The 288,358-nt window shown below is 40.4% G+C and overlaps 1 protein-coding gene and 1 long non-coding RNA gene across 9 annotated transcripts; both read left to right on the top strand.

Moving 5' to 3' along the window:
• Positions 1-89,539: 89,539 nt before the first annotated feature.
• On the top strand, positions 89,540-280,881 carry IL1RAP (interleukin 1 receptor accessory protein). 8 transcript variants are annotated; one of them, XM_075861782.1, is made up of 14 exons: positions 89,541-89,897; positions 98,204-98,347; positions 111,285-111,385; positions 111,719-111,820; positions 206,377-206,441; positions 233,961-234,246; positions 238,953-239,142; positions 248,416-248,581; positions 255,282-255,353; positions 258,374-258,503; positions 262,457-262,611; positions 264,353-264,502; positions 264,868-265,011; positions 278,069-280,878. In XM_075861782.1, exons 5-14 carry the CDS (start codon positions 206,378-206,380, stop codon positions 278,791-278,793), a joined length of 2,082 nt encoding a protein of 693 aa, XP_075717897.1. In that variant the 5' UTR covers positions 89,541-89,897; positions 98,204-98,347; positions 111,285-111,385; positions 111,719-111,820; position 206,377; the 3' UTR covers positions 278,794-280,878. The 8 variants fall into 8 exon arrangements, with proteins under 8 accessions (XP_075717899.1, XP_075717897.1, XP_075717896.1 ...); XM_075861781.1 differs by lacking the exon at positions 98,204-98,347; XM_075861780.1 differs by lacking the exons at positions 111,285-111,385; positions 111,719-111,820 and having other exon boundaries at positions 278,069-280,879.
• Positions 270,208-272,595, top strand: LOC142760901 (uncharacterized). Its single transcript, XR_012883447.1, has 2 exons — positions 270,208-270,328; positions 270,410-272,595. It is a non-coding gene; the product is annotated as an uncharacterized LOC142760901 (long non-coding RNA).
• Positions 280,882-288,358: the final 7,477 nt, after the last annotated feature.

The raw sequence follows: 288,358 nt of genomic DNA, 5'->3' as shown, positions 1-288,358 counted from the left end.
AGTCGTCGTTCCCTGAGATGTCGGTCAAGACGTACCGCTAAAGCCATTAGCTGATCTAGAGAGTCAGAAGAGGGATAGCTAACTAACAGGTCCTTCAGGGCGTTCGACAGACCCAATATAAACTGGCACCTCAAGGCAGGGTCATTCCACCGAGAAGCTACACACCACTTCCTAAAGTCCTAACAGTACTCCTCAACGGGTCTCTTACCCTGACGTAAGGTCACCAGCTGACTCTCGGCAAAGGCAGTCTTGTCAGTCTCGTCATATATGAGCCCGAGAGCGGAAAAAAAAAGGTCAACAGAGGAAAGCTCAGGGGCGTCGGGAGCCAAGGAGAAGGCCCATTCTTGGTGCCCGTCCTGTAGCCGGGACATAATTATACCCACTCCCTGGCTCTCAGAACCTGAGGAGTGGGGCTTTAGACGGAAATAGAGCCTACAACTCCCCCGAAAGGAGAAAAAAGTATTCCGGTCTCCTGAGAACCGGTCAGGCAACTTGAGATGGGGGGCACTACCAGGGTAGCATCATGCAGGTTGCCCCTCTGAGTCAGGGCTTGGACCTGTAGGGAGAGGCCCTGCATTTGCTGAGCCAGGGTCTCAAGGAGGTCCATAGTTGTGTCAGGGACCGGGGTAGAAAAGGTATATGGGCCTGTGATTATGTAATGACGGGGTAGGGAGACAGACAGGTGAGCCCTAATCTACCCGCCACTCAGTCCCTGCCTACTTGCAACGGCCCGTCCTAGGCGACAGCGTACAACTGGGCGACAGTCCCTACTCTCACTATGTGCACGACAGACAGACAGACAAGGGTAAAAAGAAGCAAAGGGAAAAGGGGCAGATGCCCACGGCAACACCGTGAGCTACAAGAGTAGTGAACGAGCCGAGTCAAACCAGGAGTGTACGAGGTACCAAACGCAGAGCAAGAGAGTAGTCAGGCAAGCCAGGGTCAATATGAAGCAGAGGACAAATAGTACAAGCAGCAGCAGCAGAGCCAGGAAACAAGCAGAATCACAGGCAAAGGAGAAGCAGGAAATGAAGGTATAAATAGACAGAGGGCGGGAGAAAGCTCCATCTGGCCAGGCTGTGATAAGCTCTCCCACTCCTCAGCCTCCCAGCCTGAGTGGTAGAAGAAGGAGTCACTCTATCAGACTTAGGAGCAGGTGCAGACTGACTAACCACGGGCGTCGACACAGAAGCTGTGTCTGGCAGATCCTTTACAGCCAGAAAAAACTCCATACATAAAGCACGCTGCATTTTAAACAAAACGCCACTGATGCCAAAAATGCTACAAATACGCCACAACACAGGAGTGTAGACAAAAGAGAGCAGATATGGCAGTCTTTCCTTCATACTTTTTCTTATTTTTGTATCCACTCGGCTAAAAAAATGGCCACAAGTACAGTATTTGCACACGGCATTTACTACCTTTTTGTGGTGCCTTTTTTTTTAAACACTTTTTTTTTGCACAGAAACTTTGCCATGGGAGCAATTTTGCTCTGTTAGGGTGCACAGAAGAAAGGGTAATACAAAAAACTTCTGCAACAAAATCTGCATGCTAAGGGTATGTTCACATGGAGGAATTTTGCAGGCGGAATCCGCCAACAATTCCTCCAATAAATTCAACCTCCCATTCATTTCAATGTGAGCCAATTTTCCTGCTAGCTGTTTGTTTCAGCTAGCGGGAAAAGGTAGCATCCTGATTGATGTCAATGGGAAGGGGGAATCTTCCTAACGTCGGCAGGAATAGTTCCACGGCGGGTTTTGCGGCAGGACCCGCCTCGCAAAATCCGCCATGTGAACTAGCTCTAAGGTGCCCATACAAATTAGATGAAGATCAGCTAGTCGAATTTGGCAGAATTGGTCAACTATTTAATGTGTATGGGGGTGACCCAACTCTCCCCCGATAAAAGATGTCAGGGGAAAGAAGGATCAGGCAAGTTGGATCCTTAGTTCTCACAGGAGGAAAGCTGCCACAAAAGTGTCTGGCAGAGACTTATTTTCCTCTCCCCATTGAGTACACATGGACGCTCGGCTAAGCGGATTGTGCATGTGTTTGGGGGTGAGGTCAAAAAGAATAGCTGTCAGCCGAATGAGCTGTTCGCCCAACAGTTATTAAAGGTGTATGACCACTTTCATATATAACACACAACCTATGCCATGGGGGATATTTAGGTTTGTACATATTTTCAATTTTGGAAAACTGGCGGGTATGTGATTCTATGCCAGGTATACAACTGAAATAATGATCTGGAATTGAAAAATAAAATGTATTTAAAAAATATAATTACTGAGTTGAAAGTGGAGGAGTGTATAATGTTGTAAAGTGCTATATAAAGAAAACAATATATTCAGAAATGTAAGCTGTTAGATTTAAGTAATTATATTAGAAATGAAAGAATTATACCACCGAGTAGTTGTGATTGCAATTGTTACAGGTAAATGGAGAGTAACATTATCAAGGCCATTTCAGAATTAACTGATGTAATGCTGATTCATGCCACTTTTCATTAGCCAAACAATTAGACTATCTGCTTAAAATCAATTAGGGAAAATTTTTAACATAAAAATACAGATACACAGTGAATTTTTAACATGCAGCAATAGAACCTAATGATATAACTGGGGATTGCAGTGTTCCTCAATATTTAGTTCAGATGGTGGAATAATTGATTATAACCCAACAACTCTTACATTTTATACATATAAAAAATAGGATGTGGGAGAAATAGGATGTGGGAGAAGTTTTGTTCAACATTATTTTCTGTGAATTTTTTTTTCCTGCAGACCATACAAAAATTAACAGATGCATAGGTTAATATATTCATCTAGAAGGTCAGTAAATAGGTAGTATTTTACAAACATACATATGCAGTAAAACTAATCTGCCACAGGTACATAGTACAGAAGTAGAAAGACCCAAAATTACATGAACCAAAAAGAAAATACCAACACAGTTAGCTGCCTAAACTCACAGTTCCAGTAGTGCAATGTCATAAGTCAAGGAGAGACCACTTAGAGTTATTAAGGTAAGTCAAGGGGAGGAGGACTACCCATATTAGAGTTCTGGAAAGTGGCCCACTTGGCCCCTACTTGTTGGAGTTTTGTTGAATTACCCTGCCTACCAGGCTCCAATTGTACCACGGTATAGTTGTATTAAAAGGGAATGTGTCGCAAATTAAACCTTTTTTTTTTTAAGTAAGTTACTTATTTCTATTATATTTTTTACATTTTTTGCTGTATTTTTTTTTTCTTCCACATGGTGGAAAGTATTAAAAATTCAATAATAATTTGACATGTTTTCCTATGTTGGCCACCAGAGCGAGCACTTCCCAGAATTACAGCAAGGTGAATAAGGCAAAGTGAATAAGGCAAAGCAACCTGACTCACAGCTGCCGTAAATGTGGGAGGGAATCTCACCCCCCTCCTACAAGCCAGGAAAAGGTGTCTTCAAATTGCTAAGCAGTGTCCGGCTGCAATTTTGAGTGTGATTGTTCAAATGCAGCTGGCAAAAGGCTAAGGGTATGTTCACATGCTTACTAAACAGCTCCTGATTTTCAGCCATATTTTAATCAAACTCGCGTTTTTGGAGGCGTTTTTTACGGCCGTTTTTGGAGGTGATTTTCTATAGAGTCAATAAAAAGCGGCTCCAAAAACATCCCCAGAAGTGATATGCACTTCTTTTTGGCGGGCGTCTTTTTACGTGCTGTTTTCGGAAAATGGCCGTGTAAAAAAACGCCCTGTCGGAACACAACGCTGTAATTCCCATTAAAACGGGCAGATGTTTGGAGGCGTTCTGCTTCCAATTTTTCAGCCGTTTTTCGGGACGTTTACGGTCCAAAAAACAGCTGAAAACACTGCGTGTGAACATACCCTTAGAATGATGAAAGTGAAGTGAATGACTTTTCAGTTGACAGGATCACACGGCGTGTATTTGACACGTTTTTTTTGCGCATTTTACATGCCTCTCCTGCTAAATTTCTTTATCCCTCCATCCTGCTGACAGTCTCCTCCAGGATCACCACCCAATACTGCTGACAGTCTCCTCCAGCCTCCCCACCCAATCTTGCTGACAGTCTCCTCCAGCATCACCACCCAATACTGCTGACAGTCTCCTCCAGCATCACCATACAATCCTGCTGACAGTCTCCTCCAGCATCACCATACAATCCTGCTGACAGTCTCCTCCAGCATCACCACCCAATACTGCTGACAGTCTCCTCCAGTGTCCCCATACAATCCTGCTAACAGTCTCCTCCAGCATCACCATAGAATCTTGCTGACAGTCTCCTCCAGCATCACCACCCAATACTGCTGACAGTCTCCTCCAGCATCACCACACAATCCTGCTTGCAGTCTCCTCCAGCATCACCACCCAATACTGCTGACAGTCTCCTCCAGCGTCACCATACAATCCTGCTGACAGTCTCCTCCAGCATCACCATACAATCCTGCTGACAGTCTCCTCCAGCATCACCACCTAATACTGCTGACAGTCTGCTCCAGCGTCACCATATAATCCTGCTGACAGTCGCCTCCAGCATCACCATACAATCCTGCTGACAGTTTCCTCCAGCATCACCACCTAATACTGCTGACAGTCTCCTCCAGTGTCACCATACAATTTTGCTGACAGTCCCCTCCAGCATCACCACCCAATACTGCTGACAGTCTCCTCCCACGTCCCCATACAATCCTGCTGACAGACTCCTCCAGGATTACCATACAATCCTACTGACAGTCTCCTACATCGTCCCCATACAATCTTGCTGACAGTCTCCTCCGCAGTAGAGGAGACTGTCACACCACTCTGTGATAGGAATAACCATCTGCTGCTGACAGTCTCCTCCCCGACCTCCTGCTGACGGATACCTCACCTCCTCACCCGATCACAGTCCGCACACTGTCCACACTGACAATACATCTAGTGACAGGGGGAGCCGTCGGGGGGCATCAGGGGGGGGGCTCGTTGGGGGAGGGCCATCGGGGGTCACGAGAGCGGGGGTCTGTGAGAGAGAGAGGGACAGACAGAGACACACACCTTACCTGCAGTTCGGCCGGTCTTCATAATGGCGCCTGCTATCTTCCTACAAACCAGCTTCTCTGCTGTGTGGCTCTGAACTGCGGCTGCGAAGTACAAAGCAAGAAGGCAGATGCATTGAACGGCTCACGTTCATTGTGTCCTATGCACTGTGTTGCCGTATTCCATCTGTGTATGTGTCGCTAAGAGACACATACACAGATGAAATAAAACATGGCAGCCCCCAGTACAGTAGGAAAGTTTCAATTAAAAAAACTTTGAGTGTGAAAAATTAAATCAAGTCAATATGATATTTTGTTAAATAAAAACACATAAATTAATTTAAAAAAAATCATGACACTGTCCCTTTAAGTTTGTAATTTTTGTGAGAAAATAAATTTTGTCTCCTTTCCAGTTTCTAGCTTTCTGTGATCTAGTCTCCATGAGAATGTGAAGTAACAATTGCCCATCCACAACATTTAGTTGGTCTAGTCTTCGGCTCCACGCACACGACCGTATTTTTGTCCACCCGTAAATACTGGAGTAAATATGGGTCCTTGGTCACACGTATTCGACCCGTATTGCACCAGCATTTACGGACCCGTGCCCGTAAATACGGGTTCGGTGTAACCCGTATTCCACCCATATTTACGGGCACGTTTTCTCTGCAAAATTACACTGCAGTAATCGGCAGCCCTTTTCTCTATCAGTGCAGGATAGAGAGAAGGGACAGCCCTTTCCGTAATAAAAGTAAAAGAAATTCATACTTACCCGGCCGTTGTCTTGGTGACGCGTCCCTCTCTTGACATCCAGTCCGACCTCCCTGGATGACGCGCAGTCCATGTGACCGCTGCAGCCTGTGATTGGCCTGTGATTGGCTGCAGCGGTCACATGGGCTGTAACGTCATCCCAGGAGGCCGGACTGGAGGAAGGAGCAGGGAGTTCTGGGTAAGTATGAACGTCTTTTTTTTATAGCTTTATCTATATTGTGATCGGCAGTCACTGTCCCTGGTGCTGAAAGAGTTACTGCCGATCGTTTAACTCTTTCAGCACATTGGACAGTGACTATACACTGACGTCGCCTAGCAACGCTCCCGTAATTACAGGTGCACACACGTAGTCACCCGTAATTATGGGAGCCCCATAGACTTCTATGGGCCTGTCCGTGCCGTAATTACGGCCTGAAATAGAACATGTTCTATATTTTTCAACGGCACGGGCACCTTCCCGTAAGCATACGGGGAGGTACCCGCGGCCAATAGAAGTCTATGGGCCCGTAATTACGATCGTGTGCATGGGGCCTAAGGGAGAGGATGGCTAGTGCAGGCGTCCATTATGTCAAGTCCCAACATTTTTGGGCTAGAATACGGATGCTTTCCCAAAATGGGTGTATAAAACTACATTCCCACCATATATGAAAGATGGTTCCTGTTAATGCATTGCATCTCCAACATATACTAGATGTGTTGGGATAAAGGTGTAATATAAAGACAAATTCCCATTGCTGGCTGGAAAACGAGGCATGTAGATCCTCCTCCCATCAACAAATACTAATTAATGAGGAGAAGTGTTACCTTGAAGCAATATGATAGGCCTTCAGAACTTTTGGTGGGATTTTGTTTTAAAAAAGGATTAAAACTTGACATGGATGATCCCACACGCCAAACAAGAGATATAGGGAAATGCCTGAGCCACAGCTATTTAAAGAGGCTCTGTCACCAGATATTGCAACCCCTATCTGCTATTGCAGCAGATCGGCGCTGCAATGTAGATAACAGTAACGTTTTTATTTTTAAAAAACGAGCATTTTTGGCCAAGTTATGACCATTTTCGTATTTATGCAAATGAGGCTTGCAAAAGTACAACTGGGCGTGTTGAAAAGTAAAAGTGCAAATGGGCGTGTATTATGTGCGTACATCGGGGCGTTTTTACTACTTTTACTAGCTGGGCGCTCTGAAGAGAAGTATCATCCACTTCTCTTCAGAACGCCCAGCTTCTGGCAGTGCAGACACAGCCGTGTTCTCCAGAGATCACGCTGTGTCGTCACTCACAGGTCCTGCATCGTGTCAGACGAGTCGGCACCAGAGGCTACAGATGATTCTGCAGCAGCATCGGCGTTTGCAGGTAAGTCGATGTAGCTACTTACCTGCAAATGCTGATGCTGCTGCAGAATCAACTGTAGCCTCTGGTGCCGACACGATGCAGGACCTGTGAGTGACGTCACAGATCTGCACTGCCAGAAGCTGGGCGTTCTAAAGAGAAGTGGATGATACTTCTCATCAGAGCGCCCAGCTAGTAAAAGTAGTAAACACGCCCCGATGTACGCACATAATACACGCCCAGTTGTACTTTTACTGTAAACACGCCCAGTTGTACTTTTGCAAGCCTCATTTGCATAAATACGAAAATAGTCATAACTTGGCCAAAAATGCTCGTTTTTTAAAAATAAAAACGTTACTGTAATCTACATTGCAGCGCCTATCTGCTGCAATAGGAGATAGGGGTTGCAAAATCTGGTGACAGAGCCTCTTTAAAGAATTCGCTATGAGAAAGGAGAATAGTCCTAGCAATTTGTTCAAATGAGCTTAGTGTTTCACCAGTATGGATATCTTTCAAGTGTGTTATTTCCCTCTATATCCAAGGTAAAAAAAATCAAATCATTTTATTTTGGAGGTAGAATAGCCTGCGGTTCAACCCGTTCCTGCCATATATTAAGGCTGCAGGTGATTGTGGGGGTCGTTAGCATATTGGATGGGGGGAGTTTGGGAAAGAATTCACCAGAAGTTTTTTGTTTTTTTATAATTCTATATTTTTTATTTTTGAAGGAAAAAAAAAAAAAAAGGTACAAAACATAATGATCCATTAGAAAAGGATCATAGGTTATATGACAATGTTACAGCGTGTAATCCAAAATATTGCATATTCTGCAAAGGTACTATGTGACAAACAGATAATGAGACAGAAACTTCCGGTGGAGAACATGTGCTGAAGGAGCAGGAACTCCACATATTACCGTATGACACAGGTATACTCTGTCAACAAAAAGTAGCAAACTCATTAACCCTTTCAGGACTAAGGGTCCTCGATACCTCAATGACCAGCCCCATTTTTTCCAATCTGACATGTGTCATTTTATGTGGTAATAACTCTGGAATGCTTTTGACTATCCAAGCAATTCAGAGATTGTTTTCTCGTGACATATTGTACTTTATGTTAGTGGAAAAATGTGGTCAATAAATTCATAGCTTATTTGTGAAAAACGCCAAAATGTAAAGAAAATTTGCAAAAATTATAATTTTTCTAATTTTAAATGTAATCTACTTGTAAAACAGATAGTAACACCACACAAAATTGTTGCTAATTAACATCCCCCATATGTCTACTTTATATTTGCATTGTTTTTTGAACATTGTTTTATTTTTCTAGGACGTTACAAGGCTTCAAACTTTAGGAGCAATTTCTCACATTTTCAAGAAAATTTCATAAGGCTATTTTGTCAAGGACCAGTTCAGTTTTGAAGTGGCTTTGGGGGCCTTATGTACTAGATAGACCCCATAAATCACCCCATTTTAAAAACTGCACCCCTCAAAATTATTCAAAACAGAATTCAAAAAGTTTATTAACCCTTTAGGCGTTTCACAAGAATTAAAGCAAAGTAGAGGTGAAATTTACAAATGTCATTTTTTTGGGCGAAATTCATTTGTAATACATTTTTTTCTATAACACGGAAGGTTTTACCAGAGAAATGCAACTCAATAGTTATTGCCCAGATTCTGCAGTTTTTAGAAATATCCCACATGTGGCTCTAGTGTGATAATGGACTGAAGCACCGGCCTGAGAAGCAAAGGAGCACCTAGAGGATTTTGGGGTCTCCTTTTTTTTTGAATATATTTTAGGCACCATGTCAGGTTTGAAGAGGTGGTGCCAAAACAGTGGAATCTCCGCAAAAGTGGTTTGGGAAACTACACACCTCAAGGAATTTATCTAGGGGTATAGTTAGCATCTTGACCCGACAGGTCTTTTGCTATATTTATTGGAATATGTCTGTGAAAATGAAAATCTACTTTTTTTCTGAAAAAATATAATGTAATTTTTACAAGGAATAAAGAATAAAAAGCACCCCAAACTTGTAAAGCTATTTCTCCCGATTACGGCAATACCACATATGTGGTAATACACTGCTGTTTGGACCCACGGCAGAGCTCAGAAGGGAAGGAGCGCCATTTGGCTTTTGGAGCGCAGATTTCGCTTACTAGTAGTTGTTTGGGGTTTTGCTGGTATTTCAGTTTATAATGTGGGGGCATATGTAAGCTGTGCGGAGTACATCAGGGCATAATAAGAGGGTATAATAAGGGGGTAAATAAATAATTCATAGATATGTGGCCGGTGTCGCACTGATAAATGGTGCCCAATCTTATCCGCTTTTGGACACTCTGCACAATTGTTGTCGCTATATTCTGAGCGCCAGAACTTTTTTTATTTTTCCTCCACCTGAGCCGTGCGAGGGCTTACAATTTATAGTTTTCATTGTACCATTTTAGGGTAAATGTGATTTTTTGATCACATTTTATTAGATTTTTTTTGGCAAGCAAAGTGACAAAAAAACATACATTTTGACAATAAATGACATTTTACTTTATTCTGCTGGTCGGTACGATTACGGCGATACCATATGTATACCGTTATTTTATGTTTTGTGGCGTTTGCGCAATAAAATCACTTTTCTATAAAATTATTTATTTTTTGTGTCACCATATTCTGAGGGCCGTAATTATTATTTTTTTTCAGTCAAAAAATCTGTGTAAGGGCTTTTTTTTTTGCGGGACGGGTTGTAGTTTTCATTGGTATTATTTTGGGGTACATGCGAATTTTTGATCACTTATTATTCTATATTTTGGGAGGGGTGATGACAAAAAAAATAGTGATGCTAGCATTGTTTTTTAAATATTTTTTTGCGGTGTTCACCGTGCTGGAAAAATAATATTATAGTTTTATAGTTGGGGTCGTTACGAACGCGGTGATACAAATATGTGTACTGTTTTAACGTTTTATTTTTTTACTATAATAAAAGACTTATTATAAGAAAAAAAGCATTTTTTGTTTTTGTAACTTATAACTTGTTTTTACACTTTTATAAAACATCCTCATAGGCTTCCGTGAATGGCAGACCGGAGGCTGTTGTATGGCCTCCGGTTTTGCCATGCTACAGACGGCAGCACCCGCAATCGGTCCTCGGGAAAGTTTGTTGCTACAACAAACTTTCCCTGCGATCACATGATCGGGACCTGAACCAATCAGGTCCCGGTCATGTCTCTGCGACCAGAGGAAGGGGTTGACAGCGCGATCTGAGTGTCAACACTACTTTGAGACACCCGGATCGCGCTTTTAACACCCACCGTGAATTCACGTCTGCGCAGCACATGAAGCGACGGTCAGGAAGCGGTTAATGACGGTGATCATATTCTCTGCAGCTGAACAAATCGGTTCGGCTGTCAGAGAACAGTTTGCTGGGGAGCCGAGGACACTGACACAGCCGGCGTCTGAGCGCTTTTCATAGCGCTATACCGGCTGGAACAGTGATCTGTATATTCACACCCTGGCTGCACTGGGTATGTGCAAAAAGGACGTGAATATACAGATTGTTGGAATGAAAGGGTTAAACATATATTAGAAGACAATAGACAGGTACAAAATGGCAAAGAAGGGGGTGGGGGAGTAAGGGAGCAAAGAGATATCCTAGTCGTACATGGGTAGATAAGAGGAGGTTAATATAGGCAGTACGTAAGGTCAGGGTGGTCTACAAGAGTCATACATATCCCACGGTGACCAAACAATATGAAAGCCTTCTAGTTGATTGTTCATGGAGGCTGTCAGAGACTCCATTCTCCTAACCTCCCTAATTCTATTATGTAGATCAGTCAGCGTAGGAGGAGTAGTTCTTTTCCAGTGGGCTGCTATAAGACATTTAGCAGCAGTAAGCACATGTAGTAGCACTTCGGGAGTGCACTTTCTTTAAGCTTTTAGGTGATACATTGAGGAGAAAAGTCATAGCTGTCAGAGGGAGACGGACCTCCAGTAATCTATGAACTACATCGTTGACCTCTCCCCAAAAGGGATGCAGCAGTCGGCAATCCCAGAAGATATGAGGAAGTGTCCCCCTGTCACTGCGGCATCTCCAACACCTGTCTGAGACTAGAGGGTAGATACAATGAAGGAATTCTGGAGTATGATACCAATGCATCAGAATCTTATATTGGTTCTCTTTATAAGAAGCACAAAGAGATGACTTCGCTGCATGAGACCAGATAATTTGCCACAGTGACAGGGGGAGCTCCCTACATAGATAGGTCTCCCATTTAACCATATATCCATATTTGGAAGTTGTACGCACACTTGGAGAGGAGAGAATAGCATAGATCTCAGATATTAAACCACTAGTTGAGGTGGTAGTTTGACAGAGAATTTCAAAGGGTGTGGGTTTAGAAAAACTACTATCTGTATAAAGAGAGTTGACAAAATGGGTAATATGCAGGTAGCGGAGTATGCGTTAGATGGTAAACTATATTTGTATTGTAACATTTGAAATGGTAAAACAGTCCTCGAATATAGGTCTATGTCAGCAAAATAAAAAAGGCCAGCTCTCGACCAAGGCTGAGTAATCCTCGCAGTGAGTCCGTCGGGCAAGGAAGGATTAAATTAGAAGGATGTCATCGGAGATTTTAAAGAGGACAAAGAATATAGGGTGCTAGAGAGCTTCCAAATATTCCTAGTAAACGTCATCGAGCTAAGCAAGGGCATCGGCAAAGTGTCTACAGCCCCAGACCACAATAATGCATTCGGATGAGTAGGGGCAATCCAGAGTTTCTTAATCTCAGTCCATTTATTATATGCACGCAGCGAAGCTCAACTAGGGATCCTACGTAAATGTACAGCTAGATAGATAGTAACGATAGACATCAGGGACAGCTAATCCACCCGAGGAAATGGTTGAAAGTAGAACTGATTTCGGGATTCTATGGCGTTTACCTGCCCAAATATATTTCAGTAAATTTGCTTGAAACTTCATTTCGCGGTATAGGCATCGGGAGAGTTTCCAAGAGATATAGATATTTTGGCAAAATAGTCATTTTAACTGCAGACACTCTGCCAAAGAAGGACAGGGGAGGGCAGACCACTTAGATAATAGTCTATTAACTTCCTGAAAAAAGGGGAAAAGTTACATTTGTACAAGGAGTTATAGGAGCGAGAAAGCTGAATACCTAAATATTTAATTGTGTCTTCTTTCCATGTATAATTGAATGAGGATTTTAGGGTCGAAGTAAGCGACAGAGAAAGATTAATTGGTAGGGCTTCTGTCTTAGAATTGCTAATCTTATATCCCGAGTATAGGCTATATTCAGTTAGTACCGAGTGTAAGATAGGTAAAGAAATGTGTGGGTTGCGCAGAGTCAGGAGGACATCATCAGCGAATAGGGAAATTTTAAATTCCCTATCCCGTACCAAAATTCCTTGAATATCCGGGTTACTCCTGATACGGGAAGTTAGTGGCTCTACACATAACATAAAAAGAAGGGGGGAGAGAGGACAACCCTGACGAGTACCATTGGAAATAGATAGACGCTGGGAGGTCGCGTGCAGTAATTTAACCACTGCATTTGGAGAGGAATATAATGAATGTATTGCAGTAAGAAAAGGGCCGGAGATGCCTATCGTTTCTAAGGTGGCGAAGAGGAAGGACCAATCCAGCCGATCGAAGGCTTTCTCGGCGTCCCAGCTAAGGAGTAAGCCGGAAGAATCAGTTTTATTGAGAACATCCACCAGATCAATAGTACGTCTAGTGTTGTCTCCAGGCGGCCTGTGCATGACAAAGCCAACCTGATCTTTGTGAATCAAGCCAGGAAGAAGTGAGCTAAGTCTATTGGCTAAAATCTTGGTAAATATTTTGAGATCAGCATTCAACAAGGATATTGGCCGATAGCTTGAACAGTAAGATTGGTCCTTCCCTGGTTTAGGAATGACCGTAATAAAGGAATGAAGCATAAAAGGGGGGATCAAGGCACCCGACAGGAAAGAGTTAAAGAGAGCTAACATGTGTGGAGATAATGAATCTTGAAAGACTTTATAATAGAAGTATGAAAACCCATCAGGTCCCGGGGATTTACCACTAGGAAGTTCTTTTATAGTATCCTGTAGTTCTTCTATAGTAATGGGCGTATTGAGCATATTGGAGTCAGAGGATGTAATATTGGGGAGATGGCATGAGTTTAAATAATCCGAGAGACGCTGGCCACGGACAGATGGATCTGTAGGGAGTTGTGATGAGAGAGAATATAATTTTGTGTAATATTGGTGGAATATATTGGCCTGTTGGGTAGGATCAAATATCATCTGACCTTGTGTAACCCGGAGTGCAGATGGGACAGATTGAGACTTTTTATCACGCAATTGGGCCGCAAGCAACGAATGTGCCTTGTTTCCCCTTTCATAATAACGTTGCTTAGTATACATTAGCAACTGTTCTACCTTGGCAATAGAGAGATCTTTCAACTTGCCCCGTGTCTCAATAATACGTCGAAGTGTTGATGTGGTGGGGAAAACGGACATTTTATTTTCTAATTTAGTTAGAGTCGTCATCAGGTCTAAGCGATGTTGTACCGTGTCTCGTTTGAGGCGAGAGGAAAGGGAAATACAGTGCCCTCAAAGAACTGCCTTGTGTGCCTGCCATATTGTGGATAACGTAGGGACCGAATCCTTATTAACCCCTTCCCGATCCTGGACATACTATTAGGTCATGGTAACTGCATCGTTCACGCTCCATGACCTAATAGTACGTCACGGAGTAACGACCATTTTGGCCCTTCTTCCCGACAAATGCAGGAGCTGTGACAGCTGTTGTCTCATACAGCAGTTGCCGCAGCTCCTATCGCGGGGACCGATCGCTGTGTCCCCGCTGATTAACCCCTTAAAAGCCACGTTCAATAGCGATCGCGGCTTTTTAGGGGTTAAACCACCATCGACGGCCCGCTACATGATAGCGGGCAGCAATAGTTGCTATGGCAACCGGACACCTAATAATGGTGTCTGGCTATGCCATCTACGGAAGCCTAGTGGGTCCTGACATAGTCAGGACCCACTATGCTTGCTGTCAGTGAGTAGCTGACAGCTCTAATACACTGCACTACGCATGTAGTGCAGTGTATTAGAATTGCGATCAGGGCCTCCTGCCCCCAAGTCCCCTAGTGGGACAAAGTAATAAAGTAAAAAAGAAGTTAAAAAAAGTTGTGTAAAAATAAGAAAATAAAAGTTTTAAAAGTAATAAAAGTAAAAATCCCCCTTTTTCCCTTATCAGTCCTTTATTATTGCTAAAAATAAATAAACCATAGATAATTGGTATCGCCATGTCCGTAACGGCCTGACCTACAAAATGATTTTGTTATTTATCCCGCGCGGTGAACGCCATAAAAGAAAATAACAATAAACCATACCAGAATCAAAATTGTTTTGTCACTTCACCTCTCAAAAAATGGAATAAAAAGAGATCAAAAAGTCGCATGTACCTAAAAATAGTTCTGATCAAAACTACAGTTCATTACGCAAAAAAACAAGTCCTCGCACGGCTTTCTTGATGGAAAAATAAAAACGTTATGGCTCTTAGAATAAGGCAACACAAAAAGAAAATGATTTTTTACAAAACGTATTTTATTGTGCAAACGCCATAAGACATAAAAAAAAACTATAAACATCTGGTATTGCCGTAATCGTATTGCCCCGCAGAATAAAGTGAATATGTCATTTATAGCGCACGGTGAACGCTGTAAAAAAAATAGAATAAAAAACAATAGTAGAATTGCTGTTTTTTAGTCACCATGCCACTGAAGAATAGAATAAAAACTGATCAAAAAGTCTCATGCACCCCATGAAAAGTACAATGAATTCCTTAAGGGGTCTAATTTCCAAAATAGGGTCACTTTTGGGGGGTTTCCACTGTTTTGGCACCACAAGACCTCTTCAAACAGACATGGTGCCTAATAAAAAGGCCTCAAAATCCTCTAGGTAATCCTTCGGAGGCCGGTGCTTCAGTCCATTACCACACTACGGCCTCCTGTGGGATATTTCTCAAAACTGAAGAACCTGGGCAATAAATATTGAGTTGTGTCTCTCTGGTAAAACCTTCTGTTTTACAGAAATTTTTTTATTTTCTGACAAAAAATAAATAAATATGTCAATTTCACCTTTACTTTGCTCTAAATTCCTGTGAAACACCTAAAGAGTTAATAAACTTTCTAAATACTGTTGTGAATACTTTGAGGGGTCTAGTTTCTAAAATGGGGTGTTCTAAAATCTCCAATGACATATCCGGGTAGTCTGTAAGTCAGAATGCAGATCCAGCATGACCGGAGAATGGTCTGACCATGTAATAGGGCCAATGTCAGCAGAAGAGGATGAACGAAAGCCCTGTATATTACAGAGGAATAAATCTATCCGGGTATGTGTGCTATGTGGGTGTGAGTAAAAGGTATACTGTTTAGCCGGAGGGTTAGAGGCTCTCCATAAATCATATAAGTTATATTTACGGATCAATCGATGTATGCCTACGTAATTCTAAAGGTGGTGTGGGTCTACTGTGGGAGTGTCTGTCCATAGTATCAGAGAGAGGGAGATTAAAGTCACCACCTATAAACAGAGTAGTGGACGGTAGGCGGGAGATCTTAGCAAAAACTTTTTCTAAAAAGGGGATTTGTAGCGTATTCAGGGCATACACATTACATAAAGTGATTGGAACACCTTTCAGAGTACCTACTAGGATGATATACCGTCCCTGCGGATCAGCAATGGACCTAGTAATTTGTAATGGACAATCTTTGGATATTAACTTTGCGACACCTGCCCTTTTCTTATATTGAGTGGCTGTGTAAACAACAGGGAAATAAGGCAAAGCAAATTTGAAAGATCCGGATCTGTCATGGCGTGTCTCTTAGAGGAAGGCAATATCCGCCTTTAAATATTCCAGCTCCCGAAGCGCAAGGCGCCGCTTAGAATTAGAATTTAGTCCCTTAATATTCAAGGATATTATACTCGCCATGACAAATCCGTAAGCACTGAGTCAAATAGCAATAAAAAACCTTGAGTGCAAACCGACCTTTACCTAGAGTGGAATGCTGGGATGATGTGTCGTATCCCTAGCGTAGTAATCCAAATCCACAGACCAGATCTCCTAATAAAAAAACAAAGTTGGAGGAAAGAGGGGAAGGGATGGGGAAACATAGACAAATGAACAAAAACAATAAAGAAAACCATATATAGCAACTTTGCGCTATCAAGTCGGTTATGCGACTATGAATGGAAATGATATTCCATATGAAGACTAGCAAAATAGAGAAATTCTTGTGATCAAGCAACAATGAGAGCACTAGATGCAACATATGCACTAGGAGGGTATAGTGTCTCCATAGGGGAGAAGAACCACTGGAAGCCAAATCTGTCAGCGACACAGTTACCAACCCCTGTAGTGGGGATGTATAAATCTTATACGATCCTGAATAGTGGCCCTGCGCCGCAGCCTACATGAAAAAGGAAGCTCAGAAAGAAAGAACATTCAATATACAAACAAAGAGAACTTTCAATGCGGTCTAAGCACTTATCAATGCTAAAAATAGTATTAGCCCATAGGAACAAGATCTCTATCGCTGAGATGGTGGTTTGTGTCCTCGGTCAAATGTGGAACCCCGTAGAGTGGCGGAATTCTTCTTTGGGGATACTTTTTTCCAGACAGGAGGGGGTGGTGGCGGCGGTGGAGTAAATTCCCAGTTGGGCAATTTCGGAATCGGAATGTCCAGAATATCACAGAAGGCTCGGATGTCCGAAGGTGATCTGAGAACAGCAGAACGGCCGTCTCGTCTGGCTGTAAGACTGAACGGAAATCCCCATTGCTATAAGAGATTGTTGTCTCGCAGGGTAGAGAGTAAAGGGCATAATTGTCTACGCTTGTGCAAAGTGATCCAGGATAGGTCAGGTAACAGTTGGACGTTGGTTTCTTTATATTGAATAGAACGCTGAGTTCTGGCTTTAGCCTTAATGGTTTCTTTAAGTTCATAGTCAGTGACGCAGCAAATGATGTCTCGTGGTAGAGGAGAAGCGTCTTTAGGTCTTAGAGCTCTGTGAGCTCTATCCAATTTTATAGTATGTTCGGCAGAAACACCTATAACATTGTTAAAAATGGTCGTCAGAACTTCTTTGCAGCTTCAGGTACACCACGGACTCTAATATTATGGCGCCGACCCCTATTGTCTAGATTTTCCAGATGTTTGTGGTAATCAGAGATAGCAGTATCTTGGGACAAAACTGTAGATTGTAGCTGGGACACATATTGGCGAGTGGAGTTATGGTTGTTTTCTAACGACTCCATTCTATGTGAAATTTTCTGGATGTCTTGCCATACTGCAGCTATGGCTGCATTGCAGGTATCTTCCACCTCAGCTATGAGTGACTTAAAGTCGTCCCTGGTAGGAAGCTGTCGGAGGTATGATTGCCAATCATGTCTTTTAGGAGTGGGACTCTCAGAGTTTGATGAAGAGAGCCATAGTTGTGAGTCTCAGCCATGACCCCATGGCTGCGAGGGTCTAGAGATGGAGAGGTTCTCTAATTCAGGTTCCCGCCCTGACCGCCCTGAGTCTCTGGAGCATTTAGAAGAAAGGACGTCACATTTTTAGGGTCTTGGAGGTTTGGATAATAGTGGAAAGTCCACAAGAGTTAACGATGAGCCACTGACCTGGGAGTCCAGTTTTGGAGAAGAGGGTGGCTCCTGAGAATCAAATGCCTCTGGTTCCTCAGAGTGTAGATTAGAGGCCATGACAGGAGATGACGGCAGGCCAACCCTGTTTCGGTCCATGGAACCCAACTCGGGAAACTGCTCAAGAGGCAGTGTAGTAGTGGCCGTCGGCGGCATCAACTTTGCAGTATTGGCAGGGTGATCTCTTTCCTCATTCTCCGACGGACACCAGGAGGACTGTGACGCAGTGTCCTGGGAAGGCGTGGGTAATGTTGCGTGTCCCGTCGGTAAGTCAGAGCGCAAGAAAGCGTCCAAGGTCCCAGCACCCGGTGCTCCAGAAAATGCCAATTTGTTGTCTGGCTTCTTGGCGGAACGTCTCACCATCGTGGGTATGTATAAGGAGACTAAATCGAGTATATAAGGCTGAGGAATGGAGGAGCTCTGAACTGTGCGTCTTACTCCATCGGCTTCCGGGAAGGCCCCCCCCCCCCCACCAGAAGTTTTTTATTGGTGTAACCGTCATATCTGTAAAAAATGTGTACCCTAGCTTTTATCTCACTTTGATATCAAATCGAAAAAAATGATGTACTTTATGTGTAGACTGCCTTATATTATCACTAGAAATAATACATCCCAATGCTTTCCCATTGCTTGTGCAGATTCCTGCTCCATCTCAAAAGAACTTGCACTGTGCTTCGATCATTTCTTGCTTTGGAATTTATTCTTAGTAAGAACTAGATCTTAAATTAATTGGGATCTAGGCAGGTTGCCAAAGTACTAACTTACTATCAATGTGTTCTTAAAAAGACCAATAAAGATATATCTAGCTGTGTCCATATAACTACATAAGATATACCAGCAGAACATATATCATTATTTAGCAGAAATGTGTCTGGGGCTTATTTGAATAATAATAAGTTATAATTTATCTTTAGTGACTACAGTAACACTTGATTCATGAATGTATCTGTAGGTACAGTCAGGGCCGCCATCAGGGGGGTATTAGGGGTACTACTGTAGAGGACCCGGCCAAACTTAATTGAAAGGGGGGCCCGGCAACTGCCGCGACTTGCCTTTGGTAGAAAAAAACAGGCCCCTGATATGGGGCCTGTTCTTCTCACCAAAACAATGTAGTGAGCTGCGGGCCCCCCTCTCGTCAAGCACCGCCGCGAAACACCGACCGCTTGCGCGCGCGCTTGACCGTACAAGCGTGCGCGCACGAAGGACCGCAGGTACGCGCCCGTACGCGCCCGCACACGCACGAACGACCGGGCGTGCCGGCGTGCAACCCGCTTGTGCGCGCCGGCAAGAGGGAAGCGGTGCGCCCGCACCACAAGAACTTCGCCGAACTACTGGCAAGGACAGCCACACAGGGAGAGCGGCGCACAGACTAGTTACCTGCTGGCCCGCCTCCGCCTCCTCCTCCGCCTCCTCCTCCTCCACCAGAGAGTAGCTGCGTAAGGAGAGGGGGAGGAGTCCAGATGTTGCGCGGCGGCAGGAGTTCTATGATCCCCGCCATTTTCTGGAGCCTGGAGGTGAAGGACTGGACATCTGGACCGAAGACATCGCCTGACGAGGACTGGAGTGGGAGCCAGAAGCTCTTCTGACAGTGAGTAAAGTGTCTCAAAGTGCTGATCATGTATGGCCCTGTTCACACAGAGTATTTTGCAGGCCGAAAAAATCTGCCTCAAAACTCCTTAAAGAATTTTGAGCAAGATTTTGACCTACCCACACTATCTTGCCACGTTTTTGCTGCGTTTTTTGCCTGCGGCGATTGAGGACATCAAACAAAAACGCAGCGAAAAATGCATTTTCTGCCTCCCATTGATTTCGATGGGAGGTCAGAGGCGGAACAGCGGCAAGAAAGGACGTGCTGCATTTTATTTTTTCCGCGACTTGTTCCCATTGATTTCAGATTAAATCAATGGGAGGCGGTTTTGTACGTTTTTTGGTGGTGATTCTGACGCAGTGTCCGAGTCAATATCAAGGCCCAAAAACTCTGTGAACTGGGCCTTATTGTTAGAGCTTATTCAGACGAACGTGTAATACATCCGTGCAACGTGCGTGATTTTCACGCGCCTCGCACGGACCTATGTTACTCTATGGGGCCGTTCAGACTGTCAGTGATTTTCACGCAGCGTGTGTCCGTGTGTCCGCTGCGTAAAACTCATGACATGTCCTATATTTGTGCATTGTTCGCGCATCACGCACCCATTACAGGCTAACACTAAGCACCTTCTTAGTGATGGACGCTCTCAATCAGACAGCTGCCATTACTAAGGCGGTAATGAAGTATTAAAAAACAGAGACATAAATAAATTTATTTTATTGAAATGACAACTCTTCCACACAATCCACTTTAACCATTTTATTAAAAAAAAAAGAAAAAAAGCTTAAATCAGCGAAGTATTCCAACGAATCTACGACGTAGTCCAAATGGTCCAGCGGAACCTGCAAAACAAAAATGAGCATTATGAAAAATAAAAATAAAGTTGGCTGCCCCCACAGACATATGAATAAATAGCTACCTTCGGGAACATATTAAAATAATTAGAGAAATTAGGCCCATAAAATAAAACATATCAAATAAAAAAAAATTATTATAACACCTTTCTTTTAAAGAGAACCTTTCACCTCCCCATACATGTACATCTGAGTGCAGCATGTAATGGGGAGGGCCGCACAAACTCTGGGGCACTTTACATTTTTTTCCTAGCCTCCTTCGTTATTTAGATATCGGTGCTGTAATATTTGGCGCTCGATATTTAAATAACCCCCTGAACTGTCAATGGGGAGGTAATTGGCAAGGGGGCGTGTAACATCGCTGTGACACTGTGCAATCACTACAGACAGTTTCAGAGCAAGAGCTGGACAGAGAGTGCGTGCGCGCGAGCGCGCAGCTCCGCCACCACTAAGGAACAGAAGAAGAGTGTGAATTCTTCTTCTTCTGTTTCATGGCATCGGAGCTGTGTGCACACGCACGCTCTCACTCTTTAGCTCTCGGCAGACAAGGACGACAAGACTGATCTCTCACCTGAGATCACAGTCTTGTACTTGCCTGCCGAGAGCTGAAGAGTGAGAGCGTGTGCACGCGCACATGCTCTCCTCTCTCCAGCTCTTGCTATTGACATTGTCCGTAGCTGATTGGACAGTGTCACAGCGATGTTACACGCCCCCTTGCCAATTACCGCCCCATTGGCAGTTCATTGTGTTATTCGAATATCGGCGCCAAACATTACGGCACCGATATCTAAGTAAGGAAAGAGGGTAGGAAAAAAAATGTAAAATGCCCCAGAGTTTGTGCAGCCCTCCCCATTACACGCTGCACTCAAATGCAAATCTGTGGGCAGGTGAAAGATTCTCTTTAAAGTGTAACAACTTTTTAAAAAACTTTTGACATGTCAGAAGTTTTGATCAGTGGGGTCCGAACACTGAGACCCCCCACTAGTCGCTAAAACAAAGCAGCAGAAGTGCTCGGGTGAGCGGTGTGCCGCTTCAATTCTGTTTGGCTTTGCTTGGAGCAGTGTACGGGCTCAATAGAAAGTCTAGGAGTCCGTACACTGCTCACTCGGCTGAAAGTCGATCATAAATGAAGCGGCACAGCGCTCACCCGAGCACTTCTGCTGCTTCGTTTTAGCGATCGGTGGGGGCCTCAGTGCCCGGTCCCACACCGATGAAAACTTCGGACATGTCACTATGATATATAAAGATATCTATTAATGCGATTGGTGCAAGTTTTAATTACTTTTTATTGAAAATGATTTGTACTTTTTGAGATACAGCTGCTTTGTATCCTGTATACAGAGCAGCTGTATATAGCGCTGAGACCTGAATCCATTAGGTCGCCTATTACCGATCACATCTAAGTTATGAACTTAGATGTGATTGGTAACAGCTCGATCCTGCAGGACTCGCTGACACTGAATCAGTCAGTCCCGCTGACCTGACGGATACAGCGCTATATACATTATATAATATATTTAGTTTAATTAGCGGGGGCAGGTTTATGGGGAAGGATTAGGGCCTGTTCACATCAGCGTTGGCTTTGCATTCCGGGGTTCCGTGGGAGGTTTCCGTCGGGTGAACCCCGCAACGGAAAGTCAAACTGAAACCACAGCTTCCGTTTCAGTCACCATTGAAATCAATGGTGACGGAAACATTGCTAATGGTTTCCGTTCGTCACCATTCCGGCAGGTTTCAGTTTTTGTGACGGAATCAATAGCGCAGTCGACTGCTCTAATGGTGACGGAAACAGAAGCTGTGGTTTCAGTTTGACTTTCCGTTGCGGGGTTACCTCCGACGGAACCCCAGAACGGAAAGCCAACGCTGATGTGAACAGGCCCTAAGGCTTCTTTCACACTAGCATTAATATACGTTTACCGCTCTTCCGTCAGAGGAAGAGAGGATCAATACGTTAAACGGAAAGCAACGGCTCCATTAGAATTACCATTGCTTTCAATGGTAATTCTTTTGTATCAGTTGCTTTCCATTTGTCTCCGTTCGCTAAGTTTCCGTTGTTTTTAAAAGAAACAAAAGTGAAGTCTGCAGAACTTTTATTTCCGTTCAAAGGAACGGAAACCTAGCGAACGGAGACAAACGGAAAGCAACTGATACAAAAGAATTAGCATTGAAAGCAATGGTAATTCTAATGGAGCCGTTGCTTTCCGTTTAACGTATTGATCCTCTCTTCCTCTGACGGAAGAGAGGTAAACGTATATTAATGCTAGTGTGAACAAAGATATTAATAAAATATAAAAAAATAAAAATAGCTGGGCTTTGAACCAGCAACCTCCATATGTAAGGCAGACAAGCTAACCACTACATTATAGAAAGCTTCACGGTCAATGCCTGTGAAACTGTAGTAGTTGAGGGTTTATTCAACGACAGGCACTATTAGTCTCTCCTGTCTGCTGCGTGTGGGTGGTGACTGGTCAGAGACTCACAGTCAGACTGAATGCCGCAGCTGCTGCATGCAGTGTGCACTGGGAGTGACTGTGAGACTCACCAGTCACAGCTCTGCTTGTAGCTTTCCCACGCTAATTAAGCACAGGAAAGCTACAAAGCCAGGAGTATACTGCAAGGGGGGGGGGGGGTCTGGGTGTTTTACTGACAGTAGAGGGCTCTATAGGGGGGAATTATCCCCCCACCATAGAGCCCTGACTAATTACTATACTGACAGGTTAGGGGGGTCTGAGCATCTGACTGACTGCTCTAAAGGGGGGGCAGAATCCCCCCTATAGAGCTCTCTGCAGTAAGTCAGACAATCAGACGCTCAGACCCTCCCCCACCCACACTAATCCTTCCATTATAGTGATGTGAGGGCTCTGTGGGGTGGATTATTCCAGCCCCATAGAGCCCTCTGCTCTCGGTAAAATGCCCAGACTCCCCCTTGCAGTATACTCACATCACGGGTCCCGGTCCCAGCAAGGCTGGAATTTACCTCGTGCTGCTCGTCGCTCCTCCTGCAGACTTGCTCCTCTCTGGCTGCATACAGCGTCAGAGAGGAGGAGGAGGAGTGTTTCAGACGTTCAGCACGTCTGCTATCTATGTGCGTCTGCATGGCCCCTCCCCCCGGTCCAATCCGTCCCGGGCTGAAAATGCCGCCCCCCCCCCCCCCGTTTGAGTAGGTGGTGCCGCCTGAGGCCGTCGGCTCACCTGGCCTCAAGGCAGGTGCGGCACTGATCTTAATCACAACTGCAGCAGGAACTAAGCGGTGGATGTGCACGTCATTCGGTGATGAAAGTAAACTCTACCTTTTCCTACCTTCCTCCCCGAAGTTCTGGCTATTAGTCACCCATGATATACAATATGCCTTTATTCAATCAAGTGAAAGGAATTCATGGGTGGTCGCACCATAAAAAATATGACCCTGAGCTGAAAGAATAGAAACAACAATAAGAAATTATACCAATGACAGGGCACTTAAAGAAACTGAATGCTACAGCATGATGCTAGTGGAAATCAAGAAACATTTTTCCAACTCTCATAAAGTCAGTTTCAGTTCCACTGAACATGAAACAACAGATGGGGCAGAGGGAGAATCGGATACGAATATACGTCCAGATATAACCAACGATCAAGATCCAATTATAACAGCATACGAGATGTTTCAAAAAACGGGGGAGGAGGGGGGGTCGAAAGCATAAATCAAGCCGGCACCATATTGCCCCGCAGACTGAGGAACCAGAGGCACTAAGAACCCTAGATGTAGTTAATCTTTCATCAATGTCACTTACGAAATCTCAGATTAAAGTTCTTTCACTGGGACTAAATTTCGTACCTAATCAAAATTTCGATCTATTCAATACCTTGCTTGATATAAACAAGTTTGTACGAAACCTCACCATCAAGAGACATTTCTTAACCTCTGAAGAATCTCTAGTCATCCCCTCGTCAGAAACATCGTTAACATCTCCAGCAGTCAATGCATACAGGACACTGTTGTTCCAGGAACAAACTACATTGCTACATCTGGAAGATCTAGCTGGACAATATATTAATCCATCTCCCCTATTGACATCTAAATTTGAAGTCAAGACTACATTGCTACATCTGGAAGATCTAGCTGGACAATATATTAATCCATCTCCCCTATTGACATCTAAATTTGAAGTCAAGACTACATTGCTACATCTGGAAGATCTAGCTGGACAATATATTAATCCATCTCCCCTATTGACATCTAAATTTGAAGTCAAGAATCCAGGATTCTATCCTACCCAGTCACGCACCGAGTCAATGGACACATTTCAGCAGATCATGGAACGTGAGCTGTATAAAATTCAAGAGTTGGTTATAAATGATAACTTCTCACATAATCTCACATTACTGGAGAAACAAGCAATAAGATCGCTACATGACAATTCAGACATAGTCATTCGCATGGCAGATAAGGGAGGTAGCATCACGGTGTTGGATAAAGATGTGTATATCAGCCAAATTATGATACTGTTAAATGATACAGATACGTATACCAGATTACACCACAATCCAACTGAGAAGTTTTATACCATTCTCAATAAAATATTAGATAAAGGGTTAAATCTTGCCATACTCTCAAACAAAGAATTTAAATATTTGTTGGTAGAACACCCGATAGTTCCTATCCTTCACGCACTCCCCAAGACACACAAGGGATTAAATCCTCCCCCCATGCGACCAATTGTCTCTGGCATAGGTTCCATTACTGAAAGGATATCCGAATGGCTGGATACTTTTCTCCAGCCTTTGGTTATTAGAACACCGGGGCATCTCAAGGACACCAAAGATGTCCTAGAGGCATTTCACAAGAAAACTTGGCACCGTGACTTTACGTGGCTCACTTGTGACGTTGTTGCTCTTTACACCAGTATCCCACAAGATATTGCCCTAGAGGCCCTGAGGTATCATCTCCACAAATATAGTGGATATGACCAGGACATGCAAATATTTTTGATAGAAATAACTCATTACCTCATGACGCACAATTACTTCAGCTTTGCAGAAAAATTTTATTTACAAAAACGTGGAGTATCTATTGGGGCCAAGTTCTCCCCCTCCATAGCCAATCTCACCATGGCATGGTGGGAGGAGCACTTCATATATTCTCCAACTAACCCATTTTCTAATTCCATCCACTGGTATGGCAGATACATTGATGATCTCCTATTCATCTGGGTGGGAGATGTATCTGCCATACCGTCGTTCATATCATTTATGAACAATAATGATTCCAACCTCAGATTTACTTATAATTATAACCCAACGTGCACTAATTTTTTAGATCTGAGTCTGACCTGCAAAATTGGAGATATTATTAATTCTGATATCTATTGCAAACCGATATCAGGCAATACCATATTGCATGCAACTAGTTGTCATCCTATCCACACCATTTCTGCCATCCCCATAGGTGAGCTGACACGCGCCAAACGCAACTGTAGCTCCCATGTAGGATATGCTAAAGAGGAGTCTGTCATCTGTCGAAGATTAAAAGCTAGAGGTTACAAAGATTGGACCTTGGCAAGGGCTAAAAATATAGTTGGAACTAAAAATAGAGATTCTCTTATATTAACGGATAAAACTCAAAGTACTCCAACAAAAAGCTACAGTACTCCAACTCTCGTACTACAATATAGTAAGCAGTTCGACACTATCAAAAATATGGTGTTAAAATACATTCCTCTACTGTACGAAGATCCTAAATTAGAGAAGCTCTTGAAAGATGGATGTAGAGTAGTTTCCCGCAGGGCACAAACCCTGGGTAACATATTGTCCCCATCACTTTTACCAATACACAACCCCAAGCCTACCTGGCTGACACACAAGGGGTTTTATAAGTGTGGGGTCAGTCCTTGCAAAGTCTGTACATTTGTTAAAATAAATAAACAATATTCAAATTCCACAGAAACTACCACTTTTGCGGTTAAATCCTACATGAACTGCAATAGTGACTATGTAGTCTACATTATTGAATGTACAGCATGCAAACTCAAATATGTAGGCTGCACTACGAGGAAATTTAAAATTCGTATTTTGGAACATCTCAGCTATATACGAAATCCATCCATCACCAATATTTCCAATGCAGCCAGACATTTCGTTACTTGCCATAACACAAATGTCAGCTCATTTTGTACATATGCTATAGAGAAAATAAGGGGGACAATGAGAGGAGGAGATCTGAAACACTGTTTGCTCACGAGGGAGGCATTCTGGATTTATAATCTGGAAACTCGTTTTCCCCAGGGACTCAATCTCAGGATGGAATTTATGTTCCATTACTGAACTTTGAGACATTTAGATCTAATTTATATTCCTGAATAAAGAATTCACTGATGATAATAATGATAAATATAAATAAATATTAATTGGGTGTAATCACAACTTTTTGCCGAGTAATACATTATCCTGTTTTTTACTAAATAAATCCCTTACAATCGGGTACTGTTAATTATATTAACATTATGTTTCATTACTAAACTTCGAGACATTTAGATCCAATTTACATTCCAGAATAAAGTACTCACTGATGATAATAATGAGCAATATAAATAAATATTAATCGGGTGTAATCATAACTTTTTGCCGAGTAATACATTATCCTGTTCTTTACAAAATATATCCCTTACAATCGGGTACTGTTAATTATATCAACGTTACTATTAGCTCTGTCCTAGACAACCTAATATTTCTGCCAACAATCCAAGGGCAACATTTGTATATATATCACGATAATGTCAACTACTAGCAACAATTTAACAATACGTTGCACAATTCATCACTGTTACTCACTTGTGGTCGCTGGATGGCCTGGCTGTGGTCGCGGGGTGTCTCTCTGCCCTGCGCATTTTCTCATATTTCCGGCTCTGCTTCGGGGTCGGCGTTTTCCACTGTGTCGCATTTTCTCCCTTTCAGAATGCTACAATATATTTAAGATCAATTGTATCAAACCATATATAGGATTAATTACATGTACTTATACGATATAACAACAGTCGTGTTGATTCCAGTACATTTTGCCCCTATTTTAGGTCTATTCCAATGAGTAAAAATCTTTTCTTCAGATTTTCCTTAAAAGATGCAATATATAAGACTTTAAGAAATAGGTTTACTTTTAGCAATTTCTACATTATACGAATAAAGGCGAATTGTAAATTGAAATCAACACTGTTGGATCACCTATGTTCAACTGTAGATAACACTATAGTCATCTACTTAACGTTCTCTTCTAAGATGTTACTTACACCAGTTATTATGACACGTTAATTTATTTTCCTCATATGAGGTTTGTGGTGGCTATATATTTATATTGTGGCAGACGAACGGGGATCAACTTAGTTCAACATGTACTTATTGGCCATACACGGCTAACTATAATACAGAATTATGCCAACGGACTTATTATATGTTCTTCTGTGAAGGCCAAATTTATAGTTAACTATTTTGACATCATGTCAATTTTTTATAGCAAGCTATTATCGGCTAACAGTCGGCTTATATTATGTTCTTTTCAGAAGAAAACACATTCTATTCTTATATATTATAAGACTGAATTCACATCTATGACGATGCGTTAATGTCTTTCTCCACAAGAATTTCACATCATATACGAATTTGAGATACTTTAACACCATTACCAGCATATGTAGCTCACATTAATACCCATATTTGTTGTTCATATACAGAAGCCTCTTGCTGTGGTACTGATATGTTTCCAATGTACACACAGGCCAATGCTTTCGATCTGCGGGTCTCATTTAGTCTAGGGTTCAGTAATGGTTTCCTAGTTGATGTGATGTTTCTCTATTTTCGAAACGGGATCTATTATCCATTTGGGAATTAATCAAGTACTGGATTCCTCTGCAATAAGATTAATATTAAATACAATAATATCCAACATACTTATGAGAATAAGTTATATTGACAGATTAACAAACGTCACAAAAAAATTAATATTTATCATTTCTTGGGGACATTAGATTAGTACAACATCCAATACGATAAAATGCTAATATATTCAATTTACAATTAAGTGATTGACCTTGATACATATAAATTTTATGACCATAAACTCTGAATAATGAATACTATATTATACAAATACATAAATTTTTCTTTTTTCTTCAATCCTTTTTTAACCTTTTCTATATATAAATATTTTTAATGTTTTGATATGCCAACATGTCATGTTTGTTTCTCATGTATGCACAAGTATAAATACGGCCGTGTGTTTTAGTCTTTTCCGTACAAGCTTACCAATGATAAACGGGCTTATCTATTAATAACGATATCGAAGTTATATTTATATATTATGTCTTTGAATTGTTTTTGAGCAACATTGTATACTAGATGTACACATAATATCACCATGTTGATTTGATTTTATACCATCTTTACTTACTTGCCCGGTGTTCGTTAGCCACTCCTTAACTGACGATTCCTGCTAATCATTGATATTTGCATATTGGCCCTAACAGCTGATTACCCAGCATATAGGGGAGCCTTAGACACACGGTCACTATCTTTCTTGCCATGATTAAGAACGCAGATTGCGTTCGAAACGCGTAGGCTTGGGTATACACCCTGACTACTTGCATCTTGGGACTGCGTCTCCCTTCCGATTTTAATAATTTTTTTTGAATAAACATGGGACTCTCATTTCCCTTTTAAACTACCATCAGCACTGGATCACTCTTTCCTCTACATTGCTCTTCTATGCCGCGGGCCGTCGCAGAGATCCGACTGACGCTGCTGGAGACGCAGACCGGTGAGCTGGAGGTTCTCTCCCTGTTTCTATTATGGAAATCAAGAACTTAGATCCACTAGAGTAAGTGCATAAAAATGCCTTTTCATTTTCCCTGAAGGATGAGGCTGAAGAAAAGGAGAAATAATATATAGGAAAAGAAAGACGTTCACTTTTGAATATTCAATACTGCCTGAAAGAACGTTTACAATAGTAATTTATTGTCACGTAGGGTTCGTGGACCCACTGGGAGGTACCGCCTTGGCAGTATGGCAGCTGGCCAACAGGGCACAGGTTAAAGTCTATAGTTTGTATAGGGTACCTGTGGCAGCTCGGACAGTAGAAAGGCAGGCTTGGCTGGGACTAGGCTGCAGGTAGATGTCAGGCGTGGAGTAGCAGGACAGGCGTGGTCTACAGCACAGCACGGCAACAGCTCAGCACGGCACTAGATCAGGATACAGGTTACAGGAACAGGGAACACTGGGAGCAGGAAACACTAGGGGACCATTTGCAAGACAAAATAGGATACGACAACAACGCTCAGGCATCGGAGGATGGGACTGGGACCTTCTTATAGCACAGGGTGCAATCAATTCAATCTCCCACATGCGTGCGCTTTGGCTTCTTAAGTCTGGACGGACTGAGCTCTCGAGCGCACCCTGGTGGTCACTGTAGAACAGGACGGCCGTATGTGCAGACATCTCTGGAGCGAAGGGCGTCGACTGGATGGAAAGAGTTCGTGGTCATCGACCACGGACGTTACAGTATCCCCTCTCTTACGCCCCCTCTTCTTGGGACCAGAGCGAGAGAGAAACTTCCTCAAAAGGGTAGGCGTATTGAGGTTCTCCTCTGGCTCCCAAAGGCCTCTCTTCAGGACCAAACCCCCTCCAATCCACCAAATAAAAAGTCTTTCCTCTCACTCTCTTGGTGTCCAAGATCTCCTTAACTTCGAAGATGTCTGAAGGGCCGCTGGAGGCAAACGCAGGGCTAGGAATCTTGGTAAAGCGGTTCAGAACCACTGGTTTCAGGAGAGAGACATGGAAGGAGTTGGGAATACTGAGGGTAGAAGGCAGCCGAAACCTGTAGGCAACAGGGTTGATCCGCTTCAGGATCTCGAAGGGTCCGAGGAACCTGGGAGCAAATTTGTACGACAGCACACTCAGACGAATATTCCTGGAGGACAGCCAGACCTTCGTGCCAGGAAGAAACTGAGGAGGTTTTCTTCTCCTTGTGTCCGCCTTCCGTTTCATGTGGTCGACCGCCAGCAGGATGGAGGATCGAGTCTGCTGCCAGATCTGCAGAAAGTACCTAAAAGCCATGTCAGCAGCTGGTACCTCGGACGTATCAGGCACTGGGAGAGGAATTCGTAGGTGTTGGCCGTAGACAATGAAGAAAGGTATCTTCTGTGTGCACTCGCTGGTGTGATTGTTGTACGAGAATTCAGCCCACGGATGCAACTGTACCCAGTCATCATACTGCTTGGAGATGAAGTGGCGTAGGTAGTTCTCCAAGATCTGATTGATCCTCTCGACCTGACTATTGGACTGAGGATGGTAGGCCGAGGAAAAGTCCAACTTTAGACCTAGGAGTCTGCAGAGGGCTCTCCAGTACTTTGAGATGAACTGAACCTCCCAATCAGACACAATATGCTGCGGTAAGCCGTGCAGACGGAAGATGTGTTGGATGAACAGCTTGGCCAGTAGAGGAGAAGAAGGAAGACCGGTCAGAGGAATGAAGTCAGCCATCTTCGAAAACCGGTCCACCCCCAGCCAGACAGTACTGCATCCAGCAAAGAGAGGCAGGCAGGTCAGTAATAAAGTTCGCTATATGCTGCCAGGGAGCATCGGGCACAGGCAATGGCAGGAGCAGGCCAGCAGGTCTGGAGTGAGCGACCTTGTTAGCTGCACACACTGAGCAGGACGAAACAAAGTCCAAAATGTCCTTGGGCAGCGTGGGCCACCAGAAATGATTGTCCCAATCAAATCTCGGGTCTTGCGGGTCCCCGCATGACCTGTCAGTCCAGAGGAGTGTCCCCAGCGGAGGATTCTCCCACGGTCGGCCAGGAGCACAAAAGTTCTCCCTGGATGAATGTCCCCAACTTGCAGGATATTGACAGAGACAATGCAAGACGGATCAATAATGTTCTGTGGAATCTCCATGGTGTCCTCTGTCTCGAAAGACCTGGACAAGGCATCGGCCGGGCGATAATGGAGCTCAATCGGGAACCTGGTAAAGAACAGCGACCACCTGGCCTGACGAGGATTCAGCCTTTGGGCCGTCTGGAGATAGGTGAGGTTCTTGTGGTCTGTAAAAATCAGGATGGGATGAGCTGCGCCCTCTAGTAGATGTCTCCACTCCTCCAGGGCCAACTTGATGGCCAACTTGATGGCCAGTAACTCCTGATCCCCAATGAAGTAGTTGCGTTCTGCGGAACTGAAGAGCTTAGAGAAATATCCACATACCATAGACTTGCCCTTGGAACCTCTCTGGAACAGGAGTGCACCAGCACCGACAGAGGATGCGTCCACCTCCAACGAGAACTGTAGAGAGAGACATCTGGATGATGGAGGATAGAGGCTGACGTGAAGGCACTCTTCAGGCTATTGAATGCGGACTCTGCCTCAGGAGTCCACACCTTGGCGTTCATGCCCTTCTTAGTGAGATTAGAGATAGGAGAAGTCAGTGAGGAGAAGTTTGGAATAAACTGTCTGTAAAAATTGGCGAATCCCAGAAAGCGCTGTATGGCCCTCTACAGGAACAGGGAAAACGGGGAGCAGGAAACACTAGGGTACCATTTGCAAGACAAACTAGGATATGACAACAACGCTCAGGCATCGGAGGAGGGGCCTGGGACCCTCTTATAGCCCAGGGTGCTCTGGAAGCAATCAGTTCAATCTCCCACATGTGTGCGCTTTGGCTTCTTAAGTCTGGACTGAGCTCTCGAGCGCACCCTGGTGGTCACTGTGCAACAGGACGGCCGTATGTGCAGACATCTCTGGAGAGAAGGGCGTCGACTGGATGGAACGAGTTCGTGGTCAGCGACCACAGACGTTACATTTATTGATTACAATTCCTAGGGTTCAATTGACTACTAGTTAACATCCCTAAATCAGGAACTAAATAGTAGAGATGTAAGATAGTGGGGAGGCCAGCACATTGAAAACTTTTAAGAACCCTGCTGCTAGAGTAGACTACTCTCCCTAACTACAGTATCTACATCTAAATATTTGCTCACTATCTAGACTAATTTGTCAGCAATTGCACCAGTCAAACAACAAAGGCCACCTGAAGTGTTTCTGCACCAGAAGAGAAAAACTGGTACAACTATCGCACTGTAGCCTGCTATTGTATTTTAGATTGTCTGCTATGGAGGATTTCCAGTTATTGGTGGAACAAGATTTGAAGGATCTATATATTAACAGTTCATCTATTCCCTGTAATCTCAGAAGAAATGAAGACTTAGCCCTTAAACTCGGATAAGGAAGGTTCAATTGTCATTCTTGACTCGGGTCTTTATGAAAGGGAAGTAATGCAGATGCTTAAAGGGCTTTCCAGACAGTAAAAATTGATGGCCTATCCTCAGGGTAGGCCATCAATAACTGATGGGTTGGGGTCCAACTCCCAGGATCCCCACCGATCAGCTGTTTTCACAGGTATTGCAGCCTTTTCTCCCATTCCCATTCCCTTTTCTCCCATTTCCCATTCACTTCATTCGCTATTAAATGTGTGTCGAAGATTCACAGTGAACAAGAAGAAATAAATGGGAAGCAGCGCTCGTACAAGTGCTGCACCCCATACAAATCAGATGATCGTCGGGTGTCCTGGGAGTCAGACCTCGACCCATCAGCTATTGATGGCCTAAGATATAATATAGGTGACAGCAGTGCTTTTTATTTAAAAAAACGATCTATTTTTACCACTTTATTAGCATTTTTAGATTTATTCTAATGAGTTGCTTAATGCCCAAGTGGGCGTATTTTTACTTTAGACCAAGTGGGCATTGTACAGAGGAGTGTATGACGCTGACCAATCAGCGTCCTGCACTCTTCTCCATTCATTTACTCAGCGCATAGGGATCCTGTTAGATCCTTATGTGCTGTCTTATACTAACACATTAACAATACTGAAGTATTTAGACAGTGAATAGACATTCCACGGGATGTCTATTCACAATCTCTGCACTTCGTTACTGTTTCTATGGTAGTTACAGCAGAGGAAGCGTGATCTCGTTGTAACCTGTCATTTACTGCGTAATCTCGCGAGATTACGCGTCCTCTGCTGTGGCCAAAGATAGCAAACAAATCCCGAAAAATTCTTCAAGTATGTAAATACAAAAAAGCCAAGGTCTGAACATGTAGGACCCCTAGATAGTGGTTATGGGGAGTTGATAACAGGGGATCAAGAGAAGGCAGAGTTACTAAATGGGTTCTTTAGCTCTGTATATACAATAGAAGAAAGAACAGCTGATGAGCCGGTGCCAGTGCTGTTAATATATCAGTTGATATACTGAATTGACTGAATGTAGATATGGTCTAAGCTAAGTTAAATAAAATAAATGTACACAAGGCCCCAGGACCGGATAGCCAGCACGGTTTTAAGGACAGAAGTTGTCAAACTAACCTGATTTGTTTTTATGAAGAGGTGAGTAGAAGCCTAGTCAGAGGGACCGCTGTGGATATAGTGTTTTTGGACTTTGCAAAGGCATTTGACACTGTCCCTCATAGACGTCTAATGGGTAAATTAAGGACTATAGGTTTAGATAGTATAGTCTGTAATTGGATTGAGAATTGGCTCAAGGACCGTATCCAGAGAGTTGTGGTAAATTATTCCTACTCTGAATGGTCCCTGGTTAGAAGTGGTGTACCACAGGGTTCCATGCTGGGACCACTATTATTCAATTTATTTATTAATGATATAGAGGATGGGATTAATAGCAATACTACTATTTTTGCAGATGACACCAAGCTATGTAGTAATGTTCAGTCTATGGAAGATGTTCGGAAATTGCAAGATGATTTGAACACACTATGTGTTTGGGCATCCACTTGGCAAATGAAGTTTAATGTAGATAAATGTAAAGTTATGCATTTGGGTACCAACAATCTGCATGCATCATATGTCCTAGGGAGAGCTACACTGGGGGAGTCACTTGTTGAGAAGGATGTGGTTGAGCATTGTACAATCCAAGAGCTGCTTCAAACGCTTCCTATTCAGCCAAACAGAACCCTATTCTGTACTGATGAGGAGCAACAACTCAGAAACAGTGATGTCTACAGATGGGTGCTTTTGTTTTGGTTATTAACCAGAGTCATGTTTCAAGGCTGTATGAAGCGTAAGACATTAACTTACAGGGTAGTCACCTATTGATGGAACTATAGACAGTTTTCTTCTTTCTAAAGAAGAGCTATTTTGCAGCCATTAAAGGATCACTCTGGTCAAAAATAAATTAAAAATCAACCAGCACATGGTAAATGTGTTTCTTACTTTTACACTTTATAGTCTTCCTATTATTTGCTGTTACTACAAATCTTTTACATTGCAGCATCAGGTGGCTGCTATATATTTGACTCCGTGACAATTGAGTCAGCTGCATGTTTATGAGCTCTCCTTACATAGATATCAGTGGGCGGGGGCACACAACTAAGCCCCTCCTTGGCTGGGAAAATTAAATTGCCAGTTAGAAAAGATGCGTCATGAAGCCTGACTGACAGTAAGGTGGTCATACATATTTACATTATCCAAGCCCTATCATCACTGGTATCCAATTAGTATCCTGCAGGGGAGTAGTCGTCATTGTAAAATTATATGATTCTGTTTGGGTATATTTCCTATACTGACCTTGAAATGGCTCAGGATAGCACTGCTGTATTGTTATGGCTGGCACAGGGTTCTACTGCAGCCTACGGATCTCTGTAATAGCACCATTCAGGTAAATGAAACTTTGGGGGGCTTGTAGAGCTCTATGCCCTCTTGCACATGACCGAGTGTCACTTGGGCAGTTTTTCGCTGCATCCAAGTGGCCCCCGTATAGTTTTCATGGACCTATTCACTTTAGTGGGTGAATCGGGTCCGACTCTCCGATCTGTGGAAACATAGAACAAGTCCTATCTTTCCACGGATCACAGATGGGACTCACACAGTTATGTGCATTAGGGCTATGACCCTGACCAAAAGCTGAATTTTTCATTTTTGACTGGAGTGACCCATAGAAACATGAATTGCTTGATCTTGTGCTTCAGTAGAACTCCAGCACCTCCTTGTTTCATCACAATACAAGAATAAGAACAGCATATAAAACTTAACACATCATTTATACTGTATGTCTGCACTCGGCCATTTCCTACATTTGACCTTTCTTTCTAATGATCTCTTCAGCGTTGTGTAAACAATGTGAGACCTATAAACCAGAAAAGTAAATAACCAGTGCATTGCTTCAGATTTATTAACTAACCCTCTTCTTAAGTTTCACATAGAGTATATTGATTTCTCATTTATACTGTCAAAAACATAATAATAAATCAGGGTTATGTCTACCTAATGTACAGAAGTATTCTGGCAGTATAAGGTAATAGTACTGACAAGCAGATCATAGCTAATAAAATGACACCCACCATCACAAACTCTGCACATGGTAAGGTTATATAGTTTAAGCCAGGGGTCTCAAACTTGGCTGGGTACGTGGGCCACATATAGGAAAAATGTTTCGCAGACGGGCCGCATTACTTTCAAATTTGATACAATACAAAATTATTGTTAATCAATTACTTATTTGAACTATTATAACAATAATACATTACTATAATAATACTAAATTACTATAATACTACATTACTATAATAATACTACATTACTATAATACTACATTACTATAATAATACTACATTACTATAATACTACATTACTACAATAATACTACATTACTATAACAATACTACATTACTATAATAATACTACAATACTATAACAATACATTACTAATACAATACAACATTACTATAATAATACTACATTACTATAACAATACCACATTGCTATAATACTACATTACTATAACAATAATACATTACTATAATACTACATTACTATAACACTACATTACTATAATACTACATTACTATAATACTTCATTACTATAACAATTCTACATTACTATAATACTACATTACTATAATTATACTACATTACTATAACAATACTACATAACTATAATAATACTACATTACTAAAACTACATTACTACAACTACATTACTATAACACTACATTACTATAACACTACATTACTATAATACTACATTACTATATTACTACATTACTATAACAATTCTACATAACTATAATACTACATTACTATAACAATTCTACATTACTATAACATTACTATAATAATACTACATTACTATAACAATACTACATTGCTATAATACTACATTACTATAACAATACTACATTACTATAATAATACTACATTACTATAACAATACTACATTGCTATAATACTACATTACTATAACAATAATACATTACTATAATACTACATTACTATAACACTACATTACTATAATACTACATTACTATAATACTTCATTACTATAACAATTCTACATTACTGTAATACTACATTACTATAACAATACTACATAACTATAATAATACTACATTACTAAAACTACATTAATATAACTACATTACTATAACACTACATTACTATAACACTACATTACTATAATACTACATTACTATAATATTACTACATTACTATAACAATTCTACATAACTATAATACTACATTACTATAACAATTCTACATTACTATTACTATAATAATACTACATTACTAAACACTACTACATTACTATAATACTACATTACTATAATAATACTACATTACTATAATATTACTACATTACTATAATAATACTACATTACTATAATACTACATTACTATAACAATACTACATTACTATAATACTACATTACTATAATAATACTACATTACTATAACACTACATTACTATAACAATACTACATTACTATAATACTACATTACTAAACACTACTACATTACTATAATACTACATTACTATAATAATACTACATTACTATAATATTACTACATTACTATAACAATACTACATTACTATAATAATACTACATTACTATAATAATAATACTACATTACTATAATAATAGCGCTAGGTTTAAACTTAACGGAAATTTGTGAGTTCTCTCCACGTGCTTATTTTAACAATCCAGTTTTGCAGTTTAAGTGTCGCTAAATGCAGTCCAGTGGCTCAGTTGGCAGGATTTGGCTGACACACAAATGTCAAGATTGGGCAGCCACTTTTTAGAAAGTGCCACAGGGCCCTCTGCAGATACTGCCACATTGCTATCGGTAGATATTGCCACAGTGCCCTCTGTAGATACTGCCACAGTGCCCTCTGTAGATACTGCCACACACCTACCCATAGATAATGCCACAGTGCTCTCTGTAAATAATGCCACAGTGCCCTCTGTAGATAATGCCACACCCCCCCAGATATTGCCACAGTGCCCTCTGTAGATACTGCCACAGTGCCCTCTGTAGATACTGCCACAATGCACTCTGTAGATACTGCCCCAGTGCCCTCTGTAGATAATGTAGACACTCCCCTTGTAGATAGTGCCACACCCTCCCCAGTACATAGCTCCATTGGGGCTCCCTCTAGGAGTGGAATCCCCAGCCAGAGCGCTGCTGACATTTTAGCCGGGAATTCCTCTGCTGGAGGAGCCCTTGACGTCACTGTCCATAGACAGTGACCTCAGGAGATCCTGCTGGCCAGAATGTGATGTCAGGGGCAACCCCAGAGCCAGTGTCCCATAGTAGAGCACTAGTATAGGCTCTGCTCCGGAACTCTGGGGAAGCCATTGACATCAGTGTCCATGTCCAGGAGCAGAGCCGCTTCTAGCACTCTGCCTGAGATTCCAGCTCTGCTCCTGACATCACTGTCAATATATAGACAGATGTCAGGGGCAACCCCAGAGCTGGAGTCCCAGGCAGAGCGCTAGTACCGCTCTTCCTGGGACTCCAGCTCTGCTCATGACATCACTTTCCAAATATAGACAGTGATGTCAGGGCAACCCCAGAGCCGGAGTGCCAGGCAGAGCGCTACTAGAGCTCTGCCTGGGACTCCAGCTCTGCTCCTGACATCACTGTCCATATATGAACAGTGATGTCAGGGGCAACACCAGAGCCGGAGTTCTGGCAGAGCGCTACTAGCAGAGTCCTGGAGCAGAGCCTATACTAACGCTCTGCCCGGGACTCCGGCTCCGGGGAACCACCAGACATCACTGTCCATATATGAACAGTGATGTGAGGGGATTCCACAGAGTCCCGGAGCAGAGCCGATACTAGCACTCTGCCCAGTACTTTTCCCATCCCTTGGTTTAACTTGATGGACGTGTCTTTTTTCAACCGTACTAACTATGTAACTATCCATATATAGACAGCGGTGTCAGGGGATTCCACAGAGACGCGGGGCAGAGATTATTCTAGCGGCTCTGTGTTCCACGGGCCGCAGATGACAGCCTCAGGGGCCGCGTGTTTGAGACCCCTGTTTTATGCCAAGTGCAAGATATGACTATAAGGCCCTGCGGTCAAATACGAATCCAAATTCACATGCACCGGAAAACATCTGTGCAGAGATATTCAGCAAGAAATATTCAGCAAAAATAAGTAAGGCTTCGTTCACATCTGCTTCGGGGTTCTGTTCACGGGTTCCGTCGGACCTTTCCGTCAGGGGAAATTATAAATGAAAACCAAACGGAAACCATAGATTTCCATTTGCATTACCATTGATTTCAATGGTAACGCTTCCGTTTGTAATGGTTTCCATTTGTCTCCAATCCGTAAGGTTTCCGTTGTGTTTTGGCGGAATCAATAGAGTAGTCGACTACGCTATTGATTCCACGGAAAAAAATGTAAACCTTACGAAACGGAGACGGTGTCAAGTCAACGCAAGGCAGCTTCAGACCGGCTAGGCACAGCATGTTCTAACCTAAACAAACGTAGCTTGTGAGCCCCCTGCTGGGTGAAGATTTTAGAGCGTGTCTGAAGCTGCCTCGCGCTGATTGGACAGAATTAGAGGCTGTGAAGCAAGCTCCACCTCGGGAGAATCAACGTAGTTTATGCCCTGTTGAACTACGCTGAGAATTAGAATATAGGGCGCCAAGGAGCCATATCTCAGGAGCAGGGTGTCCAAGGAACAAATGAAAAACGGCTCTGGAACCACGGAACAGTAAGATTTAGGTCAGATAAACAGTTTGCACTATATAACCTAGTGACAAGTCCTCTTTAGGCCTTATTTACACGAGCGTGGCACATCTCGGACATGAAAAATGGCAGTTTTTCACGTCCGAGGTGCATCCGTGCTCAGCGCTGCGGGACGCAATGTCTCGCAACGCCCATAGATGAGAGTATATGGAGGGATGCGTGATGCGTGAAAAGATAGGACATGTCCTATTTTCCCACGGTCCCTTCACACGGTCCGTTGAAACAACGGCTGTGTGAACGGCCACATTGAAATACAAAGGTCCGTGGGACAGCCGATGTTTCAAAGGCCATCCCACGGACGTTTAACACGCTCGTTTAAATAAGGCCTTAAAAGTATATAAATTAATTGCATCTTAATGTTACAGACTACTAAGACTGACATAGAAAACACCAGTCCTAGTACATGTAGGCCAATGTATGTAGTTGATCAATCGGTGAAATTGTCCGGAAATTTTTGGAGAGTTTTATGAAAAGTAATTTTAACCTCATGAGTGAAAACAACCTACTGAAATAGCAGATGACTGTAAAATGATTTCCCAACATAGTGGAAAATCATTTTAGCGCATGCCGCTCGAGACAAATGTTATCAAGCATCACGTTTAACACCTTCCTTCTTTGGCCACTTTTGACCTTTCTGACAGCCTCATTTTTCAAATCTGACATGTTTCAATAATAATAATGGTAATAACTTCGGAATGCTTTTACCTATCCAAGCAATTCTGAGATTGTTTTTTCGTGACACATTGGACTTTATGTTACTGGCAAAACTTGGTCAATGGATTTAGTATTTAAATTCTGAAAAACACCAGCATTTTTCTTAATTTAAATGTATCTGCTTGTAAGACAGGCAGTTATACCACACAAAATTGTTGCTAATTAACATCCCCCATATGTCTACTTTAGATTGGCATCATTTTTTGAACATCCTTTTATTTTTCTAGGACGTTACAAGGCTTAGAACTTTAGCAGCAATTTCTCACATTTTCAAGAAAATTTCAAAAGCCTATTTTTACAGGGGCCAGTTCAGTTGTGAAGTGGCTTTGAGGGCCTTATATATTAGAAACTCCCAATAAGTCACCCCATAATAAAAACTTCACCCCTCAAAGTATTCAAAACAGCATTTAGAAAGTTTCTTAACCCTTTAGACGTTTCACAGGAATTAAAGCAAAGTAGAGGTGAAAGTTACAAATGTCTTTTTTTTTTTCAGAAATTCATCTTGAATCCATTTTTTTTGTAACACAGAAAGTTTTACCAGAGAAACGCAACTCAATATTTATTGCCCAGGTTCTGTAGTTAAAGGAAATATCCCACATGTAGTCCTAGTGTGGTAATTGACTTAAGCACAGGCCTCAGAAGCAAAGGAGTACCTAGTGGATTTTGGGCTTCCTTTTTATTAGAATATATTTGAGGCACCATGTCAGGTTTGAAGGGCTCTTGCGGTGCCAAAAAAGTGGAAATTCCCCGAAAGTGACCCCATTTGGGAAACTACACGCCTCAAGGAAATTATCTAGGGGTATAGTGAGCATTTTGACCCCACAGTTTTATTGCAGAAATTATTGAAAGTAGGCCGTGAAAATTCAAATCTACATTCTTTCAAAGAAAATGTAGGTTTAGACAATTTGTTCTCATTTCCACAAGGACTAAACGAGAGAAAGCATCCCAACATTTGAAAGCAATTTCTCCCGAGTAAAACAATAACCCACATGTGGTCATAAACGGCTGTTTGGACACGCGGCAGGGCTTAGAATTGAAAGCGCGCTATTTGACTTTTGGAGCTCAAATTTAGCAGGAATGGTTTGCGGTAGCCATGTTGCATTTGCAAAGCCCCTGAGGGACCAAAAAAGTGAAAACGCCCAAAATGCGACTCCATTTAGGAAACTACACCCTTTAAGGAATTAATCTAGGGTTGTAGCGAGCATTTTGACAACACAGATGTTTCATAGATTTTATTAGAATTGGGCAGTGAAAATAAAAACAATCCTTTTTCTTCAATAAGACATAGTTTTAGCTCAAAATATTTCATTTTCTCAACAAATAAAGAAAAAAAAGAACCCCAACATTTGTAAAGCAATTTTTCCCGAGTAAGGCAATACCCAATTTGTGGCCATAAACTGCTGTTTGGGCACACGGCAGGGCTCAGAATGGAAGGAGAGTCATTTGGCTTTTTGAGTGCAGATTTTGCTGGATTGGTTTCTGGTCGCTATGTCGCATTTGCAAAGCCCCTAAGGTACCAGTACAGTGGAAACTACCCAAAAGTGACCCCATTTTGGAAACTACACCCCTCATGGTATTCACCTAGGGGTGTAGTGAGCATTTTATCCCCTCAAGTGTTTTGAAGAAATTAGTGTGCACTCGATGTTGCAGAGTGAAAATAGGATTTTTTTCCATAGATATGCCAATATGTGGTGCCCAAATCTTGTGCCACCATGAAAATACAGCTCCATAAATATTATGCTTTGTTTCCCGGTTTTAGAATCACCCTACATGTCGCCCTAATCTTTTGCCTGGACATTCGACCAGGCTCAGAAGTGAAAGAGTACCATGCGAAGTTGAGGCCTAATTTGGTGATTTACAAAGTATTGGATCACAATTGCAGAGGCTCTGATGTGAAATTATAAAAGAAACCCCTGAGAAGTGACCCCATTTTTTTTTTAAACTACACCCCTCAAGGCATTTATTAAGGGGTGTAATGAACATTTTCACCCCACAGGTCTTTTCCGTGAAGAAACATTTAAATTTTTCCCTAGATATGTAATTTCAGTGGCAAATATGTTGTGCCCAGCTTGTGCCACTGAAGACACACACCCCAAAATGGTGATGCCATTTATGTGGAAGTAAACAGCTGTTTGGGCACACTGTAGGGTTCAGAAGGGAGGAAGCGCCATCTGGCTTTTGGAGTGTGGATTTTGCTTGGTAGTAGTTTTGTTTGTAGTTTTACTGGTATTTCAGTTTATAATGTGGGGGTATATGTAAGCTGGGCAGAGTACATCAGGGGCATAGTCAGGTGGTATAATAATGGGGTAAAAAAAAAATCCATAGATATTTGTTACACTGTGAAGCAATCCTTTCTGCACAGGCCAGTGTCGCACTGATAAATGGTTTCCTTACTTAGCCCCGTTTTGGTCCACACTTTGCAGTAGATGTTTGGGCTCTACCCTTCCTGGTTCCCCAATTTTAGGGCCTTGATAAATCGCCTTTTGAAACAGAAGAAATGTTCACCTCGGGCCGGCCCAACTGCATTTTTTTTTCCTGACTTATTGGAGACTTAACATATTTTATTTTTTCATAGACGTAGTGGTATTAGGGCTGTTTTTTTGCGGGATGAGCTGTAGTTATTATTGGTACCATTTTGGGGTACATGCGACTTTTTGATTGCTTTTTATCCTATTTTTTGGGAGGCAAGGTGACCAAAAAACAGCAATTCGGGCCTAGTTTTTTTGTTTTTTTTATACAGCCTTCACCATGCGTTATAAATGACATGTTAACTTTATTCTGCGGGTTAGTCCGATTCCGGCGATACCTAATTTATAGCACTTTTTTATGTTTTACAACTTTTTGCACAATAAAATTACTTTTGCAAAAATAATATCCTTTTTTCTCTCGCCATGTTGTGAGAACCATAACTTTTTAATTTTTTCGTCGATGGAGCTGCATAAGGGCTTGCTTTTTGCGGCACGAACTATAGTTTTTACAGGTACCGTTTTTGGATACATGCGACTTTTTGATCACTTTTTTTTCAAAGTTTTGTAGGGCAAAGTGACCAAAAACAGAAATTCTGGCATTGTTTTTTTTTAAAATTTCTTACGCCGTTTACCGCGTGAAATAAATAACATCATATTTTTATATTTCAGGCCGTTACGAATGCGGTGATACCAAATATGTATGGTTTATTTATGTTTTTCCATAATAAATTATTTGATAAGGGAAAAAGGGCGATTGTGTTTTATTTTATTACTTGAAACTTTATTTTACAACTTTTTTTCACTTTTTTTACACTTTTCTTTAGTCCCATTAGGGGACTTGAAGGTCCAACTGTGAGATTTTTTTTTCTAATACATTGCACTACCTATGTAGTGCAATGTATTAGATCTGCCAGTCATTCACTGACAGCAAGCCGATTATGGTATGTGCACACGTAAACTGCATTTCCGTCTGAAATTACGGAGCTGTTTTCAGGAGAAAACAGCTCCGTAATTTCAGACGTAATTGCTCGTCCTCGCATTTTGCGAGGCGTCATTGACGGCCGTAATTTAGAGCTGTTCTTCATTGAATTCAATGAAAAATGGCTCAAATTACATCCAAAGAAGTGTCCTGCACTTCTTTGACCAGGCAGTCATTTTACGCATTGTCGTTTGACAGCTGTCAAACGACGACACGTAAATTACAGGTCGTCGGCACAGTACGTCGGCAAACCTATTCAAATGAATGGGCAGATGTTTGCCGACGTATTGGAGACTTATTTTCAGGCGTAAATCGAGGCATTATACGCCTCGTTTATGCCTGAAAATAGGTCGTGTGAACCCAGCCTTAGGCTTTGCATCCGGGCAGGGCCTAATCGGCTTCCGTAATTGCAGAGAAGGAGGCCATTGTTAGGCCTCCTGTTGCCATAGCAGCAGTCGGCAGCCCTGCGATTGCATGGCAGGGCTGCCGATCTGCTACCAACCTTTAAGATGCAGCGATCGCTGCATCTAAGGAGTTAATGGCAGGAATCTGAGCTAGTTCCGGTTCCTGCTGTTACAGGTGGATGTCAGCTGTAACATACAGCTGATATCCACCGCTGATGACGCCGGCTCAGCTTCTGGGTGGGGCATGAAAAGCCTCCAGACTAGGCATACCGGGAGGCAAGTGTTAAGCCTCTGTTTGCCTTTGCAGCCACCGTCACCCCGGCAATTTCATTGCTGGGGTGCCGATGAGCTGCAAACCTCTTAAATGTAGCGATCGCTTTTGACCGCTGCATTTACGGGGTTAATGGCGGGGATTGGAGCAAATTTGGGTCCCCGCCATTACCCAGGATGTCAGCTGTAACATACAGTTGACATCTGGGGATGATGCCACCAAGTCAGCTTCTGAGCACGTGTCATCCATTTGTCGTATGTATACGTCAAAATGCGGGAAGCACTGGCTTTCCATGACGTATCCATATGACAAATGTCGGGAAGGGGTTAAAGAACAAAAGATCATAACTAATAACAACAAATACATGTGTCATATAGACAAACAACACAAATTCAAAAATTGTCTACTTATTCTGCTTAAGAGAATATATTGAATCTCCCTCTTTTCTTTTCATCCTAAACTAATAAAAAGTTTAACTTGCTTGTTCACACCACTGTCGGAAACCAACTGCAATGGAAACATTAGCCCTTATTCAAACGACAGGGATTCCCAGCCGGGTGACAGCCGTTCATAAAACGGCTGTCACCCGGCTGCAATAGGAACAATAGACCCCTAATGGGGCTATTCACACGACCGATTTTTTGACGGGCCGGGAAAACCGGCCGTCAAAAAATGGGACATGCCCTATTTTTGGCCGTTCACCCGGCCGCCCGGCTCCCATAGAAGTCTATGGGGCCGGGTAATACATGGCCATCACCGGAATATGTCCCGAGTGACGGCCGTGTCTACCGTCGCTCGCTCTCTCCTCACAGCGCAGAATGCATGTGAGGAGGAGGAGTTTATGCCATTCGAACGAATCGCTGTATGCTGCAGGTAAGTTTCTACAATGTGGGAGAGCTGTATACAGGGGTACTGTGTGGCAGGGCCGGGGTGTACAGCAGGTGGAAGGGGGCGCTGCGCTGGCTCCCTTCCCCTGCTTGTTTTAAAAGCGCCCTGGCCCGGCGACACCTCCCATGGCCGATGGCGCCGCTAGCAGCTGCTGCGGCTGCTACTGCTGTAGCGACGCCACTATAGCAGAGCTGGGAGGTATCTCCCTGCTCTGCTATGTGCTAGCCCCACTTTAGCTCTCGGAAGGAGCGGAATCCCTGTGTGTTCGGGGATTCCGCTCCTGGACAAAGTACTTGATGTCTCTGTCCATATATGGACAGTGACATCAGGGGAAACTCCTGAAGCAGAATCCCTGAACACTCTGTGACCGGGGATTCCACACCAGGAGAAGCCAGTAATGTTCAGTGTCCATAAATGGACACAGACGACAGGGGCTTTTCCTGAAGTGGAATCACCGGCCACATGGGGATTCAGGAGTTGCCCCTGATGTCACTGTACAGATAGGCCCCGGGACCAGATGGGTTACACCCTAGAATTCTTAAAGAGCTTAGTTCAGTTATTTCTGTCCCCCTTTTCATAATATTCAGAGAATCTCTAGTGACTGGTATAGTGCCAAGGGACTGGCGCAGGGCAAATGTGGTGCCTATTTTCAAAAAGGGCTCTAGGTCTTCCCCGGGTAATTATAGACCAGTAAGCTTAACATCCATCGTGGGGAAAATGTTTGAGGGGCTATTGAGGGACTATATACAGGATTATGTGACAATAAATAGCATTATAAGTGACAGCCAGCATGGTTTTACTAAGGACAGAAGTTGTCAAACTAACCTAATCTGTTTTTATGAAGAGGTGAGCAGAAGTCTAGACAGAGGGGCCGCTGTGGATTTAGTGTTTTTGGACTTTGCAAAGGCATTTGACACTGTCCCTCATAGACATCTAATGGGTAAATTAAGGACTATAGGTTTAGAAAATATAGTTTGTAATTGGATTGAGAATTGGCTCAAGGACCGTATCCAGAGAGTTGTGGTCAATGATTCCTTCTCTGAATGGTCACCGGTTATAAGTGGTGTACCCCAGGGTTTAGTGCTGGGACCACTTTTATTCAACTTATTTATTAATGATATAGAGGATGGGATTAATAGCACTATTTCTATTTTTGCAGATGACACCAAGCTATGTAATATAGTTCAGACTATGGAAGATGTTCATGAATTACAGGCAGATTTAAACAAACTAAGTGTTTGGGCGTCCACTTGGCAGATGAAGTTTAATGTAGATAAATGTAAAGTTATGCATCTGGGTACCAACAACCTGCATGCATCATATGTCCTAGGGGGCGCTACACTGGCGGATTCACTTGTTGAGAAGGATCTGGGTGTACTTGTAAATCATAAACTCAATAACAGCATGCAGTGTCAATCAGCTGCTTCAAAGGCCAGCAGGATATTGTCGTGTATTAAAAGAGGCATGGACTCGCGGGACAGGGATGTAATATTACCACTTTACAAAGCATTAGTGAGGCCTCATCTAGAATATGCAGTCCAGTTCTGGGCTCCAGTTCATAGAAAGGATGCCCTGGAGTTGGAAAAAATACAAAGAAGAGCAACGAAGCTAATAAGGGGCATGGAGAATTTAAGTTATGAGGAAAGATTGAAAGAATTAAACCTATTTAGCCTTGAAAAAAGACGACTAAGGGGGGACATGATTAACTTATATAAATATATTAATGGCACATACAAAAAATATGGTGAAATCCTGTTCCTTGTAAAACCCCCTCAAAAAACAAGGGGGCACTCCCTCCGTCTGGAGAAAAAAAGGTTCAAGCTGCAGAGGCGACAAGGCTTCTTTACAGTAAGAACGGTGAATTTATGGAATAGTCTACCGCAGGAGCTGGTCACAGCAGGGACAGTAGATGGCTTTAAAAAAGGCTTAGATAATTTCCTAGAACAAAAAAATATTAGCTCCTATGTGTAGAAATTTTTCCTTCCCTTTTCCCTTCCCTTGGTTGAACTTGATGGACATGTGTCTTTTTTCAGCCGTACTAACTATGTATGTAACTATGTAACTATGTAGATAGGCCCGGCCCGTAATGGAATCGGAAAACGGTTGCAAAGCTGCCGGGAAAAACGGCCGATTTTATCGGCCGACACTCGGACCTTGTCGGGACCCTGTCGTGTGAATAAGGCCTTACCATTGAAATCAATGGTAATGCAAACGGAAGCTATAGCTTTCCGTTCATCGGCTCCTGTGTTTGTACCATTCACAAGTGTGTTTTATGAACCTAAACTTATTTATTCTATAATGAGTTATGCAAATTTCTGAGATATTTTTTTTATCAACTCCCCACCATTTTTTTTAATCTCTTCTTGCTGTTAATTAATGGAAACATTCTTGTTATCATCTAGATGCTGAAAATCAGTAATATTTCTCACAGCTGAGAGTTTTCTACAATTGTATCAAGTCTGAGTAATCCTCTATGAGGTAAATGGCCTGGACTCCAGACTAAGGGCGGATTTACACGAGCGTGTGCATAGGATGTGCGGCTGCGTGATTTTCGCGCAGCCGCCATCATTATGACACTCCGTTTGGATGTTTATAAACAGAAAAGCACGTGGTGCTTTTCTGTTTCCAAACATACTTTTGACTGCTGTTGCGCGAATAACGCGCGTCCCACGGAAGTGCTTCCGTGTGTTGCGCGTGATTTTCACGCACCCATTGACTTCAATGGGTGCGTGATGCGCGAAAAACGCAGAAATATAGGACCTGTCGTGAGTTTTACGCAGCGGACTCACGCTGCGCAAAAGTCACGGACAGTCTGCACTGCCCCATAGACTTGCATAGATCCGTACGACACGCGTGAAAATCACATACGTTGCACGGACGTATATCACGTTCGTGTAAATCCGCCCTAATACATTTTACCTGCAGTGATTCATTGTAGCAAAGTATCAGGACAGGAGAGAGATTTGTCATTAACTTGCAGTTAATTGCCCAGACTTTATATAATTTCAACAAACTGTGAGAAGTATCAGGTCTGTACTGGCTTTAAGCCTCTGGACATAAACAATGAATGTTTAATAATCTCCCACAGCAAGCAGAGATCCTAAAAATGCCAAATAATTGAGGTAGAGAAAGATAGAGAACTTTTCATTATACAGTACAATAATTGCGTTTTATTTACATAAATCTGGAAAATCTTTTAACACTAGCAGTACCTCATGTAAAAATAAGTCTATGCCAGGGTATGTCCACAAGCAGTGGAAAAATTCTGCCATGGACCTCGCAAAACTAAACGGATCTGCTTGAAAAACCAAATGTGTTACAAGCGGATTTTGCTACAGACTGTGCTGTGGATTCACAGTGGATTTCACCTTATAACAAAAATTGGTAACATCTGTGATGAACATCTGCAACATTTCCACCACACAATAAGCATGCTGTCCGTCTACATGATTTGTACTGTAAATTGCTGCAGATGTTGCAGTTCAAAAACTCATCACAAAAAACGTCAATTTTTGGGGAAAGGGTAAATGGGTTTTTATGGCGTTTTTTTGTGGTATTTTTTCCAAATAGTGTGTTTTACCACCTGTGGATCTTTTTAGGAGACTTTTTTTCCACATTGAAAATCATGTGATTCAAACATCATGTGATGCAAATGTTTTAATACATTTTTAAAATAATAATTTCTATTTGTCACAAAGTTATTTGAAGGTGGACATGGCTGCACAGCACTTCAAGACAGCTGCAATCATCAGTCTGTCTGCTCTCAGGAAATATATAGGGTTTGGGGTACACTAACTTTCCAAGGTGCGTAATCCCTGTATTGGTTGTTAATTTTTTTAAATTTCCATCTTGAAACCAAAGTTTTGGTCTCTCCAAAAATGCATGTAGACATAGGTAAAAATGGTCTGTGGAACTGTGCACATCTTGAAAGTGTAACTAAACGTTTAACGTTTAACAAATGTCTGACGTCATAGTGACAAGTTTTGATTGGTGGGGGTCCGACCACTGAGACCCCCACCAATCGCTAAAACGAAGCAGCTGAAGCGCTCAGCTTCGTGTCTGTTTGGCTTTTACCGGAAATGAATGTATCGGAGTACGGACTCAATAGAAAGTCTATGAGCCTGTACTCCGATACATCGGCTTTCTGGGAAAAATCAGAACAGACACAAAGCTGAGCGCTTCAGCTGCTTTGTTTTTGCGATTGGTGGGGGTCTCAGTGGTCGGATCCACACCAATCAAAACTTCTGACATGTCACTATGACAGGTAAGAAGGTTGTTAAAGGTTTAGTTACACTTGAACTTTTGTTTTTAGAATGTGTGGCGCAACAATTTGTTTGCTTAGGTCACACTTTTAGCCACAACTATAAATTTGTATGCATTCTTTATAAAAAAAAATAGTTTGACACAAAATTGCATGATGGTGCCTGTGTGTATAAAATGCTGAGTGGTATTTTGACAATGTGCCAGGTATCTACTTTCTGAAAATATGTTGGTATGGGGGTATGATTAGTATGATTTTTTATTTTGTTATTTAGGTTTTATTTATACATGTCAAAAATGTCCACCTCTGGCAGCGAAAAGGTTAATGTTTGATAAATCCATATTTTTTTTTCTTTAATAAATCATGTGGCTCTTTATATTTAGAAATGGCTCTCAAAAAGGGTTGTGGAATTCTGTATTTAGGCTGGTTACAGATCATTAACTGTTCTACAGCGCTGCCAGCCTTTGAACAATATCACATATTTTCGTATATTTTTTCCATATCTTCAGTGCACTACTGTATTTTAACTGAGTAGTATTTTTTTTTCTATTACTGTATAATGTAGCCAAGCACTGAAGAAGTTAAATCCATAATTTCTCCCTTTCACAAATAAACTTGCTGCCAGGGGTCAAAACTAAATTGCAGACTAAAAAGAATTTTAGCAATTACATTGCATTTTATAGAGTTGTGTAGTTTTAATGACAACTTGTCTTGTGTTATTTGTACAATACGATTACTGTCATTGAACTACACGTTACAATGTCATTTTTACATTTCTAACTAAATGTATTCTTGTCAAAAGTCTATTTTGACCCTCAGTGAACCACAGTATATGAATGAAGTCTGGCTAAATGATGCAATCAGAAAAAAAAAAGGCGAAAAAGAAAGCGTAATGTATAAAATCACATTAACCAGTACTGGAATTCATAGCTGAAAATGTCATTCTTGTAAAATTGTTCATACTTTCAGGTTAACATCTTATAACTTTTACATTTATAAATTAAAAATGATGAAGTTAAATTTGTTTATCCATAAATTAGCTGTACTGTCAATTTTTATTTTAGTTTTTGTATGAAGACGGGCTTGATAGGTCTAAGACGTAGTAAATCTGTATGTGGCAATCAAAAGTGGATGTACATGATGAACAAGTCATAATTCAGAGGAAATCACCCTACATTATATGCAGAATGATTTATTACTTTTTGATGTTGTACATATACTTAAGTTATTTGCACCAAAACACATTACTCCAGTCATCAATAAATAGCCACATTGTTCCTGTCATCTTCATTTATTATTGAAATGTGCTCTGCCAAAAGCCATTGCACAGGTACACCGGACTATATAGTCAACTCCTTCCAAGATCGATGGATATGGTTGGTCATTAGCCAAAAAGATGAAGTCGTCCTGCCATGACAGATGGTCTTCAAAATTAAAGGTTTCCCCCAAAACACTTTGAAGGCATATAAACTAACTATGCTATAAAGCAGGGGTACACAACCTTTTATAGTTAAAAGGCCACATCGTCAGATTGCAACCCTCCCAAGGGCACAAATATCTCAGAAGGGAAGTATAATGCTGTAAAAATTGAGACATTGTCTTATACCTAGTGGCCTGAGATGATACAGGAATTCAAAGAGCATCAAAGAGAGATTACGAGTCATGAACTGCCCCCTCGGCCGGCACTAGGCATAACACAGTAAAAGCTTTGCCTGGATTTTTTGACATCCATGTCTTTCTGAACTATCAGGATGCAGACAAGAAGGTCTATGTTCCGATGGTTGAGGTCTGCACAAAATGGCATCGCAGGCAGCAGGTTGTGCACTCCGGCTATACAGTGATAATGTGGTGGATAATGTGGTTTGGTTTCTGCTTGGTCAATTAGTATTCAAGTGAACGGGAGATATGGAAACAGCAGAGTGAATGTTTTACCCAGTGAGCACAACCCCCATCAATCGTACATTTATGTTATATGTAACAAAACGTTTTTATGGGAAACATCTTTAAGATACTCTTGTTTAGGACCCCAATATGTTATAAAATTTGTGCCATTAACCCCTAGGCACACCAAGACGCAATTGTACGTCCTGGCGGGAAGTTATTTTGCGTACCAGGATGTACAGTTACCGAGTGGTTCCTGGTGCACACTGTCTTTGACAGTGTGCACTGGGAAGTGGGAGGTCAGCTGTCTCCGACAGCTGACACTCCACTCTTGCCGGCCAGCAGGCAATCGCCGCTGAATTTGGCAATTAACCCCTTAAATGCGGTGATCGATTGTGATCGCCGCATTTCAGGAACTTGTAGCAGATAAGCAGCCCTCACTATGCGATTGTCGGGGTTGCCGGTGGTTGCCATGGCAACCGGAGGCCAGACAGGCCAGACAATGGCCTCTGGGTCTGCCATGTATGGAAGCCTATGAGAACCAGCATCCGGCTTGCCCTCGTAGGCTTCCTGTCAGATTGACTGTCAGCGCCACAATGACAGCGAGAATACATTACAATAAGTAGGTAGTGTAATGTATTATAGCAGCGATCAGTGCTGCAGGTCCTAGTGGGACAAAAAAAAAATGGTAAAAAGAGTTAATTAAAATGTTTTATAAAAGTGTAAAAATATAAGTTATAAGTTAAAAAAACGAAAACTGCTTTTTTTTCCCCCCCTATAATAAGTCATTATAAAATGAAAATGTTCAAAAAAGTACACATATTTGCTATCACCACAAATATCACCACAAATATATATAAAACTATCATTTTATTTTCCCCGCACAGTGAACACCGCAAATAAAATAAATAAAAAACAAAGCCATGAGGGACATGAGGGCCTGATGCCCCGATCGCTACTCTAATACACTGCACTACATACGTAGTGCAGTGTATTAGCGCTGTCAGTTATTCACTGACAGCAAGCCTATGAGGACGCGCCGCAGGCAGGTCCTCATCGGCTCCCGTACAAGGCAGACTCGGATGCCATTTTCTGGCGTCCGATTGCCACAGCAACCCAGCGATTGCGTCACTGGGTTGCCGGTCGGGTGAAAACCTATCAGATGCTGCGCAGCATCTGAGGGGTTAATCAGCCGGATCGGAGAATAGCTCCGGTCCTGGCAGTTACAGGAGGGTGCCAGCTGTATAACACAGCTGTCACCGCGCGGTGATGGTGCCGGCTCTGCTTCTGAGCCCGCACCATCACTGAGACGTAACTGTACTGCGCTTTGCGGGAACACCTTCCCGGCAGCGCCGTATATATACGGCGGATGTCGGGAAGGGGTTAACGCAAGTAATGTTGATTTCGTATGTTTTATCTTTGACCTTGGCTCCCATACGAAGCTTGCAGAGAAGGCACAGGGAGTGAGATGGGAGGGTGGCAAATATGCTTGTGGGAGTGCCTCCCCCATCTTACAGGAACATTCTTGCCAAGAGAGATAAGGCCACAAGAAAACCTGATGTGTGAAGAATTATAACGATGTATCTGGAATATATCTTATGTCTGTAATTGGCTGAATAAGAATAATTGTCATATTGCCTCTGATTGGTTAACCTCAAGTCTACACCCCATTTGAATGATATTATTATAGTGGAGTTTGGTAATAAACCTCCAGAGGAGTATTTTGAGCATATCAGCAGCGTCTGTGTGTTTTTTCCCCTTCTCTCGATATACAACTACCGTTCAAAAGTTTGGGGTCACCCAGACAATTTTGTGGTTTTCATGAAAACTCACACTTATATTTATCACATGAGTTGCAAAATGACTAGAAAATATAGTCAAGACATTGACAAGGTTAGAAATAATGATTTTTATTTGAAATAATAATTTTCTCCTTCAAACTTTGCATTCGTCAAAGAATGCTCCATTTGCAGAAATTACAGCATTGCAGACCTTTGGCATGCTAGCTGTTAATTTGCTGAGGTAATCGGGAGAAATTTCACCCCATGCTTCCAGAAGGCCCTCCCACAAGTTGGATTTGCTTGATGGGCACTTCTTGCGTACCATACGGTCAAGCTGCTCCCACAACAGCTCTATGGGGTTGAGATCTGGTGACTGCGCTGGCCACTCCATTACAGATAGAATACCAGCTGCCTGCTTCTTCCCTAAATAGTTCTTGCATAATTTGGAGGTGTGCTTTGGGTCATTGTCCTGTTGTAGGATGAAATTGGCTCCAATCAAGCGCTGTCCACAGGGTATGGCATGGCGTTGCAAAATGGAGTGATAGCCTTCCTTATTCAAAATCCCTTTTACCTTGTACAAATCTCCCACTTTACAAGCACCAAAGCAAACCCAGACCATCACATTACCTCCACCATGCCTGACAGATGGTGTCAGGCACTCTTCCAGCATCTTTTCAGTTGTTCTGCGTCTCACAAATGTTCTTCTGTGTGATCCAAACACCTCAAACTTCGATTCGTCTGTCCATAACACTTTTTTCCAATCTTCCTCTGTCCAATGTCTGTGTGCTTTTGCCCATATTAATCTTTTCCTTTTATTTGCCAGTCTCAAATATGGCTTTTTCTTTGCCACTCTGCCCTGAAGGCCAGCATCCCGGAGTCGCCTCTTCACTGTAGACGTTGACACTGGCATTTTGCGGGTACTATTTAATGAAGCGGCCAGTTGAGAACCTGTGAGGCATCAATTTCTCAAACTAGAGACTCTAATGTACTTGTCTTGTTGCTCAGTTGTGCAGCGGGGCCTCCCACTTCTCTTTCTACTCTGGTTAGAGCCTGTTTGTGCTGTCCTCTGAAGGGAGTAGTACACACCGTTGTAGGAAATCTTCAGTTTCTTGGCAATTTCTCGCATGGAATAGCCTTCATTTCTAAGAACAAGAATAGACAGTCGAGTTTCACATGAAAGCTCTCTTTTTCTAGCCATTTTGAGAGTTTAATCGAACCCACAAATGTAATGCTCCAGATTCTCAACTAGCTCAAAGGAAGGTCAGTTTTATAGCTCCTCTAAACAGCAAAACTGTTTACAGCGGTGCTAACATAATTGTACAAGGGTTTGCAAGTGTTTTCTAATCATCCATTAGCCTTCTAACACAGTTAGCAAACAGAATGTACCATTAGAACACTGGAGTGATGGTTGCTGGAAATGGGCCTCTATACACCTATGTAGATATTGCATTAAAAAACAGACGTTTGCAGCTAGAATAGTCATTTAGCACATTAACAATGTATAGAGTGTATTTCTGATTAATGTAATGTTATCTTCATTGAAAAAAACAGTGCTTTTCTTGCAAAAATAAGGACATTTCTAAGTGACCCTAAACTTTTGAACGGTAGTGTATATATATATACTGAACAGAATTTTCTGCTCTAAAATTTTCCTTTCACAACAACAACACAAAAAAATAAAATAATGTTTTCAATTGGGAATATTCCGCTTCTGTACCTTTTATCTGACGCATGCCTCCAATAGTCCAATGCTAAGGCTGGTCTAGAACTTTACATAAAACTTAACCTCAGTATTTAATATTCCCATAACACTTCTTGAATACAGTTATTAAACAAATTAACTTTGTGATAACATCTGGAGAACTGCTGATATCTTATTGTACAATCACCAGTTCAATACTTGGGATAAAAATTATTCCCCTGTCACTACACACAACTTCTGCAGTGGGGAAGATACCGGCCGGGCTTTAGGCCTCCCTGAGAACGGGTCTACACATACGAGCACCTTTTCATTCACACCTACCTCGGGTAGTTGTATGTTCTGCAGTCGCTGGGACGGGTAATCTGGCCAGGGTGCACTTTTAACAGGTACCTTTGCTGTTTTACCTATGTCATGCCGTGCGCACATCATGCAGGCTGCTACAAACCTAGTGGTGGCATTATTGTATCCAGGGATCAGCTGCAATATCAGAGACTAAATCAGAATCAATGGAAGAAATGATTATACCAGGAGGCAAAATACAAGCAGGATCTTCCTCTGAAAGAGGGCTGGCCATGAAGCTACGCGAAAGTGCATCGGCCTTAATATTTTTAGACCCAGCCCTATAGGTAACCAAAAAGTTGAATCTGGTAAAAAATAGTGCCCATCGGGCTTGTCTCGGGTTGAGCCTCCGGGCAGATTCTAGGAAAACCAGATTCTTGTGGTCGGTAAGGACCGTTACCTGGTGCCTAGCCCCCTCCAGGAAGTGGTGCCACTCTTCAAATGCCCATTTAATGGCTAACAGTTCGCGGTTGCCAATATTATAGTTACTCTCAGTGGGCGAAAACTTCCTGGAGAAGTAGGCACACGGGCGGAGATGGGTGAGGGAACTGGTACCCTGGGACAAGACAGCCCCCACTCCCACCTCGGATGCGTCAACTTCCACGATAAATGGCTCCATTTGGTTGGGCTGAACCAGCACAGGGGCCGAGATAAAGCACTTCTTAAGGACCTCAAAAGCCTGGACAGCCTCAGGAGGCCAGTGGAGGAGATCAGCACCTTTGCGAGTGAGGTCCGTAAGAGGCTTAGCGATGACCGAGAAGTTAGCGATAAATCTCCTGTAATAATTAGCGAACCCCAAAAAACACTGTAACGCCTTCAGGGAGGCAGGTTGGACCCATTACGCCACAGCCTGGACCTTGGCGGGGTCCATGCGGAATTCATGAGGAGTGAGGATTTGACCCAAAACTGGTATCTCCTGTACCCCAAACACACATTTTTCGGTTTTCGCAAACAGTTTGTTTTCCCGAAGGACCTGGAGCACCTTCCTGACATGCTCAATGTGGGAGGACCAGTCCTTGGAAAACACCAGTATGTCATCAAGGTACACTACAAGAAATACCCCCAGGTAATCTCTCAAAATCTCATTTATGAAATTCTGGAAGACCGCAGGAGCATTACACAACCCAAAGGGCATGACGAGGTATTAGAAATGACCTCTTTGATGCGGATAAGGTTATACGCCCCCCCGTAGATCAAACTTAGAGAACCATTGGGCCCCCTGAACCTGATTAAAGAGATCAGGAATCAAAGGAAGGGGATACTGGTTCCTTACAGTGACCTTATTCAAGTTATGGTAGTCAATGCATGGCCTAAGACCACCATCCTTCTTCCCTACGAAGAAGAAGCCAGCACCTACCGGAGAAGTAGAGGGACGAATGTAACCCTTGGCCAGGCATTCCTGGATATACTCTCTCATGGCTTCACGTTCGGGACAAGAAATATTAAATATCCTACCCTTAGGGAGCTTAGCTCCTGGTACCAATTCAATTGCGCAATCGTATTCTCTATGAGGAGGTAACACTTCGGAGGACTCCTTAGAGAAAACATCAGCGAAGTCCTGAACAAACTCAGGTAGCGTGTTCACCTCCTCAGGGGGAAAAATAGAATTAACAGAAAAACATGACGTCAAGCATTCATTATCCCATTTGGTAAGCTCCCCAGTATTCCAGTCAAACGTAGGATTATGCAACTGCATCCAGAGAAGGCCTAAAACCAAATCGGAAGATAATCCCTGCATCAACAGTACAGAGCACTGCTCCAAATGCATGGAGCCAACAAGGAGTTCGAAAACAGGGGAATGCTGTGTAAAATAACCATTAGCAAGAGGAGTGGAGTCGATACCCACTACCGGGACAGGTTTAGGCAAATCAATCAAAGGCATAGCTAGAGACATAGCAAATTCCACAGACATGATATTAGCAGAAGACCCTGAATCCACGAAGGCACTGCCGGTAGCAGACCTACCACCAAAAGAGACCTCAAAGGGAAGCAAAATTTTATTACGTTTCATATTTACGGGAAATACCTGTGCGCCCAAGTGACCTCCCCGATGATCACTTAGGCGCGGAAGTTTTCCGGCTGCTTATTCTTACGCCTAGGACAGGTGTTCACTTGATGCTTGTCATCCCCACAATAGAAGCAGAGACCATTCTTCATGCGGAACACTCTACGTTGTCGGGGGGACACGGAGGCCCCGAGTTGCATAGGTACCTCCGAGTCTTCCGTGGAAGAGCGAAGCAACGGGACCTCGGGAGGCATCATGGGGGAGTCAGAGGGGAAAACACAAAAACTTTCAATTTGTTGTTCCCTGAGACGTTGGTCAAGTCGTACCGCTAAAGCCATAACCTGGTCTAGGGAGTCAGAAGAGGGATAGCTAACTAGCAGGTCTTTCAGGGCGTTCGACAGACCCAACCTAAACTGGCACCTTAAGGCAGGGTCATTCTACCGAGAAGCTATGTACCACTTCCTAAAGTCAGAACAATACTCCTCAACAGGTCTCTTACCCTGACGTAAGGTCACCAGCTGACTCTCGGCAAAGGTAGTCCTGTCAGTCTCGTCATAAATGAGTCAGAGAGCAGAAAAGAAACGATCAACGGAGGAAAGTTCAGGGGCGTCAGTAGCCAAGGAGAAGGCCCACTCTTGGGGCCCTTCCTGGAGCCGGGACATAATTATACCCACCCGCTGGCTCTCAGAACCTTAGGAATGAGGCTTTAAGCGGAAGTAGAGCCTACAACTCTCCCGAAAGGAGAGAAAAGTCCTCCGGTCCCCTGATAACCGGTCAGGCAACTTGAAGTGGGGTTCAAGAGGTGAGTTGAGGGGCACTACCATGGTAGTGTCAGGCTGGTTGACCCTCTGAGCCAGGGCCTGGACCTGTAGGGAGAGACCCTGCATTTGCTGGGTCAGGGTCTCAAGGGGGTCCATAGTAGTGTCAGGGAGCAGGGTAGACTAGGTATATGGGCTTGTGATTATGTAATGACGGGGGTAGGGAAACGGACAAGTGAGCCCTAATCTACCCGCCACTCAGGCCCTGCCTACTTGCAACGACCCGCCCTAGGCGATGGGTTACAACTTGGCGGCGGTCCCTACGCTCAGTAAGTGCACGAGACAAACAGACAAGGGAACACAAAGCAAAGGGAAAGGGGCAGTTGCCCACGGCAACACCGTGAGCAACAAGAATGGTGAACGAGCCGAGTCAAAACCAGGAGTGCACGAGGTACCAAACGCAGAGCAGGAGAGTAGTCAGTAAGCCAGGGTCAGTATGGAGCAGGATCAAATAGTCAGAAGCTGTAGCTGGGCCAGGAAACCACACGAGAAGAATCACAAGCAAAGGAGGAACAGGAAAGGCAGGTATAAATAGACAGAGGGCGGGAGCTAGCTCCGTCTGGCCAGGCTGCGATAGGCTCTCCCACTCCTAAGCCTGCCATCCTGAGTGGTGGAAGATGGAGTCAGTCTCAGAGACACAGACTCAGGTGCAGACTGATTACCTATGGGAGTATACACAGAAGTTGTGCCTGGCAGATCCTTTACACAGATTCAGCCGGCTGTAAGATTTTTCTCACTTGGTGTAGTTACGGACAACAGCGCATGCGCAAAGATAAGAAACATTCCTTTACACAGAGAGGAACTGATTTTAACCCCATACACAAAACACTAAGAATTTGTTTCTTTTTTTTTAGACTTTACTGCTGTTAAAAAATAAGAACATACAATATAGATCTGCTTTATTGTGGCCACTAGTATCAAACTTCACACAAGTTACATTACACACATCACACAGATGTCACATCGCACCCGTTCACATTACACTCCCCCAGTTCTGAGCCACGTTAGTCACTGCAATGTACCTGGCTGCTCTGTTTTCTTCACTCTTCCTATGAAAATTTACATCTGTATTTAAATTGTTCTTTTTCACATCAACTTACTTGTAACCACCTGTAATCACTTACTTTGTCATTTTAACTTATGCCTTGTCCTGACCATCCACCATCCCTTTCTCAACTTTCCACAAACCATTCTATTTATGACATGCAAACAACCATCTTACGGCTGCCAGCCTCTTCAACAATTTTCAACAGTGTGTTATTTTTCCTTCACATACTTTACAATTAAAGCCCCAGCTCCTTTTGCTCATTCTACTATAATGATGGCCGGGACCCGTGCCCCAAGGCTGTCCCGCATTTTTGTCTAACTTCCTCCTGACCCCATGGTCGGACAGCAGTAGGGTGATCTCCGGTAAATCCCCCACCTCCAGGCAAACTGGCAACGTTTGTCGACAGATATCTCAGACCAGTCTTTCTCCTAGACTGTCTTACCAATACGATATCAAAAGTTGTTCCTCCAGACATTCTAGCAGTAGGATCCCCTTTCCTCTCATCCCTCACTGTATTGAACATCAAGAACAGACAAAATGCTGCCAATCAACAATTGCAAGAGCAAATTCTTCAACACAATCAACATTCATGAACCTCCATTGAATCAAACAGGAGTTGGTCACATTCATTTCAAACATCTACAAACCCCTCACTGCCGGGGTATAGATTTTGGTTCATACAGAAGGACCCTTACACACAGTATTACAAGATGGCAGTGTGTGCTAAAAGTGTATCAATGATTATTCAAAAATACATTCAAAGTTTTCCCTGTTGCACTGGATTGTCCATTATCAGGACTTAACCATTGAAGCCCTTGTGGTACTACAGGATATTACTCACAAATATCCAACTTTTCTCTCACCTACAGACAGTCAGTACCTCCCAACTATAATCCCAGAGCAAACGGGTAACACAACAACTATTAATCCTCAACCATTTTACACAACTAAATAACAAATGACACACTACAACAGAGCAGCAAGCACAAGTTTTTTTTCCCTCACTGTCCAGACTACAATCTTTTCATTTCAAATACTTGACATGTGAGTTACAACTTCTCTCCGCCATGCGCTACGTCACTGCATTCCAAAGGGGGAGGTCTTACACTTCTCACAATTTTTCTGGTTAACAATGTAATTGCTGGCAAAAATTCTCTCATGTCTTTCATATCAACAGTTCAAGATCACGTACGCACCTGTATTCTTTCATCACACAAAAAGCTTCAACATACCTTTTTGGATCCATCTTTCATACCACTGCTGGACAAAGTGCCACGTCCAGAAGATGTGATGTCATGACAGCTAAATTCCGAGGCTTACACAATACATGTGTGAATGGTGTAAGAATAAGCTCCTTACCTACCGTGAGTTTTTTGTAATTCACAGATGCAAAGCCACACCTCTCTAGCGACAGCTTATCAGACGAGCAATCTCCCGGGTTTTTTCGGCACCATTACTGTCGTGGAAGTCAATGGCTCAAAATATATTAGACAGACATTTAGATGAGTGTTCCAATAGACACTCACGCCAGGAACTTTATCCAGCATCCTAATCAGGATATTTCATACCGATATACACTACCGTTCAAAAGTTTAGGGTCACTTAGAAATTTCCTGATTTTTGAAAGAAAAGCACAGTTTTTTTCAATGAAGATAACATTAAATTAATCAGAAATACACTCTATATATTGTTAATGTGCTAAATGACTATTCTAGCTGCAAACGTCTGGTTTTTAATGCAATATCTACATAGGTGTATAGAGGCCCATTTCCAGCAACCATCACTCCAGTGTTCTAATGGTACATTCTGTTTGCTAACTGTGTTAGAAGGCTAATGGATGATTAGAAAACAATTGAAAACCCTTGTGGAATTATGTTAGCACCGCTGTAAACAGTTTTGCTGTTTAGAGGAGCTATAAAACTGACCTTCCTTTGAGCTAGTTGAGAATCTGGAGCATTACATTTGTGGGTTCGATTAAACTCTCAAAATGGCTAGAAAAAGAGAGCTTTCATGTGAAACTCGACAGTCTATTCTTCTTTTTAGAAATGAAGGCTATTCCATGCGAGAAATTGCCAAGAAACTGAAGATTTCCTACAACGGTGTGTACTACTCCCTTCAGAGGACAGCACAAACAGGCTCTAACCAGAGTAGAAAGAGAAGTGGGAGGCCCCGCTGCACAACTGAGCAACAAGACAAGTACATTAGAGTCTCTAGTTTGAGAAATAGATGCCTCACAGGTCCTCATCTGGCAGCTTCATTAAATAGTACCCGCAAAACGCCAGTGTCAACGTCTACAGTGAAGAGGCGACTCCGGGATGCTGGCCTTCAGGGCAGAGTGGCAAAGAAAAAGCCATATCTGAGACTGGCTAATAAAAGGAAAATATTAATATGGGCAAAAGCACACAGACATTGGACAGAGGAAGATTGGAAAAAAGTGTTACGGACAAACGAATCGAAGTTTGAGGTGTTTGGATCACACTGAAGAACATTTGTGAGACGCAGAACAACTGAAAAGATGCTGGAAGAGTGCCTGACACCATCTGTCAGGCATGGTGGAGGTAATGTGATGGTCTGGGTTTGCTTTGGTGCTGGTAAAGTGGGAGATTTGTACAAGGTAAAAGGGATTTTGAATAAGGAAGGCTATCACTCCATTTTGCAATACCATGCCATACCCTGTGGACAGCGCTTGATTGGAGCCAATTTCATCCTACAACAGGACAATGACCCAAAGCACACCTCCAAATTATGCAAGAACTATTTAGGGAAGAAGCAGGCAGCTGGTATTCTATCTGTAATGGAGTGGCCAGCGCAGTCACCAGATCTCAACCCCATAGAGCTGTTGTGGGAGCAGCTTGACCGTATGGTACGCAAGAAGTGCCCATCAAGCCAATCCAACTTGTGGGAGGGGCTTCTGGAAGCATGGGGTGAAATTTCTCCCGATTACCTCAGCAAATTAACAGCTAGAATGCCAAAGGTCTGCAATGCTGTAATTGCTGCAAATGGAGCATTCTTTGACGAAAGCAAAGTTTGAAGGAGAAAATTATTATTTCAAATAAAAATCATTATTTCTAACCTTGTCAATGTCTTGACTATATTTTCTAGTCATTTTGCAACTAATTTGATAAATATAAGTGTGAGTTTTCATGGAAAACACAAAATTGTCTGGGTGACCCTATATATATATATATATATATATATATATATATATATATATATATATATATATATATATACATTTATTTGTACAGTGAAGGGAATAAGTATTTGATCCCTTGCTGATTTTGTAAGTTTGCCCACTGTCAAAGACATGAACAGTCTAGAAATTTTAGGCTAGGTTAATTTTACCAGTGAGAGATAGATTATATAGATTATTTAAAAAAAAACCAGAAAGTAACATTGTCAAAATTATATATATTTATTTGTATTTTGCACAGAGAAATAAGTATTTGATCACTTTGGCAAACAAGACTTAATACTTGGTGGCAAACCCCTTGTTGGCAAGCACAGCAGTCAGATGTTTTTTGTAGTTGATGATGAGGTTTGCACACATGTTAGATGGAATTTTGGCCCACTCCTTTGAGGCTGTCACTTGGCAACTCGGATCTTCAGCTCCCTCCATAAGTTTTCGATGGGATTAAGGTCTGGAGACTGGCTAGGCCACTCCATGACCATAATGTGCTTCTTTTTGAGCCACTCCTTTGTTGCCTTGGCTGTATGTTTCGGGTCATTGTCGTGCTGGAAGACCTAGCCACGAGCCATTTTTAATGTCCTGGTGAAGGGAAGGAGGTTGTCACTCAGGATTTGACGGTACATGGCTCCATCCTTTCTCCCATTGATGCGATGAAGTAGTCCAGTACCCTTAGCAGAGAAACACCCCCAAAACATAATGTTTCCACCTCCATGCTTGACAGTGGGGACGGTGTTCTTTGGGTCATTGGCAGCGTTTCTCTTCCTCCAAACACGGTGAGTTGAGTTAATGCCTTAATGCCAAAGAGCTCAATTTTAGTCTCATCTGACCACAGCACCTTCTCCCAATCACTCTCAGAATCATCCAGATGTTCATTTGCAAACTTCAGACGGGCCTGTACATGTGCCTTCTTGAGCAGGGGGACCTTGCGGGCACTGCAGGATTTTAATCCATTACGGCGTAATGTGTTACCAATGGTTTTCTTGGTGACTGTGGTCCCAGCTGCCATGAGATCATAAACAAGTTCCCCTCGTGTAGTTTTTGGCTGAGCTCTCACCTTCCTCAGGATCAAGGATACCCCACGAGGTGAGATTTTGCATGGAGCCCCAGATCGATGTCGATTGACAGTCATTTTGTATGTCTTCCATTTCCTTACTATTGCACCAACAGTTGTCTCCTTCTCACCCAGCGTCTTACTTATGGTTTTGTAGCCCATTCTAGCCTTGTGCAGGTCTATGATCTTGTCCCTGAAATCCTTAGAAAGCTCTTTGGTCTTGCCCATGTTGTAGAGGTTAGAGTCAGACTGATTAATTGAGTCTGTGGACAGGAGTCTTTTATACAGGTGACCATTTAAGACATCCGTCTTTAGTGCAGGCACCAAGTTGATTTGGAGCGTCTAACTGGTCTGGAGGAGGCTGAACTCTTAATGGTTGGTAGGGGATCAAATACCTATTTCTCTGTGCACAATGCAAATAAATATATATAATTTTGACTATGTGATTTTATATATATTTATATATATATATATATATATATATATATATATATATATATATAAAAGAAAAATGAGTTTGCATGTATCACTTCTAGTTACTGCTCAATGTGAACGTTTAATGTAAAGATGTTATTTGTTAATGTTTTTCTTCAATTTAATTATCTGATTAAGATCAATTAATGATTATACAGTGAAAAAGATTGTTCTCCACAGGAAGTCTCCAACTGGGAAGGAAGGCGTGAGAACCAAATTCTAACAGAATGTGGACGGATAAAAGAAGGTAAACCGGTAGCACCCAAGGCACTCTTGATGGCACTTGCATTGATGGTGTGACCTCACATATGCCCCAAGATTGCAAGGATCGATGTGGTAAGATCTAATTGGTATGCCCCAGGCTTTACAGCTGTTGCTGCTAAATTTTGTTAGAGCTGTTTGATTTGCCTACAGAACAGTCCTGGCAGACCGGTGCCAACCTTATCATACCCACCTACCACAAAGAGAACAGACCTTGAGAGGCCTTCCCAGGCAATACAAGTCAGAGTAAGAAAAATTGGTTTGCGACATTTGTCAGATAAACATGTGGAATCTGTGTATATTTTTGTGAGTTGGAGCTGTTCCAGGCAATCAGCTCAGATCAAGGTACAAATCCTGCTGAAAAGTGTAACACCAAGTGCAAATACAATGTCCATTGTAACAGAGAAGTTTTTCTTATATAAAGGTGTGTTTGATTTAGTTTAAGGGCCTGACATTGTTATTGTATGTACTTAGAACAACTTTTATATTACGTAGATGATATCACCAGATTAGCATTTATTTTAACAATTGATAAGGGCTGGGGGTCCCCAGCAAGTGCCAGTAAACATGAACTAAAAGACTTTTAACATGATGAACTCCATCACTGAGATGCAGCAGGCGCAGCCAGAGCCAGTACAACACGTTTGTCCTGAACTAATGTCAGTGTCACAATTCTAAGCAGCCGCCCAGACAAGTAACTTACCAGAGAAAGAGGGCAGATGCGGAGGGTTTGTGGTAGTCACAATAAAACTCCACTAATCCATCTACGTGGGAACTCACCCCATGCTCACAGTACAGCCCGGTGATGTATACTAAAAGAGACGGTGTATGACAGATGAGAAGGACCAAGCCAAGTCCTGATGACATCAGCAAAGGTCAAAGTAAAGCAAAGACAACTGAGTGAACCCGTTAGCACCATCCAAGTGTCTTAATAAGTAAGTGACCAGGAGGGGGTAATAATAAATCCCCCACTGGACACCACCGTACCATAAATTGTGTGGGTTACCCTAAGGGTGACAGTCAGTGAAGAGCAGAAGATAGAAGAGGATAGCCCTTTGAACCGGAAACTAACCATGTACAGGACTTGTCAATGCACTGGTGGGACCCCATATCCAAACTGGACATTGGTGATGGCATCATATTATTTGTGGCCCTATTGATATATTGTTTGAGTTTTATAATCATAATAGATCATTTCTGTAATTTAATATGAGAAAAAGGGGGGTTTGTGAAGGATGGTTTATTTGCTTATATTCTCTGTATGAAATTACATTATGAATTATCAAGCAAGATGCCGAATTACTAAGCTATGTATTATGTAAAAGTGATTATAATAATGTTTAAATGATTTAGTTTCGTGCAGCAGCCATCTCGTCTGGAGTTCCCATCTTGTATTTTTTGTAGTGAATAAGAAAGTCATTGTTCCTTTAACGCAAGTAATGTTGATTTCATATGTTTTATCTTTGACCTTGGCTCCCATATGAAGCTTGCAGAGAAGGCACAGGGAGTGAGATGGGAGGGTGGCAAATATGCTTGTGGGAGTGCCTCCCCCATCTTACAGGAACATTCTTGCCAAGAGAGATAAGGCCACCTGCAACCCTGATGTGTGAAGAATTATAATGATGTATCTGGAATGTATCGTATGTCTGTAATTGGTTGAATAAGAATTATTGTCACATTGCCTCTGAAATATCGTAAATATATCTCGTAAATTGCCTCGTAAATATATCTCACAGATAGCTATACAAATAAACATAGTTTCTAGAGACAAAAAGTAGGTGCCGTGGGTTCAAACAGCAGTTTATTACCACATTTGGTGTATTGCTGTAATCAGAAGAAATTGCTTTACAAATGTTGGGGTGCTATTTCTCCTTCATTCCATGTACAAATTAAAAATGTCTATGTTTTTTTCAGAGAAAAGAGTAGATTTTCACTTTTTACAGACTAATTCCATTAGATTTAGCAAAAAAAAAACTGTGAAGTCAAAATGCTAACTATACCCCTAGATAAATTCCTGGAGGGCTGTAGTTTCCAAAATGGGATCACTTTTGGGGGGGGGGGGGTTCCACTGTTTTGGCACCACAAGAACTCTTCAAACCTGACAAGGTGCCTAAAATATATTCTAAAAAAAATGGAGGCCCCAAAATCCACTAGGTGCTGCTTTGCTGCCGAGGCCTGTGTTTCAGTCCATTAGGACACTAGGGCCACATGTGGGATATTTCTAAAAATGGCAGAATCTGGGCAATAAATATAGAGTTGCGATTCTCTGGTAAAACCTTCTGTGTTAAAGAAAAATTTTTATTAATGTATTATTATTATTTTTTGGCAAAAAAAATTTAATTTGTAAATTTCACCTCTGCTTTAATTCCTGTGAAACGCCTAAAGAGTTAAGAAACTTTATGAATACTGTTTTGAATACTTTGAGGGGTGCAGTTTTTAAAATGGGGTGATTTATGGGGACTTTCTAATATATAAGGCCCTCAAAGCCACTTCAGCACTGAACTGGTCCCTGAAAAAATAGCCTTATGAAATTTTCTTGAAAATGTGAGAAATTGCTGCTAAAGTTCTAAGCCTTTCTAACATCCTGGAAAAGTAAAAGGACGTTTAAAAAACGATGCAAACATAAAGTAGACATATGGGAAATTTTAACTAGTAACTATTTTGTGTGGTATTACTGTTTTACAGGCACATACATTTAAATTTAGAAAAATGCAAATTTTTGCAAATATTCTCTTAATTTTGGTATTTTTCTTAAATAACTATTTCATTTATCGAACACATTTTTTCACTAACATAAAGTTCAATATTTCATGAGAAAACAGTCTCAGAATCACTTTTGAAAGTTATTACCACATAAGGTAACACATGTCAGATTTGAAAAAATTGGCTGTGCTACAAGGCCAAAACAGGCTGTGTCCTAAAGGGGTTGAGGAAAACTCACTGGGGCTTTTTTATGGACACCTTTGACATGGAAAAAGTTATTTTACATACATTGGTTGTTAGTGGGAGTTAAAAAGTTGCACTAAGTTTCAGGCTGCAATCTCCGCTCTATCATTCATTACAGACCCCCTGATATGACGTTTTCAACCTGCTCCAAGTTTGACTTTTCTCATGTAAATTTGTCCCTCCTAGTACTATATGCTGGATAAGGTAAGGTCTGTGACTCCAGACTGCTGCTCCCTGGGTGCTCTCCTCTATCTCTACACTAGTAGCCTGTGTGATCCCCCCTCGCCTTGTGTGCTCTCCTCCCTATCTACGCCCTGATACAGTTCAGCCTGTGTGATTTACCCTCCCTAAAAACTTGGATGCTTTCCCACCTCTCCACTGTGGAAATATCATATTTATGTCAGAATTTGCAGGACAACCAGATAGGTGTAAGAGTTACACAAACTCTACAGCAGCAAAATGGTAGTCTTTTTTTCAATAAATCTATTTTTTCTACTATGCTATTGTTTCTGTGAAAAAAACAGAAACTTTACGAAAACGGAATGCAACTGCAACGGAAGCATTATCATGGAAATTAATGGTAATGCAAGCGGAAGCTATAGTTTCCCGTTCAACGGTTCCTCCGACAGAAGGGTCGGACGGAGTAGATGAACAAAAACCAAACACTGATGTGAACAGGCCCTAAACTAAAAAAACTAAATCCCCAAAATTGTTAATGGCCTGATATTATGTGGAACTTTAGCAGTCATTATGGATAGATTAACCCCTTCCCGCTCCTGGACGTACTATTAGGTCATGGTAACCATAGCGTTCGCGCTCCATGACCTAATAGTACGTCTCGGGAGTAACGGCCATTTCGGCCGTCCTCCCGACACATACAGGAGCTGTGACAGCTGCTGTCTCGTACAGCAGCTGTCACAGCTCCTACAGCGGGGACCGATCGCTGTGTCCCCGCTGATAAACCCCTGAAAAGCCGTGTTCAATAGCGATCACGGCTTTTTAGGGGTTAAGCTGCCATCGCCGGCCTGCTACACGATAGCGGCCGGCGATGGTGACTATGGCAATCGGACACCAAACAATGGCATCAGGCTATGCCATCGACAGAAGCCTAGTGGGTCCTGACGAAGTCAGGACCCACTATGCTTGCTGTCAGTGAGTAGCTGACAGCTCTGATACACTGCACTACGCATGTAGTGCAGTGTATTAGAATAGCGATCAGGGCCTCCTGCCCTCAAGTCCCCTAATGGGACAAAGTAATAAAGTAATAAAAAAGTTAAAAAAAGATGTGTAAAAATAAGAAAATAAAAGATTTAAAAGTAATAAAAGTAAAAATCCCCCCTTTTCCCTTATCAGTCCTTTATTATTAATAAAAAAATATAAACAAACAAATAAACTATACATAATTGGTATCGGAACGTCCGTAACGGCCTGAACTACAAAATGATTTTGTTATTTATCCCGCGCGGTGAATGCCGTAAAAGAAAATAATAATAAACCGTACCAGAATCACAATTGTTTGGTCACTTCACATCCCAAAAATGTGGAATAAAATTAGATCAAAAAGTCGCATGTACCTAAAAATGGTACTGATCGAAACTACAGTTCGTTACGCAAAAAATAAGTCCTCGCACGGCTTTATTGATGGAAAAATAAAAAAGTTCTGGCTCTTAGAATATGGTAACACAAAAAGTGAATGATTTTTTACAAAACGTATTTTATTGTGCAAACGCCATAAAACTTTAAAAAAAACTATAAACATATGGTATCGCCATAATCGTATCGCCACGCAGAATAAAGTGAATATGTCATTTATAGCGCACGGTGAATGCTGTAAAAAAAATCAAATAAAAAAACAATAGTAGAATTGCTGTTTTTTAGTCACCACGCCACCTAAAAATAGAATAAAAACTGATCAAAAAGCCGCTTGCACCCCAAGAAAACTACAATGAATTTCTCAAGTGGTCTAGTTTCCAAAATGGGGTCACTTTTGGGGGGTTTTGGCACCACTGTTTTGGCACCACAAGACCTCTTCAAACCGGACATGGTGACTAATAAAAAGGAGGGCTCAAAATCCACTAGGTCCTCCTTTGCTACGGAGGCCGGTGCTTCAGTGCATTATCACACTAGGGCCACATGTGGGATATTTCTCAAAACTGCAGAATCTGGGCAATAAGTATTGAGTTGCGTTTTTCTGATAAAACGTTTTGTGTTATAAAAAAAATGATATAAAGAGGATTTTCTGACAAAAAAAAATATGTAAATTTCACCTCTACTTTGCTCTAAATTTCTGTGAAACACCTAAAGGGTTCATAAACTTTTTAAATGCTGTTGTGAATACTTTGAGGGGGGTCTAGTTTCTAAAATGGGATGTTTGATAGGGGTTTCTAATATATGGGCCCCTCAAAGCAACTTCAGAACTGAACTGTAATCTAAAAAAATAAATAAATTAGGCAATACTTCGCTTCTTACATTATACTGATAATGAGCCGTGCCCACCCCGAGATGACCCCAGTTTTGACCGTTTGTATAAACGGAGACCGCTATTAGAACGTTTAAGTGCCCGGTATTCCCAAGCATTCACCCCCGAGAAGTGTATTTCTATTGATGAGTCCTTGGTACATTTTAAAGGGAGGGTTCAATTCCACGAGTACCTGCCGGGTAAGAGGGCAAGGTATGGCGTGAAGATGTATAAGCTGTGCATCAGGGTAAACCTACAGGTTTAGGATATATGAAGGGAAGGACACTGTAGCGCCCATGGCCGCGGGCCGTCGGGTTCACTCACCTCCCGACGCCCGCAGCCATGGATCTGTGAGCGCTGGCCTCCGTCTCCCTCCTAGGAGATGCCAGCGCTCACTTCCGCTCCGTCCGGCCGGGTCCCGTAGGGTGCGCGCGCAAGCTCGCGCCCACTCTTAAAGGGCCAGCGCGCGCACATGAAAACTATAATCATTAACCCACGTGATTCCCTGCCCTATAAGAATGCCCCAGCCCTCTGATCCTTGCCTGAGCGTTGTTAGTCTTTCCCTGTCTGTCTCGCAAATGGTCCCTAGTGTCTCCCGTTCCAGCTGTTACCCGTGCCCTGTTACCGTTCCTGTATTCCGCATTGTTCCTGTGCCTACCCGTGTTCAAGTGTCGTCTGCCACGTCAAGTGCCGTCTGCCACGTCAAGTGCCGTCTGCCACGTCAAGTGCCATCTGCCACGTCAAGTGCTATCTGCTCATCGGATCCTGCCCGCCACGTCTGGCGCCACTTTCCACACCTGCCTCCATCCGTGCTGAAGCCACAGTCACCGTCCGGACTATTTCAGGTACCTAAGCATTACTGTCTGCTATCTTACTTTCACATAGACTGTGACCTGGTCAGCTGCCTCCCCGCTACGGCGGAGCGGCCTAGTGGGTCCACAAACAGACACCAGTATTCAGCCCCCAGAATGCCCCCCCTTACTGGGAGTAAATTAAAAAATTGTGTGGGATTTGGTGCACACACTGCTGGACTAGGGTTACCACCTCTACCTGGATAATTTTTATACCAGCGTCCCGCTCTTCAACTGCCTCGCTTCCAGAAGTACTGCGGCATGCGGCACTGCTAGAAGAAATCTGAGAGGCCTCCCTAAGACTCTGCTTGGGCAAAGAAGAAGGGGTGAGAGCAGGGCACAATCTAGAAGCAACATATTGTGTGTCAAGTACAAGAGAGATGTCCCACCAGTACCCATGTACCTGTACGAGGTACCAGTACAGAGACCCCCAAACCAGACTGCATCCTGGACTACAATAGGTACATGGGAGGGGTGGACTTGTCAGATCAAGTCCTGAAGCCCTACAGCGCCATGCGGTGTGGTATAAGAAGCTGGGCGGGCACATTATACAGATGGCATTGTACAATGTGTACGTGCTACGTCGATGTGCAGGCCAGACGGGAACTTTCCTGGAATTTCAAGAGGTGGTTATCAAGAACCTAAACTTTAGGGGCCAAGAAGGGGGGGGCACCCAGTACTTCCGGAAGCGAGGCCACACGCATCGTACCAGGGCAACACTTTCCAGGAGAAGTTCCCCAAACTGGCAAGAAGGGAAAAAGTAAAAAGAGGTGCAAAGTCTGCTATAAGAGGGGGATGACACAATATATCAATGTGACACGTGTCCCGAAAAACCAGAGCTCTGTATGAAAGAGTGTTTTAAAATTTATCATACATCCCTTGGTTTATAATTTACCCCAATTTTACTTACCGTGATGTACTCCGCACAGCTTATCCCCCCTCGTCTTTCCCCTCTGGGCCCTACTGTGTGCCCAGGCAGCTCATAACATCCACATGTAGGGTATTGCCGTACCCAGGAGAACCCACATTACAGTTTATGGGGTGTATGTCTCCGGTCAAAATGCTCACTGCACCTCTAGATGAATGCCTTAAGGGTGTAGTTTTTAAAACGGGGTCACTTCTTGCGGGTTTCAACTGTACTGGTACCTCAGGGACTTCCGCATACATGACTTCGCACCAGAAAATCCCCATGGGCCCAAACTGCAGTTTATCACCACAAATGGGGTATTGCGGCACTCAGAACAAATTGCGCAACAGAATGGGGTATTTTGTTTCTTGTGAAAATAAGAAATTTTCAGCCAAAACGACATATTATTGGAAAAAATTAATTTTGTTTTAATTCCCAGCCCAATTCAAATAAGTTCTGTGAAAGAACTATGAGGTCAAAATGGTCACAACACCCATAAATGAGTTCCTTGAGGGGTGTAGTTTCCAAAATGGGGTCATTTCTGGTTAGTTTCCATTGCTTTGATACCTCTGGGGCTCTGCAAATGCGACATGGCACCCGAAAACCAAACCAGCAAAATCTGCACTCCAAAGAACAAATAGCGCTCCTTTCCTTCTGAGCCCTCCCATGGGCCCAAACGGCAGTTTATCACCACAAACGGGGTATTGCCGCACTCAGGACAAATTAGGCAACAAAATGGAGTATTTTATTTCTTGTGAAAATAAGAATTTTTGAGCTAAAACGACATATTATTGGAAAAAAGTTATTTTTTTTAATTCCCAGACCAATTCAAATAAGTTCTGTGAAGAAACTATGGGGGTCTAAATGGTCACATTACCCATAAATGAATTCCTTGAGGGGTGTAGTTTCCAAAATGGGGTCACTTCTGGTGGGTTTCCATTGCTTTGATACCTCTGGGGCTCTGCAAATGCGACATGGCACCCGAAAACCAAACCAGCAAAATCTGCACTCCAAAGAACACACAGCGCTCCTTCCCTTCTGAGACCTCCCATGGGCCCAAACGGCAGTTTATCGCCACAAATGGGGTATTGCTGCACTCAGGAGAAATTGGGCAACAAAATTGGGTATTTTGTTCCCTGTGAAAATAAGAAATTTTGATAAAAAATGATATCTTATTGGAAAAAAATGACATTTTTTTCATTTCACAGCCCAATTCAAATAGGTGCTGTGAAAAAACTGTGCAGTCAAAATTGTAACAACAACCATATTTGAATTCCTTGAGGGGTGTAGTTTCCAAAATGGGGTCACTTATGGTGGGTTTCCATTGCTTTGATACCTCTGGGGCTCTGCAAATGCGACATGGCACCCGAAAACCAATCCAGCTAATCTGGACTCCAACAAACACATAGCGCTCCTTTCCTTCTGAGCCCTCCCATGGGCCCAAACGGCAGTTTATCACCACAAATGGGGTATTGCGGCACTCAGAACAAATTGCGCAACAGAATGGGGTATTTTGTTTCTTGTGAAAATAAGAAATTTTCAGCCAAAACGACATATTATTGGAAAAAATTAATTTTGTTTTAATTCCCAGCCCAATTCAAATAAGTTCTGTGAAAGAACTATGAGGTCAAAATGGTCACAACACCCATAAATGAGTTCCTTGAGGGGTGTAGTTTCCAAAATGGGGTCATTTCTGGTTGGTTTCCATTGCTTTGATACCTCTGGGGCTCTGCAAATGCGACATGGCACCCGAAAACCAATCCAGCAAAATCTGCACTCCAAAGAACAAATAGCGCTCCTTTCCTTCTGAGCCCTCCCATGGGCCCAAACGGCAGTTTATCACCACAAATGGGGTATTGCCGCACTAAGGACAAATTGGGCAACAAAATGGGGTATTTTGTTCCCTGTGAAAATAAGAAATTTTGATCACAAATGACATCTTATTGGAAAAAATGAAATTTTTTTTAATTTCACAGCCCAATTCAAATAGGTGCTGTGAAAAAACTGTGCGGTCAAAATGGTAACAACAACCATAAATGAATTCCTTGAGGGGTGTAGTTTCCAAAATGGGGTCACTATTTGGGGATTCCTACTGTTTTGGCACCTCAACACCTTTTCAAACCTGGCATGCTGCATAAAATATATTCTAATAAAAAAGAGGCCTCAAAATGCACTAGGTGCTTCCTTGCTTCTAGGGCTTGTGTTTTATTCCACGAGCGCAGTAGAGCCACATGTGGGACATTTCTAAAAACTGCTAAATATGGACAATACATATTTAGTAGTGTTTCTCTGGTAAAACCTTCTGTGTTACAGAAAAAAAAAATAATAAAATTGAAATTCAGCAAGAAAAATGAAATTTGCAAATTTCACCTCCACTTTGCTTTAATTCCTGTGAAATGCCTGAAGGGTTAAAACAACTTTCTAAATGCTGTTTTGAATACTTTGAGGGGTCTAGTTTTTAAAATGGGGTGTTTTATCAGGGTTTCTAATACATAGGCCCCTCAAAGCCACTTCAGAACTTAAGAGGTACCTTAAAAAAAAGGCTTTTGACATTTTCTTAAAAATATGAGAAATTGCTGTTTATGTTCTAAGCCTTGTAACGTCCAAGAAAAATAAAAGAATGTTCAAAAAACGATGCCAATCTAAAGTAGACATATGGGAAATGTGAACTAGTAACTATTTTGGGTGGTATAACCGTCTATTTTACAAGCAGATGCATTTAAATTCTGAAAAATGCAATTTTTTCAAAATTTTCTCTTAATTTTGCAATTTTTCACCAATAAACACTGAATATATCGACCAAATTTTACCACGAACACGAAGCCCAATGAGTCACGAGAAAACAATCTCAGAATCGCTTGGATAGATTTAAGCATTCCGACGTTATTACCACATAAAGTTAAATATGTCAGATTTGAAAAATGTGCTCTGAGCCTTAAGGCCCAAACTAGGCTGCGTCCTTAAGGGGTTAAGATGGGGGGTGGGGGGATTTAACAATGCATTTTATACCACTTTTCTGGTGCGTTTAAAAATATGGCATTTGGACTGAATGCCATATTTATTCAGCTTAGCACCTAGCACCATTTTTTCTAACAGATAAGCCTGTTTAAAAAAGTGGCTGCATTTTTTGTTTTGAATAAATATTTTTATTTCTGAATTCATAGCAAATATTTACTGTTATAGATATAACCAAATTTTACAATAAATAATTTGACATAAAAATACAAAAACAGTTGTTTTTAATACCTAATCACTCTTCAAGACCGGTCTAAATTCATTCCAATTTTCCAACCCCCGTGCTACTAAAATATATTTTTCGTATTCAATTAAAGTTGCAATGTTTTCTTCCCATAATTTAACTCCTAAAGGACAACTTGAGATCCACTTTCTAACTATTTGTAATCTTGCAGCAAACAGTAACTTTCTTAGGCCATTATTCTTTGCTTTTGGAATATTTACTCGTGGTGAGTAATAAATCTATTTCGAGGCGATCGGAGATTTCAGAAAATATTTCATGCCAGAACCTAACCAAAATTACACAATTCCATAACATATGGATATAGTCAGCCCCTTCTTCTCCAAATCTGATACAAATATCCATCCTGCCTCTGTACATTTTTACCAGTCTTTGTGGAGTGTAATAGATTTGATATATTAGATTAAACTGAATCAGTTGATTGAAATTATCTTAGGTTTTCATTATATTTATATAAACAGTGCTCCAACTAATTCCCCCTATATCATTAATTTTAGACTTCCAATACTGACACTTTTACATTTTAACTGTTCTATCTTCCTATCCATTAATTGTAGATTTGTGATAGGGATCTTTTCTTGATCTCTTGTACCCGTAATAGTTTATTATATTAATCGTGTCCTTATTAAAGATCTCCCTATTTTCAGTATGTAATATTGTGCGTTCCAATTGAACATAGAAAAACCTTTCTTTTTCTGATAAACCCGAACTCCTTAAATTAATTTGCCCCACATCTTAATTTTACCTCACTCAACCACATCTAATACCGTTCTTATACCCTTATTTCTCCAAAGGGGGAGATCTAATATATCTTTAAATTCCTTAAAATTCATATTATGCCATAATGCGGTGAACTCCAACGACCTCTTTCAGCCCAACTCCTTACCCAATCATCTCCATCATTTATAAAAATGTAGGGCTGTTGGTATTTGCCTAAAAAAACCCGAATTTAGTTGTCCCGATTCCAGTACCTCAAATATATCCAACTAGTGACCTTTTAATTTCTTTATTAACCACTGTAGAAATCCATCTAATCGCCATTCTTTTATATATTCAAGTTGGGCTGCCACATAGTATGCTCTAATATTAGGGAATGCTAGTCCCCCATTAGCATTCTCTTCCTTCCCCAGACTAAACTATTAAACATCGTTACATTATTTGCCTACAGGGTGGGCCATTTATATGGATACATCTAAATAAAATGGGAATGGTTGGTGAAATTAACTTCCTGTTTGTGGCACATTAGTATATGGGAGGGGGGAAACTTTTCAAGCTGGGTGTTGACCATGGTGGCCATTTTGAAGTCGGCCATTTTGTATCCAACTTTCGTTTTTTCAATGGGAAGAGGGTCATGTGACACATCAAACTTATCGAGAATTTCACAAGAAAAACAATGGTGTGCTTGGTTTTAACGTTACTTTATTGTTTCATTAGTTATTTACAAGTTTCTGACCACTTATAAAATGTGTTCAAAGTGCAGCCCATTGTGTTGGATTGTCAATGCAACCCTCTTCTCCCACTCTTCACACACTAATAGCAACACCGCAGAAGAAATCCCTCCCAATCTGACCCCCTTAGACTTTTATCTTTGGGGTCATCTGAAGGCAATTGTCTATGCTGTGAAGATACGAGATGTGCAGCAACTGAAACTACGGATACTGGAAGCCTATGCTAGCATTTCTTCTGCGGTGTTGCTATCCGTGTGTGAAGAGTGGGAGAAGAGGGTTGCATTGACAATCCAACACAATGGGCAGAACTTTGAACACATTTTATAAGTGGTCAGAAACTTGTAAATAACTCATGAAAGAATAAAGTAACGTTAAAACCAAGCACACCATTGTTTTTCTTGTGAAATTCTCGATAAGTTTGATGTGTCACATGACCCTCTTCCCATTGAAAAAACGAAAGTTGGATACAAAATGGCCGACTTCAAAATGGCCACCATGGTCAACACCCGGCTTGAAAAGTTTCCCCCCTCCCATATACTAATGTGCCACAAACAGGAAGTTAATATCACCAACCATTCCCATTTTATTTAGGTGTATCCATATAAATGGCCCACCCTTTAGAATCCAGATAGGGGCTGCCATAAAGACAGAAAGCAACTTTGGCATCAAAACTGACTTTACCAGAATTATTCTAGCCGCTCTAGAGCTAGGTAGTTCATTCCATATTTCCATTTTTCCCCAATTCCTTTATTATTGGATTGAGATATAATACTGTAAATTGTTTAATTTGATTTGATATTTTAATACCCAATTATTTCAAGTTTTCGCCCAGGGATACCACTATTATATCCCTTTGTATTTTTATATCCATATTATCAAGGGGAAACAGTATGGACTGCTCCCAATTTATTTTAAATCCTGAGAATTGACCCAACTCTTGGATCTTGAGAATGAAGTATTCCAACTTATCCCCTGGATCCGCTAAAAATAACAGAAGGTCATCAGCGTAAAGGACTATCTTGTCATCCCTCCCCCCGGTGCTAAACCCAGCGATGTTCCTATCTTCCCTAATTAAGCAGGCTAACGGCTCAATAGCCAATGCAAACAGCAGAGGGGACAGTGGACAACCTTGCCTTGTGCCCCTAGTTAAACTAAAAAAACCTCTGTGTTTCTTCCAATTATACAAATATTTGCAATAGGGCCAGTAAATAATAATTTAAACTAAATTAATAAACGCATCTCCGAAGCCTTGCCTCTTCATAACAGCCCATAGGAATCCACACTCCACCTTGTCAAATGTTTTTACCGCTTCTAGAGACAGGATGGAGCGGGAACCCCCCCTGCTGGTACTTGAATATTTCCATATACCCTTCGAATGCACTGTCTTACTGACCTACTGGGAATAAAACCCTTCTGATCCACATGTATCACCGTGGAGACAATTTTCGCCAGTCTCCCCGCCAACACCTTAGCCAAAAGCTTGGTATCAGTATTCAGCAGAGCGATCGGCCTATATGACTCCACTTCCTGTGGATTTTTATCCGGTTTTAATATCAGGATATTAGCTTCTGTCATAGTATCAGGTAATCTGCCTACATTTTTTGCATAATCCAGGACTTTTAACAGGGCTGGTATTAATTCTTCTCCGTATTCCCTATATAATTCTAAAGGAAACCCATCCAATCCGTGGCTGTATTACCTTTTACTTTTCTTGCACATTTAATTACCTCTTGCGTAATTGGTTGATCCAGGCTCTTTCTCTAGGCATTTGTGAGAGTTACGAATTAGATTGTGTTTAGATATTCTGTATTGTTTCTCCCCATAGTTTACGTCTGAATTATACAGATTTGATTACAAATTCTAGTCCTATCCCTGTCTCATCCCTGATCAATCTATCCTCCCCATTTTTAATTACTAGAATTGTATTAATCCCTCTTTGGTTTTTAATAATATTCATCAACATTTTATTTGGTTTACCAGATTCACAGTATTTCATTGCTTCCCATACTATTAAGTCAGATGCTGTATTCCAATTTACTTCTATCGTATTTTTTATCTGCTTGTTAATTTTGAGTCTTGCATCAAAGCAAACCAATGGGGGTTAATTTTTATTAACTTATTTTTTTTTTTCCCGTTATCTCTTCTCAACTATATTATTACCGGGGAGTGATCCGATACATTTATCATATCTTATTTTATCTATAACTGATATACAATTATCACTACATAAAACCAAATCTATACGTGACATGGTTTTGTGTGAACCGTTATAACATGAATAAGATTGTTTCATGGGGTTCATTAATCTCCAGGTATCCACAAAACCCAACTCCATAATCAATCTCGACATTGGCGTTTTTACTAATTGTTGACTGACACTATAAATCCTAAGGCTTCCCATGCTCTCGTCCATCACATTATTCATATCTCCAATTATTAACAATGGACAATCATTCTTATTGACGGTGTAGGAGCATAACTTGTAGAACAATACTGATGAGTACGGGGGTAGAATATATATACATGCTAAAATACAAATTATATCCGTAAACCTGTAATGCTAAAATATATATCTACCCCCAGGTGTGCAATATTTCGCATTGCACACCTTTGTGAATAAGAACACTCACCCCCCTTGAATAGGAGGTGTGTGTATAATGAAATTGAGTTGCCCACCATCTCTTTCTCAACCTAGTAATCGTGTGCTTTGTCATATGCGTTTCCAGAAAACATATAATTGCTGGAAAATTATTTTTAACGTATGCAAAAATCATGAACCTTTTTAGAGTCTTCCATACCCCTAATGTTCCATACTACCATTCTCATAGTAGTTTACAGGTTCCATCTTCATTTTTTCCCCTATATCATATGAGTAACAGTCATATTCCATACATAGATTTTTTTTTCTTTCGTCACGACGGATGAGCACAAAGATGGGATAATTGTGTTTACTCCACTACATCTGATCTCCATTAAGTTATTGTGTTTTATATTCCCTCTATCAGTGTTGTATATATAATTATCTAATTTAACAAATTGTGACCTCAAATATTTATTAATACTCACTCCCCTTACAGTATGGGGATATATTTTGTACAACCTCTGTACCCCCCCCCATATATTCCGATATTACTCTTATCTTTTTACTCTTAATTTTCCCCATATGGAAAATATAGTGTCTTTTACTACAACCCTCTAGTTCAAACCAAATTACTTTATCTCCTAAAAACCCCTTTAAATCTCAGCCATATCCTTCAACAGGGCATGTGCCATAATGAAGAATATGGTGAACGCTTCACTAGTGCAATAGACTGGTGCCAGTATTGGTAAATCTCCCCTATGTTTCCCTTGTGTTTCTTTAAGAATTAGTTCATAGAGGATAGCAATTATATATCCTACAATTCCTGTAATCTGGCATCTGGTGTCTGTGCAGACACTTTATGGTCACAGTTGCAAAACAATCTGTAATTTCACAAGAACGAAGATAGAAGAGCAGACACAACCAATTCTTCTGACTCATGTTGCTGTAATGCTTATTATCTGATGCATTTCAACATAGTATTGTTTTTACTTTCCTAGCTGAAATGCAGTATGGCTTGTCTTGAAGTTAACCCTTTCATGCCGACAATCTGTAGATTCACGTCCTATTCGCATATACCCCGTGCTAGGACGTGAATCTGCAGACCTTTGCTTTTGCCAGCATAGTGCTGGGGAGAGCTATCTGACGCCGGCGGTGTCAGTGTCCGCGGCTCCCCAGCAACCTGTTCTCTGACAGCCGAACCGATTGGTTCGACTACAGAGAATATGATCACCATTTTTAACTTTTTCCCAACCGCCCACAGGAACTTCACATTGGCGCTTGCTGGGCTCTGTGCAGTGCCGACGTGAATTCACAGTGAGTGTTAAAAGCGCGATCCGGGTGTCTCAGAGTAGTGCTGACACGCGGATCACGCTGTTAACCCCTGCCTCTGGTCCCGGAGACATGATCGGGACCTGATTGGTTCAGGTCCCGATCATGTGATCGCAGGGAATGTTTGTTACAACAAACTTTCCCGGGGACCGATTGCGGGTGCTGCCATCTGTTGCATGGCAAAACCGGAGGCCATACAACGGCCTCTGGGTCTGCCAAGTCCTCATAGGCTTCCTGTCAGTGTGACTCTCAGCGTCACACTGACAGTTTATAACACGTTACACTACCTAGGTAGTGTAATGTATTATAGCAGCTATCAGTGCTACAGGTCTAAAAGTAAAAAAAGTTTAAAAAAAAGTAATACAATTTTTTCATAAAAGTGTAAAAACAAAATGCTTTATTCCTATAATAAGTCTTTTACTACAGGAAAAAAATTGAAACGTTAAAACAGCACACATATTTGGTATCACCGCGTCCGTAACGACCCAAACTATTAAACTATAATATTATTTTTCCCGCATGGTGAACACCGCAAACATTTTTTAACCAGTTCAGGACCGGGCTATTTTGTGCCTTCAGGACCAGACACCGTTTAGCCCTTTTTAGCACGTGTTAGTTAAATGGCTATAACTTTTTTATTTGTTGGGCTAACTACGTGATTTTTGCGATGTTTTTTCCGTAGACAATGTAGGTTTCGTTTTTTATCGTTTTTATACACATCCTTTTTCGCTATTTTAGAATTTTTATTCATAAAGTTTGAAAATAATAGTAAAAAAATAAGCTTTTTTACGTTTCAGCTATTTTTTTTTGGTAATAACATAGTTTTACACTAAAATAGACCATTTATTTGTGATCGCCATTGTCTACCGTAAATTTTTATATATTACATGTCTATATTAGGGTAATTGGGTCAGCGCTAGCGTTACAACAATGATTGGCGGGGGGGGGATGTTTTTTTTGGGGGTGGGTATTTTATGTGTATTTATTATGAAAATTTTTTTGCACTTGACTTTACTTTTTTTTTTATTACTATGGTCTGTCCCTCAAAGGTCAAAAAAGACCTTTGGGGAACTTTTATATATTTTTTTTCTTTCTTTTACACCAGGCTTTTCCCCTGTAACTGGAGTTGCACAGCAGCCCCAGTTACAGGGGAAATCAGCCCTCTCATAGTGACGATTGTCACTAACTGGGCTGTGCTGGGTCTAGTAAGACCCAGCAGCAGTCTGTCACTAACGGCACCCGGCGATCATGTGACCAGTCACATGATCACCGGGAGGAATAGAGACAGCGGCACAGCCGCTGCCTCTATTCCTATACACAGCGTTCATTGAGCGCTGTGTAAAAAGACATTGGAGAAGACAGAAGCAGCGACCGCTGCTTCTATCTTCTCCTCAGGGTCCCCGGCAGTCACTGACAGCCGGAGACCCGACATTCAGCTGCCCGATCGCGCGGGCAGCAAGTTAAAACCCGAGCCGTAAAAAGTCTATGGCTCGGGTTTTAAGGACCCGTCCCTGACCGCTGGCCGTAAAAATACAGCCAGCGGTCGGGAACCAGTTAAAAACAATGCCAGCATCACTATTTTTTGGTCATCACCCCTCTCAAAATATAGAATAAAAAGTGATCAAAAAGTCGCATGTACCCCAAAATAGTACCAATAAAAACTACAACCCATCCCGCAAAAAACAAGCCCTTACACAGCTTTTTTTACTCAAAAATAAAAAAGTTATGGCTCTCAGAATATGGTGACACAAAAAATAAATAATTTTATAGAAAAGTGATTTTATTGCGCTAACGCCACAAAACATAAAAAATATATATATGGTATTGCTGTAATCGTACCGACCTGCAGAATAAAGTAAAATGTCATTTATAGCGCACGGTGAACACTGAAAAAAAAAAAGAAGACAATAAATATTGTCAAAATGTATGTTTTTTTGTTACTTTGCTTGCCAAAAAAATCTAATAAAAAGTGATGTACCCTAAAATTGTACCAATGAAAACTACAGATTGTAAAGGAATAAATAAGCCCTCGCACGGCTCCGGTGGAGAAAAAATAAAAAAGTTCTGGCGCTCAGAATATAGCGACAGAAATTGTGTAGAGCGTTCCAAAAGCGGATAACGTCCGGCACCATTTATCAGTGCGACACCGGCTACATATCTATGAATTATTATTTATTTACTCCATTACTATACCCTCTTATTATGCCTGGATGTTCTCTGCCCAGCTTACATATACCCCCACATCATAAACTGAAATACCAGCAAAACTCCAAACCGAACTACTACCAAGCAACATCTGCGCTCCAAAAGCCAAATGGCGCTCCCTCCCTTCTGAGCTCTGCCGTGGGTCCAAACAGCAGTTTATTACCAGATATGGGGTATTGCCGTATTCGGGAGAAATAGCTTTACAAGTCTTGGGGTGCTTTTTATTCTGTATTCCTTGTAAAAAAAAAAATGTTAATATATATTTTTTCAGAAAAAAAGTCGATTTGTATTTTTACAGACAAACTCCAATAAATATAGCAGAACTGTGGGGTCAAGATGCTAACTATACCCCTAGATAAATTCCTTGAGGTGTGTAGTTTCCAAAACCATGTCACTTTTGGGGGATTTCCACTGTTTTGGCACCACAAGACCTCTTCAAACCTGACATGGTGCTTAAAATATATTCTTAAAAAAAAAAAGAGGCCCCAAAATCCTCTAGGTGCACCTTTGCATCTGAGGCCGGTGCTTCAGTCCATTATCACACTAGAGCCACATGTGGGATATTTCTAAAAACTGCAGAATCTGGGCAATAAATATTGTGTTGCGTTTCTCTGGTAAAACCTTCTGTGTTACAGATTTTGTTTTATTACAAATGAATTACGGCAAAAAAAATGAAATTTGTAATTTCCTGTGAGACGCCTAAATGGTTAAAACACTTTCTGAATGCTGTTTCGAATACTTTGAGGGTGCAGTTTTTAAAATGGGGTGATTTATGGGGTATATCGAGTACATAAGGCCCTCAAAGCCACTTCAGAACTGAATGGGTCCTTGAAAAATAGCCTTTTGAAAAAAATTACCGTCTGAACAGAACATCGTAAGACCCATTCAAATGAATGGGCAGATGTTGCCGACGCTATTGAGGCGCATTTTCGGACGTAATTCGGGGCTAAAACGCCCGAATTACGTCCGTAAATAGTGTGTGTGAACATACCCTAATTTTAGCAAATTAATGCTATTTCTTGTATAATTACAAGTTATACAATTTTCCAATATATTTCTATGTTCATTTCTCGTGGTTTTCAAGATCTCTGCTAGTTGTTATTCAGTAGGAACATGCATTGTTTACTTGCAGTGGATACAATTTTGTCCATGGTCATGTGACGGACACACAGGTGCACGGATCGTTGGAAGGCACAGCTCTGATGCGCGAACTGTAACTGTAACGAGCCGTGCACCTGTGTGACCATCACATGACTATGGACAGAATTTTTGTTTTATATTGGATGACATTTCACATCCTGCATGATTCTTTCTAGTTGGCTGTGCAATTGTGCATGTGTTTGAGACACTTTCTATGGGAACATTAGTTAGCGTGTCTATACTTATGATCAAACCAAACTAAGATGAAAAATACAGGCACACCCATGCATTAATGCAAATATGTAATGAGCCAATCAGCTGGCGCAACTTACTATGTAAGGCTAGGAGCACACAGTAAAATATGTCATGTGACTAATTTAGTTAAGAGACAACTTTGCTGCCAATTTACTGATATACCATTAAGAATCATTTTGTTGCAACACAATAGGGCACATATAAGGTTTCAGGGTTGCCCATAGCAACCAATCATATTACCTCTCTCACAATGCAATGTGCTTTAGGACAATGAAAGCCGGAATCTGCTGGGTTGCTATGGGCAATATTGACCGTTTTTCTTAGAATTGTTTTTGAGAATTAGGCTATGAGAATAGGTTAAAGGGGTCTTCCGAGTTAATAAAGAAATGTGTCTAAAGGAAGAAATGCATTAAAACAAAAAAGAGGCATTCGTCACCCAACAGATCCCCTGGCATTCCTGTGCAGCCACTCAGGTGTTACACGCTGCTGTTTGATGACATGGCTGCAGCGATGATGTGCCCATATACCTACGTTACCTACGTTATCGTTACAGTCAATCTCTAGCCTCAGCAGTCTGGTGCCATATACCAACTGAGGCTAGTGAATGACTGCAGCGATCACGTGGGTATATGGAAACCATGTGAACAAATAGCGTCAGGGAGCACCTGAGAGGACATGAAGGAACACCGGGGGATCTGTCGGGTGAGTAATGCCACACTACGTTAAGGTAGAAATGGAAATAGGGCTCCATGGTAGTGGAAAAATTATTTAGGGGTTCCTCAATGATATATCAGGATAACTGGTCTAGACAAAACTTGTGACAAAGAATGATTGACAAATGTTGGCCTAAATGAAATAAATCTATCCATCATTACTGCCTTCTGTCAACGGTTCAGGCTGGCGGCGGTTGTGATGTGATGCTATGGGGAGTGTTTTATTGGCACACATTCGGGACGTTTATGACCTTAGTCTAACCAACTTGCAATGGCTCCTTCCAACAGGACAATACATTATTTTAAAAAGCACGTAATCTCAAGCTGGTTAGTAGCATAAAAATTTGCAACAACTGCTTGATAATATAATCATGGACCAGAATGTTTCTAGCAAATTATTTCATCTATATCACAAAGAATGCAAGCAGAATTGAGAGCAAACCTCCATGCAGTATAAAAGTTTGGGTTCAAAAAAGTGGCCACATGATGTACATGTCCACCAAGCTGGTGTAGGGGCCAATGTAAGTCCATATGCATGTGGCCGTATTATGGCTCTTTACAACCTTCAAGTTGTATAAAGCTGTAATAGTGCCCAATGGAGCCATAATGTCAGAGGGGTAGCTTAGTTTTCCTGCACCCAGGGTCGCCCCCCCATGTAATGTTCACTCTGTATGGCACACTCCCTGCCCCACTAATTTAGTGACATAATTTGTTTTCTTACAGTATTTTAACTTAAATGGACACTAACTTTTTGAACAACTTATGCTAATCTGATAGTATATCTGATAAAGATCTACTTTGTAATTTACTTACTGTTAAAATTTAGTTGTTTTATCCATGCAAATTCTGTGTGAAGTTACGGCCGCTAGGTGTCTCCCTTCCTGTAATTTTCTGTCCATCCCCTGTTGTCAAGCAGAATCCCTACCTGGTTACAGAGCAGAATTCATGGCCTGCAGAAGGTGTGGGGGGGGGGTGTCTCTTCACTGCCTGTCCATACAAGTCTATAGAGAAGGGAGGGGAAACAGGAGGTGGGAGAAGAGAGCGAGAAAGGGACACAGACACACACACGCTGCCAATACAAGTCTATGAAGAGAGGAGGGGGAGCAGAGTGACAAAGACAGACAGATTTACTGCAACATCCTGGTAAGTGTTAGTGTCTCACCCCAGTGCTGAATTCTGAGCTACACTGCATGTGACTGATGTATAATCTCCTCCATGCTTCTGCAGCTTCAATATATGTGTGATAGAGATAGGAGAGCAGGATTCTCCTCTTCCCTATGTGTGCTATTACTATAGATATGACAGCCATTAGGTTCCGCCCACTAGCCCAGAGAAAATGAAGAATTAGGGATAGAGCCTGCAGAGGGGAAAACTGCTAAAAAATTCAGAAAGCAAGTAATATAATGGTCAGAAATAGTGTTATTCCGCATTGGCCGATGTTATGGCCGTGTTACTGTGATACTGCTGGGAAGAGAGGGAGTCCCAGGACAGAGCTTGGGTGGTCTGGAGATTGGGCTGCTTTTAGTGCTGGCGCATGGGGTGGGTCGCCACGCTACAGACAGACTTGACTGCCAGGACTGGTCATGGTCACTGCACTTCACTCACAAGACTGTGGATGTCCAGGGACTCCATCCTCTGTCAGTTCAGGCACTCCCCTTCCACTTGACGTGGTGATGTGAGGTCACCTGTGCTCTGCCTGCTCGGATCTGTGCAGCAGCTTCCTCCTCCTCTTGCTGGACCTGATGTGACAGTCTGGCCTATTGCATTCTGCCGTGGACCCTGTACCTGGCTGTACCACTGCCTGGCCCTTTGGACTTTAGTTGACAGTGTAAAGTTAAACACCATCATCATCGTATTGTCTCTTAGGCCGGCTTCATGCATCCGTATTCCGTAGTGTGAGACATGTACATCTCTTTTTTTATTGTTGCTTGAAGCGTACCAAACTTTTCAGAATAAGCGGTCATATATGTGTACATAAGGAATAACACTATTTATGGCTATTATATGACTTGTAATCTACATTATTATTATTTTGTGCAGTTTTCCCTTCTGTAGGCTCTATCTCTAATTCTCAGTTGTCTCTGATCTAGTGGGTGGAGCCTTAATGCTATCATGTCTGCTATACACAGCACACATAGAAGAGGAGAATCCTGCTCTACTATCTCTATCATACATATATAGAAGCTGCAGCAGCATGGAGGAAATTATACAGAAGTGTAGCTGAGAATCCAAGACTGGTGTCAGATATAACTTACCAGGAAGCTGCTGCAGCGTCTGTCTGTATCTTTTTCACGCTGCTCCTGCTCCCCTCTCCATAGACTTGTATTGGTAGCATGTCTGTGTCTCTTTCTCTCCCTGCTCCCCAATCCCCTCTCCATAGACTTGTATGGACAGGCAGGTAAGAGACACACCTCACACCAGTGGCGTAACTACCGCCGTAGCAGCAGTAGCGGCTGCTACGGGGCCCGCGGCATGAGGGGGCCCGTGTCGCCAGCCGGCACGGGCCCCCACCATGGCCGGAGGCTCCGCTAGCAGCCGCTATGGCTGCTACAGCGGGACACCACTGAACACTACGGCAGAGCAGGGAGGTATCTCCCCGCTCTGCCATTAACTGGTTCCCGACCGCTGGCTGTATTTTTACGGCCAGCGGTCAGGGTCCTTAAAACCCGAGCCATAGACTTTCTACGGCTCGGGTTTTAACTTGCTGCCCGCGCGATCGGGCAGCTGAAGGTCGGGTCTCCGGCTGTCAGTGACTGCCGGGGACCCTGAGGAGAGGATAGAAGCAGCTTTCGCTGCTTCTGTCTTCTCTGATCACTTGTACACAGCGCTCAATGCGCGCTGTGTACAGGAATAGAGACAGCAGCAGCGGCGCTGTCTCTATTCCTCACAGTGATCATGTGACTGGTCACATGATCGCCGGGTGCCATTAGTGGCAGACTGCTGCTGGGTCTAACAAGACCCAGCACAGCCCTATTAGTGACAATAGTCACTATGAGAGGGCTGATTTCCCCTGTAACTGGGGCTGCTGTGCAGCTCCAGTTACAGTGGAAAAACATGGTGTAAAAGAAAGAAAAAATATATATAAAGTTCCCCAAAGGTCTTCTTTGACCTTTGAGGGACAGACCATAGTAATAAAAAAAATAATAAAGTAAAGTGCAAAAAAAATTAAAATAATAAATACACATAAAATACCCACCCCAAAAAAAAACGTTCCCCCCGCCAATCATTTTTGTAACGCTAGCGCTGACCCAATTACTGTAATATAGACATGTAATATATAAAAATTTACGGTAGACAATGGCGATCACAAATAAAAGGTCTATTTTAGGGTAAAACTATGTTATTACCAAAAACAAATAGCTCAAACGTAAAAAAGCTTATTTTTTTACTATTATTTTCAAACTTTATGAATAAAAATTCTAAAATAGCAAAAAAGGTGTGTATAAAACGATAAAAAATGAAACCTGCATTGTCTACGGAAAAAAAGCCATTTAACTAACACGTGCTAAAAATGGCTAAACGGTGTCTGGTCCTGAAGGCGCAAAATAGAGCAAAAGACATGTATCCCTCTCCACAGGACATGTATCCCCTCTCCACAGGACATGTATCCCCTCTCCACAGGATCTCCACAGGACATGTATCCCCTCTCCACAGGATCTCCACAGGACATGTATCCCCTCTCCACAGGATCTCCACAGGACAGGGGATACATGTGTGATCGCTGGCATTGATAGGGAGAACGGGGGACTGAAAGTCCCCTGACGTTCTCCATCACAAACCTCGGACTTCCGGGGTCTGTGTCGGCAGCTCCGTAGAAATGAATGGAGCGCCGGTCGTGCTTGTGCGCATGCGTGACCAGCGCTCCTTTCATTTTTATTGAGCTGCACAGACGCCGGAAGTCAGAGGTTTGTCATGGAGAACTTCAAGGGACTTTCAGTCCCCCGTTCTCCCTATCGCTGCCAGCGATCACACATGTATCCCTTATCCTGTGGAGATCCTGTGGAGAGGGGATACATGTATTTTGTAGGACACACTGTAGGTCGCATTTTTGTTGGGAGGGGGGACGCTGTATGGCGTTCCCTACAGGGGGGGGGAGTGGCTGTATGGCGTCCCCTACAGGGGGGGAGCTGTATGGCGTTCCCTACAGGGGGGGCTGTATGGCGTTCTCTACAGGGGGGGCTGTATGGCGTTCTCTGCAGGGGGGCTGTATGGCGTTATCTACAGAGGGGCTGTATGGCGTACTCTACAGGGGGATGTATGGCGCTATCTACAGAGGGGGGGCTGTATGGCGTTATCTACAGGGGGGGGGCTGTAAAAAAGGCACTATCTACAAGAGGGGGGGGGGTTGTGTGACACCCAGGGGAGGGGGGGCCCCAGTCAAAAGTTTGCTATGGGGCCCAGTCTTTCCTAGTTACGCCCCTGCCTCACACATTCAGGTATTGTTAATGGGAACACTGTATCTGGAACTGTTTATAGGGACACTTTGGTATTGTTAATGGGAACACTCTATGACTATCATTGTTTATAGGGGCCCTCTGGAAATCTTAATATGAACAGTCTATGTCTGTCACTGTTTATAGTTGAACTCTACTGTAGTATTGGTAATGGGAACATGCTATGTCTGGCACTGTTTATAGGGACACTCTAGTATTGTTAATGGGAACACTCTACATCTGGCACTGTTTATAGGGGCACTCTGGTATTGTTAATGGGAACACTACATCTGGCACTGTTTATAGGGACACTCTGGTATTGTTAATGGGAACACTCTATGCCTGGCACTGTTTATAGGGGCACTCTGGTATTGTTAATGGGAACACTCTATGCCTGCCACTGTTTATAGGGACACTCTGGTATTGCTAATGGGAGCACTCTATGCCTGGCACTGTTTATAGGGACACTCTGGTATTGTTAATGGGAACACTACATCTGGCACTGTTTATAGGGGCACTCTGGTATTGTTAACAGGAAAACTATGTCTGGAACTGTTTATAGGGGCACTCTGGTATTGTTAACAGGAACACTATGTCTGGAACTGTTTATAGGGGCACTCTGGTATTGTTAACAGGAACACTATGTCTGGAACTGTTTATAGGGGCACTCTGGTATTGTTAATCGGGACATTCTTTGGCTGGCACACTCTGGTACTTCTATTGGCAGCATTCCTGCTATCATTAGGGGATTGCAGTCAGTATTTGAGGGCAGGGTTTATCGTTTAAAATATTATCCGAAAAATCCTCCCTGTAATTTCTTTTACATTGGCATCTAAACTGCAATGGTCTACACTGCGATTACTTACAGGAAGTGCTGCATCTGAGAACCTCCATTTACATACAGATCTGTGAATGATTTAGTAGTCATTCTTGACTTGTGGGTTCACTGATCCTATGCAGTAGTGAAGAAGTGGGAGCTGTAGGCAGAGCGGGCACCACACCGCACCGCACCGCACCGCACCACACCACACCACACCACACCACACACTGCGCACTTGGTCTGGCTTTACTTTGAAACTCTGAGGCGCTGATCTGATATCGTCGCCTTGCTCTCGCTGTACAGTGTGTTACACAATATCCTTTTCCTGCCCATGAACCTGAACAGCCGATGAATCACAAACTCCGGCAAAAGCCGTCACTCAAAAATCACTAGAAGCTCCGGTTCTGCAGCAGCCACCACCTACCACCGAGCTCCTCCCCCCTAACCCGAAGCTGGGTGGAGAATTCCTTCGGTCCAGCCATCAACTGGTTTAAACCAATCGCTAGACACGGGGGAGGTGCCGCCGGAGCGGGCAAAGAAGAGACAAGCAGGGAAGAGAAAAGTGTCATGGAAAGTGTCTGGGTGACCCGCGGCAGGGCTGCGGCTGATATTCCAGGCGGCTACATTGAGAAGCAGAGCACAGTTGTACACGGCGGCAGGGTTTGTTGGTGAATACAAACTGGGACTTGAGCAGCTGGCACAGGTGAGACTATTTCTATATATTTGTGTATGTGGGCAGGAGGGAAGCGGCTGAGGTGCCAGCTAGAAGTGTACTTGGAGTGCAGTCTGCTGGGCACCAAATTCTGATGTGTGGTGAGGAGGTCAGATGGGCATATAATCCTGTGACCTGTGTCTGGCGGTGCTGCCTGCTTCCAGCTCAGAATGGGTTACTTCTGTGGATGGAGGTGCCCATCTATGTGACCATTGGGCACTGGTCTCAAGTTCTTCGCACTGACCACACTGCAGGATATGCCATCTAAGCCGTGTGGTTCTGGATGTCAATGGCAGAGCTGTCAGGATGGATGTTCCCCTCCTGATGATGCTCTGTCCTGAAGAAGACTTCTCTGAATGACTAGGCACATAGGAGGAAGCGGCTGAGCCTAGTTTTTGGAATTGCTGGATTATTTGTTTCTGTTTCCTGGAATCCTCTGTTTCTGTCGTCTCTTGAATATGATGGATAATATTGATAACTGTCAGACACTGAAGTTTCAGGTTTTGCATGAAGGATGTTTACATGAGAACAATAATATTTACCTGTTTATGTATCAAACTGACAGAATCTGGTCATAGTCAGAAGTAGAGTCCACTAGGACATTGTGCTGGGTATTCTCAAGACAGCAGACATAGGCCGCAAGTATTGCAGAGGAAATTGTGCCAGAATGCCACCCCCCCCCCACCCATGGCATGGAAATATTTACATAGAAATGTATGGACATTTAGTATTTATTCTTCTATCAATTATCATTCTAGAATCCACCGTGTTCACTTTGCTTCTTGTCTAACCTTGCCCTGTACCCGCGTGTCTTAACGCTTTCTTGCATGCCATGCACTCTTCATCCTTGTCCTATATTTCTCCTAAAGATGCTCTTAACATTTGATGCCCGAATGTTCATTTTTGGACCACAGCCGCACAGTGTTCGGTTACATACATATATATATATATATATATATATATATATATATATATATATATATATATATATAGACCTAGGATACAGAAACAATAATGAAATATGGCCCTGCTGCACTTGGGGCTTCTGCTCCGGCCATGGAGACAGACCACACTTTTAAGTCTTGGACCTCTATACCGATATCCACACTATATAATAAACGATTGACTTCTTACCTTGATTTGTAATGTTTGTCATTTACTATGCTGTGCGTGAGCCTGCGTACTATGAAGAAAATATCTGCCACCGGACAAGAGGGTCTGAGGGCCCGAGTCTCCAGGACCCCTAGTAGAGCATATAGACATTATAGAGTAGGATCCCGCCGGAGGACTCAGCATGACCATGTATTTCAATGAATCCTGTGTAATACAGATTTTCTTCTGCAGCTATTCTCTGCAGGACTTGGTGCAGCTTTGGTTGCCCATTTACCTTGATCTCTGTGAAATACTCCATTTAAAAACATGTACATCATCCCAACCCACGTGATTGGCTCACCGCTGGTATGGCCGCCTCAGGGAAGGGGGCTATCCAACCAGGGAATCTGCCATGGTGAAGCCTCTGCTCTAACTTAAAGGGGTCTGTCATCATTACAGATTCCAAAGTGTCCTCCTGTAACAAACTCTATATCAGATCTCACCTGGTAATTCTGATGTGTCTATTTGTTTACACTGTGCATTCTCCTTTTGGACTAGAATCACAGTTTTTTAAGCCAAACACAGGAGTGGATTAAAAAAAGTGGTAGGTATAAAGGAAAGACTGTTATGCCTCCTCTCTTTTGTATCCACTCCTTTGTTTGGCTCAATAAACTGCATGCGTGATTCCAGCCTAAGGGGTTTTCCAATTCCAGAAAGTGATGGCTTATCGTCCGGCTGAAAGGCCCACTCCACATTTAGCGTTTTCAGTTTGTTCTTAACCAAGACTAGGACTAGATCCAAGAAAGAGAATCCTAAAGCGCTCAATTATACATGTCCTTCCTTTAGACCAGGATCTCACACAGTGTTAATGCCGTTTTTTGTGTAGTTTGTGGCCTCCGTTTTTTAAGCCAAAGCTGGTGGATACAAAAAGATGGAAAGGTATTAAGAAAAGACTGATACATCCCCTCTCTTTTGTGTCTACTCCTGTGTTTGGCTCAAAACACTGACTCAAAAACAGCATCAAAACTGTGTGTGATTCTAGCGTTGGTTTCCAGGCTTGGCTTTGGCTGTATCAAAACGGTAAAGTGTGAACTAGGCCTAAGGCTGGGTTCACACGTGGCGGAATTTCACTTAAATTCCGCTGCGGACACTCCGCAGCGTTAATCCGCAGCGGAGCCGTTTCTCCATTGACTTCCACTTTAATTTAGCAGTGTTCGTTTAGACGATGCGTAAAATTCCGCTGCGGAGCATAGGCTGCGGAGCGGAATTTGGTGTCCGCAGCATGCTCTGTCTGTTGCGGAGCAGTGGCGGACTGGTTGCGGACTCATGGCGGAATTTCTCCATTGACTTCAATGGAGATTCTAATTTCCGCAATGAAGTCCGCAGCTGTCATGCACATGTTATGTGTGCTGCGGATGCATCTTGCTTTTTTAACTTGACATTTCTTCATTCTGGCTGGACCTATGTATTTCTAGGTCTACAGCCAGACTGAGGAAGTCAATGGGGCTCCCGTAATGACGGGAGCGTTGCTAGGAGACGTCAGTAAATAGTCACTGTCCAGGGTGCTGAAAGAGTTAAGCGATCGGCAGTAACTGTTTCTGCACCCTGGACAGTGACTACCGATCCCAATATACAGCAACCTGTAAAAAAATAGAAGTTCATACTTACCGAGAACTCCCTGCTTCTGTCTCCAGTCCGGCCTCCCAGGATGACGTTTCAGTCTAAGTGACGGCTGCAGCCAATCACAGGCCAATAACAGGCTGCAGCGGTCACATGGACTGCCGCGTCATCCAGGGAGGTCGGGCTGGATGCAGAAAGAGGGACGCGTCACCAAGACAACGGCCGGTAAGTATGAAATTCGTTTACTTTCACTAGGGAAAGTGCTGTCCCTTCTCTCTATCCTGCACTGATAGAGAGAAGGGAAGCACTTTTCCCGCAGTCCGCAGCAGCTAGTCCGCATCAATTTACTGCACATTTTGGGCAGATCCGCCGCAGAATCTGCAACGCAGATTCTGTGCGGCATTGATGCGGACAGTTGCGGAGGAAATCCACCACGTGTGGCCATGCCCTAAGAGCGCTCTGGGAAGTTTGATTTTTCTTTTTGCAGTAGGAATCGTTCTGGGAAAAAAAAAATAGACTCCGGCTTGACTCACACGAACGTTGTGTGTGAAAACAACGGACAGCACACGGACCTATGCAACTCAATGGGGCTATTCAGACATGCGTGATTTTTCACGCCGCGTGTTTCCGTTGCATGAAACTCATTACATGTCTTGGTTTGGTGCATTTTTGCGGATCACGCACCCTTTGAAGTCAATGGGTGCATGAAAATTACGGACAGCACACGGAAATCTTCCGTTTGCTGTCCGTGATTCACACACCAGTTGCTAAAGAAATGCAGAGAAAAAAAAAATAGCACCAAAACTGACATAAAAAACGGATGCCACACGGAACACACAGCGATGCCACACGGAACTGCAATGCAGGAAAAATGCTACGTTTTTTGCGGACGCAAAACTGACATGTTCGTGTGATTCTAGCCTTACTAGTTTTCTCTACTCTGGAAATTTCTCCCTAGTCCTGACTGCTCAAAGGCTGCGTCTGTATGTAAACAAAATGTCTGCAGCAATGTATTATCCTTGTGATGTCTTTGTCACGACATACTACACGTATCATAGGGGGAAACGGGCAAGTGTAAAATACTATTCAGACATTATAACTCTCTGTGTAAAAGGGTTGAAAGAATGGCCATTGATTCGTATTTCACATAAGTGCTTTGTCTCACAGGGCTGCTGCCAGCGTATAAAAAGCTGCACTAAGTCATTTGTTGCATTTATTTTCTATGTCATCTCTGTGCCACATTAAGGACAGGCTAGTCTACAACTTCATGCACACTATGTAGGACGTTTTTAGCCTTTTTAACAATGAGGGCAAAATATGATATAGCAAAACTGCCTCTTTGACCGTCCTAGTCTACCAGGTGACTGTGTATACATGTGCATGCCAATGGGATGTTGATATTGGTATTTTGATTTTGGGAAAAGGTACTTCTCCATATTATGAATTATTAACCCTTTTTCAAATAGAATCTATCAATGCAGAATTATTTTTGTTTTATTCCCAGATGTGATGACTATTGAACTGTTAGTATTATACTATAGATATCATGGTTGGTTTGTCACCACTTCAGTTATCTCCCTAACAGATGGTAGGTAGGTGCTGTCAAATTGCTTCAGTACTAATATTTTATCACAGTGCCAGTGCGTGCAGCTCTGGTGCAGGGTATCAACTTTATGTTTCATTTTTCATTTTGCTACTAGACCTTGCGAATTAAACATGACGATGGATGGCAGGCCTCACCGGAGATTAAGTAGATGAACCAGATGACTTGATCAAGGTCACTGGCTGATCATAGTGGTGGGTGTACAAATGAAAAGGGTATTCACCTATGAATTGTGATACCCTGTCTGACTTAATCCATAAATTATGGAATAGGAATGCTTAACCCATTCCTGTAGTGTTAATAGTGGAATCACATGATTCATACAGTGCTGGGAATTGGTATCTCCTCCTTCCAGATAATTATTGCATATTTGTTACACTAAGCACTACTATTCTTTAAATGAGTCATATCAGACAAAGTAGACATGCAGTAAACCCATGCAATAAAATATTTTCTAAATTTCTCTTATGCCTGTTGTATCTACCCCTCATTGGATATTGAAACGTAGCATGGATCTGATGTGAATAGAGCCTTACTCCAAAGACCCAGTGAAAACAAATGCATGAAGTCGACCCAGAAAAACTTCCAAAGAAATACTGACTTTCTAGAAAGAGACTGGGCAGAAATATGCAATACTTGTCTTCTCATTTATCAAATGCAAAGTTTGAAAATTTAACAAATTAGTGGCACAAATCTATGGCTGTTAATAGCAGGAGCAAAAATAAAAATAAAAAAGCAAACCGTCCGAATTTTAAATGCACCAGATTTATAAAACCGTTTTCCCACAGGGCATTTTTGCTGCCTTTTTACAGAGTTTTGTGGCAGTTTCACAGTGCTTATTAATTGTTCCGATAAACACATTTTATAAATCTAGTGTTTTTTACTGCAATTTGCAGTGATTTTGCAATGAAGTTTTCGTCCGTGTGGCTATAACAGGAAAAGCAGGAAAGCACATGGTTTCAATGTGTTTTACCTGTAAAAGCCACACGCCCAAAAACTGCATTGCAAAATTGTGGCAAGTCACAGAAAAACTGCAACAAAACAGCAATAAAAACGCTGTTCGGGTATGTGCACACCAGGCAGATAAGCTGCGAATTTTCCACAACCGATTTTATTGTGGAATCGTTGCTCCTTTGTTCCGTTTTAAGATCCGCAAGAAATGGCAAATATTGCGATTTTTTTTGCTGCATAAAAACTGCAAATCAACCCCAAAAATTGCAAATCTGAAAAAAATTATTTCCAGTTTAAATTGAATAAAATAAGTCCATACTTACCTCCCTGGCGTTGCCATAGCGATAGCTCCTTGTTCCCCTTGCTTGTCTCCTGGGATGACGTTCTTTTCGTTGTAACTGCTGCAGCCAATCACAGGCTGTTAGAGCCGAAAATTTGTTCCATAAATTGGTGCAGTTTTTCGGCCAAAATTCTGGTTCGGGGTCGGATACGCGTACTTTGACCCCAAGCCTCTCTTCAGCTAGTTATCCACGGAGGATATCACATCTCCACTGGACGTAACAAATTCCAGCTAGTTAGTGCCCTTAGAAATTTGTTGCTGGCTTAACTTTTTCGGTTGGTTTCTTTTTATGGAATTTTTTTTTTGACTGCTACTAAAAAAACAAAAAAAACTAGATCATAGAGTGGTGCAACAGGTTCCCAAAGTCTATACTAACTTGTCCACCCCTTATTTAAGTTAAAGATTAATTTGCATAGCTGAATTACTGGTTCATGTGAATGCCCTATGTGTTATGCCCAAAAAAACCTGAATTGTATTCCCTGAAAGGAAAGCAGCGAAAGGTTTCCTCTGTTGAGACCCTATTTTTTGATATGGCATTCACATGGACCGTACATATGTCAGTCATGCATACTAATGTACAGTGAGATGCATGGGCATTAGAAACTAAGGACACAGACTTTTAACTGGGAGCCCAAGATATTAGCCTAATAAAAGCTAATATGGCTGACAGGAAGTAGCCAACTGAAGTCATGAGAAGTCTAGCTCACAAATCGCTTCAATGAATGAGAGTTAATTGTCAAATATTAATAATCTAATTATAATTGATGTATAACTGCACTGGAAAGTTCTGATATATTGATATATCTACAGTATAATAGCCCTTTTTCCCATGTCTGTTTTTAAGTGACAGGTGCAGTGTATTGCATGTTTTTTATGCACTGTATGTATATGGAGAAGTCTGTGTAGTTGTGGTCCGAGGTATGAATAACTCAGAGCTATTTCTAAATAAGAGTAAAGCCAAACTGTTTTGCTTTATATGTCTTCATTAAAAAACATAAAGCACTATGCAGGCAATAATAAAGCTCATGTTGTTTAATTCTCTACTCGCGTCTCATCCCGGCGGGGAGCCAATAGGACACATATACAGACTTGCTTGGCATTCTTATTGGCTTTGTGCCGTATGAGGACGCGCTTGGAGGATTAAGCATCAGGGCTTCTTGTATCATCTATAGACTGCTGTTTCTTTGATAAAGCTTAAATTTTAGATTAAGAAGCATATATTAGTTATATGAACACAATGGATCTGTAGTAAGATGTCACTTGAAGAATACGTAGTTCCATCATGGGGTTAATTCATAACTCACTTGCAGTACACGGGCCCCCAGCGATCATACATTTATCATCTATACTGTGGATAGGTCATAGATGTTAATTGTGTGAAACCCACTTAAAATATATAAAACAGGAAAAAAAAAATCTAAATTTGAAAATCTTTGTTTTTGGAAGATAATATTAATTACTAGTCTTTGTTGTTTTTTGTTTTTTTTTTGTATTTTTTTTTGTAATAAAACAGATCTACAATAGAAACAAGTAAAAACCCTAGTAAGCAAATAATAAACAAATAATAATCAAATAAACAAATAAAGTACATGTGTGTTCGAGCAATATAATAATACTTGCATAAAAAACAAAAATCTGTATAGACGGTCAGTCCAGAATCAAATTATAGACATCAAATTATATCAAATGAGATGAAATTTAGTTGCACAGGAAGAGTCTCCGCAAAAGAAGCAATCCAAAAGAAACAAATGTGAAGAAAAAGGAAATCTACGAAAACTGTCTATATTGTTTCCAAGGCGTCTTTGTTGTTTTTAAGACATTGATGATATAAACTTAAAGGCTATAGACACCTTTGACATAGAGAAATTATTGTTCCATATGTTAATGGTTACCTGGAGTTCAAAAGTTGAAGTAAGTTTCAGGCTGCAATCTTCATTTCTTCTTTCATTTTCAGACCCACTTACATTCAGCTTGCAGCCTGCTTCTAGTTTCAGACTTTTCTCCTATGTGTGTGTCCCCCACCCCCAGTAATGGATGTTGGATGTAAGTTCTGTGTGTCCAGCATGCTGCTACCTACACTAGCTTGCATATTTCAGCACTGCTTCATCCCTGTACTGCTTTCCCCTTCTAATACAGCCCATGTGTTATCTCCTCTCCAAGACACATGCAGTTATGTACAGGACTTGCACAGACTCTACAGCAAAAAAATGGTTGGATATTTTTAATGAAGATTATTTAGAAAGTTGCCTAATTTAGCATTTGGGAAAAAAAATAATCAATAAAAAAAATCTCTTTCTTATAGGTTGAGACACAAATAACCTATTAGACCTTATTGATTACATATCCTGTGTGTACAATGATAACTCAATTTACAATGCAATTAAAAGTGGATGTGCACGTTTTCTGTAGAGATGGACTGGGGGCCCTGTAGAATATTTTTTCTCTGTTGGGCCCAAGTTACCCAAGTCTCACAATTATACCATGTCCTGTGAACATGTTGTGGTAATGCATAATGGTCACTTTCAAATTGTTCAGTGTTGCCTGCTTTTCTGCTATTTAGCTTTGCCGCATTAGGACACCGCTAAGGTCAATCACTGCATCTTAGCTGAATGTTCCACCTTCTATCTTAACAAAGGCTTAGGTTGCAGCTTTGTCCCTTCCCCATACTTTACACTGCATCTGTTTTTTCAGATTTATTTTACTAGCACAAAGCCACTACAAGCTCATCAAGGGGGCTGATTTAATTACAGAGCATGGAGGATTGCATGACAGCAAGGATAGAATAATTGCAAACCACAAGCAACTAAAACACAACTGAAAAAAGAGGATCATGAGGTAAATGCTACACGTATACTAAATACTCCTGTTAGAGTAAAATCTATTAAAAGAAAAATATAAAAATAAATTATATGAGTTAGTTTCTGTTCACATCAGCACCATAGTTTCTGTCTATAACGACAATGGATACCTCAATGAGTCCCATTAATTTATAATGGGTCCCATAATGGTGTCTGTCATTTTGACGGGAAGTGACATAATCTGCGACGGCAGCTCCGAAGAGAGCTTTTGACGCAGATGTGAACAGGGCCTTATATAAACTACTAAGATGTTGTAAATCAGAATGTTTCAATTTCACTAGTAACAGAAGTTTTTTCTGGCTGAGCGACATTTAGCCTGGCAACACAGAGACTTGTGCCCTTTGGTGCCTGACAATAGATGGTTTCCTGAATATAGCATAAAGGGATTTGTGCTTAATTTAAATGGCTTATAAATTTACAACATGTGGCATTACATGGGTTTTTCCATCTTAGACATTTACGGCTGTTTCCGTAACTCCCATTGAACAGAATGGAGAGAGCCACACGCACGCATGACCCTCTCTCCACTAGACTTCGTCTGGTTTTTGTGGCCGCGGCACAAGGTGAAACGGGGGTCGCAAGACCCCCATTTTCAATATAGGTGCGGGTCCCAGAGCTATCCTATGGATATGGCATAGACGTCTTAGATGGGAAAACCCCTTTAAATAGTCTGAGCACATTGCCAAATATGACCATATGAAGCATCTCTGGGTAATAGAGCTGTAAGGACAGAGCAGCTTACATGGAAATCAATGTTAGTCCCCTTTTACGTAGGAAATTAGATTTACTGAAGCTGCAGATTCAGTGGTAATTGAAAGATAGCTATGTTACTAAAACACAGCATATCTGCTAATACAGATAAAACAAATTTTTAAATTTCATTCTCTAGTCGATTTCCTGCAGCTGTAGCCGGTGTGCCATATAACAGCTGTAAAGATGTAGCTTCTAATGCCCCTTTTACATCGTTTACAGAAGATCTGTTCTCCTGTACGTTTTTTTTAGATCTAAATTAGAATGTTTCCCCACTTCTGCGAGACGCACTCCGATTCTCCCTTTGATTTAAAAAAATGTACGGGAGAACTGATATCCTCTACATGATGTAAAAGGGGCATTAGAAGTTCTGTATTTACAGCTGTTGTATGGCACACCGGCTAGAGAATGAAGCTGCGGTAAAACGGCTGGAGAATATAATTAAGCAATTTCTTACTTTATTTCTATTAGCAGATATGCTGTTTTTTTTAAATTAACAGAGCTATCTGTTTGCTACTACTCAGGGGCCTAACTAGGAAAGACTGGGCCCCATAGCAACCTTTTGACTGGGCCCCCCCTTCCGCTGGGTATCACACTAACCCCCCCTTGTAGATAGTGCCTCCCTATAGATTCCACTACACAGCACCCCCTATAGATAGCACCATACACAGCCCCCTGTAGATAGCGCCATACACAGCCCCCTGTAGATAATGCCATACAGCGCCCTGTAGATAATGTCTTACAGCCCCAAATCCCCCTGTAGATAACGCCATACAGACCCCCTGTAGATAACACCATACAGACACCCCCTGTAGATAACGCCATACAGAGTCCCCCCTGTAGATAACACCATACAGAGTCCCCCCTGTAGATAACACCATACAGAGTCCCCCCTGTAGATAACACCATACAGAGTCCCCCCTGTAGATAACACCATACAGAGTCCCCCCTGTAGATAACGCCATACAATACAGACCCCCTGTAGATAACGCCATACAGACCCCCCTGTAGATAACGCCATACAGAGTCCCCCCTGTAGATAACACCATACAGAGTCCCCCCCGTAGATAACACCATACAGAGTCCCCCCTGTAGATAACACCATACAGAGTCCCCCCTGTAGATAACACCATACAGAATCCCCCCTGTAGATAACGCCATACAGACCCCCCTGTAGATAACGCCATACAGACCCCCCTGTAGATAACGCCATACAGAATCCCCCTGTAGATAACACCATACAGAACTCCCCCTGTAGATAACGCCATACAGACCCCCCCTGTAGATAACGCCATATAGCTCCCCCCAAAAAAAAGAACGGCCTATAGTTTCTCCTACAAAAGAGATGTATCCCCTATCCACAGGGGGGATACATGTGTGATCGCTGGCAGCGATAAGGAGAACGGGGGACCGAAAGTCCCCCGAAGTTCTCCATGACAAACCTTGGACTTCCGGCGTCTGTGCAGTTCAATAAAAATGAAAGGAACGCTGGTCGCGCATGTGCACATGTGCAACTGGTGCGCAAGTCATTTCCATGGAGCTGCAGACAGACCCCGGAAGTCCGAGGTTTGTCATTGAGAACGTTCTCCTTATCGCTGCCAGCGATCACACATGTATCCCCTATCCTGTGGTTAGGGGATGCATGTCTTTTGTAGGAACAACCCCTTCAGTAGTGTCGCGTTGTAGCAGCCATAGTGGCTGCTAGCGGAGCCTCCGACCATGGGGGGGCCCATGCCGGCGGGTGGCACGGGCCCCCTCATGCTGCGAGCCACGTAGCAGCCGCTACGGCTGCTATAGCGGTAGTTACGCCACTGCTACTACTGAATCAGCAGCTGCAGGAAATTTTATTTCCTAAGGCCTACCACCCATTCTGCCTACAGGCTTTCAACATGATAAAGGTCCAAATAGAGATTGCAGCAGAATCGTTTGCTTTTGCAGTTGGAGATGACCAGCTGACCAACCCTGACCATGTTCTGCTCACGCAGTTGAGTGGCCTGGTACAATGTATCAACGTAGGTAAAAGCTCTACCTACACAATCTTACATTATCCAATGAGTTGTTGTGGAGGGACACACCCTATTGACAAGGGGATCACCCAGTTGTCAATCAATTCATACATTTCCAGGAGTTATAACAGAGGATGTCACAATGAAGCGTTTAGCATTGTTATTGAATAGTAATACAAGTATTTACAAATATTTGTTAGCAGACCGAACATGTCCTCTTTAAGGGTCCTATTACACAGGCCGATATGGGAGACTGCTCGTTGATCAGCGCTCGTTTGCTTCTTCCACAAGGAGCAGTGATTGGTTTTGTATGTGGACAAGCGGTCGTTACTACGATCATTCGTCCCCATACATTTCCATCATGTCGGCAGCACATCTCCCTGTTTACAGCGATAATGTATTGCAGCATATACGATACAATCAGCCGATGAACGAGCGTTTGCTCATTCATCGGCGGATCGTTGCTCTGTTTACACAGGGCCATGATCGGGAGCGAGCGTTCACATGAACGTTCGATTGCCTTATAATTGGCTTGTAGATTTAGCCCCTGGCAGTTTGTTTCTCTGTACAGTATTTTACTAAATGTATGTTGTTCTAATGCAATGCAAACAATGTAATTGTTTTGTAGCTCAACAGTTCCTGAAAAGCTCAGGAACCCACTATCCGTGAATGAGGTGGTCTAAGCCCCACCTCTTTTCCAAACATAGAGAACATATATATTTTTTAACATGTTCTTTTTATGTTACCCTTTACAACAAAAAAAATTGTAAAGAATGAGGATGATATTATCAAGTGTTTCTATGTGGGTTTTTTTTAATGTTCCTTTCAAATGCAATGACCTGCTGTTGGGGGGGGGGGGGGGTTCTTTCAAAGTCATTGCATTCCTGAAGGATTATTGCTATGTCTAAATTCGATTTCACAGCTGGAGGTACTAATGCATTGACAGCCACGGAAAAGGTTTCTCACCAGCAGTGAAAAAAATGTCACTATGAGTGAAAAAAGTAATCGTAAACATTTGATTCAAAGATTTAAATGGAGCGTCCGGGAGAAATGTCATCCTCCTTGTAATCAGCTGGAGCAGATCTACAACATATTATGCAATGATTCTGCCTTCTATGAATAAGCAAGAACATCATTCTATATTCACATCTGTGCAATAGAGGAAAAAAAATGACTTCATGCATGCAAATGTATGGTAATATCACAATAGAACAATTGTGAACTATATCACAGTCAACAGTAAGGCAGTAATATCAATGTTACAATTCTGTTGATGTTGCAAGGACAGATTTTGGCATTTTTAAAAAAACTGTCAATTATTGCAATGAGTTGCATCCAGCAAGCCGCAACGCATCCAGCAACACCCCTTCTGAAGTTTCCTCAATGTCCCATTTAATGAGTTACTTTGGGGTGTTCATTGTTTTACCGGAAACAATAGCGCAGCATGCTGCGCTATTGTTTACAGTATTCTCATCTGGCTCTACGACTGAGGCCGCTATAGGAGCCTCCAACACATGTGAACAGGCACTAAGATATCACTTTATAGATTCACCTAACATTTCCTAGTCATGTTAAAGAGGCTCTGTCACCAGATTCTCAAACCCCCATCTCCTATTGCATGTGATCGGCGCTGCAATGTAGATAACAGTAACATTTTTTTTTTTTTTTTTTTAAAACGTTCATTTTTGGCCAAGTTATGAGCTATTTTATATATATGCAAATGAGGTTTGAAATGGACAACTGGGCGTTTTTTTTCCGTTATGTCCAACTGGGCGTGTATTGTGTTTTTAACTGGGCGTGTTTACGTGTATGACGCTGACCAATCAGTGACCAGTCAGCATCATACACTCATCTCCATTGATTTACACAGCAGCGATGTGCAGCCACATAAACAGAGATTAACGTTAATCAAGTGTCCTGATAATGAATACACATGAAATCCAGCCTGGACGTCATGTGTATTCAGAATCCTGACACTTCTGACTCTTTTCTGTGAGACTCCGGCAAGGGAAGCGAAATCTCGCGAGATTACAGAGGTAAACGAGATTTCGTTTCCCTTGCTAGAAATCTCACAGAAAAGAGTCAGAAGTGTCAGGATTCTGAATACACATGACGTCCAGGCTGGATTTCATGTGTATTCATTATCAGGACACTTGATTAACGTTAATCTCTGTGTATGCAGCTGCACATCGCTGCTGTGTAAATCAATGGAGATGAGTGTATGATGCTCACTGATTGGTCAGCGTCATACACGTAAACACGCCCAGTTAAAAACACAATACACGCCCAGTTGGACATAACGCAAAAAAAACGCCCAGTTGTCCATTTCAAACCTCATTCGCATATATATAAAATAGCTCATAACTTGGCCAAAAATGAACGTTTTTAAAAAAAACAAAAAAAAACGTTGCTGTTATCTACATTGCAGCGCCGATCCCATGCAATAGGAGATAGGGATTTGACAATCTGGTGACAGAGCCTCTTTAATCTGGCCAGTTAGATAGACATGGTGAATAGATTGTCTAACCCAACACAAGAGTATATTTACCTGTGATTTTTAGATTTTAGGGACATTCTCTATAACTGATCAGAAATATAGTAGTTGGGCAGTTTTACTGAACTACCAGATTCAAGATAATATCCTTTGTATTTAGATGCTGAAAACCCCCCCAAATACTAGAACGGTCACTAGGACGCTGGGCCACTTCAGCTTCTTTTGGCCTCGCTCAGCTTTATTTGATTTGACGTCAGAAGATAGAAATGTTAATGCACCATATTCATCTACTATATCGTCAGAAAGACAAGGCATATGCACACTAGCACTCAGAATTACGGGGGAAGGTTTATATATATACTAGTGCATAAACTGTGATGTTGCAATAAGATATCTATTAAGTTGGGGCCCACTCGCATCACGTTTTTAGCCATACATTTAGCATATAAGCCAGGAAAAGCTCACGATGTGTATGTTAAACGGACATATACTTAACAATAGTATCTGTTTAACATTTATGTCATGAGCTTTTCATGACGTTTTCGTTAAGCGCATGCAATAATATCCTATGGGTGTATGACATACGTATGGGTGTATGGCATCTGTCACCCATAGGGTTTATGTAAGGAATAGCTTTGAATGGAATAGCGTAGTCTACTACGCTATTCCCTACCTTTGCTTTTCGCAGTGCACTGACATATACCATGCGAGGGAATCCTAAAGGATACCCTTTTGGCTTCCGTTGGACTAATGTAAACCTATGGACTCATTTAGCGTGTATGCTAGGAGCTTCCCTGGCGTACACACTAAACGTACATCACAAACTTGGGGTGAACAGCGCCTTACAACTCATTTTTCTAAGTCAAGTAGGAACTTTATGTTTGTACAAAGCGCCAAAAACAGCGGTATTTTAGTAGGGGACATATATGCAATAGTAACCTCCAAGAATGGATCAAACAGTAAAGAGTCTGTATGTAAAAAGAAAACACATAAAGGGCTGCAGCCATACATAGTACATGAACCAATGAAAGAAAAAAAGAATGAAAAAAGCCAAAGTATCTTATTATATAAAAGGTATATCTTTATTAGTTAACACAACCATAGACGTTAAAAATTAGTCCAGCAGGAGAAAATGGACAACATCTACGGAACAAATATATATATTTATGCACATTGATGTATCACAGCAAAACATATAGACAATAGTACAAAAGCTGAGGAATAAAATTCATACAGATGTAACGAACTTTAACTTGACTTTTAACACGTTTAGGCTTCGTTCACATATGCGGTAGTTCTCCGTTCCGACGTTCCGTCAGAGCTTTCCGTCGACTACGCTATTCATTCCGTCTAAACGACGGAACCCTTGCACAACGGAGACAAACAGAAACCATTGGCACCGGATCCGTCAGCATTGAAATCAATAGTGACGGAAACCTATGGTTTCCGTTTGTGTCTGTCAGGGCTCCGTTCCGACGGAAAGCTCCGACGGAACGTCGGAACGGAACCCTAGCGCAGATGTGAACGAAGCCTAAATATATAGTGGCAAGAAACTTTAGCTTGACATTTTCAATGTTTTTTAATGGCTTTAGTAATAAGCTATCACGCTGCGGCAAGTTATTATAGTCAAACTAAGGATTGCTACATCTGTAAGTGCAACAAGATATATCAGTAACCATGCATTCTGCAAGTACAAAGAATTATTTTGCAAACCAATGTTTTAAGATCACATGTAATGGCGTCCATACATCAGTATGTAGGAGGTAGTGTACTTGGTAGCTACAGGAAGCCTGAATTATCTATCTATCTATCTATCTATCTATCTATCTATCTATCTATCTATCTATCTATCTATCTATCTATCTATCTATCTACTCTATCTATTGTTATATAATGAAAATTATTCTGTATAGAATTTTGAACCTAATTTAGGTAAAACACAAAACAGTGTTTGACATTCACTTTAAAGAGGACCTGTCGCCTCTCCTGACATTTCTATTTTAGTAAATACTTAGTTTCCCCATTAAAATAACAATTCTGGAGCATCTATTCTTAGTTCCTCGGCTATTCCTCCTAAAAGTTGAATAAGTTGACAATTGGGTGTTTCCATTCCCCTTGTCAAAGGCGCATCTCCGTACACACTCTCACTCTGTCAGCAGTGATTGGACAGTGTCAGTCTATGTAAGGACAACACCCAATTGGTAACACCCAGTTGTCAATTTATACATCGATTTCTTGGAGAAATAACAGAGGAACGGCACAACGTAGAGTTCTAAGAAAATATGTTTCAGAGTTGTTATTTCATAGGGACTACAAGTATTTACTAACATAGACAGGAGAGGTGACGGGTCCTCTTTGAGTAACCTTTCAGTTTTAGCTATGTTTGGACTCGACTTAGAAACACGTCAGAAAATCGCTTTGGGCAGAATCTCTATTCATTTCTATGGCAGGAAAATCAATATTGGCAACTGAGATGTTCAATCTAAAAGCAGAAGGGCAAAATATATGTTTTAAAGGTATGTATTTCTAAAAACTTGGTTTACAGTTTTTCATTAAGGAACTATTTCAGTAGTGGCACAAATGCACTTTAAATTTTGATGGCACAATCTCAGAATAACATTTTAGGCACGTTTTAGTATACGTTCTGATAGAACAACAATGTCCTCAGAAATCGTACAACCTCTGTATTATAATAATGTGTTTTTTATGATTTATAATATACAACTTTTGTTTTATTTTATTTTTTCTTTAACGTGCGCACATGTTTACATACATTTGGTCTAGTTGGTAAGACTTGTAACTCCACAGAGTTGAGTTGATTTTTCCATCACAATAGACTAAGTGTTTTGACTGAGTTGCTATAGGAATCAAGCATTAAAAGACACTTCAACAACTAAAGACCTCATGCAGAACTTATTCTGTCACTTTTTGTTTGTTACGACCGTCGGTGACCTGTTGCTTCACTCTGTGTGGACAGATAGGATAATGATTTGATTTCTTGCTTAGGTGTATTCATGGTTATTGCCACTGTTTACACAGGGCAAAGATCGGGTATGAGCGTTCGTATAAACACCCATTTACCTGATCATTGGCCGTGTAAATGGGCCTTTACTCCTGTCCAGAGTTCTATCCCACGTTCCTCTTGTATCCATAGATGTTAAATATGTTCTGTCTGCCTATTCTAATGGGAGGCCACTTCCATATTCTGTTGTGAACTAAGAAAACTATGCCCACTGAAGTTCCCTTAGTTTCCCTTGCTGCCGAGCGTGTGTTCTCATCCACATGCTCGGCAGCTGAGCCAATCGGCTTAAAGAACCACGGCTCTTTTCTCCAAAGATGCAACTCTTCTACTTAGAATCTGTAGCCAGTATCTGTTGGCTACGGTCCTACGGATACCCCTTGCCAACGAGCATAAGTGCAGAGTACATACATATAGGGAGATACGTGGAGGACCAGAGAGGAAAGAAGGAAAACAATGTGATTAAGGCAATAAAGATATATTGTGAATATACACTTAGCTTCACAAAACAAACAATCTCTAGAAAGTTTTCTAATTTTATAGGTACATTTTAAGTTCAGAATGAAGAAAAAACGTTCTTAATAACAGCGTGAGCTTTTTGTTTCATTTGATTGCATTTATAACTGGCTTCCAGCATTGTTTGGCTGAATATTACTTTGTTTTTCCTTTTGTCAGTATTACAATGAGCTACACAACTGCTTAGAGTTTGTTCTCCTAAAGAGATGGAACTTCTAATATTCGGATTTACCTTCCGACAGATTTGAATCTGTAGAAAAAGCAGTAAAGATGATCTTGGCATTAGGATATGTTTAATTTAGATTAGTGCATCTATGTCATATCTTGCCTAAAGAAGATTACACAACAATTACACTCTCTAAAGTCAAAAAGACATGAGAAGCTGGACTCCTCAGATAGAGAAGCCAGGACTACGGGAAAAAGCCCATTTGTATGTATGGTAGTGCTCATAGAGGAAAGGAATATTTGTGCACTCCTTTCAGTGTTAAAGGCTATGTACACCTTTAAAACGTTTATCAGTGTGATTGTAGCAACTTTCAAAATACTTTTTATTAAAAAAATTTTTTACTTTTTGAGATATCGCTGCTTTGTATACTGTATACAGAGCAGCTATATCTACCGCTGAATCCTGTATCTGTCAGGACCGCAGGACCTGCTGTCACTGAACCCGTCAGTCCCACGGACCTGACGGATTCATGTCTTAGCGCACGATACAGCTGCTCTGTATACAGAATACAAAGCAGCTGTATCTTAAAAAGTAAAAATATGTTTTAATAAAAAGTATTTTGAAAGTTACAGCAATTAAACTAATAACTTATTTTTTATTTATTTATTTATTTTAATTTCAAATGTGTACATAGCCTTTAACTTGCTAATGCCCTAATATTCGTACCACTTGAACAGGTTTCCTTTAAATACTTCATGTGCATATATTGGTTAGCTACAAATTCAAATCAGTGACACAAAAATGTAACTTTATTTTTCTAACCTTGATTAAGAATAGAAAATGATATCTTGGAAAAACTTGAAAGTAAAATACAGTAGATTCGGCCCACACACCCTAATGTGATCAAACGTGCTAACTGTGATTCACAAATGTCCAGCTCCATTGTGCATGTGGATACATTGGCCAATATATATATATACACACACATACTAGTCCTTCTCAATGAATTAGAATATCATAAAAAAGTTAATTTATTTCAGTAATTCAATTCAAAAAGTTAAACTGATATATATATTCATTACACACAGAGTGATCTGTTTCCAGCATTTTTTTCTTTTAATGTTGATGACTATGTCTAACAGTTACTGAAAACGCAAAATTTAGTGTCTCAGAAAATGAGAATATTAGATAAGCCCAATTTAAAAAATGGATTTTTAATACCGAAATGTTGTCCTACTGAAATGCACAAAAATACTTGGTTGGGGCTCCGACTCTGCATGAATTACTGTGACGTGGCATGGAGACGATCAGCCTGTGACACTGCTGAGGTGTTATGGAAGCCCAGGTTGCTTTGATAGCGGCCTTCAGCTCGTCTGCATTGTTGGGTCTGGTGTCTCATCTTCCTCTTGACAATACCCCATAGATTCTCTATGGGGTTTAGGTCAGGCGAGTTTGCTGGCCAATCAAGCTCAGTGATACTGCGGCTATTAAACCAGGCATTGGTACTTTTGGCAGTGTGGGCAGGTGCCAAGTCCTGTTGGAAAATGAAATCAGCATCTCCATAAAACTTGTCAGCAGAGGGAAGCATGAAGTTCTCTAAGATTTCCTGGTAGACAGGTGCGTGGACTCTGGACTTGATATAACACAGTGGACCGACACCAGCAGATGACATGGCTCCCTAAACCATCACTGACTGTGGAAACTTCACACTGGACCGCAAGCAACTCGGATTGACGCCTCTCCACTCTTCCTCCAGACTCTGGGACCTTGATTTCCAAATTAAATGCAAAATTTACTTTCATCTAAAAACAGGACTTTGAACCACTGAGCAACAGTGTTGATCCACTTTGTTATATCAAGTCCAGAGTCAACGCACCCATCTACCAGGAAATTTTCGAACACTTCATGCTACCCTCTGCTGGCAAGCTTTATGGAGATGCTGATTTCATTTTCCAGCAAGACTTGGCACCTGCCCACACTGCCAAAACTACCAATACCTGGTTTACTAACCACAGTATCACTGTGCTTGATTGGCCAGCAAAATCACCTGACCTAAACCCCATAGAGAATCTATGGGGTATTGTCAAGAGGAGGATGAGACACCAGACCCAACAATGCAGACGAGCTGAAGTATTAAGTATTGAGTGCATATACTGTACATACTTTTCAGTAGGCCAACATTTCAGTATTAAATTTTTTTTTTTTTAATTGGGCAAACAATATAATACTACAATTGCGGTACTCCACTGTGAATACAGCAAGTATAGAAGTTTTTGGACCTGATTGTTATTTTGCTTTCTCTAGCATCCTTCCTTTACAGCCCTACTCATATAAGCTTACCTTATAAAGTGTGACCGTTCATTAACATTGTTTACACAGTCAACAAACATAAAATCTAGCATCTTTGTAACATATCCTCATTACCTTATATTTCCTGTTTCACTTATTTTTCTGTTTGTTTCGGTTGTGACGCCTTCATATCCCCACAGCCCTGTTCATACACACATGAATAACCAATATAGGTATTAAAGGGAACCTACCGGGACAAAAACGAAGAACTAATAGTGTGCATTAAAAAATGTAGTAGCCGAAAGAAGATATGTTACAGATGTAGCCAAGTTTATCTTGACTCTGATAATCATTCTGTAGCGTGATATCACACAACAAAAGCCATTGAAAAAGTAAAGTTAGAGTTTCTTGACACTGTGTATTTAATGCGTTAAAAGTCAAGATAAAGATGGCTATATCTGTACTTCTATACTGAGATATGATTGATTGAAGCTACACGCACCAAGCCGCAGGCTGCACTACTGAGTGAGTTTGATGACATGTCCTCTTCTCGTTTTTGTCCGGTTCATTGTTGTCATGGAGATCTTGTGTGGATTCATTTTACCACATACAATATCTACATCCTATCTAGATTAAATAAGTGTAGTTAAGGAACATTAATTTCATTAAATGTATTTGATCATTTGTATCCACTCAATGTCTCCATGACAACACAAAACCTGAACAGGAAATGTTGTCATCAGAATATCTCAGTAGTGCATCTTCAGGCTTTGGGCCTGCAAGTTAGGATATTTTCTTAGTATAGAAGTAAGATATAACATTAAATTAGCTACTAAGTCCTTGTGTTATTTCTACTGATGTCAGTGAAAGTTCTTATTGCCTGGCCACAAAACAAATTTTACACAGCTCTCTGGAGTGGTCGGACTAGATCATAAAGTCCAAAGTTATTTGTTCATGTCTTCAATAGACTGTTACTGAATGCTCCTCAATCAGTTCTGGTCCTTATTCTTCCTCTGTATCTCATCAACACAGACATGCATGAACCTCAGCCGTGTAGCAGTTTAGTGCTTCTGCAGCAGGAACGGAACATAACTCTGAAGATATGGGAGAGATCCTCCAGCTCACCTGACACTTGGCATGTGTGTCGCGGACATCGCACGGAATCTCGTGTCGGCACACGATGTATGAAGACAGGCAAGGCAGGGAGTTGAATCCAGCGATGTAGAGGATAAAATGGAAAGTTTCCAAGTTTACTAAATATCAAGGTTAAAACAGGATCCAGTGGAAAGTAATCCTGGTGTGCAGATAGAAGAGTGTCTCGGTCCAGTCTAGGGGCCTACGCGTTTCAGACGCTGTGCACGTCCTTAATCATGGCTATTTGGTGTTTTAGAAACTGGGGCTCTGTTTTTATGTGTCTGTCAGTTCCGGTTTTACCAGCTGTCATGCTTAATTGCGGTTCACACTTGGGTGAGTCACTGAAGCGCACGCTAATGAGGTAAGTAAATACAGCCAGGGGTTACTACATAGTGATCAGTGATCTAAAAGAAATTATCATTAGGGAGAGGAAGGAAACCATAAAGACAAGAGCAAACTTGTATTTGTCTGGTGACTCTGTGGTTTTGTTCACTTCATATGGTATGTTACGTAATATCGGGATTTTTGTTTGCGTTCCAGAATCTTGTGTGGTGCTGGACCGCAAAACAGACCAATCAGACGCGGGAGAAACTGACCGGCCTCCCGCAATCAGCTGTCGCTCCGATCTGATGAGAAGCAAGGTAAATATGTATGTGCCGTGGTTTCTATCAACAGAACTTTGAATATTTTCTAATCGATATGGAAAGGGACATGTTTTAGTTAAGTTTTGATTCAGCTATAATGACATGCATAAATACGATAAATAACGTTTGACCCTGTAGGGCAGTATCAATTAGGGCTATGTTATAGTCTTGTGAAGATATAGACGTCAGCCTTTATTAAATGGCGAATAACTATACTAGGTCTGGCCGACTAACGACACTAAAGAGGACTTTATGATTTTGCTCCCGTCATTATTGGAGAAATTTCATCTGGTGTGTTACATAGTGTCTGGTTTTTTGTTGGCGTTCCAGATTCCATGTATAGTGCTGGACCACGGTGCGGACCAATCAGAGGCAAGGGCACTTGGCAGGCCTCCAGCAATCAGCCGGTGTTCCAGTTTGATGTGGTGCAAGGTAAATATATATTCCTTGTTTACTAGTAGGAGACTACTGTAGATTATAGATTAATGAACGGAATGACATGTATTGGTTAGGTATTGAACGCTAATGGAAAGCACTGTAGGAGTACGGTGAAGTGACATGTGACCCTATGTAGTAATATCGATTGAGGCTATGTTCTCGTCTCTTAAGGCTGTTGACATTGGTTTTTATTTGATTAACAGATTTTAATACTAAGTCTGAGAAACAGCCGACAGTGAAAACAAGCCACACTGATCACGTAGATGGCGGCTGGAGTGCTCCAAAGTATGTTGTGGTTGAGTAGAACTCTTTGCATGTCTAATGAAGATAGGATTTGGCGTGATTATTTGTGACATTTGGATTGTTATTCTTGTGTGGTTTGTAACATACAGTATTTTGGCCATTGTAAGACTTATAATCATCTATTCGCCTAAATGTATGACCTGTAGCGGAACTGTACTAGAGTTGATGATTTAACATGATCTTGCGAAGAGATTCATGTTGGAGGAGGGGCGAGGCCCTGAGTTTCTATGCATGGAGCGAGAATTTGAGAGTGCAGGGAATGCAGAAGAAATGAAGAAAAATTGATTGAAAAATAAAAGAAAAGTGGCTAAAAAAGTCTCGAATATTTTGTTGATTTGCTGTACAAAAAGCACATGTTATGTCAGCAAAAAGATATTGTAGACTCGGGTATACAAGTGGAGAAAGTACATGTTGTGAAAAAATCCTATTCTGGCATGACTACAACTATGGGAGGACACGGTGTACGAAGGATGTAATGACCTGGATTAGTACTGGAACATGAGTTCTTTCTTGAGATTGAGTCCCAGAGGGAACCTTGTTTTTAATCTATATATCCAAAATGCCTCTCGCAGGTGAGTTTTGTGTTTCAAATCTCCTCCTCTTTTAGGGAGATTAATTTTTTCTATGGCAAAGCAACGAAAAGTATTAATTGTGCGGTTATGGAAATGTATGAAATGTTTGGAGGCACTTGAGATATTTGTAATATTTGGATTTCTTATGTAGCTGAGGTGTTCGAGGATCCTAATTTTTAGTTTTCGGTTCGTGCAGCCAATATATTTTAATAAGCATTCAGTACATTCGATGACGTAGATGACCGACTCAGTATTACAGTTAATGTAATTTTGGATGGTGTATGTGTCTGACTGTGTGGAGTCACAAAAGGTTTTCGTGGGATATGCAAATTGGCATACCTTACAGGGGTGCTGTCCACATTTGTAGAACCCTTTGGTTTCTAGCCAGGTCGATTTGGTCTCTTGTGATGTGAATGCAGATGGTGAGAGGATGCTGCCTATTGATGGAGCTTTTCTTGCTATTACTTTGCATCCTTCCTTAAGTATAGACCGCAGGTCACTGTCCTCCATAAGGATAGGTAGATACCTATTTACTAGGTGTTTTATTTCCTGAAACTGGTTGCTTTGCTGTAAAACCAGTGTCGGCTGATTGGAATCCAGTTTACATGTTTGATGGTGTTCTAGAAGTTGAGCTCTTGGTTTTTTAGTTATGATGTCGCGAGCCCTGGAAAGGGACCATAATGGATAACCTCTATTGATTAATCTTGTTGTTATTTGTTCCTGTTCTGTGTTGAATTGTTTCGCTGAGGTGCAGTTTCTTTTTGCACGATGGAGTTCTCCTACTGGGATGGCCTTAATGGTATGTTTGGAGTGGTTGCTCTTGGCATGCAAAATGGAGTTGGCGGAGGTAGGTTTCCGATGTGTTTGGGTCGAGATGATTTGACCTATTTTTCCCTCTAATTCTAAGTCTAGAAAGACTATAGACTTTTTATCGTGGTTATAGGTGAACTTGAGGTTGTAGGGATTATGGTTAAGATGATCAATGAAATTTGGGATGAGATCGATGGAACCTTTCCAAATCAACAGGAGGTCATCGATGTATCTTCCGTACCACTCGATGTCTTTGCCATATATGTTGTTGCTGGAGAAGATGTATAATTCCTCCCACCACGCCATTACCAGGTTTGCAATTGATGGGGAGAATTTGGCTCCCATAGAGACGCCTTTCAGTTGGAGAAAATACTTGCCATCAAATTGGAAGAAGTTGTGCTTCATTAGAAACATCAGTACATTTAGAATGTAGGTTTGAAAATTTTTTTCATAAGTACTGTGTTTTTGAAGATGGTTTTCTAAAGCAGTGTAGGCTACATGATGGGGGATGGATGTATAGAGCGAAACGACATCGCAGGTTAACCAGGTATAATCATTGTTCCAAACTTTGTCTTTCAGGGAGTTGAGGACATTTTTTGTATCCTTCAAAAAACCTGGAGTTCGCTGAGCCAAAGGTTGTAGAAGGGTGTCGAGCCATTCTGATAGTTTTTCTAATATCGAGCCTATCCCTGAGACTATGGGTCTCATTGGTGGAGGGTTGATTTGCTTGTGAGTTTTAGGTAAAGCATGAATTATAGGTGTGATGGGTTGTTCAACATACAGGTAGTTGAATTGTTTCTGATTGATGAACCCCCCTTGGAGACCCTCATTTAGTAGACTTTTCATTAGAAACTTTATTTTGACTGTAGGATTTGTGTCGAGTTTTTTGTAAGTATTCTTATCAGAAAGCATATCTAATATTGATTGTTGATAATCCGATCTGTTCATGATGGCAATTCCTCCGCCTTTATCTGCCATTTTTATCGTTAGTTCTTTGTTGTCCTTCAAGGACTTTATTGCTTTCTTAAAACGATTAGGCATGTTGGATTCTACATGATTGGTTTTGAGTCCATCCGCTAAAATTTGTAGTTCTTGTTCAATGATGAGTTGAAAACGATCCATAGATTCTGTTCGTGAGTTCACGGGATAGAATTTGGAGTTGGACGTGGTGAAGTTGGAAGCCATCGTAACTGTTTGCTCTGGAATTTCTTCCTGTAGACTTTCCAAACATGCTAAGGTTCTATGTTCTTGAAAGGAAAAATTAGATATGAGTTGTTGTTTGTTTTCTTGAAAATTGATAGTGGGAAGGCTTGGAGATACTATAGATGTATTGGGATCTTCGTTTGTGGTGGAATCTGCATTGAGAAAATATTTTTTGACGGTCAAGTTGCGAATGAATTTGTTAATATCTAGTAGTGTATTGAACAAATTGAAGTTATTGTTGGGGGCAAAGTTGAGGCCCAATGAAAGGACTTCTTTTTGTTCTATCGTGAGGGGACAAGATGAAAGATTCGTTATATTGGGGTTTAATGGTGTTGAAATTTTCTGGATCGGAGGTGGCGGGTTTGTTCTTGATAGGGCCGATTTGTGCTTCCTCCCGCCCCTCCTTCCTCGTTTTTTGATGATTGTGTAGTGTCTTCTTGTCTGTGGTAGAGACGGGGATATCTTCCCCCATTGTCTTCTTCTGAGAAACCTTCTGCTGAGTCGGGTTCCGTAGAACTGAAGCTTACTCTACTGGGCATGTCTCTGTATCTTTTGTATTGTTGATTACGTTTTTTCAAAATGGGTCTGGGTCTATTAAAATTGCGTTCTTTTCTGTTCCAATTGTATACTTCGTTGTTCATGTAATCTCTAGTATCTCGTTGAAATTTGGATTTTTTTGTTTCTGCTATAGAAAGATCTAGCTTATCAATGTGAGAAGACATGCGAGCATCAAGTTGTGAATAAGAAGGTGAATTTGAAAGAGCATCCAATTCCTTTTTGATATCTGCTATTTTTATTTCCAGTTCTGTTAGTTTTTGCTCTTTTTGTTTTGTAATTAGATTCATTAGCTTGATTGAACAGTCAGATAAGGTTTGGTTCCATTCTTTCTGGAAATCCTCAGAGTATACAAAGGAGGGCATTTTTCTTAGGCGTAGACCCCTTGGGATCATGTCTTTTGAGACATAATTTTTCAGGGTGGTAAGATCCCACCACAATTTTGCCTGTTGTGCCAAATGTTTTTCCAAGTTGTGGAATAAGTCTTCCAGATCAAGGTTTCTTTCGAAGGTTTTTCCCTTATTGCCAAAAACTTTTGCGGCCAGTTCAGATCTGGTTAACTGAGCTTCGTTAGACATATTGTATTAAGTCTCGAGAACAGTGAATAGTTGTAGTGTTGTATGTCCGGTTGCCTATGTACAGTAGGTATTTTCTCCAAATGTTTAGAGAGCAGAAAGTTCAGTTTGGTTTAAAAACAATAGAAAAAGAAAAACTTTAGCCAGCATATGACAATTATAAATCTTGAGATATATAGATAATTAATTCCCTGTAGACTTATTCAGGTAACAGACTTATATGGAAGAACTCCTTCTGCAGCACAATTGTTCAAAACAAGATAATTATACACAACCGTGGATAGTAGGGTCTTGTTTGTCCACACTGGGACGTATATGTTGAGGGGGTGAGCACGAGAGGAAAAAGCCGAGCAGATAACACAGAAGATATGGGAGAGATCCTCCAGCTCACCTGACACTTGGCATGTGTGTCGCGGACATCGCACGGAATCTCGTGTCGGCACACGATGTATGAAGACAGGCAAGGCAGGGAGTTGAATCCAGCGATGTAGAGGATAAAATGGAAAGTTTCCAAGTTTACTAAATATCAAGGTTAAAACAGGATCCAGTGGAAAGTAATCCTGGTGTGCAGATAGAAGAGTGTCTCGGTCCAGTCTAGGGGCCTACGCGTTTCAGACGCCACCTCCGATCCGCCACCTCCGATCCAGAAAATTTCAACACCATTAAACCCCAATATAACGAATCTTTCATCTTGTCCCCTCACGATAGAACAAAAAGAAGTCCTTTCATTGGGCCTCAACTTTGCCCCCAACAATAACTTCAATTTGTTCAATACACTACTAGATATTAACAAATTCATTCGCAACTTGACCGTCAAAAAATATTTTCTCAATGCAGATTCCACCACAAACGAAGATCCCAATACATCTATAGTATCTCCAAGCCTTCCCACTATCAATTTTCAAGAAAACAAACAACAACTCATATCTAATTTTTCCTTTCAAGAACATAGAACCTTAGCATGTTTGGAAAGTCTACAGGAAGAAATTCCAGAGCAAACAGTTACGATGGCTTCCAACTTCACCACGTCCAACTCCAAATTCTATCCCGTGAACTCACGAACAGAATCTATGGATCGTTTTCAACTCATCATTGAACAAGAACTACAAATTTTAGCGGATGGACTCAAAACCAATCATGTAGAATCCAACATGCCTAATCGTTTTAAGAAAGCAATAAAGTCCTTGAAGGACAACAAAGAACTAACGATAAAAATGGCAGATAAAGGCGGAGGAATTGCCATCATGAACAGATCGGATTATCAACAATCAATATTAGATATGCTTTCTGATAAGAATACTTACAAAAAACTCGACACAAATCCTACAGTCAAAATAAAGTTTCTAATGAAAAGTCTACTAAATGAGGGTCTCCAAGGGGGGTTCATCAATCAGAAACAATTCAACTACCTGTATGTTGAACAACCCATCACACCTATAATTCATGCTTTACCTAAAACTCACAAGCAAATCAACCCTCCACCAATGAGACCCATAGTCTCAGGGATAGGCTCGATATTAGAAAAACTATCAGAATGGCTCGACACCCTTCTACAACCTTTGGCTCAGCGAACTCCAGGTTTTTTGAAGGATACAAAAAATGTCCTCAACTCCCTGAAAGACAAAGTTTGGAACGATGATTATACCTGGTTAACCTGCGATGTCGTTTCGCTCTATACATCCATCCCCCATCATGTAGCCTACACTGCTTTAGAAAACCATCTTCAAAAACACAGTACTTATGAAAAAAATTTTCAAACCTACATTATAAATGTACTGATGTTTCTAATGAAGCACAACTTCTTCCAATTTGATGGCAAGTATTTTCTCCAACTGAAAGGCGTCTCTATGGGAGCCAAATTCTCCCCATCAATTGCAAACCTGGTAATGGCGTGGTGGGAGGAATTATACATCTTCTCCAGCAACAACATATATGGCAAAGACATCGAGTGGTACGGAAGATACATCGATGACCTCCTGTTGATTTGGAAAGGTTCCATCGATCTCATCCCAAATTTCATTGATCATCTTAACCATAATCCCTACAACCTCAAGTTCACCTATAACCACGATAAAAAGTCTATAGTCTTTCTAGACTTAGAATTAGAGGGAAAAATAGGTCAAATCATCTCGACCCAAACACATCGGAAACCTACCTCCGCCAACTCCATTTTGCATGCCAAGAGCAACCACTCCAAACATACCATTAAGGCCATCCCAGTAGGAGAACTCCATCGTGCAAAAAGAAACTGCACCTCAGCGAAACAATTCAACACAGAACAGGAACAAATAACAACAAGATTAATCAATAGAGGTTATCCATTATGGTCCCTTTCCAGGGCTCGCGACATCATAACTAAAAAACCAAGAGCTCAACTTCTAGAACACCATCAAACATGTAAACTGGATTCCAATCAGCCGACACTGGTTTTACAGCAAAGCAACCAGTTTCAGGAAATAAAACACCTAGTAAATAGGTATCTACCTATCCTTATGGAGGACAGTGACCTGCGGTCTATACTTAAGGAAGGATGCAAAGTAATAGCAAGAAAAGCTCCATCAATAGGCAGCATCCTCTCACCATCTGCATTCACATCACAAGAGACCAAATCGACCTGGCTAGAAACCAAAGGGTTCTACAAATGTGGACAGCACCCCTGTAAGGTATGCCAATTTGCATATCCCACGAAAACCTTTTGTGACTCCACACAGTCAGACACATACACCATCCAAAATTACATTAACTGTAATACTGAGTCGGTCATCTACGTCATCGAATGTACTGAATGCTTATTAAAATATATTGGCTGCACGAACCGAAAACTAAAAATTAGGATCCTCGAACACCTCAGCTACATAAGAAATCCAAATATTACAAATATCTCAAGTGCCTCCAAACATTTCATACATTTCCATAACCGCACAATTAATACTTTTCGTTGCTTTGCCATAGAAAAAATTAATCTCCCTAAAAGAGGAGGAGATTTGAAACACAAAACTCACCTGCGAGAGGCATTTTGGATATATAGATTAAAAACAAGGTTCCCTCTGGGACTCAATCTCAAGAAAGAACTCATGTTCCAGTACTAATCCAGGTCATTACATCCTTCGTACACCGTGTCCTCCCATAGTTGTAGTCATGCCAGAATAGGATTTTTTCACAACATGTACTTTCTCCACTTGTATACCCGAGTCTACAATATCTTTTTGCTGACATAACATGTGCTTTTTGTACAGCAAATCAACAAAATATTCGAGACTTTTTTAGCCACTTTTCTTTTATTTTTCAATCAATTTTTCTTCATTTCTTCTGCATTCCCTGCACTCTCAAATTCTCGCTCCATGCATAGAAACTCAGGGCCTCGCCCCTCCTCCAACATGAATCTCTTCGCAAGATCATGTTAAATCATCAACTCTAGTACAGTTCCGCTACAGGTCATACATTTAGGCGAATAGATGATTATAAGTCTTACAATGGCCAAAATACTGTATGTTACAAACCACACAAGAATAACAATCCAAATGTCACAAATAATCACGCCAAATCCTATCTTCATTAGACATGCAAAGAGTTCTACTCAACCACAACATACTTTGGAGCACTCCAGCCGCCATCTACGTGATCAGTGTGGCTTGTTTTCACTGTCGGCTGTTTCTCAGACTTAGTATTAAAATCTGTTAATCAAATAAAAACCAATGTCAACAGCCTTAAGAGACGAGAACATAGCCTCAATCGATATTACTACATAGGGTCACATGTCACTTCACCGTACTCCTACAGTGCTTTCCATTAGCGTTCAATACCTAACCAATACATGTCATTCCGTTCATTAATCTATAATCTACAGTAGTCTCCTACTAGTAAACAAGGAATATATATTTACCTTGCACCACATCAAACTGGAACACCGGCTGATTGCTGGAGGCCTGCCAAGTGCCCTTGCCTCTGATTGGTCCGCACCGTGGTCCAGCACTATACATGGAATCTGGAACGCCAACAAAAAACCAGACACTATGTAACACACCAGATGAAATTTCTCCAATAATGACGGGAGCAAAATCATAAAGTCCTCTTTAGTGTCGTTAGTCGGCCAGACCTAGTATAGTTATTCGCCATTTAATAAAGGCTGACGTCTATATCTTCACAAGACTATAACATAGCCCTAATTGATACTGCCCTACAGGGTCAAACGTTATTTATCGTATTTATGCATGTCATTATAGCTGAATCAAAACTTAACTAAAACATGTCCCTTTCCATATCGATTAGAAAATATTCAAAGTTCTGTTGATAGAAACCACGGCACATACATATTTACCTTGCTTCTCATCAGATCGGAGCGACAGCTGATTGCGGGAGGCCGGTCAGTTTCTCCCGCGTCTGATTGGTCTGTTTTGCGGTCCAGCACCACACAAGATTCTGGAACGCAAACAAAAATCCCGATATTACGTAACATACCATATGAAGTGAACAAAACCACAGAGTCACCAGACAAATACAAGTTTGCTCTTGTCTTTATGGTTTCCTTCCTCTCCCTAATGATAATTTCTTTTAGATCACTGATCACTATGTAGTAACCCCTGGCTGTATTTACTTACCTCATTAGCGTGCGCTTCAGTGACTCACCCAAGTGTGAACCGCAATTAAGCATGACAGCTGGTAAAACCGGAACTGACAGACACATAAAAACAGAGCCCCAGTTTCTAAAACACCAAATAGCCATGATTAAGGACGTGCACAGCGTCTGAAACGCGTAGGCCCCTAGACTGGACCGAGACACTCTTCTATCTGCACACCAGGATTACTTTCCACTGGATCCTGTTTTAACCTTGATATTTAGTAAACTTGGAAACTTTCCATTTTATCCTCTACATCGCTGGATTCAACTCCCTGCCTTGCCTGGAACATAACTCTCCTTCTCTGATAGAAAATCTTTGCATTTTGAGCAAGTTGAATTGCTGCCCTGGTGAATGTTTTCTGTCCATAAGTTAGTCATTGTTTAACCTATTAGATGCTGATCCATTTACACCAATGTCATTCACTTTCAGCAGATGACTGTGTGAGGCCTTTTAGGGGTAATTTATAACCCATCTAATTCTATTTAGTCATTGTCCTTATCCAAGTATAATATAATACATAGGGGGAGATTTACTAAGCAAAATGTGCCAAAATTGTGATGAAAAGATAGAGTAAATGTTGTCTGTCACATTTATGATCTATTGTACAAACATTTTTCAGATGCCTATCTCCGACAGTTAACAGGAGTCAAAAAATGCACCAAACTTATTAGACATGCACCATTTTGGGGGAGGGCAAAATATTTCGGAAGCTTCACCTGTAAGTAAGAAATATTCGTCGGTAGTCTTGTATGTACAGTACAAAATAATTAATCATTTTTAAGTGTGTTTTTTTCTAAACATACTTTTGGTGATTGTAGCCAAATAGATATATTTTTGTTTCATTAGATCTCTGCCATTGATTAATCCTTTCATGACCAAGGGTCATTGATGCCCCTGTGTCCAGGTCAAATTTTCCATTTCCGATATAAACCTCTTTAAGCAATAATATCTTTGCAACCACTTTGAATATCACAGCTATTTTTACTTTGTTTTTTTTTTTTGTTACAAAACTTATGATGCTTTCGTTTTCTAGTTCAGTTTAATTAATGCCATGTCTTTCATTTTTATCATGAGCAGATAAATAACTAAAAATTTAAAAAAAAAACTTTGTTTGTAATTTAGATATAATATATATATTTATATATATTATGTATGTGTGTGTGTATATATATGTGTTGATGTGTGTATATGTATGTATATATATATATATATATATATATATATATACGCAGCTCTGTTACAATTAGTCTTCTCTCTCCGTCAGCCTGGATCACTGTGAGGGAAGAGTGAAGAGGGTATAAGGCTATATTCACACGATGTGAAAAAAAAGGCAGTTAAAACGGAAAACTGTCAGTTTTTAATGGCTGTTTTGCATCAGTGGGTCTCAAAATTTGAATCCATTTCCCGACCACCGTCTGAGCCATTTGCCATCCATTCTTCATGGCCGTTAAAAAAATGGATGAATTTTATTTTTTAGGGTTTTATTTGTCCTAACCACCTGAAAACACCACTGTGACCTTGTAGATAGTGCTGCAATACCCCTGTAGATAGTGCCAGTGCCCACATAGTGCAATACCCCTGCAGATAGTGCCACAGTGCCCACATAGTGCCGCAGTTTCCACTGTAGATAGTGCCCACTTAGTGCCACAGTTCCCATTGTAGATAGTGCCCACATAGTGCCACACAGTGCCCAGGTAGATAGCGCCGCAGTGTCTCCTGTAGGTAGTGCCACAGTGCCCATGTAGATAGTGCCACAGTGTCCATGTGGATAGCGCCACCTAAGCTCACTCTAGGAGTAGAATCCCCGATCAGAGTACTCTGGCCAGGGATTCTGCTCCTAGAGGGAGCCCCTGACGTCTCTGTCCATATATGGACAGTGACCTCAGGGGCTCCTTCTTGAAGCGGAGTCCCCGGCCAGAGTGTTGCTGATGCTTTGGCCGGGATTCCGCTCCTAGAGGGAGCTCCTGTCGCCTCTGTCCATATATGAGCATTGTGAGAAACTAGACATGGACCGCACAATCCACAGTATATACGTTGATCTGAGCCGCTAGGCATAATTTAGAAACATGAACATGAGGTTCTTTGTAAACATTTTGATCAAACTGTATAAGCCCACTTGCCACTTCACGGCGACCTCTTTAAAGTGGGTCCCTACTCTAGCGGTTGCAGCACCGCATGGCGGCTACCACCACCGCAGCACCGCTCCTGCAGAGGGAGCAACCCAGCGGCCCAAAAGCACCCATGCCTTCAGACCGTGCCAAGCCTCCTTGGCTCTGGGCCACGTCCCCCCACAAGTGCAGCACTACAGCAACAGACACCACCATACAGCACCACAACATGTGAACAGATGGAATGAGCTCACCTTGCCATGCGCCCCCAGTGGCCAACTGAGAGCACAAGCAAGAGCAGGAACACTTATGAGGTCATTCTGGAATTAAAATCAGCTGGGTATTTTTTCAAATGCGTGGAGTGCTGGTACCAAGTAAAACAAAGGAAATGAGGAGGATAGACTATACAATATCAGAGTCTATCCCCTCTGTTGTTTTGTTTTACTTGGTACCAGCACTCCACACTTTTGGCCCAGCTGATTTTAATTCAGGAATGACCTCATAAGTGTTCCTGCTCCTGCTTGTACTCTCAGTCGGCCACTGGGGGCGCATGGCAAGGTGAGCTCATTCCATCTGTTCACATGTTGTGGTGCTGTGTGGTGGTGTCTGTTGCTGTAGTGCTGCACTTGTGGGGGGACGTGGCCCAGAGCCAAGGAGGCTTGGCATGGTCTGAAGGCATGGGTGCTTTTGGGCCCCTGGGTTGCTCCCTCTGCAGGAGCGGTGCTGCAGTGGCGGTAGCCGCCATGCGGTGCTGCAACCGCTAGAGTAGGGACCCACTTTTAGAGGTCGCCGTGAAGTGGCAAGTGGGCTTGCATACAATTTGATCAAAATTTTACAAAGAACCTCGCGTTCATATTTAAATATTTTGCCTAGCCGCATTGATCATAGTATACAGTGGATGTGCGGTCCATGTCTTTTCTCTCCCCTTTGATATTATACAGAGTCTATCCCCTCTGTTGTTGTTGTTGTTGTTGTTGTTGTTGTTGTTGTTGTTGGTACCAAGTAAAACAAAACAACAGAGGGGATATACAGAGTCTATCCCCTCTGTTGTTTTGTTTTACTTGGTACCAGCACTCCACACTTTTGGCCCAGCTGATTTTAATTCAGGAATGACCTCATAAGTGTTCCTGCTCCTGCTTGTACTCTCAGTCGGCCACTGGGGGCGCATGGCAAGGTGAGCTCATTCCATCTGTTCACATGTTGTGGTGCTGTGTGGTGGTGTCTGTTGCTGTAGTGCTGCACTTGTGGGGGGACGTGGCCCAGAGCCAAGGAGGCTTGGCATGGTCTGAAGGCATGGGTGCTTTTGGGCCCCTGGGTTGCTCCCTCTGCAGGAGCGGTGCTGCGGTGGCGGTAGCCGCCATGCGGTGCTGCAACCGCTAGAGTAGGGACCCACTTTTAGAGGTCGCCGTGAAGTGGCAAGTGGGCTTGCATACAATTTGATCAAAATGTTACAAAGAACCTCGCGTTCATATTTAAATATTTTGCCTAGCCGCATTGATCATAGTATACAGTGGATGTGCGGTCCATGTCTTTTCTCTCCCCTTTGATATCTGTCCATATATGGACATTGATGTCAGCGGGTCCCTCTAGGAGCGGAATCCCCGGCCAGATCGATCTGACCTGGGATTCCGCTCCTAGTGGAAGCTTAGATGGCGCTATCTATAGGGGGGGATAGTGCTATCTACAGGGGGGTGGTGCTATCTACAGGGGGGTGCTATCTATAGAAGGGGTGATGCTATATGCAGGGGGTGGTGCTAGCTACAGGGAGGATGGATAGAATTCGGTGTTCCCTCTACGAGCAGAATCGCTGGCCAGAGCGCTCTGACCAGAGATTCCGCTCCCTGAGCGAGCTTTGGTGGCGTTATCTACAGGGGGGTTGTGTGTGGCACTATCTACATGGGGGGTGTATTCCAGGGATCACAAAGCCCCAGCAGACATGAGTGCAGCACTGCTTACACTGAAGCAGCACTGCACTCATTAAACCCCGTTCCAGGCTGCCAACTTTTATATACGTGACAACTGCAGTGGGCATCGGCAGTTGGTACGTATATAGCTTTATGTCTGACGTGAAGGGGTTAAAATTGTTTTTGGGCTATCTAAGTGTTGTGACATACTTGAGATGTTGACTTTTGTTAATAGATCAAACGTTAATAGATTTTTTTTTAAAAACAATGACGTCGGCAGCAGTACTGGAATACCCGAGCAGAGCATCAGCTGATGCTCTGCTTGGGGACTCCATAACTTCTGCCAACGTTACTGTCCATATATGGGCAATGCCATTGGCAGCACTACTGGAGTCCCCAAGCAAAGCATCAGCTGATGCTCTGCTTGGGGACTTCACAACTTCTGCCCACATCATTGTCACTGTCCATATATGGACAATGACGTCGGCAGAGCAGTATTGGAGTCCCAGAGCAGAGCATCAGCTGATGCTCTCTTCGGGGACTCCAGTAGTGCTGCCGACGTCATTGTCCATATATGGACAGTGACCATGACGTCGGCAGAAGTTGTGGAGTCCCCAAGCAGAGCATCAGCTGATGCTTTGCTCGGGGACTCCAGGACTACTGCCGACGTCACTGTCACTTTCCATAGATGCTTTGCTCGGGGACTCCAGTACTGATCTGCCGACGTCATTGTCCATATATGGACAGTGACAATGACATGGGCAGAAGTTGTGGAGTCCCCAGGCAGAGCATCAGCTGATGATTTGCTCGGGGACTCCAGTAGTGCTGCCGACGTCATTGTCCATATATGGACAGTGACAATGACATGGGCAGAAGTTGTGGAGTCCCCAGGCAGAGCATCAGCTGATGATTTGCTCGGGGACTCCAGTAGTGCTGCCGATGTCATTGTCCATATATGGACAGTGACCATGACGTCGGCAGAAGTTGTGGAGTCCCCAAGCACAGCATCAGCTGATGCTTTGCTCGGGGACTTCAGGACTTCTGCCCACGTCACTGTCACTTTCCATAGATGCTTTGCTCGGGGACTCCAGTACTGATCTGCCGACGTCATTGTCCATATATGGACAGTGACAATGATGTCAGCAGAAGTTTGGGAGTCCCCAGGCAGAGCTCGGGGACTCCAGCGATAGGAAACCCCTGAATTGACCAAATATGGACGTCGGGAGCAGTGCTGGATTCCCGAGCAAAGCGCTAGCTGATGCTCTGCTTGGGACTCAAGCAATAGGCAATGTGACAGCCCCTTGCGGTCATGTTCACGAACAGCACATGAAGCAAGAGCTCAGTCATGTGGGGTCGTGTCGGAGCGTCATCATTGTTAGAAAAGCTCCAGCACTTCCTGAATAATTCATGAGGTTTGAACTGCATCATTTAGTACAGAATTTTTAATTAAAGTATATTAGTAAGTTACATAGTTTCACATAAATATATTATTGCAATGCAATTTTTAGTCCCCGGATAACCCCTTTAATGACATTTCAGGAAGTGTGTAGGTTTGTTTTTATATCATTCTCATACTTCAGTCAGTTGATACATCTTGAATCCTGAGTCAGTTGAGTCATCCATTTTTCAAATTCGCCGAAAGGCTGGAGTAGTCTGAGAATTTATTAAGTTCTGGAATTGTCTACACCTGAGTTGTATTAAAGGGAATCTGTCAGCAGTTTTGAGGCCTTAAAACTGCTGACAACCTTTTGTCTCAGTTTTGCAAGCTGTATGCCCGAGACACCGGCGTTTGATTCGCTTGGCGGGGCAGTTGCAAGTGCCCCTCTCTGTTCTGAGTTATGCCGATAGCGGCCAATCATAAAACCACTAGGGCCATCACGCATAGCAGAGGACGGGGCTGGCAGCGTTAAGGCGCAGGAGCACTTGCATGTCCAGTGCCTGACTTAGTATCACTTGCGATCGTGGTATCGGGGGAATTTAACATATTTTTCTCTGTCTTATGTTTACATTGCCCTCCCCATATCGAACTGTCAGCAGTTTTAAGGCCTCAAAACTGATGACTATTTCCCTTTAAGGTCTAATGAGTTAATTAAGTTCTAAGTTCTAAAAATAACACTATTGAATCATCAGGAAAAGCGCACAAATTTTTGCTCATGCCAACTTTTGTGTCCCATGCTTTTTACTGTGATAATTTCAGTATATAAATAGTAGTATCAAGTTTCATTTTCAGAAATGTCTTATTTAAGTTTGTTCGATTCAGAGGTTGTGTTAACAAGAGGACATGTAATTTGACAAGGGGTGCTTAAACATTTGCATAGGACTGTATATCCTTGACTCTAGAATAGCAGCGCAATGCAACACAATTCAATAGCTATCTAATGTATGATCTATACAATTTTAAAAAAGACCTGTTCTCTCTTCGACTTGTCTATTTTAGTAAATATTTGTATTCCTAATGAAATAACAATTCTGGAAAATAATTTCTTAGAACTGCGTAGTGCTGTTCCTCTGTTATTCCTCCTAGAAATGTATGAATAAGTTGACAATTGGGTGTTATCATCCTGCATATTGACAAGGGCAATAGTAAGGATGATAGTAAGTATAATAAGCACATCTTATTTCTGCAGATTTTACAGTTAGAAAATGACCCTTATTCCATTTTATATTATCAACATTTTTTTGACCTGTTTCTGATTATTTGTGAATCGAAGCAGATGCCTTTAAGTCTGGATCGTATGTAGCTTTGATATATTGTTTTTATGCTCTTTCCATATGATCTGCAGCCAGCCTTGCAGATAGATTGTTTTTATGTGTTTCCAGAAGTCTTTTCTGTAAGGGTATATTCCCTTGAGGCAGATTTGTTGGCAACATTTCTGCAACTGTCCCATTTATCTGATTGAGTCTTGCAGAAATACATGTACATGCAGCAAAAAAACAAAACAATTCAGATGTGTGGCAGAGATTTTTTAGTCGCAGAAATTTCTGCAATGAGTCTGCTGCATGTGAACTTACGCTAAGGGTCCTGTTTGTGAGACCCCTGTAGTTAAGCCACCTGCGCATATTCTGAGTTTATTCAAATTAAAAATGACTTTACTGAAGGTATCCTTTAGAAAAAGTTCTAGTCATAAATTCCCTTCTTTTTTGGCATTGCTAAGGATATTTCGGATTTGTCTCATTTACAACACAGACAACTATTACTTAATTGTCTACCGCCGACTGCCAATAAAGCTTTGCTACGGGGGATCGATACCAGTGGCACCTGGCAGAGTACTATATGATGAGACGTGGCTGTTCTCCACTATCCTCATTTGTTGTAAAGATATAATGCAAAGCTATGTTTTTTTGTTTTTTTTTAGTATAGCTAAAATGGGTTAAACTGTTTTCCCTCAAAGCTTCATATCTTCTCTTTTTGCATCTAGAAGAAATAATAGTGGTCAGACACAAGAAATTCACTGCCCCGATTCCTGATTAAGTGTAATCACATCATTTCTTGATGTTGGAGGAAGCCGAAGAAAAAGCGCTCGGGGGAATGACTGATATGATTTCATTCCTTCCCTTGTGATGGACAAGGCAGGAAAGAAGCCATAGATGATGTAGAGCTGTGAAAGAAAGCACAAGGCATGTATGGATAGAAAATAGGAGAAATGCAATATGAAGCCGATCGTTTGCCGTGCTCCTTATGTATTAGGCCGACTATGACGGTGCACCCTTTGGGATTAGTTCTGTTCTAAAGTATGTTTAAAATGTATTTTGTCAAACAGACGATCGATTTTCTTAAACTACTCACAAGAACGTAGTACATACACACTAATTGATAAGAAGTGACTAATTACTTAGTCTTCTAGTCAATTTCAGGTACCATATAAATATATGAAGGCCGTTCATGTGGTTATCTAAACCCTCGCTGGGAGCAGTAATTAAACGGAAGCAGTGATATGTTCTAGTCAGAATACTTTTAAGGTTTTCATTTAAATTGGATTTTGACCATTATGTTGAAATTTGTAATAGTTGAAACGCAGACCGAGTAAAACTGTTGAAGCGTGCTGAGAAGTAAATATGTGCGTGATAGCGGGGAAGGTCATTTGTGTATCTCTGTTGCTTCACAGCCTAGCAAATATGTATCCAGTGTGATATGTATGGTGCTAGTCATGCAATTATCAGTAGCTTCTTCAAGTATGTACTATTCATTGTCTACCCGCTGAAAGTTCCTGCGTGGATGCGAATGCTTCTAGGGGTGAATACCTCTATAACGCAGCATCTGATTCTATTTAATTTTTCTTTAAACCAAACTCTAAAAATCCTTCTTTAAACCAGATATAGCAATCAGAATATTTCTGTGGATCAATGACCTGTATCAAACCGAATATGTACAATGTAACTTAATATACTTGAAATACTCTCTGTTATTACAATACAACTAGTTGTAGCACATTCTTCTTTGTTATGTTTAGCGGTCTAGATAAAAAAGTCATTATTGAAAAATGAAGGGGTCAATTGGAATGACCTACATGACATCATAGTCAAACACATGGTTAGGAATCCATTTACCCTATGTGAACTATTCTGCACAATATTCTGAAAATGTGTATGGCATGTTGACAGGAGCTACTGCCTCTGAACACTAATCTTTCTCCCATCCATCAGCAAGGTATGCAACGTGCCATTTTCAGATAATAATCCATGCGGAATCCCAAAACAAAATTCCTCTATACTGCTCCATATAAAATGCCATACGGAGATACAGTAGAGAACTCATGAACCTTTATGGCATACATATTATGGGTCTCTACAAAACGTAGTTGTATAATGGCCATTTCCTAAAGCCCTAACTGTGGAGTAGCTCGAAATGGAATGCAGAATTGTAAACTCCTTCTTGTTTCCCTCCCCACCTGTCAGCAGACTACATGCTGCCATTAATAGCAGCATTTAGTCTATAACTGGGATGCAGACTGCAGGTAACTGTAAAATGTGACAGATAAGCAATACAGCACTACTGTAGCCCGGCAATAGATTTCCAGCACACGTACAGCCAATGGGGGTGATTCCAATAATAAGAATTTCTTACTGAATTGCTATTTAAGCATTTACCTAATATGTTTTGAAGCATTTCTACAGCTTCCCTTTAAGCCTGATGACTAGGTCTGCCAATATGACAGTAAATGTATCTTATTGGGACCATATCATCCTATTTACTTGTTCTGTAAATAAATGGTAATCACAGGTCAAGTCTCCCTTATGTTTGACGTGAAGAAAAGACTTTGCCTTCATCTCACAAACGGTTTTAGTTCTGTTGAGGTCAGTTTTTTTTCACCGATTGTCACGGACTGTGGCTTTAATACCTCCATAAAATGACTGTCATGAGACAAATGAGCTTGCTGGCTGCTTTCCATGGCTACTTGCAGGATTATACCCTAGGCTTTGATTGCATTGCTGTGAAGCTTATTATACCCTTTACAAGGCTCTACTGCTTTGCACCTGTTTATATGTGACATAAAGGAGAGTGCTACTGTGATCCATGAAGGTGTGAAAAGAACCCATACCAGGCATTCAGCCACTGTGCGAAGAGACAAGCTGGCTGGCACAATTGCTGTTTTCCTTAGTAGTGGCACAAATCCAACAGTGTTACTGCTGAGCAGAGAGTAAGTCTCCTAAGATCTGTATTACCGCTCTGTACAGCTCTACGTAGCGTAATGAATTTATATAAACAGGAAGAATGTGCTCCGATTTCCCTACGATCATTGACATTGACCACTGTTTTGGAGAATATCAGTTATGCTGTAAGATTATCTTACAAATCAAATGTTAAAGATCCACATCAAGTCTGGAGTGAACTCTTATGTCCGTGTTATGGTGTAAAGGCATGGGTTTGGGTAGATATTTTTTTCTGTTGTGGTAGAAATGGGATTTGGCAGAGATAATGTATAGATTATAGAACTCACATAGTGACAGCTTTTACAGAACGGCAGGGCTTGTTTATAAATAATCGGTTAAAATGTCACACTACTACTTTTGTATGTTGGATGCAGGAATAATAATGTGGCATTGATATGGATATACTCCCACAGAAAGAGAAAAGTCATGGGAAGATTGACTTTTTACCATATCCATTCTCACGTACAGAATTCTTCTTTTGGGTTATTTCAATGTACCCGGACATAAAAGTATGCACTAACATTGAAGACTGCAGATGTTTTTGTTCCTGTTTTGGGACATATAGTCCCCTACCCCTGCTTACCCTTCATATAGTCCTGTTATAAACAAAGATAACAAGTTCTGGTCTCCTGGCTACATTTCCTAGCATCTAGGACGGGAAGCTCATGTGATATGAGCTACCAGAATTATAGGGTATACATCCAGAATTGTTACCGTCAAGCCACATCCACCATCCTAATGTATTCTGGCCACTGCTTACTAAACATCTTAGCAGAAAAAAACCTCCATTAGGGAGTCTGAAAAAACTCTGAAAAATAGATTTAACCTTTAATGTTGTGTAATAGTAAAGTGTCCTAAAGTCCTTTATGGCTTCAGTGTTAAACAGATATTTTCAAAGCCATCTGCTTAAATTAGCCCAATTTATTCCACCTCACCTTTCGGTCATAGTTCTTTGTCTTAATTAGGTGTTAATTAAACTTCATTGGGAAGATTAAACGCTCCTATTATGGAACATTTTAATGGTACAAGACCACGCTACTAAACTATATTCATTGGATCTGTTTGCCTTGGTAATTACAGTAGGATACAGTATATGACCCTGAAACAACCAAAATGAAAATTAATTGATCTCCAAGTATGACCAGGTATGTTTAGCTAAAGAACTGTAAAATCTGCTTCTATCATTTCTAAACAGAATATAGAAGTCAACCACAGTGTGTTATCTTTTTTTTTTTTTTAGTTTAACACATTCAGGTCTGAGCCTGTTTTGGCCTTGTGGACAAAGACAATTTTTTCAAATCTGACATGTGTTACTTTATGTGGTAATACCTTGGGAATGCTTTTACCTATCCAAGCGATTCTGAGACTGTTTTCTCGTGACATGTGGTACTTTATGTTAGTGGAAAAATGTGATCAATAAATTCAGTATTTATTTGTGAAAAACACCAAACTCTTTAAAGAAAATTTGCAAAAATTTACATTTTTCTAAATTTACACGTATCTACTTGTAAAACAGATAGCAATGCCACAGAAAATAGTTACTAATTAACATTTCCCATATGTCCACTTTATGTTTGCATAGATTTTTTAAACATCCTTTAATTTTTCTAGGACGTTACAAGGCTTAGAACTTTAGCAGCAATTTCTCACATTTTCAAGAAAATTTACAAAACCTATTTTTATAGGTAACGGTTCAGTTCTGAAGTGGCTTTTAGGGCCCTATATATTAGAAAGTCCCCAAAAGTCACCCAATTTTAAAAACTGCAACACTCAACGTTTTCAAAACAGCATTTAGAAAGTTTCTTAACCTTTTAGGTGTTTCACAGGAATTAAAACAAAGTAGAAAGGTGAAATTTACAAATTTCTTTTTTTGTCAGAAAATGCATTTGAATCAATTTTTTTCTGTAACACAAAGGTTTTACCCAAGAAATGCAACACAATATTTATTGCCCACATTTGGCAGTCTTTATAAATATGCCACCTGTGGCCCTAGTGTGCTAGTGGACTGAACCACCGGCCTCAGAAACAAAGGCGCACCTAGAGCATTTTGGGGCCTCCTTTTTATTTGAATATATTTTAGGCACCATGTCAGGTTTGAAGAGGTTTTGTGATTCCTAAACAGTGGAACCACCTCCAAAAATACACCATTTGGCAAACTACACCCCTCAAGGAATTTATAGAGGGGTATAAGGATCATTTTAGCCCCACAGGTTTTTTGCTGAATTTAGTGGAATTAGTCCGTAAAAATTTAAAATCTAATTTTTTTCCAATAAAATGTCGAAATTAGCAATTTTTACAAGGCATAAAGAAAAAAAAGCACTCCAAAATTTGTAAAGCAATTTCTCCTGATTACGGCAGTACCCCATATGTGGTAATAAACTGCTGTTTGGATACACGGCAGAAGGGAAGGAGCGCTATTTTGCTTTTGGAGCTCAAGTTTGCTGGATTGGTTTTTGGGTGTCATGTCGCATTTGCAAAGCCCCTGAGGGACTAACACAGTAGAAACCCCCCAGAAGTGACCCTATTTGGGAGACTACAGCCCTAAAAAGAATTTATCTAGGGATATAGTGACCATTTTGATCCCACAGGTTTTTTGCTGAATTTAGTGTAATTAGGCCGTGAAAACGTATATTGTTTTTTATTCTTTTTTTTATGGCAATCACCGTGCATTATAAGTGACATATTGAATTTATTCTGCGGGTCGATGCCATTACGGCAATACCATATGTATATCATTTTTTATGTTTTACTGTGTTTGCACGATAAAATCACGGTTTTAAAAAAATTATTTTGTTTTTGTGTCGGCATATTCTAAGAGTAATAACTTTTTTTATTTTTCTATCAGGAAAGCTGGGTGAGGGCTTGATTTTTGCGGAACAAACTAATTTTTATTAGTACAATTTTTGGGTACGTTCACATTTTTGATCCCTATTTATAATATTTTTTGGGAGCTGAAGTGACTAAAAATAGCAATTATGGTATCTTTTTTTATATTTTTTTTTATGGCGGTCACCGTGCGGGATAAATAACATTATATTTTTATTGTTCAGGCCTTTATGGACAATACCAATTATGCATAGTTTCACACTGACAGGCAGCGTATTAGGACCTAATCGGCTTCCGTAGATTGTTAGGCCTCTGGTTGCCATAGCAACCATTGACAGCCCGCAATTGCGCTGCGTGGTGCCGATGTAACTTAAATGCGGCGGTCGCTATTGATCGCTGCATTTAAGGGGTTAATCGGCGGCGATCACCGTTGTGATCCGACCCAATGTTTTCCCTCAGTACTAAGGCTGCTAGTAGAAGCCTGTACTGGGAGATGCCGGGCTGTGGAGAATGCCTGTGCGCTCCGTTAGGAGCACACGTAGATTAACAGGCTGCAGGCACAAGGACCAGGTTAGCAGCCCGTTAGTCTACATGGAGTAGTCGGGTCGGGGTTAAAGCTGCTAGCAACTATTTACTATGGTGCCTCACTATATTTAAGTACTATTTAGAATATTTTAATGCAGGATTTCTTGATTTATACAATTAAAAAGATTCACATTTTTGAACCGAGGTTAAACTGTGATTCAAAGGTCTCGTTATCTGGGTGGTTCTCTTGCCCAAGCCAGCAGACTCTTTAATCAGAAACCATTCTAAACATAGTTGTTGAATAGTTGTGACCCCTGTACCCACAAACTGCTGCATTTGTAGCATACATACTACATTATCTGAGCCACATTACCATATCCATGACATCTACTTACAGAATACAGGGATTCATTTCCTGCTGATCTTCCATTTTTTGCTAGTAAACAGATGAATTGCAGGGTTTAGACAAGAGGTGGAGCTTGTCAATCTTTGTGTCCTACAGCAGACCTGGAAAAGGGCGTGGGGCTCCTGCTGCAGCCAGTTGTCTTATAGCCAGACACAGAATGGTGAGGAGGAGGGGAATGACTAATATCCTAGAATGCATATAGAAGATTTCTTAACATATTTCTCAGTTTTAATTGCAATATGAGACAACATAGGATCAAATGAGATTAAGGAAGGAATTTTTATTTTCTTCTGTGAATTTTCTTAGTTTAGTATTCCGTTAATGACCTTTTGTTTATTTACACTTATTTGGCTCATTCAGTGCTGAAAAAAAGCTAATTTACAGTAGATGTTTGTGACAACAATATCTATGATTTATCATTCGTGAGGAAAGTGATATTTCTAGTTCATTTTTTATCACAGAAAATGGAAGAGATTTATGAATACTATTATAGAATACATCTATTTAGAAGTCTGAGAAAATGGCACAGGTTGCACCAAATGTAACAAAATGTTAATTGTGGCATGATAAATTTAGCGCAGCTCACTAGGTATGCTAGAAAACTTTTTTTTTCTTTCTTTGCTTGATGGCAATGCATTTCTATAGCACTTGCTGACGACATACACATTTTTGTTTTTTTTGCTGTCATCCACAACAGGGACAAAGGGGCTGACAGCAGACAGATGAAGGCATATTGCCGTATTCATATTACAGAATGTTGTTTATACTTTTCAACCTATTAGGTAGAAAGTGTCTAAAACTAAAGGTATATTTTAATTTTTCTCTAATTCCAGGTAAGTATAAATAACTAATAAAACAATAGTTTTGGAATTTTGTGACAAGCAATTACATTATTTTATCCTGCAAGGTACATAGATCAATCTCATATTATTTACTCGCTACAACACTGAATGGATTCCAAAACAAGTTGCTATGACTGGGAAGACTTTAAAGAGGCTCTGTCACCAGTTTATAACTTCCCTATCTCCTACCTAATCTAATGGGCACTTCGATGCTGATAACTACCGTTTGAAAAAAAAAAACGTTTATTATTTACAAAGTTATGAGTATTTTTAGATTTAGGCTAATTTTTTCTTAATGACAAACTGGACGTTTTTTTTTAAATTTTACCATGTGGGCGTTATATAGGAAAGTGTATGACGACGCTGATCAATCAGCATCATACACTTCCCTTCAGTCCAGCCCAGCTTCATTCACCGCCCAGCGTGATCTCGAATCACGAGATCACGCTGTGACATCACTTACTCCTGCAGGTCCTTCACCGGAGCGACAGAAGATGGACCAGACATGGCCTCCAGCTATGCCAGGTCTATTATCCTCCTCAGCAGCAGCACCAAAATTATCAGAACTTTGTAAATAAGGCTGTGTTCACATCACCGTCACTTTCCGCTGAGGGGTTCTATCGGAGGTTTCCGTCGGGTTAACCCCTCAGCAGAAAGGCAAACAGAAACCTCAGCTTCCATTTCCTCCACCATTGAACTCAATGGTGACGGAAACCTAGCTAATGGTTTCCGTCAGTCCCTGTTGTGGCAGGGTTCCGTTGGTTTGATGGAATCAATAGCGCAGTCGACTCTTAAAAAAAAACAACACAGTAGTTATCAGCATCAAAGTGCCTATTAGATTAGGTAGGAGATAGGGAAGTTATAAACTGGTGACAGAGCCTCTATAAGTTAACAACTGCTTAAGGAGACATATATGCTTCACATGGTAATGTTTTATAGTCCTTTTGAAGCTAAATATAAAAATAGCCTATACTAAGATGGCATATTCTGGAAATGCAATCACAGTATTTTATTTTTATCATGAAAGAGTCTTCAGCAATAAAACCGCATTTTGCTGGTCAAATTTAGACACTATATTCACCCAAACAATAATCCCAAATTAGTGCTTGGACTCTTTTATCTGTATAGGTCTTATTCACACTTTTTGCATATTGTTTTTAATGACCTATAAACAAAAAGTTGAACTCGATATGAAGCGAAAAACCTTGAAAGATGAAGTGCAGCTTTAAAACTTGTGTGAAGCGTAAAATAATACTAGAATTTTTCATTCCCTCCCTTGATTTCCATCGAAAATGTAAAATTAGCCATTTATTAGTAGATCATAGGTCATAGCAGCATATAAATTTTGGCAATGTTTACCGTACAGTGATATTTCCATTTTTTTGTTTTGTCGTGACATTTATGCAAAAGTGACACCAGAAACTGCAGCCATATTGGTTTTTACCAATTGGCTTCTCTGTAAATTGACACTTTATTTCTTGAACATCCTGACAAAAATGATCTTACTATAAGTATTTGAGAAGTTAATTCAAAGTGGCAACCAATATGACAAAAATGGCCGTCACAACAAAACATGGCAATATCTCTGTAAGTAAATAAAGTGTGACAGCGCAATCCCCTACTTACTTACTTCTATTATGTAATTTGGAAAATTTACTGCACATGTTTAAATCTTTCTTTTCAGTAACGTTTCGATTAACCACGGCACTCAAATCGTGTAGAAGCTCAAAAACATATTTTTTTTTCTATGTATTTTTCATCTGAATTAATTCCTTTCAATAATTTATAATTTTTGAGTATTGAGAATTTGAGTGCTGAGGTTTATCAAGACTTTACTGTGGGATATCCCTATAAACAAGCACCAATATTTATTCAAGAGTGTCGTTAATCTCTTGTCATTATCAGTGCAGTTGTACAACAGTAATTTCAGAATTTCCCATCTAGGGCAAAAAAAATTATCACTATGAAAATGATTCCAATCATTAAGAGCTACTTTTGCATACATGATATTTAAAGAAAAGTATTCCAGTGTTGGAATGTTTAATTGTGACCAGAGCTTTGTACCTTTTAAAGGGGTATTCTGGTTTAAGAAAATAAAGCTCATTCATTGAAAAAATAAAAAGTTATGCAACTTTCTAATATACTTTCTGTATCAATCAGTTTTTAAGAGTTCTGCGTGCTGTAGTTTAATTGAGACATTCGTTGTTTCAGAGATGGAAATCTATCCTTTTAACTTCAGTCTTACGCGGGAATAATAAATATGGTAATCATTATAGTGATTGTGGCTCTTTAGAAATTTTTAAAAAACCTTAGTAATGTGAATGAATGGCTGAGACCAGCAATTGGCTGCAGCAGTACATGACCGATGAACTGCACATGACCACTGCAGGATCTTCGGGGATTGGAGCAGCGGAGAAAGAGACCTCCACGCTGGAACGGAGGGCACTTCAGGGGGTGAGTATTCGTTATTTTTGTGTGTAATTCTATCCCTTGCCCTGCTGCCTATTTTGTAAAATCACGGGCAACCCCTTTGACACATTTTGAATGTTTGGGAACCACCACAAAAGCAGATTGATTGTCATTGTTGCAGAGCAATTGATAGGTCCAAATCACATTCCCATTTTCGAGTAAAAGGATATGCAAGATTTTGATGAGATTCCGGTAAAATTAGGTAGCTGGAGGAAAGTCCTTTAATTTGTGGGGAATTCTTGGTTTCTGGGGCATTAAGATACAATTTGACTATGCAATTGGTTGTTGTATAGAGAGTCCCACATATTTATTAGATAAAATAACTGTAAAATTCCTCTTTGCTTGTATGATCATACTCGGAGGTCTGTACGAAAGAATGGATAATGGTCTTCACATTTTTTTCAAGCACAGTTCTGTGAAAGATTGCTTCTTATTCAAGCATATTTAGATGTGCTGTTTCTTCCATGAAATCACTGGAGTCTCTGTACAGTAATGTGTTGTAGCCACAAACCCGTCTTTCTTTATTTTCTGTCTTTTAATTACAGATTTCAATCATGTTCATGGAATGCAGTGTTGAGGTTAAAGTTTGGTCAGGCAGAACTGTCCATAATTCTATGAATTCTGCTGCAACTCAGATTTGTTTGGTCCTCCTTTTTTTTTATAAAAGAGCGAAAGAGCAGAAACCATATTCTAGACTTGATTAGCATATTTACGGTAATTTATCGCTTTGTAATACAGTATGTTTGTTTGTTGTACTATTACACTAATGACTACATTTACATACAGGATTGTGACTAGAGCCGAGCTATTTTGGAGGGAGAACGTTTTCTTTGTTCATTTTGTTTCCTTTTTTTTATTTTTTTTCATAATCCGTGTTTTTGCTTTTAATTATGTAAACCATAAAACTCAGTGTTATACAGTTGGCGTTCATAATGTCCATCCTTGTATTTAGTTCCTTTATGTGGAAGACAATAGATGCTTTTAACAGCTGTAAAAACTCTTTTCTTTTAAGAATTGATCTATAAAGTGAATGCAAAAAATAACGCACAAAGGCTTTTGCACATTTTTGTGAAGGCAGGTCCAATGAATAGCTGGGATCATTCAACAAGAACAAAATATTTTGAGATCTCTAGAGACTCTGGTCGTCAATTTTTTGCTAGTACTGATAATTTTTGTGTCTATGGCAGGGCTGGAAGAACCCAAGAACCAGGTAGTCAATATGCCTAGAAATTTGATGCTAGCGCCTGGCATTTTTGGTTGTTTTCTACTGAGGTTTGTTGGCGTTCTTATTGTATGGCTGCTAAAAATATCAAAACGCTCCAGTGGCGTCCAGCCCTAGTCTATGGTGACATAATGGACATTTCTGACAGATGGATATCTAATATTATAGACGTTTGCAACAATTGGCTGACCATTTTTTACGTGGGCACAAATTTAATCATACTGATTTTCTCTACTCTAAACTAAATTTCCACGAGAAAACTGCTTAATATCTTTGTGTATGTATTTGTTTTGTGTTTTGTTTTTTTTAAAAAAAAAAAGGGTTTTTCATTTAGTCAGGATAAGTCTCTTACAACACACAGGGGGAGTAACTATTTCATAATTTTGCAAACCTCCATCTCTCCTGAAGACGCCACTATAGGTGGTGAAACATGTAGGGGGGCTGATTAGGGATTTTCAATTTTAATTCACAAATTCATGTAGACAATCTATATATACTTATTTAGGGTAGAGATAGAAGCGAGTGCTGAGCTCAGCCCGCTGTACGATTGAGAGGAATAACTCCATTCTCTAGTTAGTAACTCATCCTGTGGAGTTTGGAACGGTGAATTATAGGACAATATTTTCAATTGTTCACTTATATCAGTATTAATGGGTATCGTACGCTTGTGTGTAATGATAGCACTGAGCTGCCACTCCCCTCAAGACTAGTGGGAGTGGCTATTACTACTTAATGCACCTGAGCACTCTGCTTCTGAAACATTTTTGACCCGTCTGCGTCCTGTTGGGAATGGGAGTTTACCTACCCACTCAGTAAGTATGGTCCTTTTTGAAAATAGGCACCACGTTTGCCCTGCGCCAGTTCCTTGGCACTATACCAGTCACCAGAGAATCTCTAAATATTATAAAGAGGGGGACAGAAATAACTGAACTAAGCGCTTTAAGAACTCTAGGGTGTAACCCATCTGGTCCCGGGGCCCTGTGCACATTTATTTTATTTAACTTAGCTTGGACCATATCTACATTCAGCCAATTCAATATATTATTTATGTATTAACAGCACTGGCACCGGCTACATCAGCTGCTCTTTCTTCTGTTGTATATACAGAGCTGAAGAACCCATTTAGTAACTCTGCCTCTTACTGATCCCCTGTGACCAACTCCCCATTACCACTATTTAGGGGTCCTACATGTTCAGACCTTGGGGCATTTATATACTTGAAGAATTTTTTGAGATTTGTTTTACCATCCTTGGCCACCTGCCTTTCATTTTGTATTTTTGCAGATTTTATTAAGCTCTTTATGATTTACAAAGGCTAGAGCTGTACCCTCAGATTTGTATTTTTCAAATGCCCTTTTTTTTGTCATATATTGCACTTTTTACAGAAGGTATAAGCCATGTGGGGTTTAATTTTAGTCGTCTATACTTGTTCCCTTTAGGAATAAATTTAGCATTATAACTATACAAAGTAGATTTTAAGATCTCCCATTTATAATTTGTACCATTATTTGACATTAGTTCTTCCCAGTCTATATCCTGAATTGCAGCCCTCATCCTGGGGAAATTGTCCTTCTTAAAATTAAGTGTATTTGCCCTCCCAGCCTGTGTTTGTTTTTTGCAGTATAGGTAAATTATAACTATATTGTGATCACTGTTACCGAGGTTTTCACGAACATTGACGTTCCCAACAAGCTCTGCATTATTAGAAATGACCAGATCCAACAGAGCTTCACCTCCAGTCGGGTCTTCCACAAATTGGCCCATAAAATTTTCCTGCAACAGGTTGAGAAAATTTCTCCCCTTTGCTGTTGAAGCCGAACCATGACACCAATTAATATCCCGGTAATTAAAATCTCCCATTATCACTACAGTACCAGCCCGCTCCATCTGTTTATATAGCTGAACTTCCATCTCCTCAGTTATATTGGGGGGTCTATAGATTACACCAAAAGTAATTTTTTCAGTGTTTACCTCCCTTTGTAATTCCACCCACAAGGCTTCAACCTCCTCACAATCTTCACCCACTATTGTCTCTTTCACACTCACCTTCATATCACTTCTCACATACAGACGTACACCACCACCTTTCCTATTTTCCCTGTCTTTCCAAAACAGTGTAAAACCATTTAGATTTACAGCCCAGTCATGTGAAGAGTCCAGCCATGTTTCAGCAACACCAACTATATCAATATTTTCTTCCAGTACCAAGGCCCCCAACTCCCCCATTTTGCTTGCTAGACTTTTGGCATTTGTGAACATACACTTTAGCTTGCCTTTCAAATTGCCACGTTTTGTATCAGAAATGTGATTATTTGACATTATTTTGGCATTTTTATTTTCACTGCTGTTTTGTAACAAAAGGATCTCCTTATTCTGTTGTCTAGTCCTCTCCCCACAGTCTATTTCTCCCCCCACCAATATAGTCTGACCCCTCTCTAACATAACTACCCCTTTGTTTTCTACATTTACCTCCCTCCTCAGCCCTAGTTTAAATACTCCGCCACCCCAACTAGAATTTTCTCCCCCAGCATATCGAACCCCTTACGTTTAGGTGCAAATCATCTGCAGAATACAGTTTGTACCCCAATGAACAGTCAGCCTAGTGCTCTAGGAACCCAAAGCCTTCTCCTCTACAAAACTTAAGCCACGCATTTTAATCCCTGAGCTTCCGCTGTCTTTCCTGTGATGCGCATGGCACAGGGAGTATTCCTGAGACTACTACCTTGGAGGTTCTTCCCTTCAGCTTGTAGCCTAGTTCGTTAAAATTATTCTTAAGGCTCCTCCACCTCCTAGCATTTATTCTGTCACCAAATTCTTCAGGAGAGATTTTCAACAAATAGAGGATAAATATTTCAGGGAAACCCCTGTCACCCTATTATTATCATCCCAATACGCCTTTTCACGGCGGCTACTAATGGGCTCTATTCTGATGCATACGCCTTTTCACGGCGGCTACTAACGGGCTTTATTCTGATGCATACGCGTTTTCACGACGCTGCATCAGAATACATCTGTGGCGCCGGGAGCAGTTAAAACTCCCTGTTTTCAGCTACCAGTGGAATGAGTCATTCTGTATTATCTAACTATTGGGTACATGGCTATCTACTGCGCTTTCTTTAATGAACACTAACTTTTCAAACAACTTATGCTAATCTATTAGTATACCTGATATAGATCACATTTGTAATTTACTTACTGTTAAAATTTTGTTTTATCTATGCAAATTCTGTGTGAAATGACCTCCATAAGATGTCTCCCTTCCTGTAATGTGTTGTCCACCCCCTGTTGTCAAGTAAAATCCATCCCTAGTTACAGAGCAGAGGAGACTAACTACAGGGAGTGTGTCTCTTCACTGCCTGCCAATAGAAGTCTTTGTAGGGGATAGGGGGAGCAGGAGGAGGGAGCATAAAGAGGCACAGACACAGGGCTGCTTACTGCTGTATAATCTCTTCTATGTTGCTGCTCCTTCTATACATGTGATAAAGAGAGATGGGATAGCAGGACTCTCCTCTTCTATGTGTTCAGTGAATAGAAGACATTCGCTCAGAGAAAATGTGACAATCAGAGATAGAAACTGCAGAGGAGAAAACTGCTAAAAAATGCAAAATACATATAACAGTCATATAATGGACATATAATGGACATAAATAGTGTTATCCGTCATGTACACACATATGACAGCTTGTTCTGAAAAGTCACCTGAAAAGTTAGGTATGCTTTTAGTTATATAAATCTGTCTGAACCTACGTTTATGGGTTTTTGGATCTAGCCAGAGAGAAACAGCAGAGAGTCTTCATGCTAACGTAAAAAAAAAATATGACAATAGTTCTAACTAGAGACAGATCCTATTAATTTAGTGGTATTTACTTTGCTCACCAAGACATATCGGTTTCAGTCTTTTAGTAGTCATCATCATAGTGCAGGGCTGTGGTTAGATATGTGAGATATTTCTGAAATAAGCTCACTCGATTCTAATGTAAGAAGGGAAATTCAAGCATTGCAGAAATATGCAAATATTGTCTAGAAGGAAGAAGAGTCAGTATTCCAGTATTGTGGTTGTTCAATCTAACCAGATGAACCCTTCTCTCTGCTGGCACACTTCAAAAGACCAAAAAAGACCTGTCCCCACTTGAGTGTCTCTGGTTGGCTAATACTTAACACATGTTTTAAGACTTATTCTCTAGTAAGATTTTGATTCACATGTTACTCACTGTAAATGTCACACTTTCGCTTTCCTCCTTCTGTAGTATTGGATGTAACTAGATTAAGACCATGGGAAACATTTCCTAACTTTATTATAGCAAGACAGAGATCAACAAGGCACCCTGGGATTCCGGCCGCAGCAACTCACCTTCATTTGTGTGACATAGACTTATTCATCTTACTGATTTTAAGGGGTTTGATCATTAACAATCTGGCAGGCTGACTGGCTGTGTATGGAAACCTTGACTATAACACAATCTATCTTAAAGCGACTCTCTATAAGCCCCCTTCCCCCTTTTATATGGCTCATTTGGCTCCGTATATGTTTGGCATCTACCTGATAATCATCTTTTTCTCACTGGTGCTTTAGTGCTGTGTATTTTACAATCATTCTGTCCTTGCTGTAGTGGAAATAACCTCACCATACACTGACTTTCTGTTGAGCTTGTGCTTTATATACAGCAGCCAATCAGAAGAGGCAGTGCTACAGTGTGGAGAGAGAGCAGCAGTCTGAACCAATGATGAGACTGGAATCAGACTACACTATATGGACCAACGTATTGGGACACACCTCCTATTCTTTGAATTCAGGTATTTAATTTAGTCCCATTGCCACACGTGTATAAAATCCAACACCTAGCAATGCAGTCTGCCTTTATAAGAATTTGTGAAAGAATGGGTCGTTCTAAAGAGCTCACTGAATTCCAGCGTGGTTCTGTAATCGGATTCCGCCGTTGCAACAAGTCAACTCTTGAAATTCCTTCCCTCCTAGATCTTCCATGATCAACTGTGAATGATATTATTATAAAGTGGAAGCGTTTAGGAACCACAGCAACTCAGAATTTATGTGGCCGCGACTTTGTGCATTTATAGTGCTGGATCACCGACTGCTGAGGTGCATAGTGCATAAAAGTCGTCCATGCTCTGCTGACTCAATAACTGCAGAGTTCCAAACCTCCTCTGGAATTAACATCCTGCACAAAAACTGTGTGCCGGGAGCTTGCTGGCATGGGTTTGCATGGCCAAGCTGCTGCATGCAAGCCTTACATCACCAAGCACAATGCCAAGCGTCGTTGGATGGAGTGGTGTAAAACACGCCACCACTGGACTCTGGAGCAGTGGAAACATGTTCTGTGGGGTGACGAGTCACGCTCCTCTATCTGGCAGTCTGGGTTTGCCAAGAGAACGTTACCTGCTTGACTTCATTGTGCCAACTGTAAAGTTTGGTGGAGGAGGGACAATGCTATGGGGTTATTTTTCAAGAGTTGGCCTAGGTCCCATAGTTCTAGTGAAGGAAATCTTAATGCTTCAGCATCCCAAGACATTTTGGACAATTGTATGCTTCCAACTTTATGGGAACAGATTGGGGAAGGCTCTTTTCTGTTCCATCATGACTGTGCCCCAGTGCACAAACCAAGGTCCATAAAGGCATGGTTGGGTGAGTTTGGTGTGGAAGAACTTGACTGGCCCACACAGAGCCCTCAACTCAACCCTATCCAACACCTTTGGGATGGACTACAACGAAGATTATGATCCAGGCCCTCTCATCCAACATCCGTATCTGACCTCACAAATGCTCTTCTTGTGGAATGGGCAAAAATTCACATGGATGCACTCCAAAATCTTGTAGAAAGCCTTCTCAGAAGAGTGCATGCTTTTTGCTGCAAAGGGATGGGGGGCAGCTCCATGTTAAGGCCTATAGATTTAGAATGGGATGCCATAAAAGCTTCTGTAGGTGTAATGTGTAGGTGTGCCAATACTTTTGTCCATATAGTCTACCTCTAAATCGCTGTAGGCACCGTAGCTAAAGGGAAGGTTTTGTATTTTTTGCTAAGGTCCAAGCATTGAGCATGCAAATGTATGCAATATGTTTGGACCAGGCTGCACACGGACTTTTACTGTAGTGTATGTGGGTTTTTTTTCGTTCTTTTTGTGGTGCCCAAGAGTGTAGCAGCCTACACAATTCAGTACGTTAAAAAGATAAAAAATCCTTTCAAATATATACCAAAAGGACACTATTTGGAGAAATACTTTGGCCCAATATAATTTAAAGTAAATCATTAGCTTGATGTGAAAAGAGGACACGCTAAATATTTCTCAGCAGAGTAAACTATTGTAAGGAGTATTTTTAGCAATAGAGGAATATATGATTTGCAGTAATTAAAATGTAATAGTACAGTAAATAGGTATAGTTGTTGTTCAAGCTTATATCCTAACATATCAATGCTTCCATGCATAAATAGGAAGTTCTAGACATTATATGACTGTTTACTGGTGTAATCTATAGTATAGTAATCTATAGTGCCGGTTAGACTAGGTGAGGTCACAGCACAGGTAGTGATAACCAGCCCCGTCACACTAGCATGCAAGAAATGAGAAATTGAGGCAGATTTATCAATGGATTTATGCCAGTTTGCTGGCATAAAAACATTGAAAAATATGGCAAAAATCGCTGCAGAAAAAGTGATATTACTGCAACGTGTAAATGCACTCTTATTTGCTGCTAGTCTTTTCTGCAGCTACATTGCAAAGTATGTCAGGGCCACCTTTTGAAATCCAGAAGTGCAGTCATCTCCACTTTTGCCATCTTTGCTTTTTCTACCTGCACTCAACACTTGTATTCTACAGATCCATCTCCTCCCCCATCTTTAGTTACCTCCAGGGTATTTTTGCGACTTTGTTATATATGTGAGATTTTTTTTGTTTGTTGTTGTTTGCAATCGCGACAAAAATACAGAAGAAAAAGTCTTATCTCAAATATAACCAAACACTTGTAAACTGTTGGCAGCCTCTGTCGCTAAGGAACATGGGAAAAGTCATTTTTCTTGGCATCTGCACATGGACCTTAAAGAGGCTCTGTCACCTGTTTATAACTGCCCTATTTCCTACCTAATCTAATAGCGCTTTAATGTAGATAACAAAAGTTTTTTTTTGTTTTTTTTAAAAAACGTTTATTTTTGACCCAAGTTATGATCATTTTTAGTTTTATGCTAATTTGTTCTAAATGCCCAACTGGTCGTTTTTTTTACTTTTCACCAAGTGGGCGTTAATTGGTCAGCGTCATACACTTCTCTTCATTCATGCCCAGCTTTTTTCACAGCACAGCGTGATCTCGTGAGAGCACGCTGTGGCGTCACTTATTCCTGTAGTTCCTTCACCGGAGCGACGGGAGAATGACCAGTCATTGCCTCCAACCGTGCCAGGATGATTATCCTCCTCAGCATCAGTCACAGCGTGATCTCGCGAGTTCACGCTGAGCTGTGAGAAAAGCTGGACATGAATGAAGAGAAGTGTATGACGCTGATTGGTCAGCGTCCATACACTTTCCTTTACAACACCCACTTGGTGAAAAGGTTAAAAACGCCCATTTGGGCATTAAGAACAAATTAGCATAAAACTAAAAATGATCACAAAAAAACAACTACTGTTGTCATCTACATTAAAGCACCTATTAGATTAGATAGGAGATGGGGCATTTATAAACTGGTGACAGAGCCTCCTTAAGATTCTTGTATGGGCTGCTGTGCTCCGTGCTCCTCTCCATTTTTAAATAGCACAGAAGCGTGTTCAGTATAATGTGTATGTATACGCATGAGACTGATTTCAAAGCGTGCCAATTATTTACATAGGCATCATTGATGCCTATAGCAGCTTTCTTGCAACCTCTATGTTATCCCCATACATTTCAGGTTGACGTTCAGTAGAGTGTTAGGTAAAGTATTGTCTGTTTACTCTACTCATAATTCCTCCTTAATGCATGAACTTTTATGTGTTTCAATCTACTATAAACATTAGTTATATCTGCCAGGATTTTCTATTAACTCCCTTTGTTCTCATTCTAAACACATACATTTCTCAACCTGCGAAGCGTAGCATTTAGTGTGATTGCTTGCAAATATTATATTGCATGCTTTCATTGCGGCAGGTGGAAAATGTTGAGTTCCCACCCTGTAATCACAAGCTAACCTTCCTCCTGCATTGTGTATTAATTCGCATTTGTCGTAGAGATTTTATTTTTCCCCCAATTAGCAGTTGACATTTCAGTGACATTAATTTTGGCACCCAGACTGTAAGAGATGTGAGTGTTTATGGCATTAAACACAGGGCTGAGAGATGTGTGCGCAAGGTCTCATGCAAAATGAGTTTATTTATCTAAATTTGTAAAATTATGCATAGTAGAGAAATATATAAATATTTACCATGTCTACATGGATGCACATGGTACGTGATCTGGCACATCAATATTCAGAAAGAGCTGACACGGTATGTTACTTTATAAAGTATTTAGAATTTTTTAAGCTCAATTAACTATTGCCCTGGAGACTAAGAAGGCAAACTTGCAAAACTTTCAATGTTCTCTAAAGTGTGTGTTGTGCTATTTTAAGTACTACGTTGCCATTCTCTTTTTAAAAGTACAGAATGTATAGGTTTTAATTGAACAAAGCTTAAAGGGTAACTAAACTTTCAGAAAACTTCTGACATGTCAGCAGTTTTGATCGGTGGGGCTCCGAGACCCCCACCGATCGCTAAAATGAAGCGGCGGCAGAAGCGCCTGGGTGAGCGCTGAGCCCCTTAGTTTCTGGTCGGCTTTTCTCGGAGAGCCGAGCAGTTGGTGTACGGGCTCATAGACTTTCTATTGAGTCCATACACCGGTACCTCGGCTTTGTGAGAAAAGCCGACCAGAAACAAAGCGGCTCATCGCTCACCCAAACGCTTCTGCTGCTGCTTCGTTTTAGCGATTGGTGAGGGTCTCCGTGCTCGGTCCCCCACCAATCAAAATTTCTGACATGTCACTAGGACAGTTTTGTGTGTTACTTGTATTAAAAAGTCTAGTTTGTTCCCATATTATTCCATGCCATGTGCATGAAAAGCTTGCCAACACATAACCTGCTGTTGTTCAGTAGTGGGCTCCTTGTGGAACCTACACTTCGTACAGTTTTTTAAAACTCTACGTGTTCCGTTTCTCTGTTATTCCTCTATACATTCTGGGAATCTGTGAATAAATTGACAACTGGGTGTTACCATTCCCTTTGTCAATGGGATGTGCCTCTAAACAGTCTGACACTGTGTAATCAGTGTTAACAGTGTGAGACTGTAATTGGTAACACTCAGATGTCAATTTATTTCATACATGTTCACGAGGAATAACCAGGGCCGTATTTGGCACTAGGCACCTGAGGGCAAGTGACGAGGGCAGCACAATATCATTGTTTTTTCTAAATACATCTGCTGCCAACGCGGTTAGGCGATTGCTTAAGAATCCACCAAGTGAAAGGTTGGATTGTCTAGGCAGAGAACACTTGTGTGCAGAGATATATAAAACAAGTTCTCTTTGCAGTTATTACCATGCGTATGTGCCAGGAATGGTAAATGCAAACATTGCATGTTACAGCCAATCCGTCAATGAGTGGCTGTGCAGTTGTGTAATTCTGCTGCTTATTGTTATGCCACCCGCACCTAGTGCACACTGTACACTAAGAACTCCATATCGTTACCCAAAAGCTGCCTGTGACTCTGGAAACTCCTTTTCCTATGCTGCCCGCCACCCACACTGTATCACTGCACACCTCTTTTAAGGAGGAGAATATCACAGCACTCGAATAAAAAAATATTCTTTTTCTTTAACACAATTTTTATTAAAGGTTTTTCAAAGTTATACAAAAATAAACAAGACATTAACATTGGAAATATTGAAATGTTTTTTTCCAAATTTATGAGATCGCAAAAAGCATAAAGATTTAATGTTAATCTAATAGTCAGTATACACATACATGTATTCGAAACATACTGGGTACATAATAAGATAATCATAGTGTCGTTAATTAATAATGCTTGAAAAAGACCCTGTGAGAGTTGAAACATTGCAGGTGATGTTTTGGTGAATAAAAATAATATTTTTCTATTGGAGTGCTGCGGTTTTCTCCTCCTTATATGGATTGCCTATTTCCCCTGGAACAGGGTTATCTACTGTGAGCACCCCCTGAAGTTGTGAGTGTGCTGCTAATTTCTTTTTTCGGCACACCTCTTTTAGGATAAAGGTATGGAGGGCACATTATTTGTGTTTATGTAAGTGCAGGGATAAGAAGCTATCAGCTCCCTGCTCTGCCATTCACTAGGCGACAGGCTGCGTGATGTCGTCACTGGATTGTGCTGGTCTACTCAAGGATCCCATCTCAACACCTCATAGGTTGCAGGACTACAGGGGGCAGTGTGTGGCACTATCTACAGGTGGGCACTGTGGAATTATCTACATAGACTTTGTGTGGTACTTTCTGCTAGGGGCACTGTTGCATTATCTCTTGGAGGCACTGTGGCACCGTCAACATGGGCTGTTTGAGGTACTATCTACAGGGGGAAGTGTGGCACTATCTACTGGGGGCACTGTGGGCTGTGTTTGACACTATCTACAGGGGGCAGTGTGGGGCAATATCTAAAAAGGACATGGTGTGGCACTATCTATGCTGGTTTTTACACTACAATGTAGTGCTGAGCACATATCCACTAGCCTAGCCCTTTTTTTTTAATTTGAGCTTGTAATATAAAGGACTAGGCTGGTGCATATGTGCAGACCAATACTCGTAGCGTAAAAACCAGTGGGTAGCGGGAGCGTGGCGAGAATAACTTGGTTTGAAAATAATGCGTTTGGAAACACTTCTTCAAAAATCCTGACGTGTATATACAGTATGTTTGTGCAAATGTATGTATATTTTGTGTCTGTATGCATATACGTTTGAATATGTGAAGTCAGTGTGTGTGTGCATTCCTACATGTAGCGAGTGTGTGCATCTATGTAGTAAGCATGTATATGTGTGTATGCTTGTATGTTGTAAGTGTGTGTGCCAAGAGTGTATGTGTGTGCATGAATCCTACATTGTACAAGCGCTGCATGCCCTTCAAATAGCTGATCAGCGGGGGGTGGAAGTAAGGTCGCTGTAAAAATAGTGTTAATTGTCTTCTTTTATCAATTAACAAAATACAAAGTGAATGAACAGAAGAGAAATCTAAATAAAATCAATTTTTGGTGTGACCACCCTTTGCCTTTAAAATAGCATCAATTCTTCCAGGTACACTTGCACACAGTATTTGAAGGAACTCGACAGGGAGATTGTTCCAAACATCTTGTAAAACTAACAACAAATCTTCTGTGGATGTAGGCTTCCTCAAATCCTTCTGCCTTTTCAAGACAATGCGACATGTCACACGGCTAGAAAGGTCAGTCTGTGGTTGGAAGAGCATGACCAAGACTTCCAAGTACTTCCCTGGCCCCCTAATTTGCCAGAGTTGAACCCAATTGAGCATCTGTGGGACCACCTCGATCATCTTGTTCGCACTATTGATCCTCCCCCATGCTCCCTCCAGCAAATGTGGGATGTCATGTACATATATGTGTGCGTGTGTGTATATATAGCTCGCTGATATGTTTCCGATATTGTCTTGCCTTAGCCAACACTACTAAACAACGCTAGGCTTTACCTGGCCTGGTTCATCTACACTTTTCTGATTAGGCCCTGAGAATAACAGAGGGACTGCATAACGCTAACCTAAAACTGGCTATACACTAATGATTTCTCACGTCCGTTTTCTGAACCACTTGTCGTTTACTTTTGTTCTGTGAAGGTTGTTGTTTTGGATGATAACGTAAGTAGATAAGTTAAAATTCAACAATCGATCTTTGCCATGATCTGTGGCCCTGTCTGGCCTTCTATGGATGGGAGAGCAAATCTGATGTTTGACATATAGCCAATGACTGCACCCAAAAATCCAAAATGGCAGATCAACTTTTCCACAGATATCTATCTTCGGTCAGTTTAAAAAAAATTGGAAGCAGACACGTTAGGATAGCTGGCAGGTCTTCTTTAACCTTCTGTCAGGTACACTAATATTAGAAAATCTACTCAAATTATTTTTTACTATAATGCACTTAGAACTTCTGATAAGAATGATTGATAATGAGAACACAGATTTTGTGGCTCTACATTGTTCAGATGAAGAATCTTAGTACAATTACTGCTTATCTGCAATCATTCTTGTAATCTTCTAAATCACTAGATAAGCAATTATAAAACCAATTGGCTGTAATTAAGTTATGCCACATCAGAGACCTTAAACTTAATGGATGTCTTTTAATAGTGACTATTTTTAACGTCGTAATCAATAGTATTACAATAGCATTACAAGGCTTGAAACGTAATGTAGAATATATTCCCAAAGAAAGCAACTCGATTTACATCTCAATTGAATTGACTCTTGCCCTGGTTAAATTCTAACTAAAACTAACATGATTGATTTATATTAGTTCTATACTGCTCTCGTGATAAGATATAAGTAGAAATTGTTTGCACGGTATGTTTGTCAACAACAGATCTTCCTTTATTGTAGGAAGTTGACTCATATTTCTTTCTATTTTTCTGTACTTTAAATTCATGAACAAAATATAATCAATATTTCCTGCTAAAAAAAAAATCAAACTGGCTTTTTGAGTGAGTGTATACAAAATAACTACGTTTATTGCTAATATGCAGCTCTAGGGTAGACGAGGCTTTTTCAGTGGTCTGCTGGGAAGGATATTGTATGGGTACTGCCGGGAATGAGCCCACTGTATACATTTCTGGGGATGGGCTACTATATGAGTACTGCTGAGTCTATGGCTGTTGTATATAATGATGTATATTATTGTATACTTACTGCAAGTGGGTCTTTTTGTAAACAGATACAATGAAAAAGGTCATTGGTAGAACCGAAATATAAAATTTGATTTATTACAACATTTTGGACATTACAATATGACTATAAAATCAGAATAAACTTTCATTTGAATTGCAACTGTATTCCTGGGGTAGGCCATGGATTATTTTATTGTGACTGTAGTTTTGGCACTTTCGAGGCTGTGGGTATTGTTGAGGCAGTAATTTAGCTTGAAATGCTGTTAGGCCATGTTCACACAGCATATTTTTAGGTGTATATTGGAGAATAAAACACTAGTATTAAGCTCTGAAATACACATGCAAAAAGCTGCTGTTATGTAAATGCAAGTGGAGCGATACCTCAAGGCTGCTAGAGTCTGCTGGAAGAGAGCGTGCACGTAAACCCGCAACCTCTAATCTGTAACCACTCTGGTCGACAGAGCTTAAGGCTACACTAAGGTGTTCGCCAGAGCTGACCGCAAGGTGAGATGGACTTTGCTGCTTAGAACTCAGGTTGTCTTAACAGAGTGCAGATTTTGGAAAAGAGGTGCAATGCAGGCAAACCTGAGCTGGAAACCAGACAGCCAATAGGTTAACTAAAAGTCCAGAAATGGCGTAGAGGTAATCAGACAAGCCATGGTCAAAACCAGTCGGCAGCAGATAATCAAAATCTGTAGGCAGAGGGTTAACAAGAGACAAGCCGAGGTCAGTATACACGAGGTCCAGAAATCAGAAATGCAGGAGCAGTCAGAAGCTTGATCAGGAACCAGGAAATAGGAAGATTCACAAGCAAAGACAGGTGGGAAGAGACAGGTATAAATACAAGCCCACAGCAGATTGGCAAAAAGGAAAGAGAAGAGAAATAGGCTCAAAGCAAAAGAAGAACCGCCCAGGATCTAGACAGGTTGTCATAGCGACCTTAAGGGAACAGGTGTTTTCCTAACAGCAGCCCATTGATTTCAAGGAGAAATACACTGTGTAGTTCATACAAGGCATATTTTCTGCTGCTGAATTAAAAAATGACTTGTAAAAATACGCTTTGTAAAAAAAGAAGTAACATGTCACTTCTTAAAGCTTCCAATTTCCCATTGACACTTGAAAATACGCCTCAAAATACGCTTCCAAAACTTTTTTAAACTGGGCTTCAAAAACGCCTGGATTTGAGAGGATATTTTCTCTTCAAATCAGCCTCATATTTTCAGTCGGAACATATTTCGTGTGAACTCTATGTGGCTGACACATCTCATGATAGGCATTTTAGCCATGTATTACACTTACTAACTGAAACACAGGATAAATGGGTTGTCTCATGTGCACTATTAGGCAACCCCTTTAATATCAAAGTAATTAGTAGTATCCTTTGGGTATTATTGTTACACTTGTCTAATATGTGTTATGATCTTCCTCTGTCTGATTCTGTTAATTAGTTTGATATTAATTCCTTCCTTCATTCTGCAAGTGTACTGCTGTGATCTCCAAGTGACGCATTCATTTGTCTTCGTGACATGTCATTGCTGGCTCCTGATTCTGCCTAAACAGAGATACGAGTTATCCAGGCCTGTTAAATGTTATGCAAGGTTCAGTCGTCACTTAAAAAGACTCTGTCACTACATTATGAGTGGCCTATTTCCTACATAAGGAGATCGACGCTATAATGTAGGTGACAGCAGTGCTTTTTATTTAGAAAAACAATCTATTTTTACCACTTTATGAGCGATTTTTAGCTTTATGCTAATGAGTTTCTTAATGCCCAAGTGGGCGTGTTTTTATTTTAGACCAAGTGAGCGTTGTACAGAGTAGTGTATGACGCTGACCAATCAGCATTATACACTTCTCTCCATTCATTTACGCAGCAGATAGCGATATAGCTATATCGCTATGTGCAGCCACATACACAAAGACTAACGTTACTGCAGTGTCCTGACAATGAATATACATTACCTCCAGCTAGGACATGATGTGTATTCAGAATCCTGACACTTCTGAATCTTTTCTGTGAGATTTCCAGCAAGGCAAACGTAATCTCATTTTAAATGACCGTTTACAGCGTAATCTCGTGAGATTACGTTTGCCTTGCTGGAAATCTCACAGAAAATATTCAGAAGTGTCAGGATTCTGAATACACATCACGTCCTGGCTGGAGCTAATGTCTATTCATTGTCAGGACACTGCAGTAACGTTATAGTGTGTTTATGTAGCTGCACATAGCGATATAGCTATATCGCTATGTGCTGTGTAAATGAATGGAGAGAAGTGTATGACGCTGATTGGTCAACGTCATACACTCTTCTGTACAACGCCCACTTGGTCTAAAGTAAAAACACGCCCACTTGGGCATTAAGAAACTCATTCGCATAAAGCTAAAAATCGCTCATAAAGTGGTAAAAATAGATAGTTTTTCTAAATAAAAAACACTGCTGTCACCTACATTACAGCGCCCATCTCCTTATGTAGGAGATAGGGCACTTATAATGTGGTGACAGAGCCTCTTTAAGGATGCATATCATTCATTTAATGCAGAAAAAAAACTTATTTAACAGATCCCATAAGAGGCTGAAAAAAGAAAAAAAATTGTATGATTGACATCTTTTAGCTCGATAGGCTTCTTTTTTTTTATTTGATTTTTTTTAAAGGAGTAGTAAAACTGATTTTAACCCCATAGATATGAATGAAGCCTTATAAGACTGACATAAGATTTGATCGTTTGCATCCATAAGTCAGTATTAGCAGCGAGAGGTAGAGTCCCTGAGTCTTGAGCTTTCTTTAATATTAAATGATTTAAGTGATGAAAATAAGTGATGGATTCTGTTTATTTGGCTACTACACAACAACATGAGGACGAGTATATAGGTTAAGCATCAGATAATCGAAGAATAACACACAGTAAGTAACGTGCAGCAGGAGAATAAGGTTATATTATGACTTTCTTACCGTTTTCTATTGAACTTCTGAGTCTTGTACCAATTACCTTAGTCTGAAAACTCTTTCCTTTCTTATGTTCTCACATCTTATAGCTTTTCTTGTCCTTGTAATATATTTAAGGGCCCTTAGAGTTGTGATCAAGCTTCTGTCTTGACAGCTTGTCGTCTTCCACTAGATTTTATTCGCAGCGCACAGAAAATTGAGTTTGCTATTTAATGTGACCTTTACACATTTAGAGGATGTTTCTCTTTTAATTTCCCTTTTCACTCTGTTTTTGGAGGCTGATGTATTATAGAAGACTGATTGAATTTTGTACATTGATATATTGATTTATATTCTCCCATCTTTATATTTTAAGGTTGACATAAAGCACTTGTTTTTCTTCTTTTGTTTTACCCCCTCCCTATGACTATGTATTTGTTATGAAAGTCCAGTAAAAAGTGTGGTTAGCTACCAATGCAACAAATTTTACGTAATAGTACAGATCCTCCCAAAATCTTATATCAACATTACCGATATTATTTCCAGTCATACCATTCAAAGTCATAGTTTGAAGCATAGTTTAAAGGCACAAATACGGCCTGTAACTAGAGGTTAAAGGAAGACTATTGTTCTCTAAAAGTAAGCACTTTAATTTTCTCTGCATGTTATGTATGGATTGAAATCCGATAAATTTTAATATTCCTCAACAATGTATACTGCTACTATTTACATAAAAATAAAGTTTTTATATTTAAAGAGGCTCTGTCACCAGATTTTCAAACCCCTATCTCGTATTGCAGCAGATCGGCGCTGCAATGTAGATTACAGTAACGTTTTTTTTTTTTTTCAAAAACGAGCATTTTTGGCCAAGTTATGAGCATTTTTATATTTATGCAAATGAGCCTTTTTGTTAAGTACAAGTGGGCGTGTATTGTGTGTGTACATCTGGGCGTTTTTACTTGTTTTACTAGCTGGGCGTTGTGAATAGAAGTGTATGATGCTGACGAATCAGCATCATCCACTTCTCTTCGTTAACACCCAGCTTCTGGCAGTGCACAGACACACAGCGTGTTCTCGAGAGATCACGCTGTGACGTCACTTCCTGCCCCAGGTCCTGCATCGTGTCGGACGAGCGAGGACACATCGGCACCAGGCGACAGAGGCTACATCGACTTACCTGCAAACGCCGATGCTGCTGCAGAATCAACTGTAGCCTCTGTCGCCTGGTGCCGATGTGTCCTCGCTCATCCGACACGATGCAGGACCTGGGGCAGGAAGTGACGTCACAGCGTGATCTCTCGAGAACACGCTGTGTGTCTGTGCACTGCCAGAAGCTGGGTGTTAACGAAGAGAAGTGGATGATGCTGATTCGTCAGCATCATACACTTCTATTCACAACGCCCAGCTAGTAAAACAAGTAAAAACGCCCAGATGTTACACACACAATACACGCCCACTTGTACTTAACTTTAAACACGCCCATTTGTACTTAAGAAAGGCTCATTTGCATAAATATAAAAATGGTCATAACTTGGCCAAAAATGCTCGTTTTTGAAAAAAACAAAACATTACTGTAATCTACATTGCAGCGCCGATCTGCTGCAATATGAGATAGGGGTTTGAAAATCTGGTGACAGAGCCTCTTTAAACATAATCTATCAGCAGAGAGAGTTCTTTATTTTAGAACATCTATAAGATGTCCTTCTTAAAGAAAGATAGTGCGTGCCCCAGAAGGAGTACCTGCACTGTTTGCAAATGCAAGCTTGTAAACCCATCATGGTGCTTCTAACTGGCCAAGGAGGCTCCTATGAGGGATCCTTCTGGCTACTTAGACTTCTGAAGATTCGAAAGAGTCTGAGCAGCCAAGAGAAGCCCTCAGATGTTGCCCTTTAGCCAGTAAAGAGCACCACAATTGTATAGATTTGACTTGTGACAGATGATCTTTAATAGTAATGTTTCTATTAATAGTTTTTAAAATCACTAAACAGGCCATACTTACTCACAAGGGCAGGTACACACACCAATTCCCAGCAGGATGCATACAAACTATGTCTGCATCCTGTTGGGAATTGGTGTGTGTACTCGCCCTTGTGAGTAAGCATGGCCTGTTCAGTAATTTTAACCCCTTCCCCCTGCTTGCATTCTGGGCCCTAATGACCAGGCTATTTTTTAAGTTTTTCCATCGTCACATTCAAAGAGATATAACTTTTTTTATTTTTGCGTCGACATAGATGTATAAGGTCTTGTTTTTTGCGGGACAAGTTCTACTTTTTAATAGCACCATTTTGGGGTACATAGAATTTATTCACTTTATTAACTTTTTTGGGGGGGGATAGAAGAAAACTTGAAATTTCGCCACACACTTTTTTGCGTCCTAAATCTACGCCGTTTACCGTGTGGTATAAATAACACAATAACTTTATTCAACGGGTTGTTAGGATTGCAAAGATACCAAATTTGTATAGTTTTTATATGTTTTACTACTTTTGCACAGTAAAAACGCTTTTTGTTCAAAGTTATTTGTTTTTGTGTCTCCATATTTGAAGAGCCATAACTTTTTTATTGTTCAGCCGATGCAGTTGCATGAGGGCATTTTTTTTGCGGGAAGACTTGTAGTTTTTATTGGTACCATTTTAGAGTATATGCGACTTTTTGATCACTTTTTATCACATTTTTTTAAAGTCAGGATTAACAGAAAACCGCAATTTTTCCATTGTTTTTTATGTTATTTTTTACGACGTTCACCGTGCGGGTTAAATAATGTAATAGATTTATAGTCAAGGTCGTTATGGTCACGGCGATACCAAATATGTGTAACTGTTTTACTTTATTGTGGTTTTTTTAAAATAGTAAAGCATTTTGTAATGGGAAAAAGTGTGTTTTTCATTTTTTTTAATTAACTTTAGTAAACTTTTTTACTAGTCCGACGAGGGGACTTTAATATGCGATCCTCCGATCGCTTTTATAATACACTGCAATACTTTTGTATTGCAGTGTATTACTGTCTGTCCGTTTAAAACGGACAGGCATCTGCTCCTCTGGCATGACCTAGCAGGCATTCACTAAAGGCAGACCTGGTGGCTTATATTAGGCCCCCTGCTGCCATCGGAGACACAGACACTCTGCGATCTTATCGCCGGGTGTCAGTGGGATGAGAGGGAGCTCCCTCTCTCCAAAACCACTCAGATGCGGCGCACGCTATTGAGCACCGTATCGGAGGGGTTAAACGGGTGAGATCTGGTTGCTGAGAGCAGGGACATTAATCGGCTCTCTGCTCTGTTTACTTTATTCTGATGCAGCGCCGTGAAACGGCTATTGCATCAGAATAAAGCCCACTAATGACCGCCGTGAAGAGACGCATCAGCGGTCATTAAGGGGTTAAATGAATGTACCGTAATCCTATTTCTGTTATTTTATTAATAGTTTTTGTAGGATGTAAATAATAATGGGAATGGTAATAATACATGACACATATTTTAAATTATATGAAATAAATGTATTTGAACTTGCTTTTAAATATTAAAAGAGTTTCCATATAGAGCAGAATTTTTTATTTTTATTTTGTAGCCTGGAAAACCGATTTAACTGGGCTGTGTCCATTACAATACCATTGTATGTAGTCCTGTTTATGTAATTCTCCCTGGTGATTTGTTTAACAGCAGCTTCCAGAGTTTGTGGTGTATAGATGCACTTTGCTTATGTTTTTTGTATTCATTTAATTGAAAATGATTGTGTCATCTTCTGAGATTAGTCTGTAGATGGCTTCTCAAGTATTATTTCCTATCTTTTTATTCCTTCTTTTTCTCTTTGCTGTTATCTTTCTCTCATTCCAACTTCCATTCCCTAAAGTCAGATATTCAGAGAAAGTAGAGTCAAAACTCCGAAGAATCGCATTGGTCTGGCAGCTGGTTGCGGCACTAAGCAATCTTTCTTATTCGAGAGTTGGTAAAGAAATGTAAAGCATATTAAAATAATGGAGAACATAATAAAAAATAAAAAAAATATATATATTTATATATATATATATATATATATATATATATATATATATATATATATATATATATATATATATATATATAAAACAGTCTATGACTTCATGCTTTAACATTCCTTGAACTGATCAGTAAAGGAGTTATATCATGAAGAAACCCCCTTTTCAAATGAAAGCTGGGGAAAGCTGCTTCTGGACAGAAATTTCCACTTCAGGGGAACTGTAGCATTCCATGGTGTCCTTTGAAATGAATTAATGTATGAGAAGCATGTGTTCTTTTACCAAGTCCCAGTGTACATAAAAAAAAACCCAATGTACTGTATGTGACACATCAAAATAGTCAGATGTATTAGAAAAAAAATATATATATGATGTGATGGCCGCCGATGCCAACAAGCACCATTTAGTGGTAAGAGGGGGTGAACATACCTATTGATATCACCATCTAGTGGTCAACTGAAGTACTGTAATTACAGGCTAACATGATTTAAAAGGATAATTAGTAACTTCTATCTGATATGAAAATAACATTATAGATCCTGATGTAATCTGTGATCTAATGCCACTTAGCAAGGGAATGAAAGAGATCTCATGTTGGAACCAATAGCTGAGTCTACAGAAAAAGACTTAAACTCCATAATATATGGAGCTGGAGGGGGATGATGTATGGAGCGGGTTCACACACTGAGCCCGCTCCATACACTGCAGGTGTCAGCTTCTGACACGCTGCTATAAAGGCCAGGAACAGCAATTTCGCTGTTCCTGGCAGTTTAAAGGGCTTGTGCCATAAAACACATGCATCCCCTATCCACAGGATGGGGGATACATGTGTGATCGATAAGGAGAACGGGGAACGAAAGTTACCAAGAGCGCTGCATGAGAAGCTGTGACTTCCGCGTTCTGTGTCCGGCAGCTTCATAGAGATCAATGGGATTCTTCTGCGCATGCGTGAGCTGCTCCGCATTGATCTCTATGGAGCTGCGGAACAGATAAGACGGACACAGAACCCGGAAGTTCAGTCTTCTCATGTAGCGCTCTAGGTAACTTTAGGTCCCCTGTTCTCCTTATCTCTGAGGGGTCCCAGTGGTCGGACCCCCAGCGATCCCACATGTAGCCTCTATCCTGTGGAGTTTTTCTATGAAGGACATTTATGACATATCCACAGGATATGTCATAAATGTCAGATAGATGCAGGTCCCACCTCTGGGACCCGCACCTATCTCTAGAACGGGGCCCCTAAACCCCGTCCTAGCTTTCTGTACTCTCCCATGGTAGTTACGGGAACCTCGTAGCTTGCATGCTACGCTGCTTCCGTAACTGCCATTCACCACTATGTGAGGTACGGAAACAGCGTAGCTCAGCGAGTTATGCTGTTTTAGTAACTCCACATGTAATCAAGTGGCCGCTGGTTCAAGTCCCCTAGGGGAACTAATGAAATGTGTAAAAAAAAAAAAGAATGTGGTGAAACAGAATAAATTATTTTTTAACAAATCACTTTTTTCCTATTTTCTGTTGTCTAAAACCTGGGTGCGTCTTATGGTCAGGTGCGTCTTATAGTCCGAAAAATACGGTAAATAAAAGAAGTCAGTGTAAAGTTCCAATAAGGAACAATCAATGTAAAGTGATGCAGTGTTATAAAATTACCCTAATAAATGTAGACAAGAAATAGATTAAAAAAAATCATATAAGGGCTAAACCCTATATGTATGTGATATATGAAAGCAACAAACATGTCAGTAAAAAAAAACTAAAATTACACATTAAAAATAGTGGAAAAACTACATACAGCCAGCCAGAATAAAGGCTAGGGCGCGTCACAAAAGTGTAAAGTATGAAAAAGAAAATCTAGAGCCATTCTCGTATAAATTTCTTCACCAACAGTCCATTCTTTACATCCTTTACATTCTTTGGGGTTCCAACTACCTAGATGCACAGTATCAAGCCATGCTACAAAAAGGAAACAACAATTAAAACCATATAAAATATATTAAAATCAACAAATAGAAAGAACAACATCAGTAACCGGAAGGGGGCAAAACTAAGGACCTCATTTAGATCTTTTGGACAGACAGAATTGATTTTCATGATCCTTTTGATTTCTAGTTGGACTAGCTCTTGTCTCTAGTTTTTTCCACAGATTCCAATGCAGACTTTAAAGAGGCTCTGTCACCACATTATAAGTGGCCTATCTTGTACATAATGTGATTGGCGCTGTAATGTAGATTACAGCAGTGTTTTTTATTTAGAAAAACTATAATTTTTGACGGAGTTATGACCTATTTTAGCTTTATGTTAATGAGTTTCTTAATGGACAACTGGGCGTGTTTTACTTTTTGACCAAGTGGGCGTTGTGGAGAGAAGTGTATGACGCTGACCAATCAGTGACCAATCAGCGTCATACACTTCTCCCCATTAATTTACACGGCACATAGCGATATAGCTATATTGCTATGTACGTTCTTCTATTATACCCTTTATCTTGAAAACTTTGTGTCAGGTCCTTTGCTTGTATTTTGAATAATTCATCGTTAGAGCATGTTCTGTTTTTTATATATGAAGTTTCAATAATAATCCTGTACCAATTGTTTCAACTCCAATCATTTTGTGGGTGCTTTTTGGCTTGCATTGTCACTCTAGGTTGTTTGTGTTCTTTTAAAGTTATATGTGGCATGAGAAACAACACAGTATTGTTACACACCTCACCTCGTCCAGCTCCAGTGACGAGTCCTGGAGAGCGGCGGCGGATCCAGCCGACAGGCAGATCCTGTTGCTAGGCAATGGACTCCTCCTGATCTCCTTCTTTAGCCACAATCCTACTGGATTACCACAACCGATAGCGTTGGCTTGTCGGGGCAACCGGCACCCACTGATGACGTCAGGCCTGGTGGCCAATTTAAAGGAAAATCAACCTGCCATTTCTTGCCCTCAACTTTGTTCCTGAATTATGCTTGTGTTTCGTCCCTTGGATTTCTCATATGTACTTGTGGTTTGATTCTTGGTATCACCTTCTGGCCTGTCTACCAACTTAGATGGCATCTTATCCTCTGCCTTGTTGTATCCTGACTGCTGTGCCTTTGAAGACCCTGGCTATGTTCCTGACTTCAGACTACAAGTTCTTTGCCTCAGCGGAACCTCACCTATCGGTGATTATTCTGGGGGCCGAAATTTGGGAATCTGATTGGGAAAGTCCATACTGTACTTATTTAGAGAGGTGAAGGGTGTAATACGGCAAGCTTCCTTAGACTCTGCATCCCAGTTTAGCTAGAGCAAAACCTATTCCGACTTAGATGATCCACTTTTTTGGTCAGAAACGTAATAAGTATTTCCTATTGTTTAACTCATCCTTAACCCCTTCGGGAAGCCCTTTTTTGATATTTGTTTTTCACTCCCCACCTTCCAAGAGCCATAACATTTTTTATTTTTCCGTCAATAGAGTGGTGTGAGGGCTTATTTTTTGTGGGAGGAGTTGTAGTTTCTATTGATAGCATTTAAAATAATGTACAGGGAAACTGAAATTTTTTTCTTTGCGGGCTGAAATTAGAAAAAGCTGCTATTCCTGGATAGTTTTTTGGGTTTCGTTATTACGGCTCTTACCGTGCGGTAAAAAGGACAACTTAATTTTAGTCTGTGGCTCAATATGATTACGGTGATGCCAAATTTATATAGTTTTTTTTTTAGATTTTACTACTGTTAAAGAAAAAAAACTTTTTGTAAAAAAAAAAAAATGTTTTGTGCCGCCACATTCTGAGAGCCATAACTTTTTTTTATCAATGAGCGTTGTGAGGGCTTATTTTTTGTATTTTCTATCGGTACCATTTTTTGGTATATACAAGTTTGTGATCACTTTTTTTAAAAACAATTTTGAGAGCTAAGTTGACCAAAAAACAGCGATTTTGGCAGTATTAATTTTTTTACCGCATTCACCGTATGTATTGAATAATGCTATATTGTAATAGTTCAGACTTTTATGGATGCAGCGATACCAAAAAGGTATTTTTTTTTACTTTATTTTTTTTTTCACTGCTAAAAACTTAATTTCACTTCTTTTACACAGTTTATTAGTTTCCCTAGGGGACCTCAACCAGCGATCGCTGGTACAATACAGTGCAATTCTATTGTATTGCAGTGTATAGTCATTTTTACAGGCTTCTGTTAAGCCCTGCCATAGGCAGGGCTTAAGAGAGGCAGAGTAAAGGCAGTCCTGGGGGCCTTCATTAGGCCCCTGGGCTGCCATGACAACCATAGTCACCCCCCCATCTCGTTGCGAGGTGGGGCAATGAGCAGTCAGAGGGGGCTGCCCCCCCTCTTTTCAACGCCTCAGATGCTGCGGTCACGATTGACTGTAGCATTTGAGGGCGATCACTTATGCGCGGTCGCTGTTCCTGGCCGTTAGTCCCAAGTGTCAGCTGTAAAACACAGCTGACACCCGCAGCGTATGGTGAGCGCTCCATGCATCAACCCCCGCACCTGGACGTAATGGCACGTTGTTCATGAAGGGGTTAAAGGTTTTTTTTCTGACGGTGATAAAAAAAAAGCACAAGCACCTATAACCTCCAAAAGTTCTTACGATTAGATCGATATCTCAGCTTACATGCTGTATTACTTCCTGGTTCTTGGCGGGACATCAACTTATTATTCAGTTCTTATCCTACATGTCCCATAATGCTTTTCATTACTCTCAGCAAAGTTATCTCCACCCCCATGAAATCCCTCCTGTATTCCTCTTCCCTTTCTATTTTCAATGTGCCACATTGCTTTCAGCACTTTACGTTTACTGAAGAAAGAGAAGACGTGTGAGGTAAAAATTCTCGTCCGCACCCAGCGAATCCTGGTCAGTCCCGATGCCCACCGCCTTAGATTCGGTCGACTTGACCGCCGGGAACTTTTATGCTGCGGTCATTTCTCCTCAAGCAGCGGAATCCTGGGGCACAACGTTCACGATGCTCTGGCCATAGATTTCACTATGGGAGAAGCCACTGACGTCACTATCCATATATGGACAGTGTCGTCAGCGGCTTTTCCGGTACTGGAATCTCCAGCCGGAGCAGACCCGACGCTCTGGCCAGAGATTTCGCTCCTGTAGAAGGCCCTGACGTCAGTATCCATATATCGACATTGACGCCATGGGTTACTACAGGAGCAGAATCCCCGGGCAGAGCGTCAGCAGCGCTTTGTCTGGAGATTCCACTTCTAGGGGGGAACATGGGTCGCACTATTTACAGAGGGGGGACATGGGTGACAGTATAATCAGGGGTGGCGTGTGTGTTACTATCTACAGGGGGGCGGAGGTGGCACTATGTTCAGTGGGGGGCTTGTGTCACTTAGACCCTGCACAGGCGCAATGAGGTATTGATGTAGGGGGCTGGGTTATCTAATGAGCTACAGCCCCTTTAGGTCACATGGTGATTAATGCACCGACTCCAAGTGAATGAGGAAGAACTTCAATATCACGTGTAGTGGTTTCGGCACATCATCACGAACAAGAAAACTACAGAAAGGACGGATCACGTGACCACAGTGCCGACAGACTGTATGGTTGAAATATGAAATATAAAGTATATTACAAAGTGTTTTATAATGTAATGAATAAATGTTTAAGAGAATATTTTTATTCTCTGGATAACCCCTTTAATGATAGAAATCCAATTTTCAGGTTCACAGATATTGTAAATTCTGTTAAAGGGGTCTCATAATTTTGTGATTTTGTTTTAAGGAGAAAAATGCATTCAGGTTGATCCAATGCTGTCTTACTTTAAAGGGCTTTCTTCCTACAGATGACTCTGAATGTGTTCTCCTGTGACTTTTATTAAAGATATTCTAGTTTCTTGCTGTGAAGGTCATTTATAAAGGAGACAGTTATTTGTACAGTTGCTCCTTCTTATCTGTCAAGCGCAATCCAAGTCTTCCAGAAATCATTGGTCCTCTATTTATGACACACCCTGTCAGTTGTATATGAATTAATGAATCATTCAATTTGTACATAGTAGTACACGGGGGAAACTACCGCATTGTCCCTTTCGATATCCAGATATAGCGTAGGGAAACCAGATAATCCATCTTTGACCTTATTAGGTGGTTCAAGGGTGAACAAACCCTTTTGACAACTCCTATTTTTTTCCACATTTTTCTCAATTCCCCCTTAAATAACTATAGTAAAATCAATTGATATTAAGGCAGATTTATAACTAATATTATGTTGGCTGTCCTACATGCGCTATGTTTATTTAAAAAACATCTGTAAATTTAGTGCAGTCACCATAAAATGGTGCATAAAAATCTAAACTTCTACCCTTGTGTGAGAAGAATTTCTGAACAACACTGTCAAGAAATAAACTCCTGAGTATCTCTTGTTTCCTCTTCTTTTTTTTCTTCGCTTTTATCCTTCTTTTATTCCTTCCTCCATTCCCTGGTGTCAGATACTTAGAGAAAGTAGAGAGTATTAACTCAATTATTAAAAACACTAGAGAATTTCATTGAGTTAATAGAGAAATGTAAATCAAACCAAACAATTTTTTTAAGGGCTTCTCTGACTGCAGCATGTAACATTTGTTGAACTGAACATTAATACTGAAGTAACTTTGCTATGTAGAAACGTTGGTTCTGAACATGAGATTCCTGGCACATAGCTGTATGAGAAGCATGTGATCTATTATAAATGCTCATACAGCTGATGCTATGGATGAGTAGCGTACATAAAAATCAATGAATGTGGCTCTTACAAAGAAGTCCTCTTCTAAGCTACCAGAATACATTTTGAACAGGTACAGTGTGTATGTATATAATATATACATTTGTATGAAAAAATATGGATTCTTTAAAAAATTGTATTCTCAAATCTAGTTCTCTAGATCTAATGTTCTTGCCTCAAATAACTATGATTTGGCTTTTCAAGTTGATGGCTAAAGCATTTAAAATTTACAAACATATTTATATATGCCATTATTATTTTTTTTGGGGGATGTGGCTCATTTAGAAAACAGTCTTTCTCTGCAATCATGACTAGTAAGGCTTCGTTCACATCTGCGCTAGGGCTCCATTCCGACGTTCCGTTGGAGCTTTCCGTCGGAATGGAGCCCTGACAGAAACAATTGTACTACGGTATTGATTCCGTCAAAACGACGGAACCCTTGCACAACAGAGACAAACGGAAACCATTGGCATCGGATCCGTCACCATTGAAATCAACCTACGGTTTCCATTTGTGTCAGTCAGGGCTCCATTCCAACAGAAAGCTCTGAAGGAACGTCGGAATGGAGCCCGGACGGATATGTGAACGAAGCCTAAGCCAAATTTTTGTCTCTCATCCCGCGCAAAGATAGAACTCCAGAAGCCACACACCCCTTAAAAGATTCCTACAGATAAGATAATTATTTTTTTTTATATAAATGATCCACATAATATTGAAAATGATAAAATATATACTTACCGATTCTCAACTGTACCCACGGCACCAGCCTGTTTGAAACCCTACCGCTTTCTATATACAGTGGTGTACAAACGTTAATGCATATCATGGAAAACTTTGAAGCACCCCTTTTTTAGAAAAATAAATGTTGAGAACAATAACTTCATTCAGGGTAACAGAACATGGCTCTATCTTTTAGTTGGTTTACAACACAGTTGTGCCGGTGCGATCAGAAGCAGGTCAACAACAGTAAAATACAGCCACAGCCCCAATCTAATGGCGGAATGCCTCTGACGCGATCAAGGAACATACCTTCTATGGGCAGTCAGCCCAGGATCCATTGAAGACCCCAGGGTCCTCTGACCATATTTTTTGTTAGGGCATACATAGGTATGCCCTAACAACTGCCTGCATACAATCAGTACAAAGGCTAATGTACGGATTGTATAATTATATACCAGTACATTAAAGTTAAAAAATTAGAATTAAAATGAAAAACCCCTATGAGATTAAAAAAAGGTAAATTAATAAAAAAAATATGTAAATGCAATTTTTTTTACAATAAATAAACTTTATTAAATGTAAGTCCCAAAACATTAAATAGTATACAAATATTTGGTATTGTCACGCCCGTAACAACCTGGACAGAAAATTTATACCATAATTTATAATAATTAGTTTATGCTGTAAAAAAAACCCTAAAAAACACAAAAACTGCAGTGGAACTGCCCCTACATAAAGTACAAATTGTCCCGCGAAAAATAAAGTGTCATATAGCTACGTTGAACAGAAAATAAGAGTTATGAGCGCCAGGATGCAAGGAGGAAACAAAATCAAGAAATTGTTCTAGTCCTCAAGGCCAAAATTGTCCATAAAGGTTTTTTTTCCCATCTTAGCCATTTATGGCATATCCACATATGCAATAAATATCTGATAGATGCGAGTCCCAGCTTTGGGAACCGCACCTGTTTAGAGAACGGGGGCCTCCTGAACCCCGATCTGCCTGGTGTGGCGGCTGCTAGCTGCAGAATCCCGTCTAAGACTATTAGAGAGAGGGTCGCGCATGCGCGTGGCTCCCTCTATTCTATTTAATGGGAGTTACGGACACAGCCAAGCAAGCGCTGCTCGACTGTTTCCGCAACAACCATACAACAGAATGGAGAAAGCCGTGCGTACACGCGACCCTCTCTCCACTAGTCCCCATCTGGATTCTACAGCCAGTGGCCGATGCATTGCACGGCGACACGGGGGTGGGGGAGACCCCATTCTCGATATAGGTGTGGGTCCCAGAGCTGTGTGGATATGCCATAAATGTCTAAGATGGGAAACGCCGTTTAAGGGGTTAAAACCACGGATGTGTGCTATACCAAGAGCTAAAAAGGGTTTCCCTATAGTTGTATATTGGAAAGCTGCTCAATAAAAGGTCACAGCAGCACTAAGTATATGAGTGAAAATAAAAAGGGGCTTCACCGTGAGTCAATGTAGTTCTAAAAGTGGAATGCATCCTTGTTATTTATTGAACTCTTTGACAGTGTAATTTATACTTGTCTGTATTTATGGTGCTGACTCACTTCTATCCAAATCAGTTTGTTCATAATGTTTTGACTTAAGTCAGAAGCATTTGTATGAACCTTATTGGCTTATTCATGTGTTTTTTTGGTTTTTATATGTGCAAGAGTCCACTTGTGACTGCCAAAAAAGGACCCTTTTGTTTCTTGCCCTCTTGATCTTGTTATTTAAATGAAAAGAAAAAAAAGAAAGGTCTGTCTCATAGAGTTCCCAACAATGTATAAAATTAGATTGATGAGAAGGCTGTGTTTCAGGCAAAGTGGATAAAAATTGTATACCAAAAAAAAAAACTCCCACACAAACTCCTGCTATTTTCTATTAATATAGATGAATGGTTCAGTGGCCCCTGAATACGATTTGATCTAAAAACCTGATACCTATTATACATTTTGCTAACCTTATGCTGTTATTAAAGCATAGATTATTGTAAACACTCTTGGTGCCAAATCATGATTTATATGAAAATGATAGGATCATTATCATGCATTTTATTAAACCCAAACTTTATTTAAAAAGAAAAAAAAAATCTTTGACAAGCGCAAGTATGATAATCTGTTACACAGCCCTCAGCACAGTGTAGCACATCGAAAGAATGATGCAAACATATTCAGGTCATTGTGACATATAATATTGTGTTTAATGAGATCCAAAACCTGTAAGAATTGAGTTATTGTATCAGAGCCGTCCTCTCCGATGACAATGTGCAGGAAGGGGATATACAATTATAATTATTTAGAGAAGGAAGACACACGAGATAAGTGGAAGACACAAACTGGGGTAGCATGGTGTATGTGATATTAGAGAGAGAAGAGCCGTAGGTGACTTACGGAAACATGTGCTATGGCAATCAATAGATGTCCCAAGTAGAAGAATCCCAAGTACATAAGTTTATACATAGCAGGGTTCCTATTTAAAACTTAGATTCACTTCTCTTTTGTAGGTTTTTTAAGTTTTGTCTATTGTAGGAGTACATTTTTAGTTTTTGGTACAAGCATAGGTAACAGGAGTATGAAATAACTTAAAGGGGTTGTCCAGGCACGAACAACTGATGCCCTATCCCGGACCCTATGCTGCTTCATCTGCATCCTGGTGCCGGATGTTATGCAGTATTCGGAGCTGGAAGCATACATGCCGTGTTGCAGAAAAGCTCCTATTCACTTAATTAGAATTCACTTGAGTGTATTCACATACATTCCCCTCCCCCGTCGCGCTGATTATGAGATTTTAATAGATTTTTACAGCACTGCCGTGGGACCGGAAATCTAGTTGCTCAGCCTTCTTTGACGATACGACTCTTCGTCATGTGACCGGCCCCGCTGTACTGTATGTATAAGCAGTAGCACAGCGATTACATAGAGTACAGCGGGGCCGGTCACATGACGACAAGTCATGTTGTTATGAAGGAAGACTGTGCCACTAGACTTCCGGTCCCCCGCCTGCGCTGTAAAAATATTTAAAAATCTCATAATCAGCGCAACGGGGGATCGGAATGTATATTAGCGAGTGTTCTCACATACTTCAGTAAGTACACTGCTAATACTTTTCGGTTCCCACATAACCCCTTTGACAACAGGAGGCATAACTTAGAGTGTACAGTACCGGTATACCCATAACACTGGGAAGTTATTGTTACAATTATTTTTTTCCCCAAATATCAGTGGTAAAATACTTAAATCTTAGTTTTCACCATCATTGCTATGAGCTACATTTACAGTACAGTACTAATGCAGAGAGTGCGAGAGTCATGGCTAGGCAACAACGACGCTCATTGCCAGCTGGAAGCAAGCTTCTACCTGCTGGCTCAGAGAATTATGATGATGGAAATGCACACCAGATCCTAACAAATGATTTTACAAATAAATGTCCATCAGTGGTTTTTGTTTGATATAAACAGGCGCTTAGTGAACTGCCAGACAACTAGGCATTACTAATGCCTCTCTGTCACATCAAGTCCACTTTGGCCAATTACTTATCTAATCAAAGTTTGCAACAAAAAAAAAATAACTTCCTACAAATTTCATTTTTCCGTTATGTTGTCCCATATCACCATTCTGGGACATTGATGGGCAAGGCTGGATTTACCTATTGGTGGCCCTGGGTGAAGGAAAGCTACCCATGAGAAAATTTACATTGGACTACACTAGGTGTTCTAGGTGTTGTGAGAAATGCAGACAAACCTTTTCATATATGACTAAGTGGTTGAGCGTAAAAAAATAAAATAAAATAGCAGTAGCAGATGTTATAAAATAAAAAAAAGTACTAAACTGTTAAATCTCCCACCACTGCAGCACCAGTGGCCCCCGACAGTCTTTTTTTAATTTTTCAGGAGAAATGAGGTGCTGTACCGGCACGTGACCTCTGTAGCCGAGCACTGGCTTCAGCGATGACGTGCCATAATCATACTGGCATCTATTTTTTTTTTTATTCTTGGACAACCCCTTCATTGGAGGAGTTTAAGGGTATGTTCACACGCTAAACAAAAAACGGCTGTAAAATAAAAGAGTTTTTGATGCGTTTTTTACGGATGTTTTTGGAGCTGTTTTTCTATTGACACAATGAAAAATGGCTCCAAAAACAGCTCAAGAAGTGGCATGCACTTCTTTTTACGGGGGAGCATTTTTTCAAACTGCCGCTTAAAAAACGCACTGTCGGAATGAAACGCCGTTTTTCCCATTGAAATCAATGGGCAGATATTTGGAGGAGTTCAGCTTCTGTTCTTTCAGCCATTTTCTGGGTGTTTACGGCCCAAAAAACGCCTGAAAATAAGCGGTGTGAACATACCCTCAGGTGTCAAACAATCTGTGGGAAAAACATATGTATACATAGCAGTAAATATATCCAGTGTTCAGAGGTGCTTAAATGCATCCATCCTTTTCACATGTAATAAAATAAAAAAAAGGAAGGATATTTTTCAGGAACAATTTTGGGTCATCTGTTTAGAAATGGACAGCAAATAAAATCCCGGAAAGGATGACAAGAAGGGAAAACAGTAGTTGGATAAGTACTGTAGCAGCTGGGCACAGTGACCGTGAAGTCAGATGAAAATGAAGGGGTGAAGGGCAGGACAACATATTAAAGATGGGTTTATGCACAACACAAGTTTGTTTTTATTATTTGTATTATGGTTTTTTTTTTAGAAGATTGAGCAGATTAGGTTTTGTCGTTAAATCCTCTTGCTACATTCAAGTCCCTTATTTGATGCAGCTCTAAGATATTAGTTTTTTTTAAATCACTTTAAATCCTCCAGGGCACTCTTCAACATTGTAGTGTTATCTGCAGTACTGTTGTAAGGAATAAATGTCCTATGAATAAATAATTGTGTGACATTATAATGGATTTTCCCCGTTATTTTTGTGCCGCAAGCCCTGGATATCAATAACTAACGTGACTGTGATATAACTATATGGAGAAAAGACAGACGAGTCAGTTAATTCTTTTAAACAATATATGACATCCCGACTGGATGGAAAATGATTTATTGTCTACATCTGCTATGGGAGTCTGCAATGCACTGCGGACCCAGCAGCTTCAGTAGGTTGGATCTGGATCCATCAAAAGAAAGTGAAGGAAATGACAATATACTGCTTTTCAAAGAACATCCAGAAAGAGTTGTTTTTGTAATAAGAGTAATACAAACATAGTGATGCCTAGAAGACAGTTGTACTCCAGAAGTTAAGACGTTAGAGTTTCCTTGCCTGTCAGGATATGAGTGCGGTCTGTGGTTCTGGCTGTCCACAACAGCTCATTTAGAGGAGCTCTACACAACTTGTATATAATGTACACCTAAATTGTCCCCTCCTCTGTACATGTAGATGCCCTAACTTAAAGGGCTCTAACCTAGTGGCCGTTCATCTGTAAAAGATAAAATTTCAATACATCCTATGAGGGTGTCAACAGAGTTCTAATATCTTTTAGCTCGATTGGATATCCGCATGCATCTTGGCTCTCAGCACTTGAGGAGACAAAGAGCTCGGTTTTCTGTTTTTGAATCTCCAAATCCCCTTTCCTTGACACAGCCATAAAATTGAATTATGAAATTATGTCTGCCTGCAGCCATTACTTGGCATCTTACTGCAATATAAAACTGTCTTCAGTAAGCTCCTATGCTCCCCCTAGTGGAGGCTGCATTCAAACAGATTTGATCATTTAGCTCTATAGGTGTGTAAAGGGAAATGGAATTTGGAACCATGTAACGAAAAAAACAGAGCTCTGAGCTTTATAAGGATATATTATGAAATTAATCACAGAATTTTGGATCTATTGAAATTAAAACAAACTAAAGAATAGTTACAATTTAATAATCATCTATTAGAGAATAGCTGTTAATGCAAAATACTTTCAAACCTAAACAGCATTATAAGATGTTTCTAATTCAATTGTACATTTTATAATCGTGAATCCTCTGGTCTCAAAATAAATAGCAAATTATATAAATGCCAGCACCTTTAGGCTTCTAAAATCTTATTATTCTTTTTATTTATTTATTTAAATTTTGTGAAAACCAGGAACGGATTCCAAAGAAAGAAGAATAATTGAATTTGGGGAGTTAATGGACTTTCTTAAACCAAGAAATTAATGAGGAAAAAAGTAAAAACTTTTTGGCTGTTTCAGGATCTTATACAAGTGCTGCAGACTTAATTTTGTAGAAATCTGTCAGAAACAGGTCTTTCACACCTTGGTTTTCTACCTTTAATATCTTTCTATCTCAACTAAATGGCAGTGACTTAGGGCCCTTTTACACCGGACAATTATCGGGCAAACGAGCGTACACAGAATGCTGGTTCCGGATAATTGCCCTGTGTAAACAGAGCAACGAGCAGCCGATGAAGGAGCAAATTCATCGGCTGATTTTATAGTTTTAAATGCCGAAAACGTTATCGTTATCGGCAGCACAACTCCCTGTGTAAAGAGGGAGACGTGCTGCCGACATCATAGAAATGGGGACGAGTGATCGGATTAACAATCGCTCGTCCCCCATACTAGGTCCTTGTGAAAGGAGCAAACGAGCGCCGATCAACGAGCTGTCTCATTGATCGGTGCTCTTTGTACCGGCCATAATGGGCCGGTGTAAAAGGACCTTTAGATTTTCTTATTTTCAATTGTATTCAGAATAGTGCGATAAGTTTATATAACCTCCTAGTCAGAAATAAAGCATCCTAACTCGCACCCTATTGATTATATTCTCATGCGCAGGAAGAAGGAGGAGGAGAAGATCAAATAAATCCTAGCAGAGGAATACATATTTTTTTTTATCCTTTGCATTGCTCTTTGAAACATACCATTAACAGAAGAATGTCATGGTAAGCGTTCTTTTTTTCCTGCTGCAGCCTAATTGTTTAAACCCAACATCAAGGGTTTATGTCAGCATAGACCTGGTATCATATCACTAGGATATGCCACCAATGTTTGATTGGCATGGGTATGACCAGTGTGAGCTCTGCCAGCTGCTAGAACAAAGTGTCAGCAGCACCTGGAAAGCACCATGCCACTTCTTCACCTGTTGGCCTTGCTAGCCTTTCTTCTGAGGCTGCATGATTAGCTTATTAGAATCAATGGGCAAAGCAGAGTGGAGACCAGAGGATACAAAGTGGTACTACGCTTTCCTAGCACTGCTGCCACTTTTTTTATTTCAAGTGATTATGGGTTCAGATATTTCCGTATGCAATCAATGTCTATGCAGAGACAAACTTTTTAACATGATTTTTGGCATGGAAGTCCTTAATGACTAAGTAACGCGATGAAAAATTACTTGGAATGTCCCTAGATTGATTTTATGCAGTTCTTATGTTTGCCCTTAATGGAAGAAATGTGTCATGATTAAACAGGTGTAAGGGTGCACAACTTTAAAAAGAACAGTCAATCATGTTTCCCAAGATATGGAATAAGCATTAAATGAGTTTCTGTCATATTATTTCCATTCAGAGAGAATATTAGCCCATCAAGACCTTTTTGAAGTTCGCCTTAGTGACAACAAAGAAAGCTGCTTTGCTCTTCAAAAGATCATTAATAACAAGAGCTTTTAGTGCTATAAACAGCGGAGCAGGTTCACTGAGTTTTACACTTAAAGCATTTACAAAGATTAAACCTAGACTGTGCAATACATTGTAAAACACGTTCATTTGTTTCTGTCAGCCTCTTGAGCTCTTTCTACGAGTTAGATGTTCAAATGTATTCAGATAAAATTACTTAAATAGATAAAATGCCTTGATAATACCATAACAAGCATGGTTTAGTAAAATATGTATATTTTCTTTTTAGTGTTTATTACTTCATTAAAATCTATAGACAATAAGGCTTCGTTCACATCTGCATGTGAGCACTACAATCTGGAAGAATTAAAAGATTTAAGGGATTTAATAGGCGCGTCGAGGTCTGGACACTCAGAACACAGTCATGAGACTACAATCAAATTTCGTTTTGGAGGAGTGGCCAGGCTAATATGGGGTGGGGCTTACATCTGAAAATGTTGTTGTGGAATGTGCTTGTTGTTCCTGTACAGAAGCTAGCCATATTAGGCTTCGTACACATCTGCGTCGGGGTTCCATTCGTGGGTTCCGTCGGAGCTTTCCACATTCCACAACAAAATTCTCAGATGTAAGCCCCACCCCATATTAGCCTAGCCACTCCTCAAAAACAAAACTTGACCTCGACGCGCCTATTAAATCCCTGAAATCTTTTAATTCTTCCAGATTGTAGTGCTCACAGCAGACTCCACACGAGGGCCAGACCTATACCTTGTAGATATTTCACACTGCAGTGTCCACAAAGTAGTTTCTACTGCAGCAATACCTATTTATATGCATCAGAGTGCCTCCATAATATAGCCTTCATTGTCTCTACTCCACTTATTGACTGCTAAATTATATATCTTTCTGTACCATTTACTACAGTCCGAGATCAGCACTGGATAATTAGAGGTGATATATGATGAATATATTCTTCTAGGACAGATTTGTGGCATTCTGGAACAGTGGCGGGGATATGGTCTTATTATATCCTGGACGCTTGTTTGTAATAGGGTTTGAAAGCCAGGAGCTCTATAAAACAGACTCATGAGCCCCACTGTGTCTACCTTTACTATACAAGGTAATATATCTGCAATTACCATTACATCGCACAGTAGGGAAAAAATAAAGTATTTCTTCATTCCTGATGTTCTCTTAGTGTAGAGTATGTTATTTTTCCATTATAAAAAGGTTCATGAATGTGTAAAAACATTGTATTATACTACTATAATAGGACAAGTGTCCTTAATCTTAAAGGGGTTATCCCATGAATTATTTTCATACCAAAAGTCCAGAAGGATTGATAATAGCTGTTTTACAGTAATTTGCCGTGTTTCCAGCTTAAAAACAAAAAGTTTTCATCTTTTTTTTTTTGCTTTCTTGTCTCTCCATTGATGCTGCTGCTAATCTGAGCTTCTGGGAGCAGGCTCTGAGCAGAATTTGTTTCCTTCCTCCTGCGGCTGCTGACAATCTAGTCTCTTCTTACTTTCACTGCAGATATGTAACTTGAGATGCAGAATAGTGAAGATATATACTGTGTATATACTTACAAACTAATAAAAATATAATTAAATAAAATAATACTGAGTGGGCATGCGCAGGGTTAATATCAACTGTCGGGATACAGACCTTTAACATCCTAACAAGCTGAGAGAAGAGTATTCTAAGCTATACTGCCATCTGACTGCAGAGGCTATGCTTCTTCCCTGTCCTGACAAGCAGGAGATATTTCTACTGCCTTTTTTGCATTGAATAAAGGATCGCTATGCAGAGACCTGTCTGTGGGGAGGGTGACTGAGCATGCGTGTCCGCCAGCACTCGGCGCATTAGATGGATGTGCACATTGCTAGAAACTTTGAACACTAGGTGGCACCATACTATGTAAGTAAATGTTATATCTCTTCACTAGATTGATTTTTTAAAAACCATGTAAATGACAAACATTGTTTTTTACATTGAATATGATATTTAATGGTGGGATAACCCCTTTAAAGTTTACAATAATTTACAAAATCATTGTTTGACTACATCTCTTGAAGCAACCCCAGAAACTGTGCAGAGTTAGAACATTTTGTACAGTGGTAGGCATTTTTATCTTGGATTGTTGCCTATCAGACTTTATTTACTAGAACCTGGACATGCTTATCATGTTTCCTCATTTTATTGCAGTTGCAGACACAGCCCTTGGGCTACAACCTTATATTTCTGATCTTTTCACTCAATTCTTGTTAAATTTTACTAACCGTGCATTTTATATCTGTATTGGCAGAGATACTGATTGTCCCCATTATACATACAAGTGGCAAAAAAATCAACACTGCGCACCTATTGTATCCATTCTCCCATATTCTTTAGATTGTGGGTTCTTAGAGTATATTCACACAATGCTGTTTTGCTGCAGTTTTTATGGTGCAGTTTTTGAAGCCACAACCGGAATTAAAAAAAGAGGAGAAGTAGAATCCTTCCTAGATATTTCTTCTCCCTTTTAAGTTCCACTCCTGGTTGTGGTTTAAAAAACTGCACTAAGGTCTAACTGGCAGGGTCTGTAGATGTTTATTTTACAGTATTTGTCATTTTGTACTTACTGCTTTTAGTGTTTTGGAATATGTTGACTCTTTATAAATAATGGTTGTCATTACTATGATTAATGTCTAACTGAAGTAACCACAATAGATAAACAATGCAGTCAAATGATGATGTAGTACTCATTATTCAAGCATAGTCTGTTAACACTATGGAAATAATAGTTTCTGACAGTTTTTGGTACAGGAGAGCTGACACTTTAATGAATATGTTGCCATACTTGTTTGTTACATGGTTACAGACTAACAAACAAAACCAGAGATTTTCAACCTAATTTAGACTTTGTTCACATCTGCATCGGGACTCCGTTCATTGTTTCCGTCTGAGCTTTCTGTCAGGGGAACCAATGAACAGAATCCAAAATGAAACAAACATAAACCATAGGTTTACCTTTGCATCACCATTGATTTAAATGGTGACGGATCAGGTGCAAATGGTTTCCGTTCGTCACCGTTGTGTAAGAGTTCTGTTGTTTTGATGGAATCAATACCATAGTCAACTGTGCTATTCATTTAGTCAAAACAACAGAACCCTTACACAACGGTGACGAACGGAAACCATTTGCACCTGATCCGTCACCATTTAAATTAATGCTGATGCAAACGGAAACCTATGGATTCCGTTTGTTTCAGTTTGGATTCCGTTCATGAGTTCCCCTGATGGGAAGCTCCGACCGAACCCATGAACGGAGATCCGACGCAGATGTGAATGAAGCCTAACATGGGGTAACAGCTTAAAAAATGTTGTGACTACTGGGGAAGCTATCTTTCCATCCCTACCTTAAAAAAGTTTGGTGTCGAGTGGGTAAAGCATGTGTGTATATATATATATATATATATATATATATATATATATATATATATATATATATATATATATATATATATATATATATATATATATACAGTGAAGGAAATAAGTATTTGATCCCTTGCTGATTTTGTAAGTTTGCCCACTGTCAAAGACATGAACAGTCTAGAATTTTTAGGCTAGGTTAATTTTACCAGTGAGAGATAGATAAAATAAAAAAAAAAAACAGAAAATCACATAGTCAAAATTATATATATTTATTTGCATTGTGCACAGAGAAATAAGTATTTGATCCCCTACCAACCATTAAGAGTTCAGCCTCCTCCAGACCAGTTGCACGCTCCAAATCAACTTGGTACCTGCATTAAAGACAGCTGTCTTACATGGTCACCGGTATAAAAGACTCCTGTCCACAGACTCAATTAATCAGTCTGACTCTAACCTCTACAACATGGGCAAGACCAAAGAGCTTTCTAAGGATGTCAGGGACAAGATCATAGACCTGCACAAAGCTGGAATGGGCTACAAAACCATAAGTAAGACGCTGGGTGAGAAGGAGACAACTGTTGGTGCAATAGTAAGAAAATGGAAGACATACAAAATGACTGTCAATAGACATCGATCTGGGGCTCCATGCAAAATCTCACCTCGTGGGGTATCCTTGATCCTGAGGAAGGTGAGACCTCAGCCGAAAACTTCACAGGGGGAACTTGTTAATGATCTCAAGGCAGCTGGGACGACAGTCACCAAGAAAACCATTGGTAACACATTACGCCGTAATGGATTAAAATCCTGCAGTGCCCGCAAGGTCCCCCTGCTCAAGAAGGCACATGTACAGGCCCGTCTGAAGTTTGCAAATGAACATGTGTATGATTCTGAGAGTGATTGGGAGAAGGTGCTGTGGTCAGATGAGACTAAAATTTTGCTCTTTGGCATCAACTCAACTCGCCGTGTTTGGAGGAAGAGAAATGCTGCCTATAACCCAAAGAACACCGTCCCCACTGTCAAGCATGGAGGTGGAAACATTATGTTTTGGGGGTGTTTCTCTGCTAAGGGCACAGGACTACTTCACTGCATCAATGGGAGAATGGATGGAGCCATGTACCGTCAAATCCTGAGTGACAACCTCCTTCCCTCCACCAGGACATTAAAAATGACTCGTGGCTGGGTCTTCCAGCACGACAATGACCCGAAACATACAGCCAAGGCAACAAAGGAGTGGCTCAAAAAGAAGCACATTAAGGTCATGGAGTTGCCTAGCCAGTTTCCAGACCTTAATCCCATCAAAACCTTATGGAGGGAGCTGAAGATCCAAGTTGCCAAGCGACAGCCTCGAAATCTTAATGATTTACAGATGATCTGCAAAGAGGAGTGGGCCAAAATTCCATCTAACATGTGTGCAAACCTCATCATCAACTACAAAAAACGTCTGACTGCTGTGCTTGCCAACTAGGGTTTTGCCACCAAGTATTAAGTCTTGTTTGCCAAATGGATCAAATACTTATTTCTCTGTGCACAATGCAAATAAATATATATAATTTTGACAATGTGATTTTCTGTTTTTAAAAAAAAATATAATCTATCTCTCACTGGTAAAATTAACCTAGCCTAAAAATTCTAGACTGTTCATGTCAGCAAGGGATCAAAAACTTATTTCCTTCACTGTATATATATATGTATATATGTGTATATATATATATATATATATATATATATATATATATATATATATATATGTATGTGTATATAGATATATATATATATATATATATATATATAATTTTCGAATATATATACATATTCAGATACAAAGAATCTATGAGCAGGCTGGAATCCGTTTGCCATCTCAACTGTAAAAGCGACTCATTTTGTTGCTGTATTTTGGGAAAGAATTAAAATGTAAGGATTTTTCAAGACTTGCAAAGTTGCATATTTTAATTTTGGATACAATGGAGCAATAATAAAATGGTTGGGCTGCAGCCTTTAATATTACCAGTCACAACTATGTATCTCATTCCAAGTATCTCAATCTGTAGAATAACCAGTGAAAGTGAACAGCAATCTATATTGTATGACACCTCCATGTAATGTATGAAATAATGTGACTGATTGCATTACTCATTATTTTATATAATATATCAGACTATACTGTATATACTTGACTTGGTAATAGAACTTATATATAACTGGGTTTATACTTTTATTTTTTCTTAATTTAGGGCTGCAGCATCGCCGGGTAGCATAGTCTTAGCCTAATAATGTCTGATACGTTGGGATTGCAGATTAAATAAAAGATTGCTTTTCCATAGACCTGTTATTATTAAGTAATTGGTTCAGGGAGTGATGAAAATGAATAAATTCTTTGTGTCTATTAATATGGTGGTGCTGCATAAAGGATAATAATAGTAATAATTGTAAGCCATAATTGATACACTAGAGACTTCTTATGGAAATGTCTCTGGGCTTTGTATAAAGAAATGTTGCCTAGTAAGGTATTTTGGGGAGTGAGTTCATAGCAAGCGACGCACCATTTACAGAAACAAATGACAAAGGTCAAATTAGGTCTATTGAAAATGTCGAAAATGCTTTCAGGAGTTGGATCGGTTTTTTTCTTTATTCATTGTTCTGCAGCAAGAACACAAGGGCAGTTTTAAAGTAATATTCTTACTTTAGTTCGGAAATCCACTGTGTGCATTGTGGGTAATTATTTTGGTGTGTAATAAAGTGCTATGACAGTAAGTGCCTAAATACTCGGCTTCTGTGGGAGCATGAATGAAACATGCAGGACTATAATCTTTAATAATTGCCTTTGGGCTACATGATTTACCTAGTTCCTATGCAATTATTTTAAAATAACTAAAGTAGAAAATAAAACAACTGTGGTTTGGCTCTGTAGGAAAGTGAATGTCGAGATCTCATATATCTGCTCAATGCCCAAACATACCCTCCAGCTCATGCAGGTAAGCAGATAAAAGTAGAACGTATTTCCATTTTCCAAATGTTTTCAGAACAGCTACAATTATTTTGCATATTTTCTATCTGCCGGAGTTGTTATATCCCTTTTTTCCTCTGTTCAAAACTATTCTTTCCTTGAAGAAGAAGTATTTATCCCAGCAGAATGGCCACCCATTGTTCCTTTGTAATTCATTTACTTATAAAGTAACAGTAATATTATGTATTAGACCTTGAGCAATTCCTATGAATCCACAAGATCATTTCTTTTGCTATCATATTAGGATTTCATATTTTGTATTAAAATTTTTATTGGGGTTTTCAAATTTTTTTTTCAACGAGGACAGAATTAACACGACAATGTACCATGGCAAAAGATCAAAATAGGTCAAGTCAAAATAGGGAAGTATAGAGTACAGATCGAAAAGTGGATACAAAACAACAGCATCATATAATCAATGGTTATTACAGCAACAGCATAAAGGCTGTATATATATATATATATAAAACTAGCAATATAATAGCCAATCAGAAAGATTGGTCAGAAGAAATAGAAATAATATTTCCATGATGGACCAGGTGGCAAGGACTTGGAGAGATAGAAGAGGTGCAATAAAAATAGGGAGGCAGGTAAGAGACGGTAGGTGCAAATATTGAGGGGAAAAAAGGGACGGAGGTTTATACATCATGAATAAGAAAAACAGTCAGTTCAACTTGGGCACACCAGGACGTCATATACTGGCCAACACAATGCAATTTGGCCATAAAAACTCTTTAGAAACATAGATTTATTTTTATTTTTATTTTAAGCATGAGCATAGAAGACAGCAGATGACAGTTTTAATCTTCATATGTTTGTCACACACATTGATCACAATTCTTGTTCGGCTTTGTTCACTTCCAAGCAGCAATGTCACACGTTGCTTTATTGTTACTTTTTTCTTTTGTGATATTGAATGCAGAGAATTTAGTGATGGAGGAAATAAAGTTTGTTGTCTAGCGATAGTAAAGTAGTGACATGGTGTGTGAGAGTGAGTGAAATAAAGGTACGAGGAGAGGTGGTGAGGACTTGCATAGGAGATGACTGAGGAGAAAAGACAAAAACAGAGGTTTCAGAGAAATGGAGAAAGGAGAAGAAGTTGGACATGCTGCTATAGTTGCTTTCCAAAATGGCATCCAAGTTTAGTTTAAAGAATTGCTGACAAGAGGGCCTATGGCCCTGACATTTCCACATACATTATAATTAATCAGGATGGATGATGTGACATCTGAACTTCCATAAAGGTTGAATATGACAGTGGCTTATTCACCATCCCTAATGTCAGGGATGACATATATATATTTGTGTTTTAATTGGGCATGTTTGGAAGTTTGTTGTTACAGGGCTTTTTTCTCTCTTTTATGCTGGTCATATACAGCACAAAGCAGTTTGTGTTGTCCATCGTGATAGAAGATTAGACATTTGACTATTTTGCAATCCTTGCTCGAAAAGTTGTTTTTCTTTTATGCACGTTAATTTTGGATATCTTATGTATTTTCACTGCACTTATATTAGGGCCTAGAACAAGTCATTACATTGACTCCATGAATTGCCATTTACATGAACATGCGGGCCTTTGAACATCGCAAATTTATAAATAATCTGATATATTTAGAGAATCAACAGGTTTTAGCCATAGAAAAATCCTAATTAATCCTTATAAGTGCTGGCTACTGACACATGAAAAAAATAACTCTTATATACATAGTTGTCCAATATTGTACCATGATAGCTATCTAAAATGTGCCATCTTATTATACTATAATGTATTCTGTTTAGTATATTCAAATATACACTTAGTGGCTCTAATATACACTCAGTTTGATTTATGCATTGATAGGAAATTATATTACCAATGTTCTTACAGTGGAACTTCTGACAAAAAAAAGATTTTGTACACTGTCCAGTTTACTCTCCACTTTGCTCATCTAACATACCTGCGGGTTCATTTATGTTAGAGAAGGGTAAAGCTGGCACCTAAAAATGAGGAAAGCAGCTGCGAGCGGGCAGAAGCTATCCAATACGAAGTACAATGGGTGGCTGTTGTAGCAGGCAGTTTAAAGACAAAAAGTGAGTCTGTCAGCTAAATATGCTGCCCTATGTAAGGGCCGTGTATTACAGCTGCAGGTCCATAATCCCAGAAGCCAAAACGTGATCATAAAACTTTGCGTTCCTATTAGTCGAACGGTACAAACTGTTTTTCTGCCATTTTGGCGATGAAGAGTACGGATTTGTAGCTGCAATATGCTGCCCTTAGATAGGGCAACATATTAAGGTGACAGATCAGTCAGTAGCTGCAGATTATTGACTGACCTCACTGTGGCACAATTTTACAACCGCTCAAACTCGAGTAGCAGCAGTTCTTTCTTTGCTGGACATGGACTCTTAAAAAGTAATGACCCCTTGAAAACTAACTTTAATGAGTATGTTAGTTGAAGCAAGTAGGTCCATTTTTACTTTTAAAAATCTAAACTTATATATATATTTTTAATTCATAAATGCAATTCTTATGGCTTCTTTAGACTGAATGGCAGAATATTTATTCCATCCATATAGACCCGAAGACCACAAGACTCGATTCGAACCAGATGATGGTACATTATTGTTCTGTAAACCTATGAATGGATACACTTGTTCAGTAATGTATTGGGATGTACTATGCATGCAAATGTTGCTTAATAGGTTTTGTGGAAAGGTATGAGGAAAATATAGTTAAATCTATTATCACCACCAGTGTTGCCTATACCATGGGTAGAAAAATAATGTTATATTTTGGACGACAAATCACTCGAGGAGCAAGCTTGATTTCTTTTTAGTAGCCACAAAATAAGAACATCCATAGAACTCAATAGAAAATAATTCAAAAAGTTAGGCATCAGAAGCAAGATTTCTAGGTGCGTGGCCACCTGGCTCCTGAGATTTATCCAACCCTGGCTTTTACTATTGACAATATAGAACAATAGGGCAGATTTATGAAACGCTAGTTTTAATATAAAGATTTCTAGAGTAAGATGCCTCTTATTAAATTAGGCGCATTCACTGTTGTCCGTGTGCCTGATAGCTGGCGTAGATTGCTGATATAATTTACGGCATAAATGATAGTAAATTTGTTGGGGCCGTGAAAGGCCATGCCCCAGTTGCTAAGCCCCTTCCACTTTTCAGAAAAGCGGCAGAAGTTGTGATAAAATTTAAAAGTTAATACATTTTTGCGCACATTCAGACTTTTCTGCCAGAAATCTGGCGTAGAATCTATAATAAATTCCTCGAATAGGTGCATTTATTTACATGCCATACTATAAGTAAGAACATGCAGCATTAATTGCTCAGAATTGCAGCCTGGTCCCACATATTACGTACAGCTCAATCTGTAATATCATACACCCAATATTAATCTAGTAGTGGACAACATTTGGTCATGACTAAAGGGGTTGTTCAGAATTAAAAAAAAGAGTCTGCTTTTTTCCCAGAAACAGTTCCGTTCTTGTGCATGGGCTGTGTGAGGCATTGCAACTTACCCCCATTCAAGTGAATAGTACTGAGCTGCAATATCGGCCAAAGACAAGAGTGGTGCTTTATGGAAGAGTGGCGCTATTTCTGAGGACAAAAAAAAACGAGCCCCAGTTTTGATAATCCCGGACAAATAATTAATCTATGTTCCTTATCATAATATTCAACATAGGGATAGAATATTTACACTGCCCTACATGGTCTATTTCTCTTAAATAATGCAATAGTGGTAAAAACTTTCCCACATCATGAGCCTAATAAACCAGTCTGCTCATATTATATATAACTTGGAGTTTTGAATGTTTACACTTTGACATTTTATTTAGTCTTGGTTGGGTTTAGGGTCCTTTTTTACTCTGGCCAATATGGGCAGTAAAAACGAGCGGCGATCAACGAGACAGTTTATGCAGGTAGATGTGCTGCCGACAACGATAGGTTTGCGTTTGACCATTCATCGGTTGATTGTTGCCTTGTTTTCACAGGGCATTGATAGGGAACGAGCTTTCATATGAACGCTTGTTTGCCCAATCATTGGCCCATGTGAAATGAGCTATTAACGCCTCATGCACACGACCGTGTGTGCCGTCCGAGTCCCGTAAGTGATCCGAGGAAAGATAGGACATGTTCTATTTTTTCTCGGATCGCAGACTCGGACCATTTTTCACGGAGGGGATTTACCCGCTAAAGTGAATGGGTCCGTGAAGACTATCGGGTGCCACTCGGATGCCGTCGAAAACGGCCCAAGTTGCACAACTGTCGTTAGCATGAGGCAATAGAGTTTGAATTTACGTGTACGAAAATTGCATCTTTGTAAGGAGGCATTGGAGATGTATCTCTGGAAAGTACTTTATCTTATTCTTAATTACACAACATAACCTTTCTGAACAGCAGAAAAATGAGCAACAACATTTGGTTTTGATCGGGTTTTGAAAAAATAAACCTTTGATAAATGTACTGTAGGCTAAACAATTTCTAACTGTGTTTTTATCTAATGTACTGTAGCTCCTGACACAAGGACTATCAGCTTTCAAGATGTGCAGTTTACCTGAAGCAGTGGTCTGAGAATAAATGTCTTAGATGTGTCAAATTAAAGGCCCCTGCTTGGAGTCCTCCTGAGTAATTGCTTGTTTCAGTTGTGTCTGGAACGGCAGTAGAATAAAGGATATGCTTTGTGGGCATACATGCATGCTAAATTACCTTATGTAAAACATCACATTATAGTGTGGACAAAGAACATTTCTTTTTGTTTGTTACAGTGATTGTGCTGCCTCAAGTTGATTCTTTTTTTTCGTCGTTACTTCATTTGTGAGTATTTTTCATGCTAATGGAGACTTCTACAATCATTTCTGCATAACGATGTAGACTAATATTGATGTGAGCGCACATGGCGGAGAGTTGAGGGAGGTATTTGAAATAAATAAAATAAGATGTATTGCTTGACAAGATTTAGAAGTATAATCATGTCTAGAAAAATCAATGAAATGCAGCGGTTTAAATTGATAACAAGTAAATTTTCATATGCCTATAAATCAGGAAGGAATTGTTTGGGTCTTTGCAGATCTTTTCTCAACCTTCTGACATTTAAATTTAAGCAGGCATGAATATATGTTTGTAAGAAGGTGAACATAAAGGAATTCAGCAACTAACAAAGTGTTAAGTACAAGATATAATGGGTAAATCTTTTGATCTCACAGATCTTGGACATGCGATTAATGTGGGTGAAACATTTTCATGAGTTAGCAAAAACGCTGTTTGACAACTTCTGTCCTTAGTAAAACCGTGCTGGCTGTCACTTATAATACTATTTATTGTCACATAATCCTGTATATAGTCTCTCAATAGCCCCTCAAACATTTTTCCAAAGATGGATGTTAAGTTTACTGGTCTATAATTACCCGGGGAAGACCTACAGTGGAGCCCTTTTTGAAAATAGGCACCACATTTGCCCTGTGCCAGTCCCTTGGCACTATACCAGTCACTAGAGAATCTCTAAATATTATGAAGAGGGGGACAGAAATAACTGAACTAAGCTCTTTGAGAACTCTAGGGTGCAACCCATCTGGTCCCGGGGCCTTGTGTACATTTATTTTATTTAACTTGGCTTGGACCATATCTACATTCATGCAATTCAGTATATCAACTGATATATTAACAGCACTGGCACCGGCTACATCAGCTGCTCTTTCTTCTGTTGTATATACAGAGCTAAAGAACCCATTTAGTAACTCTGCCTTCTCTTGATCCAGTGTGCCCATCTCCCCATTACCACTATTTAGGGGTCCTACATGTTCAGACCTTGGCTTTTTTGCACTTACATACTTGAAGAATTTTTGGGGATTTGTTTTACTATCCTTGGCCACCTGCCTTTAATTTTATATTTTTGCTTCTTTAATTACTTTTTTGCAGATTTTATTACGCTCTTTATAATTTACAAAGGCTACAGCTGTACCCTCAGATTTGTATTTTTAAATGCCCTATTTTTTGTCATATATTGCCCTTTTTACAGAAGGTGTAAGCCATGTGGGGTTTAATTTTAGTAGTTTATACTTGTTACCTATAGGAATAAATTTTGCACTATAACTATACAAAGTAGATTTGAATATCTCCCATTTATCATTTGTCCCATTATTTAACATTAGTTCTTCCCAGTCTATATCCTGAATTGCAGTCCTCATCCTGGGGAAATTGGCCTTCTTAAAATTAAGTGTTTTTGCCCTCTCAGCCTGTGTTTGTTATTTACAGTATATGTAAAATATAACTATATTGTGATCACTGTTACCGAGGTTTTCACGGACATTGACATTCCCAACAAGCTCTGCATTATTAGAAATGACCAGATCCAACAGAGCGTCACCTCTAGTCGGGTCTTCCACAAACTGGCCCATAAAATTTTCCTGCAACAGGTTGAGGAAGTTTTTCCCCTTCGCAGTTGAAGCCGAACCATGACAGCAATTAACAGCAGCCATGACTAAGGACACAGTCAGCGTCAGAAACGCGTAGGCACCGCTCCTATTTCCTGTTCTATCCCTCTATTGCACATTTGGGAATTTATCCACATTCCACTGCACATGTTTTATCCTTCGCCTAAATAAAACTTGGAAGAAGATTCCTATATTTTAACAGAACCAACAGACTCCTCGTTGGATCCATTTCTTCGTTTCTTCCTGAGCAATTAATAACTCGGTAATTAAAATCTCCCATTATCACTACTGTACCCGCCTGTGCAGTCCGCTCCATCTGTTTATATAGCTGAACTACCATCTCCTCAGTTATATTGGGGGTGTCTATAGATAACACGAAACTTAATTTTTTCAGTTTTTAACCTCCATTTGTAATTCCACCCACAAGGTTTCAACCTCCTCACAATCTTCACCCACTATTGACTCTTTCACACTCGCCTTCATATCGCTTCTCACATACAGACATACACCACCAACTTTCCTATTTGTCCTGTCTTTCCGAAACAATGTAAACCCTGTAGATTTACAGCCCAGTCATGTCAATAGTCTAGCCAAGTTTCAGCAACACCAACTATATCTATATTTTCTTCCAGTACCAAGGCCTCCAGCTCCCCCATTTTGCTTTCTAGACTTCTGGCATTTGTGAACATACACTTTAGGGCAGATTCAAACGAACGTTGCGTTTTTGCGCGCGCAAACAACGCGGCGTTTTGCGCTCGCAAAAACCACTTGACAGCTGTGTCATCCGTGTATGATGCGCGGCTGCGTGATTTTCGCGCAGCCGCCATCATAGAGATGAGGCTAGTCGACGCCCGTCACTCTCCAAGGTGCTGAAAGAGCTAACTGATCGGCAGTAACTCTTTCAGCACCCTCGACAGTGAATGCCGAACACAATATCGAGAAACCTGTTAAAAAAAAGAAAAAGTTCGTACTTACCGAGAACTTCCCTCCCGGCCGTTGCCTTGGTGACGCGTCCTTGGTGACGCGCCTCTCTTGAAATCGGGCCCCACCTCCCTGGATGACGCGGCAGTCCATGTGACCGCTGCAGCCTGTGCTTGGCCTGTGATTGGCTGGAGCTGTCACTTGGACTGAATTGTCATCCCGGGAGGTCAGACTGGAGGAAGAAGCCGGGAGTTATCGGTAAGTCTGAACTTCGTTTTTTTTTTACAGGTTCATGTATATTGGGATCGGAAGTCACTGTCCATGGTGCTGAAACAGTTTAACTCTTTCAGCACCCTGGACAGTGACTATCTCCTGACGTCGCGTACCGGAAATTTTTTTGCCGGGTTCGGCCAAAACGAGTTCGGCCGAACCCGGTGAAGTTCGGTTCGGTTGTCCGGGTTCGCTCATCTCAAAGACACTCCGTTTGGAAACAGAAAAGCACGTGGTGCTTTTCTGTTTACATTCATCCTTTTGACAGCTGGTGCGCTGTTTCAGTCGGTTCGCACGGAAGTGCTTCCGTGCGACCTGCGTGGTTTTCACGCACCCATTGACTTCAATGGGTGCGTGATGCGCGAAATACGTGGAGATATTGAGCATGTTGCGCTTTTTGCGCAGCGGACAAACGCTAGCAAAAAGCACGGACTGTCTGTACTGCCCCATAGACTTGTATTGGTCTGTGCGTGGCGCGTGAAAACCACGTGGCCCGCATGGACCCAATACACGTTCGTGTGAATCCCCCCTTAACTTGCCTTTCAAATTGCCACGTTTGGTATCAGAAATGTGATTATTTGACATTATTTGGTCATTTTTGTTTTCAGTGTTTTGTAACAAAAGGATCTCCCTATCCTGTTGTCTAGTCCTCTCCCCACAGTCTATTTCTCCTCCCACCAATATAGTCTGACCCTTTCTCTAATCTAACTACCCCTTTATTTTCTTGAGTTATTTGTAGACACAACATTTGGTAACTACTGTTAAGCAGCGTAGATGAAGGGAAGTGACAATTTTTCAACAGTTTTACATTGTTACTATGTTTTTTAAGCACCCTGGAACTCACACACACAAAATCTATATATAAATGTTAAAAATTTGCGCTTTGATGCTTTTTGCTTTTTTTTAGAGAAATAAAACCATGAGGCACTGTGTGATATAAAAAAAATAATCTACTACTTTATATGCTGAATATAGTATTTTTGCTTATTTGTCTAGGGTAACTTTAAAAGAATGTCAAACAAATGTTGGTAAGAAGCGAACTCTGTGTTTATAAGTCTCCAGTTTATATCAAAGAACAACGGAATCCAATAGGCAAGAAAATATGCAACTATGAACAGAGTCCAGGAGGGAATTGCTTTAAAGGTTTATTCCCATAACAGAAAATGATGGCCTATCACTAGGATATGCCATCACTTTATGATTCCTGGGATTTTACTGCCGGAACACCCACGATCTTGAGGTTAAAGGGACCGCAGTGCTGCTTTGGCGCTGCATCCTGTTCAAGTTTGCACCAGAATAATTGCGCGTTCCCAGAGGTCAGGAGCCTACCAATCACAAATTGATGGAATATCCTAATAGAAACTGAAGCTGTATTTCTTAAAGGGAACTTGTCACGTTGAAAATGCAGTCCAATCGGCTTGCAGCATTTTATAAAGCCGGGGGACCTGGGCAGATTGATAATAATTTTTGTAGCAAAAGATTTTATATAACAATTTATTTAAATCTCTGCTCATTCTAGGCCTAGGAGTCCAGTGGGCGGTCCTACACAACAATTAACAGCCTTCTCTGTACACGTGTGAATACAGATATAGCTGTCAATCAGTGATTAGGACCACCCACTGGACTCCTAAGCCCAGAATGACTAGAGGTAAAAATGAATAATAAGTTATATTGAATGCTTTTTCTACAAAACTTTTGCTTCCCCTGCTCTATAACATGCTCCCTGCAGATTTGACTGCATTTATAACGCGTTAGGTTCCCTTGCTCGACTCAGAAGATACAATTGGCTTTTATTACGAAAAAATAAAGTATAGAAATTGACACTATGTTCATGTAAAAAGTAGCATTACAATATGATTTTTCTTAATTACAGCCATCGTTTTCCATTTTGGAACGCTTCTTTCCCTTTGTCAGTCAATTTCACCTATTTCCACATCCTGTAATTTAGCTCTGCAGGGCTAAGCATATGATCTGTGCTTATATTATCTCTGTATGTCTAGTGCTTTCATATGCTTTCTGCTTGATTAACTTTTTTTGCATTCTTTATTCTGATGATGACAGCACCTTTCCAATAAATACATTCTCAATATAGGCGAGCCTTTATTAGACATTTCAACCTTTGTAAACTAGATTTAATAAAAGGTTGTTAGTTTGCATTTCTACTTTATGCTTACACACACAGCTTACTGACCAAGTTGGGCAGAAGGAGTGTTCCCATCTTAAACATTTATGGTATATCCACAGGATAGAGTTCTGTGGAGAGGTGGCTATGCTTGGCAGCAGTCTATGGATGCTCAGCCATCCTCAGTTAGCTCTGTAATCCCCCCACGCATCAATGGAAACTTCTACTTGCAAAGGCATTCACCTTAGCCTGTGGTTTTAAGGCAAACCTTTGAACCCCAATTTTTATTTTTTTTATATTTCAATGTTTTTAAGTGATTTTAAAGCAACTTTTGATTTGACTTTAATTAATTTTATTTTACATTTTAAGATACAGCTTTTATGTATCGTGCATGCATAGAAGATGTAATCGTTCCATCAAAGCCGATTCCGTGAGTTCAGTTGAAGTCACACAAGATCCAGCTAATAACGATCACAACTAAGTTCATCAGCTCAGCTGACCTGATGGCTGCGACTTTAACGGAATGATGCAGCTTCTATGTACACAGGATATAGAAGCTGTATCCTAAAAAAAGTGTCATTAAAGTCAATTTAAAAATGGCTTTAAATCACTTAATACATTTGTTTACAAAAAAAGATGTATTAAAATTATTTAAAAAAAATAAATAAATTGTTTCAAAGGTGTACATAGCCTTCAAAGGGGTTCTCCACTTTGGACAATCCCTTCTTAGAAGGCTACCTTGAATAAAGGGCTGATGACAGAATGTCCCCGTGCTGGAACCCCCAGCACCTGGCAGTAATTGTTTAGTGAAAATTAGCTAAATGAAGCATTACACAGTGCTTATTCAAATCAATGGATTGTCTGTGTAATGCAGGACTGGATTGGTCTTCCAAACTGAGAGATGCTCCTTGTAAAGGCCCAATTACACGGGCCTATAATCGGGCAAACGAGTGTTCACAGAATGCTCGTTCCCGATCATTGCCCTGTGTAAACAGGGCAATGATCAGGCGATGAACGAGGAAACGCTCATTCATCGGCTGATAGACGTAAACAAGTGGCAACGATCTTTTGAATGTTCCAATCACTTTTAATTGGAATTTTCATTAGGAAGGGGCAACAAATGAATACTTATGATTGTTCATGTTTTAAGAAATATAATTCATGTCTATTGTCCCTTTACATTTTCCTGGGGGATTGTGAACTAATCGCTAGTATCGTGGAGTTATTTAGTTATAATAGAACCAATTCTCATCTAATTCATCTTTTATGATTCACCTAAAATAAAACCTTCCTATTCTCTATAATGGAAGTATCCAGATTTCTATGAGATGCTGTTAACACGCTACAGTCCTTGTCACGGAGCGGGTTAGTGGACCCACTAGGCCGTACCGCCGCAGCGGGTAGGCAGCTGGCCAAACAACAGGACACCCCAGAAATACAATGTCCCGCACAAGGGTACCTGAATAGTCCAGATGGTGGCCGCAGCTCTGGCACAGATGAGATGGGTGCGGCAGATGGCACCAAACGTGGCGTATGACACAGGAGCCGCAAGTTGCGCAGACGTGGCGGACTCCTCCGGACGTGGCAGATAACACAGGACATGGCGGATTCCTCTGGACGTGGCAGATGACACAGGACGTGACGGATTCCTCCAGACGTGGCAGATGACACAGGACGTGACGGATTCCTCTAGACGTGGCAGACGACACAGGACGTGGCACGACTTGATACTAGGGCAAAGCACGGGGAACAAGGTACGGGTAACAACAGGAACGAGAAACACTAAGGGACCATTTGCAAGACAGACTGGGAAAACTAACAACGCTCAGGCATCGAACTAGGGGGCTGGACCCCTCTTATAGCCCAGGGTACTCACGGGTCAAAGGTCGTTCAAGATGTCCGGTGCGCGCGCTGCCCCTTTAAGAGCGGGGACGAGCGTGCGCGCGCACCCTGCGGGCTCCGGCGGAGGTGAGTGGTTGCGAGCGCTGGCGTCTCCTGAGGAGGAGGCTGGGGCCAGCGCTTGCCGACTCATGGCTGCGGCTGTCAGCGGGAGGCTGGAGCTGACAGCCCGCAGCCACGGACATTACAGTCCTGATGATAATGGTGATTAGGAGGTTTTCTGGTAGATGAGACAGATTTCAACCTGATCAACTGCCATTTTTTACAAACACCAATTGAGATTGTTAGTGGTCTGATTGGATAGAAATTGGACAGAAAATCTGTATGCTAAAGGGTACGGCCACATGTTGGGAGTTTTATTGCAGTTTTTTTCAGCTATTTTCAGAAAATAGCTGAGTGGACACACCCTAAAAGCCCCCGTAATGATTAGCACCAATTGCAGATACTCAAGGATTTGTGTATATTCTTTAAGTACTGATGATAATCAAGAGAAAAAATGAACACAGAAGGTGCTTCTAGTGTAATATGTTCAAATATACAGAGAGTATGCTCTCACCTTAGATCAGGGGTCTCAAGCACGCGGGCCGCATGCGGCCCCTGGGGCTGTCATCTGCGGCCCGCGGGACACAGAGCCACTAGTACAGGCTCTGCTCCGGGACTCTGTGGAATTCCCTGACATTTTTGTCCATATATGCACAGTGTTGTCAGGGTCTTCCCCAGAGTGGAGTCCCGGGCAGAGAGCTAGTATAGGCTCTGCTCCGGGACTCTGTGGAATCCCCTGACATCGCTGTCCACATATGGACAGCGATGTCTGGGGCTTCCCCAGAGCTGGAGTCCTGGGCAGAGCGCTAGTATAGACTCTTCTCCGGGACTATGGGGAAGCCTCTGACATCGCTGTCCATACATCGACAGTGATGTCAGGGGCTTCCCCAGAGCAGGAGTCCCAGTGATTTCAGGAGCACAGCTGGAGTCCCAGGAAGAGCCTACTAGCGCTCTGCCCGGGACTCCAGCTCTGGGGTTGCCCCTGACATCTGTCCATATATGAATAGTGATGTCAGGTGCTTCCCCAGAGTTCCGGCTCAGAGCCTATACTAGTGCTCTGCTCCGGGACACCGGCTTTGGGGTTGCCCCTGACATCACTTTCAGGCCCATGAGGATCCCCTGATGTTGCTGTGTATGGACAGTGATGTCAGGGGCTACAACAGCAGAGGAATCCCCAGCCAAAGCGTCGGCAACGCTCTGGCTGGGGATTCCACTCCTAGAGGGAGCCCCAATGGAGCTATCTACTTGGGGTGTGTGTGGCATTATCTGCAGAGGGCTCTGTGGCAGAATCTGCAGAGGGCACTGTGGCAGCATCTGCAGAGGGCACTGTGGCAGCATCTATGGAGGGCACTGTGGCAGCAGCTATGGAGGGCACTGTGGCAGCATCTACGGAGGGCATTGTGGCAGCATCTACGGAGGGCATTGTGGCAGCATCTATGGACGGCATTGTGGCATCATCCACGGAGGGAGGGCACTGTGGCATTATCTAGAGAGGGCACTGGGGCATTATCTACAGAGGACTCTGTGGCACTATCTACAGAGGACTCTGTGGCGCTATCTAAAAAGGGGCTGCCCAATCTTGAAATGTGTGTCTACCAAACGCTGCCAACTGAGCCGCCGGACTGCATTTAGTCACACTTAAACTGGAAAACTGGATTGTTGAAATAAGCACTTGGAGAATTCTCTCAAATTTTAAACCTAGCGGTATTATTATAGTAATGTAGTATTATAGTAATATAGTGTTATAGTAGTTTAAATAACGAATTGATTAACAATAATTTTGTATTGTATCAAATTTGAAAGTAATGTGGCCCGTCAATTTCCCATTTTTTCTATATGTGGCCCACTTACCCGGCCGAGTTTGAGGCCCCTGCCTTAGATGCATCTACCATTTTTCTCAAAATAGAACTTGAAAAAACGTAAACTCATCCCACAATAAAATAGGGGCTGGCAGGGCATTTGCCCTTGGTACTGGGTGCCAGAGGGCACCAACATGCTACTCTGCCTTGGGGAGGGTATTTGGATAAAGGGCTTTGACGGTGTACTAAATTAAAAGAAAACTAGCTGGCTATTTCAACTTAAAAATACAAAGATATGGCTGTCAGAAACAAATATAAGTCTCCTAGTTGTGCACTTCACGTGCCAAGCATGTCCAGGTTTGTGGATTTTAACTGGTATCATATCAAGTCAGATATATATATATATATATATATATATATATATATATATATATACACACAAGCAGAGAGTAGCAGCACTCAAAAAGAATTCAAAGCTTAGTAACGGGTGCACAGCAGGTAATCCCGATCCAAGGATTATAAAATATTCATGAAGAAATCCTGCAGCACTCCAATAGTGAAGATTGAACGTGGTTTATTCAGTCAAACATAATGATGTGATGCAACGTTTCTGTCCCATGCTTGAGAAAGGTGGGACAGAAACATTGCATTACATCATTATGTTGACTGAATAAATCTCGTTTAACCTACTATTGGAGTGCTGCAGGATTTCTTCATAAATATACATATATATATATATATATATATACAGTAGTGTTAAAAAACTCTGTGTGAACAGGGCCTTAATCCTTTACAGAAAGTAAAGATAAAGGAATATTAGGCTGTTCAAAAAAATAGCAGCGCCAGCATTTTTCTTTAAAAACTCAAAAATGTAATGTTTAAACCGAAAAGATGTTTCCGATTTCACTGTACTGAACTAATATTTAGTGTGTACTGAGCTTTGTTCTGGTGCTGTATTTATGTACTGAGCTCAGTTCTGGGGCTGTATTTATGTACTGATCCTGGTTCGAGTATTGTATATATGTACTGACCTTGGTTCTGCTATTGTATATATGTACTGAGCTTGGTTCTAGTGCTGTATTTATGTACTGAGGTTGATTCGGGTGCTGTATATATGTCAGGGCTTGGTTCTAGTGCTGTATTTATGTACTTAGGTTGGTTCTGGTGCTGTATATATGTATTGAGATTGGCTCTCGTGACATATTAGGCTGGATTCACACGACCATGTTACGTCCGTAATGGACGGAACGTATTTCGGCCGCTAATGCAGGGAGCCGGGCTCCTAGCATCATAGTTATGTACGATTCTAGGAGTCCCTGCCTCGCTGCAGGACAACTGTCCCGTACTGTAATCATGTTTTCAGTATGGGACAGTTGTCCTGCAGCGAGGCAGGGACCCCTAGCATCGTACATAACCATGATGCTAGGAGCCCGGCTCCCTGCACTGTGTTCGGTCCGGGACTTCCGGCCGAAATACGTTCCGTCCATTACGGACGTAACATGGTCGTGTGAATCCAGCCTATATGTATGAGCTTGGTTCTTGTGCTGTATTTATGTACTTAGTTTGGTTGTGGTACCCATGCCCACCAAAAGTTCCGGAACACCCTCATAACTTTTGAACGGCTCGAGGTAGAGGGTTGAAATTTGGTGGGATTTAATGGGGTCATAAAATCTACAAGTTAACGCCCAAAAAAACAAAACACCCCCTTGGAGGAGTTGGGGTGGGCGGGGGCAGCAAAATCTTAAATGGCACAGGGGGTCGAGTGGGGACTCATTTAAAAGCTCTTTTCAATACAAAAACAATGCTGCAAACAACTTTGAGATAGGATTTTTTTTCACTGAGATATTTAACGTTAAAGTTATGTTGTCGTCTTTAATTGAACCGGATATTTGGAAACGATAAACAGTTCTTTTAACAGTTGACAATGAAATTGGATCACGGAAAGAATAAGTGCCATTGAATAAAGCCGCTACTTCTCGATAGGATCTTAATTTTTCTCTGCCATACCCTCTCATCATCAATAAAGTGATCCTTTCCGTTTCGGTCAAATGTATTTTGTGATATGACAATAGGAATGTACCAAAATGAAAATTACTCTCTGAATTAGCGCTCTCTGAAATTCGCAAGCGACTACCGAAATGTGTACACATTAAATCGTGTTGCAATTGTAGACAAGGTCCATTTTGTATCGCCGAGGCCGATTGTAATAATGCTAGTCTTCGATCCATTCGAACAGTAGTTCTCCGCTTCCTTCCACGTCTTTCAGGTTTTGATTGCCACTTCAAGGCATTTGAGATCATTTTAGCAGAGCAGCCTATAATTTGCTGCACTTCTCTATATGTTTTTCCCTTCTCCAATCAACTTTTTAATCAAAGTATGCTTTTCATCAGAACAATGTCTGGAACGACCCATTTTCCCCAGTATTTTAGAAGGAAATGCAGTATAAACAACATGTGCATCATTTGCCACCCTCCTACCTTAACTAAGGGCCAAAATGGACACCTGTTATTCCACAGAATGAATGACTTCACCAATTATAGGGCTGGTTCATATCAGCGTTGGCTTTCCGTTCAAGGGTTCCGTCTGAGGTTTCTGTTGGGTGAACCCCCTCAACGGAAAGTCAAATGGAAACCTTCGCTTTCGTTTGCATCACTATTGATATTAATGGTGACAAAAACATTGCTAATGGTTTCCGTATGTCACCATTTTCAGTTTTTTTGACAGAATCAATAGCACAGTCGACTGCATTCACATCTGCGCAAGGCTCCGTTCCAACGCTCCATCTAAATTTTCCGTCAGAACGGGGCCCTGACTGACACAAACGGAAACCATAGGTATCCATTTCCATCACCATTGATTTCAATGGTGACGGATCCGGTGCAAATGGTTTCCGTTAGTCTCCATTGTGCATGGGTTCCGTCATTTTGACGGAATGAATACCGTAGTAGACTACCCTATTGATTACGTCAAAACGACGGAACCATTGCACAACGGAGACAAATAGAAACAATTCATACCGGATCCGTCACCATTGAAATCAATGGTGATGGAAACGGAAAACTCTGGTTTCCTTAGTCAGGGCTCCGTTCCAAAATAAAGCTTCGACGGAGCGTCGGAACCGAGCCCTGACGCAGATGTGAACGCAGCCTTACAATTACATTATTTTCTATGTAGAAATATCACTTCTACCAAAAACATTGATTTATCAGGTTAATGATGTTGGACTGCTATTTTTTTTAACACTATATATATATATATATATATATATATATATATATATATATATATATATATATATATATATATATATATATATATATATATATATATATATATATATATATATATATACAGTGAAGAAAATAAGTATTTGATCCCTTGCTGATTTTGTAAGTTTGCCCACTGTCAAAGACATGAACAGTCTAGAATTTTTAGGCTAGGTTAATTTTACCAGTGAGAGATAGATTATATAAAAAAAAAAAAAGAAAATCACATTGTCAAAATTATATATATTTATTTGCATTGTGCACAGAGAAATAAGTATTTGATCCCTTTGGCAAACAAGACTTAATACTTGGTGGCAAAACCCTTGTTGGCAAGCACAGTAGTCAGAAGTTTTTGTAGTTGATGATGAGGTTTGCACACATGTTAGATGGAATTTTGGCCCACTCCTCTTTGCAGATCATCTGTAAATCATTAAGATTTCGAGGCTGTCGCTTGGCAACTCGGATCTTCAGCTCCCTCCATAAGTTTTCGATGGGATTAAGGTCTGGAGACTGGCTAGGCCACTCCATGACCTTAATGTGCTTCTTTTTGAGCCACTCCTTTGTTGCCTTGGCTGTATGTTTCGGGTCATTGTCGTGCTGGAAGACCCAACAACGAGCCATTTTTAATGTCCTGGTGGAGGGAAGGAGGTTGTCACTCAGGATTTGACGGTACATGGCTCCATCCATTCTCCCATTGATGCGGTGAAGTAGTCCTGTACCCTTAGCAGAGAAACACCCCCAAAACATAATGTTTCCACCTCCATGCTTGACAGTGGGGATGGTGTTCTTTGGGTCATAGGCAGCATTTCTCTTCCTCCAAACACGGCGAGTTGAGTTAATGCCAAAGAGCTCAATTTTAGTCTTATCTGACCACAGCACCTTCTCCCAATCACTCTCAGAATCATCCAGATGTTCATTTGCAAACTTCAGACGGGCCTGTACATGTGCCTTCTTGAGCAGGGGGACCTTGCGGGCACTGCAGGATTTTAATCCATTACGGCGTAATGTGTTACCAATGGTTTTCTTGGTGATTGTGGTCCCAGCTGCCTTGAGATCATTAACAAGTTCCCCCCGTGTAGTTTTCGGCTGAGCTCTCCCCTTCCTCAGGATCAAGGATACCCCACGAGGTGAGATTTTGCATGGAGCCCCAGATCGATGTCGATTGACAGTCATTTTTATATATATATATATATATATATATACACAGGGTGGGCCATTTATATGGATACACCTAAATAAAATGGGAATGGTTGGTGATATTAACTTCCTGTTTGTGGCACATTAGTAGATTTGCAGCAACTGAAACTACGGATGCTGGAAGCCTGTGCTAGAATTTCTTCTGCGGTGTTGTTATCAGTGTGTGAAGAGTGGGAGAAGAGGGTTGCATTGACAATCCAAGACAATGGGCAGCACTTTGAACACATTTTATAAGTGGTCAGAAACTTGTAAATAACTCATGAAAGAATAAAGTAACGTTAAAACCAAGCACACCATTGTTTTTCTTGTGAAATTCTCGATAAGTTTGATGTGTCACATGACCCTCTTCCCATTGAAAAAACTAAAGTTGGATACAAAATGGCCGACTTCAAAATGGCCGGCATGGTCAACACCCAGCTTGAAAAGTTTCCCCCCTCCCATATACTAATGTGCCACAAACAGGAAGTTAATATCACCAACCATTCCCATTTTATTTAGGTGTATCCATATAAATGGCCCACCCTGTATATGTATATATATATATATATATATATATATATATATATATATACACACACAGTTAGGTCCTGTATTATTTCGACAGTGACAAAAGTTTTGGCATTTTAGCTGTTCACCAAAACATATTGGATATTCAGTTATTTAATCAATATGGGGTTAAAGTGCAGGCTCTCAGCTTTAATTTGAGGGTATTCACATCCTAATTTGAGGAAGGGTTTATGAATTACAGGTCTTTAATATGTAGCTGCCTCTTTTTCAAGGGACCAAAGATAATTGGACAATTATCCCAAAAGCTATTTAATGGGCTGCATGGGCTATTCCCTCATTAATCCATCATCAATTAAACAGTTAAAAAGTCTGGATTTGATTCCAGGTGTTGCATTTGCATTTGGAAGCTGTTGCTGTGAACCTACAACATGAGGTCAAAAGAGCTCTCAATGCAAGTGAAACAGACCATTGTTAGGCCGAAAAAAATGAAAAAATCCATCAGAGAGATGGCACAAATGTTAAGAGTGGCCAAATCAACAGTTTGGTACATTCTTGAAAAAAGGAGCGCACAGGTGATCTCGTGAACTCCAAAAGGCCTGGACGTCCACGGAAGACAACAGTGGTGGATGATCGCAGAATCCTTTCCATGGTGAAGAAAAACCCCTTCACAACATCTACCCAAGTGAAGAACACTCTCCTGGAAGTAGGTGGATCAGTATCTAAGTCTACCATAAAGAGAAGACTTCATGGGAGAAAATACAGAGGGATTATCACAAGGTGGAATCCATTAATCTGCCTCAAAAAAGGAAAGGCCAGATTAAACTTTGCCAAACAACATGTAAAGAAGCCAGCCCAGTTCTAGAACACCATTCTTTAGACAGATGAAACTAAGATTAACCTGTACCAAAATGATGCTAGGAAGAAAGTATGGAGAAGGCTTGGAATGACTCATGATCCAAAGAACACCACATCCTCTGTAAAACATGGTGGAGGCAGTGTGATGGCATGGGCATGCATGGCTGCCAAAGGCACTGAGTCACTAGTGTTTATTGATGATGTGACTGAAAACAGAAGCAGCCGGATGAATTCTGTAGTGTTCAGGGTTATGCTTTCTGCTCAGATTCAACCAAATGCAGCAAGATTGATTGGACGTCGCTTCCCAGTACAGATGGACAATGATCCAAAACATATTGTGAAAGCAACCCAGGAGTTTTTAAGGCAAAAAAGTGGAATATTCTGCAATGGCTAAGTCAAACACCAGATCTGGTTTACAGACGTCAGGCAGTCATTGCCTGCAAAGGATTCTCTACAAAGTGTTAAACAAATATATTTTTATTTATGGTAATGTTATTTTGTCCAATTACTTTTGAGCCCCTGAAATGAGGAGGCTGTGTAGAAAAATGGTTGCAAGTCCTAAACGTTTCACAGGATATTTTTGTTCAACACCTTGAATTAAACCTGAAAGTCTGCACTTCAATTGCATCTCAGTTGTTTCATTTCAAATCCAATGTGGTGGCATGCAGAGCCCAAATCATGAAGATTGTGTCACTGTCCAAATAATTCTGCACCGAACTGTATATACATGTATTACACACGCATGCTCATTATCATGTCAGAGGAAAAGACATGTTGATTTTATAGCTATTTATTTAAAGGAAATATTGAAAGACAGTTGGACAAAAAAAATCTTGTTGTTTCTTCTATTTTCCCACCTTATATTTCCCTTAAGGCAATTATCTTATATTCCCCTCTTTTCCCCCCTCATGAACAATAGTTTTGTTGAAACTCAGGGTAGGGTTAGGCTGAAAGGTAGTAGATGCCTCTCCGTGCTGCTCCACCTGCAGGTGGCATCAGGCAAGACTTTTTCCACTTTAGCTAGGCCCATATATTTCAAACACCAACTGGAATATGGGAAAGTCATTGTGTAGAAAAAAAATTCTGTCGGATTTCTACCAGGCTGTTTCTTTTTTTTTTTATGTAATGAGAATGCGAAAGCCATTGCAGACTGACTGTGTTTGCTTTCTGATATTTTTTTTCTCATTCATCTCTAGGTTTAGTATTCCTCTAAACACACCAGACTGCTAATTTATTGCACAATTGTAAAAGATTACTAGTTCTTTTTGTCAGGTAAAAACAAAGAGCCAGCACCGCGAAATAAACAAATGAAGGCAAGTTTGTCATATCTCGTCTGGTAAAAAGCACATCTATCTCTATGATAAGGGTTCCATTAACTGCTTTCCTGCGGCTACAGAGAAACGTTACATTTTACTGCACTCTTATTTTCAGTAACCAAAAGGAGTGACCTATATTAGGACTGGAATTAGTGGAAATGCTTTGTGGCTTCTCATGGGTATTTGGCCCTGACCCTCCAGGGCACGAAATGTAATTATACAAAGCTTTTCAGGAGGAATTCTGGGAATTGGATCTGTTTGCTTTTCTTCTGGTTTCTAACGATGCATACACCTTCACATTTTATTTTAGAAGTTGACAGTGTGCTGTTTTTTGTGGCGGAGGACACATTCATTTTAGTTGTGAAATACATACAAATGATTGTATTGTGATTCATCTATCTCATTGTGATGTAGTTTGCATTTATTTTAACTGTATACAGTAACTAAGGGTTTGGCTATGATCTGACTAATGTATTAATATCGGAATGTATGTTATTAAACTACAATAGTTAGCTGTTTTTTAATATTTTTTTGTATAAGAACATCGTTTCAATTTGAGTAGAAAATATTCCCATTTAAAATATGCTATTGTAATGCTAATTACTTTTGGTTTATTACAATTTCCAGGGGATTACATTGTTTTACACTGCTTGAAACAAATAATTATCACCATGTAGCACTTGATTATCACTCCTTCTTTCTGCTACTGGGCAGATTAGCCTAATAAACTGCATTTCTTTTACCACTTTTTGATGGGTTTCCTACCTAAAATCACATTGTCTTCTATATATCTAACAAAATGCCTAAAGTAATCACTATGGGTGCTTTTTTTATTGCTGTTTTATTATTGCGTTTAATGTATGCAGACAGTTATTTTATCATTTAACTCCATGTCTACGCTTAATCATTATCATTCCACTCTATGCCTATGCTAAAAACCGAGTTCCGACTGCTATAGACATACAGTACTGTGCAATAGTTTTAGGCAGTTGTGGAAAATGCTGCAAAGTAAGAATGTTTTAAAAAATAGAAGTGTCAATCTTTTTTTTATCAATTAACAAAATTCAAAGTGAATGAACTGAAGAGAAATCTAAATCTAATCAATATTTGGTGAGACCACCCTTTGCCTTTAAAACAGCATCAATTCTTCTAGGTACACTTGCATGCAGTTTTTGAAGGAACTCGGCAGCGAGGTTGTTCCAAACATCTTGGAGAACTAACCATAGATCTTCTGTGGTGGATGTCGGCTTTCACAAATTCTTCTGTTTCTTCATGTAATCCCAAACAGACCCGATGATGTTGAGATCAGGGCTCTGTGGGGGCCAAATCATCACTTCCAGGTTCTTCTTTACGCTGAAGATAGTTCTTAATGACATTGGCTGTATGTTTGGGGTCGTTGACCTGCTGCAGAATAAATTTGGAGCCAATCAGACGCCTCCCTGATGGTATTGCATTATGGATAAGTATCTGCTGGGAATTCTCAGCATTGAGGACACTGTTAATCCTGACCAAATCTTGAAGAACACATCTTAAAAGCCCAGTCTGCTTTGAAATATTTTCCTGGGAGAGACCTTTCTGATGCAGTAAGGTCTTGTGTCTTGTTTCTGTGCTCAGTCTTGTCATGGGGGACCTATGGGCAGTTATCATGACTTGTCGCAAACAATTTGTCGCCACTTGTCACAGGATATTTTTGTTCAACCGCTTGGATTAAACCTGAAAGTCTACACTTCAATTGCATCTCAGTTGTTTCATTTAAAATCCAATTTGGTGGCATGCAGAGCCCAAATCATGAAGATTGTGTCACTGTCCAAATAATTCTGGAATTAACTGTATATATTACAGCGATCTTTCTACTTATCCGTTTATACCCATTATCTATGACAAGTGGGCATCCACTTGATCTAGAGGAAAAAAGGTTTCCAAGTCAGCAAAGTGGTTTAAAGATTGTTTAAAATAGGCCTGGTTCTCTTTCTTGAAATTAATAATAGTGTTAAAGAGGCTCTGTCACCAGATTTTGCAACCCCTATCTGCTATTGCAGCAGATCGGCGCTGCAATGTAGATAAGAGTAATGTTTTTATTTTAAAAAAACGAGCATTTTTGGCCAAGTTATGACCATTTTTGTATTTATGCAAATGAGGCTTGCTAAAGTACAACTGGGCGTGTTTAAAGTAAAAGTGTATTGTGTTCGTTACATCGGGGCGTTTTTACGTCTTTTACTAGCTGGGCGTTCTGACGAGAAGTATCATCCACTTCTCTTCAGAACGCCCAGCTTCTGGCAGTGCACAGACACAGCGTGTTCTCGAGAGATCACGCTGTGACGTCACTCACTTCCTGCCCCAGGTCCTGCATCGTGTCGGACGAGCAAGGACACATCGGCACCAGAGGCTACAGTTGATTCTGCAGCAGCATCGGCGTTTGCAGGTAAGTCAATGTAGCTACTTACCTGATGCTGCTGCAGAATCAACTGTAGCCTCTGGTGCCGATGTGGCCGACACGATGCAGGACCTGGGGCAGGAAGTGAGTGACGTCACAGCGTAATCTCTCGAGAACACGCTGTGTGTCTGCACTGCCAGAAGCTGGGTGTTAACAAACAGAAGTGGATGATCCTGATTCGTCAGCATCATACACTCCCATTCCTAACGCCCAGCTAGTAAAAGAAGTAGAAACGCCCCGATGTACGCACATAATACACGCCCAGTTGTACTTTTACTGTAAACACGCCCAGTTGTACTTTTGCAAGCCTCATTTGCATAAATACAAAAATGGTCATAACTTGGCCAAAAATGCTCGTTTTTTAAAAATAAAAACGTTATTGTAATCTACATTGCAGCGCCTATCTGCTGCAATAGCAGATAGGGGTTGCAAACTCTGGTGACAGAGCCTCTTTAAGTTATAGGTACAAGATTACTGGAGATGGGATGTTGATTCAGGGATTTATGTTTGAAGTTGGAATGGAATTTTTTCACATGAATGAGGAAAATGGTGTTTTTTTTCCCTTCCTCTGGTTCAACATTGCAGGAAAATAAGTTGAACTAGATGGACTTTTTTTTCAACCTCCTTAACTATGTTACTCAGTAAAGTGTACACAGTGGCGGATTAAGAAGACCATGGGCCCTGGGCTGTTACCCAAACTTGGGCCCCCCTTCTCCACCACCACCCTGCCGCGCCGTAACTATTGCTAACACTACCTAAACACTAGTACACAAAGTAGGCACATTATGCACAAAGTACACACAGAACACAAAGTACGCACATTATGCACAAAGTACACACATTATGCACAAAGTACGCACATTATGCACAAAGTACGCACATTATGCACAAAGTACGCACATTATGCACAAAGTACACAAAGTACGCACATTATGCACAAAGTACGCACATTATGCACAAAGTAGGCACATTATGCACAAAGTACGCACAGTACACATAGTACCACATTATGCACAAAGTACCACATTATGCACAAAGTACGCACATTATGCACAAAGTACGCACATTATGCACAAAGTACGCACATTATGCACAAAGTAGGCACATTATGCACAAAGTACGCACAGTACACAAAGTACGCACAGTACACAAAGTACGCACATTATGCACAAAGTACGCACAGTACACAAAGTACGCACAGTACACAAAGTACGCACATTATGCACAAAGTACGCACATTATGCACAAAGTAGGCACATTATGCACAAAGTACGCACATTATGCACAAAGTACACAAAGTAGGCACATTATGCACAAAGTATGCACAGTACACAAAGTACCACATTATGCACAAAGTACGCACATTATGCACAAAGTACGCACAGTACACACATTATGCACAAAGTACGCACAGTACACAAAGTACACACATTATGCACAAAGTACACAAAGTAGGCACATTATACACAAAGTATGCACATTATACACAAAGTATGCATAGTACACAAAGTACACACGAGTATGCACATTATACACAAAGTACACCTTGTAAACACATGAATATGGACATTAAACATACATGAATATGGACATTAAACACACATGAATATACACATTAAACACACATGAATATGGACATTAAACATACATGAATATGGACATTAAACATACATGAATATGGACATTAAACACACATGAATATGCGCATTAAACACACATGAATATGGACATTAAACATACATGAATATGGACATTAAACACACATGAATATGGACATTAAACACACATGAATATGGACATTAAACATACATGAATATGGACATTAAACATACATGAATATGGACATTAAACACACATGAATATGGACATTAAACACACATGAATATGCACATTAAACATACATGAATATGGACATTAAACATACATGAATATGGACATTAAACACACATGAATATGGACATTAAACACACATGAATATGGACATTAAACACACATGAATATGCACATTAAACACACATGAATATGGACATTAAACATACATGAATATGGACATTAAACACACATGCACTTACCTTTTATGTCTTCACTGCATCTCTTCTCCTGCTCACAGCACGACACAGAGCCCGCCGACAGTCTCCCCTCCCCCATGTCCCGACAGCTAGCAGCAGAGGAGAGATGTTTAGAGCAGGGAAGGGGGGCTGGAGGGGGAGCTTCTAAAGCAGCACAGACCATGGCTGCTAAGTAGGAGCGAAGCTCCCCTCGCCTGACAGGTGCGGTCCTGGCACCGGGGCTCCTTCCGGTGCTAGCGACGCCACTGGGCATGAGGGGGTTCAGGCGGTCATGGGCCCCCTGGGAGCCTTGGGCCCCCTGGGAGCCTTGGGCCCCGGGCGACCGCCCGAAACACCCTAATGATAATCCGCCAATGAGTGTACAACATGTCTTCCTTTATGATCACTATTTTATATCACATTTCTATATTTCAGAGAATCTCAAGAAATATTTGCATACATGAATGCATGTGAACCATATGAGATATTTGCGCTTTTTTAAGCTTTGCACTCTGGGTGTCCCTTTAACTGCAATTAAACATGAATATTCAAGTTCTGAGTTGAGTTGGTTTGGAAAGCTCCCGACGCTCATGCTGTGCACAAGATGTGTCTTTAAGACTTCATTACCCTGACGGAGGCCAAAAAAGTGTCTATTTGGCCTCTGTCGGACTGGTATACATTGGTGTATCTTTTTTTAACGTTATTTTAAGTAGATTTTATACATCACTATCTTGCAAAAAAATTATACTGCGCAGTGTATGTTTTTTTAAACTTGGCACCTTATGGGTGATGTACAGATCTGTCCTTAATTACTTGTTGAACTTATTCCATAATAGCCTATGGGTAACAGATGCTTGTAACGGATGCCTAACAAGGCAATCTTTTACCTATAGGATATAATGGGATCCATTTAACAGATACATCATGAAAAGGTCATAAGAGTTCATGATGTATTCATTTAACGGATCACATAATGGTTTATGGGTGACGGATACCACTGTTAGGGCATCTATCACAGCCTACGTTTAACCTAAATGTCGCAACCTTTTCCCGGCATATACGTCAAACGTAGGCCAAAAAACATGATGTTAACAAAGCCTAAACTAAAACAACAATTGCAGTGGTACAGCTACAGTGCCGAGCTCTGGAAAAGCTTTAAATGGAAAGAATACTTGACAATCCCATGTATATTTTTGCTGAATTTTTCGAAGTAAAAACATAAATGTTGCTCAGAGTACTATGTTGAATTTCAGTTTTCAAATAGAAGACTTATTTTCATAGAGTGAATGTATTTCATACTTCATCTGAAGCATTCAGACATTCTACCTGACTGTTTAGGAAGCCTGGATTTTATATTTGATTTATAAACCATCATTAAAATGGAAGACGATTCACTTTCAGCTACCCATGTATTGCTTACATAACAAAAAGAACATTCAATTCTCAGTCCTATTGTCTCTATCATAAGTTTTCAGTTTAGAAATAATAGATGAGCTGGAGATAAACTCTTATTTCTCTAAAGCAAGGATTTTACAGTATATATCTATGTAATTGTGCAAGGATTTTACAGTATATATCTATGTAATTGATTAGTTTATAAACGCAAAGTGCAATAATTTCCTGTTGTCTCACTGTGCAGTGTTATTAGTATTCTAATAAACCTGTTATCATCCCTTACACTAGATTCTTTTTATTTTTTTATGTAGGATGAAGATCGGTTTCCTTTTGATATGTCTACTTGTCCTCACAATCACAAGAGACTGCACTTGTGGTAAGTAACAATCAAACACTGCATATATATTAAAGTATTCTTGTCCACCACCCTTAAAAAAAATCTACTCAAAAGTGTACATAGCTTTTCTTCATTAAATCAATGTTTTTTGTATTTATAATCGCTTTTCTGATTTCATAATTTTTATTTTTTATTTTTTACGATTCAGCTTCTATGCATCCTGTATACATAGAAGCTGTATCGTTCTCTCAGCTGATTCTGTCAGTTAAGCTGAACTGACGGCTTGACTGAGAGCGGATCCTGTGTGTCTCTGACCCACAGGATCCACCTAATATGGCTCACATCTAAGTTTATTGATTTTGCAATCAGCAGCCTGTACGTATTCAAGTATATAGTAGGCTGCAGAATCCCGTCTGCTGAAGATTTGATCATAGTTCAGCTTTGAAGATCATTTAGAGGCACGCAGGAACAGCTGGAGAACGAGCTGACAGACCAGCTCTCTGTCCGATTTGTCTGTAAGAAAGAGTCTGCAGCCTACTATATACTAGAATACATGCATGCTGCTTAATCCAAGCGAAACAAAAATTTGAATCACAACCAGTTGCAAAAGTGTTTTGTTTTTACATAATGCAGCCTATGTAGTAATAAAAAAAAAAAAGTCCCACAAGGTGTTTATAGCCTTTAAAGGAAACCTGAAACGTTCAAGATGCAATCTGGTCTCCTATATGGTGGGAATGCCCGCCAATACACTAGTTTTGGTGCTCCATAATCCCTTTAATTAAAAAATCATGGGGTTTACATTAGACAATAATCCAGCTGCCCTACCCCGTCCATGATCCCGTCCATGATCCCAGGCTCCCCTAAGTGTCTATCACATACATTACTTGGTTATCTGCTTGTGGCAGCTAGAACAGTGATCCTCAGACACTGGAAAAGCAACATTGTACCTACCATCTCAGAATGGTTTCTGGAAATAATTCATATCCAAAATATGGTGGAGTCGATGGCTTTTTTACACCAACTCTCAGACACATATTTGAGAGTCTGGAAACAGTGGCTGGACTATCGGAGTTCACCAGACTTCCACATTCAATTGTCAATGTGAATCCTTGTATCTCTGCCTATCCCTAGTTCTTTGGTCAGGGTTGTGTACAACACTGGGATATGTATCCTGGATGATTTGCCAAAAATAAATTATCCTACTCCTATTTCTACCTGATAGAGATGCGTGCCCTCACAGTTTCTTCCGTTTACCTATACTCTATGCCATCCCCATTTACCTTTTGCCTTTTTCCCTCCCCATTGATGCTGCTTTTGTAAATTTTGGGATTTTGAATTGTTTTTATTTTGTACATTTCACATGAATATGTGATACACTGTGTCCTAGCAACTTTGTGTAACACTGCTGTTTTCTTGACCTGATACATATTGTAAAGACTATCTATACTTGATGTGTATCTCAATGTGAACTTTGTAAGAATTTCTTAAATATATAATTTTTAAAAAGAAAGTGTTTAACAATAAATATTGCATGATAAACTAAGGTCAAACAATTTGTAACAATTATGCCCGTTCCTACAAGTCACTTTATATATTTATGTTAACGTCTGAAGCATTTTACACGATAAAAATGTACAGTATAAAAAAAAATGCAATCTGATGCGCCGGCAGTTATGTGGAAAAACATTCAGTAGAACTTGTAATTTATTGATCTAAACCTCTGCTCATTCTGGGCTTAGGCGTCCAGTGGGCGGTCCTAATCAATAATTCACAGCTATCTCTGTATGCACACTTATTCAGGGAAGGCTGTCAATCACTGTTTAGTACCGCCCACAAGACTCCTAAGCCCAGAATGAGCAGAGATTTGTAATAGATTACAAGTTTTACAGAATCTTTTCCCACAAAACTATATATATAGCTAGTTCAACATGCTGCCCGCAGATTAGACTGTTTTTCCAACGTGACCGGTTCCCTTAAAGGAAAATGTGGTGGGTGGGTGTGAAATAAAAATCTGTAGTCCCATGACTAAAGCCTCAATATATAGACCATGTCCCCAAACTAACCCAACCTGATGCATTTGAATCATGAGTAGTGTGCATAAAATGGACCAGACATGGGAAGTTTAGATTTTTTTTTAGTTCACCTAGTATCCTACCTGCTCAGCTTTACAACCTCAGCGCCACCCAATATGCATGCACTTTCAAATAAAAATTCCCCTGGTATCATGCTTCCAGTAACCAGACTTAATTAGACCCCAGAATTCTGTGCCAACCCAGACAAACGTAAGACCCTAGATATTATCAGCAGGTTCAGTTTGCCATTAAAAATGATTCTTTTTCTGCTAATAGTCCAACATTTCCACCATAAATAATTCAAGTGGATCTGTCATCAGGCTATTCTGCCCTATATAGACCATACTGCCCTTTTTTTTTTTTTAAATTGCTCCTGTAAGTCGAACATCACAATATTTTTTCGTGCCGTTTTGACTTACTTGAGAAAGAATACACCGGCCTCCTCACAGTGATTGACGGGCTGCTGTGCATGCAGATACACAGCAGTAAGCTGTTAATCACCACCGATGGCGTCAGGGGGAGCGCTCCCCTCATGAATACATTCAACTTTTATAAAGGAGAGCATAGTCTGACGATTCATGATTGGCTTTTATTGCACTGAATTTTATGAACATCTGGTGCACGCCTCTTTTGCGCAGCTCTCGGCACTTTTCTAAAAGGTGGGTGGGGCTTAGCAGAAGTGGGTGGGGCAACCAGCAGCCCAACATATTTAGAGAAATTGGCTCGTTATAATTTATTCCTCTATATTATGCATTTGTCATTGCACACTGTCCTCCAAAGTGATATTTGTCATCTCTTAGCTATTACTGCAATACAGGTTCTGTTCATTAACCCTGGGCCCACTGGAAAGTAATACTTTCCTTTTTTTGCAGTACAAATGAATTTAGCAGCCAACTGGCTCATATGGTGCATTTGGTGCATTGTCTCCCAGATTGTGCTGATAAAAAACCTGCTTGCATAAGTATTCTTGAAGGTAATGGGCCATAACATTGACAACAGATGGTCAAGCACCAGGTGATTGCTGGAAATTAGGTCAAGGTGTTGGCACGTTGCCACCTAGGTGATTCTGATCGCTGAGAAATGTTTCAGTTATTGGATGTGCAGTATACCATATATAGTACCAAGCAGTGCAATTTCCTAAGTGCAGAGTTAATGCAGTTCTCTGTTTTTTGTTAAATGACTTCACACTATGTATACAATACCATTACAAAGAGTGTATTTTTTATTAATTTATTAAGGCACACATACACATAAAAGCTATTTTTTGCTATATATTTGTGCTTGTATAAAGGATATTTTGGGAATGATTTCTACAAATATATTTGAACTTTATAATACAATCACATATACACAGTCACATTATTATGACGACCTCCTACTTTCGACATCGGTAGTGCATAGCCCATGAAGGAAGTTAAGTATTGTGGGCTGGCTTGGTGGGTATATAAGGTGTGCGATAGACTGTCTGAACACATATCACTCAATGTTGCCATGGGTAAAAGGGGAGATTTATCAGAGTTGCAAAAAGGGATGATCATTGGCTTTCGGGCCAAGCGTGGCAGTATTTCTCAAACAGTGCAGTTTGCGGACTGAAAGTGTGTCGTAAGTGGTCAAAGGGCACCATTGGGAAAAACCAACATGGAAACTGCGGAGTACCACGTGCCATTGATGTGAGAGGTGAACGTCACCTACAAAGGTGCGCGAGGAACGATCGACGCGCTAGAGTGGAGCAGCTTACAGTGAAAATCAACCAGGGGGCTACCAGACGTGTGTCTAAAACAGTTCAGCGAACCCTACTGCGTATGGAGCTACAAAGCAGACGGATGGTCACTGTTCCAATGCTAGCAAAGGTGCATTGGAAAAAAAGGCTTCAATTTGCACGGCAATATCGGAATTTGACCACCGATGATTGGCAAAGGGTTGCCTTCTCCGATGAGTCACATTTCCTGCTTCATCAAACGGATGGACGTTAGCGTGTCAGGTGAGAAACATGAGAGAACAAACACCCTGCAACCATTGCTGGAAGAACACAAGCTGAGGCGGCAGCGTTATGGTCTGGGGAATTTTTTCATGGCATTCTCTGGGCCCACTCATCCATATGGAAGGCACTCTGAACCGATTTGGGTATGAATCCATCGTTGCAGATCATGTCCACCCATACGTGCTCTTTGTCTTCCCTGGGGCGGATGGAATCTTCCAGCAAGACAATGCGACATGTCCCACGGCTAGAAATGTCCGACAATGGTTGGAAGAGCACGACCAAGACTTCTAAGTACAGGGTGGGCCATTTATAAGGATACACCTAAATAAAATGGGAATGGTTGGTGATATTAACTTCCTGTTTGTGGCACATTAGTATATGGGAGGGGGGGAAACTTTTCAAGCTGGGTGTTGACCATGGCGGCCATTTTGAAGTTGGCCATTTTGTATCCAACTTTAGTTTTTTCAATGGGAAGAGGGTCAAACTTATCGAGAATTTCACAAGAAAAACAATGGTGTGCTTGGTTTTAACGTTACTTTATTCTTTCATGAGTTATTTACACGTTTCTGACCACTTATAAAATGTGTTCAAAGTGCTGCCCATTGTGTTGGATTGTCAATGCAACCCTCTTCTCCCACTCTTCACACACTGATAGCAACACCGCAGAAGAAATGCTAGCACAGGCTTCCAGTATCCGTAGTTTCACTTGCTGCACATCTCGTATCTTCACAGCATAGACAATTGCCTTCAGATGACCCCAAAGATAAAAGTCTAAGGGGGTCAGATTGGGAGGCATTTCTTCTGCGGTGTTGCTATCAGTGTGTGAAGAGTGGGAGAAGAGGGTTGCATTGACAATCCAACACAATGGGCAGCACTTTGAACACATTTTATAAGTGGTCAGAAACTTGTAAATAACTCATGAAAGAATAAAGTAACGTTAAAACTAAGCACACCATTGTTTTTCTTGTGAAATTCTCGATAAGTTTGATGTGTCACATGACCTTCTTCCCATTGAAAAAACTAAAGTTGGATACAAAATGGCCGACTTCAAAATGGCCGCCATGGTCAACACCCAGCTTGAAAAGTTTCCCCCCCCCCATATACTAATGTGCCACAAACAGGAAGTTAATATCACCAACCATTCCCATTTTATTTAGGTGTATCCATATAAATGGCCCACCCTGTACTTCCCTGGCCCCCTAATTCACCAGATTTTAATTCAATTGAGCATCTGTTTGACCACCTCGATCGTCTTGTTCGTTCTATTGATCCTCCACCACGCACCCTCCAGCAAATGTGGGATGCACTGCAGTCAGCATGGCTCCAAAGACCTGAGACAACCTACTGTACCAGCACTTTATAGAGTCACTCCCAGCCCGTCTAGCTGCTGTCTGTGCTGCACACGGCGGTTACTCTGGATATTAGCTGGTGGTCATGATAAAGTAACTCCACTGTGTAATTGTTTGATCATCGACTAAAGGAAACAATTATTATTTAAAATTCAAACTATATTTTTCAACCTTTGTTTTGAGTCATCATAATATTACTGTAGTTTCCGAGTAATCTATAGAATATTCGATTATCATTATATTGTGCTTCTGTCATTGTGTATGGGTTGATATATATGTTTTACTGTGTTGACACTTTAACCCTTTTTAAATGACCACATTGGTCATAGCGACATTGGTCTTCATCAGTGTCAGACTATGAAGACATTTAAGAAAACTTTTATTTTTCATTGTATTCTCATTTATATCATTACTGGCTTGGTTACTGATCAGATGACTCCACTATGTCAGCATTTATGTCTTGGGTCTATACATGACCTTCTGACTAGTATCTGTGAAATAGCATATAAAGTCATCATGACCTGACAGCTGCAACAGTTGTATTGTGGGAAGATGCTGACAAAAAACAAGGTAGCTTTACTCTTGGGAATTTTTGCATGATATAGGGTAGATTAACATAGGTAATCAATATTGTAATTAAATGTTTGTGAGGGGTTATCCCATATTCTATTAATTTCCAGTGGTCTTTTTAGTTGGAGCTCTGTAGTGACAGCCCATTATCTCATCCATCCACTTTAATTCTATTGCTTCTGACATTACTATCTTATCTCGGCTAGAGCATTTTTGAAAATTTTAGGTATTTTACATCTGTAAATGTTTTTTTATTCATGCTCCTAAAACATAGACTGGATATGGATAGCCTATCTTGCTGCCATACTACCTTTTTTATTTTATCTCTTATATTATATTCCATCAGCTTCCATGTTACAACATCTCTATTCTACTAAGTCAGTACAACTTTACTGGATACTGGTCAGACGCCACCATGTCCTCCTACTTAAATAAGTGTGTTTGCGTTTAGTACTAGACTACAAACCATATAACATAACTCATAGATAAGTCACCATGACCTAAGGAAATTTAAAGTTAAACTTATGGCCCTTAACTGGAATGCAGACATATTTATTTCCCAGCATTGTTCTTGGAGGTTTTCCAAATTACCTGAGTCTTTCATTCTAAATCTATAATGTCCAAGCCTAAGATGTCCGGTGTAATTTGCTAGTTATTTCAGAGGTTATTAAAGGCACTCTTTTTGAAGATCTGCACTCAGTTATTCATCTATGTTGGAAGTCATCCTATAATTTTGACGCACTAAGCAAATTTGCTTGTGGCTGTCTGCCCTTTGTATGCCCAGTCATTTTTCAAATATACAGTCCGAATCCTACCACAGAAAGTGCCATAACAAACCACAAAGCTTGTGATGTGATTATTGTTCATGACTGACTTTGGCCATAAAGTGCATGACCAGATCAAGATTTAAAGGGAACCTGTCACCAGCATTTCACCTATTGAACTTTACTTATCCCTCACTGGCCGCTGCTATAAAAAGTTCATTAGCGTTATCCCCTCTGCTAAACTCCTTCTCCTACTGTAAATAACAGTCTGCATACATTTTGCGCCTTTTATCGTAATAATCCGGAGTCCCTTTGTGCGCACACACCAGAAGAGGACATCAATGCACAAGCGCATGATTTTGTGTGCTGGGGGAAGGCGAGGAGCTGTCAATCAAAAGTAAGGAGGCCGGGTAAACTCGGACAGACGTGAGGAATGAAGATATGACTCTTTCCAAACGAAGATTTGACTCTTTTCAAACAAAGATTTGACTCTTTTATTCTCATTAGCATACGGTGTGGGAACACTAAAAAACTGAATACTAAAGCTACAGAGCCGATTAAGAAGACAATTATAGGTTATATAGAAATGATTTTTCACCCACTACCACCAGGTATTGCTGGTTTAATGGGTGAAATGCTGGTGACAGGTTCCCTTTAAGGACTGAATGGGATGTTTGCCCATTATCCTATTGATTGACAATATCTCTGCAGGTTCATAGCAAAAATGTTTCTGAAATGTAAACCCCAGGAGAGGCCATCAATACTTATTTTTGCTGGCTTCACTGCACCCTGCTGATAAACTTTAAATAGCAGCATGCATTCATCATTCCAGAGCTGCATTTGCCAGCATGTCCAAATAATAATAACTGTACATGTGTAGTTGACAATGTTCGATAAAGAACCACGTGAAAATATCACAAAACAGGGATTTTATACCTGTATATTTGGGTATATTCGGTAAATTTTCTATGTCTGATGTATTTTTCAAAAACTAGTATTATTTAAAAACGTAAGACCGGGTTAAGACGCTGAAGGAAGTTGAAAAGAGGTGAGAAGTTAATTGGACATAGGAATAATCATTGCAATATAAGCAGACTCATCTATGCAAGTACAATTGGCATCACATCAAGCTGGGAAATTTTATGCAGGTGTGTTATATATTCATCTGCTCTTTGTTATGACCATACTTTTACTACTTCATGAGTGGTCCAGTTAATTAGATCCGTCATTCTTTAGATGGAAACGCTTGAAATAAAAGTGCCATCTAAGAATAACGGCTGTCCAATGTTTAAGTCCAACCTTACTTTTCTGAACCTGGAGGAAAAGCATTGGATTACCTTACGTCTTAGCACTACCACATATCCACTACATACAAACAAACACTTGGAATCACTACGATATTTATATTGATACTTTTTGAAATACCGCTGCTGCTTGAGGTGACTAAATTCTGTCAGAAGTCCCATTTTCAAACTATTTAGTGTACTAGCATTTCGTACATTCAATTCAGGTGTAAATAATTGTCAAAAAGGAAACTTGTTAGTGTATTGTTTTTAATAAACATTACTCCATGAGTCATATTGAATATGTCATACAAAGTTGCTCACTATTGCTTTAACAAGAATAGGGCAGAAGTGGAAGGACTAGATGCCAACTACTCAAGAAGATACGTCAGAGTCTGCAGTAAAGGTCCTGAGTTCACGGCTTTCTGAAAGAGTACAAGCCAAATACCTAAATCACCTTCAATGGTAAAAAAAAGGTAATTTCGGGATGCTGGCATTACAGAAAACATAAAACCAAATAAAAGAATGAATATAAATTTTGATGGTGAATGACTATTATGGAATGATGAGTATAAGGTTGAGGTACTGTATGCGAGAAGTAAAAAAAAAAATGCTGGAGGAGTGCCTGATGTGTTCTGTAAAGGTTACCATTCTATTTTACAATGTCATGCCATCGATTGTGGATTAAAATTTCTTCATGACATAGGACAACCATCCAGGAATACTTCTAATCAAAAACTATTTAGTGCAGTGACAAGGAGCCAGAGCAGGGTCTTTGGTGAACTGGCCAGTACGGTCGACAGATTTTAAGTATATTAACTTCATGTGGGAAGAGTATAAGGGTATGTTCACACGCAGTGAGCAAAAACGACTGAAAATACGGAGCTGTTTTCAAGGGAAAACAGCTCCTGATTTTCAGACGTTTTTTTAAAAGAGGCTCTGTCACCAGATTATAAGTGCCCTATCTCCTACATAATCTGATTGGCGCTGTAATGTAGATAACAGCAGTGGTTTTTATTTTGAAAAACGATCATTTTTGAGCAAGTTATGAGCAATTTTAGATTTCGTTTCTTAACGCCCAACTGGGCGTGTTTTTACTTTTGACCAAGTGGGTGTTGTAAAGAAGTGTATGACGCTGACCAATCAGTGACCAATCAGTGACATACACTTCTCATTGTTCCAGCCCAGCTTCTTTCACTGCACAATCTCACTGTGCTGTGGATCATGCTGGGCTGGAACAATGAGAAGTGTATGAGGCTGATTGGTCACTGATTGGTCAGCGTCATACACTTCTTTACAACACCCACTTGGTCAAAAGTAAAAACACGCCCAGTTGGGCGTTAAGAAACTAAATCTAAAATTGCTCATAACTGGCTCAAAAATGATCATTTTTCAAAATAAAAACCACTGCTGTTATCTACATTACAGAGCCAATCACATTATGTAGGAGATAGGGCACTTATAATCTGGTGACAGAGCCTCTTTAAGCCACTCGCAATTTTCGCGGTGTTTTTTTGCGGCGTTTGTTACGCCCGTTTTTTGCACTTTTTTCAATGGAGTCAATGAAAAACGGCTCCAAAAACGTCACACGTGACCTGCACTTCTTTTTCGCTGGCTTTTTTTACACATAAAAAACGCAGCGAAAAACGCTCTGTCTGAGCAGAACGCCGTTTTCCCATTGAAATCAATGGGCAGATGTTTGGAGGCGTTCTGTTTCCGATTTTTCGACCGTTTTTCAGGCGTTTACGGCCCGAAAAACGGCCAAAAATAGGCCTTGTGAACATACCCTTACTGTAAGGTCAGCGAATATATCATACAAACCATTCATGCCATTCAAGAGTTACAGAAGTTGTGTGTTTACATTTCACTTAAATATCTACAAGAACTTCAGTTAGAATGCTAAATGTTTGGTAAGATGTAACTGATTGAAATAGATGTTTATTTGATTAATGTTAAGTTTGATGACTAGCACTTATATATGAATTTTTTTAATTTATTTTTTACATTTCTGGTCAAGCATTGAGGATTCTATGTTTGCAAATACATATACTATATGGACAAAAGTATTGGAATATCTAGACATTACACTTACAGGAGCCTTTATTACTAGTACCTTCTACATTGGTACTATTGTTTTCTCTCCTCTATATATTATGCAGGCTTTTTCACCTCTGTACTTGTACCTCTGTTTGTTATAAGGTCTTAATAAAATTGCCTTTTAAAAAAAAAAAATAAAAGCTTATATTCTTCTGGGAAGGCTTTCTACGAGATTTTGGAGAGCATGGGAATTTTTGTTCATTCATCCAGAGCATTTGTGAGGTCAGACACGGATGTTTGACAAGTTGGCCTGGCTCACAATTTCCATTTTAGTTCATTCCAAAGGTGTTCGATCGGAGTGAGGTCAGGGCTCTGTGTGGGCCAGTCAAGTTCTTCCACACAAAACTCACCCAACCGTGCCTTTATGGACCTTGCTTTATGCACTGGGGCACAGTCATGCTGGAATAGAAAAGAGCCTTCCCCAAACTGTTCCCACAAAGTTGGCAGTATATAATTGACTAAAATGTCTTGGTATGCTCAAGCATTAAGATTTCCCATCACTTGAACTAAGGGGCCTAGGCCAACCCCTGAAATATAGCCCCATAGCATTTTGCCATCTCTACCAAACTTTACAGTTGGCACAATGCAGTCAGGCAGTTCACGGTCTCCTGGTATTTGCCAAACCCAGACTAAGCCATCAGACTGCCAGATAGAGAAACGTGACTCATCACTCCACAGAACACGTTTCTACTGCTCCAGAGACCAGTGCTGGCATGCTTTACACCACTCCATTCAATGCTTGGCACTGTGCTTTGTGCTCTAAGGCTTGCATGCAGCTGCTCGGCCATGGAAACCCACAGTTTTTGTGCTGATGTCAATGCCAGAGAGTTTGGAGCTCTGCAGTTACTGAGTCGGCAGAGCATTGGCGACTTTTATGCACTATGCGCCTCAGGACTCGGCGACCCCACTCTGTACCTTTACGTGGTCTTCCACTTCTGAGTTGCTGTGTTTCCTAAACGCTTCCACTTTGCAATAATACCACTCACAGTTGTACGTGGAATATGTAGGAGGGAAGAAATTTCACGAACTGACTTGTTGCAATGGAGGCATCCTATTACAGAACCACGCTGGAATGCAGTGAGCTCTTTAGAACAACCCGTTATTTCACAAATGTTTGTAAAGGTAGACTGCATGGCCAGGTGCATGATTTTATACAGCTGCGGCATTGGGACTGAATGAAATACCTGAATTCAAGAAATAAGAGGTGTGTCTCAATACTTTTGTCCATATAGTGTATCTTGCTCATAGATAAAAATGTTTTAACCCCTTAACGACGAGCGATGGATATATCCGTCACCAGTAAGTGTTAGTTCCCGCATATATGCGTCGCTCTGATCGGGTGGGTACTACCAGTGTACCCACGCAATCAGCGGCAGGAGCTCGGCTGTTATACACAGCCTGGCTCCTGCCACAACTTCCGGAATCGAAGCGCGCTACGATTTCGGCAGTTTAACCCATTAGATGCCACTGTCAAAAGTGACAGCGGCTTCTAAGGTGTTTGACAGAGGGAAGGAGCTCCCTCTGTCACCCCATCGGCGCCCCCGCAAAGAAATCAAGGGGTGCCGTCGGGTTTCCATGGAATCCGGGGGCCTAACCAAGGCCATGTAAAACAATAAAAATAAAACCACTTTTTTCCTGGAATAGCTGTTTATTTTCAATTTTTTGCTAAAATAAAGTTAATAAAAGTTAATCAATATATTATATGCACCCAAAAATGATGCAATTGAAAAATACAGCTCGTCCCGCGAAAAACAATCCCTTATACGGCTATGCGACGTAATAAAAAAAAAGTTATGACTCTTGAAATGTGACCGTGGAAAAACAAAAAATAATTGGTCATTAACGCACAAAATGGCCTGATCATTATGGGGTTAATTGTTTTTAATTAAGGAAATAAAAGCATCAAAAATTCACAAATGTAACATGCTCACTGGCTGGTTGTCACCATTAATATACTATACAACTGTGGATCTCTTGAATCTCTTATCACGATGTAAAATAGCAGCACGGTGGTTGCACTATAGCCCTAACTATGCTGGCAACGTAACAGGGAATTTGATACTTTTGGTGGGATTACCTATTATTAAGTGAAGATGATGAATGGAAATTGTTCACTAATTGGTTGTTAATGTGCTGAAAAAGTTCAAAACATTCTGTCCCAGGTTTAAAGACCGTAATTGACAAAGACTCCTTCAAGGTCTTTGCAACTAAATTAGTCACATTACTCGGATTTTAATTAGCAAAGATACACCAAAGAAAGTTCGTAAAACGAATAAGCATTTATTGAGTAAAGGGTCAGATACTTTTCATTTGGTGTCTGGTTTCTATAGTGTAATGTAGTTCTCAGCGTGCGGAAGCTTTTGAACTAAAGGAGCCCATATTCCAAAGCCGCAATGCGTGATGTCTCCTAAAAAAATAAAAAAAACAAACAGAAAAACACGTCTTCTGATATTTGTCTGGTCTGCTGCCCTGAAAATGTCATGGCACAAATAGTTGGACTCATCCATCACATCTATGTGTCCGCTGAATTGGAATATAAGCCATTAAATATCTGACTTATGGGAACTACGCATCTTTTACTCCTCATCCATTATTTTGCTATTATAACATAATCAGGCTTATTTCCATTTGTTGACACTGTGCCAAAAGCTGGACGAGAGATAGAAGTTTATTAGTTTTATAAAGATATTAATAATAAGCAGTTCTACAAGTCTAAAATACCAGCAGAAAAAATTTAGAGTTTGTCATTGGCATAACTAAGAACCACTCCCGTGTTAAAATACTGGAGCAAGAACAGGAACAATGCCAACGCTAGAAGAGTCAATTCATGTCGAGAAATTCCCACATTGCAATGACCGATTGCATTAGATTATACTGTTCTGCATCCTTTCCATTTTTCTCCAGCAGTTTAACTATAGAAGGCTTTAACAGCTGATTTTGTTGGGTCATTTCAGAATGTGAACATAAGGCTTTTGTAATCACTTAAGTATCTTTAAACTGCAACATCCAGAGTATAGAAATCCTCCTGTTATTAAATATAACTCCCATTTCATCACCAGTCCAGTGAGCTCAGACGGTTCATAAGGCTCTTGTATTACTTTCAGATTCAGTGACCTCAGATGGCTCAGTGATATCAGGATTTATGTCGATCATGTTTCATGAATCAATGTAAAAGTTGCAATTTTTGTTGTGATGAAATTAAGCAGTATCTGTCATCCACACTTTGTGAACCCTTTTGTATTTGTATAGCAAGGTTGCTTTCTTGATTTTACATGATACCCTACTAGGCACCTTCCCACCTGTCCACATATATGTTAATAAATGTGGGACCCACCAGCGAAGAAACCATGGTGATAGGTGCCAACACCTACTGAGCCCAACACTGCATGTATTACTAGCTTTTCAGATGCAGCATGGAACAGCTGCGAAAATGTGACTCTGGCACCAGTTGCTTATGCAAATATTCTTGTTTCTGCATGTAGAGAGGATATAAAAAGTCTACACACCCCTTTTAAAATGCCAGTACAAGATGAATAATTTCAGAACTTTTTCCACCTTTAATGTCACCTATAATCTGTATAATTTTATTAAAAAACAAACTGAAATCTTTTAGGGTGGAAAAATATAAATAAAGAATAAAAATAATGTGGTTGCATAAATATGCACACCCTTAGACTAATACTTTGTTGAATTACCCATTGACTTTATGACAGCATTCAGTGTTTTTGGGTAGAAGTCTATCAGCATGGCACATCTTGACTTGGCAATTGTTGCCCACTCTTCCTTGCAAAAGCGCTCCAAATCTGTCAGAATGCGAAGGCATCTGTGTACAGCCCTCTTCAGGTCACCCCACAGATTTTCAATGGGATTAAGGTCTGGGCTCTTGCTGGGCCTATCTGAAACTTTGATCATCTTCTGGTGAAGCCATTCTTTTGTTGATTTGGAGGTATGCTTTGGGTCGCTGTCATGCTGAAAGGTGAAATTCCTCTTCATCTTCAGCTTTTTAGTAGAGACCTGCAGGTTTTGTGCCAATATTGACTGATATTTGGAACTGTTCATAATTCCCTCCACCTTGACTAAAGCCCCAGTTCCAGCTGCAGAAAAATAGCCCCAAAGCATAATGCTGCCTCCCCCATGCTTCACTGTGGGTATGGTGTTCTTTTGGTGATGTGCAGTGTTGGCTTTGCGTCAAACATACCTTTTGGAGTTATGGTAAAAAGTTCAACCTTGGTCTCATCAGACCATAACACGTTTTCCCACATGCTTTTAGAAGGCTTGATGTAGATCTTTGCAAAACATAGCCGGGCTTGGATGTTTTTCTTTGTTAGAAAAGGCTTCCCGTCTTGCCACCCTACCCCACAGCCCAGACATATGAAGAATACGGGAGATTGTTGTCACATGCACCACATAACCAGTACCTGCCAAAAAGTCCTGCAGCTCCTTTAATGTTGCTGTAGGCCTCTTGGTAGCCTCCCGGACCAATTTTCTTCTTGTCTTTTCATCAAGTTTTGAGGGACGTCCAGTTCTTGGTAATGTCACTGTTGTAACTTAATGACCGTCTTCACTGTGTTCAATGGTATATCTAATGCCTGGGAAATTCTTTGGTACCCTTCTCCTGACTGATGCCTTTCAACAATCTGTTCCCGTTGATGTGTTGTAAGCTCTTTACGGACTATGGCTTTTGCTGTCACATGCAACAATGAAAATGTCAGGAAAATCCTAATAAAACAGCTGAACTTTTATATGGGGTTACTCACAATCATTTAAAATAATGGCAGCGGTGTACTGACTATTATTTAACATGAGTTTAAATGTGATTGGCTAATTCTGAATACAACCACATCCCCAATTATAAGAGGGTGTTCACACTTATGCAACCACATTATTGTAGTTTTGTTATTTTTATTTTTCACCTCTAAATGATTTCACTTTGTTTTTCAATGGAATTGTACAGATTATTGGTCACATTAAAGGTGGAAAAAGTTCTGAAATGACTCATCTTGTACTTATTTTTTGTTATGACAAAAACCTGGCATTTTAACAGGGGTGTGTAGACTTTTTATATCCACTGTAACTGGGGAATTTCCCTCAGGTACCTTATCACCTTTGACACACTGATGTTGCTGGCGCTAGAAAATACTGTGAAGGGAAGCTAACTTTTTTTTTTTTTTTTTACAAGGGGTAGGGTTTTCAATTTTCTATCAAAATAGATTTTCTACATGTCACAATATTAGATCGATTTTTATCATGCTGGATTCTTTAAAGCCAGCTGTATCATAACATTTCATTACTTTGCTGTTCACAACAATGTTAATATCCTGAAGCTAACAAATCAGATTCCAATAAGCTCCACTGCCGCAGCCATTTTTGAGTTTTTCATTTTTGCTTTTTCCTCCCCGCTTTACAAAAGCCATAAATTGTTTATTTTTGATGTTGACCCCTTCGTGTTAAATAATGTTATATTAAAATAGGTCGCACATTTACGGATGTAGCGATATCTATGTTTATTTTTTTGCATTACTTAAGGGGGAAAATAGGAAAAGAGTTTTGCTTTTGAACTTTTTTTTACTACAATATCGTGTGCTATAAAAAACTTTAACTCATTCTTACATTTATTTTTAGTCTCCCTCGGAGATTTGAACAAGTGATAGTTTGATTGCTGGTACAATACACTGCAATACTTATTTATTGCAGTGTATTGTAATTTGTACCTGCTCCTATTAAGCCATGTCTCTGCCAGTGCTTTAAAGGACCAGAGAGATGGCAAAGCTGGGGGCTTACATTCGGCCCACAGGTTGGCATGGCAACCATTGTCAGCCCGCAATCGCGTTGAGGGAGCCCCCCCCTTTCTGATGGCTTATATGCTGCGGTCACTATCTAAGTGGTTATCTCCGATCCTGAACATTACAGTGAAGTGTCGGCTGTAACATACAGTCTACACCCGCTAGATGTGCAGCGGGTTCAGCCCTTGAGCCCTCTACATACTCCCCCTTCCTGGCTATAAAGTACAGTTAAGTCAATTGTCAGAAAGGGGTCAAAATGTTTCTGGACTCGATAACTGTATACTAAAAATGAAGGGGAAAAGTGGAGCACTTGACATAGCAACTAAACAGATTGAGGCTTCCATTTTTTTTTTTTCAAACATCCTCTGAAAATGAGAGCTGGACTCTGGTTACTGTGGACAACTGGTTTCCTTATTCCCTTCTCTAATTTTGATAACTTTCCCTTCAGCTTTTTTTGTTTGATGCTTTATTTACATTACAATAGCATGGTTCCCTTCTTTTTTTTTTTTTTAAATAAATAAAAATATATATTGTGCGCTGAGGTGGTGTTACTGTGGTGTTTCTCTACATATTCACCGCCGTAATAATAAAAATGCACCAAAAAGTACAAAGCTTTCTGTTCTTTCTACTTATAATTTTGCTTAAAAACAAAACGGATCAAAATAAAAAGTCACATGTAGACTGCACAATTGTGAATTTGGCCGCACAGTGGTGATGCAGAATGCACAACTTCAAAGCCATCTTGTGTATTTAATCAGTACGACCGCATTAGAAAATATTGTAAATTGCTGTGTTGTCTACTTTCTGGCCCTGGTCTTGGACAGAATGTTATTCATTATGGTTCACCCTCCTCCCCCCAATGACGTAAATCAATACTGTAATAATATGCATTTGGTAGAACAAACTAGGGAATAGTTCAAGGGGTTTTCCAGTTATAAGAAATTGGTGCTCTATCCTCAGGAGCAATGAACATAGAGGGAAATACAGACATCAGCTATTACAGAATCTGTCCCAAACCATTGGCCATTCAGTTGGACTGTTTCAGTGAGACCGGCTATAACCTGGTTCTGTCAATAATATAAGGACGGCTTAAGAACCCATTTTAATGTGGATGCCATTGATGTTCCAGTATGTTTGCTGAGTTTTTAAAGTAAAGAAAGAGTTAACTGCAACCACCGCCATTTTATCACCCGCCCTTCTGCAACTTACAATTTCAATCATAGAGAACAGATTCACATAAACTACATAGAAACGACATAGAAAAAGCCTGTGAGTCCTGTTTGCCCCTCCCACACAGAGTGATTGACAGTTCTACGTGTATACAAGCTCATACAAGAGGAGTTGTCAATCATTCTGTGTGGAGAGGTAAAGGGGAGTAGAGCAAGGGAGATCTGACAAATCTGCTTAAAATTGTCCAGTTGTAGCAACTCACTGATAAATTCTGCAAACTAGGCTGCAGCAAACCAACCTTTAGACATAGAGGTTTCCACATATACATAAAAAACAATATTAGATTTTTTGTTGATTTTTGTTCAAGTTATTAAGTAGATGTTTCATTTAGGAGTAGCTGAATAGAAAATGTTCAACAGGCATTGCAGCAGTGTGACGAGAAGAATGCCTACTCGTTCTGCATATTTTGTAAAAGCAATTCTTCATGACAGTAAGCAGCGTGTTAAACTCTCTAAGGGCATATTAAAATCTATCTTCTTGATAATTATAGGTATCTGTGGTTTTGTACTGCATCTTATAGCTGAAATGTGACATGCCAAATCTTAGCCTTGCACTAAGCACCACCACAGACATCAGACTTTGACAATTCCCAAATGAATTCTTTCCTTCTTCTCTTAGCCATTAGCTGTTGTGCGATAGTGAGATAAAGGAAAGCTGTCAATAGGAGTGCAGTATAGCCAGTTCCTCAGATTAGGCTATGTTGACATCTGCATTGTTTATTCCATTTTTCTGTTTCGTCATAGGAACAGAAAAACTCTAATAATGGCAGTGCCGGATCCGTCACATGGCGTAGCCCAATGATGGACAATGGAAGACATTGACTTTAATGGGTTTATGTCATTTTACCCGGCCAAATAGCACTACCCTGTATTGTCCGAAATGTTTGGCGGAATCTACGACGGAGTCTTCTAACAAAGATGTGAACACAGCCTTAGGCTTTATTCACACGAACGTGTGTGTTTTGCGCGCACAAAAACGCAGCATTTTTTGTGCGTTGTATTTCCCTGTGTCATCAGTATGTGGTGCGTGGCTGCGTGATTTTCGCACATATGGCATCGTTATGACACTCTGTTTTTATGTTAATAAACAGAAATGAAGGAGGTGATTTCATTTGTCCCTTCATTTCTTTAACAATTGTTGCGCGAATCACGGGCAGCACATGGAAGTGCTTCCGTGTGCCGCGTGTGATTTCCACGCACCCATTGACTTCAATGGGTGCGTGATGCCCGAAAAACGCCCAAGTATAGGACATGTCGTGAGTTTTATGCAGCAGACACACGCTGCGTGAAAATCACGGACTGTCTGAACGGCCCCATTGAGTTACATAGGTCCGTGGGACGCGCGTGATTTTCACGCGCGTATCACGGCCGTGAACTACGTTCTTGTGAATAAGGCCTTAGTAATAAGAAGACACTTTCTCAGCCTTTTTTCTTTGAATTGTGTTAATTTGTTTGATGGATATTTCCATCTATCTATACAATCTATAATGTATTTCCAAGTATAACAACATGACACTGAACATTGAGTTTAAGTCATGGTGGCAGACTAGTTTAAATGAGCTAGTCACAGGTTATCCCGCTGCTGGGACTCCTAGCCATCAGCTGTTTTCTGTAACCTGGCAGAAAGTGTTAAATCCCTTACAGAGCAACCACCGGATAAATGAAGTTCCCCGTTCAAATCATTGGACTGTTCCTGTAGTGCACAGATTTGTCAGGTCCTTCAGAGACAAAAAAAAAATTCCCATTGCTTATATAGTCCCCACATATTCTGAAGCACTGTACTGAAGTCATCAGTCCCTGTCTAGTATAGTTTCCCTATCTCAAACACACACTAGAGTACATTTTATAAGAAGCCAATAATATCAGTGTGGAAGGAAACACCCAAACATACAATCTCTATGCAGATGTTATCCATGGTCAGATTTGAATCCAGGACCCTAGGGATGCAAGGGAACCGTTCTTTCCATTGAGCCACCTTGTATCCGCTCTACACACTGGCTAATTGATGGACATCCTGAATAATGGGCTGACCACTATTGACTCAGAACGCCCTGATATGGTAATTGAAAGTGTTCTTTCGAAACCAGACAACCCCTTTTAGACAGATAAGTCCATTAAAATTATACAGGTGACACGGAAAGGCGCGCATAAATAATTCACCATGTCTAAGACACAGAGTTACTTATTTGTTTGTCTATCTCAGAGCTGAATAAATCTCAGGAGCCTTGTAGCCAATGCGCCTTTTAATTTGCTAGTTTTGCTCAAACTTTGGGGTTATTTATTATTATCTATGAAAATTCTTCTTGCTGGGACCCTTAAATGACCCCTAGAGCAATGTAACAAATATATGCCCATCAACTCCATTAACTTCTTCACTAGACTAGTCCTGTATTAGGTGCCAGGGGAAGTTTTCAGGCTAAGACCTCCCCCTATGCACAATTTGGGGGGTCAGTCATCTGTTGCTACGGTAACTGATATAATTGTGCTGTTGTTATTTTTAACGCAATTGCTGCCTAGATACACAGAGATCCAGATGTTCAGAGCTGTGTATTACTGTTATAAATGAATAGGATTCATAATGGTCACGTAATACAAATAGTCTTCAAATAAAATGCATTGAAATTTAGCTTCATAATGAGTGGAAAATTTTGGTTATTTGTATTGCTCCTCTGCTTTATATGAATTCAAATTTATAAATTGTAAAACTGTAACATATCCTCACAATAATGCAATAGAAGGGTGACACCTACAGGCTATAGTATAAGTAAGATACTGCTCTTCTGTACAGTGTGTTACAACATATATTGCTTTTATTCAAAAGTACTTTCACACATATTATATGCTACATGTGCAATACATAGAATAGAATTTGTTTTTATTCTGCACATACATATATTTATTACATACATACACAAGTTTTCCTTTAAACCCCCTTTCCATTAGATGCCGATTGACTTACTAGATTCTTCATATCTGTGTTTCATTTCCAAAGCCCATTACTATTATAGTGGAATATTGAATCAAATGAAATATATTGAATTAAAGAGGCTCTGTCACCAGATTATAAGTGCCCTATCTCCTACATAATCTGGTCGGCGCTGGAATGTAGATAACAGCAGTGGTTTTTATTTAGAAAAACAATACTTTTTTAGCAAGTTATGAGCAATTTTAGATTTATGCTAATTAGTTTCTTAATAGACAACTGGGCGTGTTTTTACTTTTAACCAAGTGGGCGTTGTACAGAGGAGTGTATGAGGCTGACCAATCAGTGACCAATCAGCGTCATACACTTCTCATTGTTCCAAAACCTAAAAAATGGAGTCAATACACAGCTTTGACTAATAAACATAATGATCTTTATTTATACAGAACATAAAACATATATCACACATTAAAATCAAGGATGATTGCCACAGTGTGGAAATGTTTGGAAGCCAGACAGGTATAGATCACAGTGTATAAATATAGAGGTATTATACTCAAAAGGATAACATGGAAGGGGACTGACAAGTCAATTTCAATTAGTATACACAGTCCTAGATCATAGTAGATGGTTGTAAATATAAGGGATAGGGCAGAAATACCTAGCCCATCCACAAACTGGTATAGAGGAAGGTGTATAAGTGACATGTAAGAGTCTTACCCATGGTATGTTATCCTGCTGTCTGGCGTCACACCCGACGCGCGTTTCGGCGGAAAAGCCTTCGTCCGGGGGTGGTGCCAGAGAGCTAAGAGGAGGAATTTATACAGATAGAACACCAATCGCGTACGCAGCTGGTAAGTAGCCTCATCACTTACAGCTGACCGAAGTGATGAGGCAAGTGACGAGGCATTCGAGACGCCAATCACATCACATGCATGACACATCACAGAGTTCAAGATGAAGAAGGTCAAAAGCCTGCGCGTGCGCAGGCGATGATCGGGACAAAACACAGCCCGCAAGTAGACTGCCTGACCAGCTGACACATCAGAACTGAGCGGTCACATGACCGAATCAGCCGTGGAAGTCACATGATCTGGCGGATGTCAACAAGGAAACATCGGAGCTACAGACAAGTGCGTAGATACACTGCTGTGTATCCCAGTTTCAGAATGTAAATGCATGTGATCGCATTTTGGAAACCATTATATATCATTGTATACAGATATAAAAATACATTTACTATCCCTAATCTTTCCCTATTTCATAGTATACAGTGTACATGTGTACATATAAAAACAAAAACAACAATGAATGAATACACAGATATATGAAGGATATATACATATATAAATATATACATATATATATAAATATGTGACAGACAGGTAATGCATTTGCGAAATATATAAATAAATAAGTAATACATAACATACAAAACACATTTACTATGTACAATAAAATAAATTAATCATTACACTATGTGGGTAAAATATGCATATATATATATAACCATATATAAAGAAATATACACACATACATATCAACACATGCACATAACTTATATTATAAAAACTAAAATTTATTAATATTGTGGATATAAAAATAGTGCTACATCGACCATATATCCAAAAGTATATGATTAAAAATGAAAATAGTGTGTGCAAAGTGAATTGTGAATAATAAATTAAATTAAATTAGTGTATGTTTGTGAAGATCGTAGAAGAAATTTATAAAAGAGAATTAGATCTTTCATTATTTATTCTCTATGTTGTGTGTTTAGTTGCTAGTGATTAGAAAAATATATGTGAATAAATGTGAAAAACTATATATACACATATATACATATGAGTGTATACAAACCCAGATGTACTAAAAGAGGTACACACATATATATCGAGGAAGATCCTATTTTTATGTTAAAAGCATATATATGTGTGTATAGTACGCACATGCATACATGAAACACATAAAACACATGAAAAAATGTGCAATGTGCAATATACCCCTACGCCCATGCATATGAAACCAACAATATAAAAAGAAAAAATATATGAGAAATTAATGACATGCCTACATGACCACATATATAAACAAAATAAATTATTATAAACTAAATATATAATTCAGATAATACAGAAAAAAAGAAGGAAAAGAACCACAAAATATTTATTAATTATATCCATCCATCTAATGAGAAGGTAATAGTGCAGATGTTCATCTAAAATGCATAAATGGCCTCCAAATAGACTCATAAATCATCAAAAAAATGGTCAACAGGACCTAAAATTCAGAAACAAAGACAAGAAAATAAAAAAGTTACAACATTAAAATTATCATGTCATTGTTCGACACCTAAAAGCATCACACAAGAGATCCTGACACCAGTTATAGAAAGGCCGCAAAACCCAAATTCTCGTTAAGGCCTGTTGGATGCATGGTTTTCAATTTCCAGATCCAACGGGTCTCTAATCGAAGAAGTTTCTTCATCAGAGACCCACCTCTAAGGCCCACCTCCGTATGGTCTATGCCCATGGCACGCAGGCCCTTAGAATCACAACTGTGATGGAGAAAGAAGTGCCTAGGCAAAGTTTTTAATGAATCTACCATTTCGGGCATCGTTCCTCTGGCAGCCTCGATCCCATTCACATGTTCTCGTATCCTTACCTTTAGTTCTCTTGTAGTCAACCCAATGTATATCAAGGGACACGGGCACTGGGCATAGTAGATCACCCCTTTCGTGTTGCATGTAATGGGCCACGTGATTCTATACTTCATCTCCTTGCTTGAATCCCAGAACTCCTCACTCATAATGATGTTTGGGCAGGCAATACAACGTCCGCATGGGCGACAGCCCCAACGTGGTTTACCTGCACCAAAAATAGGTTTTATTGTAGGAGGGCCATAATGACTGTGAACCAGTGTGTCTCGAAGGTTCATCGCTCGTCTGGAGGCCACCGAAGGTCTCAGGGGCAACAATTCCGAAAGGACTGGGTCTGTCCTCAGTAGGGGCCAGTATTTAGACAAACATTGCACCATTTCCCCCCACCTGTCATGGTAAGTTGTCACATACCTAATTTGTGAGGGTAGTGATCGCTTGACTACAGGCTGCAATAGTTTAGAGCGGGTTGTTTTACAAGCTCTATTGTATGCCTTCCGTATATTCTTTATATTGTATCCTCTATCCAGAAAACGCTGTCTCAGAATAGCTGCCTGTTTTTCAAAGTCCTCTTCGGTGGAACAAAGCCTCTTCATTCGAAGGAATTGTCCTGTTGGAATAGCCCGTATCATATGCCTAGGGTGAGACGAGGATGCATGCAAATATGAATTAACAGCGGTTTCTTTTCTATGGACATCCGTCTGTATGTACCCATCATTGTCACGTTTGATGAGCACATCCAGAAAATCTATTGCCTGATCTTCTACTCTCCATGTCAACTTGATGTTGACCTCATTACAATTCAATTCAGTTACAAAAGAGTAAAACTCCTCCCTTGTGCCATGCCATATCAAGAAAATGTCGTCGATGAATCTGGTCCAAAGTACGACCTTGCTCACCGACGACATCCGGTCAGACAGAAAGAGATCCCTCTCCCACAGCCCCAGGAATAGGTTGGCATATGATGGTGCACATGCTGCCCCCATTGCAGTGCCCTGGAGCTGTAGGTAGAAGGAACCTCCAAAAGTGAAAAAGTTATGGGTCAACACAAACTCCAAGATAGTTAGTATAAATTGGATCTTGGCAGGGTCTGTATCAGTCATTCTCAAGAAGTATGCCGCTGCACACAAACCATCCTGGTGTCTGATGTTAGTATATAACGACTCGACATCACAGGTGGCTAATAGCATCCCAGGGTCAAGATGAATACCCTCTAATTTTTGAATAAGATCCGCAGAGTCCCTCAGATAGGACGGGAGGGTCTCAACTGATGGTTTTAGCATAGCATCTATGTACTTACTAAGATTATCACATAAATTTCCCCTTCCCGAAATAATGGGGCGTCCAGGTGGTACTTTAGGATTCTTGTGAATCTTAGGTAGCAGGTACAGGCTTGCTATTGTAGGTTCTTGTATGGTCAAACATTCCTTCAATTCAGCGGAGATGATACCATCATCTGAGGCTTCCCTTAGAATATCCATTAAAGCTGCACTGAAAGAAGAGAGAGGGTTGAATGTCAGCTTTTTGTAGCAGGTAGGATTTCTCAAGTGCCGATATGCCTCTTTCTCGTACATGTTTCTTGGCCAGACCACTATATTACCCCCTTTATCTGCCGGTTTGTATATAATATCCGGTAAATTCCTTAATTTTTTAAGGCTCTTACGTTCAACTATAGAGAGGTTATCATGTCTAATGGATACAGGAATTTTTTCCAAATCCTGTGTCACCAATTTAACGAATAGCTCGATAGGAGGGCATGTAGCAAATTGTGGAAATCTGGTAGAACGTTTACGTATAGAGATCGGAATCCTACCTGCTGTTAATTCTTCTTGTTCGTTCAGCAGTTGTTCCAAACATCGCAATGTCTCAATTTCTTCCGGTGTCTCAAAATTGTAACTGTCATCTCTCCTATGGTACCATCTCTTGAACATGAGACTCCTGGCAAATAGATGGAGGTCCTTTATTGCTGTAAAAGTATCGAATTGTGAGGCGGGCACAAATGTCATCCCCTTAGACAGGACCCCTATATCAATACTTGATAGAGTATGTTCTGATAGGTTAATTACCTTAAGCCTTGGGTTGTCCATTAGGTTTTCTGATGGGTCCACCCTTCTTTGCCTGTTATAGGCTCCAGAACCGCGTGGTTCCATATGGCGTCCAGTTTGTTTGCGTCTTTGACGACCTCTGTAACCATTCTCATTAAATCGTCTGGGGTCCATGGTGCTTCGTGTTCTCATCCCCTGTGATGTGTCACTGGATTCTGATGTAGAATTACCCGACGACATGGACGACGTTCTAAATATAATTGTATTCTTAGGTTTCGGGTTACGCCATCTATATACACGGTTCAGAGATGCATCATTCTGATCACGCATAAATTTGTTTTTCTTGACCTCCTGTATTTCTTTTTCCCATTTGTCCATGTCTAGCTCCAGGGACTGAAAAAAGATTCCAAAATCTTCATTACTCATTTTGTCTTTAAGTTGGGTTTGTATTAATTGGATATCAACATCTATGGTTTCAAGCCCTTTCCTATCTAGACCGACCAGGAGTTCCATAAAAGTTTTGGATCCTATATTACAAGCATCCTCCCACCGTGACGTAAACATGTCATCATCCACTGGGAAAGAAGGGAAAACTTGGATACGAAGGCCTCTGGGAAGGAGGCCCCGTTGTAAATATTTTTCGAGAAAGGCCTTATTCCACCAAGTTTTAACCCGTTTGTGGAAAAGGGTTCTAAAGGTGTTTTTAAGGGCAGCAACATTCTCCCTGGTGTCAGGATCTACCCCTGTGGCATCATCCTTAAAAACCAAATCGAGTTTGGTCAGCCAGGTCTTTTCCCTGGCTGTGAAGTCCATGTCGGTGGACCTCCTGGAATCTGAAAGAACAACAGATAATGAATATACACAACCAATTTGGAGGACAACCTAAATTCCCCTTAAAATTATGTCCATAAGTAATGTCGTATAGACAAGGAAAAAGAGGGGCGTACAATGATGCCTATGACTGTAAGTAACAGGTAGCTATGACTCCTAAAATATCAAGAACAAAAACCTAAAAAATGGAGTCAATACACAGCTTTGACTAATAAACATAATGATCTTTATTTATACAGAACATAAAACATATATCACACATTAAAATCAAGGATGATTGCCACAGTGTGGAAATGTTTGGAAGCCAGACAGGTATAGATCACAGTGTATAAATATAGAGGTATTATACTCAAAAGGATAACATGGAAGGGGACTGACAAGTCAATTTCAATTAGTATACACAGTCCTAGATCATAGTAGATGGTTGTAAATATAAGGGATAGGGCAGAAATACCTAGCCCATCCACAAACTGGTATAGAGGAAGGTGTATAAGTGACATGTAAGAGTCTTACCCATGGTATGTTATCCTGCTGTCTGGCGTCACACCCGACGCGCGTTTCGGCGGAAAAGCCTTCGTCCGGGGGTGGTGCCAGAGAGCTAAGAGGAGGAATTTATACAGATAGAACACCAATCGCGTACGCAGCTGGTAAGTAGCCTCATCACTTACAGCTGACCGAAGTGATGAGGCAAGTGACGAGGCATTCGAGACGCCAATCACATCACATGCATGACACATCACAGAGTTCAAGATGAAGAAGGTCAAAAGCCTGCGCGTGCGCAGGCGATGATCGGGACAAAACACAGCCCGCAAGTAGACTGCCTGACCAGCTGACACATCAGAACTGAGCGGTCACATGACCGAATCAGCCGTGGAAGTCACATGATCTGGCGGATGTCAACAAGGAAACATCGGAGCTACAGACAAGTGCGTAGATACACTGCTGTGTATCCCAGTTTCAGAATGTAAATGCATGTGATCGCATTTTGGAAACCATTATATATCATTGTATACAGATATAAAAATACATTTACTATCCCTAATCTTTCCCTATTTCATAGTATACAGTGTACATGTGTACATATAAAAACAAAAACAACAATGAATGAATACACACAGGAGTGTATGAGACTGACCAATCAGTGACCAATCAGCGTCATACACTTCTCATTGTTCCAGCCCAGCTTCTTTCATTGCACAATCACACTGTGGCTGTGGATCATGCTGGGCTGGAACAATGAGGCTGGGTTCACAAGAGCACATTAACGTCCGTAATGGACGGACGTATTTCGGCCGGAAGTCCCGGACCGAACTCGGTGCAGGGAGCCGGGCTCCTAGCATCATAGTTATGTACGATGCTAGGAGTCCCTGCCTCTCTGCAGGACAATTGTCCCGTACTGTAATCATGTTTTCAGTACGGGACAGTAGTTCCATGGAGAGGCAGGGACTCCTAGCGTCGTACATAACTATGATGCTAGGAGTCCGGCTCCCTGCACTGAGTTCGGTCCGGGACTTCCGCCCGAAATACGTCCGTCCATTACGGACATTAATGTGCTCGTGTGAACCCAGCCTGAGAAGTGTAAGAGGCTGCTTGGTCACTAATTGGTCAGAATCATACACTTCTCTTTACAACGCCCACTTGGTCAAAAGTAAAAACACGCCCAGTTGTCTATTGAGAAACTAATTAGCATAAATCTAAAATTGCTCATAACTTGGTAAAAAATGATCGTTTTAAAAAAAAATAAAAAATCACTGTTATCTACATTACAGCGCCAATCAGATTATGTAGGAGATATGGCATTTATAATCTGGTGACAGATCCTCTTTAAATTGCTTGCTTATTTAGTACTATGCTAGATTATTGGTATCTGGAACCATTTGTGTTTTTTTATTTTTTTATTTATCTATTGTAGGGGGAAAGATATCTGTGTTGTTTCAAGAGACAATGTCTATGATAAACCCCTTTTGTGTTTTAGAGCGATGTGATGACTGGGGAGAAGACACTAGGAAGCTGACCCAAGCTTATGATGGAGAACCTGTCCGCATCAGATGCCCTCTGTTTGAGGACTACCTAAAACATAATTATAGTACTGCACACTCAGCGGGCCTTACCTTAATGTGGTATTGGACTGCTAAGGGGAAAGACCTTGAGGAGCCAATAAACATCCGTCTTCCAGATAACAGAATCAGCAAAGACAAGGACATACTCTGGTTCCGGCCAGCTCTTCTCAATGACACAGGAAATTATACCTGTATGTTAAGGTAAGTTAGTCATTCAACATTTTTCAATACAAAACCAACAGACCTTACACATGTCTATGAGGAAAAAGACAAATTCATTGTATAATGCCAGTTAGCAAAATCACATATATAAAGTGGAGTAAGAGTTTAAAGAGGCTCTGTCACCAGATTTTGCAACCCCTATCTGCTATTGCAGCAGATAGGCGCTGCAATGTAGATTACAGTAACGTTTTTATTTTTAAAAAACGAGCATTTTTGGCCAAGTTATGACCATTTTTGTAGTTATGCAAATGAGGCTTGCAAAAGTCCAAGTGGGTGTGTTTAAAAGTACAAGTCCAAGTGGGTGTGTATTATGTGCGTACATCGGGGCGTTTTTAATACTTGTACTAGCTGGGCGCTGTGAAGAGAAGTAACATCCTCTTCTCTTCAGAACGCCCAGCTTCTGACAGTGCAGACCTGTGACGTCACTCACAGGTCCTGCATCGTGACGGCCACATCGGCACCAGAGGCTACAGCTGATTCTGCAGCAGCATCAGCGTTTGCAGGTAAGATCGACTTACCTGCAAACGCTGATGCTGCTGCAGAATCAGCTGTAGCCTCTGGTGCCGATGTGGCCGTCACGATGCAGGACCTGTGAGTGACGTCACAGATCTGCACTGTCACAAGCTGGGCGTTCTGAAGAGAAGAGGATGTTACTTCTCATCAGAGCGCCCAGCTAGTGAAAGTATTAAAAACGCCCCGATGTACGCACATAATACACACCCACTTGGACTTGTACTTTTAAACACACCCACTTGGACTTTTGCAAGCCTCATTTGCATAACTACAAAAATGGTCATAACTTGGCCAAAAATGCTCGTTTTTTAAAAATAAAAACGTTACTGTAATCTACATTGCAGCGCCTATCTGCTGCAATAGCAGATAGGGGTTGCAAAATCTGGTGATAGAGCCTCTTTAAGATCAAAGTAAGGCATGTTTTTTTTCTTATTATGGCATTGGGAAAATTATACTATAGTGAATCTTGTCTTCTTAAATTATGTGCATCAAATGCTAATACTTAGCCATATGTGGCATATTCCCTAGAAATCCCACCTATTGGAAGATTAGCAGCCGCATCCTGGTGTAGGCTGAATGTTGAGGTGACCGACAGGGGCATAACTAGGTAAGACTGGGCCCCCATAGCAAACTTGACTGGGCGCCCCTCCCCTCGGTGCCACACACAGCCTCCCTTGTAGATCTTGTCCTCTGTAGATTGTGCCATACAGCCCCCCTGTAGATTCTGCCATACAGCCCCCCCTGTAGATTCTGCCATACAGCCCCCTATAGATAGTGCCATACAGCCTCCTGAAGCTAGTGCCATACAGCCCCCTGAAGCTAGTGTCATACAGCCCCCTGAAGCTAGTGTCATACAGCCCCCTGAAGCTAGCGCAATACATCTCCCATGTTGCTAGTGCCACACTGCCATCCTTGTATCTAGTGCCATACAGCCCCCCTGTAGCTAGTGCCATGCCATACAGCCCCTCTGTAGACAGTGCTATACAGCCCCCCTTGTAGATAGTGTCCCCCACCTTCCCATGTAGATAGTGACACCCACCTCCCCCTTGTAGATAGTGACACCCACCTCCCCCATGTAGACTGTGCCCCCACCTCCCGCTTGTAGGTACTGCCCTCCACTCCCCCTTGTAGATACTGCCCCCCACCTCCCCCTTGTAGATACTGCCCCCCACCTCCCTCTTGTAGATACTGCCCACCACCTCCCTCTTGTTGGTAGTACCATACAACCCACACCTCCCCCTTGTAGACAATGCCATACAGCCCCCACCTCCCAATTGTAGATAGTGCCTCCCAAACAAATAAAACAAAAAAGTTGTACTAACAGAGGCCCTGTTCCCGCGACGAACGGAGCTGCTAAACAACGCTAACGGGATCCTTGCGTAGGCTGGCGTAATCCAGTGAACGCCCTGTAGCCTAGTAGATGGAGGTACCTCCCTGCTCTGTCATAGTGTTTAATAGTATCTGCGCATTAAGGACGCAGATACTATTGAATGTGGTGTCGCTACCGCTGCATCAGCCTTAGCAGCTGCTAGCTGTGCTGTCAGGCATGGGGGGCCAGTGCCAGTGGGCGGCACAGGCCCCCTTATGCCGCGGGTTCCAAAGCAGCCGCTATGGCTGCTACAGAGTTAGTTATGCCATTGGTGACAGAGCACTTATTAAGTCAGAAGCTGCGCAAAATGTTTCACAGTGGTGCATGCTGTATGATACACCGTGCTAGACATGGACACTTTCTTTTCCTTATACCACCTCTTGGTTGGCTTAGTTGGTTAGGCATTTTCCTGCACTAAAATTTCTAAGCAATTTTTATGCACGGTGGCGCATTTTTAGCCGTGCCTCGTTTACAGTAAGTCACACATTTTTCTAGACAACTTTGAAAAGTGTATAGTGAGATATACATCTGTTCATTTTGGCGCAAATCAATAATAAATGTCTGAATTGATTTGCGCAAAAAAAAGACGCAACTGAGGCCAGAAGTCTAGCGCAATAACAGTAAATCTGTCAAATTTTTTATAAATTTTCTTAGATAAAACTTTTAAGATTCGAGCAACTTTGCAGCAAATGCACTTTAAAGAGGATATATTATCTAAAAATGTTATTAGAAACAAAGTTTTTATGCAAAACTGACCACTAGAGCACAAACAATAGGGTGGCATTTCCTGTTTTCTGCAGCTTAGTTGTCAGCTTTGCATTAAAGAATGGAATGAAAGATATTTCCTTTACAGCAGCCACATGGGCATAAGACCTGCCTCCTAAAAAAATGAATAAAAGTTATCAAAAAGTCGTATGTAGCCTAAAATGGTTTTAATGTGAACTACAATTCAAATCGGCTTAAGTTCACACATCGTTGATTCTGGATGGTGACGATCGCCTAGTTGTCATTTATTCATGAATTAGAATATCAGCCGCCGAAATGAACGGGGATGATTGCAGGGGAACGGAAGCTCCTAGAAACCTCAAATTAACGCTGCTACTTTTTAATATAACTCACAAATCAATGTCAATATGTACCGTATTCCTTTGGATTTCTGTGTAATTGTTTTTGTAGAGGAGGGTTACAATGTCTGAGCAGCCCTAGCTTTACCAATGATAAAGCGTTTCATTACTGCAAATGGGTCCGGCAGTGGGCTTGTAGCACTGGCGAAACCCAATCATAGGAGGTGGAAGGCAATATAATAAATGAAGCGGTGACAAATGCTGAGAAGGTGTAACTGCTGAATTTCCAAGAGTCTTAAGAGGACATGTCATCTTTGCACATTGCAAGAATTTATTTTAAACCTCTAAAATTTACACTGATTTGCGGATTACAGTACCAGCCATGTGTATGAGAGTTTAACAACTCTCATCCACATGCTGCAGAATTTTTCCGTGTGGAAATTAACCTGCAATGCAGATTTCAAAATCTGCAGCATGTCAATTAGTGGCGCAAAATAAGCATGGATTTGTTCTGGGAGAAGAAATCCGCAATCAAATCCTAGTGCACAAAAGTCTGGAAAATAAGATCTTCTGTCTTTTCTCAAAGTCTCTTCCATTCTTAGCTATATCATGGCATATTGCGATATGTCTATGGTGGTGGAATACTCTAGTGATCTAATTCCCGTTAGATAGCTTGTTATTTTTTATATATATTCATGCAAAAAGTCTTAAATTTAAAAGAAATCAGACATTTGCTTTCACATACTGCAGAGGAAACATTAAGCTTTGAATTTCTGGTGAGGGGCCTGGGTCATACTTTCCATCTACAAGAAAAGGGTTTTGTGCATTTTTCCCTAGGTACCAAAAACTGTATATATATAATCTGCTATGTGATTATGAAGTAACTGCCTATACAAACCGCATATTTATCAAGCAGCACCATTTCTTCGCTCTCGCAGCAAAGCCCATTAGACAAAACAATGTTTTCCCGTTGGACAAATGCAGCATTTTCGTCACAAATAAACATCCATCAACTAAAGAAATAATAAAAATGTACATTGCTGTCAGGTCACTGAATACTTTTCCGACACTGTTCAATATGATTGTCAACAACTTAGACGGCTGGCGGATTCCTGGGAGTTAATTGTTACTGAGCCGACAGTTGGTAAACTAGACCCCAATTATATGGGTTATGTACCGCACATAGATGGAACCGGGGGAATGACTTGGCACGTTGTATGTTGGAACAAGCCAGACCGTAGTGATTAAGATTTTGTTAAGTTAGTCACTTATTCTACATCTGGAATGTGCATCATCTGGGTTTCTTGGAAGTTTATTCTTTCTGCCTCATCCTTCACTGTACTATTATTACCATGAACATTGACGGCCTATTTTCACTGTACAGATTTCAGCAGGGAACCGTACTTCATACACACCTTGCTAAGACCAGTTCTCTGTTCCCATTCCCTGGAGTGAGGTATAGTGTAGGTTTTGACATAGTTTCAAGATTACAAACTTTCAGCAAATGCAATAAAGGGAATTGTTATTGCTATTTGATAAGCTTGTACAGCTTTTTATTGATTTCATATTCAGTTTTTAATCTTCAAGGTACCTTTGAGAAAAGAATTGCTTTTATACCGTAGCCTATAAACTTTATTAAACGGTGTTCCAATGTTCCGGCTTAATGTAAAAAGAACTGTATGTGGGACTAGAACCACCTTAAAACTTATATTGTGGTTTGTTTGTTTTTTGCCCCCTAGGAATACAACATTCTGCCTCAAAATAGCTTTTCCATTAGAAGTGCTGAAAAAAGACCCAAATTTGTGTGTTAGCACTGACAAGGCGGCAGAAGTAGTCACTTTTCCTTTAGAAGATACCGCTACATTGACTTGTCCTGACACCAAGGACTACTATCCTGTAGACATAACTCCCACTGTCAACTGGTACATGGTAAGTACAATTACTGTTCCGTAAGTTATTTCTCATGTCACTCCTATTCATTTTCTATAGCATGTTTGTTATTCAGACATCATGCTTTATTGCTGCTTAACGTGATGTGTCCAAATTATATGTGTTTGGTCTTCTTCAGATGTATTTTTGTAATATATATTTAAATTTGATGAGTGAGAATTCTCATTTTAGAAACCTCATAGAAAAACTCCAGATACTGAAATTGATCTGGATGTCCCACAGGTCATTACATCATCGTTATTTTCTGGAGCTCGTACTACTTGCATTCATTGGGCATTAAACCCATCACTTATTTCTTATGGATGAAAAAACTAATTCACAATTTAAAGCTTCATAAATAAGGGTAAATTATCTGGCCATACACAAAAGATAAGCATTATCCCTAATGCGGCCAATCAATCATACGTCGGATCGTTCAACATGCCAAACAAAACTGGCAGATTAGACAGGTCATTTAAAAAAGAAAAAGTAAAACAACAGAGGGTTGTTTTTGCAGCTTGTGTATGGATTTCTGAAGCCCCGTTCAGATGTATGGGACAGCAGCAGATATTTCTGCCGCGTGTGATTATTCCCTTACTGTTATCTGAGCTCCCACAATCCCTTTCCCTTTCGTAATAGGAAAAAAAGCTGCATTTTTGAAGGGTAACATACTTACTTTTCATTCTCCTGCATTATATGCGAACTGTACAAAATAAAACATACAGACAAATCAAGATAGATAGAAGTAGCACATCAATAATCTATTACAGTTAAAGACGATTTACATTTCTGATTACTTCATACCTGTGATATAATTTCCAGCATATGTAACTGCTGATGGGCAGGTAAACTATAATGATGACTGTAATAGTCATCCATGCGGCACCCAGAAAAGTTGAGTCCACCCGACAGAAGATGACGTCACACATCACTTTTCTAGTGTGAACTACCCTCAAGCTGCCTTGCGCTGATTGGTCTGCAATAGAGGCAGGGAAGCTAGCTCCACCCAAATGGCTAACAACAATTTTTAGTTGTTCATGGTATTCTCGTGTAAGCCCACATCCTGTTTGAGACTACAGTACAACTGTACTTTAACTTTATGTAGCACTATAGGCTGGGGTGTGCTATTGTGGATGTGTACAGTTACAAAGTGCTGGATGCATAGAATTTTGTAGAATATTAAAATAAGTGAAAGTGCCGCTTCTCCTTTCTTAGGACAAGTTCACACTTTAAAGTTTGGTGCCGTTTTTGATACACTTATCTTTTAATCAGGCCTTTAAGAATATAGTCAAAACCGATAAAAACAAGGGGACATAAACAAAAACACCGAAAAAGGCCATACTTACAAATGGACACAGCCAGGTCAGAAATGCTTATGAAGGAGAGTGAACAGGTGCTTTAAATAATAATAGCCACTCCCACTAGTCTTGAGGGGAGTGGTTTGTGTGGTGCATGGGATGTGTAGTAAGAAATAATAAATGAATAGTGTGTGTGCGCAAGTGTAATACTATAAGTGAAATATAGGGGGCAGTAATGAGTGAAGTGCCTCAATAGAAATAAATGGATAATGGGGTGCAAGTGTGTGAAACATGGAGGGATAGTGTGTACGTCATGAGGCACAACGTGTATAGCCAGGTAGAAGCCTATTTGTGACGCCTTGATAGTTCATAGAGTGGGCTACCCTGCTTGCTATGCCTAACAACAACACACCATGCTCTCCCAGCATCAAAGACCCGGCTGTGTCCAAGAGAAGCGAATATACGTAATAATGAAAAATACCTGGGGTATTAGTGATCATTTTGGCCAAAAGGACGCAAGCTCGCAATCCACGACAAGGATCCCCAGACTTGCGAGTCCCTAACTCCTTAACTGGAACTGAATGTTCCTGATGCACAGACAAAACCGATAAAAACAAGGGGACATAAACAGAAACACCGAAAAAGGCCATACTTACAAATGGACACAGACAGGTCAGAAACGCTGATGAAGGAGAGTGAGCAGGTGCTTTAAATAATAATAGCCACTCCCACTAGTCTTGAGGGGAGTGGTTTGTGTGGTGCATGGGATGTGTAGTAAGAAATAATAAATGAATAGTCTGTGTGCAAGTGTAATACTATAAGTGAAATATAGGGGGCAGTAATGAGTGAAGTGCCTCAATAGAAATAAATGGATAATGGGGTGCAAGTGTGTGAAACATGGAGGGATAGTGTGTACGTCATGAGGCACAACGTGTATAGCCAGGTAGAAGCCTATTTGTGACGCCTTGATAGTTCATAGAGCGGGCTACCCTGCTTGCTATGCCAAACAACAACACACCATGCTCTCCCAGCATCAAAGACCCGGCTGTGTCCAAGAGAAGCGAATATACGTAATAATGAAAAATGTAAGAATATAGTATCTAAATGTGTGTGTGTGTGTGTATATATATATATATATATATGAACCTAAGGGTAAGTTCACAGGGGACGGATACGCCACGTAAAGATACACATTGTAGCCGCTCTGTTGCCCACAGGGAGTTTCGGCCAAAAAAACTTTGGTGCAGTTTTTCGCCCAGAATGTCCGCGGTGGAAATCTTGCAATGAAAAAAAAATGGACCATGGCAACGTGTCCCTCCGACATCCTGACGTCTGCAGCCCTGGGATGACGTTTCATCCCGTGTGACCGCTGCAGCCAATCACAGGCTGCAGCGGTCACATTGGATGAAACGTCATCCCAGGAAGCCGACCTAGACGTAGAAGCCAGAATCCCAGCTTTTCCCCTGCAAAAATCATCTGCTATTTGTTGCGGGTTTTACCTCCCCATGGACTTTAATGGGGAAAACAAAAAAGAAGCGATTGCGCAAATACAATTGACATTCTGCGGATTAAAAACACGCACCACAGGTCAATTTCTGAGCGTTTTTTTCCACAGTGTGTAGATGTGATTTGTTCATATCTTATGAACTCTGCTGCTACTGTATTATGCTGCGGATTTTCCGCAACAGAATCCATTGCAGAAAATCTGCAGTATTTACACTACATTTGAAGTTATCCTAATACTCACACTTGCCAATCCGTATAAAAATAAGAGGTCCCGGAAAAAGGGGTGCTGGAAAATCTCCTGGACGACCCACATAGTTACGTATCGCTGTTCTTGTACTTCCATCCTCTCCTGGGTTCCGCAGACATCGCCTTCACACCACTCAACCTTGACTACAGCACCCAGGAGTGAAGGAAATCACAGTAACGGGGAGAGGCAACTAGCTGAATGTCTGGTCTAAAGGTCTGTAAAGGGGTTGTTTGGGGTCTGGGGCCTGTAAATAGAATGGAGGATTTGGTCTGGGGTTATGTCACAATAACTATAGCAATTATAATGTTTTCACAGAAATAAAAATGGAAATATATATAGGCATGTTAGATGGAACTAAAACGTGGACACCACAACACTATTCCGGTTTTCTTTATAAATTTTTACTTAATCAATAACCGTATAAACAGATGAAATCAGCAACAGTATAAGTTCAACAGTCCATTTATCTTTCAATGGCTCCGCCTGATATCAGTCTCTGTCCTTTACAGGTCTCTGGACGCTACGGGGTAATAGCGGCGGGCCTGGCAGGGGTTCTGTAATCGGCTGATGGCTCACCTTGGCAGTATGCGCGGTGTCCAGTTTAGTCCACTCTTTGGATCGTTGAGCCAAGGGTGCTTCTCTCGTGTAATAGCAGCAGCCTGGTCACCGTTGCTCCCAGTCTCTCGCTCAGGGTACCAGATAGCAGTCTGCTGGATATGACTCCTAGGTTCTTCTTTTCCAAACACCAGTCTGGAGCTCCTTATCCTGCTGCTCTCTCTTTCTTGCTGTTTACTTAAACTTTCAATATCTCTTCCCTGAGCTCATATCTCATGCTCCTTCTCTCACTCCTTAAACATGGCTGCCCCCTCTTCAGTTGCTAATCCCCCCCCCCCCTGTTCCGTTTTTAGCTCCTCCCCCTTTAACCCCACTTTTTCATGTCCAGTGTAATCTGTCCAGCAACTCACTGCAACTGCTCTACCACCATCTAGTGGTCACTAACGATATAACAGGCATTATACAATAGTAAGTAACCATTCTTCAACCTCCTACACAAATAGGAGGAAGTGGGGGGGGGGGAGTAGACAAACACCCATGGGCTGACAAAATTGGAGAAACAGAAGGGGGCTGGGACCCCTGTGATCGACGTTGGGAAGGGGACTATTACCCCTATCGTAAAAGGGGGCTGAGACCTTTACGATATCGTGGGTACAGAGGGGGCTGATACCCCTATCGCCCAAGGGGGCTGGAACCCCCATAGCCGGTCTGGTAAATGTGGGGAGTGGGACCCCTTCCACAGCATGGGGGCTGGAACCCCTCCTACAGGCAGATTTACGAAGACTGGCATTTCACATATCTGTCTTAGTATGAACCCCGCAGGAGTGACATCAGACGATTGTATTAAGAAGCACATACCTCTTAACAAATTTGTAGCATTTTATGCTGTCTGCGTGGCAGAAAGTGAAATCTACTCAAGCTTGTAGCTATAATTTACGCAGATTTCTAGGGTAAATGATAATAAATATGTAGGGCTGCAGGTGACCCCCGTCTCTTATGCTATACCCCAGCAAAATGTTGCAAATTATTGCACAGATATGGCGCGCAACTTTTTCATGTTAGAAAACTGAAGTAAAGCCCTTTATAAATTCCCCATAGAGTTTGCATATGTTTCTCACAATATGGAAAAAATCTACGTAGACAATAAGCACTGTCATGTTATACAGTATCTGCTGTGCTAGATATATAGTGAATGTTGTATTGCATTTATATGTATAGTATTCATACAGAATTATTCTCTAATAACATATTGACTGTACTTATAGTCATTATGCTTCCAAGTGTTATTTTTTGCATGTTTAATTTTATGAACCTCGTCCATAGTGTAAAATAATAGTGCAACAGATACATATACAAACAAGATCGGAAAAAAACAAAGAAGTAAATAAACAGACAAGACGTATAACAGCAGCAGAGTATTCACCAGGCTTATTTGGGGAGAGCTCGACAGCCAAAAGTCCCAATGAGAGTAGTGCAGGGGTCCTAGTCACTTGCTGCTACTGGTGAGCTCTGCTTTCTTTGTCTATTCAATGTTTCATATAAGTCTGACGGTTTGTAGTTTAGCCATATACAACCATGGCAAATCCCCAGATTCTAGAAGTTTCAGGAATACCGAACTTTAATTAGAATACATTCTTGAACACATAAGTAATATCAATTATTATTATTAAGAGGTACCCTTATCTTAGCATAAGGCCACACAGGCTGCCCTGACCTGGCTGCGGTGCAGCCAACAAGCCCGCCCCCACTAAGTTCGACGCGGCTGTCAAATAACCTCTTAATGGCACGCATTATTGTGGGTAAAACGGCCATTTACCTGCAAAATTGTGTGGCCATAAAGGGTGTATTAATCAATGGCCGCACGATTTTGCAGATAAAGAACCGTTTTACCCGCAATAACGCACGGCCATTAACAGGCTATTTGAGAGCTGCGTCGAACATGGTGCCAGCGTGGTTGATAGCCGCATCCCGGCTGGGTCAGGGCCGCTCTGTGTGGCCTTACTTTTAGGAATTTATACCATCCTCGTGCTTGATACCTCTCAGTACATTATTGCAAAAACGAATTCTAAAGCCAAAGTTGCAGTGGTAGAATCAACTAAGATTAACCCTTATTTATAAAAGTTGAGTCTAATATCAAGTTGTATGTCCTCTTACTACTTGTAGTTCCTTCTGTGAGCCATTCTGAGGGGGTAGTAAAGGCCCCGAGGAAATGTGTCCCTTTTATCTGCATGGAGCATTACAAGCAAATGTAAGTGGAAACAGTGGAAGTGGCGATGGGTGGGTGCTGTGCCTCGTCTCCATGTTGCTATTTTGACCTAATGTTCTAGACTAGAGAATACTTTATATTAGCAAGCAGGGAACGGATCATTTGGACAGCATTGTAGGACTTTATATCCTATGCCGTTTGTAACAACATCTCTCTGTTCGCACCATTAGATATTTATAAAAGTGATCTTTCCACAAAGCCAAGACAAATATCTAGAAGACCTAAGAAGATTAAGCTGCATGACATATTTTTGTTGTTTTAAAGGAAATTGCAACTTATCATGAAGCTAAACGCCCCATTGTTCGTGTTTGCCTCGTGTTTGATATACAGCCTATTTATTCAGTAATGGTAGTTTCTATGCAGGATTATTATACACTTTGTTTGGGAAATGTGTAGTTGTCAACCCAGTTGGGGGCTGAGAGGAGTTAAAAAGGGTAAGTTACGCCTGACAAGAATTGCACTGATGTAAAAGAAGAACAGTAGAAGAGCTAAAGCAATATTCACCCCGGTAGGTTTATCTCCGTGTTCTTTGTGCTTCAGTTTGGAACACTGCACCAATGTATATATTAAAGAGAATGGATGAATTATCTGAGTTGTCTACTCCTCCTTTACTTTTGTGTGTATGAGGCCTAATTCACATGAACGTGTCCGTTTTGCACGCATAAAAAAACGCAGCATTTTGCGTGCATTGCATTTCCGTGTGTCGTCGGTATTCTTCTGTGAATTATTAAAAGATGTTAATCAGTTGCAAGGCAATGTGTTGTATGACAACTGTCTTCAGCTCATGTTGTCAGGTAAAGTCTCCTAAGGCTGAGTGCCTGCACATCGATTTTCGCAGCGTTTTTCGCCCGCGGCCATTGAGCGCCGTGGGCAAAAAACGCTGGGAAATACGCTTTCTCTGCCTCCCATTGATGTAAATGGGAGGTAAGAGATGAAAACGCCCGGAGAGAGGGAGTGTCGCTTTTTTTCCCCGCGAGACGGTTTTTCCGCTCGCGGGAAAAAAACGCCTCCGCCTTCCATTGAAATCAATGGAAGCCATTTTCGGATGGATTTTAGTGCGTTTTCCAACACGGTTTCCGCGTCAAAAAACGTGTCAAAAAGCTCCGTGTGAACTTACCCTAAGTACCAGCCCTCTCAAGTGATTGACCAGCACATCTGAGCACGGAAGGTGAAGTGATTCGGCAGTATTCAACTCTTAGGCCTTATTCACATGATGTCAGTTTAAATAACTGGGGCTATTCACACATCCATGTCTTTTTCCACTAAGCATGTGTCCGTTGCGAGAAACCGACTGAATGTCCTATTCTGGTCTGTTTTTGCAGACCACGTGAATGGGTGCAATGGTCAATGGGTAAAATTAACGGACAGCACACGGACGACATCCTTGTGCTGTCCATTTTTCACGGAGAGTTTCTAAAGAAATATATATATTTTAAAAAATGGTTAAACCAGAATGCAGACGAGAAACACGGTTGACATATGGATGCCATCCGCGCGTAAAACACTGAACACACACGGACATACACACGAAAGTATAATGGTCCTTGTTTTATGGAAAAAAATCGGACACGCTCGTCTGAATGAGGCCTTAATGATTTACTGCCAAAGAAGTATGTACTATAAAACATCATTTAGATCTTGCCATCATATTAAATCTCAGATTCTTCACTCTATGTGCTATATTTTGAGTGCAACACTTGTTTGAAGTTGGGGAGCAGGATGAAAAGTTTTCCTTTATGGTTTTGTGTCTCTGTAAGGGAAGGGATGGAAGGGAGGAAGCGGTAAGTGACAGCAGGAATAAAGATCACCTCCTGTTACTGTCATCTCTCCCCCTGAACCGCCTTCCAATGACCCCAAGGACGTGAATACTGGAACTTTTCCCATGTTATCACTCCTCTACTAATCAAAGAGGATATGTGTTCTCTGTTGGTCACATTTCGGGGGCTTTTTTTTACTACAGGGGTGAGAACATGAACAGTTGTACATCTAATCACTCACAGAGCCAAATCATACCATTTGTCGACCCCTTGACTGGCATCAGGTTTACAAAATGTGTTGGTCTGTTCAGTTCTTTTGATTTTGTGAAGATATGTGCATAAAGAAATAGGCATACATGTCATGTATAAACACTACACATCTTGAACTTTTATTTTAAGGTGTTTTGCAAATCAAGCTCTGCTTAGGTCAGACTTTTAACCACAAATATGCATTTTTTTTTTTACACAATGTAACGCCCTGTGGCAAAATTGCATGAAGGCGGCTAAAAGGGTATGTTCACACGGTTTATTTTCAGATGTTTTTCAGGCCATAAAACAAATTAATTAATGCAAGTAGGTCCTGTTTATTTTTCTTGGCCCAGTTAGTCTCTTAATTCCATGTGGTTATGGAACAGACACTTAGGCCCACACTTATCAAAAGTGGTATCCTTTTAGCCAATGTCTAAGTTAAAACTAGATTACTTTAATGACATACTGTATGTTCCGACAAATTTATGACTGTGTTTGCCCTCTTTGCTAAATACGTCACAGCATATGTCACTGCCATTAAGGGTATGTGCACACGCTTACTAAAAAACGTCTGAAAATACGGAGCTGTTTTCAAGGGAAAACTGCTCCTGATTTTCAGAAGTTTTTTAAGCAAACTCGCGTTTTTCGCAGCATTTTTTCCGGCTGTTTTTCTATAGAATCAATGAAAAACGGCTCCAAAAAGGTGCAAATACACTGATAAATGTGGGTCAGAGAAAACACAACACTCTTGTGGAAGATTTACATTCTTTTAATAACCCTTTATGAAGTTTTTTTAGATGACCAGTTTGTGTGGATACATTTTGTCTGACAGAGCTATTAGTCTAGTTGTGTTGTGCATGTGCAGTGACTACAGGACTGTGGCATGTACACTCTGGAAATGCAGTCCCTTAAATCACCAATCAAAAATGTAGAAGGTCGAGAAAATGAAGCGGATCTCCCTGTGGAAACTTTTCCAATACCCAATAAAAGTATAATTTTCTGTGTGGTGCATGATTAATTCTGCTTATTATTCCTATCGTCTTAGAAATGCTACACATAGGTCAGACTTTCTTGTGGGAATTGTATCCAATTGGTCATTTGTTTTAGTCCATTTACATCTAATATAATGTCTGAATCTGAGTAAAATTACATCTGATTTAACGATTAAGGCTGGTGTCTATAAAAACATCATTTTGAATCTCCTACTGTATTATCTGTATCTTTTTCGTAGATAGTGCTATATGCTCTGTTAGTCTTTTGTATGCTTTCCAACAGCCAGACACTCTATGTGCTGTAAATTTGGTATTGTCAGTGAGTGTCTTCAGACAGGGAAGGGGATCTGAGATAAGTTTTTTCATTGTATATTTTATTTCATTTTTTTCCTTTTGTTTCCAGAATTGCTCATTGGTGGACGAGTATGTTGACCGGCACCCTCAAGGACTCAGCTTGCAGTTTTCTTATGTATTGCAGCGGTATGAAGGCAACTATACATGTATTGTGTCATATGAGGAAAATGGAAAAGCATATAATCTAACTAGGACCATTTATGTCAAAACAATAGGTAAGAAAACTTTTCTAGATTAAAGTGTGCATATTATTTATTTATTACTATTTAGTCATACAGATTGTAGCAGAGTTGAATTTTGAAATGTTTCCTATTAAAACTGGTTTCAAGATATGTTTGTATTGCACTGTAATTGGAGGAATAGAAATAATGAATGTTCAGGAACATAAAAGTGGGTTAGAGATATATAGTTGTAGTCACTTGCAGACAGTCCTCATTACGTCTACACATCAAAATGTTGTTTAAAAACAGAATAAAAGCAAAGCCGTATAAGCTGCAAAAGATTAGATAACGTGTTGATCATGAATGTTTTCTTCTTGTAAGGAGCTAAAGATGATACCAGCCTATTTAACATGGTTAAACAACCTACCGCCACCCAACCATTTTTGACCGTGATCAGTTTTTCCTTACCATGAAAGGTCAATTCACATAAAAAGGGTGACTGACACATTTGGTATTTTGGTGATAACAGATTTTTTGCTGAAATCTATGCACATCTGAAAAGATGGAGAATATCTTGAAAATTCTCCCCTACACTTGGATCAGCTGGGCATGCATGTGTATTTAAATAAGGAGAGGGAGAAGACAGGGGTCTGTTAGCGTTCTTATGGAGAAACAAAGAAGCTGGTATGATGAAATTTGACATGCTCGATGCATCATTCCCCTCACGGCAGGCGTCAGGGGACTGCGCTCTTTTATATTTTTTTATTATTTGATGCGCAAGAGGTGAACAACATTAACCCTTTCACTGCCAATGACATATATAATACATCATGATTTTAAACAATTGCTGCGACTAGCCCTAGCTTCAATATTCGTGGTACAACACTCCTTTAACCCTTTCAGGATAAAGGACAATCTTTTGTTTTTTTCATTTTCGTTTTTCTTCCTTCCTGCCTTCCAAAAGCCATAACTTTTTTTATTTTCTCGTCGACATAGCCATATGAGGGCTTGGTTTTTGCGGAACAAGTTGTAGTTTTTCATGCCACCATTGATTGTACCGCATAATGTACTGGGGAACCGAAAAAAATAATATTTGTGGGGTGAAATGGCCAAAAAACAGCGATTAAGGCCCCATGCACACGAACGTGTTTTTGCATCCGCAATTCCCCCGAAAATCCATGGGAGAATTGCGGACCCATTCATTTCTATGGGCCCATACACACTATCCGTGTTTTCACGGGTCCCCGTATGTTCGCAAATCCGTGCCGCACAAACTCAGGACATGTCTTATTACGGCCCGCAAATTTGATGCGGACATGCCCATAGAAGTCAATTGGCCCGTGGAAAATGCGGGTACACCTCCGTGTGTCAACCGCAGTTTGCGGATTTGCGGAAGTGTTGCTAGGCGACGACCGGGAATGAGTTCTGTCGTCATCCTGTTTTACCTAGGCTTTTTTTTTTATCCGCATTTTGCGGATTACATACGGATGAACTGCGGATTACATACGGATGAACTGCGGAGGACATTTCACGGAACACGGTCCTGGAATTTGCGGACCAGAAAAACACTACGGTCGTGTGCATGAGGCCTAAGCCATTTTTGTGGTGGGGTTTTGTTTTTACAATGTCCATCAGGCGGTAAAAATTACATGTTCACCTTATTCTGCGGGTTGACGCAATTGCGATGGTACCAAATTTTTATGTTTTACCACTTGTATTAAAAAAAAAATATTTGCTTGTTGTCTTGTGTCTCCATATTCTGAGAGCCATAACTTTTTTTTTTTTCCAGTGATTGAGCATTGTGTGAGCTTATATTTTTGCAGGCCGAGCTGAAGTTATTGTTGGTACCATTTTAGTGCTAAGGTGACCAAAAAAACAGCAATTTGTGTGTGTTACATTTTTATTTTTTTTACGGCGTTCAATCTAAATAACACTATACTGTAATAATTCGGACTTGTTATGGATGTGGCGATACCAGTTTTGTTAACTTTTATTTCTTTTAACATTGCTTTAGGGAAAAAATGGGAAAAGTTTTTTTGTTTTTTTTTTACTTTTAATACTTTTTTTGGAACATTAAAAAAACTTTATTCAACTATTTTTTTACCGTTTTTTATTAGTTCCTCTAGGGGACTTGAACCAGCATTCATTGTATCGCTTGCATGATATACTGAAATACTAACGTACTACAATATATGGCTATACTGACAGTCTTCTTTGAAGCCATTGCCGCAATTGACAGCGGCATTTAAGGGGTTAAACGGGCGGAATCAAAGTGATCTTTGATTCTGCCCGTTGCAGTGAGGTGTCGGCTATATTACACAGCCATCACCCGCTAAGTGGAGAGAGCTCAGCCCGTGAACCCGCTCCCTACTTCCCCTTAACAGCTGCCATGGCATTTTGTTAAGGGTTTAAAGAGGCTCTGTCACCAGATTTTGCAGCCCCTATCTGCTATTGCAGCAGATCGGCGCTGCAATGTAGATTACAGTAACGTTTTTATTTTTAAAAAAACGAGCATTTTTGGCCAAGTTATGACCATTTTCGTATTTATGCAAATGAGGCTTGCAAAAGTACAACTGGGCGTGTTGAAAAGTAAAAGTACAACTGGGCGTGTATTATGTGCGTACATCGGGGCGTGTTTACTACTTTTACTAGCTGGGCGTTGTGTATAGAAGTATCATCCACTTCTCTTCAGAACGCCCAGCTTCTGGCAGTGCAGACACAGCCGTGTTCTCCAGAGATCACGCTGTGTCGTCACTCACAGGTCCTGCATCGTGTCAGACGAGCGAGGACACATCGGCACCAGAGGCTACAGATGATTCTGCAGCAGCATTGGCGTTTGCAGGTAAGTCAATGTAGCTACTTACCTGCAAACGCTGATGCTGCTGCAGAATCAACTGTAGCCTCTGGTGCCGACACGATGCAGGACCTGTGAGTGACGTCACAGATCTGCACTGCCAGAAGCTGGGCGTTCTGAAGAGAAGTGGATGATACTTCTCATCAGAACGCCCAGCTAGTAAAAGTAGTAAACACGTCCCGATGTACGCACATAATACACGCCCAGTTGTACTTTTACTTTTCAACACGCCCAGTTGTACTTTTGCAAGCCTCATTTGCATAAATACGAAAATGGTCATAACTTGGCCAAAAATGCTTGTTTTTTTAAAAATAAAAACGTTACTGTAATCTACATTGCAGCGCCGATCTGCTGCAATAGCAGATAGGGGTTGCAAAATCTGGTGACAGAGCCTCTTTAAAGTCAAGGCGCAGGATGAAAAGTTTTACTTCCTTGTTCTCTGTCTGTGTAGGGGAGAGGGTTGGAGCTGGACTTGAGAGCAGGGAGACAGTCAGATCACTGCCTGTTACTGTCATCTTTCCACCGTTACAGCCTTTCAGTGACACCAGGGGTGTAATACAGAAAATTTTGCTCAGGTTATCCCCAACCTACTAATCAGAGAACAAAACTAGCTACATATGTCTGACAGCAAGTAGCTTCTTCACAGTTACTGCACATAAGAATTAAGTAGCAAAACCATTTTTTTTTTAATTTTTAGCTTCAGGTACAATTGAAACAATTAGTCCAGTGAAAAAAATATATTCTATATATAATTCTAACTTACCAGCAATATTCTAGCAGTTTCATTTGTTTCTTCCCAGGCCAGCTGCATCCATACATTTAGAATCCTTTCATTATGGGCAGCTGTGTCATGTGATCTCAGTCTGACCATCCAAATAGACCATGTTCTCATGTGTAGATAGGAAGTCAGTCTCTCCTGTGTGGCTGACTTCCTGTGAACTGCAGGATTACATCATCCCCTATCAAATCCCTTCTGGCAGCTCTGACACCCCTATGTAACCCAGCTCCACCCTCCTGATATACTGTTTATACTATATGTGTGTGCTGGGTGCAAAGTGTATTTCTATGAGATAAAGCTTTACACTGCTCTCCCCTGTCTCCTGCTTGTAAGAGCTGACAGAAATCTGTCACTAGTAGGAGGCAGAAGAGACAGGCTAAAGTTGCATCACATATGATACACTTACACAGCAGTGCGAGGACAGAAAATTGAATGGTTCCAAACCCATGCAAATATCCCTTATCTAAACATTTCCTTTGACTATGCCTAAAGAGGCTCTGACACCAGATTATAAGTGCCCTATCTCCTACATAATCTGATTGGCGCTGTAATGTAGATAACTGCAGTGGTTTTTATTTTGAAAAATGATAATTTTTGAGCAAGTTATGAGCTAGTTTAGATTTATGCTAATGAGTTTCTCAATGGACAACTGGGCGTGTTTTTACTTTTTACCAACTGGGTGTTGTACAGAGGAGTGTATGAGGCTGACCAATCACTGACTAATCAGCGTCATACACTTCTCATTGTTCCAGCCCAGCATGATCCACAGCACAGTGTGATTGTGCAGTGAAAGAAGTAAACACGCCCAGTTGCTAAAAACACAATATACGCCCAGTTGGAAATAAGAGAAAACACGCCCAGTTGTCCATTAGAAAGGCTCATTTGCATAAATATAAAATTGCTCATAACTTAGCCAAAAATGATCGTTTAAAAAAAAAAAAAAAACACGTTACTGTTCTCTACATTGCAGCGCCGATCACATGCAATAGGAGATAGGGATTTGATAATCTGGTGACAGAGCCTCTTTAACCAAATAATTTGCTGTACATCCCAACTACCAAGACCATTATCTTTACTATAAAAAAAAAAGCAGATGGGGCATTATGGAGGTTTTAAAGTTAGACCCGTCACCATCACCTTCAGACTGATGGAGAATTACTCTCTTCCTCGTAATCATGGTGCCCACGGGCTATATTTTTCCACCAAAAATGTCACCTCCTTTACAAAGTTGACCTTCATCTTACTAAAAACATACCATACCATTTTGTTTATGTACTGTTATCCATTTATATCATATTCTTTGTTATATATCATCCCTTGGTTGAACTTCATGGACATGTCTCTTTTTTCAACCGTACTATGTAACTATATACAGTCAAGGTCGCATTAACATTTCATGCTGAGACTGACAACGTTTAGTTTAGTCATTTAATTTTAGACGTACTTCCAATGAAAAAAATTCCAATAAAAAAAATTGTGTTTGTTTTAGGTAAAGGTGCATGGTCTTCCAATTGCTTACATTTTTAAAAATTTACTAAATATTCTGCCAAAAAGCATTTAAACAAAAGCTCTAAACAGCACTAAAATAACACCACAGAGTTCCTATGTAATGCCAATATACCGTACTCAAAAAATACCATAGAATACCTGAATAATAAGTTATATAGTGCCCAAATATTTAGTGGCACATATTCTCCAATAATACTGTCAAACAGTGGTGAAATAATAACTCCAAACAGAGCCCAAATAATACCACTAATGTTTAAATAATACTGCCATAAGTGACTTTAGGCAGACGCACATATTCGCACGCTCACATACAGATGTACACATATCCTTCTTCATGTACTGTATACATACAGATGTAGCACAACAAAGTCATTAAAAAGTCATTGAAAAAGTCAAGTTAAAGTTTCTTGACACTGTGTATTTAAAGGGAGTCTGACACCAGAAATGTACAGATGTAGCCGTCGTCATCTTAACTTTTAACTCATTAAATACACAGTGGCAAGATCCTTTATCTTGACTTTTCAATGGCTTTTGTTGTGTGATATCATGCTGCAGCAAGTTATCAGAGTCAACATAAAGATGGCTACATTCGTACCTATTAAACTAGCAACAGAATATAGAGTAGGTTAACCTGAATCTAACGTTAATCACCTTTTTCACATGAGTGCCTCTTTTGCAGAGAAAAGAGTTTTATTCAGTATATGCAAATTAGCATTTTAAACCAGAAAGAGAAGAAAAGTCACGACCAAGTATTTGCAAAATTACAAACAATCTTTATTTCAGTCAAAAATACACAGAAAAAACACATTACAACTATACACAGTAAAAAGAATGAACCCTCATAAAGAGATGGAATCCGAACATGAAAGCAGCCTGGTCCCCCAGATGTTAAAATGGTCAAAAGATCCCACAAAAAGCATAAATCAATATTATTAGGCAGGTGCTAAGCATAGTACATTTGCACAGATAGATACCTAAAAAAATATACATGCAAAGTGCAGTCATAGGCAAACTAATGAGCAGTATACCTACACCTACGTAGTGGAAAATGAGCAGGAGATCAGGACCGGGAGGGGAGACCGCTGCCAGACCCGACGCGCGTTTCGCTGGTGCTTGTGCACTGCTCTGCTTCTTAATCGGCGCATGCGCAGTACACCCTTTACGTTCACGATTCTAATCGGAACTACTGCGCATGCGCCGATGATGTCAGACTACACCCGGAAGAGACAGACCTCAGGCATTGCGGAGCAGAAGAGGTTCGTCTCTTCCGGGTGTAGTCTGACGTCATCGGCCTGTCAGCAGCAGCTATTTAAAAAACAAAACAAGAAAATAAAACAACATTTCACTTATTATGCCACCCCTTAAATTCTGATGCCCTAGGCATCTGTGCCTAGTGGAAAATACGGCCATGTATACGGTATATAATGTATTGTTCATAAAGAAGTATAATGGATTAGTTCGAGGATAGTTGAATATTCATCCAGTTGCTAAAATAGCATACTTATTCCGTACATAATACAGGCAAACTATTATTGAACAAGCTTTATATTCTAAAGGTCTTTAATTTATTTTCTCTAGATTTTTATGGCTTTATGTTTTATATGTATTTTTAGCTTCTCTTTTGTATGCAAAAGAACCTGCAATGATATCTCCGAATGATAAACAGACCTTCGAGTTTCTAGTGGGTGAGTAGTTGTGTGTTCACTACTGTTTATGTAATGTGCTGCACTGTTTTTCTTTATAAATTTGTGCAGCATTTTTACTGCCATTTTTGGCATCTATGACTTTGAGTTGACTTTTTATATGGCATACAGATATAGTGCCGAGGAAAGTATTTGCTCATTTTAGAAGTGCCCTACTTAGAGGGGTTTTCCCAGTAAGCACATTTATCACTTATCCACAGGATAGGTGATAAATGTATGACCACTGGGACCCCCACCGATTACTGGAACGACAGCCGTTCCTCCTCATTGCATGATCACAGAGAGGAGGATTTTAGAATGGAGCGGCAGTTACCCATGGTCGCGCATTGGGGCCCTCAGCGATCATACATTTGTTACCTATTCTGTGGATAAGTGATAAATGTGATCGGTGGAAAACCCCTTTAAGATGGTGGAACCAATTATAAAGTTTAAGGGGGCAGTTACTCTTTCAAATATGTTTCTTGTATGGGTTTACAAAATATTATGTACTTCTCTTTGACTCATACAGTATTACATTTTCTTTAGCCATCTGAAACCATTCAGTGTGACAAATAGAGAATAATATCAGACATCTATAAGCTGGCAAATACTTTTTTATAGTAGATGGGGTGAGAGAAGACAAAAGGGAGGATCCTATAGGGCGCTGCTACGTGGTTGTTTGGAAGGTAATCACAGATAATAGAAGCGAAGATGTATAAATAAATTTATTAAGTCATGCAGGCTACGCGTTTCGACACTGTACCAGCGTCTTCCTCAGGCCATAAAATATATGCATACATGGGGGTTTATTTATATGCTGTGACTAACATCTTATACATTTATAAATTTATTTATACATCTTCGCTTCTATTATCTGTGATTACCTTCCAAACAACCACGTAGCAGCGCCCTATAGGATCCTCCCTTTTGTCTTCTCTCACCCCATGTACTACTAGCGGTAACCGGTTTGGTTTTCCGGCTTTGGATCCTGGCAGCAGCACGAAGTGGTTCGATTATTTTCTGCCTGTATTACCTATTTACCAGGTGAGCATAACTGATCAGGGTTATAGCTCTCCCGTTATCGCATTGACCTGCACTATGTGGCGCCGTGCCTTTTGCTTTTTTTTTTATAGTAGAGACCTGCACATATTAAAAATTGCATCAACCTTTCAGTCAAAATCAGTGCATGATATAGATTGGGGCTGTAAAATGAATAAATAATTTAGGAATGTACATAATATAATGCTGACAAGATAATTTATAATGTGAATAGAATGTTTATGAATCGTGACATAATAAAAAGCAGTTGTACTGGAATTGTTAATGTAACTGTAAAAGCCTAGACGTAAATGAAGCTGATAACAGCAGGTAAAGGCTTGGACATGCCAGTAAATGGGAAAAATAAAAAAAATTATATTTTGTATTCTTCCTATTATCTATTGAGAGTTAGTGGCAAATACCATAATGGAAAATATATTGCAGTAATTTATCTCAAGGAATAGCAATTCTAAATAATTTGTAGTGATTTCTTATTTATGTTTGATTCCGAATCCAAATATGTTTTGCATTATCTTCTGACTGGTAATTCTAGAGCGGTCTTGTTCTTATTAACATGTAAAGACGAGGATCACATTGGTTTAAGCTGTATCTTCGATTAACTCTTGAGACTACATCAAAAGCTTACTAAGGGTCTACATACTAGAGAAGCTACCCATGCATTAGCAATGGGGCCCACATGAAGAACTCATCTCTCTTTTCCATGGGCTATGTGAATATGCACACGGCTCCTTCTCTCCAGCATCAAAGCAATGTTAACAAACAAATTAAAATAGCCATAGGTACATGCCACCCTTATGATCTACAGGGGAAGGGGTCGAGTGCAACAAGCTCTGGGCCTTCCTGTCCAGGAATGGAGTATGATAGCGTGACCCACCACCGGATCATTGAAGCTAACATTTCACTTTTGCATATAATGTTAACCAGTTATGCTTATTTTATACTTATTTTTTTGTTTTGTCTATACTGTTAAAAAAAAGTCCAGTATAATGTTATAAAAAAAATTGTTACTCTGACTTGTGGTTATTCACACTAAAGCTGACTGCTTAGCCGAAAGCTATATTACTGATCTTCCCATAAACGTGCCTACTTGTCCGGGCCGTCGAGCAATGTTTTTCTCAGTAGTGAGAGATAGTGAAGGTCACCAGGCACTTGTGACAGCATATTATCTTCCGGCAGCACAAAGGATCCAATATGCCCCATTCTCGTTTCCTCCGACATCTGCTGTCGTGGGACTGTTGGTTGACACTCATAAATATTTTATTATTGGCAGATCTCATTCGGATTGGCAACGTTTAAGTGGTTGAACAGAATTAGAAAAACATGATTCCTTGTCTAGTATGGCAGTTCAGCTCCATTGAAATGAATGAGACTGAGCTTCAATACCACGCACAACCTGTGGATAGGTGTGGCACTGTTGTTTGGAAAAAAATAGCCATGTTTGTTTTTTTTTTTTTTTTTTTTAATCCTGTAAAATAAAACTGTAAGGTATTAAAGGACTTTCCCATCTAATAATGTTATGACATCTCGCAATATTATTATTATGATAGGTGGGTTTCGACCTCTGAGACCACTACCGATCACGTGAACTAAAAGACTGGATCCCTTCAGCTAATTTCCTGCAACCCAGCTCCATTCAAATACATTTAAATTTTTTTGTTTCATCTTTATATTAAAAGGGTTAAAGATAACTCCTGTTCATCTGGCTTACTAGGGCATATGAACGTCATAGAGGGTGTCCCTTACACAAGACCGCCTCTATGAGCTATAACGGAGAGCTGCTCTGTAAGAGCGGCTCCTGTTCTAGCGGACTTGAGCTGTCCATGTATTACATGAAGGGCCATTTATGTATCACATGAATGGCTGTCATGTAATACTACATTTTGGCGTTGGAGAGGAAATTTAACTCACGGTTTCAAACAGGTGAATGAAATACAGTCCATTGTAATTATTTATGTTTTATTTAGGAGGAGAATTACAGATTCCATGTGAAGTTTATTTCTCCTATGTAAATAATTCATTTACTGATATTGGATGGACAGTAAATGGGAAGAATGAAGGTGACTTTACCGACCCCAGAGTACATGTTAATGAAAGGTAAGACAGATTTGGTAGGATAAATAAGTCCATCTTTTACAGCAAAATCAAAATTAGGCCGTATGTCAGTTGCTAATCTGACAATCCTCGATCCCATCTATGTCAAAAGGGACAAATAATTCCAGATTGTGTGTTAAGAAAATGTATGTGGGTAAAATCATGTATATTTACATTTGTGATGTAAAACATGAGATTTGACTATTTCAATTATGGAATTACATTTTTTAGGATTTCTTTCCAAATGAGGAATTCTACTCATAGGGCCTCTATATTGCATTGCTAATGGGTAATTTTTGAGGATAAAATAATATATACTTTTGAATTCGTGAATTTCACCCGCGTAAATATAACCTTAGATAAGGCTGAGGATGAATTCTACAGTTAGTTACTGTTCTTTCATGCTCGGCTGCATCTTTGCTATGGATTAGTACTAAGAATCTTGTCTCCACAGTTACCAACTAAATAATTGCCATTTAAAGTGACTGTCGGTACTGTCATTTACTTAGACAACTTCTTAAGATATTTTTTCCCTAATAGTTGTCTATTAAGCATGCAGTAGAAAAAGTATTTTCTTAGAAAGAAGAATGCTGTAAAAGGAGAAACTATTCTGCTGCTGATGGTTGGTTATATAAGGAATATTGTACTCCCGAGTCCCTACTGTACATTATAATATTAGAAGTCACTAAGGAGTTCCATGGATGTATAAAAACATGAGGCCACAGGTCACCAAACGCTGAAGTGACTTCTAATATTCTTAGCAATTCATTGCAGGGGTTACAATATTTCTTATAAAACACACCTTAACTGCTGCAGAACCTCTTTGAAGAACAAGGGGAGCATTCTGTTTACCATTGATTCATATAAAATACTTATCCTTTTCAAAAAGAAGGTCTGCAGCCTCTGAGGTCTGAATTATGTTGTTTTGCAGCAACAGGAACTGGTTAATACAGCTGCTGAAGAACCTCTTTTTAAAGAGAAGAAACTTCCTGTCAAAGTGCTCTGTGAAAGACTGCTTCTGCAGGAAGAGATAAGTAGTGTCGATGTAGCACCGCTCATCTCTGTATAACTGTCAGGTTCCAACATCTGTATGTGATGATTATACAAATATCATTTACAGAATTTCTATTATAAATATATAGATAATTATTTAATCAAATTATTTTAATTAATTAAATATTTTGCTTTCAGATTAAATAGAGGAAAGAGGAATGTAATCACTCAATGTTGGGGAAAAAAATGGAATCACCTTGTAATTTGCAGTTCAAAATAAATACTGACACAAGTCTGAAATTGTCAGTTAATAGGTAGGGCTTACAGACCTGAACAAGCTGTTGGACTTGGTTAATCTAAAGCAAACATGACCCCGACAAGAGAGTTGTCAATTGGAACAGTGGAAAGGATTATACAACTCAGTCAAGATGGAAAGCCAAAATGGAAATCTGTGTGTAGAATTTGGTGCAAGTATAATTAAAATGGAAAGGTTATAAAGGGAAAACATACAAGTAGACCACATTACCCCTCTCAGTTATGATATGGGGTGGCATGTCTGGTCCAAGGCCCAGGGGAGATGGCAATCAATACCTCAACTATGCACGGCTGTACATAGAAATTTAGGACACGGCTGTACATAGAAATTTCGGACACTTTTCTCATTCCATCGATAGAAAATAGGTTTGGTGATGATAAAGTCATTTTTCAGGATAAGGGCATGGCCCCACGTGGCGTATTTCCTCCGCAACTGTCCGTATCAATGCCGCACATAATCTGCGTTGCAGATTCTGTTGTGGATCTGCCCAAAATGTGCAGTAAATTGATGCGGACTGGCCATTGCGTATTGAGGTGAAAGTACTTCCCTTCTGTCTATCAGTGCAGGATAGAGAGAAGGGACAGCACTTTCCCTAGTGAAAGTAAAAGAATTTCATACTTACCGGCCGTTGTCTTGGTGACGCGTCCCTCTTTCGGCATCCAGCCCGACCTCCCTGGATGACGCGGCAATCCATGTGACCGCTGCAGCCTGTGATTGGCTGCAGCCATCACTTAGACTGAAACGTCATCCTGGGAAGCCGGACTGGAGAAAGAAGCAGGGAGTTCTTGGTAAGTATGAACTTCTATTTTTTTTACAGGTTGATGTATATTGTGATCGGTAGTCACTGTCCAGGGTGCTGAAACAGTTACTGCCGATCGCTTAACTCTTTCAGCACCCTGGACAGTGACTATTTACTGACGTCGCCTAGCAACGCTCCCATAATTACCGGTGCACACACGTAGTCACCCGTAATTATGGGAGCCCCATTGACTTCCTCAGTCTGGCTGTAGACCTAGAAATACATAGGTCCAGCCAGAATGAAGAAATGTCATGTTAAAAAAACAATACGCTCCGCAGCACACATAACATGTACATGACATCTGCGGACTTCATTGCGGAATTTAGAATCTCCATTGAAGTCAATGGAGAACTTCCGCAATGAGTCCGCAACCAGTCCGCCACACGTCCGCAACAACCATTGTATTCTGCGGACACCAAATTCCGCACCGTATCCTATGCTCCGCAGCGGAATTTTCTGCATCGTCTAAACGAACACTACTAAAAAGCAGTGGAAGGCAATGGAGAAACGGGTCCGCTGCGGAGTGTCCGCAGCGGAATTCCAGAGCAATTCCGCCACCTGGGGCCTTGCCCTAATAATGCATCTTTCTACAGAGCAAAGAGTGTTAAAGCTTTTTTTTCAGGGAAGGCCTATCAACTCAATGACAAGGCCAGCAAACAGTCCACATCTCAATGTGATTGAAAATTGTGAAAGAAATTAAAAAAAAATGTGTCCATGACAAGGCTCCGTCCTGCAAAGCCGATCTGTCAACCGAATCTTCGAGAAAGTTGTAACCAGCTTGATATAGAATATTGTCTATTGTGTAGAATTAAGGCTGACATAAAAGCCAGAGAAAAAGCAACAAATTACTAACAGTTATTTTTTATTTTTTTTATGATTCCATGTTTTTTTCCTCAACATTGAGAGCTTCCATAATTTTTTGCTTTACTTGATCTGAAAAAAAAATGCCTTTAATTTAAATTATTTAATTTCATTTGTTTGAGGTACGTTTCACAAAGCCAGAATGTTCAGCTTTTAAACATTGTTTTGTGTCATATCTGCGTGTTTTTGCTTATTTGCAATGAAGTAAAAAGGTAAACATCCTCCTAAATTGGTGATTCCATCATTTTTGCCAGCGGTTGTATAAATAGGCAAAAACCTAATTAAGTCTATTATGATTCAATGCTGTTAGCCCAAAAACATTGGTGAAAGCTTTTTATTATAGACATTGTCATTTTTCTGTGCACTTATCTTCCTAGGGGCCTGTTCACAGCGGTAAAACCGCCTCGTGGGAGAAAGAAGGGACATGCCCTATCTTCACGCGTTTACGCCTCTGACCTCCCATTGACATAAATTGGAGACAGAGAGAGCGTATTTCTCAGAGTTTTTTGCTTGTAGCACTCAATGGCCGCGGGCGAAAAACGCGGCGAAAATCGCGGCAAACAACTTGCAGGAAGGAAAAATCTGCCTCAAAATCCCAAACGGAATTTTGAGGCAGAATTTTCCTCCTGCAAAAAACAGTGTGAACACAGGCTTAAGGTTTACCAACATAAATCATTTATTCTTAGTGCTTGGTACAAAAAAAATAAAATATGTTGTGTTCAACATGAGATAAATAAATTGTATCTGTTTAGAATCTTGTTTTGCTCTTAACCTTGGAGTGAACTTGTTGCCACACGTGCATGTAAGGGCCTGTTCATATCAGCGTTCGTTTCTGCTGAGGGGTTAACCCGATGGAAACCTCAGACGGAACCCCTCAGCGGAAGCGAACGCTGATGTGAACACACCCTAAGCATGTGAGTTTTACTCTTGTCTGCGCCATTACGAGTTAGGGAAAAAAATGATGCAGGGTTTTCTCATTTTATTTAGTGTTACATTGGATAAAGCCAATCCTGGAGCCAAGACCATAAAAAAGGAATTGCGGATCAAAAACATTACACCAGATGAACTCAAGCACAACTATACCTGTACCGCAAAAAACACCTTGGGGGTCGTCTCCAGGCGAGCGCTTGTCAAAGAGAAAGGTGACTACATTTTTCATTGTTTATTATTATTATTATTGTTATTATATTTCTATTTTCAATACATTTCTTTTAGAAAGTATTTTTCACATTTGTAGAAATACTTCTCTATATAGGGGTAAAATAATATCCAGCATGTCTAGAATAAATAATTGATACAGTAAATTATTTGAATATCATTCCAACAAAAGACTGCTTGATTTAAAGGAGTTTTCTGAGTTTTTATAAGTATATAGCAGTTTATACGGTTTTTATTTTTACATTTTAAGCCTTTAGAGAGTTTTTTTTTCATTAGGCTCTACATGTTCCAAAAGGATCTTTACACTTACTCCTATCTTAGACAATTATAGCATATTCACAGGATATGCTATAAATTCATAAATCCCCCTGAACCATGTCCTACCTTGTCCCGCTGTTGCCACTCTCCGGCCACTGAGTTACAAGGTGGTTAGGGGTACGAAAACACCCAAGATCGCTGTGCTAATCTGTTTCCATAACTTCCATAGAAATAAATGGGAGTTCCGGAAACAGTGAAGCACAGCAAACTGCGCTGTTTCCATAAGTCGGGAGCAAAGTAAATAGTGTATCTCGCTGTACTACGCTGTTCCTGGAACTCCCATTCAATTCAAGGGAAGTTACGGAAACCGCATGGCTCAGTAAGCTTGACAGTGGTACAAAATAGAATGGGTTTAAGGGGGCCCCATACTAGAGATAGAAGGGGGACTCGCATCTATCGGACATTTATGGCATATCCTGTGGATATACCATAAACGCTCGAGATGGAAATACCCCTTTAAAGATTATGTACAATTTTGCAAATATTTATTCTTTGATGCTCCAATACATCTAATATAAAAATGGAGAAACGATGCGTGATGAATTCAGGGGTGCAAAACTTGTGGCATCATACCCACGAAGACCGGAGGCTGCTTTTGCTGCCAAAGTTGCATCAACTAAGTACTGAGTTAAGGGTCTGAATACTTATGTCAATGCAATATTTTAGTTTTTCCTTTTTAATAAATTAGCAGATTACTAAAATTCGCTTTTCCCTTTGTCATTATGGGGTATTGAGTGCAGAATGATGGGGGAAAACTTTAATTATTTTATTTTAGCACAAGGCCTCAACATAGCAAAATGTGAAAAAATGTAAAGGGTCTGAAGACTTTCCGAATGCCTTGTATGTGGCCATGCTTTTATCATTGACATAATCACAGAAATTAGGTCTGAATAGCGTTTGAGATTTTACATTTTCTTGCTATGCTCTGACCTTTTAACTATTATCTGCCTTTATGTAAATGTATGTGTGAACCCTTGACACCTTTTCTGCAAACATAGCTGCTCAATTTCCCATGGGAAAACGGAGCAGTCTCTTTCTTCTTGTCTGTTGAATACTTATTGACATAAACAAGGATAACAAGAAGTTACAATTACATATATGCATGGTAATCTACTGTATCTGGGAGGAAATTTTAGACAGCCAGTGTCAAGACGATTTGTAAATTAGACATAAGAATGTTCCTCATTCCCAATGGACATATGTAAAAAGACATATGCTAAAAAGGTCTCCGTGTTATACAGTATTGACACGTATTGTAAAAACAAATTGACATCTTTATTACTTTTTCTTGCTTATGAAGATAAATCAGAAGAGACATTGATACATCTAATTTGAATATTCTTTGTGCTATTATTCACAAGTCTTATAATAATAATGTACTACTAATAATTGTCTGTTTTTATGCAGTTGGTACTCCACGATATATTACGGAGCTGGCATGTGGCCTTGGAGCAACCCTATTTCTTGTGGTGTGCTTTGTTGTTGTATACCATGTGTACTGGCTGGAAATGGTGCTCTTCTACAGGGCTCACTTTGGCACAGATGAAACTATTGGAGGTACAAAATACTTTAAAAGAAAAAAAGAATGACATGTTATATGTAAAGGGCTTGTTTTAGATTAGAAAAATAAAGCTGCTTTCTTTCAGAAGCAGCGCCAGTCTTGGCATAGGTTGTGTCTGGTATTGCAACTCCGCTCCATTCACTTGAGTTTGTTGAGCTGCAATACCAGACACAGACTATGGAAAAAAATGGTGCTGTTTCTGGAAAAAAGTAACCAGGTTTTTCTAATCTCATATAACTTCCATTAAAATCTTTAAAACCTATAAAGCACAGTATCACAGTTGCCTGGTAAGAATCTAATTTTGTTCTGTATTTTTTGCTTTGTACTACTTTTTGTGCTTGACATTTTCTGTTTTTCCTAGATGGAAAAGAATATGATGTATATGTATCCTATGCAAGAAATGCAGAGGAAGAAGAATTTGTTCTGGTGGCACTAAGAGGGGTTCTAGAAAATGAATTTGGCTATAAACTGTGTATCTTTGACAGAGACAGCTTACCAGGTGGAAGTAAGTATCAGTTTTTCCATCACTTCCTTGTCTTTCCTTAGCTTTAATAAGTCCCTATATCTATCTTTCTATTACGAGGGACAAAGAACTTGCAGAGGAAAGAGGAAATTGGTGACAAGCAAAGACTTACTCATATGGCTAAATATTTTCTGAAATGACCTCTCTTTAGATTTCAGACAGTCAGACACATCCTCTATTTATAACCCTGCTGTAGGGCCCAGGAAGACAATTCAGTTATTCTTTGGACGTACTTAATCTTATTTTTAGTAGAAAACATATGTCCAGTTGCTGTGACCATCTGGTGTATTGAATACGTGTATAGCAGTATAGGAAACTGTCTAGACTCTTAAGTGGCCAGATTGTGGTTTGTAAAAACTGGAAATAAACCAGCAAACTACAGCAACATATTTTTTAATCTTTATTGAAGTAGAATTATTTGCTTTGTCACTTTGAAAACTTTACTCAACATATACACTTTATTTCTACTGTCCCTTCATCTTGACACTTGAAAGTAATGGAGACAAATTGAATATTTACTGTACAGTACAGATTTTTTTCAAGATCTGGTGCTTTTCGATTCAAACTTGGGAATTCTGTTTGATTCCTGATGCGCAGTAAGGCGCCATATCAAGTGTTTCATTTCTTTAACATGTCACCTTTCTTTTTCTAGTCGTTACAGACGAAACACTGAGCTTCATTAAGAAAAGCCGACGTCTGCTTGTTGTGATTAGTCCCAGTTATGTCCACCAAGGTACACAGGCCATCTTGGAGTTAAAAGCTGGCTTGGAGAACATGGCTTCCCAGGGCAACATCCGACTTGTCTTAGTTCAATATAAGCCTATAAAAAATAGAGACAAAGTGAAGGAACTAAAACTAGCACAATCAGTGCTTAGTGTTATTAAGTGGAAAGGTGAAAAATCAAAGTATCCTGGGGGTAGATTTTGGAAACAGCTTCATGTAGCAATGCCTGTAAAGAAAACCTCTTCAACTAAAAATAGTTCTCGTTTCTATATGGTCCCCCAGAATCTGGAATTTATTAAAGAATCTAGCAAGAATGTTACCACTTAAAATGCTGACTTATGTCAAGTCATGAACGGTATAGTTTAGGCATCACAACCAAATAGTCACCAGACTGGGTGTTTGTAATAAAACTCAAATTAATCAAAGATAATCTGTGAAATTATAGCGTTTAATTGGTGCACAGCATGAACTACGTTTTATGTAACATTAATTTGAAGGTCATTTGCAGGTAAAATAAAGACAATATTTCAGTGTTCCTAACAGAGACCCAAATCCGTAAAATGGCCAATGTATGACGCTGCGTCATACACTTCTCCCCATTCATTTACACAGCACATAGTGATCTATCTAGATCACTAAGTGCAGCCACATACACACACACTAACGTTACTGAAGTGTCCTGACAGTGAATAGAGATCACTACCATCCATGACGTGATGTCTATACAGAATCCTGACACTTCGGTAACATTTGTGTGAGATTTACAGTAGAGCAAGCGTAATCTCGTTTTAAATGACAGTTTACAGCGTAATCTCGCGAGATTACGCTTGACTTGCTGTATGTCTCACACAAACGTTACCGATTAGAATAAAGCTAAAATAGGTCATAACAATAATAAACACTGCTGCGATCTACATTACAGCGCCGATCACATCATGTACAAGATAGGGAACTTATGTCAGTGTACATGTTGTGTATAGCACTGAGTATGTTGGTGAAATATATAAAATGTGAAAAAAATAAAAAAATTTGGTAACGTACCAAATTCAAGCTACTCTTTGCCTGGATAAAGGTTCTGCCTTGCCTGGACTTCTATTCCCACATTCACTCCTATAGCATTTGATGGGGAAACTGGATGACCGTTCCTACAATGCATTTGTAAAGGCTTCAGACCCTTTACATTTTTTCACATTTTGTTATGTTAAGGCCTTGTGCTAAAATAAAATAAAAATCACATTTTTCCCCATCATTCTGCACTCAATGCCCCATAATGACAAAGTGAAAACAGAATGTTAGTAATCTTTGCTAATTTATTGAAAAGAAAAAATGAAAATATTGCATTGACATAAGTTTTCAGACCCTTTACTCAGTACTTAGTTGAAGCACCTTTGGCAGCGATAACAGCCTCCAGTCTTCTTGGGTATGATGCTACAAGGTTTGCACAACTAGATTTGGGGATTTTCTGCCATTCTTCTCTGCAGATCCTCTCAGGCTCTATCAGGGTTTTCTGTATTTTTCGGACTATAAGACGCACTGGACCATAAGATGCACCCATTAATTCTAGCATAAAAGAGGAGAAAAAAAGGTTTTGCCTTTAACTGTACATTTCCCGGGTAAGATTAAGCCAATACAATGCCAGCCACAGTGCCTTTAATACAATGCCAGCCACAGTGCCTTTAATACAATGCTAGCCACAGTGCCCCAATACAATGCTAGCCACAGTGCCCCCAATACAATGCCAGCCACAGTGCCCCATACCAATGCAAGCCACAGTGCCTCAATACAATGCCTGCCACAGTGCCCCATAGCAATGCCAGTCAGTGCCCCAATACAATGCCAAAGTGCCTCAATACAAAGCCAGCCACAGTGCCCCATAACAATGCAAGCCACTGTGCCTCAATACAATGCCAACCTCAGTGCCCCATATCAATGCCAGTCAGTGCCCCAATACAATGCCAAAGTGCCTCAATACAATGCCAGCCACAGTGCCCTATAACAATGTCAGACACAGAAATACAAGATGTTGTCAGCTATACTGCTCTCACCCTCCCCTGAACTCACCAGATATCAGAGATGTGGTGGGGCAGGGGATAATGGTGTTAACCTGCTCTTCTGGCTCTGTACATAGGAGGGGGCGTGGCTAGAAGGTCCTTGCAGATCAGTACCTGCACCGATTTACTGGTACTGTGTGTACAAATGTCTGGGTTATCTGCCCACTGAACAGTCAGATTTGACAGAATTTCTGTATGTAAAATGCGATTGTTATGGCTCATTTACATGAACCTGAATCTCGTCCGTGTGACGGCCATTAAACGGACCCATGCATTTCAATGGGTCATGAAAAATGGACGTTGAAAAATAGGACATGTCCTATTTTAATGCGTGTCACACATCCCTCGATCGACTAGTCTGTGGGGGATCTGTGACATCGCGGCCCGCACAGGTCCACCTCGGACGTGGAAAACGACAGTTTTTCATGTCCAAGGTGGGCTACGTTTGTGTGAATGTAGCCTTAGTGAGCAGATAACTCAGAGATTTTTTACACACATCACAGGACATGCTGCTTCAATTACACTGCATTGCAAGGACCTTTGAATCACAGAGCTTAATGGCTTCTTCATACACTGACAGCTGTTTGCCTTCAGGAGATAAGACTCAGCAGAAGATTACAGCACAGATTCTAAGATAAAAACTGCGTCTTATAGTCCAAAAATTACGGTATATGTGGACCGTCGGTGGACAGCTATTTTCATGTCTCCAGAGATGTTCGATGGGGTTCAAGTCAGGGCTCTGGCTGGGCCACTCAATGACATTCACAGAGTTGTCCCTAAGCCACTCCTGTGTTGTCTTGACTGTGTGTTTAGGGTCATTGTCTTGTTGGAAGGCGAACCTTCGGCCTAGTCTGATGTCCAGAGCACTCTGGATCAGGTTTAAATTGAGAATATCTACCTACCATTCATCTCTGCTCCATTCATCTTTCCCTCAACCCTGACCAGTCTCCCTATCCCAGACGCTGAAAAGCATCCCCACAGAATGATGCTGCCACCACCATGCTTCACTGTAGTGATGGTATTGGGCAGGCGATGAGCAATGATGGTTTCCTACAGACATGTTGCTTAGACTTGAGGCCAATAAGTTCAATCTTGGTTTCATCAGACTACAGAATCTTGTTTCTCACAGTCTGAGAGTCATTTAGCCACTTTTTTGCAAACTCCAGGCGGGCTTTCATGTGTCTTTTACTGAGGAGAGGCTTCTTTCTGGCCACTCTGCCATAAAGCCCAGATTGGTGGAGTGCTGCAGTGATGGTTGACTTTCTGGAAGTTTCTCACATCTGCACACAGGATCTTTATATCTCAGCCAGAGTGACCATTTGGTTCTTAGTCACCTCTCTTACCAAGACCCTTCTCCCCCGATTACTTGGTTTGGTGGGGTGGCTCTAGGAAGAGTCCTGGTTGTTCGAAACGTCTTCCACTTAAGAATTATTGAGGCCACTGTGCTCTTGGGAACTTACAGTGCAGCAAAAATTTTCTTTGTACCCTTCTCCAGATCTGTTCCTCCACACAATTCTGTCTCTGAGCTCTACAGGCAGTTATTTCTTCCTCACGGGTTGGTTTTTGCTCTGATATGCATTGTCAGCTGTGAGACCTTATATAGACAGAGATGAGTCTTTCCAAATCAACAGGTGAACTCCAATCAAGGTGTAGAAACATTTAAATCATGATCTAGAGAAATGGGAGGCCCCCAGAGCTAAATTTCAAGTATCATAGCAAAGGGTTTGAATAATTATGTCCATGCGAAATTTGAGTTTTTAATTCTGTTTTCACTTTGTCATTATGGGGTATTGAGTGCACAATGAAGGAGAAAAACGTGAACTTTTATTTTAGCATAAGGCCTCAACATAACAAAATGTAAAAAAAGTGAAATGGTCTGAAGACTTTCGTATGCATTGTATAGTCACCATATGTGTTTGTTCCCTGGTCTAGGATGTGGTGTAGACAAGTGCTGCAACTAAAATGCAATTCCAAATGGAACTGCTGTTTAGGCCTCATGCACACGACCGTATTTTTTCCCACCCGTAAATACTGGCGTAAATACGGGTCCGGTGTCACACGTATTCCACCCGTTTTGCACCAGTATTTACGAACCCGTGCCCGTAAATATGGGTCCGGTGTCACCCGTATTCCACCCATATTTACGGGCACGTTTTTGGCGGCAAAATAGCACTGCACTAATCGGCAGCCCCTTCTCTCTATCAGTGCAGGATAGAGAGAAGGGACAGCCTTTTCTGTAATAAAAGTTAAAGAAATTCATACTTACCCGGCCGTTGTCTTGGTGACGCGTCCCTCTCTTCATATCCAGCCCGACATCCCTGGATGACGCGGCAGTCCATGTGACCGCTGCAGCCTGTGATTGACCTGTGATTGGCTGCAGCGGTCACATGGCCTGAAACGTCATCCAGGACGTCGGGCCGGATGTCGAGAGGGACGCGTCACCAAGGCAACGGGCGGGAGACCGGACTGGAGGAAGCAGGAAGTTGTCGGTAAGTATGAAAGTCTTTTATTTTTATTTTTTACAGGTCTATTCTGATCGGTAGTCACTGTCCAGGGTGCTGAAAGAGTTACTGCCGATCAGTTAACTCTTTCAGCTCCCTGGACAGTGACTATTTATTGACGTCGCTTAGCAACGCTGCCGTAATGACGGGTGCACACATGTAGCCACCCGTCATTACGAGAGCTCCATAGACTTCTATGGACTGTCCGTGCCGTTATTACGGCCTGAAATAGGACATGTTCTATCTTTTTCAACGGCACGGGCACCTTCCCGTGAGAAAACGGGAAGGCACCCGTCGCCAATAGAAGTCTATGAGCCCGTTATTACGGGTCGTAATTACGACCCGTAATAACGGGAGTTTTTACGGTCGTGTGCATGAGGCCTTAAACTGTATTCTCTAAAAGTAGTGCTTTAAAGAGAAATGTGAGCTGTAGAGCTTTATTGTAACTACCAAGTAGTATCAAAGTGAAATAAAGTCAGGAAGGTTTGAAAGCACTGGGAACAAATAATAAACGTTGTGGTCAGATAGATCAACAATGAAAAATAAATTCATCTATAGCTTTTACTTACTTTTTTAGTACAGTTTGCCACATCTGGCAATAATTCTGATAGTTCTAGTTGTCTTTTGCTATCAAATTTCTAGTATAATAAAGCTTTGTTAACTATATATATTGCTATTTTTTTTAAAAAACAATTATCCTACTTAAATCTGCCCAGATCATAAAGTGGTCAATAGGTATTAATAATAATAATTGTACTTCTATGCAATGTAGCAACACGTTACATATCTGAGCAGACACATCTGATAGCTTACAGTATGTTAAGAATCTTTTACTTATCTATACATAAAAAAATGTGTGTGTATATACTGTTCTCAAAGCTTCCAACAGACAAGTATGTTTGCATTTATTCAAAAGTCATAAGAATTTAATACAAACACTAGTTATATATCCTCTCCGCAAAATAGACTTGTATGACATGTCACTCAGACATATCATAAATGATCAGTGGTTAAAATGACTAGAACCTGGTGCTTGGTCTAGCAGGTAGGACCCGATCAATCTGACTTTTATTACATGTATGTTTGACTTGACATGTATGTTTGACTTGACATAAAAGTCTATTTTGGGAGAATCCATTTAAGTTGCTTTGCTGCTGCAACGCCTTAAAGAGAGAATAATATGTCATTAGGCAGTATGGGAAAGGTTTACTAATGCTATCTAAGATTTAGACAGCGTAAATGTAGACCAGGTTGTCACTATTTTCTTCCTTATGCCACCAATTTATTGGCTTAGTTTATGCCAGTTTCGCCAGACCATGCCCCCTTGTTGAACGGGGCGCAAAAAGTGTCTAAAACAATTATTTGAATAGTAAATCTGATCCTATGTGGTTTGATAGAAAAAGTGCAAATCTTAAACATACTTTAGGATAAAGAAATGTATGCAGTCTTCATATTGTTTACACTAAATTTCTGTCACTGAGTATTTTATTAAACTTGCCAAGGAAGCAACGACATGATTTAAAAAGATTTTATTGCAAGTTCTTGTTAGCCAACACTGAAAATCCAAAATGGTGGTAAAGTATGGTAAAGCCACACAAAATCTTGCTTACTTGATAAACAGGTAGAACACTAAGCTCCTGTACCATGGTGGTCAAGTGGTTCTCCAAATCTAAAAACACTGTGTAGTATATGAATCCTAGAAAAAAGGCTGTGTTTCACAGTCGCTGCCAATCTCAGATCCACAAAATTGTTCTTAACCGGTTTTATTTAAACTGACAAAGGGTCCCATTTGATTCCAAAACACGTTGCCTAAGTGAAAAAAAATAACATAAAATTAAAAAATAAAGTATTCCATGGATTTGTGATTGGTAGCGCCAACAATACAAGTTATTTTTACTTTTTTCTTTGGAAAAAATAATCCATGGGGGCCAAGAAAAGTCTTTAGAATGGAGTCTCAACAATACACCAGACTTCCCCTTATGTTTTACTGTTAGTGTAGTCAGTGATAGACGCATAAATGTTTAGGTGTTGTCATCCAACTACTTCTACACATTCCAGTAAGGTGATTCCAAAGTTTTGGTGGCCTTAATGGGATTTTCAAAGAAATTTGAGTGTATAAAGTCTCATTACATGAGTGTTCATTACAAACCCACATCCTGAAATAAATGTTATCTCATTGTCTTTTGCATCACCCTCATTATTATTATCTATCATTTATTTTATTTTGTCATGTTTCTGTCTGTTATACAGTACAGTCATAATAAATAAATGCATTTATATTTTTTGTCTTATTTGTGTTGTTTTTTTCTTCTAGTTGTCATCACATTGCCTGACATTGACATTACTGTTTTTTTGTATCTTCAAATTAAGTATTGAATAACTATATTATGTGTCCATAAAAAGTACTTCCATCCCTTCCACCCCATTCACACCCCCGCTCTGAAATTTTTAATGTTTTAGTGTACTAGCATTCAATAAGTTTTTTTTCTTGGGCTTTTTTTTAACCCTAATAAACATAAAAGTATTTCATTTTAAAGTGATAGCACATCTCTACAAAGTAATCTACATTTATTATAGTTAATAACCACAAAGTAATTGAATATGTACCTATGACAAAATCCTTATTGGGAATTCTACTACTCCCTATTGGGTAGTCGACTACGCTATTGATTCCATCAAAACGACGGAACCCTTGCACAACGGAGACAAACGCAAACCATTGGAACTGGATCAGTCACCATTGAAATCAATGGTGATGGAAACGGAAACATATGGTTTGTGTTTGTCAGGGCTACGTTCCGTTGGAACGGAGCCCTAGTGCAAATGTGAACGAAGCCTTACATTTCAACGGTCAATGTTTTGAGATAGCAATTCCTACTAATAACTGGCAACAGTGATCCAATATTAGAACAAGGAAGCTGTTGGGAATGCAATAATTCTATGCATATAAGAACCAAAGGATGCTTGCCTATATACCTGCTACTTACTTTCCTACCTACTAATTATATATTTTTTTATTATCTATACATTTTCTTTTTATTCAAAATTAGCAATTACAAATGGAAGAATTCATGACAAAAACAATTACAAAATCACACAATTATGATAACACATCCCAGACCCATAAACCACCCAACTACATCGCAAGGAGGTAAGAGAAAGAAAGGAGCAAGAGAATAGAGAGAGAAATATAAAAATAAAGAAATACCATCACTATATCATATATACTTGTATCTGAGCACTGTCACATTGCTTGATAATGGCTCCAAAGAGGAGCTGAAACGTAGCTGGTCTTCATCATTGGTGAATAAACCACTGTAGTCACTTTACCTGGAGTGCTGCTGCCTTTTTCCTTTGTATTGCTTTACCTATTTAGACCTTAGGTGTGCTGAAGCCTGCACCCGGACTGGGACTAGATCCCATTACACAGTGCTGCTCCACGTTGGACCTCTTCACAATACTATTTTATAGGAATTTTTCTCTTCTCTTTACTTCCTCTACCATTAAATTAATCAAAGAACATCATTTTATTGAATCCAAAGGAGAGAATCCAAAAAAGGCTTCCAGCTATCAAATAAGAAAGCAGATGTGCCAGACTTGGTATAGTACATTTTTCATAGAGCAGTGTCTTATAGTTTTTCCATTCAGCGAGAGTGGGCATAAGCTTAGACATGCAGTATTTTACTATCAGCTGTTGAAAATGCAATAATTATATGGATATAAGAACCAAAGGATGCATAGATACTGTATATACCTGCTACTTTCTTGCCTACCTACCTATATATTATATTTAGCATTTCCATTTAACTCTCTTTCCATAAATTTTTGGATCTTCTAGAATATTCAGCAGAACTCAGCAACAATATTTTTTTTATGTATGCCTAATCATAAAGAATCAATTTCAATTTCTGTTCAAGAAGAATGTCAGGAGAATGCCTTATCTTATGTGCAGCAGGGTGTGCCACACAGAATTTAAATCAAGATCGGAGATTAGAGTACAATGAAGTAGAATTAACTCCGTACAAACCAGTCCCATTTGGCAGACGTTATTGAATATGCATATTCACATCAATATTCTGTGAAAGAAAAACAATTAGGCAGAAAGAAGCAATGAATAAGATTAATGATGTCCCTGGCTTACACTTTATTAGTGCTACACTGTAAAATTATATATTCCATAATGGTACTCTATACCTTTAAACTCAATTAACTTCCTTATGTTCACCCAAAGGAAATCCTATTTTTATAGATCTTTTATAGACCATTAGCCTTAGCAAAGTTTACCAGCATGTCCATGACATGACAGCTTTAAAGTAGTGGATCGTGCATTCCAATGTCCTTGTGCCTGGCACTGGGCGATCAGTCACTGATACACTGCATGTTATTTGCAAAGGGGTTTCACAATATGCCCCAGGAATATTTATGAGATGCAATATCACATTCCGCTACATTCAGTGATCTAATAGAACTGTCTTGATTGTATATACTGAATTCCACACCAAATTTTACTGTTCTGTCTGTTTGTTCTTTTTTTTCTTGTTTACCTCTTTAGTGTATGGATTTTTTTTCATTATTGTTTTTGTACATGTTTAACAGCAGCTTAGTATGATTTTTTTTTTGGGTTGCTTAGATTTCTTTCATATCACTACCTGTGTCAGACCTCTGCTATAGAGTATAAACATTGTTATTCTAATCTTTAGAAGTTAAATTGGTAGTTTATGGTCGGTCCTTTTAGCTATTGAGAACGTTCTAGCAATGCATAAAGCCTTTGCTTACTTTTATAAGAAAACACAGCCATTTGTGTTATGAATATGAATACAAATCTGAAGGATCAATGTAATGCCATGTAGTATATGGATGAACATGAATACACGCCCGTTATGTCCTTATATACGCTTGTTAGATGATTAATCAATTTACAGATGTAAAATATATTGTAATGTTCACATCTTTTACAGTATAAAGTTAAGTTTGGTCAACCCCACATACTATATGCAGCACTTGACTCCATCATTATCCATAAATTTGCCTTCCCCTGGGGCCACACATAAGGCACTTGAGGGCCACATAACTTTTTTAAAGTGCTAACCTTTGAATAGCATTTTATAGTTTATGTGTCAACATTATCTACGTAAAAAGTTATATTTTACAGATCACTATACAACGCCTAGTGTAAAGGCTGCATTTCTCACAGTGCAAATCCTTATCTGTGCAAACATTGACACATTAACCCCTCAATGGTCAATGATGTAACTATAAGTCACAGCTGGGAAGGTGGAGTAACTGTATGTTACAAACAACACTTTATTGTAACATTTAACCACTACGATGCCGCAGTCAATAGCCACTGCATCTAAGCCGGGGGGTGGGGGCCTCCATCACCCCATTGCTGATGGTTGTCATAGCAGCCTGGGGGCCAAATAGGAGTAGAGCCGGTAAAATTTACAATACACTACGATACATGAGATTGGCACTATTTTGACATGCGCACCTCACCAGACACGTTTTGAAAGTGCCCAGAAAAGGGGCATGGAATGGGTGTGATATGTCAAAAAGGGGCATGATTAAAAATGCACCAAACAACTGGCACAAAATTCTGGCGCAAAATAAGTCAGATTGGTAAAGGAAGAGAAAAGTGTCTAATAGATCATGCAAAATACACCAAAATTATCATGCGCTATGCAAGACTGTGATAAATTTGGCACATTTTGTGCCGGCCTGGTCTAAGTTTACGCTTTCTAACTATTAGCATTAGTAAATGTGGGCCAAAGTATATTGGAAAGTTGCATAACTTTCCAATAATTATCTAAAACCAGACAACACTTTAACCCCTTTGCACATACACAGTGGAGGGGGTTGGAAGTATGGAGCAGACTGAGCCTGCTCCAAAATTTGAGCGTGTCAACTGTATGATACAATGATACTTCGGGGCACCGAGCTGGATGCTGCTCATTTTACCTCTCAGATGCCGTGGTCAATACATTGGTATTGCACTATATCTTGCAAGCGTTGGATCGCTAGTTCAAGTCCTAGGGGGACTAATTAAAAAACGGTTACATAAAGTTTTTATGTATATATAAAAAAAATATACATATTAAAGGTTAAAAACAAAAACCTTTTCCCATTTTCCCCCAAAAGCAATGGAAAAAAAAATTAACATAACTGGTATTGCCGCGTCCGTAAAACTCAGAACTATTACAATCAAACATTATTTAAGCCGCACTATGAACACCCTAGAAAAAAATAAATTAAAACACCAGAATCGCTGTTTTTTGGTCACCTCATCTCCCACAAAAATTGGAATAAAAAAATCTTACGTACCCCAAAATGTTACAAATAAAAACACCAACTTGTCCTGCAAAAATTAATCACTCATACTGCTCAATCGATGGAAAAATAAAAAAGTTATTGCTCTCAGAACATGGCATTTTTTCCTTGTAAAAGTTGTAAAACAAAGAAAAACTATATAAATTTGGTATTGCCGTAATCGTATTGATGTGCAGAATAAAATTGCCATGTAGTTTTTGCTGCACGGTGATCAATGTAAAAATGAAACTGAAAAAAACATGGACAAATCACATTTTTTTTTCCTATTCTCCCGCCAAAAAAATGTTTTCGTTTTCTAGTACATCATACAGTACAATAAATGGTGCAATGAAAAATTACAACTCATCCCGCAAAATACAATCCCCCATATGGCTAGATCAATGGAAAAATAAAGTGTTGTTTTGGATGGTGGAGAGGAAAAGACAAAAATGAAAAATCAAAAAATGACTGCGGAGGGAAGAGGTTAATATAAATGTATAAATCATCACAAACACCAGCAAACTAACAATACTCTTCAGCAATGCTGTACTCTATTACTTTAAAGCTTTAAATAGATTAGGAATTCAGAGCTACTATATTTGATAGAAAACTAAAGAATATGTTCTCTGGATTTACCTTGGGCAAACTAGGTTTCCATGTTACTAATTCAACAGGTTTTTAGTTTTATAATTTTGGCTAAATATCTCCAGAAGTAGATAAAGTAATGAAATGTAATGACTATAAATAATCATACATGTCCAATGAATACTATTACTGCAACTGATGCTCTGCTTTATGACTATATCCTTTAGTTATGTTAAGGGTAGCTTTTGGTTGACCATTAAGAAGTGATGGTCTTCTACTTGCGGAGATCCAGCTAGTAGGGTGGTTTTATGGTCCCTGGAAAAACGTATACAACTTGACTTTTCTACAGGAGGAAGAAAACTCTCTAGTGCCACCTATAAGTGGCTAAATTGTAGATCAATGTCTGACCCTTTATAGAGTCTTGATACATGACATTCTGCATTGCATCATTCATTAATCCACTGGATCGGTGATAAATAACTGATCGGTGAGGGACTAACTCCTGGGACCGCCACCGATCACACGAGAACAGGCTTACCGTGCAGTTCCTGTGAGCCCCATATGAATGTAACGGTACTGCACATGATCTGCCACCTCTTTATTCATTTACATTATGGTATTGTACATGTATTGCTATTATTGGTGAACTTGGTACATTTGCTGTTAAATGCAAGGTGTGCTGTGGCAATCAAACTTTTTCTTGAAACTGGGCAAGTCCGTGATACAGTTGCTGAGATCCTCCTATAAAGTGAAACACTAACATAATTCTATCTTTTTTTTTCCCTGTCATAAACTGCTAATATTTAACACTTTCTCTTTGTAAATCTCCTTCCATTTCATCTTCCCTGCCATGCTCCCTCTTATACTTCCTAGATACAGTGGAAGCTGTGTTTGAATTCATTCAAAGAAGTCGAAGAATGATTGTTGTGTTGAGTCCTGACTACTTGACAGATAAAAGCATTAGTATGCTGGAGTTAAAACTTGGTATTGTGTGCCATAATGCTGTCTGCACCAGTCTTATCATTGTGGAATATAAGCCACTCCATGGAACACACACCACCATTTCTAAGCTCAAGGAGAGTGTGCCCTTCGTGTTCTGGGAGGGAGAAAGTTCCAGACGCAGCAGCTCCAGGTTCTGGAAGGCCTTAAGATTGGCATTGCCCTTGCGAAGCCTAAATACAAGGTCAAGTTGGAATGAGAGCTGTTCTTCCCAGTCAGATATCAGTCTTGACCAGATTCAGAAGAAGAAGAGACGTTTAAAAGAAACATCCCCTCCGCAGCCTCCTAAAGCCAATAGCACTAACAGAAATGTGCCTGTAGGCACAGTAAGAGTTAAAAATGGGCCCAAGGGTGGAAAGGCCTGTCAATGTTGTGTGACTTATTGCGATAGTGATAACAGACTTAGAAGTAAATGCCGAGCAGGAGCGAAACCTAAATGGGAGACACATTTATGCAAACCTGTCACATATGGAAATAAAACTCGTTGGGTTCAAAACGGCACAGTCCAGCAGGCCCCAGCACCACCCCCTGTTGCTACCTTCACTCTACAGCAGTATACAGATTTATCCAATAATAACAGCGATTTCTATGTCCTTTAATATATCTTGGTTACAGTTCATATGCATTGTTTTACAGCAATTTATCTGGAGAACAATACAGGGACTGTTAAGTTCTAAAACATGGACACAATGCATTTGAGAAGTTCCAAATAAAACTCTGTACTTTTAGGAATTTGAGAGGAAGGACAGACCAATGAACAAATAGGAGAATTCTCAGCGGGTTCTAAAACAATAGACGCCCGAACAGATCATTTTAGCAAAACTTTTTGAGTTCCTGTGTTATAATTTTGAATATTATGTTTTCCAAGTTTGGATATCTTGAATATAATTTATTGTTTGTAAGAAAAACAATGAACAACTGTGGACTATTTCTCTGCCATCATCATACACTGATTCAGTCATCTCTTCTACCATCAAGTCACTGAAGAGACTTCTGTCTTCCTCCACTTGATCTAAACTTGATCTAATGTAAGATATAACATGATAAATAAATCTATGAGCACTTGCCAACCCATAAAAGGTATTTGTAAAGGAAACAAATCTACTTTATTGGCATCTTATCAACTTAGATATGACATAATCGATCAACAAAATGAGTAAATGTAGCAGGCACTTTGGCTGACTGATGTCTTTGGGTGTTGAATTCCATGATTATTTTGCTAATATAAAGATTCCACTCCAGGACGTTTGTAAGTCTACCTTATTGTGAATGTATGGCATCAAATGGTGACAAGAGCTGAAAATGTTTCAACTCTTAGGCCACATGCACATGTTGCGTAATTTTATGCGGAAAATCCACATTAAAACCGTGGATAAACTGAGGTAATTTTGCAGCTAAAATCCGCATTTAATATTGTGTTTTTAGGTGCAGATTTTACATTTTGATGCAAAAACAGGTGCAGATTTTATGCTGTGGATTTTGGTGCGTTTTTTTTAATATACTTTGTGAAATAATATTCTGAGATGGAAACTAAAGATAAATTGACAGGCTGCAGATTTTAAAACCGCACAGCAGGTCAATTTACATGCAGAAAAATTCAGCAAAGTGTAGATGACATTACTGTACTTGAAATCTAATTTTCTTTGCCGGTACTGTGTTATACTGTGAATTTGCCGCAGGACATCCGCATGTAATACGCATCGGTGCATGTGGCCATATTGTGTTGGCACATAGCTACCATGACTGATAGCATGTAGCATGTGTCAGCAGGGAACCAATAACATGTATACATTATTATAAAGGATTATTATCCAGAATAGGTGTGCATGATTTTTTTTGGGAAACCTACTAATGATTCCCATGTATCACATCTATTTTTTCTGCAACTATCGCAAATTTTAAAATGTTTAAAAAAAGAAATATAAAAACGATATATATACTGTGTATATATCCTTCCTGTAAAGGTGTGGGGAGTTAAATCAAACTATATAAATTGTTGTAGTGACATCATCAAAGTGTATTTGTTACAGCCATGAAACCACGTCATTACTGGAATATTTTTTTGTCTTCAAGCCGATCTGTCAGCTGAATATGCTGCTATAGGTAAGGGCAGCATATTAGGCAGACAGGTCCCTCCTCCTATTGGACAATATGGCCCAAAAAAAAATCGAGTACTGTTTTGCTAATAGGTGCAATCAAAGAATAATGACCCTGCCTGGACTTGACCCAACCTGCCTGCCACCTGCCTTGACCATTTGCCTGTTTACTGTGATGACCGTATTCCGTCTGCCCTGACCTCTGACTTTGCTTACCGTAAGTGAATGTCTGCCATCTTCCCTGGACTACGCTTATACCAGACTTTACCTCTTGCCTTCTATTATTGTAACTCACCTGTCCACATTGTCCATTGCCAATGGAGACTATTTTGAGGATATTAGCAGCCAAGTCCACATCTTCATACAGAGGTTAAAAGGTGAACACCTATCTATCCCTTAGACTCCACTCCCTAGTTTAGCTCCAAATCCTTTGGCTACACAGTCGGTCTACACCATCCTCTATATGTCCCTGTGACAGTCACAACCTGTGCGGGCCCGTGACATTGTGTTATATACACAGCAATCAATAAATATCTTTTTTGTAATCAGCAAAAAAAGCTTCAGTTTTACTTTATGAGGATCTTGTTGTCACTGACAAACTTGCTCCCCACCCTCAACTGCACAATACATTGTATTCAACAGGCCACTTTTCAGGGTTTAATCAAAACATATAAAGAAATTGTACCGTACAAAGGATGTCCAATAGTCTCAAGCGTTAGTAGTCTATAACAGAATGTATGGTTCTAAGTCAAACTAAGTGTTGAGAAAGTTTGCGGTATTTTTAACCTCAGAGATGCAATGGACCTACTCAAATATATTGATAGTTGTCCATTAGACATAAAAACATAATTTACCAACATGACAATCATATTACAGCTTTCCTGCATAAACATCTGCTTATGGTTGTTTACTACTATTTAAAATCACAAAGTAATCCTCTATAACCGCACAATAAATTTATTTTAGAACTCTTGGAGTGTATACTTAAATAGACACTAACTTTTCAAATAACTTATTCTAATCTAATAAGTAAATCTAAAGATAAACTTTGTAATAGACTTACTGTTAAAATATGGTTGTTTTATCCATGCAAATTGTGTATAAAGTTACTGCCTCTAGGTGTCTCCCTCCCTGTAATCTGTTTTCCACCCCTGTTGCCAAGCAGAGTCCATCTCTAGTTATAAAGCAGAGGAGAGAGAGTGCAGGAAATGGGGGCGTGCCTCTTCACATCTTGCCCATAGAAGTCTATAGTGAGGGGAGGGGGAGCAGAAGGAGGCAGCAAGAAAATGGACCAGGGAGAGACACAAACACGCTGCCTATAGAAGTCTATGAAGAGAGGAGGAGGAGCAGAGTGAGTGAGGCGCACAGATGTGCAGCACCTTCTGGTGTTTTTTCTTACCCCAGTGCTGGATTCTTAGCTACACTGCTCATTACTGCTGTATCATCCTCATACTGCTGCAGCTTTTATATATGTGATAGGTAGTGATAGGAGAGCAGGATTCTCCTCTCCTATGTGTGGAGTGTATAGAGGATATGATAGCAGTTAAGCTCCACCCACTAGCTTAGACAAAACAGAATTAGAAATAGAGCCTGCAGAGGGGAAAACTGCTTAAAAAAAATGCACAATACAAGCCATATAATTATACACTTAAAAGAGCACTCCTGCAATATTTTTTTTTGCCCATATAGTGCAGCATAGGCTATTATTTAATAATACTGTAGAGGCCCTAATGTATTGCTTGTGTATACCTGTTTTAGTTGATGCAGGAGATAGGGGGATAAAAAATGGAATATCCGAGGGCGCAGCTGTACTGAAAATTGCTTTTATTTGTACAACAACAACAACAATGTGTTTCAAGGCCGTACCGGCCTCTTCGTCAGGTTAGGTACAAGTGTTAGGTCTATTCATGATGACTGTGCATTTATAGCTGGCCTAGAAATCACTACCGGGTTAGGTCATAGGTCAGAAGGTCAATTGTGTGAGCAAGGTACGGCAGTGAGGTATAAAAATTATTCATTTAAAAACAACAGTTTTTCATTCATATTAAAGGTATATAAAAGATAAGGATCGTAGGTTAAAATATGGATAAGCATTTTTTACAGAATAATAATATAAAAATAATAATGGATAAAACAATGGTTAGAAAACATTAATGAGAATATGTATAAAAAGATACAAAAATCCATAAATACATTTCAAGTGGAATGTCTCCGCAGTGTGTTTTTTATTTGTTAGTGATAGTATGAAGTTTTTTATTATTATTTTGTACTTTCAGTTAAAACATCGTTCATTCCAAGCTGTCAGTGGTGTGTGTCATCGTCATGGTGATATGATGCTCCTAGGTGTGAGTCATATGAGCAAGGTGCGGTAATGAAGTGTGTGAGTTGTTCCCTATCAGAGAACAGACCCGTTTTACGTTAATATTCAAAATTATGCGAAAAGATAGAAATAATTTTTAATTTTTAAGAATAAGCATCCTAAACATAATCATGGAAGAACTGATTTAGAAACATGTAAAAATATATACAATATATATATACAAAAAATATATACAAAAGTCTATTAGAAATGGAGTATCTATTTTTTGTTTATGTGTACTTCAAATGTTTGGTACTTATACTTTAGAGTATAAGTACCAAACATTTGAAGTACATATAAACAAAAAATAAAGAAATAAACAAACCCCATACCACCCCCAGTGAATAAATACACACTTCAAAGATACTCCATTTCTAATAGACTTTTGTATATATTTTTTGTATATATATATTGTATATATTTTTTATTTGTTAGTGATAGTATGATAGTATATAATTTTTACTATGTGATTTTCTTTTTTTTATATATAATCTATCTCTCACTGGTAAAATTAACCTAGCCTAAAAATTCTAGACTGTTCATGTCTTTGACAGTGGGCAAACTTACAAAATCAGCAAGGGATCAAATACTTAGTTCCTTCACTGTACATAGGAGACATACAGAGGAACAAGGAGGATGGGACTGGGAGGGGAGGGGGTCTCAGCTGCCAGGAGGGATTTGATTGGTGATTATGTAATCCTGTAGTTCACAGAAAGTCAGGCAAACAGGAGAAACTGACCTATCTACACATGAGAGCATTGTCTAATTTGGTGGTCAGACTGAGATCACATGACACAGCTGCCCATAATAAATGTGTTCAAAATGTATAGATGCAACTGAGCTGGAAATAAATAAATGACACTTCTAGAATAATGCTGGTGGGTTAGCAAAATATATATATATTCTTTAAGCTGAAACTGCATAAAATTGTGAGAATCAAGGGGGAAGCGGGGATACACTCACAGGGGCCAACTTTGCTTTTTTCCTAGAGCAACATTTTTGCCCCTTCCAAATTTCTTCTTGTCACACTTGAATGTTTCAGATCATCAAACTACGTTTAATATTAGACAAAGGTAACCCAAGTAAACACAAAATGCTGTTTTTAAATGATGATTTAATTTATTGAAGTAAAAATGCTGTTTAGCCTCACCTGGCTTAATGTGCATAAACAAAATTCCCCCTTAGCTACTGAATCAACCAGTTAACCAAATTCAATTGACAATTGGATTAAATTACTCTAGCCATACCCAGGCTAGATTACTGATAGACTTTTTGAATCTAAAGATCCCTTAAATAGAACCTGTCTGGGAAGAAAAAGCAGGTTAGAAGATCTAAAAAAGCAACACATCTAGCAATACATGGTTTTCTCCCCATTTGTGAAGAAAACTTCCAACAGTGGTGAACCTTCCCAGGAGTGGCCCGCCTACCAAAACCTCACCAAGAGCACATCAACGACTCATTCAGGAGGTCACAAAATAACCCAGATGAATATCTAAAGAATTGCAAGCCTCAGTTAAGGTCAGCACATGATTCCACATTAAAAAAGAAATTGGACAAAAATGGCATCCGTGGGAGAGTTGCAAGGCACAAACCACAGCTGACCAAAAACAACACAAATGCTCATCTCCCATTTGCCAAAAAACATAGATGACCTCCAAGACTTTTGGAATAATATTCTGTGGACTGATGAGTCAAAGGTGGAACATTTTGGAAGACATGGGTCTCGAAACATCTGATGTAAAATGAACACCACATTCCACCATAAGAACATCATGCCAACGATCAAACATGGTGGTAATAGTGTGATGTCTGGGACAAAGTAGCTTCGGCAGGACCTAGACGACTTGTCATAATTGATGGAACCATGAATTCTGCTTTATCAGAAAGTCCTGAAGGAGAATATCCAAACATCAGTTCGTGACCTAAAGCTCAAGCGCAGTACAGTTATGCAGCAGAACAATAATCCAAAGCACACAAGCAATTCCACCTCTGAATGGCTCAAAAGAAGCAAAATTAAGATTTTGGAGTGGCAGAGTCAAAGTCCTGACTTGAATCCCATTAAGATGCTGTGGCAATACCTTAAACATGCAGTTCAAGGTGGAAAACGCTCCAATGATGCCGAATTAAAACAATTCTGCAAAGAAGAGTGGGACAAAATACCTCCCCAGCCATGTAAAAGAATCATCGAACGCTTTCGCAAACATTTGATTGTAGCTGTTACGCACTAGGGTGGCACAACCAGTTATTAGGTTAAGGGGGGCAATTCCTTTTTCCCATGGTTGATGAAGGTTTTGAAAAAATCTTTAACCTCGATCAATGGAATGATATTTTAAAAGTTTCATTTCGTGTTAAGTCATATTGTCTTTAACTTGTATTAAAATCAGTTGGATGATCAAAAACATTGTGACAAATGTGACAAATTAGCAAAAATTATAAGAAATCGGGTAAGGGACAAATACTTTTTCACAGCACTGTATTTTTTAGGATGTGCGGTGCATCTAATTCCCTGCTTGGGTCACCCTTTAAGCCACAAATATAAATTATTATGAATTTTTTTTAAATGAAACATTGCATTTTGACACAAAATTGCTGGTGATTGTGTGTATAGAGTGCTGAGTGCCATTTTGACGATGTGCCAGGTGTTTACTTTCAGAATACATAAAGGTATAGTATGTTTTTTTTAATATTGTAATTTAGGTTGTATTTGTACATGTCAAAAGTGTGAAAATTGTCCTGGCTAGCAGAAGTGCAACATGTCCAAAAAACTTGGGCAGCGAAAGGGTTAAAGGAACAGAACAGAGTATTCATCTACTTTGATGAATTAGATCCCAATATTTCAAGTATTAAAAATAGCCTTTGTTACTACCTAATAGGTTTTAATGATTATAAATTGTGATTATTTGTGCAATTACTGCAAATGAACATTATATTGATATCAGGAAGAAACAACATTAGATCTCAACCAATGATTAGAACAGTAATGGCTATGACATTATCATTTCATTTTGCATTCCAACAAATAAAGTCTAATGTGTCATATATTCATGTCATATATCATGTAATTAAGATGTAAACAAGCAATCACTTATGATTACAGTGATTCATTTCCATGAGTTATGTACACTGGCATCACACAATGAACTAAAATATTAGTTTGTTTATATATTATTACAGTTATGGGTAAGTACAGTATTCTAGTAAATTATACTATAACTCATAATGGAGCTGCTAAACCCGTTATTTACAGTAAGCACATTACTATTGTTGTACTTAGTATAATTATCATTTTTTTCTTTGAATAAATCAGACAGTCTTGTGCCCCCAGTATCCAAAATCCTTGGTGCCTTGAGCTATGGGGTAACATTTCTTTAATTAACCCCTTAATGACCAACCTATTTTAAACCTTAATCACCAAGGTATTTTTTACGTTTTTCCATCATTGCATTCCAAGAGCTATAACTTTTTTATTTTTGCGTCGACATAGCTGTATAAGGTCTTCTTTTTTGCGGGACAAGTTTTATTTTGTAATAGCACCATTTTGGGGTACATATTATTTATTGATTAACTTTTATTAACTTTTTTTGGGGGGGATAGACTCTTTTTTGCGTCCTAAATCTACGCCGTTTACCGTGTGGTATAAATAACACTAACTTTATTCAGCGGGTTGTTACGATTGCAACGATACCAAATTTGTACAGATTTTGTATGTTTTAGTAATTTTACACAGTAAAAACGCTTTTTTTTCAAAAATATTTGCTTTTGTGTCTACATATTTGAAGAGCCATAACTTTTTTCGCCGATGCAGTTGTATGTTTTTTTTTTTGTGGGACGACTTGTAGTTTTTATCGGTACAATTTTGGAGTAGGTGCGACTTTTTGATCACTTTTTATCAAATTTCCATTGTTTTTTATTTTATTTTTTACGACGTTCACCGTGCAGGTTAAATAATGTAATAGCTTTATAGTCTGGGTCGTTAGGGACGTGGCCATACCAAATATGTGTAACTTGTTTGCTTAATAGTAAAGCACTTTGTAAGGGGAAAAATTGGGTTTTTCATTTTTTTTTCCACATTTTTTTTTTATTAACTTTGTTAAACCTTTTTTTTACTTTTTTACTAGTCCCACTAGGGGACTTTAATATGAGATCATCTGATCACTTTTATAATACACTGCAATACTTTTGTATTGCAGTGTATTACTGCCTGTCCTTTTAAAACGGACAGGCATCTGCTAGGCCATGCCTTTGGCATAGCCTAGCAGGCATTCACTACAGGCAGACCTGGGGGCCTTTATTAGGCCCATGGCTGCCATCGGAGACACAGACACTCTGCGATCTTATCGTCGGGTGTCAGTGCGATGAGAGGGAGCTCCCTCCCTCTCTCCAAAATGACTCAAATGCGGCGCTTGCTATTGAGCGCCATATCTGAGGGGTTAAACGGGTGAGATCGATACTGATACCTCTGGCAGCTGAGAGCAGGGATATTTAACGGCTCCCTGCTCTGTTTATTTATCCTGATGCAGCGCCGTGAAAAGGCGTATGCATCAGAATAAAGCCCATTAGTGGCCGCCGTGAAAAGGCGTATTGGCGGTCACTGACGGGTTAAGCAATAATAACTCATTAGAAGCAATTCTGTTTTCTATTAATTTACCTGAAGTTTTATTTTTCCCATCTTGTATACAAACAAGAGTTTTGGCAAAGGCCCATAGGCCCTAATCAAAAGAGAAATCAAAATTAACATGAAAATTGTATAATTATTTCTAAGCAAGCTTTAGGAAAGACTTTCTTAATCTCACAGGATGAAATACACCTGTCCTAAAAATATGTGTAATGGCCGCCGGCATTACTCAACGGCCGCGACCTCAGACCCACGAGCTCATGCCGACATCGCCCTCTGAGACGCCGGCACACTGTACTGTCCTTGGCTGCTGCTAGGGTCAAAGGGTGCGCACAAGGAAAATCTCCCCTATCCTATCCCAGCAAATCAGGAACTATAAAAAGGATTCTGCCCTCTTACACCTTGCCTGAGTATTGTTGTGTCTACCCATGTTCGTTTAGCAAATGGTCCCTTAGTTGTATCCTGTTCCAAGTGTTCCTGCTTCCTGTATCCCATATCTAGTAATTGTGTTTGTTCCTGAGCGAAGTCTAGTGCTGGAGTCGAGTTCTTCCTCTGTGCCAGGTGTCATCTGCCAGGCCATGTGTCATCTGCCAGGCCAAGTGTCATCTGTCACGCCAAGTGTCATCTGCTACGCGAAAGTGTCTGGTACACCTTGTGTCTGTCAGAACCTCTATACAGGTTGTCGCGACCTGTGTGTATGTGGACCCACTGGGCAATACCGCCGTAGCGGGATAGCAGCTGGCCAACAGAGTACCAAGTCAATATATAAATAGTCCAAGCACAAGGGTACCTGTAGTGGTTCAGACAGTAATGGAGGCTCAGCACAGATGGGACCTTGGTAGCAGATACCAGACGTGGTGTAACACAGCAGGCGGAACCAGTAGCACAACACGACTCCAATAGGTTTGAAGAACAGGAAGAAATAGCACGGGATACAGGATAAAGGTAGGGTACGGGAACAACGGGAGGAGGATAACACGAAGGGACCATTTGCAAAATTAACATAGCAAAACACAACAACGCTCAGGCAATGAGCAAAGGGGCAGGGCCAGGGTGATTATGGGTTAATTACTAACAATTCCCATAGCCATTTA

This window comes from Rhinoderma darwinii, chromosome 4 (genome assembly GCF_050947455.1).
Source record: "Rhinoderma darwinii isolate aRhiDar2 chromosome 4, aRhiDar2.hap1, whole genome shotgun sequence".
Taxonomy (NCBI): Eukaryota; Metazoa; Chordata; class Amphibia; order Anura; family Rhinodermatidae; genus Rhinoderma; species Rhinoderma darwinii.
Note: the sequence above shows the minus strand (reverse complement) of the source record. Positions and strands in the feature narration are given on the sequence as shown.

Excerpts from the sequence above, each read along its gene's own strand:
- IL1RAP (XM_075861787.1), top strand. Across the intron at positions 255,354-258,373 it reads GACCTTCGAGTTTCTAGTGG|GAGGAGAATTACAGATTCCA; the intron begins GTGAGTAGTTGT and ends TGTTTTATTTAG. Across the intron at positions 258,504-262,456 it reads AGAGTACATGTTAATGAAAG|TGTTACATTGGATAAAGCCA; the intron begins GTAAGACAGATT and ends CATTTTATTTAG.